This window comes from Triturus cristatus, chromosome 3_1 (assembly GCF_964204655.1).
Source record: "Triturus cristatus chromosome 3_1, aTriCri1.1, whole genome shotgun sequence".
Lineage (NCBI taxonomy): Eukaryota > Metazoa > Chordata > Amphibia > Caudata > Salamandridae > Triturus > Triturus cristatus.
The window spans coordinates 980,032,159-980,320,516 of record NC_140583.1 but is presented as its reverse complement, the minus strand read 5'-3'; the positions used below and the strand labels follow the sequence as shown (position 1 = coordinate 980,320,516).

Genomic DNA, 288,358 nt, shown 5'->3' with positions numbered 1-288,358 from the left:
ACATGTGTACAATACGTGCTCATTAATTGTTTGGACTTTTTGCTGTAGACTGTAAAGATGTTCAGACTATTTGCTCGTTAACTTTGTTGTCTCTCTGCTGAGCGCACCAAGAAATGCAGCCTGTTTTGTTTTTTTGCACTGACACCAAATTGAGTATAACACTCTAAAAGGGGGCGCAGTCACATGTCCATATAGCTGGTTACAATACCTGCTCATTCACTCTTTGGCCTCTCTGCTGATCGCACCAAGTGATGCAAAATGCTCTGTTTGCTCACGCAGAGACCATACTGCATATAGCAGTGTATAGGAGGAGAGGGTTGGGAGGGAGGCAGTACTAATAACCAAACTGTCCAATTAATTAAAAATTTTAAATAACCAATGATAGCACATTTGACATAAATTTGTGCCTTGGAGACACAAACGGCAATGGTGAAACATTTTACACTTTATAAACAATTTAGCAGCATAAAGTGTGTACATTGTTATGGTGCATTGGTGAAGCAGTGCCTATAGGTTGTTGCGGTCAGTGTTAAAAATACCTGTTTATGTACTCCTTGGCACCTTTGCTCAATGTATGCAATGAGCTGGACTGTACATGGGCTCTTTCTATTTGCTTATTAACTCTTTGGCCTCTCTGCTGAGTGCACCAAGTGATGCAGACTGTTTTGTTTGCTTACACTGACAACAGATTGAGTACGACACTGTAAAGAGGGGCGCCGTGGGATATCCATATAGTTTATTAGAGTACCTGCTCACTAACACTTTGGCCTCTTTGCTGAGTGCACCAAGCGATGCGGAGTGTAGGTGTTCAAAATATTTGCTCATGAACATATTGGCCTTTGTGCTGAGCGCACCAAAAGATGAGGACTCTTAGCTTACGCTAAGACCGGGCTAAATATAGCATTTATAGGGAGAGGGGGCGCAGTATTAGTGTTGCCAACATTTTAAATAACGAATATTGTACTTAAAGGCACACAATCATCACTGGCTAAAACGTTGTCACTTAATAAGTATCACGTGTTTAATGTTAAAACAGTAAACTTTTTGCCTCCTTGCTGAGCGTATGAAGTAATCCGGACTGTAAAGGGGTTCCGACTATTTGCTTATTAACTCTTAACCTTTTCTGTTAAGCGCACCAAGTGATGGAAATGCTGTGTTTGCTTACGCAGAGACCGCACGGCTTATAGCACTGTAAAGGGGGAGATAGGGGGAGCAGTACTAGTGGTCACACTGTCAAATAAACTAAAATTTAAAATAACGGTTGTTCGCGCATTTGACATAAATTTGTGCCTTGTAGGCACATAATTGGCAATGGAGAAACACAGTGGAAAAGCAAGCCTTGTAGTTAACAGCCACAATTCAGCCTTGTTAACAAACACATGGCATTTTATAAACCTGTGAAGGAGTTACCTTGGGCTCCAAGAAGAGGGACGCCAAGCTACACAACTACTTTGAAGTTATTTGTTCTTTGTGCCTGTGAAGCACACAGTGTGAAGAAGACCTGTGAAGTACTTGGGTGCGCCTTTAGTACCAAGCCAAGCAGCAAGGGTGCAATGATGTGTTTGTATTGTAGAAGAGAAGCACACAATGAAAAGGAGGCCTGTGAATTCCTTGGCTGTGGCTGCAACAAAACGGAGGTTAAGGCAGACACTAACTTAGTTTATTAAAAAAAAAAGTGTTTGTGTGTTTAGGAAGCACACGATGGGCAGGAGCAAAAACCTTTTTAATTTTATAAATATTATGCGCTTAGCAGAAAAACACTAGATCACAAAAATAAATTGTGTATGTATGTATTTGGGAGGCCTACTATTATTAGAGGTGGAAACATTTGACACATTAGCAACATGACACGCTTAGCTAACAAACAAGACAGTATTATAAAATGTAATATTGAACTAAACAGAAACACAGTAAGCCACTGCTAATAAAAAAAAAGACCGCGCTTGTGCTTGGAAGGCACATAATTAGCAGTGTTATAACATTTTTGTGCAAATATACTTTGTAATTGGTAACAAGCAACGGAGACGACAAGCATTGGCATAGCCAATAGGTCTCGCCTTTGGGACCTTATAAGTGTTTAGCTGTGCAACAGTTGCATAACTTAATACTTATAAGGTCCCAAAAGCGAGACCTATTGGCTATGCCAAGCGGCCGTGTGGCCGCGAAAGTGAAAGTGATCGCGATAACGATCACGATCAAACATCAAAGCGGCCGTGTGGCCGTGAAAGTGAAAGCAATCGCGGTAAAGTGCCGCGCGCGCACCCGCGCACATGCACTGTAGCTCTAGGCTGGCCTGGTAGCACTTTTTGGAGCCCTCTCAATAAGTCTCGCCAGACCAGCGCATGTGCTGGGTCAGGCGCGACCTAATAAAACAAGCATTTGCAATGCAATAGGTCTCGCATTTACGTGAGTTTGAGTTGCTGGCATTGTAAATGACAATGCCTTTTATTTATGTTTTGATTTTGGAACATAAATAAAACACATTGTCATTTATAATGCCAATAGCTTAAACTCGAGTAAATGCGAGACCTATTGCATTGCAAATGCTTGTTTTACATTTCACCACTCCTTCGGCCCCGTCCTTTCCGTGGAGCGGATGGGCTCTCAGGCGCTACAATAGAATCTCCGAAAAGAGAACATTCTAACCAATGAGCAGTAAAAAAGAAAGAAAAGCACATCCCCTTGGGTGGAGGGGGTGGGGCAGTGTTGCACTGACTGATTACGTAGCGCCAAAAACACGGAAGATTGACTATTTGTGAAGAAGTAATTGTTATTACAACTAAACCCAAAGACATCATTTCTGACGCATTGCAACCAAGATTTGAGATCGTCTTTCACGCGCTACTTTTATTTATTCCGTCCCACGGCATCAAAACGATCTTCGGCAATCCCTCTTATATTGGCAGGCAACCATACAAATGTGCACTATTACTCGAAGATTTCTGAAGGAAACCAAGTATAACATGCGCATGTTTTCTTGATGCTACAGTGCTGCATGTGGCTGCATGCAGCTTTGAACTGCTAGCCCAGATCAGAGGTTCGCGAATACTCACGACTCCCCGTTATAAAACCCTTCACAGCAATTAATTCCAGGGGTGAATTGGGGGGCAGGTCGGAGCACCCCTCTCTGCATGTAGGCGAGAGAGGTGCTGTAATTGGATTGCCGGCAGTCATATCTGCTGTCACTGTATTGACTTTCGCTCCCCGGGATGATATTATCGAGATGGCCGACCCTCTCTGGCTGTCAGAAGGGCTGAGACAGTCGAGCCCCCGGCCTGGGGGGAGGGGGAGAGGCGAAAAATGTACACCAGCCAAGATAATGTGAAGCCAACAATTCCTGCTGACAGTACCCTCCCACCCCCCTTCCGTTTGGGAAAAAAAGGGCTCTTCCGGATGAGTGTGGGTGAGCGGGGGGGGGGGGCTTTGGGTACGGAGCCGCGTCTGCTGCTAAAAAGAGCACGAGGAGTTAGAATTAGTTGTAATAGATGATAAAAGGGCATGACTGGGACCTGCGCTTGTGCCTGCCGAGGACAGCAGAGGAAGAGGGTCTCTGAGGCCGGAGCAGGAATGTGAATATAACGGCGGCAGGTCGGCCCAGCAGCCCCTATTTGCACAAAACAAATAATTCCACGCCCTCCTATGGCGCTACCTGTCTGTGGGAGCTGAAGGCAGAGACGGGAACTAAGGACACACGCCTGTGTCCCCGCAAGTCAAGTGCGCAGTTAAGATCCTCACAAGGCCCCTTGTTAGAACACAAGCATTGGCATAGCCAATAGGTCTCGCTTTTGGGACCTTATAAGTATTTAGTTATGCAACTGTTGCATAGTTAAACACTTATAAGGTCCCAAAAGCGAGACCTATTGGCTATGCCAATGCTTGTTTTTAAGAGTGGGATTTTACAGTAAATTCGACCTTACAAACCTACATTTTGGTGTGTCATATTAGAGCAGGAAGGGGGTGGCAAATGGTGTTCACGGGCGCTTTGATGTCCTCAGTGGCCGCGCGGCTCACTGAAAACATCAAAGCGCCCGCGAAATGTAAGTGATCGCAATCGCGATCACACTTCAAAGCGCGGCCGTGTGGCAGGCGAAAGTGAAAGCAAACGAGTGCTTTCAGGCCTCCAAATGGTGCGTGCGCCCGGACGGCGCACATGCACTGTATTTGGAGGCCTGAAAAGCCACTGTTTGCACTTCCAAAACTCGCTTACTATAAGTCTCGCCAGAGCAGCGCTAAAGCGCTGTCTCAGGCGAGACCTAAAAAGCGTACGCTCAGTGTTAAATGCAACTGACCTAACTAGAGTTTGCACGTGATGCGGATTGTTTTTTTTGTGCGCTCACATTAGATTGAGTACAACACTGTAAAAGGAGGCACAGTCGGATGTCCATATAGGTGGTTAGAATACCCGCTTACTAACACTTTGGCCTCTCTGCTAAGCGCACCAAGTGATGCGGAGTGAAGGTGTTTACAATATTTGTTCGTTAACTTCTTGGCATTTGTGCTGAGCGATGCGAACTGTTCTCTTAGCTTACACTAAGACCGGGCTAAGTATAGAATAGTAAAGGTGGGGTTTAAGGAGCGGGGCAGTACTAGTGTGTAAACTGTCCAATGTAAACTGTCCAATTTACCAAAATTCAAAATAGAGGATGTTGCAGCATAAAGTGTGTACATTGTTGTGCTGCATAGGTGAAGCAGTGCGTAGGAAATGTTGATATTTGTGTGTAAAATACCTGCTCATTTACTGTTTGGCCTCTCTGCTGAGCACAGCAAATGATGCAGACTATTTTTTTAGATTATGCCAACACCAGGGAGAAGTATAGCATTGTAAGGGGGGGCAGTACTAGTACCCAAACTGTCCAATTTATCAAAATATGAAATAACGGATGCTGTACTTAAAGGACAATTATCAGTGGATAAAACTTTCACACTTAATAAACACCACGTTGTTAGTGTTAAAATAGCAAACTTTTGTCAACAATCACCAGACCTTTTTTCTGTAAATGGGACATGTATTTAGGACAGTTCTTTGATGGTGGGAATCCATTTTTTTTCCTCACGTGAGTTTAGTTGGGTGTTTTAGGGACTCTTTTTGCAGGTTCTCAGCAGCTAGAAATCAAACGCAGGACATTGTCCCCCACCTAAACCATTGCTTAGATACCAATACCGGATACATAACGTAGGGAGGAGCAGTCAGCATGTGCGCCGCTGGCTATGTCAGCCTGGAGGTCACTGCTGACGCCGCTGTTGCTTTTCTAAGCTCCCTAACGTTTACAGCACATAGCACAAAGAGGGCTTCAGGAAAATAGAGAGCTTGAGAAGGAGATATAGGGATATAGAATTAGAATAAGAGTGTGTGAGAGAGTGAGAGAGAGAGAGTATGGGTTAACGCATGGATGGATGAGTGGGCGGATGGTTGGGTGGATGGGTCACTGGCTAGCTGGCTGGATGGATGGGATCGTTGGGTAAGTGGGTGGGAGATGGGTGGATAGATGGATTAGTGGATGGTTGAATGAGGAGATAAAAACAGAGGTAGAGAAAGGGGAGGAAGTGTGCGAGGATGGTTTTAACATTTAGCCTGCCTCACCTAATAAATATTAGGCAGGTGATTTAGTTATTGTTTGCGAATGTACAGTTCCAAAAGTGGCCTATTGGTACATAAGTCACATTGCAAAATACATACTCAGTCCGAAACATAATAGGGCGTAATACCGGCCAGGCACACAATTGGCAGCAGCTAAAATGTTTCCCACGTAATGAACATCACGTGCTTAATGTTAAAACTGCAAACGTTTTACCTGCTTGCTGAGCGTATGAAATGATCTGGACTGTTAAGGGGTTCTGACTAATTGCCCATTTACTCTTTGGCCTCTCTGCTGAGCGCAGTACGTGATGCGAAATGCTGTGTTTGCGTACGTAGAGACCGGAAAGCTTATAGCCCTGCAAAGGGGGAGATAGGGGGCAGTACTAGTGGCCAAATTGCCCAAGTAACTAAAATGTAAAATCACGGATAGTTGCGCATTTTACATAAATGTGTGCTTTGGAGGCACACAATTGGCAATGGTGAAATGTTTTACACTTTATAAACAGTTTAGCAGTATAAATTGTATACATTGTTATGCTGCATAGGTAAAGCAGTGCCTATAGGTTGTTGATATTAGTGTTTAAAATACTTGCGTATTTACTCCTTAGCCTCTTTGCTGAGCGTACGCAATCATCCGTACCGTGAAGGGGTTCTGACTATTTGCTCATTATCTATTTGGCCTCTCTGCTGAGCGCACTAAGTGATGCGAATTATTTTGTTTGTTTGCGCTGACAACAAATTGACTACAACACTGTAAAAGGGAGCGCAGTTAGATGTCTATATAGCTAGGTACAATACCAGCTCTTTAACTCTTTGGCCTCATTGCTGAGCGCATGAACTGATGCGGGCTGTTTTGTTTGCTTACACTAACAGCAGATTGAGTACGACATTGTAAAAGGGGGCGCAGTTAGATATCGATATAGCTGGTTACAATACATGCTCACTAACTCTTTTGCTTTTTTGCTCAGCGCACCAAGTGATGTTTCGTAAGAGCCTGAAAACATGGTTGTTTAGCCAGTAATAACCCCCTGGTCCTTCCAATTATGAGGAGCTTCAGTCGTTTAGTCTAGCGCCGAGACGCCCACGGGTATTCGTTCGCGCTCTATAAATGCCAAAATAAATAAATAAATAAATAAAATGTGGAGTGTAAAGGTGTTAACAATATTTGCTTGTTAGCTTTTTTCCCTTTGTGCTGAGCGCACCAACTGATGCAGACTGTTTACCTTTTTTGCCTTTGTGCTGTGCGCACCAACTGTGGCCTCTTTGCTGAGCGCACCAACTGATGCAGACTGTTTACCTTTTTTGCCTTTGTGCTGTGCGCACCAACTGTGGCCTCTTTGCTGAGCGCACCAAATGATGCAGACTGTTTACCTTTTTTGCCTTTGTGCTGAGGGCACCAACTGTGGCCTCTTTGCTGAGCGCACCAACTGATGCAGACTGTTTACCTTTTTTGCCTTTGTGCTAAGCGCACCAACTGTGGCCTCTCTGCTGAGCGCACGAACTGATGCGGGCTGTTTTGTTTGCTTACACTAACAGCAGATTGAGTACGACATTTTTAAAAGGGGACGCAGTTAGATATCGATATAGCTTGTTACAATACATGCTCACTAACTCTTTTGCTTTTTTGCTCAGCGCACCGAGTGAGTGGAGTGTAAAGGTGTTAACAATATTTGCTCCTTACCTTTTTTGCCTTTGTGCTGAGCGCACCAACTGATGCAGACTGTTATTTTAGCTTAGGCTAAGACCGGTTTAAGTATAGCATTATAAGGGGGCTGTAGCTAAAACCAAAACACAAACCTCGCCTCATGCGACACGGTGGAGACGCTGTAACTGAAACAAAAACATTGCCTGTCTTTTTTAGCTTACGCTAAGACTGGTGTAAGTATAGCATTGTAAGGGGGCTGTAGCTAAAACCAAAACACAAACCTCACCTCACGCGACATGGCGGAGAAGCTATAACTGAAATAAAAACATTGCCTCAAGCAAAATGCTTCCCTTCAAGTCCCCATAAAAAAAAGATATCCATGCACAAAAAACGGACACGAAACAAATGCAAGAATCTGATGTAAAGGGGCCAATAGCCAGAGGTGTGGCCAAGAGGGAATAAGGAGGGATGTAACACACGCTTAACAAATAACAAGAAGCAGACTTAAACAAGCATTGGCCACGAAAGTGATCGCGATCACGATCGCTGTGAAAGCGAAAGTGATCGCGATGACGCAGTGCTGCTGGCTGGCCTGGCGCATGGCGGCTGCGCGCGTGCATGCTCAAGTGCACGCAAGCGCTAGGCCAGCCAGCAGCACTTAAAAAACTCACATACAAAATGTCTTTCCGAGCCAGGGCATGCGCTGGACTCAGCGAGACCTAAAAAAGAACAAATACTTATCTGAATAAAATAAGACCAAAACAACAAAAATCCAACATACACAAGTCAAAATATAACTTTGAAAAGATTAAGAAAGTTCATAGAAATCAATGGATGCATTAGTTTTAGCACAAAGTACCTTAGATGCATCAAAATCAAAGACAGTGCAAGGTGCAGAAGAGGTGAGGCGCCAGAAAAGCAAAGTGACGCGTCTGTTCCTTAGTACACAGGGGAGGTGATGCATAGGTTCCTTACTTGCAAGGGAGGTGATGCGTCGGTTTCTGGACATGCGGACTCGGTTCCTTAGTGTGGTGAAGTGTAAATGAAGAATTAGCATTGAGGGATGATGCGTCGAAAATCCAGACATGCTGCATCAATTTCTCAGCTGCAAAGCAGGCGTTGTGTCGGAGTCAAAGCAGATGTCCATGGATGTCGGCGAGCTAGGACTCGAGACTCACACTGCAGTGGTTTTTCTGGCATGCTGCAATGGTGAGCTGGGGCTTGCAGTGAAAGCCGTGTTCAATGCTTCAAGCAGGAACCACACTTTGGGGCAGGCACTGTGGATGTGTCGATCTTTTGCAGCAATGCCTTGATAAAACAGGTGCTGGGAGTTGATGCATGGATTTTCTCTTTAAGCTCACCAGGTTACACTTTCAAGGGCCCAGGAACTGGATTTGGCACCACTTGGAAAGTCAGGACTCTCACTAGAAGAGCCCAAGCACTGGCAGGGGAAGTCTTTGATGGCTCTGAGACCTCTTAACAGGAGGGAAGCGCAACTCAAGTCCTTGGAGAACCTTGGAAGCAGGATACAGAAAGCAAAGTCCAGTCCTTTAACTCACAGGACAGAAGCAGCAGGCCAGCACAACAAAGCAACAGACAGAGTAGCAATTCCTCCTACTGCATCCAGCTCTTCTTCCTAGCAAAATGTCCTCAGTGGAAGTGTTCTGATTTTGGGGTGTCAGAGGTCCAATACATATATACCCCTTTCTGCCGCTGAAGTAGGCAAACTTCAAAACATAGTCTTTGTAGTGCAACAGACCCTGCCTTTCCAGGACCTGGCTCAAGACACTACAGCAGGGTAGAGACAGCCCTATTCAGGTGTCAGTGGCAACTCCTCCCACCACTCTAGCTCAGGAAGGCCCATCAGCCTGGTGATGGGCCATCAGAATATGCAAGGCACACTCCATTCTATAACGGTCTAGAGTGAATGCACAAGAGCCCAACTGTCAGCCAACCCGGATGTGTATTCTACAGACAGGCAGGGGCACAGAATGGTTAAGCAAGAGAATGCCTACTTTTTAAAAGTGGCATTTGCAAACATGCAACTTAAAAACCAACTTCACCAAAAGATGTATTTTTAAATTGTGAGTTCAGAGACCCAAACACAAAATCTCTATCTGCTCCCAATTAGAAATTGCACTTAAAAGATATTTCAAGGCAGTCGGCATGTTACCCTATGGGAGATAGTCCTTGCACTAGTGAAAATATGACATTAGCAGTATTTCACTATTAGGGCATGTAAAACACACCAGTGCATGTCCTACCTTTTAAATACAATGCACCCTGCCCATGTGGCTGCCTTGGCCCTACCTTAGAGGTGACTTACATGTAGTAAACTGGAAGGTTTGGGCCTGGCAAGTGGACGCACTTGCCAGGAGAAAATGGTAGTTAGGAACTAGACACACACACACTACAGTGGCAGGTTTGAGACATGTTTGCAGGGCTACTAATGTGGGTGCACTTTACTAGGAACTTACTAGTAAATCAAAAATGCCAATCATGGCTAAACCAATCACCAATACAATTTAGACAGTGAACATATGCACTTTGGCACTGGTTAGCAGTGGTAAAGTGCTCAGAGTCTTAAAACAGGTCCGGGAAAATAGGAGGAAGAAGGCAAAACGTTTGGGGATAACCATACAAAAAGGGCCAGGTTCAACAGGTGTGAAGGAAGTAGCTGTTCGTTTACTTTCAAACATTGTACATTACATCCAAATACTGTTCGGTTGAAGTGATGTGGAATGGCTTACCTTGTGTGATGGATGGTCAGATGGGTACATTGACACAAATGCTCTTGAATCTCTATGCCAGACCACAGTGAAGCAGAGGGACTCGGAGGTCTGTGCAGGAACAATCCTCTCATAGCAAGAGTGCAACTGCACCTCACCAAAAACATGATGGTGAGAGTAAAGAATGCCTCAGCATGGACAGCCTGATGTGACTTGGTTGTGTTGAGTTCGGGCGATTGTGCAAATAGTTATGAGTCCCCTTCAGACCACCAACTTACAAAGATTTTTTTTTTTTTTAAATGATTCACCTTATAAGGAGAGTCTACAAAGAGGCCTGACACAACTCGGACAGAGTTGTACTGAATAGCATACTGGTGCAGAGACAATGATGTTTGCTTTTCCTAAAGAGAAGTATTACATAACAAGGGGACCCCTGTCATTTAGCCCGGGGTTTCAGATAGTTTTTGTAAAAAACAATGGTTCATACAAGGCCGATTGGTCCAGGTAGAGATAAATATTTTAAAAGAAGGGTGGGTGAATCAATCAGGGCTCCTTTGGCACATGTCAGTTTTGAAGAAACCACGTATTGGACGGGACGCAGGTGAACATTGTAAAGCAGTTCATTTACTAACAATGTGACCATGAACCTTTGCAAAGTACAACCACATGTATTCAATCCAACGAAGGTCCCTAGTGCACAGTAGGCTGTTATAGCAGCAAGAGAAGAGGGGTATACCAATGATACAAACAGTGCATGATTAGCTGGAATGTACTAATGTCTTGATTGCCATGCAATGCTTCTCCATACACCTGACAAAGTCAGAGTGCAGTCAGTCGCATCAACAATGTGACACCCACAGACAGTGGACTAGATGTCTTGTGCTGCTAAGCAGGGCTCTCAGCACAGCAAGACAGGCAGTGGGGTTTTCAATGTGCCACAGGATTGTAGAACCAAATCTCTTTAAAGATCACCCACAAGGACTCCCAGATCCCCAGAAGCCATTCTGATACCACTTCACGACAACCAAAAAGTTAGGGGTGCACAAGCACCATCCCAAAACCAAGGAATCGGATAATAGTACTTAATTTTTGTAAGCAACGTTAGGTGTACAAAACAGTTAAGCCATATTGTTTAGGCATCTGCAATAAGATCTCAACATGAAGGTGTGAGGCACATATATATATCTTTGGACCTCATTACGATAAGGATGCACTCTTGCATCCATCTATTCAGGTTCCCTATTTACTCAAGTTCTTCCTAGATTCATGGTTGCAGCTAAAAGTTAATATTTTTCCATTAGTATTTTTTTTTTCAATTTAACCCCACTTAATTTGCCTTAGTGAATACAGGTGCAGCTTCAGAGGAAATTTTGTATAAATGGACAGGATTAATACCAGCAGATAGCAGCAGGCAGGTACGTTGCAGCATCTCTGGAGCTTGGTATGTCCCTGTAGCTCACACTGGAGGCCAGCCAGATAGCCCCTTTAATCGTCCTTCATCAGGCAGCATGACAGACTTTCCAGTAGCATGACAGACCTTCAAGCAGTAGCAGGACAGACCTTCCAGTAGCAGGGCAGTCCTTCAGAGACTCCAACAGGTGCAAAGGTGATCTGGAGAGTGTTTCTGGATATCCAATATATGCATCTGTGTCAACCTTTGTATGTGGAGGGGGAGAGGGCCCCCTGAACTACCCCATACACCTAGTTCTGGAAAGCTCTTCTCTTTCCCTGTCAAGGACCCACATTGCCTGGAGTGACAAAAGACAGGGCAGGCCTGGTGTCAGATTTCTTTTTTTGTATAGGGGTCTGATCCCTTTGAAGTGTAAGTGGGTCTGGGTTCAGCTACCTCCCAGCCATCCTGGCAGGATGGTCTATCCTGTCAATATCTAAACTCCGGGTCTCACTGTATGCAAGGAATACACAAAGCCCAACCGCAGAGCCATTCATGTTCACAGTCATATGATCCATGACACTGGCAGAAGGCACAAATCAGGGGTACTCACATTTCCTCAGGGGCCGAAATGCACTGTCTGGGGTATCACCGGGGCCCGCAAACCATTGTGGTGTGTGGGTGGGGGCAGAGTGAATTTGTGCGGGGCCAAGATGAGTGGGACATGGTATGGTGGGGAGTTTGGTGGACATTTCAACCACGTGAAGTAAAACTATGCATGCCACTCGCAAAGCACTTCTTCAAATAAACTGTTCAAAAGATTGAGAGAATGATGCATTTTGAAACAAACATCTGAATAGGTTTGAAATGTAACCATTCCAAAGGATGGTCAACTAATTCATAGACAAATTGATGTAAGAATGATAAGCACTTTCAATTGAAAGTACATTCAAACCAACAGTTTTAAAAACGTTTTTTATTCTGATGAGAGGTAGCATTCAGATTAGGTACTTAATGCATTCTGATTATTAGGTATCACTGGCAATGGTGTAAAAACATCAATACAATTAATATTTACAGACAAAGATGGAAAGTAGCTGAGGTACAACTGGTTCCTTCATATCGCAAATGATTAGATTCAGTGAAGTAGACATGCAGAGTGTTCTCCAGTGTGCAAGCGTTGCACTGCAAATCTCCCAGTGTTGATGTTGCACAAGGAGTGTTGCTCTCATTTGAAGGCCACTTAGTGAATGTAGAAAGTAAGTACAAAGGCACACGGGATGCAGGAAAAGTCTTTTCCAAAGCACAGAGTTTACGAGCTAATTTTACACTTCATGTCCACAATTAATTTCCTGTACTCTGGAACTATTTCAGAAAACGCAAGTCTCAAGAGGTGATCCAAATGTGTCACTGTGTTTCTTCGTTGATTTTTCAGAACGCCCATTGTGGAAAAGGAACACTCTCATACATATGTGGAGGCAAACATACAGTAGATTTTGTACCAAGGTAAAAAGAAGAGGTAATTTTTCAGAGGGCACGATTTGCCCGAAATCTTCTGGTTCCTTCCCCAAGAAAGAAAACTCTAGCGCAGAGCAGTATTGCATGTTGATTAGTTACATCTCAGCTTGTGCCCTTTTCAAACCAAGAAGTTCAAGCGCTTCAAGATTCCTTGCACTATTCATTCACAGATTTTGTACAAGCCTGAAAAGTGGGGTGAGAACTCTAAACTGAGACAATTGCCCCTCGCTGTCCCCAGAAATGACCTTCATATATGCACACAGATTGAGACTCAACATTTGATGTTTTTCAACCCTCTGGGTTAAAGCCTGCACCTTAGAAAAGTGTGTGCGATCACATTCTTCCAGCTGCTCTCTGAACATGTCAAGTTAACTTTCAAAAGAATATATGGCACTCCTCATGTTTCTGTCTAACTTGAAGTGCCATATTGAGAGTGTTGAAATATTAGAACCTGTCACACAGAAAATGGAGCATGGTGAGCCATTCAAATCATACAATTCTGGGAAGGACTGTCCTCGACTAATTAAAAACTGTTCAATTAGTGAAGCAAAGTAATAAACCTTTCTAGAACTCTACCTTTGCTCAACCACCTTTCTTTGTTATGTAACAACAGGTATGCATATTCAGTTTCTGCATCCTGCAGCAATAATAATAAAATGAAGTCTGTGGTAAAGTGCTTTTGCTTGAATTCAATTGACAATTCTTACTACTTGCTTCATTACATCATTTAGTTGTCCTTGTTTTATTCTTTCACACAATGCTTCCTGATGGATTATATGACAAGATAATCCATGAAAGTGGGTGATGGAAGTTTGTTCTCAACAGAGATACAAAGTCCCTCTCATGTCCAATCATGGAGCGTGCCCTATCTGAAGTGATGCAAGATTTTTAAATGTTGGGTGATGCTCTTCAAAGAAATAACACATGGTTTTCAATACATCCTCTCCTCTTGTGTGACGATGCAATCGCAAAAGGCAGAGGCGCTCTTCCTTTGGAATGAGTGATTGTTCCAACTACCTGGCCCAAACTATTAACTGAGCCACACCACCTACTGTTGACTCATCAATGCTAAAGAAAGGGGAAATGTTGACTGCCTTAATGACCTGTTCTAGAACATGGTCACCCATTGACTCAATTCTATGTGGAATCAGACAGTTGCAATGCCCCTATTTCCTTAATAATGCTAAATGTATTAGAATAGTTGGAAAATAAAATGTCCGCTGTTGAAATAAAAGAATTCTTAACTAGCTCTGCCTCTGTAAATGTTTATGTTTTGCAAGCAAGTAGCATATTTTGAAAGCAAAAGAGGCTGCCTGGCCATACAGAGAGAAGTAGGAGTAGCCGGTGGCGCTTGCTATATATATTTCAGCGACTATGTCGAGTGAATCCATTGCAGCACTTAATAATCGGAATCAACGTAGTCGGAGAGAAGGAAGACGCCGCTGAGTCCTGTGTGCGATCACTCACCTTGTGCTCTGCACCATCTGCCTCATTTGCCTTGCTGAGTGCTACCTCTTCGCCCCCCGCAGCCGCCACCTTTACCACCAGCAGCTGCGGACACCTCGTGGGGCCAGGACCACAACTCCCATCATCCCGAGCGGCAAGGGAAGCCGCTGACGCAGGCTACGCGCCAGGAGGCGCTTAAAAGTTCGGTGCCCCCTCGGCAGAGCGGGTTCCTGCTTTCAGACGCCGCTGAGTCCTGTGTGCGATCACTCACCTTGTGCTCTGCACCATCTGCCTCATTTGCCTTGCTGAGTGCTACCTCTTCGCCCCCCGCAGCCGCAGCCGCCACCTTTACCACCAGCAGCTGCGGACACCTCGTGGGGCCAGGACCACAACTCCCATCATCCCGAGCGGCAAGGGAAGCCGCTGACGCAGGCTACGCGCCAGGAGGCGCTTAAAAGTTCGGTGCCCCCTCGGCAGAGCGGGTTCCTGCTTTCAGACGCCGCTGAGTCCTGTGTGCGATCACTCACCTTGTGCTCTGCACCATCTGCCTCATTTGCCTTGCTGAGTGCTACCTCTTCGCCCCCCGCAGCCGCCACCTTTACCACCAGCAGCTGCGGACACCTCGTGGGGCCAGGACCACAACTCCCATCATCCCGAGCGGCAAGGGAAGCCGCTGACGCAGGCTACGCACCAGGAGGCGCTTAAAAGTTCGGTGCCCCCTCGGCAGAGCGGGTTCCTGCTTTCAGACGCCGCTGAGTCCTGTGTGCGATCACTCACCTTGTGCTCTGCACCATCTGCCTCATTTGCCTTGCTGAGTGCTACCTCTTCGCCCCCCGCAGCCGCAGCCGCCACCTTTACCACCAGCAGCTGCGGACACCTCGTGGGGCCAGGACCACAACTCCCATCATCCTGAGCGGCAAGGGAAGCCGCTGACGCAGGCTACGCGCCAGGAGGCGCTTAAAAGTTCGGTGCCCCCTCCGCGACGCGGGACGCACGCGGGTGGCGCCGGGAGAAGCCCGGGACAAGGGCGGGACCGTCTGTGGCCGTCCGGGGCCGGTCGAGGCTGGGCCGGGCCTATCCTTATACATCTGCGTAGTGCTACTTAAGGTAAAGCCTGACTGTTGGTGTTGTTGCGGACTATTGTGTACTGGTGGGTGTTATCATACACAGTTGATGCCCCCGGTCATTGTTAGCCAATACTTGTCACAAGTGTGTATGAAAGCTTCTTCAATAGCGCATTATGACATCACGTACTGCAAAAGGTAGATCTTCATTGGTGGGGGGCACAGTTCGAGGTACCTTGGACAACTTCATAACAAGAGCTGCTTCGGTCCTCGAAAATGAGATTGCTCTGGTGGAACGCCGCCTTTCAGCGGAGCTTTTGCAGGGCAAACGTTCCTCGCTCGGCACCATCCAAGCGGCTGTTTCCCCTGCTCAGGCACTGTCTTTACCACGTCCAATAAATAACTCGCAACCTGTCCTAGGGTTGTCTGTACACACACGTGACGTCGCTCCAGAGACACAAGTTTGTGCCAATTTACCACCGACTCCCTCTACTTTTAACGTTAATCCTCCTTCCAACAAAATACCTTCTGGCTCATCTTTGACAAAGCGCTCCAATGCTGTTTCCATCAAAAGCCTACAAAAGAAGGGGAAGAGAACAATTAACGGGGGCCCACCCCCCTTAAAGAAGAGGAAAAAGGGAATAAAGAAGCACGTTGAATCAACTTCCCCTGCGAGTATTAAGCGTATCCAGCCGGACAGTAACTCTTTCATCTCTCACCCTTTTGATGTTATCCAGCCATATGTTGTTCAAACTCAGTCGGAATGTCACCACTGTGAACTATTGACTAGTGAAATCGTGGAACGAATGGAGATATTGGTAAAATCTCTTCTCCTCCCTTTTTTAGAAAGAGTAAAGGGTATGATGAATCAATTAGGGCTAATCGAGAAATCAGTTATGCAAAACACTGAGCTTATGAAAGAATTACTTTCGAATACAGTAGTAACTCAAAACACTACCACACATATCCCCTCGACGACAATGAGTGATAATAAACACCAAGGGTCGGACCAAATGAAAACAAAAACTCAATTACTTTTAAATTCAAATAACCCTCAACCAGGACAAAATGCTAACCCTGAGCCTGATCACGGTCACAAAAAATGTATTTCCAAAAATACTAGCCCTAACTCTAAATCAGGCACTACTAGTGCCGACTCTAATTTACGCAGTACTTTTGCAGACACTGTTCGGAATAAAATCAAAGGTCCTAGGAGCCAACATATAGATTTGCCCCCGGAAGCAGTTCCCTATGCTGTAGTCTTGACGGGAGTCCCTGTTCTGGAACCAGGGAAAACGGAGGGTTACCATGAGCTAAAAAATAAAGTAATGCACTGGTTGAGAAAGAATAGGCCCCTACCGCCCTACATCAATGGCGAAATTTTACATGTCCGTAGACTTGGGTGGGTTGGTACACGCCCAAAGGACATTGCAGGGGATGCAATAATTGTTAACTTTAGAGACTATAGAGCCACCACCCATATAGTCAATTGGTTTCATGTTTCACTTCTGACCACCATTAGAGCACATGACCTGACATATTTTTATCCACAGGAATTAAATAGGAACTCAATATCATGCCGAATGCATTTAAGCCCTCAAATAGAGCATTTTAATTTTAATCTCTCCACTTCCAACCGTTTCCTTCCCCTTGGAGCACTGGAGGATGTCGATTGACTCTATTCGGATGGCCATCAGCGGATTCCAGACAGCCGTTCAAGGAAGACTTCGCTAGATAGCGAAGCTTGCCTTCCTACTGTAAATCAAACCCCTTTAAACATCAACCATCCGCAACCATTGCCTCCAAATATCACCTTCCAAGCAATAGTTGCTCTGACCACATCCACGACTCCTGCATTATGCCCCAAGGCAACACAAAACGCTAATCTAATCAAATCAGAACTAGCGGTTCTATTCTGGAACGTAGCGGGTCTTCGCTCCAGATTAGGAAATGATGTTTGGATCAATTTTAGTTTAAATTTTAACATTCTGTGTTTACAGGAGACATGGCAGTTAACAGCTACACACCTGAATGGCTTTAAAACATACTTCTCACCTGCCCAACCTTCAATTTCTGGTAGAGCTAAAGGTGGTCTAACCACCTACATCTCAAATTTGATTGAGATAGATGAAATCAGGACTTTGAAACTCAACCCTAACTTCCAGCTCATCAGTCTCATATTAAAAACGAGACATTGTTTTCTCCTGGTTAATTATTACAATAACCTTACTACCCAAGCGGCTATGGAATTAATTAATTCCATTTCCACTTTAATAACAACTTTTATTAAGGAAAAAACCAGTGAGGTGACTGTTATTTGGGGTGGTGATTTTAATCAGCCTACGTGTGCCGCATCTGATCAATCTCTGTGTGGTCTGAACGATGAGATGGATAAACCCATCTCTCATTTCGCACACTCTACTTTAGGCAGTTTCTTAAACGAAATTATTTTTAAGTTGGATATATCTATTATGAATAGTTTGCATGATTCAGATACCCCCCTAGCCCCTACTTTCCATGGGCGAGGATGTAATTCTACTATTGATTACATTCTGCTTTCCAATAGTGCTGTAAAGAAGGATACAACCTTTAAGATTCACCAGATCGCACTAAGTGATCATTATCCCATCAGTATTACTTTGCATCCTTTTAACAGGCCAAATACAAAAATTTCAAGCACTCTGGACCAAAATGATCTAGAATTGTCAAGATTAAATGGATATTCGTTAAAATGGGCCCTAGTAGACCCAAGTGACATCCTAAAAACGGTGGTCACCAAGGCTTATCTGCCAATCATAAAATGCCTCGACCAGTCTGTCTCTGACACAGAGGTTATTGCCAATTTTGGCATGGTTACAGATGAGGTTAGGCAGGCCTTGATGGCAAAAAAGGCCAAATCGACTCAAAATAAAAGAGGTTGGTTTAACCATTCATGCACGGCGTCATATTCTAAGCTAAAATCCGCCCTGCGTAAATCGGTAAGGGATCCCGTTGAAATATCTAAATTAAGGAAGGCCTATAATTGTGCCCTAAAGGAAAGAAAATTGGAGCTAAAAAAACAGCTCTGGGAAGAACTGCACAAGAGCTGTTTTACTAACAATAATATCGCCTTTTGGAAAGTGGTTAGAGCTCCATTCCTTACTGATAATGGTAATATGCCCAGAGTGGAGGTTGCTATAGATGAAAGGGACTGGGTTGATCATTTTTCAAAAATTTTCTCTTTAGTTCCTATTGCAACTGATTCGGGTAATACCTGTCCCCATGGCCAGGGACTTACGTCCTTTCCAATTGATATACCTATTACTATAGACCAGGTTACACGGGCCTTAAATGCGAGTAAATCAGGGAAGGCCCCTGGGCCCGACGGGGTCCCAATAGACTTTTATAAAAGTAACACCGAACTCTGGATTCCTTTTCTAACTAGAGTGTTCAATGCACTATGTGCCACACCTATCCCGGAATCCTGGAAAACATCTATTTTTGTCCCGATCTTCAAGAAAGGGGACAGGAATTTAGTTACCTGCTACCGCCCCATCTCCCTCCTGGATTCAACAGGGAAGGTGATGGGTCGAATTATACTAGATCGTTTGCAGGAGTGGGCAGCGGAGAATAACATCCTATCCGACCTACAATATGGGTTCCGAGAAGGACTGGGCACCATAGACCAGGCCTTAAACCTATCACTTTTGATAGATAAATACGTTAACATCAAGGCCGGAGCACTATATATGGTCTACGTTGACCTATCATCCGCATTTGACTGCGTAAACCATGCTAAACTTTGGTCCATCCTTTTAGATCTAGGGATGGACCAAACCGCAGTCACCTTTGTAAGAGAACTCTATGCGGATGCAAGTGCCAGAGTAAGATTCGGAATAAATGGCGAATTGACTGTACCCTTTGGGATAGAAAAGGGGGTGAGACAAGGTTGTGTCCTGGCTCCATTCCTCTTCACCCTCTATACAAATGGTCTGGAGGGTGAAATGTTGAAGGGAGCTCAGGACCTTCCTATGGTGGCCAACCGTCGTATCCCGGCACTTTTATACGCGGACGGCGCGGTTATTCTGGCCCGCACCCCAAATGAACTCCAGGGGGCTTTAAATAAATACGCTTCTTTTATGTCCAGTCTGAACCTTAAGGTCAATATAGGGAAAACCTTCGTCATGAGGGCAGGTGTTAGCAAGAGTACTAAAACCAGTTCAATATACTTGAATAAGGAGAGTTTAGCAAGTACGGATAGTTATCCTTACTTAGGTGTCATGATCGACAAAAAATTAAACTGGAAACCGGCAGTTGAAGTAAGAAAACTGCAGTTTGCTAGAACCACCTCTGCACTTGTGAGTTTCTCGAGGAAACTTGGGAAAAAAGCACCTGCAGAGATGGTAAAGATCTACAAAGCCAAATGCATATCAGTGGCCTTGTATGGTGCAGGAGTATGGGGATACGTGTCTGTGGCAGCCATTCAGACGTTAGAAAACAACTTTCTGAAATATCTCCTTGCTCTACCAACATCAGCCGCAAACTATTCCTGCCACGTAGAATTAGGTCTTCCATATGTTGCCGACCTGGCTAAAATCCAGCCTCTCCTATTATGGCACCGAATATGGACATCTGATAAATCTCTCCTTACACAAACTATCATTCGAGACTGCAAGGACTTAGATAATGCTCATAGATCTGGGTGGCTATCCTATGTTAAAATTTTTTTTACTGATCTTGGCCTAGGAAAATATTATAATGATCCCCCTACAATCCAGGAGTTAACAAGAAAAGTCTTTCACGATCTTTGCTATAGATATCTCGAAGACTTAAGACTTAACTCGGAGATCATGAAACAAACGGTCAGACAGAGTCTAACAGTCCAGACCGTCTTTGGGATACAACCTTACCTGATGTACAACATTACTTCTTATGAGTTATACCTTCTTGTAAGGTTTAGATTGAATTGTTTCCATCGACTAGTCACTTTTCCATTGAGAAACAACTGGGCCAAAATAATTCCATTCTGCCCTTGTGACGGGAGTTCTTCCCAGTCCACAATTCACACTATCTTATTTTGTAAATACTACACAGATCAGCGGAAGAAATTATTAATCCCCCTTTTAAGACGCACGGGCTTCCGTACCTGTCGCCCGGCGTTATTGTTCTTACAGTCGCTTGAGGGGGAGGGGTTGGTCCACACTGTTTCTAATTTCCTACAATACATCATGCGCCATAGACAGAATCTAGGCTGACCTAACCCAGACCTGTTTCTATTTAAAGAAACTGTACCATTTTAATTGATGCTATACCCAGAGGTGTATGCTATAGTTTACATCTTGGAAAACTGCCATTATTGTGAATATTTACAATCAGACATGACCTTTAAACACAATGAATTTTAAATGTGTTTCTGAAAATGTATTTAAATGTGTATTTTTAAAAATTGTATCTTTTATGACTCTCTTTGGCGAGCCGAATAAAGAAATTTTTGATTTTGATTTGATTTGATTTGAAAGCAAAAGTTATTCCACAGAGGACTAACTACCAGTACCTGAATCTAGTTTCTAGGGGCAAATTGTCTGACTTACAGACATCTCACTATCCATGTCAAAAGAGAAAGGCTGCAGATGGCTGGAGGATCTGAATTGGAGGAGAGATGGGCCTGACATTATCATGGGTCAGCCTGATGCCTGGCAGGTCTGCATGGAGAGCTGCCAAAAGCAGTCAAACTGGTTTTGGTGTCTCCTTATTACTCCATCATTAACATGGTGAGACTGACATTGAATTCTCACAGCACTTCCACATGAGCTACTGAGTTTTGCAAGGAGGCCTACATAGGGAATGTATGTATGTGGCAGTTCTATAGCACAAACCTAGCTAAAAGGCAGCAGGGAGAATAACATGTCCACAAGGCAACATTAAAGGGAACCTCCACCTTGAACTGCCTTTGCTGTGGAATTTCACAATCCACACAAAAAGGGAAAGCAGTGTGTGTGTGTGTGCGCGCTCTCCAAGTATGACAAATGTGACACCTCACCCCATGCAAGCAGGGGCACGTGACTGATTCCAATTATGAGTGGAGTTTGCAGTGAGATGTTTGTAGAGTGGTCTATCAAAGATACCAGAGAAAAGGTCAATGCCCCTCCCTGCAGTTGCTTCAGTGGCCCTGTGGAGGTGATGGAGCAGGGGCCAGCCTTTGTATGGGTTCAGAGACAGGAGTCGGATGCGTGTTCTCTGCTGGTAGAAAACACGGAGCTCCCTCACCGGATTATATGATTTTTAATTACACTGATAGAGCAGGAAGAGCAAAATATTGTATACCTCCTCTATTTTTGGCATGAAAGTATTAATTGAATAACCTACTTATTATAATTTACTAATTGTGTGCTGTGATATATTAAAAACGAACCATTTGCATACACAAATTACACGTGGGAACTTGCTATTTGCATGGCAAAATAACTAATAATTAAAATATGTACGCATATTAACATTAATATACGTGGTAGTTAGATATTGCATGATTTCTGTTGCTTTTGTGACGTTTGCATCTTCATGGAGGACGGTAAAGGTAAATATAATGCTTTAAATGTAGCTATATGCTAGGAAAATATTAATACATAAAAAGATTAGTAAGGGTTTAACATTAAAAGCATCATTTCTTTGTATTGATTACTCTTTTGTGTTTGTTTCGCTTAGGTTGACATTCAGGCCAAAAACAATATGGCGGCAGAAACAGAGTTCAGAAGTGGCCACCGTCTCGTAAAGCGCGAAGTCTACTGCGCAGACTCGGATGGCTCCGCGAACTCCCTAGCGACCTCTATACACTCTGTTCCTGTCAAGGATAGGTTATTGGAGGACCGCCAAGACCTCGAAACTAGAAACTGGTATAAATGAACAATGGTTCCTTATAACTAGAAGACGAAACTTTGCAACATTACTATTATATCATCACCGGAAAACGTATCAGCAAAATCCCTGTGAACCTGGACTGACCAAAAGGTTGGACGATTGCCACCAACCAATTGAAATCTTTCTCCGCCCAAATATTTTTCATGTTATTCCGAAAATTATTATAAAAGAATAGTAGAATAGGGAGGGGTGTGAAGGATTCGTTCGGACATTTTGGCTATTACTATGACTGCATAGCCTCTTTGACCCCACAGGCGATGACTGATGCTGGCACGACTTCTGGTCCTTTGGCGATCTTTGGGACTGTAACGTGCTGAGCAGAGGACTTTCGGACTTTGAGCCTTGGCCTGCTTTATTCGGACAATTGATGACAAAATTGTGTTATGCAGAGCCAATGAATTAGAAAAACCCCAGATAGCCAGAATAGGTAAATCTGGTGTTCTGTGATTGAAATAAATTGATCTAGAAATTATAAATTTTGATGAGACAAATAGTAATATTACTTATAATGAAATTTAGATAAACAAATATTGATTAACAGAAATTATGAGTTTGTGGTTTTTCGTTAAAGAAAATAAAGGATTCTGAGTCTTAAATGTGTTTTAGCTGGTTCTAAATCACCATCAACCAATCCAACTAATTGATCCATCGATCAAGTGGGTGGAGTGCCTTGATGTTTAGGATTAGGAATCTATAGGTGACAAATGTTAATGTATATTTTGTATAATAACTTTCGGTGCCTATAGGTTATAAGGTGTTCCCCCACATGTCCAGCGCTTGAATCATTCATCCTTCCTGTGTGCAGACTCGTGAATGGTGATGTGTGAGTGTTGGTGTTATGGGCCCCACCAATGACTGCATGTATGAGTGAGTTAGTGTGACGACTGGTCTGCGACGCAGGGAGGATATTTGTATATTTTACTTCTTTCCCCAGTCTTGCGCTGGATCAGTTTTTCTGGTAGCAGTATGATGGTTTTATTGTTTTGGTTTGATGATTATTGCTTATAGATTTGATTATCACTTATTGATTTCTAATTTTTGCTTATTGATTATCGATTGCAGATGTTGGGATGAGTATTGGTTTATGTTTTAACAATCTATGTTGAGTTGTGTTGAGTCCTATGTTGTTTGACAGCTTCTGGGATGTAGGAAGTCGGAAGTTTGTAACGATTCCGTAGTAGGGCAGACTGTTCGCTGCTCTCGGGAAAGACGGAATTATTGTGCCCTGTAGGTACATGGGGAAAATGTGTGACGATTGAAGTTGCACAACGCATTGTCTGGGTTCGATATGGTAACATCGTCGTGTGTTGCCATTAGGGATATTTTCTGTATGAAAGAAGTGTATGGGTAGCGAAGGCCACCTGTGAAATTCTGGTCTTAAGTATCAGGAGTCCACGTGAACTCTGATTACGCTTATCACTGGAAAGGTCATAGGTGTTCCCTAAGCTTGATAGAAGGTCAAAGTAGAGGGATGTGCTATTTCATTAACAAGTGTGATAATTCTGTAGTAGGGCAGATTGTTCGCTGCTCTCGGGAAAGACAGAATTCTGTGTGCATGAACTACATTTTTCCGTATGAAAGTGCGTGAATGAAATAGCATTCAGGTTAATTGTGAAACTCTGGTTTTATTTCTCAGGAGCAGAGCGTCTCCAACAGGTGTCTTAATTCTAGAGAAACGGTTAGCTAATGCTTGGTAGAAGGGTAAGGTAGAGGAAAGTGCTACTTTATCAACGGATGTAACGATTCCGTAGTAGGGCAGAGGTAAGCGCTGCTCTCGGGAAAGACTGAATTCTTGTGAAAAAGGTCAAGACTATACTTTTGTTAGTGAAACAGATAATGGTGGCATTTTTATGTCGTTACTAACAGATTTGTAAGTCAGAGAGAACGTAAGAAGTTTACTGATAAATTTTGTAAAGGAGGGGTCAGCAGAAGCAGGAGTAGCGAGAAAAGCTGACGTCAGAGAGACCGTGCTGGGATTGGCCAGCTGTAAAACAACGTAGACGCAACTGATTGGTGCTCTTAGTGTATGCCGCTCTAGGAGTTGAGAATTACAGGGTGACGTAGATGATCCAGATTGGTGCGTTGGTGTGAGTCGCGCTTGGATTGGAGAATTACAGAGGTGACATAAACGCTCCAGATTGGTGCGTTGGTGTAAGACGAGCTACGATTGGTTAAACCAACAGAATAGTCGTAAGGAAAATCTAGCGATACTAAAAAGACAAAATTATGTTTTACAATCCGCCAGAAAAAGAGAAAAGTCCTGGTTCGGAAAGATCAAGAGTTTATTTAAAAAGGACAAACCGATTGGGACTAGAGAGGGACAGTTGCTTCCTACGCCAAAATCGCCCACATCCTTCATGGTTGCGAAATTCGGATATCAAACATGTATTTGGTTGGACAATTGGGCTAAATATATGAAAGATGATGGAGTTTTAGCATTTCCAGAACATGGTTCATTCAATTTAGCGGTATAAAGGAACTTGAGAGAAAGAATGATGAATCTAGAACCGAGACCTAGACCAACTCAGTTTAAAGCATTGACAGAATGGGAAGAGGAGATGCATGACAGAGAACGGTAGAGGAGTGCCGGAAGGTATAAATATATGTTTGGTAGATCATATGGACAGGAGAGTCATGATGACAGAATGAGGAGATGGCGAAGCGCAAATATGACTGATGGTTTGTTTCCTGTGAGAAATGCTGAAGAGATTAGTAGTAGAAAATGTATGGAGAAAAGAAATAATACAGAATCAGGAGGGTACGGTGTGCATGAATCGGAGGATGATGTTCTTGATGACATGTTTTATAAAAATCCTCCCCCGTATTAATCAGATTCCACATTATTGACACCAAGTGCCCCAATAACAGAGACACCGCGAAATATAAAATTTGAATCAGTACCACAGGAGGTAGGAAGAAATAATCCTTTTAGAGAATTAGAGAAAACCACAACATGGTAAATTGGATAATGAAAATTCAGCTGAATTAGCAAAGACAACCTTAGAGTTAACTGAAAAGATTAGAGAATTAACAAAAAACATGGAAGCTGTAACTGTTCCTGTAACTATAGGACCTGTAATGCCTATTTTTGATAAACATAAGGACAGTGAGCATTGTCTGACGATTCCTTACAACAGTAATAAACAGACCGAGATGCCTAGAAAGGCCTCAGACGAGAATCCATGGAGACAAACAGTAGGTATTTCAGAACAAAGTACGCCTAAAAACTTGACAGTAAATCAAAGTTTGGTGGATAGGATAATAATAACACCAGAATCAGTCCCAGGGTCACCAAAAGGTTCAGAACAAACCAGAAATGAGAAAAATCCCATAGGTCCTACTTCAGAGGAACTAAGTGAATGGTTGAGGAGCTTACAGCGGAAAGATGCAGAACCCAAACCTATAGACGTGGCCAAGCTAAAGATTGTCTTGGAAGAATTAATAGTAGGGACTATCCCCACGGAAAAATTAAAAGCTTATCAGGATGAAGAATTATTATTTGTATGCAAAAGTATAACATGGAGAGCAAGGAATCTACATGAAAGACTAGAAGAAGTAGCAAATGAAATGGGTATAGACTTTGAAAAGGAAAAGTCTTTACAAAAACCATACCGAGTAGATTTTTCTGAGAAGGATATTGAAAATCTGAATACTGCAGGACGAACAACACAGATTAAAGATTTAATCATTTTATTAAGAAATGGGGAGATGTAGATAAATGGAAAAGTAGGTGGTTTCGGAAACGAGACGATGCATCTTTCCCAGTTTGCAGCTTTCCCAGTAAGAGAAAAGGAAAAAGTAGTAACAGAATGTCCGATGAGAGAGATTCCAGGTGGAGGCTATGTACATGTCCCCTGGACTAGACAAGATATTTTGTCATTTACCAACGATTTTCCCCGACTGCGCGAGAAGCCAGTCGAATGGTACAGGCAGGTAGATAGGTTTGTGAAATTATCAAAAGTTCTATGGATTGATTTAAATAGTCTTTTTGATATAATAGTACCAGCAGATTTATGGACAGAATGTAAGGTAATGATTAGCTTGCCTACACAAGAATACCCTAGAGACCCAAAAACAGGTGCCCCTGACCCAGAAGTAATGAGAAAATATGAACAAGTAATTAACTTTCTAAAAAACAAAGTACCTCCTAAAGAAACTTGACAGAACTCATCAGGAAGAGCAAGAGTCGGTACATGCCTATTACGAAAGGTTGATTCTTGCCTTTAAGCAGCTTAGTGGTGATGAAAATTTGAGTGAAAAGGATTTGAGTCATTTTGTATATCGATTTGTATCTGGGCTGAGACCGGAAGTAAGTGAAATGATTAAACAACATACAGTGGATTGGCAAAATAAAAGGATAGATGAAGTACTGAGACATGTAAAATATTTTAGTGATGAAATTGAAGCAAAACAACGTAAATTAAAAGAGAAAGCCATGTGGGCACAAGTAAAAGTGGCAGAAAGACAGGAAGCTCAATTAATTGAACAGGCGAATGGTACAGGTATGAAACCTAAATTTAATGTTGGAAAAGGAAAAGGACAATTTAATATAGAAGAAGCCAAAGAGAAATGGCCATGTCATAATTGCGGAAGAATAGGGCATTGGAAATCCGAGTGTAAATTTCCCCCAAGTGCTAATGGTGATAATGCATCATGGAATTCACAGGTGCAGAAAGAGGTGAGTTGTCAACCACAGCAACAGCAGCAGGTTGTTGCCCAACAGAATCAGGTGCCAAAACCGCCTTTTCCACAGAGCGTAAATCCTCAGAAATACAGTAATGAGACAGGATTCTACAACGAAGAACAGGTAACTAAGCTGCCACGCGCTAGTGCTGTTTCACAGTATTGGCTACAACGCGATGAGAGTGAGTCAGAAGAAAGTTATTGACGGTGCCAAGGGGAGGAAGAAGAGTGCGTACTTGGCACAACTCTAGAAGTAGACCAGACCGGCCCTTTTGTGGATGGGAAGGTAAATGACGAAAACCTTACTTTCCTAGTAGATACTGGTGCTACTCATTCAACTGTTAGGTCAGCTGATGTTAAAAATCTTCCTCTCTCTGACGAAACAATCCAAGTAGTTGGAGTATCCAACAGACGGATAAAAACGAATCTCACTGATCCAGTAAAAGTTAACATAGGGAATTTTTCTGAAATGCACCGCTTTGTTGTGTGCGATTCAAGCCCTGTAAATTTGTTAGGGAGAGATTTGCTGTGCAAAATGAATTGCACAATATTTTGTACTCCAGATGGTATAGCCTTTGAGACTCCAGATGAAGATGTACTATACATAATGACAATGGCTAACATGGAAACTGAAGTTACTGAGGCATTTGCTGTATTTGATCCTGAGGAATTGCCTCAAGAATTGAAAAAGACCGTGAAAACAGAAGTATGGAATTTTACAGGAGAAGATGTGGGTCTGATGAAAAATGTAGATCCCGTAAAAATTGCTGTAAAAGGAGTGAGTTACCCAAATATTCCACGGTATAAATTGACACCCGAGATAATTACCGGAGTCACACCTATAATAGAGAAAATGATTAAGCAAGGTATTTTGAGAGAAATAATGAGTAGTCCATGCAATTCACCAATTATGGGCCTGAAAAAGCCTAATGGAACATTTAGAATAGTGCACGACCTGAGAAAAATAAACAAAATCGTTGTGTCATGTTGTCCCATTGTACCAAATCCATCTATGATTTTGTATCAGATTCCTCATGATGCAGAATGGTACACAGTGATTGACCTGTGTCATCCTTTCTTTTCCATCCCATTGCATTGCATCCTGACAGTCAACCGATTTTTGCGTTCCGGTTCGGCGAACGTATTTTGGCATGGTGCCGAATCCCACAGGGGTATACAGAGTGCCCCTCAATATTTAACCAGATATTGAAAAAGTCCTTAGAAGATCTAAAAATGCCCGAAAGCTCAGTACTGGTACAGTATATTGACGACCTGCTCGTTGCGTCAAAAACTCGAGAAGCTTGTGTAGTGGATACCATAGCATTGCTAAATCATTTGGCAGATGGAGGACTTAAAGTATCTCCGACGAAATTGCAATTCTGTCAGAAGGAAGTACAATATTTAGGCCATAAAATTGAAACGGTTCTGAGAAAAGTAACTACAGAAAGAATCAAAATAATTAAAGGAATGAGAGCCCCAATGACGCAAAGAGAACTGAGAATGTTTCTTGGAATGGTTGGATATTGTCGTCAGTGGATAAGTAACTTTTCCCCGATTGCAAAACCTTTGGTACGCTGGACGAGAAGTGATGTAAAAGATCCTATTGGATTGAATAAAGAAGAATTGATGGCTTTTAAACAATAGAGAGACAGTTTGTGTGAAGCACCAGCACTTGGTATGCCTGACTATGAAAAAGAGTTTGAGCTCTATTGCAGCGAAAGAAATGGATGTGCACTTTCTGTGTTAATACAGAAACATGGAAAACTGCGAAGTATAAGTATAAAGAAGCTTATTAAGCTCTCGAATGCCGGAGGCGTCTTGGCGCTAAAGTGTGAAAAGATGACGAAGGTGGAGATTGGTAGCTACTAAAGATTGAACAGCTGGAACTTCAGGGCTTTCCTGAAAGAGGAGAAATCTGGCTGAAGACGTAAGGCAACAGGAAGTTTGTTCCATAACTGAGCTGCACAGTTGGAGAATAAGCGGCCGCCCCATCTGGCACGTCTGTATCTAGAAGTGCAGATAAGGCCAAGATTGGCCAATTGCATATTTCTCAGCCATATTGGATCCTGTAGCATTGCCTGGTTGTCTGAAGGCTGTGGCGGCTACATGTAAGAGCCTGGAACAAAGTGAAGGAATTGTGATGGGATATCCTGTGCAAGTGTTTGTCCCTCATGATGTGGCAATCCTTTTAACAAGGAGCTTTACACAGTTCGTGACGCATAGTCGTCTGACTAAATATGAGAAAGTCGTCTTAGGTGCAACAAATGTGAGCCTTGTGAGATGTCTGAATGTAAATCCATCAACGTTGTTGCCTGATGCTGAGAATAGGGAAGTCAGAGACGATGTGGATCATGACTGTTTGGAAGTGCTTGATTTCTGTATCAAACCCCGACCTGATTTAAAAGATGTACCTTTGACAGAAAGTAACTATGTGATGTTTGTGGATGGATCATGTTTGTGAACAGATGAGGGAATTCTGAGTGCAGCTTATGCAGTATGCACAGTAGCAGCAGTATTGGAAGCATCGTGTCTGAAAGGAGTAAAATCAGCCCAAGTTGCTGAACTATTTGCCTTAACAAGAGCATGTAAGTTGGGAAAGAATGTGAGAGTGACTGTGATAACAGATAGTCAATATGGCTTCGGTGTCGTGCATGATTTTGGCCAAATTTGGTCCCAAAGAGTGGAACTCCTATAAGGAATGCTGAAGTGGTTGGAAAATTGCTCGAGGCGATACAGCTGCCTAAGCAGTTGGCTGTTGTGAAGTGTGCAGCCCACACAAAGTCCAGCGATTACGTATCAGCTGGCAATCAGTTTGCCAATGTTATGGCTCATTATTGTGCACGGAATCAAAATTCAATAAATAGGGGAAGAGGAAGAGAAATGAATTCATGTCCCTTGTTGTTTACTAACACTGTGAATACATGGGGAAGAAGTGAGACAGTTACAGGAAGAAGCAGGAGATGAGGAAAGGAGACAATGGGTAAAAGCAGGATGTGCACCAAGGGAAACAGATCATGTGTGGGTTTATCGGGATGAAGACCAGTTATGCCTGATAGCATGGTGTCTGCCATGGCACAGATGTATCATGGACAAGCACATGTAGGAAGAGATGCAATGATCAGACTTTTTAAACAGCCATGGTATAACACAAAATTTAGACTTGTAGCTGAAAGTCTTTGTCAGAGATGTCTTATATGTCAGCAGTTCAATCCTTGGAAAAAAAACAGTGGTAAGTCTAGGAACGATAGGTCGAGAAGGAGGGCCTTTCACCAGAAGGCAAATTGACTTAATTGAAATGCCCCCCTGTAACAGGCTGTGGTATGTTTTAGTAATGGTTTGTCTGTTCTCTAGATGGGTAGAAGCATACCCAACGAGAAGAAGTGATGGAATTACAGTTGCCAAACTACTATTGAGAGAGTTTATTCCTAGATTTGGGTTTCCAGTCACGATTGAGTCAGAGGAAAATATTTCCATAATGAAATCATGAAGTTAATTTGTGAAGCATTGAATGTACAACAGAAACTACATTGTGCCTATCGCCCAGAGACTTCTGGTGTGGTGGAACAAGTAAATGGCACCATTAAAACAGATTGGGAAAAATGTGTTTAGCCACAGGTTTGAAATGGCCTGATGTCTTGCCTCTGGTACTCATGAGTATTAGATCTATTCCAGATAGGAATACAGGTCTGAGTCCCCATGAAATTGCCATGGGAAGAGCAATGCGACATGTTTTCATACCAGTCAACAAACTGTTGCCTATATCTGATGACTTGGAGTTGGATTATTGCAAGGGGTTGGTTGATCCCGTTCATTCTGTGTTCCATCAGGTTGGATCGAATGCCACCACTCTTGAAAAGAAGCCAGCTCATGATTTGAGCCCAGGGGGCTGGGTGAGAATTAAAGTGCACAGAAGACTAAACTGTTTGGTCCCACGTTGGGGAAAACCACGTCAGGTGATCTTGAACACAACAGCAGTAAAATGTGCAGGAGTGAAGAACTGGATTCATGCTAGTCACACCTTGCGAATTCCAAACCCAGTGGATAACAAGGAAGGAGAATACTTCGAAGAATCAGATACAAGTTCTGAATCCGATACTGAAGAAACAAGAATAGGACAAACTCCTGAAAGGGGGGAATCAGAACAAAATCCAGTTATTGCTCCAGAAAATCTTCCTTTAAGAAGAAAATTGCAGATTTCTGATACCAGCTCAGAATCAGACACTGAACCAGTACAAGCACACGAGAGTAGAAATACAAACAACGAAGAAACTGTACAAGAAATCCTTGATAAAGACATTCCAAGTGAGAGTTCCAGAGAAATTCCACCTGAAGTAATAAAATTAGATGGTAAGGTACCAGATACAGAGAGTGAGGGAAAGATTTTTGTGGCAGACCCCCGAGGAGTTGTAGGGAAATCACACATCCAGTTAGAGGAAGGGACGGTTAGTCAGCAAGAAGATCGTGTGGAAGAACCACGAGGAGGGACAGAAGTAGGTAATAAAAAAGAAGTGGTGGAAAGAAGAACAGCTGGAGGTAAAAGTCAAGTTGGAACTGAATCAGAGGACAGTGATAAAGAAGTACCAGAAGGTCGAGTCCTGAGAAAGAGATCATGGAGAACTGAGAAAAATGAAAGAGGAAGTAAATTAAAAAGATCAGCGAGAGATGAAATTTGGCCAAACAAAATAAAAAGATTAAGATACAGATTGACACGAGTAAATTCATCTAGGGCTGAACAAGTGAATGAAGTGTATAGCCAAGAGAAATTGAAAGACGTGAAACAAACGACAGTAGAAGAAAATAAGAGAACGAGAAAACCTAACCAGAAGTATAAGTCGCCGGAACGGTCATATGTGGCACTGCCTGAAATAAAAGAAGAGGCGGACAGCCAAGGGGATCTAGAGGTGACTGTACCAGAAGTGGTTGAGGAAGACGAAGAATCGGAAATCCTGAGAGTTATCTTGTCCGATATCGGAGAAGAAACGGATGTTCAGGAAATTCTGCATCAAGATTACGAAAGAAGAGTGAAAGACGATCAAATGCCAAACTGAAAAGGTCAAAAGTGTCCTAAATGATGAAACACTAGATTACCGGAAAAGACAATATCTGAAAAGAACCAAGTAGGTGCTTAGAGCCTTGGGTTAGACAAAACTAGTTGTGAAGTAGAAGAGGCTAAGTCAAAAGACACTGATCATTTTTCGAAATGGCAAACATAGAAAGTAGAAAATCGAAATGTATGTTCCTTAGAAGATGGTTCAAAATGTGTTGTTGTTGTACAGGATTACTAATGCTTCAGTGGAATGCGTTGGCTCTAATGGTTTCATTTAAGGTTACACTAGAAACAATAGAAGGACATAGTGAGAATAAAACTAATGTAGAAAAGATTCAGAAAGTATTTCCGACTAAAATAGATAGAAATTATTTACATAAAGACAGGTCTATAAATGATTTTTCTAACAATGTATTTTCAAAGTTACTATACGAATATGTAAAGACGATGAACGTAAGGGACTGCTACGTCTGCATGCAGTTGCCTGCATCTGTATCTGAGGGATTAACCTATCACCTCCCAGTAACATATGGAATAACATGTAGCGTAATAGCAAGTTTATTTTACAAAATAGGGAAATTTGAATATTATTTTTCTGATGGAGATAACATATTTTCACAAGTACCTGTAGTTAATAAATTGAATAAAGTAAAACCTGCAAAAGTATTAGGTGAATTTTTCTTAGAAACTAAAGAATTAACACTAGAGTCAATATTTAGAAACAATCTAACGTGCAGTTTAAAGAAGGAAGAGAAGATTTTCTTGGATATGGTTGAAGAAAGGAGACTAAAGATGCAAAGGAAAGTACCTGAGGGAAAAGAAGAAAAAACAGTTTGGGATGTTGAAAGAGAAAAACATTTGAAAGGAGAAGCTAGTCCGACAATGGCTTTAGATTGGCCTCAGAAAGGAAAGTTGTGTATTAGAAGGAATCAAACTGCATATGATAATTATTTTGTAGGCACAAGTGATTGCCATGATACTTATCGAATCATGGGTGGATGGGGATTTAAAGGAGGAAATGATCCAGTTTTCCCTGGATTATATTTTATCTGCGGGAACAAAGCATATTATCGATTGCCAGATCACTGGTATGGCACATGTTATCTAGGCCTGGTTAACCCAAAGATATTCCATGTGGGAAGAGGGAAAGATGGTGCACATGAGCTAGGTAGTCAACTAACACGTAGAAAAAGAGAATCATGGTCAGAAATTGTAGGAGACATTTTTGGAGCGTTGATACCAGCAGTGGGAATATCTCTGAATGTACTCAAAATTAGAAAACTATCAACAGTAGTGGATCGCTTGTCAACAAGCACCGCCGGAGGATTTTTATTGGTAAATACAGAAATGGTTGCCATGCGTGCCATGGTAATGCAAAATCGACTTGCCCTTGATATAATTTTGGCAAAAGAGGGTAGAGTCTATGGAATGCTGAAAGTTCAACATTGTTGTACTTAAATTCCTGACGAAAGTCAAGATTTGAAGACATACATTAAAAATATAACTGATTTGCACTAGGAAATGGTTCCACTGGAGGTTGAAGGTATTTGGGAAAAGATTGGGAAGAAGTTGTCTACTATTAAGAACTTTTTACTAAAGTTAGGTAGTACCTTTATTGGTAAAATATTATTTCCAGTAACATGTGTAATTATTTTAGTATTAATTCTAAGACTAGGATGTTTATGTAGCAAGAAAAGAAAATTACGAAAACACATAAAAAGAGAAACTGTAAGAAACAAAGAGAAAGAAAGAAAAGAAAGGGAATTTGAAGAAGTAGAATTAGAGGAGTGGAAAGACAATATGTATAGAAAAACAAAAGAAGAAGAGACAAGTGAAACAATAATGTGCTCTAACAAAATTAAGAGATTTGAATTCATTTCTTTATAAAAGAATTACAAAATTTTAGGTAGTGTGGTGATGTTAAAAATCACCAAAGGGGGGATTGATGGAGCAGGTAGAGCAAAATTCTGTATAACTCCTATTTTTGGCATGAAAGTATTAATTAAATAACCTACTTATTGTAATTTACTAATTGTGTGCAGTGATATATTAAAAACTAACCATTTGCATACACAAATTACACGTGGGAACTTGCTATTTGCATGGCAAACAAACTAATAATTAAAATATGCACGCATATTAATATATGTGGTATTTAGATATTGCATGATTTCTGTTGCTTTTGTGACGTTTGCATCTTCATGGAGGACCGTAAAGGTGAATATAACGCTTTAAATGTCGCTATATGCTAGGAAAATATTAATACATAAAGGGATTAGTAAGGGTATAACATTAAAAGCATAATTTCTTTGTATTAATTACTCTTTTGTGTTTGTTTCGCTTAAGTTGACATTCAGGCCAAAAACAATATGGCGGCAGAAACCGAGTTCAGAAGTGGCCACCGTCTCGTGAAGTGTGAAGTCTACTGCGCAGACTTGGATGGCTCCGTGAACTGCCTAGCGACCTCTATACACTCTGTTCCTGTCAAGGATAGGTTATTGGAGGACTGCCAAGACCCCGAAACTAGAAACTGGTATAAATGAACAATGGTTCCTTATAACTAGAAGACCAAACTTTGCAACATTACTGTTATATAATCACCGGAAAACGTATCAGCAAAATCCCTGTGAACCTGGACTGACCAAAAGGTCGGACCATTGCCACCAACCAATTGAAATCTTTCTCCGCCCAAAAATTGTTTCAGGTTTTCCGAAAATTATTATAAAAGAATAGTAGAATAGGGAGGGGTGTGAAGGATTCGTTCGGACATTTTGGCGGTTACTATGACTGCACTGCCTCTTTGACCCCACAGGCGATGACTGATGCTGGCACGACTTCTGGTCCTTTGGTGATCTTTGGGACTGTAACGTGCTGAGCAGAGGACTTTCGGACTTTGAGCCTTGGCCTGCTTTATTCGGACAATTGATGACAAAATTCAGTTATGCAGAGCCAATGAATTAGAAAACCCCAGATAGCCAGAATAGGTAAATATGGTGTTCTGTGATTGAAATAAATGGATCTAGAAATTCTAAATTTTGATGAGACAAATGCTAATATTACTTATAATGAAATTTAGATAAACAAATATTGATTAACAGAAATTATGAGTTTGTGGTTTTTCGTTAAAGAAAATAAAGGATTCAGAAGTCTTAAATGTGTTTTAGCTGGTTCTAAATCACCATTAACCAATCCAACTGATTGATCCATCGATCAAGTGGGAGGGTGCCTTGATGTTTAGTATTAGGAATTTATAGGTGACAAATGTTAATGTATATTTTGTATAATAACTTTCTCTCCCAATAGGTTAGAAGGTGTTCCCCCACATGTCCAGCGCTTGAATCATTCATCCCTCCTGTGTGCAGACTCGTGAATGGTGACGTGTGAGTGTTGGTGTTATGGGCCCCACCAATGACTGCATGTATGAGTGAGTTAGTGTGACGACGGGTCTGCGACGCAGGGAGGATATTTGTATATTTTACTTCTTTCCCCAGTCTTGCGCTGGAACAACACTTAGGGAAAATATTGAACAGGCAAAAGGCAAAATGTGAGATTTTTAAGTGGACAAGAAAAAGGCAGAACCAGCACCAGTTACAAATTGACCCAAAATATTGAAAAATCTACGCCAAGGGGCAGATATAGGAAAAGAGGAAACTCTAAAAGTACAATTTGACCACAATGAACTACGTGAAACATTTGTTATGCATTAACGACAGCACATTCCTTAATTTCTTTTTTAGTTTAGAATGCTTTATCGAGATAATAAACAAAGTAAAACATCAGTACATAGTCATGTAGCATGAAAGTAGAAGTAAAATATATATATATAACTAAGGCAATAAAACCCTCAGAAGGGAAAACCTGTACATAGAATAAGTGCATTTTAACATATTAAAATTTTATGAGAAAAGAGAGGAAGAGAAAGATAAGAGAGGGGGGAGGAGAGAAGTACATCAGAAGTTAAAACAGGCAGAACAACGAGAAGCAAATTAACATTGTGAATTATTAAAAAGAGAGAAAATGGTACCATAGATACGAGTAAAATCAAGTAGCAAACCTGGAAAGAAAAGAAGTTAGTGGTGACCACAACAAATATTTTTTAATCAACAGAGGTAATGAAGTGGCATGGGCACCATCGAGCATGTGATGGTGACAAAGCAAATTCCACCAAGCTTGATGTGAAATTTTAGAGGTGTCCTTCCAGTTAGTAGTGATAATCTGAAAAGAAATAGCTAAAAAAAAAAAATCAATCAATTTACTCTCGTTACTATTGGTGTCCCAAATAGGCGAAGACCTACCTAAAAATATATGTACAATATCAAAAGAAACATTGGTAGATAATATTTCATTAAATTTCAACCATATACGAGACCAGACAGATTTAACCAAAGGGCAGTGAAAAAACATATGAAGAAAGTCACTGCTCTCGTGAGAACAAGACCAACATTTTTTGGAATCTAACAATCTGAATTTGTGTAGATCTGTAGGGGTAAAAAAGGTCTATTATAAAAGTAATATAAAGTCTGCGTTGTACTAGCGGAGCGTGAGGAAGTATGGATATTTGACGAGATGGAGTCCCATATTTGAAAAATACTGAGATAGGTCCTTCTCCCACAGAAGCTCTAAGTTGGATTTGGTTCCAACATCAACAGAACAGGATAATATCTTGTATATAGCAGATGCTTTAAATTGGATAGAAGAGTCAAGGGGGGGGAGAAGAGGCCAGGTTAGGTGTATCAAAGGACCTGCTCTGGGAAAAGAAACGGGTCAGAGATTCCCTAAGCAAGGGATAATGAAAGGCGTGTGTGGAGGAAATGCCATATGACTTTTGGATATCCAAAAAGTCCATAAAGGACCCATCCTTGAACAGGTGGTCAAGTGTAATAATGCCTTGGTCAATCCATTCCTTCCAGAATAGAGCTCTGTTATTAATCTTTAAATGTTTATTATACCAGAGCGATTGATTGTACTAAAAAAAGAGAGTGGAAGGGAGACCGGAAGCATAGAAAGATAAAAATTGATAATTGGAAGAAGCATCATTTTAATAGTAGCTAATCTACCCCTATTGGAAGAGACAATGTTAAAGTAATTCAATCACTCTATTCAGTCAGAATTCCCATATGAGGTCTAAACTCATCACTCCAACTGGTGAAACACTTACAAGCAAAAAACACCAATTATATCAAAGCAGACTATTTATTTGCATCTTAAAATATTTTCATAGAAGTATAATCAATATAAAATATACATTTCGTTTTTATAAAAAACAAAAACACAAAAATACAGTTAAAAACACTTTAGCATATAATAATACAGGAGAAAAAAGATAAAAGACAATACACTTTGTCATATCGTTGTTAATTCAGACCCTCTATGGGCAACATGAAGTAGGGATTCACTTTCCTGTTTCCAATAGTTTGTTAGCCCCTTCCGAATTTAACAAATGCACAATGCGTCGATGCGTTTCGGAGGCTTTCGCTGATCTTAGCTTCCTTCTTCAGGACAATAACTAAAATAGTCTGCTTTGATATAATTGGTGTTTTTTACTTGTAAGTGTTTCACCGGTTGGAGTGATGAGTTTAGACCTCATATGGGAATTCTGACTGAATAGAGTGATTGAACTACTTTAACATTGTCTTTTCCGAAAGGAAAAACTCTTTTTACTTCTCAGTAATTTGGTGCTCTATTTCCTTTTGGGTTATATTGAGCCCCTCTCTCTTTTTGTTTAAAGCTAATCTACCCCACCAGGATAAGAAAAGTGGGAACCAGCTTTCAGTAAGAGCAGAGAGCTTTTTAAGTATATCAGCAAGGTTAATTTTAATAGTTTCCCTAATGTTATTAGCATAGAGAATGCCTAAGCATTTGATACTTTTGGAGTTCCATTCGAAACCTGTGTCATGAAAAATATGGGTAAAGCAGTGTTTATTTAAAGGCATGACTTCGGATTTATCAATATTCAGTCTGTAACCAGAAACTATAGAATAATCTTGTAATATGGAAAAGAATACCGGCTGAGAAGTGGATGGATTGAATATATATAACAAAATATCATCTGCATAAGCAGTAAACTTGATGTCTATGTATTTAAATTGGAGACCAGTATAGTGTGGTGAGCATCTAAGTTTCTCTAAGAAGGGTTCTAAAGCGAGAATAAATAAGAGTGGGGAGAGAGGACATCCCTGCCTAGTCCCCCTAAGAAGTGGGAAATATTTAGATTGACAACCATTCACCCAAATGAAGGTAGAGAGGGTAGAGCATTATAACTGGATGTATTTGATAATAGGAGGTCTGAAACCGTGCCATTTCAATGCGCCAAAGTTAAATTCCCAATTTACCCTATCAAATGCTTTCTCAGCGTCTAATGTAATAGCAGCGACACGTGAATCCATTTTAGAAGCCAAGTGGATAATGTTAAGGAAGGTTCTCGAATTATCTGTAATAGATCGTCCTTTGACAAACCCTGATTGGTATATATTGATGAGGTCTAGGATTACCTTATTGATACGGAGGGCAAGTAATTTAGCAAAGATTTTATAATCTGTATTAATCAGGGAAATGGGTCTGTAGTTTTTACACTGAGAGGGATCTTTATCTTTTTTAGGAATCAGACATAGCATTGCTTGGGTAAAAGATCCTCGTGATTCGCCGGGATTAAGTAAGTGATTGGTCAATGAGAATAGCTGAAGGACCAGAAGTTGTTTAAAATGGAGAAAAAAAAATTTAACAGAAAAACCATCTGGGCCAGGTGTTTTGTCTTTGGGTAAGAGATTGATAGCATCAGTGATTTCCTGTTCCAAGATGGGAACATTCAAGGATGAGAGATCGATGTTGTTCTTAGGGGATCTAGGAATAGTTTGGAAAAGGAATCAATTTGATCAGAAGAAGGGGTACATTCTGGGGTGTAGAGGGAAGTATAATATTCAGTGAAGCAATCAAGAATCTTAGCATCTGTAGTAGGTCGAGCTCCAGAGGTATCTGTAATGGCCACAAATTAGGATTTTTGATTTTAAGATAGTTGGCTAAAGATCTACCTGCCTTGTTCCGTCCACCATACATTTTAGCATTGAATTTAAGGAGATTATTGCTAGCAGAATCCCAAGATTGTTAATTGTATTGCATTTTTGCTTTGATAAGATTTGACAATGTATCAGGGCAATTGGTAGTGAAGTATTTATGTTCTAGAGTTTTAATTTGCTTCAGGATGGATGTTGAGTCCATGAGTGCTTCCTTTTTTTTCCCAGGACACAAATTCAATTATGTAGCCTCTGGCAGTAGCTTTAAAGGCATCCGAAATAAAATGGTATTGAGAAGTGAAGGAGAGATTATTGTTAAAGAATTCCTGCATAACAAACGTGAATTGTTCGACGAATTGAGAATCCAGAAGAAGAGAATTGTTAAAATGCCATCGACAGGATATAGGGGCAGGTGAGGGATATTCCAAGTCTAAAATGACGGGTGCATGATCTGAGATGAGGATAGAGCCAATGTCTGCATTAGTCATGAATTGAAGAGCTGGTTGTGTGAGAAAAATGTAGTCTATTCGGGAGTGAGATCTATGGACAGGGGAGAAAAAGGAAAATTCCAAGACATCAGGGTGAGAGATTCTCCATGTGTCTACGAGACCTCTAGAGGTAATAACCTTATGAAAAGTATTCTGCATCTTATTAGGGATATATCTAGTTTGAGATTTCTGGTCTAGAAAGGGATCCATAAGTTGGTTGCAGTCACCACCTACAATCAAATTATCACATCGTGGGAGGAGAGGAGAGTGGAGAAATCATTCCAAAAAGATAAGTCAATACCGTTAGGGCCATAAACATTACAAAAAGAGAGTTGTGTGTTATTGACTTTAGTATTTAAAAAAAAAAGCCATCTACCATTAGTATCTTTAAATTCAGTTTGCAGAAGAACATTTATTGACTTATGAAACAGAATAACTACACCATTCTTATTATTCTCCGTCGGGGAGCAGAAAACATCTCCTACCCATTGTTTGCGCACCTGAGGTGTGTTTCTTGTAATAAAGCTACATGACATTTCAGTTTAGCATGGTGGGACAAAACTCGCTGTTTTTTAACAGGGTTATGGATACCTTTAACATTCCATAAAATTATACCGAGACCATTCATCAAAAAAACATATGCAACATTAAACATGAAAGTATATAAAACTTAAAGAGAGAGTAACAAAAAAGATATAAAAGACCAAAAGAGATATGCCAGTATCAGGGAAAAGCAGAGATAGATAAGAAAAAGACCTGTAAAATCCAATAGGGAGCGAAAGATAGGAAGGAACCAAGAGGAAGGAGAATAGGGCAACTAGCTTGGTTATCCATATAGACAAACAAAGAAGAGAACAATAAAGTGCCACAAGTGGGCAGTGGAAGAAAAGATGTGCAGTGGAGTCAAGACCGAAGAGGCGAGGGAAGGAGAAGGGAAGGAAGAGGAGGAAAAGAAGACCGAAGAGAAGATGAAGCGGGGAGTATAATCTCCCAGCAGGAGCCAACAAAGAAACTATGACAAAAAGCCAGAAGACTTTAGTCATACTATTCAAAGACAAGAAGAGCATTAATGAGGGAGGGTGGGGGCGAGAAAAACAAGGCAGCCACTCCAGAAAAAGAAAAGGAGGGGCACACTGAGGAAGGGCAAGTTTACTGAGTTAGAACAATGAAGAGATAAGAAAAGAAAAGATTAAAGACATAATGGTAAACATATGAAACAAAATGGGAACTACCATACATTGGGGAAACAGTGCAACGGAGGGAGTCATACATAAGACACAAGGAGAACGTGGTTATGAACATCAGCAACAAGAACTGCTCACAGAGACCTAAGAAACATGGACGAGAACAAACAAAAAAGAACAGTCAAGGCTTGCTCAGTTCCATAGCTTCTCCTCTGTGCACGTGAATGTATTTCCGAAGGTCAGCTGGGTCGTCAAAAGTAACAGTTCTGTCCTTATAAGTTACTTTAAAAAAGCACGGGTGGATGAGACCGTAACGGGCATTCATGGATCTCAATGATGGTCTGAGGTCTACAAATTCCTTTAGCTGGTTGGCAGTTGGCTTGGAGAAGTCCTGACTAAAAAAGACTTTGTGGCCGGACCAAAGAAGCTGCTTGTGCTGTTTGGCAACATTGAGGATTGCCATGAGATCAGAGTACAGTAAAAAAATAAGCAAAAATGCCCCTTGGTTTGGCTGCGGAAGAAGTGCTCAGAGGTCCTAATCTGTGCGCCCTTTGAATATTAAAGTCCATAGATTTCGACAGCCCAACAATTTGCAGAACTTGAGTGTTCAAGAAGGAGATCATGTCCGAGCCTTCAGAACCTTCCGGAATACCGTAATGCGTAGGTTGTTGCGCCTATTATGATTTTCTATATACTCTGTAACCTTAAATTTGAGAAACTCCTTTAGTGAGGATGTAGACTCTGGCAACGTCCTGTGCATCACTTATTTTTGTTCCACATCTGAAAGTCTTGACTCAAGGCCGGACCCTTTCTCTTCAATTCTCTGAAGTGTAGCAGTAGTGTCCGTCATGAAGGGTCCAATATGTCTCAATTCGTCCATGATGTCCTCTGACGTCAGAGGAAGAGGTGATTTTGATGGGGAGGACAGATCTTTTTTGGCGCGCTTATTGGTGCTAACAGGATCTTCGTGACCTCCAGAGGCGGACCCAGCTGCTCCATGGGGCTTGTTTGCGTTTGACGAGTCCATGGCGGGGTTCAGTGCGCAGCACCGCAGTAGATAAGTACTCGTAGGGCAAAAGAACACTAAGTTCACAATTAGTGGTAGCCAATTAGCAAGGACACCAACAGACGCGAATGCTGGGCTTGACAAAATTATCTGAGTGTCCTTAGTGCATTAATAGAGAAAAAAGGAGAATAAAAAAAAATTAATTGAAGAAATGTAAGCAAAAACTCATTTAGAAATAATGCCCTCTAAAAATGACCCAGGTTGAGGAGAGACATTCTTTCCGGGGGACTTTTACGGCAAATAACCGATGAGGGTAAATGCGGATATTGCAGAAGACAAAATGGCGGCCGCAGCACAGGCCGGCTGAGGCAGAGAGTAAAAGAAAAAAAAAAGCAGTCAAAAAAGACCCAAAGGTGAAAGAAAAACTTGCCTCAGCACACAGCATAACTTCCGCGAAAGGAATCTTATTTTCCTCTCTCTCCGAGCAGGAAAGCAGGCTCTTCAAAGAGAAACGCTCCTCCATGTCGCCGAGCTGATTCACGGAGCAGCCATATTGGATCACCGCCGACCGCGCGCTTTTTAGCACATTCCTTAATTTGACACAAATACCTGGTGATGAGGAGCAAGGCTATCAATAGTGCAGTGGCACCAAGCCTGGGTATTAGGTATCTCCTTCAACCAAGTTATGGCTTTATTATACTATCTAATAAGTGAATAGGGGCTAATTTTCAATGCTTGCTGCGGGATCATTGCCCTTTGCTACACCACTACAGCTGATGTGGGGAGAGAAGTTTCACTGTTGTCCCATCCCAGTTCAGTCAGAGATAATTCTCATGCTGCTTAAGATGAGCTCAGCTCATTTTTACATTCAAATAACATTTCTACAATCCCGCCAGAATATTTTTTCAACCTTTTCTAGGGTTATGACAAACAGTAGCATTACTTTGTAACCATGGAAAACAGTGCAGCTCTGTTGGAAACAAGACTCAGCTGAAGTAGTGAGATGAACATTTTTACGGATAAATATTTGCGGGGGAATTGGGGTAAGAGTCTACCTTCCACAGCAGCTGGGGCCACACAACCCTATCTTGGAACCAGAGAAGGTTTATTCTCACTTTGAGAGGTAACAACTTTAACCAGGGGAACGGTGCAGCGTATGCACCTAGTTTCATGTGCATAATTAATAGACATGGACACGAGAAGGGCGCAAGGCCCGAAAGAAATGCACTGACCATACAACACCACACCTCCAGACGCCTCCCATCTCCTGGCAAGCGAGTGACATCACTTAGCCAGAAGCGGGCACAGGTGAGACATTTATGGAGCATGCTCCTTTGATGCTTTTGTGTTTTTTATTGTGAATGCAGTCCCTGAGGAACGCTGCTGACTGTTTGCTGCTGCTTTCCACAAAGGAGCCACATGGAAAGGTCTGACGAGCCGCTAGGGGCTTGCACGCAGTACTTTGAGTACCTACTGCACAAATGGTTGGGACTAGAAAATGACAACTTCCTATAAGTGTCATTTTCAGGATTGCAACTTCAAATCCGACTTTACCATTAAAGAGTATTTTAGATTACAATTCATTTGAATCCAAAAGCATATATCTATCTACTTCCAATCTGAAGTGAGCACTTATAAAAATGCAATTAGGTAACCCAATGTTAGTCAAGGGGAAAGATATGCCTTACCACAGTGAAAAACTGCTTCAGGAGGAATTCGCTGCCAGGACAAATAAAACTTAAATACACATGACCTACACTTTAAATACCATGCATCATGCCCTAGGAGCTGGTAGCACCTACCCTAGTGGTGATTTATAAGTAATTAAAAGGAACATTTAGGCCTGGCGAAAGGTTTATTTTGACAGGTTGAAATGGCAGAATAAAACTGTACTACAGTTTGTAGTGGCAGGGCTGAGACCTTTTTTAAGGTGCTACTTTATTAAATGGGTGGCACAATGACTGCTGCAGGCCCCCTAATTGCATTTAATTTTCAAGACCAGGGTACATGTTCTGCCATTTACCAGGGTATTAAAAGTAAATTAAATGTGGCAATTAGGTTTAGGGCAATTTCAACATGTTTTAGGGAGAGCGCACAAGCACTTCAGCACTGGTTAGCAGTGGTAGAGTCAACAGTTCTAATGCCAACAAAAACAGGGAATGCCACATCAAGGATGTCAGGTGTAACATAATTGAATTGATATTCCAATCTCCTTTTGCTTTAATGATGACAGACTTGTGATTTAGTTTGCCATGGTGAAGAAGCCACTTTATCAGTTTTATGACTAGCGGGGGGGGGGGGGAGGGGGGAGGGGAAGGGGGATGGGGGGGGGGGGGGAGAGGGGTATTGGGCGGCGGTTTCCAAAGAGTAGATGATTTTGAATCGTGGGTGAAAGTTGTGACACAAAAGGCATAGAAATCTTCCTTTTGCCTTACATTTTTTCTTTTACTTTTCTTTTGACTGATAAAAGTACTTCAGTGGTGTTCTGTAATAGCCGAATTTCGGCTTATTACTTTGTCAGCTCCACCAGGAACCCATTGTTTACATTCGCAGTACAATACTATATGACTTGGAGTCGTTAATTTAAGCAGAATAATCATCTGCAATGTTTTTGGGATTCTCACTTTTTGGAATTACTGATCTTTTTGTACAATCACGGGAGAAATCAATCATAATAAATTATTTGCATTTTCATTCTTTTTTCATCCTGGTCCTAGGCTTAATCGGTTTCTTAACTGGGGCTTGAGGCAAGAGGCCAACAGTCCTGTTCTCCATTCAAAACAATACTTTAGAAAAAATAAAATTAGGCTCTTGTTAGAGTTCGGTTTAACAGAGTGCACTCTTTTTACGAATGTATTTTATAAGTCGCTCTCGAAGAAAGGTTGCTAATCAAATCCCTATACTAAAGATTAAAATCCTTAAATACAGTCATCTTACCAGAGCAAGACACAAATGTCAGTAGTAGTTTTTAAATAAGATTTGAAAGTAGATGAACCATCTGGTGGTCGATAGATTACTATGGATGAAAAATGCATATTCGCATCAGCAAACCTGTATATGCTGCCACCATCTTTTTTTCTCATGCTAACCACCCTCACAAGAAATTGCCCCATATGAAGATTCAGGACTCTGCTTACGAGACAAGAAAGTGTTGATTAGTTTGCTCAGCCAACAAAGTATACATTCTCGCTACATTTGAACTAGTCTTCCCTATTTCTCATGATCTTAGACTGCAGCATCTGTGCACTCCTTGTGTTTTATGTCATTCTTTGACACCCTTTGAAAGCATGTTCATGAAATAGCACATGTGCCTTCCCTTGACTTGTGTCGCTAATAAAGCCAATGATACTTTAATTGGTGAGTGCACAACTTTTCTTTAACATTTTTGGTGTTGTTGCTGCTGGGAGGTGCCTGCAGTTACATAGGCAGAGGTGGAGCTGGACCATATGCAACACAGCCACCAAAAGGTAAGGCAGAGGATTCTCTGGGACCAAGAACAGCCCAGCCTTTGGCTTGCTGATTGAGTGACTCGAAAGCACTCCGTAATGTATGTTATGTGAAGGCTGATTGCGCATATTAAAAGGATTAGTACTGTAAACTGAAGAGGTTGTTTGGGTAGGTGAAGGCAGGATACACAGCTTTGTGTAGGTATGGGGACAAGTCTCAGGATATGAGCAGACACTTGTGTGTATGTAGTCAATGTTGTAGAGCAGGAGGATGTAGAAGAGTGCGGAAAAGGGAGGGCAAGAAGTGCCTAGGTTCACTAGTACTGATAATAATGAAGGATAGTGTGAATGGAAGAGGTGCACAGATCTAGCTGCCTTGGTAGCCCAAAAAGACTGTGACCGGGTGCATTCTAACAGAGAGGGTTAGCACATAGTTGGGGGAAAACTCCATCTCCTTTCCTGGAAGCAGATGGGAAAAGATGTGTTAGACCCACTTTTACCCTTCATTTCTGACCTTCCTACTCCACCTGTCTATGGGATGAGCAGTCAGACACCAAATTGTATACCTGGTTGTGAATAAGTGTGCAATAAGGAAATGGGGGCAGAAACTCGAAGGTTAAGAAAGCCTCAACAAAAGGAGTTCCCACCCATGTGATCTGCAACAAGCATGGAAAAAGCACCTGAAAACTGGATCCAGTTCACTAGCAGTGGGGATAAAGTATTTTGTATGAAAGGACCCTTTGACATTGCATGCTTGAATAATCTTTAAGCATCCCAAGTATAAATCCAGCCCAGAACTAGCCTTTCTAAACTGATCTGAAGAAGCCATAAAACATAGGCAAGAATCTCAGGTGTGGGGATCAGAACACACCAACATAAAATGAGCTACCAAATTATTCATTTGATGACATATTTAAGACTTATGCCCTCACTGCGGTGCCTCCTCTTAATAAGTTTCTCCAATTTTCTAGTGAGAGTTCAGAATTAGGAGAAGAAAGGGTAGAGGATCGGATTGATGTTTCGAATTTCACCATACTAGAGGGAATGTCTATGAGTGACATGTTGGGTTATATCCATGGCAACTTTCCTCTAGGCTTTCCTCGTGTCTTCTCAGAACTTCCACATTGGGAGGTTCTGGAAGGATGAGGAGTTAGATGATGGTTGGGGTGAATACTAGATGGTACTGTTCATCGTTGCTCCTGTCTTGTTGGCAATAAAGAAGATTTTTACATGTACCTTCATCATCTTCTTTTCACTGGCAACGATCTGCCTTCAAGATGACCATGCGTGCCTGCCTCCTTCGGTTCAATCAGTCAGCTGACGACACAGAGCAGCGATCGAAATCCAAGCTGTTTTAGCCATCGGCGGAACTTGAGGATTAGAGGATCGTAAATAGCGGAAAAGGCACAGCGGTCAATTGCGGAGTGAAATCAAACAGAGGTATGTGTACTTTGTTTTATCACTCGGAGTGTAAGTTGGCCCGCGCTCCCGCCTCGCGGTGATTACTCTGCCCCGAGCACATAAACTGTCCCTACACGTTATATATAATCGAACATTGTGTGTGACAAGTACTTGAATCAGCGACGCGCACGCTAAATAATATTGAATACATTTTAGCAGAGATCTTGTAACAGAGACTCATTTTTTGGGCAAAGTAAAGCATTTTTAGCCATTGCTTCAGCGACACGTACGCTAAAAACTTATACACAGTCATTCACTGCTTGTCAAGTCCTCTATTCTGCAACGGGCAAGTTTCATGAGATATATGCATGTGTAGTGTGACAATACTTTACTGGTGTGTTGCTGACGTTTTACCTAGCTCATCATTCAATTTATTTAATTCAGCTGAGGTGATGCTCAGTTTTATTTGTTCCCTTCATCATGCAACAATCCTTGTCTGCACCTCCTGCATTTTCACCTAACCCCGCTTCTCCTGAGTTGGATTGGGAAAAACGTAAAGAAAGTTTCGAAGCATACCTTGATGCTCTTAAAGACGAGTCATTCACACACAAGAAGAAATTCGTAATTTTGTGACACTGTCTAGGTTCGGAGGGTCGTACTATCCTTAAGCACACAACCAAAGTAATAATCTTACTTATAGAAGGAGATAAAGATGAATATGCAACAGCAATTAAGTCACTTGACACTAGGTTCAAAGCTTGTAAAAACATCACTTTAGAAAGACATAAAATTCACAAAAGAGCGCAGCTTCCAGGGGAGTCAGCCTCCACCTATGTTGACGCATTATGTATCTTGGCAGTTTCCTGCTATTACAAAACATTTGAAGAAGAAATGATTAGGGACCAGCTTGGAGAAAAGACTAACAACAAAAAAGTGCAGGAGGATCTTTTAAACAAGCCTGATCTATCTCTACAAAAAGCACTAGAAATTGCTACTAGGATTGAAAGCACTGCACCGTATTTGGAGCAAATGTCAATTTCTAGTTCTGCTCCTCCAGCACAAAGTGTTTCAGCCATTTAGGGTAAATTCAACCCCACTTCAAAGGACAAACCACGCCAAGGAAAAACTGAAGGTTATTCAAAACCTAACACCAATTCCAGACCTTCTAATAGACGCTGGGAATGTTACCGTTGTGGTAGCAGTTCTCCCCTTGGTAATGCTAGATTTTTTCCTGCCCTTAACAAAACTTGTAGTAAATGTTTTAAAAGAGGATATTATGCCAATGTTTGCAGATCCAATAGCAAGTCATCTGTTAACCCTAGCACTTCTTCGACCAAGAAAATCCTCAGCATTGAACAACCCTCGGATGTATCATCTTCAAGTGATGAAGATCAAATATGCTTAGTCAGAATCTCACAATGCAGACGTCGTTTCCACGGTTCTACAAGAATCAAAACGACCATTATGTACTCTGACCGTGAATGGAAGAGACACTAAAGTGTTAGCCGACTCAGGGTCTCCATTTACTATAATAAGTGAAAAAATATGGGAAGACTTGTTTCAATCCCAAGGTCATGTTCTAAATCATTCACTGGTTCTTCCTATTGCTTATGGGGGTAAAAACATCGATGTCATAGGTGAATTTCATGCAAAGTTATGTTTTAAAGGCAATAATGCTCATGGTACTGTCTATGTTGCCAAAGACGATACATGTCTTTTGGGTTGGCACGATCAAGGTAACCTAGGAATTATTTTAGATACTAATGATCCACATCGTCATATTAAAAAAAGATTTGATTTTGGTGCAAACCCTTAAAGAAGAAACGTGGGAATCCACCCATCCTGAGATCTTTAATGACAAACTAGGTTTATTTAAAGGTTTCAAGCACAAAATTAAATTACTTGATGGTACCCAACCTGTAGTACATAAGGTCCGCAGAGTACCATTGGCTTTACGTGATGGACTTAAAAAAGAATCAGAAAAACTTTGTGCCAGTGATGTCATAGAACCCATAGAATCATCAGATTGGGTTTCTCCAATTGTTTTAGCTCGGAAAGCCAATGGATCCCTGCGCATGTGTGTTGATCTTCGCGATTTAAATTGCCACATTTGGATTGATCAACACCCATTGCCAAACATCACTGAGATGACAACCACCCTTAAGAATGGTAAAAGGTTTAGTTTACTCGACATGACATCAGCTTACCATCAAGTCGATTTACACCCCATTTTCCAACATTAAACTGCATTCATCACCCCAGAAGGATTATTCCAATATAAACGCATGCAGTTTGGTCTTGTCTCTGCTTCTGCTGTTTTTCAGAGGATTGTGGAAAGCATGTTCAAGAACATCCCTGGGATGATGGCATTTCAAGATGTTCTAGTTTACGGTTCGGATCAAATTCAACATGATGTAACATTACTTACGGTGTTCTCTATCTTGAAAGAAAAAGGTGTTACCTTGAGTCTTGAAAAGTGTAAGATAAATGTAACCTCCGTGGATTATTTGGGGTACAAAATATTTGAAAAGGATGTTGAACCTAAAGCCAGTTTAGTTAAAGCCGTAGAAAATTGTTGTGTTCCTAATGACAAAGAACAGTTGAGATCTTTCATGGGACTCATCGGGTTCTATGCCAGATTCATACCCAATTGTTCTTCCAAAACATATCACATGAGAAACCTTCTTAAGAAAAATGTAATTTTTAACTGGTGTAAAGAATGCACCAAGGAATTCCAACTAATCAAGAATGAAATTGCACATGCCATTCCCCTTAAGCCTTTTGATATTAACGACCATACTAAAATCAAGTAAGAAAGGTCTTGGTGCTGTACTAATGCGGCATAGAAATGGTAGAGATGAGGTGGTAGGGTTTGCGTCCAGGGGTCTCAAGGGTGCCGAAGCCACATATTCTGTAATAGAACGCGAAGCCTTAGCTTGTTGGTGGGGCATTGTTCATTTTAAACACTACTTGTGGGGCTCAAAATTCACTGTAAGAGTAGATCATAAACCCTTGGTCCAGCTTTTCACTACAAAAGGGGGAGATAAGGCTACGCCCCAAATTGCAAAATGGCAGTATAGGTTGTTGGAACATAATTTTGTTATTGAGTATGTTCCTGGCATACAGAACGTTTTGGTAGATTGTTTATCTAGATTGCCAAGCGTCAATGACACCGATGATTGTGAGGACATAAAATGTGATGATGTGTTTTGTTATGCCATATCTGAATCTTGTGGAGCTATCTTAGAAAGTGAGCGGAGAGATGCTTATTCCACAGATTTGGATATCAAGAAAATATGACTATGATTCACACAGGGTGGACTAGAGAGTGTTCCCTTGATGAATCCATCGGAAAATGTAAGCATATTTTTGACGGAGCTTTCAATAATCAATGATCTTTTGTATTGTTCTGCTTCACTTGTGGTTCCTGCAAGCATGAGGAATAAAGTACTTACCCTAGCTCATGAGGGCCAGATAGGCATGCGTGCAATGAAGAGAAGAGTTAGGAAACCGTTCTGGTGGCCAGGTCTTGACAAACAAGTAGAACATTTTATTAGAGATTGTTTCCACTGTGCTGTTAGCGACAAGTCTCAAGTAACAGTTCCCAGCCCAGTTCAAGCTGTTAGTGTTCCTTCCAAACCCTGGTCTAAATTGGCCATCGACATCATTGGCCCCCTGACATTATCTGACAGTGGTGTTTCGGAATATGGTATTGTCCTCAGATTACTACAGCCGCTGGCTGGAGTTGCAATGTGTTAAAGTCCCAACAACTTCTTGTATGCTAGAATTTCTTGAGTTTCTTTTTGCTAGGGATGGCATCCCTGATGAAATTGTATCAGACAACGACTGCCAATTTACTTCTTCAGAGTTTGAGAATTTTTTTATTTTTATGAACATCAAACACACTAAATCCTCCCTTTATCCCCCTAGGAGTAATGGTCTCGTTGAGAGGTTTAATAGGGTGATCAAGGACAATGTACAACTATCCAAGGCTAGTAATTTCAATTGCAAAATTTAACTTAAAAATCTGTAATGAGCTGTACGCACCACTCCCAACTTGGACACAGAAGTTTCCCCATTTGTTTTACTTATTCCATCTTCAAAGCTGTTAAGGGGATGGATGGGTGCGTTTAATTTACTAACAGCCAAAATACAGGATGTAAACAAGAAAAGAGCTTAAGCTCAAATGAAGTGCATTCAACCTTGTACAAGAGAACTTAAGGTAAAGGTAGGAGATTTTATCAGAGTCAAATGTTCACGAATTTTGCCCAAAGGGTCATCCAAATTCTCTGATCCTAAGCTCGTGGTAAGGGCTGTACAATTGGAAGACGGTGGAATAAAAGTAAGATCTCCGTTTCTAAACCTCCCCATGCAACCTGTTCTAACCAAAGTAGCACGTCATGGTCCTTACATCCATGAACCTTCCACAAGATCTACAAGGCCTCCCAGTAAGTTCCATGATTATATTATGTATTAGTGTTTTTAGTGGTTTATTGCATTGATTTATTTGCAATTTACATGTTCCATGATGATGTTCTTTTGTTACAAACTTTTGTAATTATTTTGTTTTCCAGTATTTTCATTTGTATAGGGGGAAGATGTGTTGGGTTGTATCCATGGCAACTTTCCTCTAGGTTTTCCTTGTGTCTTCTCAGAACTTCCACCTTGGGAGGTTCTGGAATGATTAGTTAGATGACGGTTGGGGTGAATACTAGATAGTACTGTTCATCGTTGCTTCCGTCTTGTTGGCAATAAAGAAGATTTTTACATGTACCTTCATCATCTGCTTTTCATGACACCAGTGCATGCGCCTAGGCATCACACAGGGCCAATAAATGGGGTGCAAGCAATACACAGGGAAATCTAGCACGAGTGGGCACAGCAAGTGTGGCAACTGCTGCAAGTGATGATGGGATTGGTGCAAGAATAAGATGATTAGATGTTTTAAATCAACCCGGCATCGAATAAATAACTCTTAAAAGAAATAACGGAATTGTCCCCAACTACCTAATTGTTCTGGGCTTAACTCTCTCCAGTTATTATACAGTCCGAGTGCACCTTAATATCTAGCTATACATGGCAACTTCAAATATTCTAACAATGTTTCGAATATTGATATACTGTATCATTTGGTTGGCGCCCCTCGAGCCACCCAAATTACCGGTCATTCTATTCAGAGGTTTCTCATAGTAGCAAGACGCTTCTATGGATATTATTTGATAATAAAACAAATGTACATTTGGTCTCACATCTCTCCGATCAAGACAAGTCACCTTTAAAGGAATGGTTGAAAGGCATGTACGGAGAACCGATTGTGTTTTTCTCACAATATGCAACTAATAACTTATATTTAACCTATCGACTGCCTGTTATCCTGAAGCTTTATTTCTCGTTAAATAATGTTAACAAATAAACAAAATCGTCATGTACCACTGTTGAAATCGTATTAGGACTTTTTAACTGTTGGACGGAACTGAAATAGGATATATGATCTGACAATTTTAATATGGATTCTATTTAGATATATACAGAATTGAAACTATTTTTTAAATGAAGACGTGAAGGGATTTGGGGCCAGATGTACAACCATTTTTAGCGGTCACAAACAAGAAATCGGGCCGTTTACGGCCGCTAAATAAGTCTGCGCAATATACAGACCCTATTTTGTGACTCGGTAGCCAATTACCAACTCGCAAAATAGAGTTTGTGAATCGCTATTAGGAAGGGATGTGCCAAGGGCATCCCTTCCTCATAGCGAAACACGCTTCTATGTACGATTGTTTTGTGACTGCAATTGGGGGTCGCAAAACACCCGTAGTTTACAACCTACTTCAAGTAGGTGGTAGCCACTCGCAAACGGGAAGGGGTCTCCAGGGGACCCCTTCCCCTTTTTGACTGGCAGCGAAATATTTTTCAAGAGCAGGCAGTGGATCCCACGGACTGCCTACTCTTAAAAAATTAAAGAAACGTTTCATTTTTCTTGTGTAAATGCATCCTGTTTTCCTTCAAGGAAAACGGGCTGCATTAAAAAAAAAAATGATTTAAAAAGCAGTTACAGACGAACAAGTTACTTACCTTCGGTAACGCTTTTTCTGGTGGATACAGTATCTGCCTGTGGATTCCTCACCTTGTGAATATCCCCTGCGCCAGCAACATTTGGAAACTTTTGTAGCAGTCCACGCCGATGAGGTCGAAGACCACGTCACAGCGACGCGACTCCGCTGACGTCACTGGCTCCATAAGAAGACCTCGTCGGCGTGATGACGTCAGTTCCGCCCTTTTTTCCCGTGCTTTCGAGGCACACGGACGGACTGACAGCAATATATACACAGTATACACAGTACATAATATACAAGCAACACACACAATGTGGAGAATAAATAGAAAGGCAAAAGAAATAACACACTGCCTTTGATAATAACAAATATATTTTGAAACACCATCATATACTTAAGGTATACAAGGGTGGACAACGGGGAGGCGGGTGGGTCAGTGAGGAATCCACAGGCAGATACTGTATCCACCAGAAAAAGCGTTACCGAAGGTAAGTAACTTGTTCTTCTGATGGATACATCTGCCAGTGGATTCCTCACCTTGTGAATAGATTCCCACAGCAGTCCCACTCCAGGAGGAGGGTGTCCACCCTTCTATACCAGAAAGTCCTGAAGGACGGAACGAGCAAAGTGTCCGTCCCTCCTCACCTCCGTGTCTAAGCAATAATGTTTTGCAAAAGTGTGGAGGGAGGCCCAAGTTGCCGCCCTACAAATGTCCTCCACAGGAACACCCCTAGACAAAGCAGAAGTGGAAGACTTAGCTCTAGGAGAATGGGCCCTTAAACCCTCTGGAGGTTCCTTACCAGCCAAAGAGTAGCATATCTTGATGCACAAGACAATCCATCTGGAAAGGGTGCGCTTGTGCACCGCTCTGCCTTTCCTGCAGCCAACAAAGCCCACGAAGAGCTGGTCATCAACTCTAAAGTCTTTTGTCCTGTCCAGGTAGAAGCTCACCGCCCTCTTAGGGTCCAAGCGGTGAAGTCTCTCCTCCTCATTGGAAGGGTGAGGGGGAGGATAGAAGGTAGGAAGGGTAATGGACTGCACCAGATGGAAGAAAGTTACCACCTTAGGCAGAAATGCAGCCCTGATCCTGAGTACCATTCTTTCAGCATGAATGGCCAAAAACGGGGGTTTTGAACTTAGAGCTTGAAGCTCACTTACCCTCCTAGCCGAGGTGATTGCAATGAGAAAAACCGTCTTAAAAGACAATAGTCTCAAAGGACACTTGTGTAAGGGCTCGAAGGGAGAACCCATAAGATAAGTCAAGACAAGGTTTAAGTCCCATTGAGGCACAATAAAGGGAGTAGGAGGAAACCTGTTTGTAAGGCCCTTTAGAAATTGTACAACAATAGGTGATTTGAACAATGACGGCTGATCTGGCAAGCAAAGGAAAGCCGACAAAACCAATAAATATCCCTTAACAGTAGCCACAGTAAATCCTTGCTGTGCAAGAGAAAGGGCAAACTGCAGAATGTCAGATAAACGAGCCCTCAAAGGATCAACTGACTTCTCTCCACACCAGATTACAAATTTAGACCACCTATAGGAATAGATCGATTTGGTAGAATGACGCCTGGCAGACAAAATTACATCTACCACATCAGGCGGGAGAGAAAAAGAATTCAGGTTGCCCCGTTCGATCTCCAGGCATGAAGGTGTAAGCTCTGGAGGTGGGGGTGTAGAACCTGCCCCTCCGATTGAGAGAGGAGGTCTGCCCTCTGAGGGAGACAGCGCGGAGGGTACGAGAAGAGGTGGAGAAGATCTGTGTACCACACCCTTCTTGGCCAATCCAAGGCGATCAATATAACTTGGGCCCGGTCTTGGCGAATCTTCCTCAGAACCTGAGGAATCATGGGTATGGGAGGAAACGCGTAAAGGAATCGTGAGCCCCAACTCAACTGAAACGCATCCCCCAACGCTCCCTGCATCGGATACTGGAGACTGCGGAATGACAGGCAGTGAGCGTTCTCGTGAGTGGCAAACAGGTCCACCCAAGGGGTTCCCCACATCGGAAAGACGTAACGAACCACCTCCGGATGGAGCCTCCACTCGTGATCGGCGGAGAACTGCCGACAGACTGTCCGCACGTACGTTCAGCACCCAGGCCAGATTTGCCATCAGACAAAGCTGATGGTCCTGAGCCCAGGACCATAGACGCAGAGCCTCTCTGCAGAGACAAAGAGACCCCACTCCTCCCGGCTTGTTGACATACCACATTGCGGTAGTGTTGTCCGTCAGGACTTGAACAGACTGACCGCGAAGGGAAGGGAGGAAGGCCTTGAGTGCCAAACGAATCGCCCGCAATTCCAGAAGGTTGATGTGAAGCAACCTTTCCTCTGGAGACCAAAGACCTTTGATCTCCAGATCCCCCAGATGCGCACCCCACCCTAAAGTGGATGCATCCGTTATCACTGTGGCCACCGATGGAGGTAGATGGAAGGGCTTTCCTTGGGACAGATTGCCCTCCATGCTCCACCAAGACAGATCCGCCGCAGCTTCTCTGGAGATCCTCACAGACTCCCTAAGATCTCCCTTGTGCTGATACCACTGCCTGCGGAGGCACCACTGTAGCGCCCTCATGTGCCAGCGTGCATGGTTGACCAACAGAATGCAGGAAGCAAACAGACCGAGCAGGCGAAGGACCTTTAGGACTGGAACGACCGCTCCATTGCAAAATAAAGGAATCATTTCCTGTATGTCGAGAATCCTTTGAGGAGGAGGGAATGCTCGACACACAGTAGTGTCCAGTACCGCACCTATGAACAGGTTGCGCTGAGAGGGCACCAGGTGAGATTTGGGCAAGTTTATCGAGAAACCCAATTTGAACAACAGCTGAGTTGTATCCTGCAGATGATGTAGCACCTTCTCTGGCGACTCCACTCTGATCAGCCTGTCGTCCAGATAGGGGAAAACGGAAATCCCCGACCTTCTGAGATGGGCTGCCACCACTGCCATCACCTTTGTGAAGACTCGGGGTGCAGTAGTAAGACCAAACGGAAGGACCGCAAACTGATAATGTTGCGATCCTACCGTAAACCCGAGATACTTCCTGTGCGACTTCAGGATGGGGATGTGGAAATACGCATCCTGCAAGTCGATCGACACCATCCAGTCCTCCCGATTCAGCGCCTGAAGAACCTGCGCAAGGGTGAGCATCTTGAACTTCTCTTGCTTCAGATACAGATTCAAGATCCTGAGGTCCAATATCGGACGCAATCTGCCGTCCTTTTTCGGAATCAGGAAATACCGGGAGTAGCATCCCTGACCCCTCTCCTGCTCTGGAACCACCTCTATCGCACCTTTCTGTAGTAACTTCAGGACTTCCTCCTGTAGGAGAAGACGGTGGTTCTCTGAGCAAGCCCCTTGACAAGGAGGGTAATTTGGAGGGAATTCCCAAAAGGGAAGGGCGTACCCATTTTCTACAAGATCTAGAACCCAAAGATCTGTAGCAACAGATTCCCAATCTTGTAGAAAATGGGTAAGCCGGCCCCCCACAGGACCAGCATGATCCAGAATGGCAGATCTAGGGCTGCTTTGCGGTTGAGGGAGGGGCTCAGGAAGAGGAAGAGGAGGAGGAGAGCTGACGGCCACGTGTGCGACCCCTGATTCTGCCTCTGTATCCCTTATACAGAGAGCTCTGCTGTTGTTGCTGCTGTTGCTGCTGGGTCTGCCTGTAGGAACGAAAGGTTGCCCTTCCGAAACCCCTATATCTTTTAAATGATCCCCTTGACTGGGATTGAAGGCCCAAAGACTTAGCCGTAGCCTTGCTTTCTTTAAAACGTTCAAGAGCAGCATCTGCCTTTTTACCAAATAGTCCAGAGCCATCAAATAGCAAGTCCAACAATGTTGATTGCACATCAGGGGAAAACTCTGAAGACTTAAGCCACGCACCCCTCCTAGTGGCAACAGAAGACCCCATGACTCTTGCCACTGAATCCGCCGTGTCCAGAGCACTCTGTATCACCTGGCGTGCTGCTGCCTGGGCATCCGTCAAAACCTCATTAAAGCCAACTCTATCCTCCTCAGATAGCTCTGGAGCCAGTTTCTTTGCAGAATCCATGAGCGCATGAATATAGCGTCCCAAAAGGCGTCCCAAAAGGCAAGTGGCATTTGTAGATTTAAGGGCCATACTGGCCGATGAAAAGACCTTCTTGGCCGACTGATCTAGTTTTTTGCCTCCTTGTCACTCGGGACCTGAGGAAACGCACCCTTAGATTTCCCTGAACAAGCAGCCTGAATCACCAGGCTCTCAGGCGAAGGATGTGAAGTTAAAAACTCTGGGTCCCCTGGAGCCGCCCTATACCTTCTGGCAACTGTCTTGGAAACTGCGGGAGCAAAAAAAGGCTTACGCCACACCTCCATCACAGGATCTATAATAGCCTCATTAAAAGGCAACAATGGTTCTGAAACCGTAGTAGGAGAAGAATGCAGTACCTCTGTTAGAATGTTTGATTTAAATTTAGTTGTAGGCAACTGCAAATCCAACAGCTCAGCTGCCTTCCTTATGACGGCGCAGACGGTGGAATTTGTGGCGTCAAAGGCTCACCCGGTACTGGAAGCTCCTCAACCGGAGCCGGGAACGGAGCCGGAGACGAAGCCGGATCCGGGGATGGAACTGGCATCGGAGATGGAGCCGGCGCCGGAGAATGAACCGGTGAATTCACTGGAGAAGAAGGACCAGCAGGTGAATCCGGAACGGGTGAGGGAGACACAAAGTCCTTACGGCGTCGAGTAGGTGACTTCGACTTCGGAGCCGTACTCTTGTCAGAGTGACGTCGAGAAGAATGTCTCCACTTCTTTTTGTGCTTCTTGGATCTTGAAGCATGCCCCGAAGTCGACTTCGACGCCGACCTCGATCGTGACCTGGTTCTCGACTTCCTCCTTCCTCTCTTCTCTTTTTTCATCCTCGCGATGAAGAGTTTCGCCTCTCTTTCCTCGAGAGCTTTGGAGCTCATCTTGCGACAGCAAGAGCATCCATCCACATCATGGTCTGAAGATAAACACCATACACAGTCGTCATGTGGATCCGTGATCGACATGTTTTCCACATTCACGACAGGGCTTGAACCCCGATTTCTTTGTCGACATTCTCACGAAAAAAGACAGAGAAATCCAGAAGAAACACAAAGTAACAGTGAAGCTACAGATAGAGATTCCTGAAATCCGTTGGCGCCGACGGCGCGGAAAAAAGGGAACTGATGTCATCACGCAGACGAGGTCTTCTTATGGAGCCGGTGACGTCAGCGGATGCGCGAGCGGAGCCGTGTCTCTGTGACGTCGTCTTCGACCTCATCGGTGTGGACTGCTACAAATGTTTTCGAATGTTGCTGGCGCAGGGGATATTCACAAGGTGAGGAATCCACTGGCAGATGTATCCATCAGAAATGGTGGTCTGCGAACTCCAGCAGCCACCATCCCAGAGTGCAAGCCATTCCCAATGGGGGTCGTAAATTGAGACCTGCCTCATGAATATTAATGAGGCAGGTCGTGCAGCTACCTCCAGAGAGGTGTCCCAGTACTGGGGGCCATCGGGAAGATTAAGCGAGCTATTCCCCAGAGTCAAATGTTGCTGGGCTAACCTGCAGCTGGCCCAAGGAATTGAGTCATGAACCCTGTGGTCCAGAGTCAGGCACCCAGGCAGCTGCGCCACACCTCCTCCACAAGTGTCTGAGGCACTGTTGTACATTCCATTTTGTGTGTCGCAAATTGCGACTCACAAAATGGAATGATCGTACATCTGGTCCTTGATTTCTTTTTCTCCAAGGTATGCCTTTAAAATGAAGTCTGACTGTTAACCGGAAATTAAGTCCTTTCATCTGTTGCCCAAATATCTTCTTTGAAGCAAAACAATATTCACTGACTAGGACTTATACACACTATTGTAAAAAAATTAAAGCCCGAGACTCACTCATTCCTTCCTCTTCGTTTCACCTCTCCTAAACGCTGGCTGCATGCCCAGCCGAAACTAACAATGCACACAGAGCCCTGCCAGCACCTTTAGACTGAACCCTTTGTAATCTTATATTGCTCCTTTTCTCACCAAAGGTGTTCACTAAAAATGATCAAATGCACTGGTTTATTACTCTTAGAAACATGGATTGAGGAATGTAATGTATTCACTGCACAAGGAGAAATGGGTGTCTTTCTCTTTCACTTATGGTGATGGTCACTTTGGAGCAGTAGATCCCAATCTATATTTCCTTACTGTGTTTTTGTCTTTACGATCTTCACAGCTTTGAGAAAGCCCCAGGCATATCAGTCTGAGGGGGTGAAACACGTGGTGGCTGTTTTCAAACTCGCACATCAATGGTACACCCAACTTTCTGAATATGGAATTACTCACCCATAAATAAAACGTAAATGTCAACCAAAAAATGGATGCTAACCTGACTCATTACTGACAGGGAAGACACTCATACTTCGCACTTAATGAAGGTGAAACCCTGTGATTATCTTGATCATGTAAAGGATATATTTGATTATTATTGTTGTATTGATAATGCTACAAAGAATGATCAAAAAAGTTGGTGTTTATTTTTATACTGAGACTGTTACTCGGAGTACAGGAGCAGCTGAGAACCATCTGCTTAGGTTGTTAACTATAGGTCTTTCAAAATTAATTTCTATAGCTTATCACTGTGTTGCTATGAAAGAAAGAATGCAGAAATCTACTGAATCTAAGCTTATGTGTTAAAAAATGCAACCCTTTCAGCAAAAGGTCAGAGGGAGGGGCAAGGGAGAAAAGGAAAGGCAGAAGGACTATGGCAGGGACGAGGAAGGCCCAGGTGGTGCCACAGGAAGGAAAAGGGTGGGGTTACCTGGTAGTTCCTCATGCTTTAGATGCAGACACATGACACTAGAAACATGATGGGCCCTAATCTTCCCCAGAGCTGCCAAGACTGGACTGAACAATCAGAAATCACTCAGATCTCTCAAAACAAATACTATATATTTAGGACAGTTCAAGTGGAAACTTTTCTGTGAATGAGTTAATTCCTGCAGATGAAAAAAGGATCAAACAATGTGTCATTAACAGAAAGTCTACGTCTTGCCTTATTGACATGGTTGCTAGCTGGTCTCTTCTCTATGACCCTTGTGTGTAACTAGTGAAAGAGTTGGCATTTCTAACACATTTGCCTCACTATGATACTATTGACTGAGCCCTACGACATCTGCAAACCTTCTGGGGAGGAATCTTTAGAGCAAATTAAAATGTACTGTGTAGTCTCTTAGTGAGGATATCTCTCAGAAAGGACTCGCTGAAAATGAAAAGGCTGTTTTAGTGGTTTTGTGTTAAAACGACAATCTTTGTGACGCTTGATACTACATTTTCTGATTACAAAAAATGTTAATGTCCGATGTTCTAGACAAAGTTCTAACCACTCCGTGGGGTGAACATGCCATCTATCTAGGTTATGTCCAAGCAGCTGAGCCAGTTAAAGTTAGACTCAATCCTTTGAAAATGTGCTTGTGATTTTCCGAATAGTTTTTACACCCTGAAGTGAAGGCTGGGATTATCGATCTCCAGTACATTTTCCTTTCATATTCACTGGGGGCTAAATCATGTATCGAATTTTCCCCAAGGGTATTCAGTGTCACTTTCTGTCTTCTAACAGGCCCTCAAGAAGGATCTGGACACCCTCAAATTCCCAGAAGAACCTACACTGGTTCAATATGTTCATTATTTGGAAGTTGATTCGGTCATCGGCCAAATGCAACATGGTATATATTTAAAGACTCAGCACAGAAGGGTTTTAGTTCTGCTTTCTCCTCCCGTAAGGTACCCAAAACTGTTATTGTCTCCCTGGCATGCACTCTTTTAGGGATAGCAAGCCATTATAGACCGTGGGTTCTGAATTACGACAACATTGTCAAACCCGTGGAAAATTTTGTATGAAAACACACACCTGAATCTTTGCCTTGGTCCAAAGAGGCAGAACAAGAATTTGTGTTCTGCACCTGCATTAGGATTACCTGATTATTCCAATACTTTCACGTTTTATTGGCAAGAGTAAAAAGGTTTTACTGTAGATGTTGTGGCTCAAGATTTTGGCGATAAAAAGAAACCAGAGGCCTATCATTCGTTTCCCTTTATGTTGTCGTTGCAGGGTAGATGTTGTGCCAGCGCACTGTGGCCACAACTGTCCATCCTGTTGAAGCATCTTTGAACTTTGTACTGGATTCTTCTCTAACTGTTGCATTACTTCGTGCATTAGCTGCACTGTTTTTAACCACTAAAACTAACACCTTTCTATGTGAAGGTGATCAAAATATGAGATAATGGTACTGTCTTCATCTCTTCCAAAACGTATTCAAGGTCCAGTATGGAACCCTGCTTCTCTTTTCGCTCTGCTTCTTGACCACATCTATTTCACTGATGCACTCTTGCCAAACTGTAAACCTAGGCATTTTGTTGAAGATTTGTGTCTTAGAAATTACAAAGGAGCATTAGGTGCAGGCTACACTGCATGCATCTCACATATTATTGAGAAGCACCTAATATTCACTCATGTATTTTAGCTTTAGCTTCTGAAAATCACACCATTTAGTTATTGAACTTATTGAAAATGCACCTTTAAGGTCGCCCATGACTTTGGGCTTCACTCAATGCAATGAGGATGCCTTACTTCTGCTAGAGTACCTTTAAAAATTGGCACCATGTAAATGTTTTGCTTGAAGCTTCTCAACTTCCACCTGAAAATGCTGTTAAATGTGCTTTAATCAGTCTGCACAAGATGAAGTTTCTAGGGGGGAGCCCTGGCTAACCAAGCTGCTAAAAGTGTTGCTTTGTTTTCAGGAATCACTCTTCATAGATAAAGCACTGATTCCCCCCGGCCTTCTTTAAATGTTCTTGCCCAATTACAGGAATGCACAGATAATTTTGAGAAATGTTCGATAAAAGCAGGACTGCAGAAAGAGCTCAGATCATGTGCGAGAGACAGACAAGGGGGAATTGTTGCTCTGAAAATATTACTTCCCACCTTGCCTAAATATACAACGGTGCCACCCAAGTAAGCAGAAATCACATGATCAATGCCACAGGTAGTGATCATTTCTCGCCCGTACCTTCCAGTGCCCAATATTGTTGCCATTCCTGTTCCATTTGCCAAGCATACATCACTGGAAGACGTCTGTACACACCCACCGCCATAGGGCTCCTCAGTCCTCATTCAGATTGACCTGCAAGAACTAAAATTAACATTGAGGATTACCCTGATTAGATTTCCGCTTCCATTTTATAGATTCGTATCGAGCTTTTTGCCGATACCGGCATTCCATTCAGGGTTCGCTGATCCAACGAAACTCGAAAGAGATTCTAACGAATACGTAATCAGCGTACGAAGCTATTCGAATGCAGTGAGCAAAGGAAGCCTCAGTTCCTGCACGTTTACGCCTATACCTCAGTTTTACAAGTAAGAGTTGCCACACTTTGACAGAGCGATTGTAGTGCCTTCTTCCCACATTCAAATTGCGCGGTGACGTGACAAGTTGTTGGGTTTTTCATTTTGTTTAGGTGACGGGCTCATGTAACACAAATTTGGCAGTCCGGTCCTTTTAACACTTAGATTGAGGTAAGAATGGAGCACTATGTGTGCGATTGAAATACAATGCAGCTGGGTCATTTTAGTAAAACACTGCTTTTGTTTTAGCAAGTGTTGGTCCCGATGAGAATCCCTACACATAAGGGGATTCGAAACGCGTAGACCTTTCCGCTTTTGGCCAATCCTTTGTAAATAACAGAGTGTAGTGTTTCACAACTATGTTTAGTGTTGTTAATTGATGGCCTATTTGTCCATTCATTGCATATTATTGTTTTGCTATGCATATTGTCTACTGAGGATGTTTGTTCAGTATATTTGAGTATTACATGTGTGTGTTTGTGGCTTGTATGTAGTGGTGTTGTATTATTGTTTAAAGTCAGTTTAAAAATGTCGATGTAATGTTGGTTGTCTTTCCTGAATTGTGATGATTATGTTTTGATAACAGTGAATCAATTGAATGTAATACGATAAACATTTTTGGGATTAAATCCAACTGAAAAAGTGGTTGCTAGCGTCACTGTTTTACTCAGGACACTGTATATATTTCAGTCTAGTTAAGTGCAGCATTGTATTCAGGATATGGGCATAAAGCTATGCCCACTTTCCGCCCATCTTTTTAATTGGCTCCTTTTAATGTAATTTGTAAATGGTGGCTTTCATTGGTCAATAGGCTTAGTAGTTCCATCTTACTACCTCCTTTTCTCCTGTTGTAACCTTCCATAAGGACGCCCCCTTATACATGTGTTGTTACTCAGTATGTTTTATTTACCGTTGTTGAGCACTATTTTCTTAGTAACTTTTTCGTAACTGCTGTTGCAGGCACAACAGGCTCTCCCGCAAAGCAGAGCTCATGCAATTTCCTGCCTTAGTCAGGTGCCCGATCATTATCTTTTAAACACGCTCCCTACTGTGTTAGCTGATACTACTTTCTATGACATCTGGGGTCATTCCGTGAACTTCAAGCTCCTGACATTTCTCCAAAGGCTTTTGGTGAAAAGGATATTGATTTACTTGGCTACTTTATTGGTTCTTTACAAATTCTTGGGAGATCTATTGACACAAAAGTATATGTTGCAGTCAGAGGCAGAAACCTAGTAGGTTGGAAGGATTTAGCCAAATTAGGCATAATTCTTAAACCTGGACACAAAAATCCTATCGTTTTAGGAGATCTTCCAATACTGGCCATTGATGGTTGTGTAGTAAATTTATGTACCATTGATACTCTTAAAAATGAATTTCCTTCTGTTTTTACTGATAAAATTGGTAACATTAAAGGTTTTGAGCATGTTATTAGACTCAAAAATAATGCTACACCTGTTACCCACAAAGTTAGACCTGTTCCTATCAGTGTCCGAAATGATCTTAAAAAACAATTGGAGAAACTTTCTGCAGAGGGCATTATCACTACAACTGATTCCACTGAGTGGGTTTCTCCCATTGTTCTCGCAAAGAAAAAGAATGGCAGTCTTCGTCTTGACCTCAGATCATTAAACCGTAACATTATAGTTGACTGTCATCCCCTTCCTCACATTCAACAAATGCTTTCGAATATTGGTCATGCAAAAAAAATTTCAACAATAGACTTAACATTCTGCATATCACCAAATACCATTACATTCTAATTCTCAAGAACTTACCACTTTTGTCACCCCTTTCGGTGCGTATAAATACTTAAGACTACCTTTTGGCCTAGCCTCGGCTGCCTCAGTATTTCAGAAAGTTATGGATGTTCTTTTTAAAGATGTTGAAAATGTGCAAGCCTTTCAGGACGATATCCTTGTTTTCACTGAAACTAGGGAATCGCACTTAGATACTTTACACAAAGTATTTTCCATTTTGTCTGCAAGAGGTATTACTGTTCAACCTGATAAATGCAAAATTTTAGCTGAGCAAATTGATTATTTAGGTCATAACATCACACCTGAAGGTATCAAACCTAAATTTAGCAATGTGGAGGCGATCATTAAGGCCCCGCCTCCACCAGACAAAGATGCTCCGAGATCTTTCCTGGGTCTTTGCGAATACTACACTCGTTTTGTACCTGATTATGCCCACTGTATTCAACCTTTGAGATCTCTTCTTAAAAAAGGAACTGCCTTTGTCTAGTCTGAGGATGTTAATACAGCCTTTGTCAACATAAAAAAATTGGTCGTTAATGCCCCTGCTCTTAGTCCTTATGTTCATGGTCTCCATTGTACTGTCACCATTGATGCAACTCTTAATGGTCTTGGTGCTGTATTTGGTCAACAAGGTTCTGGCAACGACCATACAGTTGCCTTTGCATCTAGATATTTGTCTACTGCTGAATCGAGATTCAGTACAATAGAGAGGGAGGCGTTAGCCTGTGTTTGGGCTGTTTCCAAATTCAAAACCTATCGTTGGGGCTGTCCATTTTCTATTTTTACCGACCACAAACCCCTTGTCTACCTTTTACAAGGGGATGGACTTGGCAAAGCCTCTGCTCGTCTTGTACGTATTCTTTCTAAGTTGCAAGAATATAATTTCACTATTAAATATATACAGGGCGGGAAAAATTTCAGAGCAGATTGCCTATCTCGTCTTCCTTTACCTTTAGTTGACGATAGTGTTGATGATTTTGACTGTGTAGTGGCATCTATTGATGCTTCCTCCATTTCGAATGGTACTATTTCAGAAAAGGATTGGATTGAGGCCTCTTCCACCGATCAAACTCTCAAAAGGATTGCTAATTTCATCATTAAAGGGTGGCCTCCCATTCGCAATGTTCCCCATGATTTAAAATCTTATGCTCAGGTTGCTTCAGAGTTATCTTTGGAAAATGACATTTGCACCAGAAATGGTTGTTTTATTCCTCCGTCGTCTCTTAGGAACAGGATTATTTCTATTGCATATGCAGGTCACCTTGGGGTTACTGCCACTTGTAAGAAACTCAGAAAATTATTGGTGGCCTTCATTAAATACTCAAGTATCCTCTTTTATAGAGGTTTGCCCTCAGTGTGTAATTTCGGACAAACATTGGAAGACTACTCAAAATCCTCTTCGTCCAGTTCCTCTCCCAGACAATCCCTGGTCTAAAATTACTTTAGATTTTGCTGGTCCCTTTAACCTTTTGCCAAGTTCTTCAAAATTTTTGTTGGTACTGATTGATTATTTTTTAAAATGGATCTATTTTTCTTTTGTTGAGTCAGCGTCAACTCACTTTGTATTGCAATTTCTCAAGTCTGTCCTTTCACTTGAAGGTCCACCCAAAGAATTAGTCACAGATAATGGTACACATTTTGTTTCAACTGCCATGAAAGAATTTTAAAGTCTATGGATGTCAAACACATTCAAGTAGCTTTATATAGTCCATCTGCAAATGGTCTTTTTGAAAGAGCTAATCGCTTTCTTAAGGAAGGAGTTCAAACTGCCCTTTCTTCTTGTTTAGAGGTTAATCTTTTTCTTAAAGAAAAGATCAATGCTTATCACATTTCACCTCACTCGACAACTGGTTTTACACCCTTTGAGTTATTGAGAGGCAGAAAATGTCGCACTTTACTATTGCCTTCCTGGCTCGAAAGATATTCTTCATTTTCTGACACACTCAATGATTCAAAGAAAAATGATTTAATAACTCAAAATGTTACTTTAGCACAAAGCAAGCAGAAGTCTCATTTTGATATTCGGAAACATTTTCAAACTAAAGAGTTTATTCCGGATTCATGGGTATTAATTAAAAAACCTTATAGTATTAAAAAAGGAGAATCTTCCTTTACTTCTCCTTACAGGATTCGGAAAGTTGGTCTTAGTTCTTGTCTTCTTCAGGATGGAAGATGGTGGAACAAGAGCAGACTTGTTCCCATATCAGAAGAACAAGCCATGATTCATGTTAAAACGGCTGTTACTTCTGATTCTGATGATTATATTTTGTTTGAAACTCCGGTTGTTACTTCCAACGTATCCATTCCTCTTTCTCAGGATGAAACAAACCCGTCCGTTTCCCTTTCTCAGAATGGTACCAATAACATCTGTTCTTCATCCAGTTCCCCCTGCTGTAATTCCTCCTTAGCTTCTAGGAGGATTTGTAAACTACCTGCTCATTTTAAGGATTTTGTTATGTCATGATTTTATAGAGTTTACAAAAAAAAAAAAAATTGATACTTTGTTTCACATGTTTAATCTTGTATCTCATAGAATGTTTTCTTTGTTTGATTTTGCCCCTTTTGTATCTTCGTTTTTGTAAAAAGAGGAAGATGTGTAACATTCTCGTAAGTCTTTCTTCTCCTTTATTTGACCGTCCCTTCCCTCTAGATTCTAGAATGGATTATCTGTTTGTATTCTACCCGACTTTGTTATCGAGCGGAAACTGCTCTCCTGCGGGTCCGTTCTTAAGGAGTTATTTATCTAAATAAAAGGATACCAGCAAATGCGTGTCAGAGGTTGTTTTATCTACCGCCACACGTCCCCAGCTGTGTACATGGTACCTTTGTATGTTTTTTTAAACAGTGCGGCTTAGAGCACAATTTATATTTAATAATGGTGGCGCAAGCCTTTTTCTTTTGCGTGGCTGCCCAACTACATTTTTTCAATATTAAATTTCTTTTAAGCAGTTAGGCATGCCGCACGATTCATCTTCAACAATGGCAGCCAAGCGCCTCGGTTTACTTCTGCTCATCTTGCCCAACTCTTTTTTTTTTCCAAAAGTTCTCTGAACCAGGAGAGTCAGTGCTGGAGGCTCCAGGAAAGGAGTAGAAGGTGCCAGAGTTCCAGGGCTGGTAGCCTGTGGGCTCGGGCTCCCTCCCGGCCTTCATGATCAACACCTCACTCCCTCCCATCCGGCGATGTGCCTGCTTACTCCCCAGTTCCTTGCCGCTTTGAGTTGTGGTAAATAATTTAATTACCGGTACTATTTTTGATGCGGAAATCATTTAAGAATAACTCAGTAAAATGAGAGGCAGAATCCGTGGTATTAGAGGTTCTGAAAGGGCTTTATTCCTTGTACAACTCGAGTTGCAGGCTTCAGATTCCATCACCGCGGAGGTTCAGGAAGTGAAGGCAATACATTATTGACAGGTAATCATTTTTATAGAAAAGGCATTACAGTGAAAACAGATGCAATAGGCGTAACAGCTGATAAGACAAACTAAAATATGCATGCGTAACTAAAATAGGCGTAACTAGAAAACGTCATCATATATGATGTAACACATGGGTGGATCCATAAGAGAATCTTGCAATGTCAGCAGAAATATTTGGCAGAGATGCGCGCGCCGCCGCATGACGTATGATTGACGTGCAACTAGGGGGTGAGGAAAACTTGGCATTTAGCTCTACATGTGGAGACAAAAGTCTGGAGGGTCAAGTCAACCTAATCCTAAATCATATCTAGTATCCTATGTTTAAAGAACTGTGTTATCCAAAAGGAAGGTCTCTTGGACGAAATCTTATTCTATACTGCCTGTGAGTGCGTGTACAAGCGTCTAAGTGTCTACATGAGATGCGAGGGATCAGAAATCTTCCATAGTAGCAGGGGCTATGAATTATTTGCGCGAAGACAGTGAGGCCAGGCCTCTTGCTCGGTAGCTGGAAGAATGTTTATTTAAACTACTAGACAGGAATGCATTGGATGAGGAGCGGAGCAGATAACGTGAAGGTGAAATACAGTTTTTTGGCAGGCAGACAGGCCGAGTCAGGCACCGTTAGCCGCGCAAGGAGTAGGACAAAGTTCATGGATACAGATGCGAGCTCAGACTGGAGCTGTCAAAGGTAGAAGGCTAGAAAAAGCTTAATGGCAGAATCAGGGCCTACTCGCCTGAACTGTAAAATGGAATAGATGAACCATATAAAGCCGGTGGCCTTTCGTACTTAGGAACGGAATATCCAGCCCATTCATGGCGGATCTGAAAGAGGACATGTTGACGGTGGACGCACATGTGTTTGCGTCTTCATAACTGGAACTGGAGTGAATATACATGTACTTGTAATTTATACATGGGGACGTTAGGGTCTAGGATAGGGGACATAACGGATCACAAAAATCCATATTTCCACATTCCCTCCTTGTCCCCTACTGACCCTTAGGAGATATCAATCTTCATTAATCCATCGATCTGTTCATATAGCATCATTTGTTCTTCTTTCTTCTTCCGGAATCTTGAATGAAAACTTGGTGGTGGAATACACGAAGTGGCGCACAGACCACAAATCGCTGGTCCACATTGTAGGCATAAGCAGCAACTGAATAGTATGAGAAAGCCAATACCTAGGAAGGATAGGATCCTCCATCCCCAGGCTGACAACACGCCCCAAAACCAACCGGACCAAGTCCAGGTGCCTGGGTTCTGGTGTATCTGGCTTACAATCTTATGAAGGCGGGTTATAGCTTTATATACAGATGGCGAATTTTCTGGGATGAATACGCAGCAACTTGATCCGATGACCCTACAAGCTCCGCCTCTATCGGCCAGGATGACGTCAAGGACAAGACGGTTTTGAAGAACAACAATCCGCATCGTAGACTGCTCCTCTGTTAAGTTGCCTAAGGCAGAAATAGTTTCATTTACTACGGCTTCAAGGGTCCTAGTTAATCTACGTATCAGCTTACTATTGGTGACTGTACCTATATATGGAAAGAGACCTTTATTAAAATCTGTATACTTTTCCCATGCCGTCTCTGTGTAATCGACGATTGGGAGATCTCTCCGTTCCCTATGGTGTACTAACTGAATATTTCTGTGATAATCAGGAGGAGCTAGGAAAACAGGTGGCAAAGGAATGCAATGTAACAGGTACCATCCCAATCTAAAGGCAGACGTGTATATGCGGTCTGACCACATACGAAGTAGGAATGGCGAGAAGCTCTAAATGTAGATTTACCTTGATCATTAAATTCTATTACAGTGGTGCATTTACTATGGCCCATATGTATGGAACCATTCTTTCTTACACACAATTCACCTTTAACTGGAAATACTGATATAGCGGGCAGAATTGGTGCAGCTTCGGATTCAACATTCAGGATCATGAGATTGAGCGTAAAATTACCTAATCCATATACTTCATTTTCTAGATCGGTTCCTGTTCTCTTGGGAAGTCCCTCCTTGTTAGGGAAGCAGACTTTGAGTAAAACTAGGTTCAGGTTTCCCCATACCCAATTATCTTGATAAACTATTGAGTTTGAATCTAAGGAATTAATTAAACTAAACCATGCTCCACAGGAGCCATTGTGTGTGAATGGATATGGAAAGAGAGGCAGAATTCCCTTATAGTTCTGATAGGGAGGGAGTCGGCCACATATCCAACAATTGGTAGCATTACTGGTTTGATGGGAATGATGTAGCATGCTAATGAAAGTGTTATTGCGCAGCGCAAATCTATAGGACAACTCATGTGGGGGTAATTCACTAAAGGAGTGTTCAACAGTAACACTGTAAGCATGTTTAGAAATAGGATAATACATATGCAACAGTATACTCGCAGAAATGATAAGAAGACTTAAGAAAAACAAAATCAATAATGTCACTGTGCAATGACTACGAAGTGATTTACAATAGGCATGTCTTTTCAACTGTATCTGTCGATATTTTTCTCTATTCAGGTCTAGGGGATACATGTCAGAGACAAATTCAACCGATTCACCTTGGAGAGGACTTAAACAATCAAATTGTCTGACTTGCTAGACCTTAATTTTAATTTAAATAGTTCGGTATTTGTTTGTTCAACCAAGGGGAGTTTTGAATCAGTCTGTGAGGAAATGTCAGGTGTAAAGTTCACATCTGAAGATAGTCCATGAAATTTCTTGATATGACTTGAGTGTAACCAGCCTTTACGGCCTTCGATCTTCACAGCTGTCCTTGTAGTGAGCAATACAAGTTGAGGCGATTTCCACCTAGGATCCAGCTGGGTCTTTCGGTCAAAGTTTAGTACAAACACCAGGTCCCCGGGAACTACGTCATGGGGTTTCACCTCGGTGTTATCGGGAAAGGCTGCAGCTACCTGTGAACGACAAGATTGTAGTGCAGACATCAAGGAAGCCAGGTAATCTGTCAGCATATTACAGTCAACATCAGTTATTTTACGAGGTATAGGCGTCCCCCACATATTTGGTGGTCTACCAAAGATCACCTCATACGGGGATAGCCCTGTTCGAGAATGTGCTACCATGCTCATGTAAAAGAGTGCAACCGGTAACGCTACTACCCAATCAACACCTTTTTCTCTACATATTTTGGACAATCTAATTTTCAGAGTTTGATTATGTCGTTCCACGAGACCTGCTGCCTCGGGGTGTCGGACACAATGAAACTTCCATTGATAGCCTAACAAAAGTGAAACGTGTTTCATCAGCTCGGATGAGAACGGCTGGCCGTTATCTGAATAGACAACACGTGGTAAACCATACCGTGGGAAGAATTCTCGAACTAACTGCTTGGCAGTAGTCGGGGCAGTGTAATCTGAAACCGGGTAGGCTTCTGTCCAACGAGAAAGAGCACAGACTACGAGAACATATTTGAATCCTCGACATCGTTCCATCTGGATATAATCCATCTGGAGGACTTCAAAAGGGTGATCAGGAGGCTGAAATCCACCCTGTTCTACGGGAATGCTTTTACCTGGGTTAAACTGACAACAGATCATACAGGTACGGACTTTCTGTTTAGCTGCTGCTCGTAAATGTTTGTTGAACCAAATGTGTTGGATGCTGTCTAGCATAGCTTTCTCTCCTAGGTGTGCTGGACTATGTATTGTATTAACGATTACTGGAACCATAGAATCAGGAAGAAACCATACAGATTTTTCCTTCGTCATCCATCCTTGATCCGTTTGGATCCCTCCTAATTCAGTCCATTTCTTTATTTCATCTGGTGTAGCATGTGTCTGTATGTCAATTACGTCAAGAGTGGGATCCTTAACTGTCATGCAATACGTTGGTGTCGGAACTATTGTTTTTGTCATGTCAGTTGTGTGAATTTGAGCAGTCTGTTTAGCTGTTCTGTCAGCTAGATCATTGCCTTGAGAGATGATATCAATAACTTTCGTATGAGCTTTACATTTCATAATCGATATTGCAGTGGGTAGATGAATTGCATCTAATAAGGCATGAATGAGAGGTCCGTGCTGAATGTGGGCACCGTGAGAAGTTAAGTAACCTCTCTCTCGCCACAGCACGCCGAAGTCATGAACGACTCCGAATGCATAACGTGAATCTGTGTATATGTTGACTTTCTTATTTGAAGCTTGGATACAGGCTTGTGTCAGAGCGATGAGCTCTGCTGCTTGAGCTGACAAAGTATTTATGCAATTTGTTTCAATGACTTCAGTATCTGTTGTGACTGCATAAGCAGCTACTAATTCTCCTGTACTTGTTCTCATGCATGATCCGTCTACATACAACGTCAGGTCTGGATCTGTCAATGGGACATCTGTCAAGTCTTGTCTGGGTTTCGTCGTTATAGTAATAACTTTACTACAATCATGTGCTAGTGGGTCTGTTCCGTTTACTGGTAAAAGTGTGGCAGGATTTAATGTACTACATCGTCTGATTTCTATGTGTGGCTGAAACAATGTCAATTCATAACCGGTAAGTCTCGCTATAGTCAGGTGTTGTGTTTGCGTTCGGTTCAAAAGAACCTCTACTGCATGTGGTACTTGTACTGTCAATTGATGTCCTAATACTATGGCATCGCTTTGTCTGATCACTAAAGCTGTTGCTGCGACTGATTTCAGGCACGCAGGAAGAGCTTGAGCTACGGGATCTAATGTACTAGAGAAATAGGCACATGGTTTGTGTGATCCTGCTTGTTCCTGTGTGAGTACTGATAAAGCAGTACCTTCGCGTTCTGTAACAAAAAGTGTAAAACGTTTACTGTAACATGGTGTTGCTAAAACAGGTGCTTGACATAAAGCTTTCTTTAAGCTTTCAAAGGCTTGTGTATGTTCCTGAGTCCAAGGGAGGACAGTCGATATGGCCGCCTCCTGTGTTGTCAACTGGATGAGGGGTTTTGCTAGAAATGCATATTGAGGGATCCACTGCCTACAGTATGAAGTGAGGCCTATAAAAGCCCGCACCTCCTTTTGTGTCTTGGGTATTGGCATGTTAGCAATTAACTGGATGCGATCGGGTGTAAGCTGTCTCCCCTCCTTGGACAGCGAGTGCCCAAGGTAAACAACTTGCTGGACACAGAATTGCAGCTTAGAAGGGGACACCTTGTGCCCCTTTTCGGCCAGAAACTGTAAAACCGTCAGTGATGCTTTTTCACATTCAGGTTCGCTTCGAGCGGTGATCAGTAGATCATCAACATATTGAAGCAGAGCAGTGTTAACTGGCATGTGGATACTGTCAAGTTCTCGTTTCAATGCTTGGCTATAGATGCTGGGGCTTTCTGTGAATCCTTGAGGTGCGCGTGTGAATATAAAACTTCGTCCACTTAAACTAAATCCGAACAAGTATTGGCTTTCCGGATCTATTGGGAAGCTGAAAAAGGCATTCTTGAGATCGATTACAGTAAAGAAGGTTGCTTCGGAATCAATAGCTGTCAGTAATGAAGAGATGTCGGGGACCACGGGGTATTGTGGTACAATACATTTATTTAATTCGCGTAGATCAATAACTAATCGATATACTGGCGGTGCCTTTTGATCAGTTCGTTTAAGAATCGGAATTATCGGGGAATTACATATATTGGAGTCGGTTTCCACAACCACTCCTTGAGCAATAAGCTCGTCAATGATTTGCAGTAAAGCCACTACAGCATCTGGGGGTAACTTGTATTGTCGCATTCGTGGTAATACCACTCCTGTCTTTAATGTAACTCGATATGGTGTAATGTGCATGCAACCAACATCAGTGGGTCCTTGTGCCCATAAGTGTGTAGGTAAATTCTGTAGTCGGTGATCCATGTCTCGGGACACATAGTGCCCTTTGAAATCACGTAGAAACAATCTTACTCCTTCCGGAGAACAACATATTACAGCTCCTAGAGCTTTCAGTGTTTTTATACCTAACAAGTTTTCTGGACATGATTGAGTAAGTAATAAATCTGTAGTTCGTGTCAACGGACCAATCGTAAGTGGAAGGGGTTGTGATACTTCATTAATAATAGGTTTTCCTGAAAAACCAAGGGAAATATTCTGTGAGCCTGAGAGGGGTGCCCCTGGAACTTCATTGCGTCGTATTGTTGTTCTGCTTGCCCCTGTATCAAGTAAAAATTTTCTATCTTTCCCTAATACTTGACTATGTACATAAGGACCCTCTTGATCTACTGGGACCTCGATAAGGGGCAAGCCAACTTCCCTCTCTAGGCTGTTTCATGTGTATCGTTGATAATCAGGATAGTCATATTGTGCATACTGGTACAGCTGTCGTGTCGTTTCTTGTGCGGCAGCAATAGGCTGCGGTAATAGAGCTGGTATGGACTGTTGTGGAGCTGGCATGGACTGTGCACACTGAGGGACTCCTTGTTGATTCTGATCCTGTCTATGTGGCCGTGGTCTTTCCTGTGTTTTACCTGTGGCGATATTATGTTTTAATACTGGACAATCGTGTATATAATGACCTGGTTGTTTACAATAGTTGCATGTCCCTTTTGCAGGACCTGCTGAATCACTGGACCGTGTCATACCCTTTTTATGACCGTCTGCTGGAACTGACTGGGCAACAAGTATTTTCATTTTCGTGTCTTTCATTCGTCTTTGTTCATGTTCGTGTTCCTCTCTAATTCTATTGTGATGGTATTGTAACATCTGTGACGGGGTGTTACCTTGCCAGGTACTCTCGAATTTCAATACTCTAGTCTTAACTTGGGGCAGTGAATTTTCAACTAATTTTGTCACAAACAGATGTGGGTATGATTCGCTACTTGCTTTTATGCCACTATTTATACCAAAACATTTTTCGAATCGGGCATAGAAATCACTAGTGTCTTCATCTTGCTTTTGTTTACACGCTGATATTGCACCCCAGTCTTCCTTTTTCGTAGTTAATAGACGTGGCAATACCTGCACTAATAAACCTGGTAGCAATTTAGTTTTGTCCCCAAGCCCTGAACCTGGACTTCGGGCTGTTTCTTCGCTTTCTAATGCTGTCCAATCTATCTTTTGGTCTCCCACCTCCCAATCTTTTTCTTTGAGTTTTTCGTAAATGCCCGCAGGCATTAATACCTTTAATATTTTCATAATGTCGGGATAGGTATATTCTCCCATTAGCAGCATGTCTTTAATTTCACGGTGGAATCCCGCTGGATCTTTGTCATGACTGGGTACCACTTTCTTCATTTCTAATAATTCCATTTTAGATATAGGTGTGTATACAAATACACGTTTAAATTCATTGTCATCGCCCTTTATTGGGTGTACTTCGCGTAAGGGATTCTGTCTGTCCATATGATACGTTGTTCTTTCCTTGATGGGCAGTGAGACATGTTCTGGGCATACAAAAAGAATGTACTGGTTTCTGGATTCTAGTATTTCCCTAATCAAATCAGTACTTGAACCTTTCCATTTATTCGTGAGTAATTCAGTCAATATATCAGGTAGAGGACTAGGATCGGAGTGTTGGTCTTTATATAATATAAGGAGTTGTTGAATCATGTAAATACCAGCTAAACGCTGTTCGTCTGGAGTAAGGTTCAAAAATGTATGAGCTAGTGTATCATCACTATATTTTCCGGGACTGTCAACCCATTGAACGGCTGACCTGGCTAATTCTTGTTCATCCATAGAATCGAGTATATGATACCCCCTTCGTTCTCGGAGTAATTTGTCAGCGGCTTGAAACAAATGCTCGGGAGACCTTATATTTATTATAGGTGTTTGGAGATTTCTGCTATTATCTGAACGTGTCGGACGTATCGGGTCATTAAGGCATCTAGTTTTATTACAAGATCTTCCTCTGCCTACATAAGCCATTGTTTCTAACTGACCTGTGGGCAGTTCTAATTCTTCCTCCTCCTCCCTGTCTTGTTCTGGCTCGTCTACTGCTAATCTCTCTTCGTGTATTCGTTCTATTTCTTTGCGGATCTTTCGATACATAGCTACTATACATGACTGTCTATCATGTCTTCCGTCTGATATATTCTGACTCCATGTGACAAGTTGTCGCATTTCTTCCGGATTTACCCCGGGTCGGTCTTGATTTCTGATTACACAGTTTATGAGGAAACGTAACAGTTGCCCTTGTACCCCTGCTTTCTGGTACTCCATGGCTCTGTTAATACTTTCAGGACCTCGCCCTGACTGGACAAAGTGATATATATTTTCTAAATGTGTAATCATCCCTGGTAGCTTCATTAAATATATTGCAGCTCGTCGGATACGTAAGGATGACAGCAACATTTCGTCTCGTTTACCGGGCACAGGATCATATCCACAATCTACTAGAAGTTCCTTAAGCATGTCGGGAGTTACTAGTTTGGGCGTACGTTGGTGCGCTAATTCTCTGAAGGAAAATTTACTTCCCCTGGATGGCGTAGAAAAAATGTCTGTCGAACCTCCTGTAGCACCGGCTGGGGTGCTGGACGTGAAAGGATTTGTTGAATGTGAGACAGCAACTGTAGTTGCAGGAAAAACTGTAGAAACAGAAGTGTTTGTCGGAATGTGTGTCGGAGTTTGTTGTTGCGTAGGTGCAGACGGAGGATCTTGGCGATGAGCACCATCGGCAAGCGGTCTATGTGGTACGGTATTAGCATATTCGGGAGCTACGTCATCTAAGTAGGAGGAAAGGAAAACATCTTCTGCGGTTCTAGGATGTCCTTTGGGATGTGCTTTTATCGGAAACAATGGAGGTGGCAAGTCTTTTGGTATTTCTGGAGTAGCCTTAGGTAACCCTTCGGCCAGAAGTGGGTACATACCATTCATAAGGGCGTTTCTTTGTCTGTCTACTTGTTCTGATTCTACTCGGGTACCTTCTTTAATTAATAGATTTTCTCGGACTTTATTTGAACTTTCCTTACTTTTCTCTTCCTTTCTGAGCGCTTTTTCGGTACGTCTATATGATTCTTTACGCCATAATTCAATGGCATCTTTCTGTGATTGTCTAGCTTTTTTTCCATAATTCTTCTTCTACTTTCATGATGCAATCTGCATCCCAGGTCCCAGCTACGGGCCACCTCTGACTTTCTGGTAATTCCTTGGTGTAGTCTACCCATAAATCAAGAAATAATACTGCGTCTAGACCATGTTTATGATACATGAAGTACCCTGGAGTGTCCCTAGGAGGAATGGGAACAGCTTCTTCGAGTACCCCTTTTCTAGTTTTGATCTGTCGTAATTTCGAAAAGAGTGGCATGTTGAGAACTGGTCTGATACCTAATTTTGAACACACTTAATACAATAAACACAATAATGAACAGTCATTCACACCACGATATGCAGAACGTATTTTAAAACATTTAACATTTTAACAGACAATGATAACTAACAAGAAACTAGTTACTGGCATAATACTTGATACTGACTAGATGATACTGAATTATATACTAGACATACTAGATATACTGCTAAACAGTACAGATACACTGCTGAAACAGTGCAGACCGGATTTGTGTACCCAAACCCGTCTTGACCGGCACAACCTATGTGCACGTCAGAAAGCCTCCCCGACAATGGTACTCACCGGGTAGCTCGGAACGGAACGGAAGGCCTCGGAACTGAACTGGACTGGACCGGACTGGACTCGACTCGGAATTTCGGAACTTCGGAACTTCGGGACTTGGTGGGCCTCCGTATACCTCGGATCTTGCTCTCTCAGCTAGGCTCTGGTCGGAATACTTCGCACTTCTCACCGCCTCGTCTGGGTGTTGATCGCAGCCTCAGTCGCCCCCGCTTGACCGGAGGGAGATACAGGAAATCCTGCGGGTACGCGTTGTTGTCCGTCCAGCTGTGGCAGGAGACCGGGCCTGCAACGCACCTCCGGCGCGTGAGATGAGAAAGTGTCCCTGTTCGGGCGCCAATTTATGTGGTAAATAATTTAATTACCGGTACTATTTTTGATGCGGAAATCATTTAAGAATAACTCAGTAAAATGAGAGGCAGAATCCGTGGTATTAGAGGTTCTGAAAGGGCTTTATTCCTTGTACAACTCGAGTTGCAGGCTTCAGATTCCATCACCGCGGAGGTTCAGGAAGTGAAGGCAATACATTATTGACAGGTAATCATTTTTATAGAAAAGGCATTACAGTGAAAACAGATGCAATAGGCGTAACAGCTGATAAGACAAACTAAAATATGCATGCGTAACTAAAATAGGCGTAACTAGAAAACGTCATCATATATGATGTAACACATGGGTGGATCCATAAGAGAATCTTGCAATGTCAGCAGAAATATTTGGCAGAGATGCACGCGCCGCCGCATGACGTATGATTGACGTGCAACTAGGGGGTGAGGAAAACTTGGCATTTAGCTCTACATGTGGAGACAAAAGTCTGGAGGGTCAAGTCAACCTAATCCTAAATCATATCTAGTATCCTATGTTTAAAGAACTGTGTTATCCAAAAGGAAGGTCTCTTGGACGAAATCTTATTCTATACTGCCTGTGAGTGCGTGTACAAGCGTCTAAGTGTCTACATGAGATGCGAGGGATCAGAAATCTTCCATAGTAGCAGGGGCTATGAATTATTTGCGCGAAGACAGTGAGGCCAGGCCTCTTGCTCGGTAGCTGGAAGAATGTTTATTTAAACTACTAGACAGGAATGCATTGGATGAGGAGCGGAGCAGATAACGTGAAGGTGAAATACAGTTTTTTGGCAGGCAGACAGGCCGAGTCAGGCACCGTTAGCCGCGCAAGGAGTAGGACAAAGTTCATGGATACAGATGCGAGCTCAGACTGGAGCTGTCAAAGGTAGAAGGCTAGAAAAAGCTTAATGGCAGAATCAGGGCCTACTCGCCTGAACTGTAAAATGGAATAGATGAACCATATAAAGCCGGTGGCCTTTCGTACTTAGGAACGGAATATCCAGCCCATTCATGGCGGATCTGAAAGAGGACATGTTGACGGTGGACGCACATGTGTTTGCGTCTTCATAACTGGAACTGGAGTGAATATACATGTACTTGTAATTTATACATGGGGACGTTAGGGTCTAGGATAGGGGACATAACGGATCACAAAAATCCATATTTCCACAGAGTGACGGGCCTTTCTCAGTCTTACTTCAGTTCTAGGTAGGGCATCAATCTCTCTGCTCTTTGCAGCAGGCAACTTAATCCTCTGCGCTACTTTAGTATGAGTGGAAACAGCTACTAGATAAATCTGATCTCTCCACAGCAGGAACATTAAGCGCCAAAGTTACCTTTACATTTTTATTGTTGCCTGAAAACCTCTGGACATACAAGGAACTCTGCACTTGGTGCTTTTGAAATCCCTATTGTTTCTCACCATTCCTTCACTCCCCCTCAAGAACGCACTGCGTTCGATTACGTCCTGTAAGCAGCGAGAGGTGGCTACCGGGTCTTCTCGCCAAACTCGGCAGCTCTGTGCACACAGCTAGCAAAGAGGATTACAGAGTAAGAGCAGAAAATCTTTTACCTTCAATGTCTTGTTTGGTGGCCGGCGATCCTAATGTACATACTGGAGTGAACAGTTAAATTGTTTTTGTACCCTTACGTAATTTGCCCACAACTTAGAAGGCCACCCCAACTGCCTTTTTAATTTTGCCGCATACAATCTTTAATCGCACCATTTTTTCTACCCAAAGAGCGGTCCAAATGATTGCTAGCTGAAACGTCCATTATACGAATGCTCCACTACCTTCACAGAATGCGATTTCACTAATTTAGTGTGTTTGGCTTCTCGATAGTGCATATACGTGGCTACACAACATCCCTGCAAACATTGGTAAACTTCACACATACACAGACATCCTTAGCCTCAAATTCATTCCACATAAATCCACTAGACAACACATTTTAACATCTTATAAGCCACACAAATCAAGTACACACACTGCCGCACCACATCATTCCACTCCATGCCACACAATTACAAACCAATAACTACACAATTCAAAACCATATAATTACACTCCACACAACACAATTCAACTCCATACAATTTCACAACACATAAATACACTCCAACCTACATTTCACGCAACATATTTACACTGCACATATATCCACTAAATTTCAAAACACAATTACACTCTAGGGAAAAATAATCAACTTTGCAACATGCCACATAATTTCACGCCATAAAACAACTCCACATCTTACCACTACAAACCATGCCACATTATTCCACACAACTCAATGCCACATAGTTTTGCACCACACATTACACTCCACATAATACTACTCCGCTCCGCATAACTAAACTACACAATTACACTCTACTCAATAAAACATTAATACACCCCACATTAATGTACTCTATTCCGCATACCAGCTATCCACATAAATGCACTCCACACCATGACACAATTCCAATAAACCATTTTTCTCAACGCCACACATTTACAAAACACTGCCTAATTCCACAGAAAACCACATTTCAAATACATAACAGTTCCACAACACACCACATACCTCTAAAACACACCATGAATTTACACATCATACCACAACTAATAAGTCCAATACAACCCACATAATTCAATGCCAAACCTCAAACATCCCCTGCACTCCAAACTAAAACCCATAGGTAAAAGACATTGTCATTTACAATGCAAATATCTCTAACTCTCGCGCATGCGGGACCCAATGCATTGCAGATGCTTGTTTAACTGAGAAATGGGACCGTCTCTGTAGGAGATACAACAAGTTGTTAGAACCTTGGAGGAAATAGAAAACTCATCTGTTCCACTGCCTTTAGTTTCATTTCCGGGAAATTGGAACCCCCAACACGCTATGATGTTACAGAATGGCTCTCGATTTTGTCCTGGCTGCCAAAGATGGCATTTGTGCAGTTGTAGGGGCTGAATGTCGCACTTTTATTCTGACCTTTCATTTAGGTATAGAAAAACAGGTTGATCAGGTACATGAAAGTGTAAACAGAAAGCATCACTTTGATGACTCCAGTCTTTGAAAGTATTGGGTCTCAGATAAAATGTATTTTTGGAGTTGCAGAAAGAAGATTTGAGTTTGTTAATGATCTTGTTCGTCCTTTTGCGGATTTACATTGTTGTGTGAGTATGTGTTGAATCTGTCTCATACCATAGTAGGAGCAAGCATACAGCCCCAAATTGCACAGTGAAAACATGATAGGATTAGGATGACTGGAACCGGACTATGGTCCTATGGAAGCGCATGAAAATGGCATGAAAAGGAAGTGAATAACTTAATTGACATATTAGACAGTGCAAAATGGAGGTGCTGTGGATGAAATATGCATTAACTGACTGTAAGCAGTGCCATGTTTTTTCGTGCTAAGGGTGCTGAAAAGTGAGTAGCACCAATGAAGTTTCAAAACTCATTTTTAGGATGGGGGATCATTTCTTAAAACAGTCCTTCTGTGACACAAAGATAAATGGCGTCATTTACTGTTTTTTTCACAATCAGCAACTATTGTTAGACTAGTAGAATAACACGATCTAAAGATGTATTGGGGTATTATTCTGCTACCTACTCATCAGGTGGAATATCAAAGATATTGAAGTAAAAGCCTCACTCACATAATAGTGACATGCTTCATCATAGGCAAATACTCCACACCCAGAGAAGATGGTACTCTCTGGGCGGACTCAACCAAAGATATAATGGGAGTGCTTAGATAAATGACTGACTGGTTAAGCAGGGAACCAGATTTGAATTAAAAATACCTGCGAGTATACCCCTCTTAAATCCTTTATTCTAGGGTACTCTTGGTATCATTTAAAAAAACTTTATCTTGGGGTTGTTTTGAACTGGATTCCATTCAAATGTACCCTCAATTGTATGCCAACATGTTTCGGCCCATATGGATAGCCCGGTCGGGTCGGAGGGCCTTCGTCAGGGCGTTATGTTTCTGTTCCTTACTTTTAAGGTCCCTGCCGTGTAACAGTGCATGTGCTACATGTAACCAAAACGTGAGGACTAATTCACTCGCCTGTACGTATTTGTACTCCAACTTCAGTAGATTTTCTACTGGTTGATGCCTACTAGCATCATGCAGCTCTCATGTGTTAGGGTGCTGTCCTGTAGTCAAACATTCGTCAAGGACACCGCACCGCTGATCAACCTCATAGGACACATCGTCTGCCGTCGGAGCTTTTACTGTTTGACATATCCAATAAAATGCAGCAGATGTCCCATTTGCCAGACTAGCATTTCCTCCACTCTTATTTATATCAGCGGACTCTGTCGGCAGAAATCTTTGACCGACAGCACACGCGCCATGGATCAGATCTTCTGACGAACATTTTGTTCTGTTTGGTACAGCAGGGGAAAGCCAGCCTGTCAGGGTCATTGATATTTTGATACTTACACCACGGCACAGAAAGCCTGCCTCCCTGGCCATTTACAGACCGTGCAAAAAAATAGCATTGGAAATCACTCAAAAACATTTATAAATAGCACATCAATTCGTCGCAAGTTTCGTGCTTCTTTTGAAAATTTGAGTAGCTAACATGCCCGCGCTCTTCAGACTATAAGCGTAACTTACTAAGATCCCCTTCCTTTATGTACACACCCCTCCCTCAACAGAAATAAGTGAAACAGTCTATTCATAATACACGTTTTTCTGTGAGTACAAATACAACTAGACCCCAGCAACGACTACCCACCTCTCCTTTTAATATTTTCTTGCCATCTGTTTCCTCTTTTGACATCCAGCACCATTTGCATCTTTCGGATTCCTGGACAGGGTATAACATGCACTTAAACTTTCCTAAATATCAGCTCCTTCCTCATACTCAAGTCTTACTGACTGCTTACAATAGGGGACGTAAGATTACTCTTGGTTTCCTTCTTGGGTCCTACAATCAACTGAAGACTTTGGTATGGTCATGGGAGAAGCAGAAGACGCCTGTCCTAATGTTCCACAGGGATGCAAGAACATTTTGCAATGCTGCTATAAGCGCACTCATTTGATTCCAACTGAACCAATGGTGCTCAGAGTCTAGGGCGGTTAGGATACAGAGGTGCCTATGGAAGACAGATAAGATGAAGTTGAAAACAAGGAGGCATAAAAACTTGGTGGAGCGGAGGTGGCAGAAGCTTGAATGAAGTTGGCACAGAACATTATTTGCGAATCAGACATCTGAATAAAAGTCTTTAAGGATTTTGAAAGGGGAGACAAATGACCAATGGCATGGTGAATTATTACATTTTTGCAGTTCGGGATGGCCGATGTATAGTTGAAAAAAACGGACAGACAAGTTCTAAATACACAAACTTTTGTTTTATTATTCACAAACAAGTACAACACTTTCACAACAGGGGCGTATCAACTGAAAATTTAAAAGTAAAACAATTTAAAAAAAAATTTGTTTACAACAAAACACTGAATTAAAAAAATACAGTCTAGAACAGTCACTGAAAGCAGCTGCTTTAAAAAGTCAGTTCCATCGCTGAAGTTCTTAAGGTGCTGTGCAAAAATAACGGTTTTAAACTTGGCTCTGTGATCTTAGTACTTAAGAGAGACTTAAACAATAGCGCTTGGTGTACGAGTTGCCTGAAGAGGAATTTGAGGAACTGTAAATTAGGAGCTCCCAAAAGCTGTGTAACAAATCAAGACAGTTGGATAAATAGGGGCAGGTGACACGGAAAACCAGTCCGACACCGAGTCAAAGTGCCCCGCAAGCTAAAACCCAGAATGACAAAATTGTGCATAAACAAAGACGCCCACAGCCTACGTTATTATATCAATGTTATTTATCAATCGTGTGGTTTCAGTACAAGTTCAATAAGGCACAGTTCCAATGTATAACAGAAAGTTATAAGGCAACCGCAGTCACTGCAAACAATGACCTCTCTTCCTATCTTACACAATCCTTCTCTGGCAGCTGTATTTACTGCAGCAAAGGTGTGGGGAGGAGTCCTCAACAAGGCTGCTCCTTGGAAGGTTTGCATCTCGGGATGGAGGGCACAGAGGAGAACTGATAGCAGAAGGTACCCTACAGATTTAAAGACCATGGGTTTGAAATAAAGAACTTTTCCGTACACAGATTTAAGGTGGGAGGGACTTACTCTGAAGCCTTGCCTACGTTCCTGTGCTTTAGATCGGGATGGAGTGAGGGTGAAGAACCTTTGGAGGAATACGAGATTGCTCAGCTTAGGCTGCATTTTTTATTCTGAAGGAGGAAGAGGACAAAATAATTCCATTAGCAATGTCGTACAAAGGCTCTGAGGCTGCAAATGTGCACGGAATACAGGGGGAGTTCAAGGAGATCAGTGCCTGAGGTTGGTTAAGAGACAAGCAACTGACACGCTTGATTGGTCTTTTAGTGGCACACATCAATCGCAAATCGTCCTGCTGCCATACAGGCCTCCAATTTGCAAACAGTTAGAGTACCCTATTGTTTGTATCACTTTTCCTTCTCCTCAGAGATAAAAAGAAAGTAATTCTCCATCTGCACACTAGACCCACCTTCCTAGCAGGAGGTGTACAACACATGCCAAACTTTTGTTTCAAATGTTCTCTGATCCAACGTACAATGGGTTTTAAACAAAATAAAACAAAGGTGGAAAAATAAAGCAAAAAGGACTCTGCTTCCAGTGAGATTATAGTACAGAAGTAAAGTATACACTACAGTAACTGAGCCAGTGAAAGGCCCACAAGAGCGATGGGGCGGATGATGCTCCATTTCTACCTCTTTTCTCCGAAAAGTTTTAGAACGACATACAAGTGATTCTAAGACTCTTTCCTTTACAAAAATATGTACCGCAATAAAAGTCACTATTGTTGCGTTAGTGATTAACAAAATAAGGAATCCTGTCTTTAAAAATATAAGATTCCTATGTAGAATCATGCAAATTCCCTTTACAACCTTCGAAGCAGCACTTAGGTTTGTAGCCGTGATAACATTTAAGGCACTCAATGAAAAGCCATCAGTAAACAAGCACCCATCAGACACGTTGATGGCCTACACGCTTGCCCAAAGGGCAGCTGTGAGAAAGTTTGAGACCCCAATTTAGGTCATAATAGGTTAAAGTAAATTAATCTGTAACACACTTCATTAAAACAGTAGCAAAACACTATACATTCTACCCCCAATAACATATTTCAAGTTCTAGTCAGTCAAAAATAATACAAAGAACAAGAAAAAGGCACTTCTCCATATTCTGCATTTCCTTTTGCAATAACCGGATCAACCACCAGTCATGAGTTCCACAGCAGAATGTGCAGCGACATACAAGTCCAGATCCCTAGACAAAATCCATACTGTTGAACCCCACATTTGGGACAGTGATTATTCTTATATAAAATTCTTCTTTTTACTTTGTCTTACACGATTTTGGAGCCCTTTTATTATTTTCTTGCTGAAGTGACTTGTCCTAGATGCACTCTGAGAGCGTGTTTGACGAGAACCACCATGTAGAACTGTAGGTATTGACCTAAATTGGGAGGTATTGGCCATGAAAGGGAGCTTGGGAGGAGGGATAGAGGAAAATAAAGATGACTATCTATAAATCAAAAGAACAGAAAATATTGTGAGGCACAAAATAGCAAAATAAGCAGGCACTGAAAAAGATGGAAAAGAGCCAATTCGAAATTGCAAAAGAGGCAAAAGAAATACAACAGAATAAAAATAAATAAGCAGGGTAAAAAAAGAAAAGTAGGAAAGAAGTGATGAACAATAAAAATGGAAGGCAAAAGAAAATCAATGGCAGTGGTGATGGTTGAGCTATCCTGTTTTCTCTGCTAATTTTCTCATGTAAAAAAGGGAACACAATGATTTCTACGGCGTTTATCCCTTCTGTTCGATTGGCATGGAGTGTTATTCGGCGGGGTGCACCAATGAAGAAGTAGAACATTATAGCAGGAGTAGGCAGCCTTTTGTTCATCAACTGAAGTCCCGGTCCTTGAGAATAAGAGGCGCCACCAGGGTCCAGAGGTACAGGAGGAGGCCCACCCAACTGGAGGAAATCTTCACCCACACTGCTGACCAGGCACTTGTCATGGTGGTGAATGTGGAGTCAGGCCTGCAAGAAAGCAGAGATGTGATGTTAGTTCAGATTCTGGGAGCGAGTGACAGAATTCCAGAGGAAGGCAGGAAAAAGCAGGCCTCACAAACCAGGACTACATTTTTTTTTTAGGATATAGGAGTCAGGACAGGCTTGTTATGTCCTTTCTCTTAAGGCTAAATATGGCATCAACGTGTTCGTAGAAACCCAAGAACACTGAGGCACTCATGGAACAAACAGGGAGAATGGCTTCCAAATCTAAGACCTCCACATAAAAATATAACTTATAAATTGGTTACGCAGAGTACAAAACCAGGCAGTTAGAATACACCTCACCACGAGTAAACAAAAAGGACACACGAAACAACTAGCAGTTACTCCACAGGTTTCGATGACCCATAGGATAAAATGTGTTTATACGTCTTGCTCACTTAGGGTTGGGACTACCTACAGAAACTGGTGGCCCCTACCACTTCCAATAGGGACCTCCTCACATACTATGACAATTTGCCAGAACAAACCCAATAAGCATATTATTAGGCCCTTCAGAGTGCAGGTGTCGGTGTCACCCTAGATGTCTTCCCATGACCCTGAAAGACCAGTGGAATATACATCATTGCTTTATGGAACTCTTTAGGTGTTGAGGAGATTCCTGAAACCGCCTTGGTCAGATAAACTTTTTTAAATGATTTATTTCCTTTTCATTAAGTTTAAGATACAATCAAATACCTCAGCCTGCACCACAGGGCATTTTTTTTGTCCGCAATGATACCTCAGAAAGGAATCCGCCACATGTATGTAACTTCACAAATATTAGGATAGGAAGTTGGGTTGTGGCCGGTTAATGCACTGTGATGTAGTATTCTTTAAAGAGGCGAGTCTTCAACTCTTTTCTAAACTGGAGAAGCATTGGGGCGGTCCTGATGGATATGGGGACTCCCAGCTGCACACCAGGGCTCCCTGACCTCCTGGGACCATCCTTGACAAAGGTGACTCCAACCCAAACAGTAGAAGCGCATGAAGCGTGGCTGCAGAGTTTGGCCACAAAGGGGGCAGGGCCAGCCACGTGCTGAAAAGCACTACTGCTTCACGCAGCGAGGGATGCGCCTGGGCAGAGGACGGATCTGTCCGTGCCAATCAGAGACCAGATTAGCTTGGGTTGGGACCCTCTCTTGGTTCTCTGATTTGGAGGTCCGCTGTAGTGCCTGTTCCCTTGGTGCCTGTATTAGTACCTAGTATTGTTTCAATTCTTGAGGATTCCGTGTTATCTGCGAAGAAGGTGCCGGTTGTACCCAAGAGTTGTAAACCATTATGTGACAAGGCTCCACACACCAGAAGGAGGTACCGTTGCTTACCATTTTGCTTATTGTTTGTCTAACTAGAGACGCCTTGCTGTTAGCGGGACACTGGGATTAACACCATTTGACTCAAGTGAGCACATTAAAAGATAGCTTGGTTTAACTAACTAGAGTGGTCATGGGCAAGAAGGAAGACAGCAACTGTGGGCCAGCATCTACTCCCTCAGTAAAAACCACTTCCATTGATCTATGCTAGAGCGCGCAGTGAATGTAATCAGCATAGAGATCGCTCTTACTTTAATATGGAGTGGAGATGGGGGGTCTGAACCCAAATTCTTGACCTTGTTCCCCCCCACCGACACATTTCCTATATTAAGTGGAGCCAATTTAGATGTTGCACCCAACCATATTATAAACTCTCCAGACAATACCTTATCTGCCAGCCCCACCTTACCACGGTTGTACATTGGAACAACCCAGAAAATCCAAACTATGGTGTGTGGCACGAGCAACCTAACAGCACTGTAATTTTGCCTAAGAGGTACCCTTACAGGCAGCGGAAACGGTGGCCCACAGTTCCCGGGTTCCACCGCTTACGTTGCATGCAGAGGAGAGGTCCTCTGATATGAGCAAAGACCATCTGCTTTGTCAATTAGAGAATCTCTTTGAAAAGTTCTGCTCAGTAATCAGACTGGAAATGTCTTCTCTTATCCAATGGTTGGACTCTATTGAGCCAAAATGGCGGCATTTAAACCCTGTGTGTGTCGGTCGCTTCAAGGTGTCGGTAACCCTTGTACCGAAACCAAAGGACCCAACCACTTCGCAACTAAAGATTGTGCATCTATTGTTCAAATAAGCTCTTTTTCTCAAGCAACACTTGTATCCTCGGAGTAAAGCTGCATTGGAACAGCCCCGCCAAGTACCACTACGCAGAAACACCCAGGGAGCCTCTGAACATACTGCTGACCTCATAGAAAGTTCTACATCGAGGGGTCAGAGTGGGAATGAACGATATCGAAAGCTACCACTACTCTAGCAGTTATTGACCTTCCCCTCTTTTGCCTTGTCCCTATACCGCCTTATTGGCTGCGGTTTCAATTCTCCGAAAAGCCCAACACGAATCTTTTGAGGAATAATTTAATAAAACTCTAGACTGGTTAGTGCATTACAAAGGCTTGGCATTTCATCAAGTTAAAGATATTTTGTTTGTACGTGGTTAATTTTACATCTTCCTGGTTGGTGCGTAACCTGCGGTTTAATACCAATTGCTATATTCCGCCATTGAGTTCTATCACCCTGGTATCATTAGGGTATTTTTTATAAACCTTTTTTTCAGAGGAAGTCCTATCCTTTTTCTTCAGGTCCGATGTCTGGTCCTTCTGGCACCTGCACTCACTATTCACAGGCATACCAGCACTTGTCCTCATCTCACCCGAAAATGGTACGTCCAGTAAGAACCCCAGTTAGTACAGTCACACATGGACCCACAGCCCCCTTAGCCATCACTAGTAATCCCTCTCCCATTCCCACAGGTAATAGATTTGATGTGCTCTCAGATCTAGACTGACTATCGAAAGCAGTCAATAAAGCTCCAAAAATGGATTACAAGGACAATGGGTTTCAGGTTGATTGCCCCTTTAGATCAAAGTCAAAGTCACTCACTTAAGAATTAGCTGGAACGTAGAGGGTCTTAAGGGAAAAATCGACAACCCTGACTGACGGGCGTTTGTTTCCAAGCATGACATAGTTTTGCAAGAAACTTGGTCCCCTACTACAATTTAGTTTGACGGGTACACCGGTTATTCCAATCCAGCTACTCCCTCGGCTAGAGGCAGGGCTTTGGGTAGCCTTTTAACCACGGTCCGCCTACATCTTCACGTAGATTTAATACTTGTTAAATCTGAATCACCTGTTTTTTTAACCTTAAAAATCTGCGCTAGTCTGATTAACTTTTCGTTTCATTTAATTACATTTTATAATAATGATTTTGCTAACACCATTTGTACTCCTTTTACTCATTTGTTACATTTTTTGTCCGAATTACAAACCCAAGAAGGAAACAAACAGTCCAATTACTTGTTGTGTGGCGACTAATGCCAAGCTGAAGAGGTATATCTGGGCACCAGGAGAGACTTCGGAAGGAGAAGGAACCGTACACGATGCCAGAGGGATAGAGTTGTACAGATATCTGGTGGTGTACAATTTAGATGACTTAGAGATACCAGGAGGAGGCGAATCATCATTACAATCTTTTAGAGGAACTCGTCGAGCGTCAACTATTGATTACATGTTTGTGAGCTCTAATGTTGCTTCTTGGTTCTCCAAAGGGGAGGTTTTAATGACTCAGTGGGGCGATCAGAATACCCTCAGTCGAACTGCCACTGAGAAGAAACCAATGTAATCCCAACCTGACTCCTATTACTCAACACTCCTAAAATGGCCTAAGGCTTATATGGCATCTTAAAAATCTAATTAAATCACTGACATTGTTAGTAAAGTTGCATCAGGAACGGTTTCTTAGTTCTCTACCGGACAGTGGGGAACGAGGTGATGGTATCTCATTACAATAGTTAACACAATGTGTAAAAAGAGTCCTAGCTTAAGTCTATTTACCCTGACAATAAGGTGCTGCAATGGTTTGAAGGGCACTGTTCAGCGGCCAACCGCAGATTGAGGAAGGCATTGACTGCCAACCCGAGCGTATAGCCTGGGGTTCAGCAGGCATGTCGAGAGTATAAATCTATCCTCAAATCAAGGAAGGAGGAGATATATAAAAAGGGATTGGGAATTATTGGAAACAGCGGAATTGGGAGAAGGAAAGTAAGTAATTTTGGGATATAATAAAGAAAATTAGATCTAGGAACGCCTCAGTAAATCCCCTCCTGTAGTGCAACATCCTATGATCTGACTGGGTCTCACATTTTACTGCCATATATCCTATCAAGGAAGACCCGGATATAGCACTCAACCTTCAGAGAAGGTTGCAGTACTCCCCGCCATTTCTCATTTCCCTTCAGGAAGTAGAATTGGCTATACTGCAGAGTACGGGCAGGAAAACACCAGGGACTGATGGGGTCCCAACTGAAATGATAATAAGTATGCCTGATCTATGTAAACTCCTGATCACCGATGTTTTCAACAGTAGCCTAATGTCCAATATTCCCCATTTCTGGACCTCCTACTTAATTGTTCCCACATTTAAAAAGGACGCTGCTTGTCTCCCTAGTGCTACTGACCTCTCTCACTTATTGATAGCACGATTAAAATCATGGGGAGAGTGGTCTATGTTTGTCTAGTTATATGGGCTAGAGAAAACTATATTCTTTCACCCTTTAAATCTGGGTTCTGCCTAAGCATGGGTACGGCAGAGTAATGCCTGAATAGTTAGTAAGCAATATATTCACAACAGGCGCTCTCCAATCTATCTGGCTTTTATGGACCTGTCCACTGCTTTTGAGTCAGTGAACAGGACCAAACCATAGTTGACGATGTTCGAACTAGGGGTGGATCTCCCTCTAGTGAATTTCTTGCACTCCTTAGATATCGATTTAACAGCTAGAGTACGCTTAACTGTTAAGGGAGAAATGTTCCACGAATTCTCTCTAAAGCGGGGGGTGCGACAAGGGTGCATATTGGCACCCCTGCTTTTTATCTTTTATATTAATGGACTACCCACTCTGACTTCTAACCCAGTAGACAGCCCGAGGATCGCAGGCACTTTATGTAGAAGACGCAGTTCTCCTAGCCTGCTCTCCCAATGCAGTGAGGCTATTGGTGGATCGTTTTGCTTCTTTCGTGAGTAATCTTGATTTAACGACCAACTATGGAAAATCACACATCATGGCGTGTGGGCCTGGCAAATCTAGGCTGCCTAGGCTTACAATTAATGGACATCCACTTACTATCATCAGTGATTTTAATTATTTGTGTGGAACTTTTAGTTCAATGGGATCTTGGCACTCTCAGCTGAACAGTTCTGGGCTTAAACTTAGTAGATCTGCAGGTGCAGTATGGAACCTCATTAGACCTGGAAGTAAAGGGACTAACTCCCCCGTATTGAAAGTGCACAAGACCCAGTGTGTAACAGCTGCTATTCACAGGAAGGAGATATGGGACTTCCATAACACTTCCTTTCTGGTGGTGGAAAATCAAATCCTTCGTGGGTTTCTGCCCTTACCACCATCTACTTCTAGTTTTATCATCCACTCAGATCTTAAAGAGAGTTATATCGCAGATAAGGTGCACCTGGCTCCCTTAGTGTCGTGGGTCAGTGCTTGGAATAATCCTGCGGCATTATTATGCAGGGACATTATTTCGGATTGTCTCAGGCTGGAGAAGGTCTCCTTCATTTCGTGGCTGAGTTACATCCGTAAAACACTGGACACGTAGGGTTGTCTTCTCTGTTTACAGACCCTAGTAACAGTTAGTTGCTTGGGTGGTTATGCCCACTCTTTTTCTGAAAGGTATGCCATAGCTTTCCCCTACAGCACTATTTGATAGGTTTCCCATAAAGAACCTTAAGGGGAAACTGTTCCCTTGCTTAACTCTAAGTACATCACTTTTATTCTCAGAAGGTGGCACAAAAGCACAAGTTATTACTTGTGTAACGATATATATCTGTAAGAGACATTAGTTAGTGATAGATTCCTTACCTTAGAATATTCCCCAGGCGTCCGTCTAGATCTGGAAAGTTTCTGCTTAGCAGTACCCCTGCGCGACAGCAGGCGGCGCCATGCGGATCCGCGCCCGTCACTGGCGTCGTGCTGGCCGGGACGACTTCACGGAGACTACTAAGGCGCCACCCATGCATGCGGACGTCAGCTCTGTACACAACTTTCCACGCCAAAACGCAGAGTTGTGCGAGAAACTGACCTTTGGTGCATCAAACTAGGGCCCTAAAAGGGGATGACCTTAACCCTAATAATTAGTTCGCAGAACGGGGAGGATGGGTGGGGCGGTAAGGAATCTATCACTAACTAATGTCTCTTACAGATATATCGTTACACAAGTAGTAACTTGTGCATCTGAAAGAGACACGTTAGTGATAGATTCCTTACCTTAGAATAGATACCCCAGCAATACCAACCCCGGTGGAGGGTCTGCGAACAAGATTACACCAGAAAGTCACAGAGCACAGAACGGCCAAAAAAGCCATCTCTCCGGACCGTCAAGGCAGTAGTGCTTGGTAAACGTGTGCAGCGAGGTCCACGTAGCTGCCTGACAAATATCCTGCAAGGGGACACCGCGTCCCAAGGCAGTAGTGGCTGCAGTCGCCCTGGTCGAATGGGCGCGCAGACCCACAGGAGGCTCCTTCTTGGCCAAGGAGTAACATGCTTTGATGCACAGAAGACACACCGGGAGATGGTCCGTTTGTTCACCGCCCGACCTCTCTGAGGGCACCAGCTTGCATGCAGCTAAGTCATAGTTCAAGGGTTTATGATCCAACACATCATGATGACCGAGCGAATGACTCGGGTCAGAACCGAATAAGAGAAAATTATCCATATGAGAAATACTGGTGAGCAGCGGAGTAAAATTTGTAAGCCCTCTCACGGTGTCGCACTCTCCAGATGTCAAACCGACTACGTGAATTTCCCCAGTAACTTCTTGTGGCATGTCTGCCAGTAGGTCAGTCATTGAGCACAGGATCCCCTGCTTGTGACCAGAAAGGGCATACACACTCAGAAAGGACCCAACACTCCAAATTGACAGCTAGGAGGATGAATCACACTAAATCTGTCTGTTTTCACTCTGACACCAATAATAGAAAGGACAGCAATGGTATTGCTACATCTTCCAGTCAACCCTCTGTGAACCCTGCATGATATATACCCATGCATCCCAAGGAATGTGCCATTTCTGCGAAGAGTAACAGCAGGCATCGGGGAATGCATTTTGGTGAACTGCATTACTTCCCCCGATTTAATCCCATCGTTAAGATCATTGACATTCTACAAGAGAACACAGTTTGCCGGAGATTCAACTACTTCTCTATGGGCATAATGGTGGATTAGTGGGAAGAACAGTATTGTCGTTTCCTTTGTCCTAGACCCACTTACCAAGCTGTCCATGAGGGAGCATGCAGGTCTGCGGCACCGGTTTCTCTTTCAAATTGTTAATACCATACAGATTGTCATGGGTACTATACCAGTCAACTGAGACACTCTAATCAACACCCCCACCTTTAGTCTCCCTCTTCTTACACTTCTACCCCAGAAGGATTTGCCACTCTCCAATAACATTAATTCCATAAGTGACCTTTAACCGATGGTGCAACTAACATGTCCAAGGAAATATCCTATCCCCAAATATCCAAGAAAAAAGAAAGCGCATTGCTCACTTATGGGATATTAATAAGTCCAAGTTCCCGCTCCATCTTTTTACAGAGATGAAAGGGTATTCGCCCTCATCCACATATCTAAGTTGAATTTTAGAAAAGTTAAATAATCCAGTATTAGAGCAACCTAGTTAGAGAACCAGGAGTCAAGAAAACAGGAGAAAGAAAAAAGATCACACTAAACCTTAAAGCCTCATTTAATCCGGTCTGTTCTTAATACTGGTTCAGACAGCGAGGGATCTTATGGTCAGTCGCCTCCCTCTCTTAGATACGCAGATTCACTGTTTGTCACAGACGCTGGCTTGCGAGACATTAGTGGTGCATAGATGATGCCTTAGCTCATTTTTATTGGGGTGTAATCACTAAAACAAAGGACCTTGAGCAACCATTTTGTGATTTAAAACACATTTGCCATTATTCATGAATCTATTGCAATTGAAACACTAAGGGTGTGATGAACAAAGCTATTTTTCTGACACATGCTAAACTAGGCCTCGACTTCATTTTGTATTTATATGGCGGCTGCTTCACAATATTCATATATTAATAATAGCCACTTACCCAATGGCATGCCATGCAGCAAAGCAGGGAGAGAGAAAGCCCAGTCTTTTCTGCTGAAAGCCTGAGCCCATGGCAATCAGAACCTCGGAACTGGTCTCACCTGAGAGACCAATTCTATGTTGCAGGTGGCAAGAGTGTGCTTTAGCTCTCAGGTCATGTCAAGGATTGCAGCGCATTATCTCCTCGTTTTTCCTCGCTCATCTCCATTACAAAGTGAGGTCCCTGTGCCTCGTAGACACTCCCTGCCAATATAAAAAGTGCCCACCACACCTCCTGTTCTTTTGTGCCTGTAGACACTATACGGTGGGTGCGGTGTGCTCGCTCCTGCGAGGATTATGTTTTTTGGGCATTTTGCACAGCCCTGTGCGGGCGAGCGACTGGAGGATTTCTGCAAGTAAAAGAGGGGGGGGGGCGGCAGTGCACGTGCTCCACGTGGGTCAGCTCCTCACCAGAGCGATGCCAGTGAAGCCTGGGGGCGGCATGATGGCGTCCATTCTGGGCAAGTCAAACTTGGTATGTCCTGGGGCCAGCGGGGGAGCGGCGTCTGCAAGCATTTTGTGTGTAATTCTCCAGGCCGGGGCTCTGCTGTGCCTTCCTCCAGCCAGGGTGTGCGTGGCTGTGTTGCCGGGTGGCCAACTGCTCAGCATTCTTCATTTGGGCATTGCAGGAAGTTGGAATGTTTATAGATCTGCTTGTAGTTTCAGTAACATGGCTCAGCATATGCATTGCTGTGCATGGGGTGGAGGAGCCGCTTTTCGAGTGGCGTCACCTGGGCTGCTGGGCGCCTGTGGAGGACATAATGGTTGGAAGTATATGAAAATGAGTGTCTGGCCTCCCCTGCGTTGCCGCACTTCCACATTTTTCTCCCTGGAAAGTGTGATTGGATAGGAGGCGAGCGGTGGGTGTCCCCGAGGACGGCTAGGCATCTGTGAGGACACCGATGTAGGCATCAGTATCAGACCGTGGACTGGATCACCTCCTTCCTCACCGGCAGAACCCAGAGAGTCTGCCTCCCCCCATTCCGATCCAAAGCCACCAAGATCACCTGCGGCGTACCCAAAGGATCATCCCTCAGCCCGACCCTTTTTTAACGTCTATATGGCACCGCTAGCCAACATCGTCCGATCGCACGACCTCAACATCATCTCATACGCAGACGACACCCAGCTGATCCTTTCCTTCACCAAGGACCCCGCCACCGCCAAAACCAACCTCCACGAAGGAATGAAGGCCGTCGCAGAATGGATGAAGAACAGTCGCCTGAAACTGAACTCTGGCAAGACGGAGGTCCTCATCCTCGGCTCCACGCCCTCCACCTGGGACGACTCCTGGTGGCCGGCCACACTGGGAGCTGCACAGACACCCACCAACCACGCACGCAACCTGGGGTTCATCCTGGACTCTACACTATCAATGACCCAGCAGTCAACGCCGTCTCCTCCTGCTGCTTCAACCTCCTCCGCACGCTTTGCAAGATATACAGATGGATCCCCACCGGAACCAGCAGGACGGTCACCCAAGTCCTTGTCAGCAGCAGGCTGGACTACAGCAACGCCCTCTACGCGGGAACCACGTCCAAACTCTAGAGAAGACTTCAACGCATACAGAACGCCTCCGCTCACCTCATCCTCTACATCCCCCGCCACATCACTGCCCACGAGAGAACTGCACTGACTCCCCGTCAACAAGAGGATCACCTTCAAGCTCCTCACCCATGCTTACAAAGCACTCCACACCAGTCCAACATACCTCAACAAACGACTCACCTTCTACACCCCAAACCGCCAGTTTTGCTCAGCTGACCTCGCCACTGTCCCACGCATCAACCGAACGACCACCAGTGGCAGATCATTCTCCCACCTCGCCGCCAAGACATGGAACACCCTCCCCATCCACTTACGACAGACCCAGGACCTACTGACCTTCAGGAGACTTCTCAAGACCTGGTTCTTCGAGCAGTAGCAGCATTCCCCCGTACCCCCACAGCGCCTTGAGACCCTCACGGGTGAGTAGCGCGCTCTACAAATGATTGACTGACCGTGAGGGCTGTTGGCACTATTACGGTGATGTCATTTGTATGTCAAATGAGGGCCAGCAAGCAGCAAAAGCTCAATTGCTGCAGGTGCTTGTCTATTGTTTCATCATCGCATTCAGGCCAAGTCATGTCACAGGGGTTACGGTAAACGTAATATTGAACTAGTATGTCAGCATTTTCGCTTTTGATTAATTTCAAGCCTAGCCTGTGATGGATTTTGGCCAATGGTTTCCTCATAAAATATAGGTAGTTTGGCAGGCTTATCAGACATTCGATATTATGTCATGTGTATTCCTTTTTATGGATTTGGTACACCTGTTCAAGTGCTTTCTTCTATTTGCTACTTGTCGTATGTACTGTTATGGGGAACAGTGCTGTGTCTGTAACTCTTCTCCTGTATGTGCCAGCAGGCACACACAGACTGGGCATTCCTGTTGGAAATTGGCCGTGTGACTCCCTTCTCCATGTTATTGTGTTGTGGGTTTGTGAGTTAATTAGGGCCTACTGGAACGGTCTCACTCAGTTATGTTTGGCTGCTCGCGTACAGCCGGAGGTCTGTGGTGAATTTCTCCAGCCGGGGGTGGAAATATCTGGATGGTCGGGGTGGCAGGGTCTCCTCAGCTACCAGGTGATGGGCGTGCAGAGCTCTGTGCCAAGCCCAAACCAGTCTGTTGACAGCAGCCTGTCCGGGCTGTGTGTAGCTTTATTGCTGGCCAGGGGCAGTTTTGGTGAATATTCCACCACGCTGGTGTGGGTGCCGGTATTATGGTTAGGGCGGTGCTTTTTTTTCCTGGGACTTATTCTGTTCACCCAGCCGGTGGTCTGAAATGCATCTCGCCGGTGAGTGTGTGTGGGATGCCGTGGCTGCCTGCTGATATCCTGGTCCTTTAGCTCAGGATCGAGATTAAAAAAAAAAAGGTTTGATAATGATAAACATTTTGTTTGGAGTAACAGCTACTCCTAAGAGTGCCCCGGTGCATGGCAAAAAGTCTGAAGATCTAAAATCATCACTAACCCTGCATAAAAAGTCACGTTTTCAACGTTCTTTTTAAATGTATGTTCCTTGTGGCTCGAAGCTCCAGAGGGATCGTATTCCATGCTACAGCTAATGGGTAGGTCAGTGACTTTCCTCCTGTTCTAGCCTTTATTTTGGACACTGTCGCCAACAGTTTATTAACCAATATCGGGGTTTTTTTTTAGAGTAGTAAAAGCTAAATCTTACTTATCTTAATAAGCTGCTCCCCTTTGGTATAAAGTCCCATGCACTCAAATGAGTGCTTTGAACAAAATCCTTTTCTTAATGGGGAGCCAGTGGAGATCTTGCAGATTCGTGCATGTCTGCGTTCTGATTGGTAGATTCAGAAGTAGACTAGCAGTAGCGTTTTGGAAAACTTGCAGCTTATTATTAGTTGAATTTGTAATTTATTAGTTGAATTTGTAAGGCGCGACAGCTACCCAAAAAGGGTTTCCCACCAACCGCTCTGTTAATGCAAAATATAAAGCTTTGCCATAGTCAAGTCTTGTAGTTATTAGGGCCGGAGTTAAAGTTGGGAAAGATAAGAAATGCAAAAATTTCCTCAGGGAACGTATGACCTCAAAACAAGTGCCCACCACTGACCCAGTTTAAGAATTAAAGGACAGCTTATCATCAAATTTGACAAGTTCTTAACTGAGCCCTCTTGCTGGCCTTGAAAGGCCGCATCTTCAGGCCATAAGGTCTGAAAGCATTCAGGAGCAGTGTTAACCCAAAAAACAGAATTACATTTTTTTCCGCATTAAACTTTGCAGGGCTTACTTGCGCCTGGATGACCACCCAGGTGATTAGTGTGCTATGCAAATCAACATACCATAACATGGCATGACAGATTATGTTCCGTCTTATTGTGTATGGGCCTCCAACTATGCCCTTCTGTTGTGCTGATCTCCTTTTACTCTGTTGTACAGCGTTTCGTGGCCTTCTTTAGTTCAGTTTGGACTTAAAGCACTTTCTGCCACTAAGTGAGACGGTGGTCGCAGTTTCCTGATTAAACTGTGCCTTAGAGGTAGGGGTGATGCTGTTTCCCCATTCTGCCAAATTGGTTCCTTTTTGTCCCTCTTGTTGGCAGAGCTTCATTAATTCAATAAGATTAGGGCCTTCGTCAGGCCACCGTCCACCCTGTGACCCACATGAACCGGTGTCTTTCACGGTCCCTGGTAGGGTGCTATGGGCAGCCTCATGTGGGGGATGGACGGTGAAATCCTAAGGGAGGGGTTTTGAGGCTATGCAGGGGCTATTACAGAGGGAGTGAGTGTGTTTGATGTACGGGTTCTTATGGATCGACAAATTGAATTTCTGGCTGTTGCATCGGCAGTTCCCGTTATTGGCGTCAGTGGCGTCCTCCTCTGCTCTCATGGCCTGACAGTTTCTCTGGTTGTGGGACTGGAAGGTGGATATGGCTGTGACCTCTTCGTTTCTTAGGTTGTCGTTGGGGGTGTCTGGCTGTTTGGTGAATGGTTGGGTGGTCTGCATGGCTGTCCTTTATGGATTGGTTTCATGCCTGGTCCCACTGGTCCTCTTCCAGTGATTCTTGTTTGACTGCCAGGGTGCCCAGGAGTTTCCCAAGTGCTGAGCCCCATTCCTATTCCTACCATAGGGGCTGTCTTTGCCCAGGTGGGTAGGGGGCAGGATACCTTCCCCGATGTGGGTCCCATGAGAAGTGCTCTTGGCTTGGGCTATACAGTCGGCACATGACCTGTGGATGGTAAAATGCAGCATTCCTTCCTGGGTGCTTGACTTTCCGTCTAGTGGGTGTGGAGCTACGTTCGGAGCTGCCATCTTTTCGACTTCATTTTCCTTCCTCCAGTTACAGGGTGCATCCCTGCTCTTGTCCCAAGGTTGGTCATCCCGGTTTTTCTAGGTCGGGCCGGTCAGGGGGATGGAGGAGTGTATGCTGTCCTTTTTCCTGGCTCTGAAGGTTACCAGGGGTATTTCAGCCGGTGTTAGGTCTGCGGCGCCACGTCTAATGGGTGGCACCCATTCCATTCAACATGTATCCTTACAGAAGCTACTTCCCTCGAGGTCTCGTAGTGTCCTTGAGGCTGCGATTGCTTTTCAGATAGTGTTCCTACATGTTGCCTTTTGTCTGTGTCTTCAGAGGTTTCTGGGGTTCACTGTGGGATCGAGGTTTTTCCAGTTCCTGGTCCTGCCATTCGGGTTGTGGGCCAATATGAATTTTGGTATAATGTTATCTTTTCTGATGGCTGTTCTTCTGACTCATGGCTTTTTAGTCTTTGCAGGGCCTGTTTCTATGGGCTTAGTCACCGCTAAGCTCTTCTGAACCTTCTTGTTCAGGAAGTTCTGGATGGTCAGTCCGTTCTCCTGTAGAAGGGGTTTCATTCTCTCAGGACTTTTGCCTTTCTCCTCACATTTCTCAATGTATGTTGGTTGTTGAGTCGCCCCTGGGTGGACTGGTTTGTGTGCCCCGACATTGGACTTCTTCGCTGGTTTTCTTTCTGGAAGTAAAGAGCATTGGTTTTGAGGATGGATGCCCAGATGTGTCCTTGGGCTGTGGGCCTAATGTTGGCTTCCCTCCGTTTCCTTGCTCCTGAGGTTTCTGTTTCGGGTTCGGAGGAGGAAGGATCAGGTTGTTTTGGTGGCTCAGGGGTGGCTTGGTCTGTTTGATTTCCTCTGTTAATGGAGATGGTGGTGGGTCTGGAGTGGCTGGTTCCATTAGTTTGGTCTGCCCTGTGGTTTCCAAGCCTCTTACTGCCTTCTCTGGCGATTCCCACGTTGCTGACTTGGCAATTGATTGGGGTAGCTTCACGTTGCAGTGTCTCTTGGCTTCTATCTCCTCTTTTGTGCTGGCGTCCAGAGGGTGTCTGCCAGGTATTCTTCAGTTTGCCACTGGAAGTTGTTTGGGGTTTGGTTTGTTAGAACGCATGTGGTTCCATTTTCTGTTTCTCTACCTCATTCCTCCAGGATAGGCTTTTGAGGCTTTCCAGTCCCCTTGATAGGGTCTGTTGGTCGGTCTGGTTCTAGTCTCCAGGTTCTTTGAGAGATTGTTGATTCTACGTAGATTTTCTCAGTTGGTGTGCAACTCCTGTATTTTACGTCTGTGTTGGGGGCTTCGAAGTTCTGGCCGCGGTGTTGGAGTTGGGCTGTCTTTACTGTTTGTCCATAAATATGCATCTTTGGGTGTTTCTAAGCAGATGTGTACAGTTGTCCTGGTTATTCTTGGCTTAGTAGGTCTCACTTTGCAATGGAGATAAGCGAGCGGGACAGGGAAATAATGCTTCTATTACTTACCGTACTCTTGCTTAGCTCCATTACAGCCCTTCCTCTCGGTTGTCAGGCCAACTGTGTCGAAGGCGGCTTGGAACATACATGAGGTGAGGTGGGGATGGTGCTTTTTATATTGGTAGGGGGTGTGTCTACTTTGGGTCCTCACTTTGTAATGGAGATAAGTTAGAGTAGGACTGAGTAATGCAATTACCAGCAAGTCATAGAAGCATTAGCAGGGCATCAGGCGGGACCTGGTGCGCAATGCACTTACCATGTTGTCTTGTCAAGCCACGCTCGATAACCTTTTGAAACATGTACTTTGAGGCAGCACCCGAAGGCCTTAGGAACACACATCACCATTCCAGAGCTCAAGAGTGGTAACCAATGCATGTTATATGTTTGTGCTACGTTTTTTGCATTTAACAAATCTAAGTACACCTACATGTTTATTTCACCTGCTACAGAATGCTTTGCAAGACAAATTTGAATCTATATAGAACAAAGACTAAATGTGTAATTTATTTACAGCATTGGGTTATGGGTCTGCAGCCGTCCACTAGATGGCGGTGTTTCCCAGTTTTACAAATACAGAGGCTCATAAGAAAATGTACCGGCTTTTGACTTCCAATGAAGGAAATTTACTTTATTTTGCCATCTCATACTGCTGGTAAGAATGCTGAAACTATATGATGCATTATACAGCAATGACGATTGCCATTTATTAACTATCGCGAACCTGAACAAAGTGGTTCATCTTTCCAGGAGGCTCTTAAAAACGTGTTGGCAAATGATTGGACTCACTGCAGGCAAGTTGCTGTACTGAGTGAGATGAACCCCTTCTCTAACCAATGACCGGGTACTCCACAGTGAAAAAGAGAAAGACTCCGCTTTTCTAATTATCTCTGCTTATCACTTTTCCCTCGTTCCCTCTCTCCCATACTCAAACAATGATTCGACGTCTGCTTATAGCACGGAACACGCGCGCGCACACAGGTCTAGGCACACTTGTAGCATTTCCTGGATTTTTAGGTGCCCTTTCTGCCAGTCCAAGGCTTTCCAGAAGATAACAAAACATGTAACTATTTCCTCTGTATGAGCTCTGAAGCCATGTATCTATTATTGTCCGTCGTATCATCGGGGAGACACCCCCGTTGCTTGCTTTGCGTTTAGCATCGCGTTCGTGCATTTTCATATGGCTACCTATCCTGATTGGAATTCTACCGGTCGCTGTTTTGTATATGGTGGCGATAGGCGCCTCTGTCCGTGATTTAGAAAGTTAAGTTCCACCGAGAGAAAGCGGGGTAGCTTAGTCAAAGCCGACGGTCGGCAGTCCAAGCCTACCGCACTTGACCGCTTCGTTAAATACGGTCCCCGTCTGTGGCTTTGCCTGGCGTTCGGCAGCTCTACTCGTCAGCGTGGGGCGTCACGTGGATTTTCCAAGTCCTTACTTGCACTTCCTCGTATCCCTAGCCAATCAACGATGGTTTTCTGGACGTAAACGTCCTTTCGTCTTTTTCCTAAATTTTTTTAGCAGTTTCATATAGCGAGAGCTCGGCCGCAAGGTATTACGTTACACAAGGATATATAATCGTGTTTGAAAAGGCACGGGAGATGAAGTGATTTGCCCAGAATCACAGAACGTTGAGCCGACGCCGAGACTTGAATCTGGTTCACCAGTTCCAGATCCGTCAACTTTGACCGTTAGGCCACATCCTGTGCATAATATGCACAAAGGATGTGGCCTAACGGTCAAAGTTGACGGTTGCATATTGCTCTATCATCCACAGATGACACGAAGGCTATTCCAACTTCAGTTCTCTTATCGAGAAGTTTTTTGTTTTTTTAAGCGAGTGACCATTCTAAAGCGCCCTACAATTAAGATTTCTGTAATGATAGACTCCAAATGAATCAAGGAAATACAAGTTTATTCCAAGTTGGAAGAAACACTGGAGGAACGGAGTGGACAAGATAAATATACCAATCAGAACACATCTTGCCCCTTTAATAAAATATACAACTCTAAACAAATATAAAAACAAAAGGATACCCAAAAAAATCTTTAAATTAAACGAAAACTATACCCTGCTTAATATCCATATCACCATCACACACAAAATCAGAGATCCACTTAGGTTTAATACGAGTTCTTCTATTACAACTATCTTTACTGAAAACTTCCAGCTCACACCCTGGACCTTCTTCCATCACTCCCCAAAACGTCGTCATCTACGCTCCGGGTCAGCAGCACATAAACCAAGGCTGCGTTCCAGGCCGTGGTGAAAGCCGTGTGTGGCGAGAGCTGCAGCGCGCAGACCAGGCCGGAACTATCATGCCGTCTCAGAAGATACCGGCACAGGGCTCATCCTAGGGCCCGGTTCTAGCGGGTGGGCCTGGCCCACCCAAACATGAACCTTGGCCCTCGCAGCGACATTAAGAAGGCCAACAGAAAATGGCCACTGAAATTTAAAACGTTGCGCTGAACGTAATTTTTCTTCTTTTTCTAGGAGTTACGTGATTCGGCCGGGGCACTTTCTCACAGCCCCCCCCCACCCCCAGTCACTAGGGTGACCAGATTCTCAAAACAAAAAACGGGGACAGGTCATAGACATAGAAGTAGGACTACGGTTTGCAGTAACCATCGACATAAAGGTAGGACTATTTGACAGCTGCCATGGACATAGAAAAAGGACTATGACAGCTCCCTCCACAGACCGAGATGAAGCATTACAGACGACAAATCAGAGGTCTTTTATTGGCTGTAACCATTAATTCCATTTAAACAGACTTTGCCTCAACATTTGCTATAGTTGGTGACCACGGCTTTAGTGCTGGTGGCGCCCTGTGCGACAGTGTTTGTTGGCGCCCCCCCAAGACCACCTCCACCACGGATTCTCTCACTAGCACCCTTTAACAGTGACCAAGTCTCCATAACCACACTCTCTCAGATGCATTGAATTAGTTATATAGCGCCACTCATACCAGTGTAGGGTGTCCGAGCACTTCGCATCACACACACATTACACAGAGACAATCAATCATGCATGTGTAATCAGTGTATAGGAAATGTTACATAAGCCAAAGGACTAAAAGTGTAGGGAGTCACATGTCATCCATACTGGTAGGCAGTATAATTTAAGAGTGCTTTGTGTGGAGAAGCACAAACGCAGAGTCGAAAAAGAAACAGCATAGTTGGGAGTTTTCATTAATAATAAGAATTGATTTCTAGCTAAATTATCCCTTTTTGCAACATTAATCAATGCTCTAATAATGTATACTTTGCAGTGTGTATGCAGTTCTCGGATGAAAGTTAATAGCTCACTATTCTATATCAGGACTTTAAGTTATAAATTGCAAGTAACAAAAGGATATCTCTTTTGAAAGCAGTAATCTGCTGATCTGTTTACATCTTACGCACTCTGTAATCTACTTGGTACAGGTTCTTTGCAGCAGGCATGTTAACCCTCTACACTAACTTCACATGAGTCAAAACCTAAACTATACAAAATGCTGCTCTCTCTCCAGGAAGATTATTAATCACACGAGTTATCTTGACATTTATGTGAGGCCTGGTAATTGCTGGGGGTAAAGAAACGCTGCAGCAGGTGCTTCAAAAGCACAATAAACTTTAAAACACGGCGCCCCCAGGAAGCCAGCACCCGGTGCGTTGGCACCGCTCGCACCGCCCTAAAGCCGGCCCTGGACACGAAGTACAAACAAGTTACTGTTTATAAACAAGGATATAAGCAGGTCCTGCAAGTAGGCTTTTACAAAATAAAGGCATTCAAAGACGCACTGCCATCAGTAACTGTTGGAGCAGGAGCGCTGCATTAACAAAACAAAGGTATCTCTGGAAGCACCCTAAGTGACCGGCATTCAGGTGTGAATGTATGCAGATTGCATCCTTTGACTTCTCGGCCTGGAGACAGAGGTCACATTCAAAGCACTGAACCTCACGCTGTGGAATGAAAGGAGCACCTCTCCCCACCCCCCATCCCATTCAAAGCCCGATTTCCCTTCCTGCTACAACGCTCACCTAAACGTCACGCTTTAATCAGTGCAAAGAGAGCATGCACGCGCATGCTCAAACAACCGAAACAAATGAAAAACCGGGACATTTGTATGTTTAACCCGGACACTGTTTAAAAACCCGGACATTTCATTGAATTGGAGAAAAGTGTCGGGACACGGGGACACTTCTCCAAAAACGGGGACCGTCCGGGGAAAACCGGGACGTCTGGTCACCCTACCAGTCACGCATCTCGTTTTTGAAAGGTGGGCTGTGCCCCCGCCCACTCGTGCAGGTAGAATAGGGGCATGGCGAAGGGGCCAAACCCTTTCTTTGTCACGAATGCAAGACAACAGTAACAAGCATTTGCAATGCAATAGGTCTCGCATTTACGAGAGTTTGAGCTATTGGCATTGTAAATGACAATGCCTTTTATTTATGTGTTGTTTTTTAAACAGATAAATAAAAGGCATTGTCATTTACAATGCCAATAGCAAATGCTAATGTTTGTTAAATTATGAATTTTTTTGTTAAAAAATATCCCATCAGTAGCATAAGCAATACAAGACATTCCATGAAGCAAGGAAAGGGTGCAGTACCTAGTGTGGCTAATAGACATAACTTGGTTTTGGTGGGGCTAAGCAATAAAAACATTGTTAAACATTGAGGATTATAGGTTTCATACATAGGACGTGCAAAAGTCATGCAGTAGGGCTGACATTTGTTTTGCTCAAAACACAAACAAGGCGAGGCTAAACTGCTTGGAGGCAGGTTTGTAAGCAGGCTTGACGGTCTTTTCTGTTTGTGAAAGAGACATTCCTTTTAGACAAAGATGGTAGATTTCTCTGTTGAACTATTCCTGACTCTGTGTGCCGATCCATGCAAATGAAAAAAATCCCTTGTTTTACACCCTTATCAGGTGTTTCTAAATGGTTATGTGCGTGTATATGTTTTATAAGACAAAGTCAGTGGGATAACAGGAGGTTATTGCCCCGCCCCCACAAACACATGCTGGCCGGAGACAAAAGGCAGCTGGAGTATGTGTGACCCTCTACACGTCCGAGTCCTGCTACAGAAGCAGCTACGAGCCCCTTTGAAAGCAGATACTTTGGTGTTTGTTAAAGCGTGTAGACTTTGTTTATCTTTTTTTGAGAGCTCAAAGAGCAACCCTGACACACACCTTACCAATCGCGGAGAGGTCTGGGTGGGCGAAATATGCATTTTACAATAACTAGGGTTAAGGGGCTTTAATTTACGTACTGAAAGATCTGCGGCAGGTAGTAGTCAACATAAATAAACACCAGTCAACATAAACACCTGGAAACAACTGAATTGTAGTCCCATGCCTACTTTGTACAAACGTGCAGGTAGGAGCAGAAAAAGAAACGCCGGGATGCATTTGTGAACTTCAGAGTTCTGTAAGAAGTGCTGCGACGGCGAGAGGTGGAAGGTGAGTACGCCACAAACTGACCCGAACGTCCGCCACAGTTCTGGCCGGGGAGTGCAGGGCGGTACGAAGCTGAGGTGGGAATGGGAGGAGCTTGTGTTTTTTTACACAGTTCTGGGCCGGGAAGCGGAGGGCGGTCTGAAGATGAGGTGGGAGAAGCTTGTGCTGAGTGTTTGGTTACAGTTCTGGGCGGGGCTAGTGGAGGGCGGGGGGAAGCTTGTGCTGAGTGTGCTGGAGTTCCGAGGATGGGCGGTGCTGGCAGACTACCATTTAGGAGGAAGGCAATTTTGTATTTGCACTTCGGGGAGGGTGGAGTTTTTACGTTTTGATAGTAACAAAAATAGCGCCAGCAATCTTAAAGCAGGAAATGTTGCACCAAAAGCAGATATGCTTAGTCAAGCCGCCAGGCGTTGTTTTTCAATGTAATAGTTTTGGTACAATGGTGGCACCCGCCGGATGTTTAAAGCTATACCATGGTGCAGCCATTGTGTAGAAAAGAAAAAAAAATACACATAAAAGAAAGGCATGGGACAGCGTTCCGCGACATAAATAATAAAACAAAGGCGCGGCCACCATTATACTTTCCCAGGCTAGCACGCTGCCTACATAAAACAAGAACAAGCGCGCACTGAAGCTGACGGAGTGGGAGGGGGAGTGGGGGCGGGCACGCAGGCTGCCAAATGGTGCGATGAATCACGGCTAAAGTGAAAGCAAACAAGTGGTTGCAGGACTCCAAATGGTGCGCGCGCCCGGACGGGTCACATGCACTGTAGTTGGAGGCCTGCAAAGCCACTGTTTGCACTTCCAAAACGCGCTTACTATAAGTCTCGCCAGAGCAGCGCTAAAGCGCTGGTCAGGCGAGACCTAAAAATGTCCAGTTAAGTCTGGTGATTAATGATCCTACTGGAGAGCAATCATTTGTCTGTTAGTAGTTTTGAAATGCAAATAAACTGTAGTTGATGTGGATAGCTCAGTGGGTTAATGCCTTTGTTACAGAGATCCTTTTGTTACTTGCCGTTCAGAAGTTACTATCCTATCATAGGACTGTGACCTATGAACTGTCACCAAAGAGCCGCATACAATCCTGAATGATATAATTAGAACTTTTTTTGTGTGCTGCGATATAGTTAATATTTCCCCAGTCTTTCATTATTCTAATGTTGCTATAAATAGTTTGTTTGGGCAAATATACATTTTAATCAGTAAAGCCACCCCCTCCACTACTGGGGTATGCTTTGAATCCAGACCAAACTCTTCAAACATACTGCCCACCAGTAAGGATGACGTGATTCCTACACCTGGTAATCACCATTGGCTTATGCGACAATCCCTATAGGCTGATTTACATGCTTGCATGATTGACTGTCTCTGCATAATGTGTGCATGATGTAAAGTACTGTGATACCCTACACTATGAGTAGTGCTATACAACAAATGAAATGCATATGAGAGAGGGGGTACAGAGGCATGAAGTACACTGTTGGAGGGTGGCAATGAGGGAATCCGAGGAGGTGGTCAATAGGAGGAGAGTCTATGGGGAGATGAGAGGCCCTATTTGGAGGGTCATGAGGTAGAGAGGCTATGGAGAGAATAAGGGCAATATTGGAGGGTGGTAGTAAAGGTATCTACAGAGAAAGAGGTCAGTGGTGAGGCACCAATAAAGACTTTTGCACCAGTGCTAAAGCCGGCCCAGTCATGGCCTTTCTGGTTTTGTTTATTTAATTAGCAGTCGGGTCATTAGGGCCACTGTGGAATATATTTTAAAGTGTGCGCTCATTATATTTACTGTTATATTCAGTGTTTTAAGTTTGAGGGTGATTTTACTAATGTTTTTTACCCAGAATAATGAAAAGGGAGGCGGATGGTGGTTGATATGGGGCTAGGGCCCAAGGTCAGCTGTGAGATAAGGTGCATGGGAGATGAATGGTAGAAAATGGATAATCAGACCTGGAACAGTGTGTGCTGCAGAGTCCGGGGTCAGGTGGAGGTAGTAATGAAGAGAGATTTTCTCTGAAGGCTGGCAATGAGGGAGGCTGAGTAGTGTTACTTGCCTGATACTCCCACCTAAGAAACCTCCTCTTCCTATCAAAGGGACCTTACATGGGATACATTTCAAAAAGAAAAAGGAAAGGTTTGTTTCATTTTCTAAGAGCAGGCAGTGGTCCATGGGACCACTGCCTGCTCTTAAAAAATATTTTCGCATCCATACACAAAGTGGGAGGGGTCCCCTGGCGACTCCTTCCTCTTTCCGAGTGGCTTACCACCTACATTAAGTACGTGGTAAACTGCGAGTGTTTTGTGCCTGCAATTGCGGTTGCAAAACACTGATACATACAAATGCAGCTCGCTATTAGGAAGGGCCGCCGCTTCCTAACACCGTCTTGCACAATAGCATTTGTACATACCGACACACTTTTTTGTGGTCGCAAATGGGCCAATTGCCCGTTTGCGACTGCAAAAAACAGTTGTACATCTGGCCCTTAATGAACTAAAAGGCAAGTCTGTTATGTGCGCCCTAATTGTGGCTTAGATTCTTAGTACAGATGAAGCACTATTATAGTAGACTAAATCAAACAGAAAATGTGTTTTGTACAGTGCACATCTAGAACACATGTATTTGAAGGTGCCCTCTTCTGTGATGGAGAATAAAGGAGGCTCAGGGATATAAAGGTTTGGCTAGGATCACACACTTTGGTCGAGCATGGAAGCCAGAATTGATCCCAGGATTTCTAGTTTCACATTGTACAATTCAGCAACTAGATGGGTGTCTCATTCTCCTGTTTTGCATTACAGATTAATGATTTATCTTTCATAATTTGACTATTTTAGAAAGCAGCTCATGGAAACCTATGTATGGATGAGTTTGTAAGGGAGTTTTCAAAGAATAATAGAAGGTTACCTCTATGACTGGACTGCTAGTTTTGAAATGGTCGGTGTGAAAACTGCTGGCAGTTTTAAAAAAATACTCCTCTCTCTTTTTTCAAATGTGTAACTGATTTTCAAGAATTTGTATCTTTAAAAGTACATTGCAAAAGAATGACAAAGTAAAAAGTATCAAGGTAAATTTGTGCAGAGAAATAAGTGTTGGACAAATTGCAACAAGTAAATAGCCAGCCTTTCTAGTACAATGATGTCAAGGCTTTTGTGTGGTAATAGGGACTTCCTTAATCTTGAACTATTATAATATGCTTGGCATTCAATTACCTGCTGGAATTCGAGGGTTTGCAGTTAGGTCCAGACATTGCTCTTACTTTCAAATAACTTTTCGCATGCTCTGTATACACACAGAAGCAATCCGTTGTATCATGGTGACTGTTTGCAAGTAGATATGATGTAATCTAGGGCTTGTAGGCTACCTCCAGAAGCAACAATTTGGTCCCGCAGGGGCGGCTCCTACACTAAGGCAGAGGAGAGTCGCCCCACTGCGTTCTCGCAGTGCGAGAAGCAGAGACATAAAACTTAATTACCATTTTATGTTTGGTTGCAGGTGGGGAAGGGGTTGCTCTGCTAGCAGGGCAGAGGAGGAGTGGTGTGCTCACTCCTGAGTGCGCAAAGAGTTTGGTCAGCCCTCTGGGGACATCCAAATCAGTCATGCGTACTCCGTCCTTCTCCATGAAGGCTGCAATGCAGCCTGCATGGAGTACATGGCCTACACACAAGCCCCTGGCTGGGCAGCAGCCCGACCAATCACAACGCTGTTTGCAGCGTTGGGATTGGCTTTGGGGAGGGAGACTGGCTGCCTGTTTTAAAAAATATATATATTATTAAATTAAACCAAGCGCGACACTCCGCCACCCAAGTCATGCCGGCCGTGGCTGCCGCAGTGGTCCACCCGAAAGCACCCTTGGCTCACCTAAATAAAAATTCCTGGAGCCGGGCCTGGCTCAGCCCCAAGAGTCACACTCCCAAACAGTAAGGTTGGTAAGGGAAATAAATTTAACATACCTGCCACCTCACACAATGTGACATACGATATCTGCTGTCATCACCTGGTCACCCCTGAGGAGCTGATATCACACTGTGGCAGGGAAAACAAGCTGAAAACCACTGTAAATAGTTTTACAGCTCGTTTTTTGGAGGCTTTGAAATGCCGGCGTCCATTAAGGGGTGTGAAAACATCCCAGGACATGGGCACCAGCCTCAGCAAGCTTTTCGGGGGGGGGGGGGGGGTTTTGGGAGCTGGGTTGGGTTCAAAAGTGCCTCCTAGGTACTTTTCGTCACGAGTCCCCGCCCCTCCTCACACTGACAATGTTCTATAAATTGACAGTTATGCTTTAAAATGCTGACCTACCAATCACATTCCGATGAAGTTGCGGTAATGATCCATGCGCAATTAATCCTCAAAGGCTATATTCAATCCACGTCCACAAATGCGCAAAGGCTTGTTTTCAGCAACAAGTATTCCACAAAAATCTATGGGTTCCTTGGTGTTTCAACCACGCTCGTCACCAAATTGTAAGAATAGATTACACAGGAATTAGTGGAAATACAAGTTTATTCCACGTTGAAACACCGGAGGAACGGAGCGGACAGGAGACAGACTTCCTTGCTCTGTCCCCCAACGACTCACCAGGTTCCAGCGCCCGAAACAAACAAAACAGCCCTCTCTCGTTCTTGGAAAGGTGTGTTATGTAGCTCAGTTGTTTGAGTGAAACGCGGTTTTCTGTGGTTTCTTGCATTTTTCTCTGTGTGGCTTTGATGTAGTTAACCCTAAAATGGCAGCTTTCTGTAAAGAGTCCCAATTGAGTACAAGCTCCTGACTGCTGAGCGTATGTTCCCTTTTATCTCGGATGAGGTGCTCCCATCTGTACTGGGTGTGTTCCTTGAGAAATTGAGTCGAGTGTTTTCTTTTCTGGATTTACTTCAGTAGAGGATGATTTGTTTGTGGTCAGAATTCTGTCACCTGTCGTAAATCTCTAGATAATGCTCGTCAGTATGTTGGTGAAGTCATAGCACACCAGCATGCAGAGAAATATAAATGTCCCTTTCGTATCTTCTGTTTTGAAATTTGTAATTCAAAGTCAATGGGCTTACAAAGCAGTTATTTTGAGCCATGTTGCTTAATTTTGGTGTGGGGAAGATTTCTTTTTTGGAGGGTGTTGTTTGGACTGAAAGTGTTGTTCTTCGAGATGTGGTCCTAAGCAGACAATTTCACTATTCTATATATTGCTTTAGCTCTCAGCACATCACACTATTACGTCAACTTGAAAAGACCAGGCTCTCAGCCTTTGTTATATCGAAGGCCTCCTTGCAGTTGGGGAGATCAAAAGTGGCTTGCATAATGTGCAGCGTTAAGTGTCTACCTGTTTGGTTGTTTCCTTCAAAACCTTTGTCAATATGCAGATCAAGTATCTTTTTAGTGGTGATATTTCCTCGTTGTACTAGAGTTTTATTCCCATTAACGACCTCATTTTTGCTTGTGTAGCACCAACTTGTTCATCCCATTTTTGCTGTGTTAAGATGCCATGCACAGACAATCATGACTTCATGCCTCTCAGTTTTTAACAGTCTTACTGTTTTTCTATCAAAAGGCAGGCGATATGAGCGCCATGTTCCAATTAATTAGAGCAAATTACTTCATTGTGGTATAATTACCAATCAGAGCAAAGAAAATCAGAGGATTGGGTCAGGCGAGTCATCAAAGCACCCTTTAGCATTCCAAAGGGATCATTCCTCTCTTGTTTAATATTAATTTGTTTTGTTTGTTTCCGCCAAACTAAGCTACGCATACAATATTGGGAATCTTCCAAATGTATGAAGAAGAGACAAATCCATTTCCTGGTTGACAACCAACTTGATAAATCGGTCCAACACCACCTCTGGCTTGGACCATGAGCTGAAGACCAGCTTCCTCTGCAACCGCAGAGTTGAAACTGATCTTTGTAGTAGGACAGACTGAGCTTTTCCCACTACTTCTTGACTGACCTTCAATGCCCTTCAACCAAACAAATCCAGGAAACTGCGAATACTTTTTTCGCTCTGAACTTTTGCTCTCCTCTACCCCTATAGTGGTCAAAGGTATCAATCCCCAGCTTCCCATAATTCGCAAAATATTTCACATCTAAAAAATATCCCATGGACTGAGTTGACTAAAGCCCTTGTCATGGCATGTCTTTAGCACAGCAATATCACCAACACTAGCCTTACTTACACTGCCTGATAGCAAAGGGTTCACAATCATGCAGTCGGGATGTGCAAACATCTCCACAATCATGACCACATCAAGCGTGCTGTGAAATATCTTCAGATGCAGAAGCCAGAATCAAATTCAAGTTTTTCTTAACTATCCATTACTTTTCTGGGCCTAAATTTGAGAATATTTGAAGAATTTGCCTACGCCCCAGCCAAGATTCTCTAATAATCTGCCTACCTGATCCACCAAGGAACATTCAAGAGGATGAAGCACAGAGGAAGATTCCTGAGATCATTACAGGAATTGTGGGATGCCACCTTTAACCGATTAAAGAATATCACCTTTAGGGGCATATTCTCAAAAACGTGCAATAATCATCGCCAAGATTTGTTAACGCAATGTCTCATATCGCCGTCTATCGCGGGAAAACTCCGTGATAACGTCCTATTCACAATACGGCGGTAACATGCGATAGTCTCCTGACAACACATCAAATGTCCGCGATAAAGTAACAGAGACTGCGATAAACATCTGAACCCCAACATGGAAAAACCTGCGATGGGCCCAACCGAAATAAAAAAAAAAAATAAATAAATAAATCGGCGTTAAGCTGCGCCAGGCCTGCAACTCGCACGTCAGGCAGAAAAAATCACTATAAAAGTAGAAAAAAAAGCACAAAAAAAAAAGCAAAACAATTGCGAAGCACAATGGAAGGAGCTGGAGCAAGTACAGAGGAGAACCAGAACCCCACAAGCCCCCCGGAGGCCCAGGCTGGGATCTCGGGGTAAGGGAAAGGCAAGGACAATAAGAGGAAGACGCGGTTTAGTCCGCAGGAAAACAGGATCCTGATAACGAAGGTGATAGAACATCATCAACTACTGTTCGTCACCTCCACTGTGTCATTGGCAACCAAAAATGGGATATGGCTGTCCATCGTGGAAAAGGTGAATGCATTTGGAGTGCTGAAGAGGACAATGGAAGACGTCAAGAGGCGTTGAAATGATGTGAAGCGCAAAACCAAGCAGAAACTCGCAAACCACCAGAAGGCAGCAATGCAGACTGGAGGTGGCAGTTCTGCGCCTCAGGAGGAGCTGGATGAGATGGCGGAAATGGTGTCCACAGTCATCAGTAGGGAGAGTGTGACAGGAGTTGGGGGACCGGACACTGCTCAACATGAGCTGACACAACAGCAACAGGGTGAGTACCCAACAGGGACTGGGGGGACGGGGGGAGATGGGCACAATGGCACACATGCACAATTAAGTAGAGCACAGTGCACACGCACATTGACTCAGGAGCATGTCCCTGATTCCCTTGGCAAACTGCAGCACACCTAGGAACAGCAAGTAGGCCCCTGTTGACTATGTGCCCAGAGGGGGCCCGTCCCACACACCACCAATCTCACAACCAACCCATGCACATATGTCTAACCCAGCAATGCGGCATGTCTGTGAGCAAAACTGACAATGCAAGTGACACTGCCAGACAACTAGCATTGCTGCAGTCAATATACCACACTGACACATCCACATGCACAAACAACCCCTGTCAACACCACATCTGCGGACAAACCATGCCCCAGACCCCCAACTCCCACCAAGAGACCAATGTACCCAAGTATGCCACATCTCTGCACTGTAGAAGAACAGAAGTCAAAGGCACACCGCATGAAAGGGATAAGGTGCAGCAAATACAGAGCAACAGGGGAGACTCTCCCAAAATGTCGCGCACACAACATGCAGAGCACATCAAGATTGACAACAATGTGGTACAAACCGCAACACGTCCGAAACAGAACAGGGAACACAACTGGGGCTGCTTGTCTGTAGAAACTGGCAAATCACAACTGGCATATCAGGGAAATGTGAGTTGATGATGCACAAGTACAAACGCACATCTGTGATGTTGTCGAAATGTCTACTGTCCCACATCAAATAGGCAACTCCTCCCAAACAGTCACAATGTACATTGTCATGCAGTCTGTATGTAAACATGTTCAACATACATGTGAACACAATGTTAAACTGCATCTCCCCTTCACATTGCAGGGGAAAAACCAACACCTCCTGCTGAGCAGTCCAAACCTCTCTTCTCTGATGAGGAGGAGGACCTCCATACCTTGACTCCGATGCCCTCCAAGAGTTCATCAACAGCCATCTCAACTCACCTCCAGGAGCAGGGCCACCCCCTGCACCGACCACACAGTAGGCAGCACCCACCACCACGGCTGCCTCCCAGGACCCCCAAGAACAACACATGGCCTTCCAACGCCGTGTGTTGGGGTGCCAGGAGAAGATGGCTGAACAGATGCGGGTGGGGTTCGACCGCATGGCAGCCAAACTAGGTGCCATATGTGGGTGTCTAAGTTCCATCAGGGACCCCTCACAGTCCGTAACAGACACCCACAGTCCGCTCCATGCTCTCCAACAATCCATGGCTGACATCGCTGGAGTCATGACTCTCAAACAATAACAACTGACTAGTCAGAGTGGCTCCAGCGATGTCACCCGGGAGTTGGGACACATGCGGAGGATCATGGAGAACATGGAGCGGACGCTGGCGGAAAGAGCGGCTGCCACGGCTGCACACCAGTGAAAGGTAGCTGGGTTCCTCAATGCCATGAAGACCCTCCTAATGGCTTTGCTGACACAATGCCTGGCGCGGATGAATGCTGCTGCTACCACTCCATCCACATCTCCGCCCCCTGAAGCATCAGTGCCACACAGATCAGCAGACATTCCAACTCCGGGCCCTGAGGTGTCACTGCCACACAGTGCTGGGGACAGACCACCACCACCACCACCCACATGTGTGGTATATGAAACATCATAGGACGACGATGTGGATGAATCTGCCTTGGTGGTGAGAAGGAAGCGGTAGCATTCATCGCCGCCATATGGCCTGTTTCTGCTCTCTGCATCATCATCACCTTCCACTGTCCCCCGATACTCTCTGCGACACTCACCTTGGACCTCGACATGGACTGCCATATTCTGTTTTGTTACCATTGACACAGGAATCAGACTGGTCTCTTCCTCTTCCAATGAACTTGTCATTCCCTACAGGACTCTGGCTGGCCCTCCACGCGCCAACAATGTAAAGTGGGGTTTGCATGGCCATGTACTGCTCCAGCTACAACACTCCACTGAATGTGCATTAAACATTCATTTTCACACAGATGTGTCATGTCTATGATCATTCAAGTGTGTGAGTATGGATGGATTTAGGATCAGTGAGTCCCCCTTACGTCAATGTTGCTCATGTGGTTGAACTTGAGTCACAGGGTGCAAGATTGCCGATTGCGGTCCGGGTGGCGCAGACACAATAACAGACACACACAACAGTTACTTCCTTGGCCAGGACGGGACCACACCCAGTGCCCCGGGGTCATTGTTCACACACCTGCGCTGGACTGGCACACGCCAGGCCAGCCCACTCCGCTCACGCTCATAAGGGGGGGGGGGGGGGGGGGGGACACAACGCTACATGTGCCAGGTCTTCCCTGTAGTGATCGGCTGATCACAGGTCTAGTTGTCAGCATGCCACAGCCACTCCTTCATGGCTGGTTCACACCCATGCCACACTCGTCCAGCACACGCGTCACAGGACATGTGACCCTGGCAACAAAAAGTGCCGGGTGCACATGCTGCATGTCATTTCCATTCTCTATCTGGATGTATGCGTGTGGTTATTATTCATGCATGAGGGCCTAGGGCACTACCACATCACATTCCCCACTGCCGGAGGTGACATTATGGCGTCCGCACCACGAGACTCAATCATAAAGGGCACATGACTTGCATTGCACAGACTTGGTGGCACAGAATACACTGCGGAAGGCACGGGCCTACCGCCACGGGATGGTGACTTTCGGTGCACTGAGGTAGGAGCACCTTAAGTGCTGAGCGGGTGTGCAGCCTGCAATGATGCGCCGTCCTGGCAGGCCAGACTGGTAAGGATTTGTCTGTGCCCTGCTGAACCGCAGTGTAGGCCTGAGCCAGCGTGCTGCGCGTGCAGAACGCCACGTGGCCTCGTGGTTCACAGAGTTAGTGGCACCTATAGGGCTGGACGGGTGTGCAGCCTGCGATGATGCAGTGTGCACCGATATGTTATCTGCTATTGCAAAATCAAGACCCAGAATCACGTGTGTGACCTTGTGGCCCACGGTGCAGGGCTGCATGATGTGGAGGCTGCCAAGGTTGCAGGCCCCGAGCTTGGAGATTTCACCGTCACGTGGTGGGCCATCTTGGAAACGCGCCGGTGGCGGCAGGTGAGCAGTGAGGCCTTTGTGCACAGTGTCGGGCAATCACCGCTGGGCAGAGGGAGGGGCTGGGTTGCAGCGGCCTGTGTGTGCAGGCAAGTGATGGTGTGTGCAATTACGCTAACTCTGCCATTCATGAATCTGGGCTCTTTTTCAGGAAAATGACCTGGTGGACTGCAGTGTATACCGGCACGTGGTTGGAGGCACACTGATGGCAGCAGGTGAGCAGTGTGGCCTGGGTCCGCAGTGTCGGCACTCTCTCTCCCTCCCTCTCCCTTTTTTTCCTTGGTCTCTCCCTTTCTTTCTCTCTTTTTCTCTCTCCCTTTCTTTCTCTCTTCCTCTCACTCTCTCCCTCTCTTTCTCCCTCTCCCTTTCTTCCTCTCTCTCTCTCCCTCTCCCTCTCCCTCTCTCTCTCTCCCCCTTTCTTTCTCCCTCTCTCTGTCCTTTGATGGGCGCATGTCACACCTTCTTATCGTGGATTTTGTCTTGCAGGCTGTGACTTACAGATTGTCCAGAGAAGACCCGCCATGACACTTCAAAATATTTGTTTCAAGTTTATTTGAATAAACTAATTTGTTTGGCAACTAAAATTTGAGTGAATGGTTCTCCTTTTTTTAGCCACACATGAATGTTGATTATTGTAATTGTGCGACATCACGCAAATTGTTTTGTTCCATGATTCAGTAAGGTTGATGTGAAATATCCTTGTCTGGAGGGAGGTGCCCGGGGTAGTGCCCCCTTAGGGGTCCTGTGGGTGGTGGCGGTGGGTATTGTAGCTCTCTTGGGTGTCCGAGCTGCATGATCAGTGGCTCCATGGCATCTGTTCTTCAGGTGTGGCTCTGGGCTGGGCTAGGCTCCCTTTCATGGTGCTGGTTGTCGTCCGACTTTACACCAGGTCAGAGAAGGTGTTAAATTCCTGCTGCTAACGCGCCTTATCGCATGTTTTGTGTTCTTATCGCTGTTCTGGCTGGTCGTTGAGAATGTTGCGAAGTGTGTGTTGTCGCGGCTATTAGCATGGGAACGCTGACTTTGCAACTCATTAGCGTTAGTTGCCGGTGTAATCTGTGGCGATGTTTTCTGCCGCTGCTATCGCAGGAAAACTGGTGATATCAGCAGTTAGTACCAGCTTGGGAATAGGGCGATAAATTTTTCGCCACTTTGGCTGCAATGAAGTGCCGATAACTCTGCGATAAGTCCTTGAGAATATGCTGCTTAGTTAATTACAAATCTTAAAGACCAAACTCTTTGCACTACTTGATAACTGAACTGCTCTCTGATAAAAAGAGTCATAATTGAAGAACATTGGATCTGCCATGTATTTTGGCCCAGATCTCTGTACTGGGATGAATGTATGACATTGTTCTGCATTCTGTCCATCAATAGTTATTTTTGCATTTGTATATATAGAGCAGCCTGGGCACTTTCTAAGGTAGTCTGGTTTGTATACGTGCATCGAGATGGGTTCAGTGTCGAATATTTTCAAGGTAAGCTGCTGTTGGGACCAATGTTTTTTCTCTGCCATACTTCATCAGGTGACGTCAAGTTTTGTATGGATCCAGGTTTTTTAATTCCTGTTTGATAGGCACACTGAACATTCTCAGCTCTGTGTTTTTGCCATGGACAGTGTTCTGCATCTATTTCCCCGGTTTGACAAGAGCGTTCTGCACTTTCCCTTCATTATATGTCTCCTTGTGTGACTTGTGGAGAGAACGATTGGTTTATCTGCTTAGAATTAGTTTTTTTCCTCGGTCAGCTTTTTTCTGTTCCAATTGATCAGTAATGTTACCTTCTTGTCTTATTAGGTTATAGGTTTCTGCTTGGATGAGGAACTGTTTTGGGTTGCTTAACTACAGTCTGTGGGTGATGTCGCTTACACTCTCCCCTCATATCATCTTATGTTTCCTCTCTCTCCGATTCCCAGTCCGGCTGCTCTTTGCAAAACGCTCTCCCAGCACAACTAAATATACTCAGAGAGGAGGTCAACTGTTTTGAAAAGGGGATGAAATTGTGTTAATAGCAAAAAAGTGCCTGAAAGTGAAAAGGAAGATGAAAGGGTCTCCCAGTATGGTGGAGGCAGCCACATCGCACACATCCGATGGCAGAGAACACTGCAAATTTCCGTACCTAATTAAGGTACTGGTCCATTTCCAAAATCTGGGTATATGCTTGAGAGGGTGGAAGATATTCCATCGCAGTGATTCGATGCCACCTCTCTCTTCTCACACCTGTGTTCGCATCTCCTCTAATCTTCAGTACAGGAAGCTGCACTAATGCAACTGAAAGGCAGCTGGAAAATGTCTGCTACTTCCGCTTGCCTACAGAGGACAAACTGGCTGTATTCAAGGACAACTATGCTCCTTATTAACTGTTTGCCAAACACACTTTTATAGCATAGCGCAGATCTAGTTTTATGGACACTAGAGAATTGCACATCAAATAAGAGGAATACAGTAAGTGCTAAGAGTTATGCAGGAGGAATTGCACAATTCTAAAAATGTAACTCTTTGGAGCTTTTTAGAAGGTCGGACACAAGCCACAGGTCTTTACTTTGGAGACTCTAGCTTCTCAGTCCTGGCCAGAAGGCATATTTAACACACTTCGATTATTTTTTGAGTTAGGAACTTCACATGGCAGGAAAGAGTCTGCCATGAACCACCAGCAACGGTAGGTTTGCTTGCTGGTAGGACAGCAGTCTGGAATGTCTGCCTGTGTACTGCGACAGGAGACTCTGCAGTGGTTCCGAGAGCCTTTTCAGAAGGATGGTAAATTCACATGAGCCACTGGCACCTCTAGCCAAGTATGCGGCTGCATGAAGTGGAATCTGTAGGGTTGAGGCCGATATTGGGCTGGCCTGTCAGAGACACTCAAGAAATGCTGTTAAGACTGGTGGGGATGGTGATGGTTTTAACTTTAAGGAGATTTACCTGTTCGGAGGTAGGTGCAGCGAGATGTCTCAAGATATTCAGCATTATCTGAAAATTGTAGTCCCATTTTGAAACCCCCCACCAAGGGGCTAAAATGGGTGAAAAAGAGAACCGAAAGGATTTCACATTTCTTTTGGACTGGTGGTAGAGAGGCTTTAACATAAAAGAGAAGACATTCTATGTTGGCACGGTTCAATGTGACTGAGACGAAGCTGAACCAAGACATCAGCTTCTGGACAAAGCATTTCCCCCCATTAACGTCGAAGTGGTCCGCAGGCCTTAGAACTGACTCCAGGTGCCCTTGGTCAACTGCTGATGCTGTATTTCTCTGCAGTCTATGGGCAGCACAAGAGTACTGTACTAACTCTCATGAGTGTACAGGAAGCAGCAATATTTAGCATTGCCGTGTGATGGAACTGTTAGAATAAGGTGTGCAAACTGTTAGGAAAAAGTGTGCGTTAGTGTATGAATAAAAGTGATACATGTATCAGTCTCTAAATGGAATGCTACATAAGCGTGATACTCACATGTACCAGTTCGTCAGGGTCATCATGATGTAGAGCGAAGCAAAGAGAAGGCACAAGTGAAAGAAGGTGTAGCTATACGAGACAGAATCTTCTTCATTATCGTAAGCCCGGTGCACCCCATCCTCCGAGCCGGGGTCACCTCCACCCAGCATAGCCGGGCTTTCCTCTGTCTGCATGATCTTGTTCACCTGGGCATTGCTTGAAGAGCGGACACTGATGGAAAGATGAGGAAAATAAGAAAATACGTTGCAAAAAGCATTCCATGGAATGGGACCATCCCAGTAATCAATTAAAGAAAGAGACTATACTCGGCCAAATTTGTCAGAGGGGGGGGGGGGGGGGTACACTTCCCCCTTAAACCACACAAACACCACAACAGACTCCCTTACTACAACAATGTCCCACAGTCAAAAGCATTACCAACCTACAATATGTTTTTATGCAGTCATGCTTCACTATGTCCCAGAAGTGGGCTAGAGTCTTGGGAAATGGAGTGAATTCTACGTTGCTAAATGTTCTTCATTATCAGTTCGCGGAGGGCCAAATTGACATTATACTAAGATCACAAAACAAACACGCCAACAGGCAACCAGAATTAACTTCTTAACATGTAAATATTACAATTGTTTTTGTCTTTTCTTTTCTACTTCAGGATTATATAAAGAGAGCTCTAATGCTTTAAGGGGTAAGTTGCCTGAGGACACCAAGTTTAGGCAACAAGACAAGATTATAAACGTAGCACTAGCAAAGGGGTGCCCACGCACTACGACAACTAAAGGGTTAATCTTACAGTAACTTAAATAAACTTCGGATCAGTAAAGAAATCCCTCAAAAGTAAAATGGAGACAAGCCACATTTAAAGAAAAAAGTTGCCCGATTATTAACAGTGCATAAAGACTTTTTGGTGTGATGGTGTCTGCTTTTTAACAGCAAATGCCACAGAGATAATTAAATATTCCGAATATGAATAATCCAGTAACACCAAGAACAGACAATGTTTGAACATGAAGCCCTTGAAATACGTTGAAACTCTGGTCGGTCCTCCCCATGCTCCATTTTTGAGCTCCACATAATTTACTAAATACTTATTCTATTTTTATTAATGGCCTCTCTGTAAAGCTTCCATCAAGCGTGCCTACTGTGATGGCCATAGCCAGAACTTAAAGCAAACAGTCAAGAAAGGATAAACATCTGAACTGCTCTTAAGACTGGTGGGGATGGTGATGGTTTTAATGTTAAGGAGATTTAACTGTTAGGAGGTAGGTGCAGCCAGACGTCTCAAGATATGCTGACATCGTTCTTTCTTGTTCCATTATTTGTCGTCCTGCAGTGTCTGCTGTACCGAATGCTGACAAACTATCGTTCTTTCCTATTCCATTATATTTTCACCAATTTCGGATGTTGTGGAAGGTGCTGTAATAACTCTTTTTGCCTTCCACTGTTGATGTAGATATTGGACTAACAGTGCGTTAGAAATGTACTATGCAGCGTTGTGCGGTTGCTGCTCCCCCCTCAACCTTCCTGCCACTGCATCTAGACACTTACTGTCCTGATCTGTTGCTGGCTTACATGTAGTGGATATCTCAGGTCTGCTTCCCACTATAGTTACTATGGGGAAAGGATTATGGGTCCACAAGACACTTTATTATCAATTTTGTAGTTAATGTTTATACTTCTTTTCGGTTTGTGGTGTAACTGTACTGGCTGTCGATGACTTGATGAAAACCTACTCTTTTTAGTTTTTAGCAGGGATACAGGGAGCACTGATAAATACTGATAGGGCTTACGGTTTCCAGAAGGAAGCATGAATCCTCTGCTTTTCTCTAATTTTAAACCCTATATGTTTCAGCTGCTCTTTTGATAATTTCATGACACACAAGGTCATCTGGTATACAAGGGGATGCCTCAAAATCTTCTTCTGGCCAAGGTCTCTATAGTCTGCAAAGCCTCACCATTCTTCTCTTGAATATCATAATGAAAATCCTCTGCCTCGTCTACATTCTCTGGTGTATGCATAATTATATACTAATGACCCCATATTCCTGTTCTTCCTGCTCTTCTTCAAAAGGTGCGGGTCTTACCTTCTCTGCAAAAAGAAGCAAATGATGGACGGAATGCTGAACAATAAAACATTTACCCTCAGTCTCAAGGATCTGGGTATAATCCATCGTTCCTTAGCTCACTTCGCCATCCCAGTTTGGATACAGCCATATGCAAATCTGTCTTGACCCTGTTCCTCGTGGGAACAGTCCAGCCCGAGCTGCCAAGCCAGGTCCTTCCTGGACTGGAAACAAGCAACCTGGGACCGGTTTTGGGGCATCACCCCTCATCAGGCAGTCTGGGCTTACCCTTCCCACATATGGCGACAAATGTGCAAAGAAACAAATGATGGACGGAATTACCTTCTCTGTCTGTTTCATGGACTCAGTGTCTTCTTTATATCTTTTTAAACACAAATGACGTGGTCTTTGTATGTATTCAATGTCTCATTAAATTATTTTTTCCAACAAGTTTGCTATTTTGACACTAATTGCCTTTTACTACACAGCAATATTGTTACGTTTTAGACCCTGCATCATTGTGCATTATTCTTTTCACCATTTGAGTCCTGTCTTGTGGCTCAGCCTTTCCTCGAACGTTAATGGCCTTTCTGTCCCATTTCTATATCAATTATTTCGAGAGGTTGAGTCAATGCTCTCTAGCTGTTAGCCTTATTCGTGGCCTTAACTTTGGGCCCAGTAGAATGGGATTTTTCAGTAACACCTTCGTCACACATCGATGTCTATGTTGAGATATGGCATTCAATATCTTGTCTGTGTGTGTGGACGATGTGGAACTAGCATATTGCCATCGGACTTGGACGATCCTACAGTCAGTCTACAAAGTCCTTTAACTGGAGACACAGTAAACCTGCAGTCTTGTCTTTATTTGTAGACTGTTCACATGTACAGACTCCTGGACTGCTACTGCATGGGAATACACTTCAATACCCCTCCCCCCCCCCCCCCAAGAGCCTCCTCTGAAGCCAGAATATCCTCAAACTTCAAATGGAGACCTATGTCCTGCTTGGGGACAGCATTCCTTCGGTGCCCCGACAAAAGTGAGTCTGAATTCTCCATCATTGCTCAGTGATCCAATTAAAATATATCCGTTTAAAGTTTTAGGAGTAAAGATTAAATACATGTAACAGACTTAGGATGTTTTGTGACTCGGAAAACAGTACATACAATCTGGGTGGTTGTCATTAGCAGCACACTTTTGGTAGCTTTTAGGGTCCAATTTAAATAGCATGCTCACATGTATTCGGAATCTACCTGAAAACGTACACAAAAAACCTCCGAACCCACCAACAGGAAAAAAGAGAAGAAAATGGAGATCCCATATTGGAGTACTGTGGGCTTTTGGCCAATGTCACAATCAGTCATAATAACTCCACACTGGTCGATGCCCAAAGTTAAATTAAACGTTCAACCTAAAAACAATTCCAGACCCAATCACTAGAAGGAAGAATAATGCTCAAAATGTGAATCTAGCAGAGGCTTCAGGCTGCAAACCACAGCTTACCTACAAGGCCACCTGTTATTTTCACCAAGGCCCCCGGAGACCAACTACTGGGTTCTGGTTCAAGTCTGTCTAGTGATTTGTAAAACTCACAGACCTGCAAGTTCCCTATAGGCACTTACCTGATAAATAATGTACATAGGATAAAAATGACTAATCCCGTAATACCAGGGGCATCCCACCATTGTACCGCTTGACCCCCAGTAGTAGTAGATGTATTGGAAGCTATTGCCAGAAGGGTAGGGTTACAATTTTTGTCTGAAACAGAAATGAAACTAGTTAGCACACAAAGGACATTTGTTATAATTGTACTATTGCAGAAGTGTCAACATAAAAATCGAAAATGCACACTCCGAAATAATGTATCCTCTAGGGCTAATTGTCAATTCCATTTAGAAACACTGTATCCACGTACCAATCGTTTAACTTCCTTAAAACCTATCAAGCTCTGCCATTCCTATTCCAATGTTTGTGCCTCCACCACAGCTTGATAATATTCAATCAATAGTCTTGAGTCACAGCACAACGTACAGTCTCCTGACGTACATCACAGGTGCACCTTCATTTACCAGGATCTTCAAAATACAGAGCACCTTGAGATGCAAGCAAATTTACCTCTGTCAAAGATAGACTTTATGGTGTCTTTCCAGAGGGTAAAAGTGAAGGAAACACTTCCAAAGATCAAAAGGTTTATATACGTTGGAATATTTCACCTGTGGAGAAACAATTATACAAATGCTCAACCTTGTAATGTTTACTCTAGAAGATTTAACTAGTGTATATCTTCATGAGTAAAGAGACGTTTGTGAACTTCCTGGAAATCTACAACTGTTGCATATTTTCAAGACCACTTATGGGATTCTCTATGCGTCCCATAAAAGCTGAAAACCTACTCCACACATAGGAGAAATGCTAAAGGAGTAGTTTTCCATTCTTTCAAACCTGGGATTTATGAACTGAGCCTGGAGTATTACAAACTGAGTAGCACTCGCAATATCTAGAGTACAATGTGTCTTAACTGCGATCTAGAACATGGCAAAAGATTTTTGTTTGAAACAAAATAAAATGGTTTATGAATGGCTATGCTTGATTGCATTACGTAATCTTTTGGTTGCTAGCTTTCCCAACCCTTCTTCATAAAGGTAGCAAAGTGGGTGGATAGTATTGAATATAGAATATTAAGAAGATATGAGAAAGATTACAATTCTCCTAAACAATATAACCCAATTAATTTCATTTGCAATAGACAATTCATCATCTAATGTGGTGCACACATTTTTTTTCTTTACAACAAAAGTTTAAAAATACACACCAATCTCACTTTCATGACAGTAAAAATGCTCCAAATAATATACATTTCTTTACCAGAAAGGAACTAGGCGCTTTCAATTTTTTCCAACACAAAAACCAGGGATCTAACATTTTGTCCTACACAGAATAGACCACTCATTTATCTTGTGATTCAGCCAGATATTATTGCATAACTAAATCCTTACATCTTTGCAATTTATCTAAAATGATTTGAGAGGATGCTTCCAAGTAATGCAGCTGAAGCATTTAGTGTCCACTACATGCAAGACGACAACAGCGAGCACTCACTGATATTGTTCTACGACAGCTGCCAAGCATCAGTGGAACTTATGTATGTGCTGCCCTGTGGTGGCTGCATTTTACGCCTATTGAGAATTAAAGGTAAAAGTGGACTTTACTTTAAAGTATATTTTTCACTTATTATCTTCTTATAAAAGATACTTTGCAAAATGTGCAAACTTTAATAGGAGTGGTTTCAATATACTTAAAGTTTTTTTTGTTAAATGAAATGTACTACTACTCGCAGATTATGGACAACTGGGCGAATGCACTTTCTCGGACAGGAAAGTGGGGAAGGGGCAGAGCCAGAGGAGTTCTGCAGCATTTAAAGAATCGGTCTGATATAGTGACCAGAGCACCCGCCCACCTTCCCTCACCTTACAGCGGACAGCCTGCGACATCCAGGAGTCAGTGATTTAGTGCAGGCAGTAACAATATTTGGAGGGCGGTCTTTCTCACTCAAACAGATTTTCAGGGAGATGGATTGAGGGGTCCTACCAGGAACAGGAGCCTGGGGCCTCCCCTATGCCACGTGTTACACAAGGTGAATAAAGGCAATCTTGAATGAATATACAGTCAGTGAAGACACCTGCACGAATCATCAGCTGATCTGGTGTTTGAGCTTTCAGAAGCCTAATGTCACAATGTGTGGGGAGGGATGGAACTGAACCTCGTCCTTACCTATGGTGGGATTAAATGGTCAATGTTCTGACAAATATGATCACTAGAACAGGAATGCTGTCTGAGACTACCTCACTATGGGGGCTTTGAATAATTAACATCCCAAAATGACCACTTTACAAAACACAACGTAATTCACTGTGATTAACTGAGATAGAGAAAATAGTCCACTGGTACGTTTCTTACCTGGAACGTTAGCCATCGCAGCCCATGTGACATACATGGTATAGAGGGAGATAATAGATGCCTGCAGCAGGCCAGAATGTGGCTGAGCTTCCTGCAAAATAAGCAATATTTTTAAACAGAGGTAAGGAATAGGGTCTTCATAAATGGAGCAGTTTATCCAGGGCTCATTTTGCGCCTTCATGCTTCAAATAGAAGTTAACTTGCTGTACTCTGGTAAAGCAGCCAATCCTTGCCTAGCCGCAGTCAGCTGTGGGGGCCCTAGAACATCGGATTCCTATTCGGCCTGGTCTATGAAAAGCTGAACATACCTCTGAACAATCCAACAAACCAAACATCTTTGAACTATTTGTTTCGGAAAGGAGAGGGTTATATAGCCAAGAGACATGTAATTGAGTAACTATCTCAGGAGGCAAACACTAGGACCCACGTCTTGCATTCCCTCATTTAAGATGCACCTCCACGCTTCATCTCCCTGACACCACAGTTCGAGTTTGGGTGAATGCCTGTGATCTGCACAAAACCTGGTCCCAGAGATGTCCACACAGGCTTTGTAGGGCTTTATTGGTTCCCCACACCCGCCACAGGAGCTTGGTGGCTTTCTCTGCGCCTCAGAGAGACAGCCAAAGGCAATGTCGGCTGTCATTGATGAGAAGATAGTATCTGTACTGACTACAGGAGGCCAACTTTGGTAGCCACCAGAATTCCTGGAGCTAAAAAGATCCAAATAAAACCCTAAACATAGTCTCTCATCTTTCAGGCAATCCAACATAACATAAAAAACAGGCCTGCCCTCCTATGCAACGGGCACACTGTGCTACCAATGGGCGTAGCGTGTTTTCTTACTTTGACGCCTCACAATGGGAGGATCTATCCCAATCGGACAACAAGGGGTGCAGTGCACTCCAATTCCCTATATAACTGTAGACACAATAGACCGCAAGAGCACAAACTATCACGACTACTGCTTTCACTCTTGTTTCAGGTACAAGGGAATGACCAGGGCCTGGAATGAAGGACAAACTGATAGTAAAGGCTGGGAAAACCCTCTACGTCCTATAAAAAATAAAAAAAACACAGCGTGGCCCAAGGACAAGAGTGTTAATCTAGGGATATGACAAGAGCATTCCTACGACAGTAAACTTAACTTCAATAAAAGAGAACTAACTTGCACATAATCTCGGTATCCAGACTACTTATTTACAGTGCCTTTTCCAAGTATAATACAGCCCTAGAACAAGGAACAGTTAACCATTCTGCTACATATTCTTCAGCGACAGAAGACACTTACACATTTTAAAGGAAAAACTGGAATCTTCCATGTCTTGTGGAACAAGCTATTGTAGAGTTAGGGGACAGAAAACCCTTAATGATATTCAGATATTGGCCTTTTTATGTAAAATTTCACTATTAATAACAGAGCCCCGTTTACCTTTCTTAAATTTTCCTTTGACAGGATAAATCAATTTATTTCAGAAGACCTACACCCATCCACTGGTCACCTAAATATTGTACTTAACATTTCTGTCTTCCAAGATTGTTACACACATGTTTAGGATTTATTCCCATTTTGCCAATTCGCAATGATGCAGATCACCATCTTAAAGGGCCTGGCCACAAAACACAACTTCCTGTTTAAGTTTACATTCCATGGAAGGTCCTAACACAATGGTGCGCATGAATGCTTTAAAACAGGGCTATCTAACCCTAGTCCCGAAGGCCTCAATGCCAGATTTTCACGATACAAATTAATTCATTCCAATTTGGATTTATTATTTTTAAAAACATCTCATGTGACTAGCCGGAAAATCTGCCATGTAACAGGCCCTTGTGAACCAATGTTGGACAACACAATTCAAGTAGGTCACGATTAGGAATGGCATAGGCTGGAAGACCATGAATCTAGCGTGCACAGCTCCCACTCATGTGCGCAGTAATGGCAGATTGATATATTTCTAGGTATCGGGGGGTGGGGGGTTTATACTGCCAGACCATCGGAGGCGATTTTGAGATCTATCCTCACTCTTTGGACACCCCAATGATTCTAAGATGTGGGGGTGCTTTATCTTTCTCCTTCTTACAAGATAAACAAGCATTTGCAATGCAATAGGTCTCGCATTCGGAAAGTTTGAGCTTTTTGTATTGTAAATAGACTAATTTTTTATATGTGTTGGTATTGAAAATATTGAAATTACTAGCTTTCTCATGTACAATGTCAATAGTTTTAACTATTGCAAATGGGACACCTATAGCATTTGTAATGCAATATGTGTTGTATTTACGTGACTTAGATGTATTGATATTACAAATAACAATGGCTTTTAATTTTTGCAAATAATTAATACTTAAATAAAAGTTAATGTACATTATAATGGCAATCGTTTAAACTTTTGTTAATAACTTGTGAAGATTATGTTTAGTGTATTTAATTGCGCCTAAAATCCAAGAACAGAAGTTAAATATTATCTTTTTTTTGTGCCTTTTGTAATAAAGCCTAATTATTGAGAGAACATATTAGAGCCAGTTGTTATTGAATGGTTGTACAGATTGATACTGTGGTGGCGGTGAGTGATGTTGTGGTGGTGTTGAGTAATGCTGTGGCGGTAATTGATGCTGTGGTAATGCGATAGACAGAGTGCAATAGTCAGATAGATAGACAGACAGAGTGCAATAGTCAGATAGATAGACAGACAGAGTGCAATAGTCAGATAGATAGACAGACAGACAGAGTGCAATAGTCAGATAGATAGACAGACAGACAGAGTGCAATCGTCAGATAGATAGACAGACAGACAGAGTGCAATCGTCAGATAGATAGACAGACAGACAGCAATCGTCAGATAGATAGACAGACAGACAGAGTGCAATCGTCAGATAGATAGACAGAGTGCAATAGACAGACAGAGTGCAATCGTCAGATAGATAGACAGAGTGCAATAGACAGACAGACAGACAGAGTGCAATAGTCAGATAGACAGACAGAGTGCAATAGTCAGATAGACAGACAGAGTGCAATAGTCAGATAGACAGACAGAGTGCAATAGTCAGATAGATAGTCAGACCGAGTGCAATAGTCAGATAGATAGTCAGACCGAGTGCAATAGTCAGACAGAGTGCAATAGTCAGACAGAGTGCAATAGTCAGACAGAGTGCAATAGTCAGACAGAGTGCAATAGTCAGACAGAGTGCAATAGTCAGACAGAGTGCAATAGTCAGACAGAGTGCAATAGTCAGATAGATAGTCAGACCGAGTGCAATAGTCAGATAGATAGTCAGACAGAGTGCAATAGTCAGATAGATAGTCAGACAGAGTGCAATAGTCAGATAGATAGTCAGACAGAGTGCAATAGTCAGATAGATAGTCAGACAGAGTGCAATAGTCAGATAGATAGTCAGACAGAGTGCAATAGTCAGATAGATAGTCAGACAGAGTGCAATAGTCAGATAGATAGTCAGACAGAGTGCAATAGTCAGATAGATAGTCAGACAGAGTGCAATAGTCAGACAGAGTGCAATAGTCAGATAGATAGTCAGACAGAGTGCAATAGTCAGACAGAGTGCAATAGTCAGATAGATAGTCAGACAGAGTGCAATAGTCAGACAGAGTGCAATAGTCAGATAGATAGTCAGACAGAGTGCAATAGTCAGACAGAGTGCAATAGTCAGACCGATAGTCAGACAGAGTGCAATAGTCAGACCGAGTGCAATAGTCAGATAGATAGTCAGACCGAGTGCAATAGTCAGACCGAGTGCAATAGTCAGACCGAGTGCAATAGTCAGACCGAGTGCAATAGTCAGACCGAGTGCAATAGTCAGACCGAGTGCAATAGTCAGACCGAGTGCAATAGTCAGACCGAGTGCAATAGTCAGACCGAGTGCAATAGTCAGACCGAGTGCAATAGTCAGACCGAGTGCAATAGTCAGACCGAGTGCAATAGTCAGACCGAGTGCAATAGTCAGACCGAGTGCAATAGTCAGACCGAGTGCAATAGTCAGACCGAGTGCAATAGTCAGACCGAGTGCAATAGTCAGACCGAGTGCAATAGTCAGACCGAGTGCAATAGTCAGACCGAGTGCAATAGTCAGACCGAGTGCAATAGTCAGACCGAGTGCAATAGTCAGACCGAGTGCAATAGTCAGACCGAGTGCAATAGTCAGACCGAGTGCAATAGTCAGACCGAGTGCAATAGTCAGACCGAGTGCAATAGTCAGACCGAGTGCAATAGTCAGACCGAGTGCAATAGTCAGACAGAGTGCAATAGTCAGACCGAGTGCAATAGTCAGACAGAGTGCAATAGTCAGACAGAGTGCGACAGACAGAGTGCGACAGACAGAGTGCGACAGACAGAGTGCGACAGACAGAGTGCGACAGACAGAGTGCGACAGACAGAGTGCGACAGACAGAGTGCGACAGACAGAGTGCGACAGACAGAGTGCGACAGACAGAGTGCGACAGACAGAGTGCGACAGACAGAGTGCGACAGACAGAGTGCGACAGACAGAGTGCGACAGACAGAGTGCGGGCGATAGAGTAATTCTGTAGAATATAAATATGTGGCACTGAGTGGTTTTGTGTGGAGTGTATGTTGATTTTAGTGGCGTGTAACTATGTGGCATTGAGTGTTATTTTGAGTGTATCTTGCATTGTAATTAATTGGCACTGAGTGTTATTTGGAGTGCATGTGGCATTGAGTGTAGTGTAATTATGCGGTGTGTAATTATGTGGCGCTGAGTGGTATTTGAAGTGTATGTGGCATTGAGCGCTGTGTAATTATGTGGTGTGTAACTATGTGGCACTGATTGGTTTTTGGAGTGTCTGTTGTATTGAGTGGATTGTAGTTATGTGGCATGTAATTATGTGGATTTTTAACCCAACGAAGGACACTGTTCCTACAGTAGGATGCAATAAGTCACCCATACTTAAGGTGAACGCAATGGAGGGGTAGGTGTGGAGGAAATAGCCTGCGCTTTAACGCCCCGGCTTTGTGTGGGGGCCCATTGCTTTTGCCTTTAGAGGGACTGTCTCAGCAGGGCCAGGCATTAATCATGAGCGGCATCCATCATACAGCTGTTGCCATACTGAGGGTATACAAGTGGCTGTTCCGCCCTGATTGAGATAGAGGGTATTTTTATTTTTATCTTATTGACACTGTTCACGTGCACTTCACTGAATTGTTTTATGGTCCTGAAGAAGCGCAAATGACCCTAGTTGGGCAAGAGTAGCGCGAAACATGTCGACCTATGACCTATAACACCCAGGCATAGTGAGCCTTTGGGGCAATGTTTTTTATTGAGCGGTTTTCGGACTGCAAAGGGTACAACAGTTACACTGTCGCTGCATGTTGACCCTTTTTAATTCATTGATTATTTTGCACGCACAATTCTCCTTTGATTTACCCTCTTTTGAACCCACTCCCCACACACCCTCATGCACCATCCAGCAGTCCTAAAAGATCTCTGACAAAGCGACCCTTCGGGGGACCCGTAGGGAATTGCAGCGCCGGCCCTACGAGGAGCAACTGCCCGATGATGAAGCATGACACCCCTTGGGGTGTGTGAGGGCATCAGAGGACAAAAAAAAAAAATGTTCCCCTCACTTGTGGGCCCTTCACACCTAAGGTTCTTTTGTTTTTGTTTTCTTGCTCACATTTTTCTTGTAAAATGCACGGGTGACTTTTTGCACCCTTAAGTATGGGTGACTTATTGCATCCTACTGTAGGAACAGTGTCCTTCGTTGGGTTAAAAATATATGTATCAGGAGCATGGACACTGGACCTTTAATAGCTCCTAGGTCCCCCCCTCTTTTTGTTTAATATATGTAATTATGTGGCTCTGAGTGGCATTCGGAATGTATGTTGCCTTGCATTTCTATAGTTCCTTAAACCCTTAGAGGCAATACTTTTTTTTTAACTAAAAGGATGGTAGTTAAATGGTGGCTACGGCAGGATGGTCGTTAAATGGTGGCTACGGAGAAGCTGTGTGCTGAAAGGCAAAGAGAACACGGGCCAAAGCTGGAAGACAACGCGAGAGGTAGGTATGTGTGTGTAGGGGTAGGTATGTGTGTGTAGGTATGTGTGTGTAGGGGTAGGTATGTGTGTGTAGGGGTAGGTATGTGTGTGTAGGGGTAGGTATGTGTGTGTAGGGGTAGGTATGTGTGTGTAGGGGTAGGTATGTGTGTGTAGGGGTAGGTATGTGTGTGTAGGGGTAGGTATGTGTGTGTAGGGGTAGGTATGTGTGTGTAGGGGTAGGTATGTGTGTGTAGGGGTAGGTATGTGTGTGTAGGGGTAGGTATGTGTGTGTAGGTGTGTGTGTAGGTGTGTAGGTGTGTGTATAGGTGTAGAGGTGTGTAGGTGTGTGTGTAGGTGTAGAGGTGTGTAGGTGTGTGTGTAGGTGTAGAGGTGTGTGTGTGTAGGTGTGTAGGTGTGTAGGTGTGTAGGTGTGTAGGTGTGTAGGTGTGTAGGTGTGTAGGTGTGTAGGTGTGTAGGGGGGTAGGGGGGTAGGGGGGTAGGGGGGTAGGGGGGTAGGGGGGTAGGTGTGTAGGGGGGTGTGTGTGTGTGTGTGTGTGTGTGTGTGTTGCCTAAAGTTGCAAGAAAACATATGGTTATTTAAATCCTTAGACGCAGAATTAATGGAGCTAATGTTATCGACCTTAGAAGGATGAAAAGGGAATGAGCGCGGCATACGTTAACTTTGTAAGCACAGAAAGCGTGCAGGGCAAACTTATTATTTTGGTTGTTTGGGACTCAGATCTGGGCAAAGCTGCAAGAAAACACGCAGGGGGGAGGGCGGGCTGTGTGCTGAAAGGCAAAGAGAACACGGGCATGAAAGTGAAATTGATTGATGGCAATGCATCCGTGAGACTAGCCCTGTGGTGGGGGAGGGACAGTTGTGAGAGGCGCCATGAGGAAACCATCTCTCGGCATGCGGGGGAGCTCATTCCAGGCGGGGGAGCGGACCCAGTATGATGCCGAGGCTACACGTGCACGCGCCAGTGGGCTGAAGCGCTTCCCCAAACGGATTGCATGGCGGCACGATGCACGTGATTGTGCGCGTGCTCGCCATGCAATCCACTTTTGGGAGCACTTTGAAATGCCCCTCTTACTAGAGTCTCGCATAGCGATTGCGTAAACGCAATAGATAGGCGAGACCTAAAAAGGTAGTCACTAGGAAAGGGGCATACTTCAGTTGAGGAGCCCTGGTGGGGAAGTGGTGCACATTTTCCTATACAACACGGATAGTTCTGAAATCAATTACTTCCGTATGCTACATACCAATATCCCAAAGTGTGATTGAGTAAGAAGGGATGTACAAATGCTCCATAAAGACAGTAGCAGTTATTAACCCTGCACTACCTCTTCAGAAACAAATCCTGGCCGGGACCAGTCTGCCTCACTATAGATGGCATCCTAATTCTCCTGCTTCAGTAATTTTGAGAACAACGGAAATCTGATTTGAAACCGGAAATGCAGTAGGTGAAGTAATTTTTCGGTTTCCAGAAAGAGGCACTACTGAGGCTGGGAGTTTGTCTGGATTTCATCTTCTAGGATGAGCGCCTGATTTGCTCAAGGATTTGGCAAACGGTATTTTATTGAACAGTAAGAAGCTTCACCCTACAATCAACTGGGCAGCTCCATCTCAAGATAAAGTGCTCAGCCGCTGGGGGTTTCAGCCTTGTGGCTCCTCAGTGTGAATCTTTGAGGTGACCAAGGTTTGGGATGAACTGCTCCCATGAGAACCAGGATCAGTACGGATTCGCATTAATTGGGCTTCTAGGGCCGATTCAAAGTTTGGTGGCCAGGTACTCTGTTCCAACGGCAATGGAGACCCTGTCCACCAAACTCAATGTCTGTCCACCTGTTTGCGACTCTGGTAAATTTTACTCCATCAGCATAAAACTTGAAGTGCACCAGTCAGTGTAAAATGTCCTTGGACGCCCTGACAGAGAAGGTGCCATCCTACTGTCAGCTCTATTTAGAGTGGGTGGTCAGGTGGCTTTTTTTTCTGTCCGTCATTGCCAGGTATAGCCTGGTGTGGACAGGCTGGTAAAAAAAAAAAAAAAGCATTGGCATTGCCAATAGGTCTTGCAGCACATTATCCTGGCTGCTGTGCTGCCAGGGATTGAAGAACTATACAATTAATACACACTGGGTCATGCAGTCTGATTTAAGCATACATGTTGGCCGCATCAAAAGGATACCATGTACTATAAACATGATGTGCCGCTCAAGGATACTGCTGCAGACAACACCCATTGTGCACTGCTGCAAACAACGCGCACCCCTGCACAAATGTATACTCAAACATACAAAAATGCCCCATCTTGGGCTTAGCTAAAATAGGCAGATAGTTAAACAATGCGTGTATGCTTCCCATATCTAGGCTGATTGCTATGCACGGCAAACATGCTTCTAATTCCGGCTTCTCAAAGTCAGGGAAAGTCAACCAAGAAAAAAAGAAATGTTTCTTTAGGGATCACTGGTTTCATGGCAAAATATATGCACTGTAAACCAAATGTAAATGAATGACCGGTACGGGCCCACATTTTATGGGGGAAAAATGGTTGTGTATGCTCAAAATGTGGTTTCGGTATGCCGAGTGAAGAAGTGCTGATCGGCATCGCTCCTCCATGTGGCAAAGTGTCACGGGAAAGAAATAAGCGTTCTCACAATAAACAAACAAATATATCTAAAAGAGCCCCTAGTGAAAGAGCCAGCAAACGAATGTCCCATTGGTGCCTTTGATGCTTCTAGCATGTGGCAGGGCGGCCTGCAAACTTTTAATAAAACGTTGTGTCCCTGTACTTCCGTTTCTTACAAATGAAACACTGCGTGTCAGGCATTTGATCTAAAGCTGGTGTTGTATAGCGGTGCGAATACATGCCTGGCCCATGAATGCACGGGCCAATGATTGAACGCGCATTCAGGCTTCTGTGCAATAGCATGCAGAAAGGTATTCAATTAAACAAATGTTATAATAAGTGAAGTCAAATGATAAAAAAAGTCTATTTAATGTTTTCCTGTTGTGTAAATAAATATAATTATACAAAAATACTTTCAGCGGAGGTGAATGGATACGTATTGGGAAAATAATTTCACAAGCTTCATACTGTGCTCTAATAAACAGGAGCCTGCTTTCTAAGCAACTATGAAGTGAAATTCAACGCACATCTTTACAATTTGTTGCATTAGACAAACTTCAAGGCTTTTTAAACCACAGGCTATCTGCAATCAGCACGGATAATGGGGATCAGTAGAATATGTGCTGCTAGAAAAGAACAAAATGTCAGAAATAATAATGCCTGAAATGTTGGACATGGCACTGGGGTGGGGGCACATCATTTGGGTAAGCCAACACAGGCACACAGAGGGAACCAACTTCAATGGAATGATCATAATTGGGGGACTAGCTTGAAATTCTGGGTGATCAGTCGCAGTCTGTAAGAATCAACTCCTGCGGGGACAAAACAACTCACTGAAAATCACACCTAAAATTAAGCACAGTGCAAGAGCTCAACACACGTCCACAATCTAAGCTGATGCACAAAGCCACGTGTAAATCCTGGTGCTAGAGCCAAGGTGGGTGCAAAGTGCAAACCAGTGGTCGAAGTGGGCAGGATCAGCAGGGCGCGGCATGCCCCTACTTCTTTAATTTCATAGAGTCCGTTCCCCTACTTTGTTATTTTAAACATGCTTCCTGGACGGCAGAAATCGCCAAGGCCGATAGTTAAGCCTCGGCTTTTGGGAACGGGCAGAGAAGGAAAAAGACTGTCTTTTCCTTCGGGCTCAGAGAAGACAAGGACAGTGTCCAGTTCTCCTGCTGTTGGCAGCTGCCCCCCCCCCCCCTATTTATTCCCCCTCTTCCCTCTCGGTCTCGCTCTTCATTTAATGAAAACCGAGACTTCAAGAAACACTATTACCGTCTCTTTCCTCCTTTCGTTTATTTGCTGCCCTGTAAAATGGATCCAAATTAGAAACACTTTTGCTGGAAACGTCATCTTTTTGTGACATTTTACAATTTCTAAGTGCAGCCTCGGGGTGGAGAGAAATAAAACATTCAAAATATGAACAATAACTAACTAACTAACGCAAGTCAGAGAGGTTGCAAGGTGGCCAGATTGATTTATTCACACCTAAACACATTAGCGCCACTTCACAGTGTTTGCCAGTGAAGCGCTACTTTTGTTTTCTCGTCTTTGTACAACATTGCTTTCCCTCGGTGGGAAAGTGCACCATTCTTTGAGGTACTGAAATACCTGCTTGATGAGTGAACTGGAAAACAAAATCTGTACTGAGGCTCTGTGTTTATGGATGTGGTCTTTTGAAACCATACTGCTTACGTTTTGTAAGGATATAAGCAATGGGCATTGAAACTGGTCCAGTCATGTCCTTATCTTTTCAGGCAAAAGCACTCACTAATTTCTGAATAAGGAGTGTAAAAAGAAAAAGGTAACCATGTTGTTCCTGCTTACATTTCACATGTCTTACTTAATCTTGCATTCCCTATGAGTGTTAGCTTTTTCTAGGACGTTATTTTTTTTTAGGCAGCATATTGCTCTAGTCTCGTGCATAGTTTGAATTGAGTCACATCCAGGTGTTAATAGCGGGCCAGTGAATTGCAACTTTCTCTCAGTGGGGCAGTATGCTGTTCAGTGGGGGAGAGGATGTGGCACTATGGTCAGAGTTGCTGAATTTGGAACAGGGGAACCCAGCCTTCATAACCAGATCACTCCACCTGAGGGAGCACATTCCCATGCTAGACCTTAGAAGGCCCCACAAGATCTTAACAGCCCTGGTGTCTTAGCACCAGCAGGTGGACCCTAGCAGTGGCAAGTGTGGGTTAACATTGAAGGCCTTTCTGCCACAATTTATTCTGAAGTTCACCTCCAGTCTTGCAGGCAGGCCTATGAAAGGGGCACACCATAGAGTGACAGTGACTGTCACAGAGGGCACAGGACCCTTTAGCAGGCTGGCTCCAGGGCAGTGCGACCGCACCAGGCGCTGAGCAGCCACGGTCCGTGCAGGTAACAGCGTTGGGGCAGAGGGGCTGGTTTAGGGGGGATTTCGAGGGACGATGCAGAGCGAAAATTAAATAAATGATTAATTTTCCCTCTGCATCGTCCGCTGAAATCCCCCCTTACCCGGCACCACCGCTGTTACCTTCATAGACCGCGGATGCGGCTAACTTCAGGTGGGGGCGTCGTGTTTGCAAGTATAATATGGTTTCAAAGGCACTTGCTGCTTCCTTCCTGGCCTCCAACAATTTTAGGCACCAATAAAAATGTCATGATAACTCCAGTGATTAATGTTCTTGGTAGAGACAGATGGTGTTTTATCTAGTGGACGTTTTGACTCATGGAAGGAAGGCCAGGTGGTTAATGTGCCTGCTGCTAAGAACATGTACCATGCAGATCACAAAGTGCACATAATGTAAATAGGTCAGTGGGTTACTGCTTTTGTCAGAGAGACCCTATTTGTTACTTGCAGTTAATAAATTAAAATCATAACATAGAACAGTGAGCTATTTATTGTCATGTAAGAGCTGTATGTAAACTGCAAGGTATAAATTAGCGCGTTATGGTTTTTTCCCCAGTCTTTGATTATCCTAATGTTGCAAAAAAGGGTTCATTTGGGTAGAAATCAATTCTGATTATTAAAGAGAACCCGCAACCATGGTATTCTGTTTTAAATTCAGAGTTGTTGTTTCAGACCTATCACTATTAAACTATGCTGCCTACTAGTATGGTTGTCATGTGACTCCTACACCTTGTAGTCCTTTGTCTTATGTAACATTTCCTATACAGTGATTTACACACGATTGTCTCTGTGTAATGTGTGTTATATAAGTGCTCCGACACCCTACACTGGTATTAGTGGTGCTGTAAATTTTCTGACACATTGTTTTGACATTTTTATACATGCTAACAGTCTCTGCAAAGATGTTTTCTTATGAGTACCAATGGAGCTTACAACTGCACCAGTCAACCTTTGCAAAGGGCCCTCCACTTCACAGCAGCACACGTCACATTTTTTAGTAACTTTTGATCAGTTTGAGCTATAAACAATTTATTAGTTAAAATCCTCGGATTATGCAGCAGATTATGTATTATGTGACAAATATGGCAGAGCCATAATTATGTGGAAAACATTTGCAAACTAGGATATTTTGCCATTCACGTTTGAACTGCTCTTGTGGAAAAAAGGTGGAGAGGTGCTGATGACAGACACTCCATGGCTGGGAGACAAATGGCTTGTGATTCCACTTTTAAGGATATTTGGGACATTCTGCGTTTGGAAATGTATCCCACTTTGTGAATGTAATTTCATATCAATAACTCATATTAAACCTTAAATAAACATGTGTATCTATTGGTTAAATTAAATAACGTAATAAGCTGTAACCGGTTAGTGAAATGGGAAACAAATACTAAAAAATTGGATATTTTGCTTTTTCTGCCACACCTCTGACTGCCCACGGACCCAATCCAATCCACGGGTTATTCCCGCCCTCTGATTCTCAGCTCACAGTTCCCCTACTTTTTCCCCCCCCCACTTCGACCACTTTGCGTCCATTTTAAAATTAGCACGGAGTGCATCCACTGCTTGTTATAGTTTGAGGCAACACAACTCCGAGAGTACAATAGAAAAATGTCTAATGATCATGTAAAAACGGATACAAAAATATTTGCATTTCACTATACTGTAAAAAGGGTGCAATAACGCGTCTCACTTTGTAAATGCACAGCAGGCTTTTTGCACCCACTTGGCGCCTGGATCCAAGTGGTTCTCCACATTAATTTAAATGCACATTTGCACAGGCCTAAGTTGCGACCAATCCAATCACATTTTTAGTGACTAGTCCATTTCTAGTGTTATTAAAAGTAGGAATGCTGGATATCAAATTACTGCATTAGGGTTCTGATGACGCAGTTTTGATCCCTTTTGCCTATATTGGGGAACAATATAAAGGTATTTGTGCCACTATTAAGCGTTTAGCTCGTGGTGATAAGGAGTACAAAATCTCACTCTAGGTCAGCGGTCCTAAAACTTTTTAATGCTGCACCCCCTCCTGCCAAATGTTCAGTTCAGCTATGCGCATCCTGAGCTTCTTAAGGCATAAAAATATCAACAGTGTGATAGCCTTTTTGCAGAGTGACCCACTGCCTCCATGTTTTCCTTAAAAGCAAAGTACTATTTTCAGCAAGATGCTCCTCGAGCACCACACGGAGATCAACTTCGGCCCTCTCAGAAGGTCCCCCATCCTGTTTGAAGACCTCTGCTCTATGTGGACAAAGTGGAGCTTACTCGCAGATGCAATACCCTTGATCCCAACCATCAACATGGAAGTTTTAAGCCACTTAGGGCAGGTACTGTGGTTCCCGGGGCCCAGTGACTATGCACAAGAGGGAAATGACCCATAACATGTTTGATGAAAAGTTAAAAACGCACTGGTCTTCAAATGTTATGCTGCAAACAAGTTTGGTAATCGGTACCCACTAGCAAGTAGGCACTTTGTATTTTGCTGTACTCCACTAAAGAGGTCATTAAGAGTAAAACATGAGTCTAGGAAAGTGATTTATTGCAAGAAATAAATAGTTACCAGGCTAACAAAAATGAAATACTGCAAGAAAGTAAAAGTTACCAAGCTCTGCATCACTGGCAAACCTGCAAATATGCATAGAGGGACCACATTCACAAGAATGCGATGGAAAGACTAGAGTTGTGTATCATTTGAAACCCACAGCTGAAGGCTACTGGTGACTGCCAATCCTGTTCTTAGTAAAGCTACATAGAGGCGGTCTTTGCATTTCATACAAGAACTCAAACCGTCTAGGGAACAGGTGTTGTGGCTACCCCCCCACCCCCAATTGGTTTATGGCTGTTGAAACATTATAATCATTGTCGGATCAACACTGCTTGGTATTTTGCGCCAGAATATTTTCCAATGACAAACGCTCAATTGGTGTTAAGAGGCGTCACAAATGTCAGGCTAGCTAATGCTCGTCAGAAATCATATTCACCTAACAACTCCAGCCGCTAAAGGATCATTCTTTGTGAAGCAGACATATGACACTTGTGCTTCTTACCTGGACCTTCGGAAGGATGGACACAATAGACACAATGACACAGAAGATTAGGTTCAGACTGATGAAGACCTTGTTGGCAGCGCACTCGCCAGGCTTGGTGTAGTAAATGTAGAGCACTACAATGGCAGCGATGGTCGCTGCGTACAGGAGGACAGTGAAGATCAGCAGGGCTGTGGAAGGACAAATGTATGTGAGAACCAAGACCTTCTGGGCTCTAAACCCAACACTCAAAAATGAAGCAGCCAGGACAGATTTTTCCATCAAGCCACTGTCTCGGAAAAGCTATCAGAGCTAAGGCAGAGCCCATCATGAACTTCAAGTACAAAACAAGGCTTTTCCATTCTAGCTGTTTTACCCCTTGTTGTGTAACACCCTTGTACACTCCTATCAAATTAGCACCATTCTCCTCAGTGCCTGTATGGTCTGGTGTCAAATCAGTGTTGTTGAAATGCCTTAAGCACAAATAAATCAGGTTACATTGTCACCAAAACACCATCTTTCCACCTAGAAACCAACATTCCATTAGCACAGCAAGTCACGTAAGATGATCAACAAACACTGGTTTACTCCCCTTATTTTATTTGATTTATTTTAGAGTTTCATATTGCAGTAGCTGCACTCGAGGGCATCAGAGCGCTTTACAGGTTATGTGACTACGTAAATAGGTTTACAAGAGGTACATGAAGGTATTAATAATGTCAAAGTCCCACAGCAGTACAGCACTAAGTGGTTATCAAGTCACAAAGTATAACAGGGCACATGGGGAAGAACGGCATCAGGGACAATAAGGCCTTTTCAATTGTCCTTACATTTCTGCATATTGCTATAAATCAACCGAGATCTATTTCCTTGCAACCGTTTACAGTTCCCTTCTATATGGATAGGGCCATGACTCGCGCACTGATGATAGAGGGTGAAGTGAAAATCAATACATTTTATAGTCATGAAAACAATTGCTCGGGTCCCTGGGAGATGATTGTCCCACCCTCCCCATCTTGGGAGTAAGCAGATGAGTCTGAGGATAGAGGAATTCATTTGAGGAGGAATCCTATGTAAATATTGTGAGACCTGCGTTTTAAGGATGGCAAGCTAAGCTGGAGAACACATCCAGCTTTCCAACACTGATCAACTTTCCATCATATGTTTACATTTTACAACATCGTAAACACCGAAGATGGTTGCAAAAAAAAAAAAAAAAAAAAAATTTATAGAACGGGTGAGGAAAAGGAAAGGGGTTTCAATATTAAGGGACAATGTTTTGAATTAAGACACAATTTAAAAGGAACCAGTTGTAAATTAACAGAGAGTACTGAAGCCCCAGCAAGATATATGGGAAAGGAGCTCTAACAGCTCATGCTTGAGACAGCTTTGATAGCAAGCACCACAATCTCACAGAGAGCAGCTACTAACTCAAGAGGAGCGTGTGATGGGTAATGGAACATAAAGCACCAAGGTCTGCCAGATGATTTTTATGTCACCCCTAGGGCGTGCAGTATTTAATTCCTTTTCCCAATAATTCGCTCAAGTTTAATGGACAACATTTTTTACCTTGCAGGAAGAGACCGGTCTCATGGCCACACAGTGCAACGGAGGTAATGAAGTACCTCATGCGTCGGCCTGCATCACTCAGAAAAAGATTGTTATGTATGTTTTCATGTGGTTCAGTGAAAGCCTTTTGTAAGTAATTAGATTATGGATACATTTTAAAGATGTATTGCTTGATTTACTGCAGGTCTAGTAACATTCCACACATACGAGTGGTATTTAGGCAGTGTGCGCGTTAGTGATTCTTTTTGTAGATTCATAGAGCATGGCTTTGTTGTGGGCAAGTATGAGAAATGGGCAGAGGGCCATCACTAGCCTGTGGCACACAGTGTGCGACTGGGCAGCAGGTTCATCTCAACAGAAATGGACAAAGGTATAATGCTGCATAGCAGCAAAACATGTTTCTTGGACACAGACTGCTTCTACTTCTACGTCATCTAGGAGTCTCCATGTAGCAAAAATAGTTTGACACCGCCCTCGCTTACTGTCCCTCCCTATCACCTCGTTGATCTGCCACTCAAGTAATTATGTTTCAACTATCTGAGGGTGGATTAGAACCAAGAGGCCATTCACCCAGCTCATTTCACTGTTCACTCAACTAGGACTCTTGGAGTTCTCCAGCAGATTGTACTGTTACCCGTAAGTAGGTAAGGCACTGCTTTCCTTTCCGATCCCTACAATGTCACATGTGAACGCAAGAGCTTAAAACTCAAAACGGATCCTCTGCGGCACCCAATTTATCCCCTCTATTTCTGGGTCTGCTTCGGCTTGCGATCAGACTTATTAACCACCAACATCATTTTAAGATCCACTGACTAGCAAATCTGCATGAATCCTCTCCCACAACTTTAATAAAATATTTTTACGACACGCTTTACATAGGTCAACTGCCCTTTACATACACCCAAGGCACCAACTTAGTAATCTATCTATTTATCTTTGGTACTGGCAGTAGTGTAATGCAGTAATTTTAACACCTGATGGTAGTCATTCCGTTACCAAGTGAACGTGAAGCGCGCCACATTTCGTACCCACCTGCATACCAGCACTTGCTGTTGCCTTCCTCCGCCCTGTCCAGCCAAGCTTGACTCCACGAGTGTGCAAAGTCGATGAGGAGGACCAGCTGGACAAGGAAGAAAAGGAACCCCCCAACCAGGCCGAAGTAATACCAAACTGGAGAAGGGAGAGAAGAGGGCAAGAAAGCCAGTCAGAGTCCTGAGAATGGGGCCAATTTCAACAACAGTTACAGTTCCAAGAAGTATCTATGCAAGCATATAACGCAATATTTTTTTCAAAACTCATCTAAAAGTTATTACAAATTCAAAATATAAAGGATGACTTCTTGTTTCTTATTTTTTCAATTTGACCATCATAGATCATACCATTATGATAAATAAATAAATGCATTACTTTTACATGAAACCATGATAGGGTCATTTGAAAACATTTCTGTTTCATTTCTAAAGAGTGGAGAATGCTCAAAAGACAATTAAATATAAGAATATAACAGTACAAGCTAACTCGAGTTAGGAACCAAGATTGTTTATAGTCAGGTCACGGCAAGGGTGAAAACCCCTGCTCTAAACTGGCTTCTTTGCAAGGGACGTCAAGCGCAATTTAAATATTAAACATAGAAATAAAGAATGTAGGACAGTGAGCATTGAGAGTTTTTTGAGCAAAGTTCGTTTTCTAATCATCAAAGGACAAGCAGAGTTCCATCCAAGATAAAACTGGAGATTAACACAATTTGCAAGCGGAACAAGCGGTGCGTAAACTGCCCATGCTTACCTGTCGTAAAGGGTCCATTGGGAATAAAAAAGGCCCCCACCGTGATCCCAACCAGGATCAGGAACTTGAAGAACCAAAACCTATAAAAAACGCAAGAGAAAGATTGACAGAAATGTTACTGAAAGAAGTAACAACAATGAGAAGGACAGTAACATGAGGACCTGGGGGGGGGTAAAAACCGGCGGGGCAGTCATAATGGTGGGGCTGGAATGAGCCAGGAGTTGTGAATTAATTCTAGAATTATTTATTGGAGGACTACGCGAACTTGGATCTCAAAAAAGACCATAGGCAACCCCCAAAAGACATCATTATTTCAGAACATTAAAAAATGGTTCCATAAAAGATTCACTATGCAAACAATGCAGTTTAACAATAAAACAAGTAATTTAACAATTAAAATCATTATGATAAATTCCCGCTATTACTTTTTACTATATGAACATAAACAAGCCTTTCATTCTATCAGCGTAACTCTTAAGGTTACAGATACGCTAGGAGAACCATCAAATAAAAATCAAGGGGAAAAGAACCAGGACTAGCCAACGTACTTTTTACAATACATCTTTCTACTCGGTCAGGCTCCATTTAAAACTAGGGGTGAGAGTATTACATGGAGTTACCCCAAAATTCCGCAAGATTACGCAAGAATGGAAATACTGCATTGAATACATTTTGTGCTAAGAAATAGCGCTAAATGCAACAGAACACAAATAGGGAGCTATGTGTGCTCTTGAGATAGGATTGTCACCAAACCTACTACCACCATTTAATGCTATTTTCTAAGTACAAAATGCACCCTCGCATCCAAAATGGAAGCAAGGATGCATTTTGCGTTAACAGTGCTACATGCAACCGCTCGCTAAACGTGGTCCTGCAGTACGATTTTTTTCCCACAAAAAACGTGTTAATTCCACAAGGAGGAATAACTGTAATTACTGGTAATTTCCGCGTCATACAGTAACACAGAAATACCGAAAATACTCCAATTACTCTGGAGTAATAGAAATTCCACCCAGGTCTATTCAGTGATGTCACTGACCTGGTCATGAATGATGTAATATGTGACGACATCAGCAGTGGATTGCGGGCGCACGAGATGTAGTTAGTACAATCAACTATATCGGAGGAATTTCAATGGTTTTGTTCGAGTGAAACAGCTAACTATAACACCCCTATAACCTATGGTTTTTTTCAGTGAATTTCTAAAGTTTTTTAAATGCCAATTCCTAACTATGTCAGGCCTGAAACCTATGGTTTTTTTCAGTGAATTTCAAAGGTTTTGTAAATGACAATTTTAATGTATTAATGGTTATACTGATTTACAACATTTTTAAAACCATTTAGATTTTTTTTTAATTACATTATTATTACATTATACAAAATATACTTTCTCAGAATGAATTACTAAAGTTTAAATACTTTGCAAATAGGCAATAGACTTTTGTACAGTAGTTACAGTTGTTTCAATGGGCAACACAATTTCAAACAATGCAACATTGAGCTCAATGTGACTTTCTAGTCAAATGCAATTAGTTACTTTATGGATTAGTTTTCTAACCACAGGACTGGATCCTAGATTCAGTCCTTGGAAATCTCCTGTAAACTGTTGAGTAAAAGCGTTTTGGTTACAGTAGTGATTTTTAAGGAATATTATTGTATTTTAAAAGTTGAAATTTTTTCACATAGAATCACCAATGTTATCCTATGCCAGAAAATTCACTTAGCAGGTAAGTAGTGTTATCATAACTTTTTCTTACTCAGTGGTGGATCCTGGATCCAGCACTGGCCAACCTCCTGTAAACAGTTGATAGAATGTGTTTAAGTCATACAGACGATTTTTTGGGAATATTTTTAGTTTGTGAAAGTAGACACTTCGAAACTTTTCTGCTGAAAACCACACAATGGATTCTAATGAAAGGAAATACAAGTTACTGGTAAGTAAGCTTAGAATTACTTTTCAGGGTCAGTGCTGGGCTAAAAGATGCAGCACTGGGTTCTCTCCTGATAACAGGTGAGTAAACCGGAATTCGTAGTTCGACTGATTTTAGAGGAATATTTGTAAATTCCAAAACTCCACACTTAGAAGAATTTCAAAGTGAAAGCAGTCAATGTTAGCCTATGGAAGGAAATTGAAGTAACTGGTAAGTACGGTTAAAATTACTTTTCAGGATCAGTACTGGGCTCAAAGTTGCAGCACTGAGGTCACTCCTGATAACCGGTGAGTAAATCGGAATTCGTAGTCCGGATGATTTTAGAGGAATATTTTTACATTTCAAAAATCGACAAACTTTTTCCGCAAAAAGAAGGCAATGATATCCTATGGAAGGAAATTCAAGTTACTGGTAAGTACGGTTAGAATTACGTTTCAGGATTAGTACTGGGCTCAAAGATGCAGCACTGAGGTCTCTCGTGATAACAGGTGAGTAAATCTGAATTCGTAGTTCGGCAGATTTTAGAGGAGTATTTCCACAATGGTAAGGGAAGGGGCGGGGCCTGAGGTGACATGTGTGCAAACACGTTTTACGTTTCAAAAATCGACAAACTTTTTCCGCAAAAAGAAGGCAATGATATCGTATGGAAGGAAATTCAAGCTCCGTGGCGCTTACTGGAGGTACCTGGTGGGCTAGTTGACCTCAGGATTGAAGAGGAATTAATTTCCCAACTTAAAACGCGCCACAGGGCGTGTTTGCACACATCACCTCAGGCCCCGCCCCCTACCTTCACCACTGTGCAAACGCGCCCCGTGGCACGTTTTAAGTTGGGGGATTAAGTCCCTTTGAATCCTGAGGTCCCTGGGGTCCAACTAGCCCACCAGGTACCTCAAGTAAGCACCAAAAGGCTGTGTTGCAGAGAGGTGCAAAAAGGGGCGTGGCCTGGAGCACCTTGCTGTAACGCAGCCCTGTGGCACTTACTGGAGGTTCCTGGTGGGCTAGTTGGCCCCAGGGACCCCCAGTATTGAAGGGGAATTAATTCCCCAATTTAAAACGCGCCACAGGGTGCGTTTGCAGAGTGTGCTTGTGAGGGGGCGGGGCCTAGGGACGATCGCATTTTTTTTATTTATATTTTTAAAGAGGGGCTGTGTGGCCCCCCCTTCCTTTTACTTTTTTGTGGCCCTGGGGACCCCATCCCCAAGGGCCTCATCCCAAAATTAAAATTAAAATAAAAAAATTACGGGAAGGGGTCGCGTGGCCCCCCCTCCTGTGGAAAATTCCGGCCCCAGGAAACCCTTCCCCCGGGGCACGGCCAACTTTTAAAATATTTTAATGGAGGGGGGCTGCGTAGCCCCCCTCCTCTGGCCACTTATGGCCCCGGGGACCCCATACCCCTCCCAGGGCCGGCAGGAGCCGGCCCTGGGAGGTGGCGGTCCCCAGGGCCACAACAAGGCTCCAGGAGGGGGGCTGCGCGGCCCCCCTCAAACATCTGTTAGCAGCCCCGGTGGGTGGCGGTCCCCTGGGCTGGGGGGCCTCAGAAAACCCACACCCAATTTTTTGTAACCCCAGGGGGGCCTAAGAGCCCCCCCACACCCAATTTTTTGTAGCTCTGGGGGGTGGCGGTCCCTGGGGCAGGGTGGGGGGGGATTGGGATCCCCCACACTATTTTTTTTAAATGCCCCCGGGATTTGGAACCCCCCCGAGGGCCAATTACCAAAGAAGCGCGGGAGTCCGCGCTTTTTTTTGGCCGAAATGCGCGCTGGGTGCCCGAATCTCGCACATTGTTTTTTTTTTTAAATGCTTTTTTTGGCCCTTGGGGTCCTTGTGGGACCCCCTGAGCAGACCTAGGGGTCCAGGGTGTTTCTACCCTGCCCCCTTTGTGCATTTGTTTCTTAGGTTTCTTGTCCCTCGGTTCTACTGAGGCACAAGATGGCTGCCAACACTTCCTGATTTGGAGTGTTGACAGCCAATTAGAATACAGCTCGTGCATGGCAGGGTGCGCGAATCCTCCGAGGCCATAGATATAGATGTACTTTTAAATGTCATTTTCTCAGGAACTACTGAACGGATTTACACCATTTAAGCAAAAGGCACAAGTCTGAACTAAGGACTACCTCTTTGCAAATTTGGTGCAATTCCGTTAAGCAGTTCGGGCTGTTGCTGCAACTAAAGGTCCTATGGGAAACTGCATGGGGAAAGCGCGTTTTGGGACCCCCCTTTTTTCTCGGCCCACGCTTGACGAATCACCGTGAAACTTTCAGGATAGGAGCGGACCGGAGCTGGCCAAAAGTTTTGAAAATTTCGCGAAGATTCGTCAATCGGCGCCGAAGTTATTCCAAATAGAATGTTGCGGATTTCCTATGGAAAATAGGTCCTAACTATATCTACCTACTGGCGACCGCCAGTAGGAGATATATATATATGTATTTTCTCACGAGTTACAGCTTAACCCACCCTATTCATTACAGAGAATCCCGATTCAACTACCTACGCTCCCTTAAGCAGATGTTCCCTTTGATCTTATATGTGGCAGAAAATGGGTTGCCACAAATGCAGCTCTTAACTTACCCAGAACTACATGTTACAGTGGTTCTAAATAGGTTAGACATTACGCTGCATCTTAATTTCTGTACGATTCATATTGTGGCTTCCTATGTGGCAGAAGAGTATATCAACTGTCACCAATGTGCCAAGCATACAAGGAAATGTTGCAATACTCACCCATTCTGAATTGCGGCTCTTGGATCTCTGCTGCTTTTCACGCAGATCATAATCAGTGCGAAGAGGAAGAAGAAAGCTGCCATAGCAAAGCACATACGGTACACAGCCTTATGGCCAACTACGACGGCGCAGTTCACGGATCCATGGATGGTTGTGGAGGTGTCGCAGAACCACGGGATCTGTAGACAAACAGCACAGGTTCAGAACAGCTCTACAGCTACTCCACTCCCAGCTGAGGACAGTGATGTGTAGTTTGTGGACATTGCAATTCAGCTGGTGGTTTTGGAATAAAATTAAAGGAGCAAACTGATTCCTCACCCAAAAAAATATAAAAGACAGCCTAATGCCCATACGTGGGACAACGGATTCCAACTCAACACATCAGCATAGTGGCTGGTAATTCTGAGGGATACTACAGGTGAACAGCAGACTACTCAACACACCAGTACCTCTGGCAGCTCAACATGGCTGGGAAAGTCAGGTGAATATCAGGCTTCCTACTGAGGTGCATGGTAAACAAGGTGCAAGATTCATCACAGAGTACCAAGAGTGCAAACTCTGACCGTACTGGTCCATACTTGGAGGACACGGGCCACAGAGGCAGAAACAATGCAACTCTCGTATTATGCTCAGTACAAAACTGTTCTATTCTCAAAGCATAATAGGGAGGACACAGAGCCCACAACAAAGAAACTTCCAGCAGGTGATGCCAATCTACAATTACCCGAGCTAAGTACAAAATGCTCAAATTAGTACGAACCTTAAATCTATTTTATGTTCTAGCCAGGCACACGTGGGGGTCACTTTTTAAAATTCTTTACTTGGGTTTTTGTACAAGTTACTGTGCGTTTGATTACACCTCCAAAACATCAAGAGATAGAAATTTACAAGGGAAGAGTTAATATAATAAACCGAGTAAGCAAAACTGGTGGAGTATTTTTGTTACAACTCCAGACCAAGGTTATAGGTCACAGAAAGAGTTCATTTTAGAGCACAAGCTGTTACAAAGATTACCGTTTGCTTTGTTGGCAGGTAAAAAGGAGGTGGACTGATGTATTTTGCGACAACCAAGCGACATCCACTTGTTCACCTAATGTGGTTTCAGGGTTGCTAGACCGAGGCTAATCTTAAACAACTGGATAAGATTACTAAAAATGTAACCTGGTACCCAAAATGTGTTACCAGAGTGTAATATCTGTCCAGAACACTTCTAGAGACAGCACACTAGTGATCCCCACTTGGGAACCTCACATTCCAAAGCCAGCATTCTAATTTTAATTTTTAAGTGCCATGCCACCTCCCACCCATCTTAGAAGGCAATTATTTGTTGAAACATTTAGAACCCATCTCAAGTAAAAGTATATTCTTACCTTTTGAAGTCCTACTTCGACTCCTGGAGATATCATGATTATCGCCACAATGGTGCCCATCAGTAAAAAGATGGAGAAGGCAAGGCGAGTAATGGTAGAGTTCTTTGTGGAGGGGCAGCAGCCACAGAGGAGACAAGGCGCACTGCCACACAGACAGGATACCTGAAATAAAGGACATGTATGTGAGTGGAAGCAGCCCACTAAAAGTCAATTAAAACATCTGATCCTGGTGAAGTGTTCTATGCCAAGTGAGAGGCAATGAAGGTAAGTGAGACGGAATATGGACAGGTCAAAAGGTATGGAGGGGAGAAGAGAGACGGTAAAGAGTAGGGGGAGACAATGGATAGAAAAGGAAAAAAGACAACTCCAAAATGACGGAAACAGACAAGTAGAAGGATTCATTAAATAAGCAATGTTGAAATGCCCAAAACAGGCTAGCGCTTGGCTGCGATCAGTTAGTAAATGGGGAAAAAGTAAACTCAAGTTGAATAGTGCCAAGAAAGAGGCCATTCTTCATCCACCACCATAACATGCTCCAATACTGCAACTCATATAGCTCAGCTCATTTGCTACCAACATTTGTTCCGGTAAAACCATAAGGGACAAACTTGAGGCTAACCTCAGCAAAAACACTCACACCATCTTTATCATCCGTGCAAAGTTCTTCAGAACCTACCAAACTATAAAGCTCCTGCTTTTATAGTCCGATGCTCTTGCTTTTCTACTCTTTTTATACATTCTGAATGGCACATCCCTACTCAAGTCTGCCATGACTATGCCAAGGCTCTGCATGCTTTGCTGATTCATTACCAGATTCCAAAATCTCCAAACATATGCACAATTCTAACAGAGCCCATTTCTGGCTCCCAATTTGAATCTTGAAAAATATGTAATGCCCGGCGCTGCACTTTACCATGAAGTGACTAATCAGTGTCACACCCCTAACTCTTGAGCAAAAGAAATTCACCAAGACAGCAACAGAACCCTGTGATTTGCCAAGATGCCCCCATACACCGAGACATCCTCCCCCTCCTGTCATAAAGACAAGCTAACTTGTGTGTTTGTTTACTCTTGTTCGCCACACACAATTGCACAAACATAAGAATGGCCAAAGAGAACCCAAAATACCACTTAAATTACTATGGGGTGGGAAGGAAATAGCTGTACTCGGCTCCCAACATTATCCGAATCTGTGCACTGCCATACTACCAGCGAGGTGCTGTGGCCATGGGGGGGTTACCCGTAGAGCGAGGGGTAACTTGTCACCATTGGGGCACTTGCTAACAAGGAGCCCACCCTTCTATTGGAGCTCTCACATGGTTGGAGTTCTCCATGGCAGGCCATTCCAGTGCTACGGAATTCTGTGCCGCCAACCATGTATAGTCTGAAGCGTGGCCTGGGCTGGGCCTTATGCCAGGTTGCGCCACACCTAGGTACCATCGGCCTGGCACGCTCCTATCCCTTGTTATTATACAGTGACTGCCCTGTGCCTGGTGGGGCATGGAAGAACTCTATAATACTGGAGAAGGGAGCCCACAAGGTAAGCACTGCGTCCTGCCACTTGGACCTGGCCTAGCACAGACTGTAACCCACTGACTCTTTATAATGTGCTGACCTAAAAAAAAAAAAAACTTTAAAAAAAAAAAACGACAAGGCCTACAGGTACAGTGGACCCACGAGCAGCGCTCGATTCAGCAGCCATGGCGAGCAGCCTGACTTACTATTAAATTTAGAATACGCACTTTGCCCCACGCTTCGTACGGGCTTTCATTTTGGCTCACTCTGAAATTGTATGGTTGCACTTACTCACCCAGATTGTCAACTTGGTTGGCAGAGTGGGCACTGCTACCCTGGATCATCGGGGGAGACTTCTACCATGTTCTTGATACTGTGTTAGATCGCTCCATTTCCCCCCTAACTCGAAATGTTACGCTGCCATGATTATGCTTCCTTTGAAGGTAGGATACACCATGAAGGTGGATTTTTGGCCCCTCTTGTTGCGCCCAAAGACCTACAAGCGGACACTTGGCTTCTGTAAACGCATCCATACCAGTGGGCAGAGTTTTGGCAGACATCAATGAGGCATTTTATCATTATTATATACACTTGCATAAGGTGACTGACAATTCTACTTGTGATAGCCTGGACGCCTTCCTAGAGGGGAATGCTCAGCCTAGGAGTACTGTGGAGGCCTAACAGGTGATAGAATTTCAATTACGAATCAGGAAATAAAAGGGGCCCTACGTGGGCTGCCATTCGAGTTTTACTCCATGTTTTCTGCCCAACTGGCCCCCAAGCTGGCACAAGTCTTCAGTGAGGCATTTGAGGTGGACAAGCTGCCTTTCTCAACTACGGAGGAGTTATTCACCTCTATTCCTAAACCACAGAGTGTTGCCCAAGATATGGCCTCTTACAGCCAGTCATCCATTTTGAATTCAGACAATAACATATTGGCTACGATCATAGCCGGTCAGCTTCTTCTGGAGCTTCGAGGCTGGATTCATCCTGATTAGAACAGATTTGTGCCAGGCAGAAATACCTTCCTTAATATCCGAAAACTATGGGGTATGATGAGTAGCTCTCGAGTGTTAGGGACGCTAGAATTTGGCTCTCGATTTAGAAAAGGTATTTGATTCTCACACAAAAAAAACAAGCATTTGCAATACAATAGGTCTCGCATTTGCGAAAGTTGGAGCCATTGGCATTGTAAATGACAATGCCTATTATTTTTCTGTTTTCAAAACCAACACAAAAATAAAAGGCATTGTCATTTACAATGCCAATAGCTCAAACTCTTGCAAATGCGAGACCTATTGCATTGCAAATGCTTGTTAATGCTTATGTTCTGAATCCTAGGTTTTAAAATCTAAATACAGCCATACATTAGAACTGAGAAATACTCAAGAGTCCTGGTACTACGTCAGCAAAGTGAGCACTAACACCAACCACAGAGCATTGTACTGTTGTAGTGAAGTGATTCCTCCCACATCAGAGTGGCCACTCTCGTGGCAGTGCAGGAGGAGTACGGTACCTGAAAGCAGTGCAGGCCGAATGCAGTCACAGCAGACGGGGAACTGCACGGTGCTTGCCGTTACGGCGTTGCAGACAGTCACAGCACTTTTGTCCTGGTACTACGTCAAATAGTGAGCACGAACACCAACCACAGAGCATTGTACTGTGGGCGGCCGGCTGTGGTATGATCCTACAATGGACCCAACCCCGCCGGATTGCTGTGATTTACTGCGCTGCTGGCACATCACAATGTTAATTATGAGGAACCAGGGCATGCACTTGCCTTTATTTTCCTTTATAGACATTAGCTCCTGCTGTGGGCTCAGGGCCGGAGGACTGGCCTCAGTCTGTGGTCACGTGGATCTGGAGGCGGAGAGTCTCTGCAATTTAGAACAGCAGCGCTGCAAGTACGCACCCGGCCCAGCGCAACCTTTGGAGTCGGCACTGGCAGTGAATGTATTTTGAAATATTTGAGGCACACGGTGCATGCACTCCACAGCTTATGGTCTACACCTCAGACCTGTCCTACCAGGCTGCCCAACCTGGGGCCCAGGAGCTGAGTTATTGGCCTTACCGCCCACCATGAATTATTTCCGAGCAGCCGGCCTTCTTAAGACCACAGGGTGAGGGAAACTGCACAGCTCTATCCCTCCCCTGGCGCGCTTTTATGCAGTGAGGAGAACTGGGCATGTGGCTGAGAGCATCACGCTTTAGAAGTCGCATTGTTGTTGCTGTCCCCCACTGTTTTAAGGTGTTTAATGGCGTCGATTTGTGAAGCTCACAAACCCAGTTCTATTAAAATATTCACAATTGTGGTGACCGTGCCTCACGCTCAGCCCCCTCACACCACTCAAGATAGGTCCACTCACCACTGATGCCATGGGGGATTCTCACACCACTGCTGAGATGGGAAAGGCTCGCGCAACTTATGATGGGCCCCCACTTACACCACTAACTGGAAACAAATCGGCTCAACTGGGATGATTTAGGGGTATGCAACAAAAATAAAAACTTTCTTGTCCTACATTGAGTAAATCAGAATGCTCTCTCCTTTACTCAACGCAGGTGCAAGAAAGATTCTCTCTGAATGTGGCCATTGGAGGGAGGGCTCGAGACACTGTACATAATATTACACACATAAAGGAACTTGGGCACTATCGATCACACTGCAGTTGCAATGTGCAAATAGAAATTCGGACGATATCGACCCCGTGGATGTATTCAGACTGGAGAACTAGCAAACAAACCCGATTAGGCCATACAAACTCTGGCATCATGCGCTGTGTGGTGTCTGATGGTGCTTATAACCTGGTACGATTCAAACTCGGATGCTCTTCAGAGGAATATACCGAGGCCATTAACAGTTTAATGACTGAATGAAGACTTGGTAAGGAGCAGGGAAGAGGAGCCCATCCTCAGAATGCTTTAAATGATGCATCTGTTATTGGTCTCGCATCATATTCGTTTCCAGAAGTCTGCAAATAGGTTTAGTCCTGAAGAAGGCAGCCACGGTCGCATCAGTCACTTGTTCCCCCTGGGCATAATCCATCCATACCAAGCGCTATATGTGTTGTAAGGTACACATGTGGGTTTTGCGTCTTCTCAGGAAAGTCTTAGGGGTTCAAACGGTTCACTTTTGGAATTGACACTTTCAGACGCAATCGAAACGGGAGATGGACTTTTCTTCCATCACACAATAGGACGTCACTTCTCTCAGTGATTCAAAGGTTAAATCACAACTTTCAGATTACAGGATATTGCATCACAGCTAGAACATTTCAGAATGTGGCAAGGCTGTGTCACTGAATTAGAGGAGGCAAGATTCACGTCATCAGGTGATAAACATGACAAAACAATCAATAGCAGTGTTTGCCATGTCTGTTATGATAGGAAGGCGCACCACACATCAGATTACAAGAAGACATAACCCTGGTATCGGGTTACATTGATATTTTATGGTTGTCAGTCCTTTATCGTGTATAGTTATACAACCACTGATGAACCAAATACAGATATTTTAAATAAAGAAACTGTTCCGAACGCAGGCGGGGTTTTCAAGGTTATTGTATTAAGGGATGTTACATAATGGCTGTCCAGGCTCAGGCCATGGGGTGTCTACTGTCCAACTGTAGGAGGAAACATCATTTGTGTCAGCTTAGCGCAGTTGATGGGACCACTACGAATTACAAGAATTATGTAACTATCAGATTACTAGAAGTGACATCAATTACACTGCTACTATTCAACTCGAGTAGAGGTGTGACATCACAGCGATCAGATACCAGGAATAGACTCCACTTTTGCCCAATCAAAGGACGGGACAGCACAGATTTCTGGCTCAAGAAGTGACGCCACTGGTGCATTGTACCTACTTGCTCGTTTAATTCGCAGTTTTATAACGTGCTGAAAAGATAACGCCTTCCACATGGACGAAACGGGAACTATAAAATAAAAACACAAACACGGGCTGCAGTCATTAGGCCGAGGCAGCTGCGGGACGGCTTTCACGTTAAAGCAAAACAAATGTCGCCTACCTCTCTTAAACCAGAGACCTCTCCTTTCGCCAGTGGCCTGCTGATGGATGGGGTTAGACTTAGGCCTTCGACGCCGGCAGACCTTTTAAACAAGCGTGGTGAAAGTGGTTAAGCTGGAGCAGCTTTGGGACGGTTTTCACGTTAAAGCAAAACAAATGCAGCGTCCCGCAAGTGTCCGTGTCTGAATGCGTGCGTGCGCACATGTTTTGTCCGTCTCTGAAGACCTAACAAGCCTGCGAGCAAAAGAGATGCCATGCGGTGCGCGTGCACATCTGCTGTCCAGCCCCAAGCTGACATCGCCAGAGAAGAGACGGCGTGAGCGTGCACATCGCCTGTCCAGGCGCGCACATGTCCTGTCCCCCTTCGCCCACCAAGCCGACAACAATAGTCTCGCCAAGGCGAGCAGCGCATGCGCTGCGTCGCTAGGGAAGACCTAAAAACACAATCGATCTATACGCAGAACGTGCTTAATATATTTGGTTTAGGCGCACACATACGCTCTTAGATACATGTTCTCTACAAATGTCTGACTGCTAGAATTAAAACCGGAGAGAGCATCTTAGAGTTGCACACTTCGCTGCACAACACGGCAGGACACCAGTCGCCTCTCTTGTTTGCCATGGCTGTAGTGCAATTGGCTTCCTGACTTAGTCAACTAGGTGTTCAATTGGGTAGAACACTAGGTTTTGTGTAAACTCAAGATTTGTCCCACTAAATCTGGCCGTGCTGGAGGTAGCATTGCTTAGGAAGAATCAAAATGTAGACATTTGTGTATTTATATTTTCCAGACTGTTGAGGACCCATGTGATGGTAACAGGCAAAGTGGTATGAGCTCTTGAGCCACACATCGCATTTTGGACTTCACTGCCTTTGTCACGGATCTTATGGTATTCATCAAAATGATGGCGCTTCTAGGCTTTCTACATTACTTTGTCAATTTACCCCTTACCCTACCTTGATACTTTTTAATAATCTCAATTAGATACTGGATGAGTTGGAGTGGGCTGGAAGTAGGCGCTGAGTTGCTATCCCAACACTAAAGATAACTCTAGAGGCTGGAGTACTGGGACTTCCATACGAAGACAAATATTATCTTGCTGCGCAACTCCTATGGGTCCTCAGATTGCTAGCTGGCCATTCAGTGGGAGAGACAGGCCTACCGGAGGACAGAATTGCCAATGGTACTCTACAGGGTGAGGTTTCCCATTCAACAGTCCATCCTACAGCAGATGGAATTGGCCAGTATGAGACAGCTGCTCTCTTACAAAACATATACTCCCTAATGCCCCAGCTACTCCATTACTTGGGATCCCTACACGCAAAGGACGGCTTAGTGAACAGCAGATACAGATGTGGATTGAGAAAGAGGTGGGGAGTTATTTGTAGATTAATTCTAATAGACTTTGACACTTTAGTTGAAGATTGCAACATCCCTAAGGGGCAGTTTCTTACCTATGGACAAACTTAATTAACTTTGCGTAGCCTGTGGCAGATTGGAGCATTGGCACTGCCTGTACATGGGGTGAGTAAAACCCTGCACTCCATAGGTAACGTCAAGAAGTTAATTAGATGGTTCTATAGAACCCACCTACATCATTTAGACCTGTTGAGTGTCAACTGTCGCACACTTTGGGAGACTGATGTATACAGAGTGTTGAATGACTCACACTGGGGGAGGAACCTTCTATATCTAAGCAAGGTCTTGCTCAATTTAAATACATACAATTTAATTTTCTTAATAGAGCATACATAATCCCCAGCAAAAACTGGAAAAATAATTCCTGGGGCCTCCTCACATTATCCCTAATTCTGTGCTGAGGGGGATGATTCTGTTTACATGATATGGATCTGTGACGCAGCAACCCTAATACGATTGGGGTACAGTGCTGTTCTAATCCATGTTCCAAAATGCAAAGAACTCCTTAGATTTGAAGCCTACATACCCGGTCTTTTCCTGCACCCCCTGGCAGCTAAAGTGGCAGGGATAATTGTGGATCTTGCTTTACTCCGGGCAAAAGATAATATCATGACTTGGAGAAGGACCTGTTCCCCCATAGTTAAGAGATGGGCTGCTGTATTCATAAATTTATTGGAAGCAGAAAACAAGCACTTGCACAGGGAGGAACGTGGGAGACTGTGAAAAATTACTTTCGATCGAAGATAGGATTTAATCCTTGAAACCCTGAAGACGCAATCTAAAGATGACAGGCATCCTCTGTAGATTACCTTGATGTTTTAATCCACATGTTGACTTCTTTGACTTGTGTTGTATTCTGGTCATTGAAACCCTTTCAGAATGGTTTAATTTTAACATCTTTGAGTGGACTTATGATGAGAGGGGGCAAGGCCGCACTGACTGAGTATTGTACAGTAAGACTTACTGTGAGACAAAAATTGAAAAAGAAAAGCTAAACTCTATGCATATTGTTGTAGTAGAGACATGGCGAAAACAAGTAGAATTTAAACCGTTTATTCATTGCGCAAATCAGGTTGGTGTCGGTCTCCATGAATGCTGTACTAAAGCTAATAAAAAAATAAAAAAAATTACAGCGGACAAATCGGATCCAAATTAGACAGAGAACACAACTTACATATAAACACAAACAATAACCTAAACACAGAACACACACTATAGCCTCCTACGTCAGTACACACTGCCATACATTTAATAGAGACCAAGCCTGCCCATCACCAATACTATAAACAATTACAGACAGACAGACAGACAGACAGACACCTACTCTGTTCATGGCAACATTTGCTCAACGTAAACATAATAGGCAAACGGGCCCGTTCCGGGGGAAAAAAAAAAATATTTTTTCCTATGGAGTAGTTGCTTATTCTGTCCAGAAAAACGTTGGTTAGGATTTTTTTCAACGAAAAAACCCTCTCCCACACTATGTGACATGCTTTGACGGAGTGCCAGGAGCAACCTGTGCTTGACAGGCTCATCCAGAGCTCGTCGACAGCCTATGGATGTGAGAAGGTGCATGGGTAAAGAATACCAATATATTAAATATAGGATAAAAATTCGAATTTATAATGAGACTGCACGCTCTCATAGGATTGTAACTGTAATTGCATATATACAGCGCTTACTACCCTTGACGAGGCGTCAAAGTGCTTTACGCCGGGAAGTACGCTGCTTCAGTGTTAATGGTTACTGTTAGCTACTGGGATTAGTCTTTTGCACTCAGAGCAAACCATTCCATGCAGTCAATTCAGCTTTTTTATGCTGGATTAAAGTAATAGTGGTTGGCTGCAATCAGTGGTGCGGGGAGAGAGCTCAAGCACATGGTTGGTGGGATTAATACAGAAGTTAGAGGAGATTAGGTAGTGTTAGGTCGCATAGGCAAGAGTTTCAGCAGAAGGAAGAGAGATTATGATCTTGTAAACGAGTTGTGAGAATTTTGCTGAAATTGAGAATAGTCAAACATGCATGTGTCAAGAGTAGGTTGTGCTTGGAGAGAGGAGGCATGTAGAGGATGAAGGGAAGAAAATGGGCATGTGAAGAGAGAAGAGGCAACAAACAAGTTTTAATTAAAGGACAGATTTTAAAGATTTAAGGAATGCAGTGAACATTTTTGTGAGAGCATGCAGTTTTAGGATGCAAGAATGTAGAAAGAACATTATTTACTTGTGAAGATTGTGCTATACTGGGAAATTATACAGCAGAGTGGGATACATTTAAATGCCTCTATTTTGCATTGGCACCGGATGAAAGATGAGGACGGCTTCCCAGACAAAGGAAGTGCATTACCTGAATTACAGTGGCTGGAGGGTAGGGGGTAAAACACTGGTGTGAATAAGGGGATGGTGGAAGTGGTCCATTTACAAATTCAATGAACACTTTTGTTAGCAAATGGTTACTGATTAGACTTCCTGAAACTCTGCCCTTTTTAGGTCTCGCCTAGCTAACGCAGCGCATGCGCTGCATCGCCTTGGCGAGACTATTGTTGTCAGTTTGGTGTGCGAAGGGAGACAAACCATGTGCGCGCACGGACAGGCGATGTGCATGCGCATGGCGTCTCCTCTCTGCCTCACGCGCTCCCAAGGCGCAGGCGCCCTCTCCTTCCCACTACATGAGACTAACTTGAAAAAATGAGGTCTTGTGGTAACGGATATGCACATCCGTGTCTTAAGGTGTGTTTTATGTGCCCAGCATTCGTTTTGCTCTGGGGCGAGATGAGTGACGCTCTGCGCACCTTCGTGCAGCTGAGACACTGGAATTAGGGCCAAAGTTGGCGCAGCTACGCTCGGTGCCTTAACTGCAAGTGCCCGGGGGTCGCTGGCAGGGCACTGAGCATGGGAACCATTGTACCAGCAAGCGACACGGACAAAAGACAAAATAGTATTGGGCCGTACCTCGTACATACCAGTTCCCCTGTCTCCCTCAAAGACCTTCTTCCAATGCATTATTATGATGGGAGTTATCGAATGTGGAAAGATAAATAAATGGAGAAAGAAAATCAGAAAAGCTGAATTTTGAGTTTCACTGAAGGCCGCTATTGGTGATGCTCACACTAGGTGTCTCCAACAGAATGGTACCCAGGGCAGTGAAAAAACGGAGGCGCGTTACGAATGAAGGATCTAATCTGAGGCAACTTTTGGGGCAGTGTGTGGTGTTTTCATGCAGACGTGTTTTGACTTCGGTCTTCCTAGAATGCATTTGTGGGTTAGGGGAGGCACTACAAGGTGAACTGCCATTCAAGAGCAAGTGGTCAGTTTCTGAAGGCGGTGGGGTCTCAAGGTTTCTTCTGAACAGCTTGGCTGTTGTGTTCGTGGTCAACTGGTGGTTCTAGATTAATATTTTGGCACTCCTGGGAAGTAGGACAAGGCCTGAATTGTTGTGTGTTACTTCTACAGCCTGGGTGGAGGGGTTATGAATCAAGAATGTCCCATATGCCTAAAATGAAAAATTGTGACAATTGAGAACATTTTCACGGGGTGGTGTTGTTAAATATAGGATGCAATGAGGCAAGAAACGGGACTGATTTTGACAGCAGGTTTAATGCTGAAGATGGATGTTAGACCTGTCAGCCCTAGGGTAGTCTCCCCCTTTATTTTTGATTGCGCCTCATTTTTTCCACCCTCATTTTTATGTTGGACCTAGGTCTTCGGGCGCCTTTTCATTGCCAATCAGTGTTAAGGTGCAGGTGCTCCCTTCTCCCAAGATGGCTGCCACAGGCCCCTGCTACTGCAGAGTGGTCTTCATTAGTAGCACCCTAGCTGCCAGGAGCTGGCTGGAACCCCACAACAATGTTGCGACACCAGCCCGCTTTTTTTGTCCCATAGGTAGAATGGGGAAGCTCCTGGAATGTGCTGGAACCTTCCAGAAGGGAGGTGTGGTTTTTACTTTTGCCGCCTTGGATAGAGGTCACCTGACCTAGGGCTACTTAACAGAGGGAGGGAACTTTTTCTAGTCAGTTGGCCAGTGGGAGTAAAGCAGACCTGGGGAAAATCCACGCAGGAGTGTAGGCGGTAGGGCCTAGCCAGGGACTTATGCCTCTGAAAGTGACAGGACTTAGGTACTGCCTTTTAAGTGAGTGAGGGATCCTGTACAGCCCACTGATCTAGCCCAGTGATAGGAGAACCCAGGGGCCATCTGCTAAGCTTGACTAGGAAGGAACTAGTCACCAACTCAATCCCTAACCCCAAGGAACAGAACCCCCCCCAAGGGCGCCAGTGACATCTGCGCCACAAGAACTGAATGCTGAAACTTCATGCCAGAACTGAATGCTGAAACATTACACAAGAACTGAATGCTGAAACATGCCAGAACTGAATGCTGAAACTTCATGCCAGAACTGAATGCTAAAACCGATTGCTGAAACTGCATGACAAAACTGAATACTGAAACTTCAAGTTGCGATCGGATGCTGAACTGCTGGGGGATCAACCAGGTACTAGCGCTGTGACCCCTGCGCTCCCTGGCCTGAGATTCCCTGCATCAATCGCCGTTGAGCGCTCCCGCTTAATTTGACCCCCCCCCCTTGGCGTGGGGACTTGAAGCGTGCTCACTGCCGCGGCCTGGAGGCCTGAAGTGTGCGCCCTCATCGAGTCGGGGCCCGTGGAGAAGCCCGGGGCCCCGTCGCAGCTGCTGTCGGAAGCGTGAGAGGCTGTGACCTGTCCCCCGGCTTCTGAGCGCCGTGATTGCGGCCCAGAGACGTGACGGACGCCGCCGCAGTGAAGATTCCCCCCAGGACGCCGAGATCGAGGTAACCCCCGGGGGCTGGGAGGTAGCGTGGCCATGCGGAGGCCTGGGACTCACTCCCCTGCTCCCCGGGAGGCTGGTGGAAGACCCGGTGCGCCCCCTGTCGATCGGGAGCGGCACCGCACCCCGAGACTCTGATTCCCCTCCGCGGGATTTCCCCCCTGGCATCGGAGACTGACTCCCCTCCGTGGGATTGCCCCCCTTGCTGCTAGACTGCCGCATACAAGGGGACCAAGTGCCTACGGCCTGAGCATTCCGAGTAGCGCTGTATTCTTAAGTTTTGCTCACCAATGCTTGATGCCTGAGTATTACGAGTAGCGCTGTATTCTTAAGTTCGGCTCACCCATGCTTGATGCCTGATTATTACGAGTAGCGCTGTGTTCCTGAGTTCTGCTCTGAAGGGCCCCATGCTGGATTATTACGAGTAGCGCTGTTCGGCTCTGAAGTGCTTAGTGCCTGGGTATTCCGAGTAGCGCTGGGTCCTCAAAGTCTGCGCTTAAGCGCTAGTAGTCTTCCATGTGTGGCGCTACATTATCCAGCCCTATTTCAAAGCGCTGATACCGCGCAAGGTACCCACGGCAGGTTGAAACGCTAGTGGTGGGAGGGGCGCAGCACGCTGGTTAACTGCTGTGTTTACCGCTCCCCCAGGTTCGCCAGGTATTGCCAATGGAACTATGATGAATCGGATGCTAATGTATTCAGGTACTGCCTATTGCATCATAATGAATTGCTGGTGAATCTGACGCTAACGTATTCAGGTACTGCCTATGGCACCCTAATGAAATGCTGGTGATTCTAATGTCAATATAATCCAGTAATGCCATTGCCATCTCATGAACTGCACTTGAATAGAACTGCTTAGATAAACTGGTTTGATTTTCACTGAACCTACGGTGTGGCGTCCATTATTGTGTGCGGTTCCTGCTTCAGGGGATGAGGGTGTTGTATGGTCGCTTTACACATAAGCCTTTGGGTGCCCAACCGCTCGAGTCACGTTACCCCCTTAAGGCCCGGTGACCCCAGGTCTTACAATGGACCTTTAGGGTTTTGACTTTGGTGCTGGTTTTTGGAGGATGTAAAATTATTGTAGAGGAATCACACAGAGTAGTCTGTCTTTCCACAAATATTTTGTACCTCAGACCACATAAAGAAGATATCTTTCCAGTCAGGTATCAGAAGAGAACTGCTTTAGTATCTCACAGCAACCAGCCACCAAAGCACATCTGATGTCACATAATTCTGCCAGATATCGCCCTCTTCTATAATACTACATACTACAACACATCTCCTTTTTTCCTTAAACAAACATAATATGGTAAAACGTGTATATAAAGTTAATAATCTAAACCTAGTTATATGCTAATTCAAGTGTGGGAGGAGGAAAGGAAGGGTAGGGAAATAGAGGGGAAAAAAGTAAATCAACCAGAAGACCTACTAACATCTTCTCGGATCATTTGAGCACCTAAAACCGAACCTCTCCCAGAAAAGAGTTCCCGCTATTGACCCATGGAATTTTTTATAGAGAAGGTTTGAACCCGAGTGGGGGCAGTTACATTACACAAATACATGTTCATGTTTGTAATCACAGAACATTGAGCAGACATTGCAGCTCAAACCTGCTCACTTAGCTCGAAAGTCGGCAGCTCTAACCTTACACCACAAACTCGCCCACAAGAACAGAAGTATTGTCGAACAAGTTACTTAACTTCGGTAACGATATATCTGTAAGAAACATTAGTTAGTTAGATTCCTTACCTTAGAATATCCCCAGGCATCAGGCTGGATCCGAAAAGATTTTGTGTCAGCAATACCCTTGTGCGTCGCTAGGCATAGTCTGCGGCTCCGCTTCCGTCGTCGTGATCGCCGGGATGATGTAGTCGGAGTACTTAGACGCCGCCCTCATGCGCTGACGTCAGTTCTTAGCTTTCCGCGCCAGGAACGCAGAGCCATGCAAGTAACCGACACTGGTGCCATGAATCTAGGGCCCTGAAAGGGAGCACCTTAAGCCTAGATATCAGCTCGCAGAACGGGGAGGATGGTTGGGGCGGTAAGGAATCTAACTAACTAATGTTTCTTACAGGTATATCGTTACCGAAGGTAAATAACTTGTTCATCTGAAAGAAACACGTTAGTTAGATTCCTTACCTTAGAATAGATACCCCAGCAATACCAACCCCGGTGGTGGGTCTGCGAACCAAGATCACACCAGGAAGTCCTGGAGAATGGAACGGCCAAAGAAGCAGTCTCTCCGGACTTGGCGGTCCCGGCAGTAATGCTTAGCAAATGTGTGCAGTGAGGCCCACGTTGCCGCCTGACAAATGTCCTGCTGAAGGACTCCCCCGTCCCAGGGCAGTAGTAGCCGCTGTGGCCCGAGTGGAGTGGGCCCTCAGCCCCACAGGAGGCTCCTTCTTAGCCAAGGAATAACAGGCCTTAATGCAAAAAACAACCCACGAGAGATGGTCCGCTTGTGCACTGCCCGCCCCTTCTTAGCGCCCACGTAGCCAACGAAGAGTTGGTCATCCACCCGGAACGGTTTGGTGTGATCCAGATAGGAGAGCGCACGTTTTGGGTTCAGACGGTGGAGCCTCTTTCGACGGATGTGGAAAGAAGGTGGGCAATGTAATAGACTGGCCGATGTGAAAGGCAGTAACCACCTTAGGGATAAAGGAAGGACAAGTCCTGAGAACAACCTTGTCCGGATGGACCGAGAGGAAAGAGCCTGGAGCTCACTCACTCTTCTGGCAGAGGTGATAGCAACCAGGAAAGCAGTGTTAAGAGTCAGAAGATGAAGAGGGCAATTATGAAGTGGCTCAAAAGGAGCGCACATCAGATAGGTTAACACCAGGTTCAAGTCCCACTGAGGCATCACGAAAGGGACAGGAGGAAACATGTGAGTAATGCCTTTAAAGAATCTAGCAACAACAAGGAACTTGAAAAGAGAAGGCTGATCAGGAAGCCGTAAGAAGGCAGAAACAGCTGAAAGATATCCCTTGAGGGTGCCCAGAGCAGAGCCCTGCTGGGCCAGGGAAAGAAGAAAGAGGATAACTTCAGAAAGAGGGGCGGAAAGGGGATCCACAGCCTTTGCTGTGCACCCTGCCACAAATTTGTTTCACCTGCAGGCGTATACCGTTTTAGTGGAGGGACGCCTGGCTGCCAGAATGACATCACAGACTTCAGGAGGCAAGTCAAATGGCATCAACTGTCGCCGCTCAATCTCCACGCATGGAGGTGGAGGCTGGACAGGTTCGGGTGGAGGACCGTCCCCTGCTGCTGCGACAGAAGGTCCTCCTGAAGAGGCAGTCGTATCGGGGGATCGATTGACAGACTGAGTAGCTCGGGATACCAGTACCTTCGTGCCCATCTGGAGCCACAAGGATGACTTGGGCCCGGTTGCACCTGATCTTCTTCAGCACTCTGGGCAGAAGTGGTATAGGCGGAAAGGCGTACAACAGACCGCAACTCCACTCGCAACGAAAAGCGTCTCCAGGCGAGTGCCGCCTTGGAAATTCCAACACGCAGAACTGATGACATTGTGTGTTCTCTTCGGTGGCGAATAGATCTAACCAAGGCTCTCCCCACTGCCGAAAAAGGCCTTGCGCCACGTCAGAGTTCAGACGCCATTTATGATCCATCATGCACCGGCGGCTGAGTTCGTCCGCCCTGGCATTCAGAGAGCCCGCCAGGAGTTGAACCACCAGGGTGATGCCCTGGTGTTCCAGCCATGTCCAGAGGTGCAGAGCCTCCTGACAAAGGGTCCACGACCCCACCCCGCCCTCTTTGTTGCAATACCACATGGCAGTGGTGTTGTCCGTGAACACCTGCACTACACTTCCCCGAACAGAGGGAAGGAATGCCTTCAGTGCAAGCCGGATCGCCCGCAGCTCCAATAGGTTGATATGGAGCCGAGCTTCTGATCTCCGCCTCTCCCATGTGGCCCCCCCCATCCCAGGAGGGACGCATCCCTCACCACTACATGCTCCAGTTGGGGTAGGGAGAGGGATCTGCCACTGCCCCAATCGCGGTCCGTGAGCCACCACTGCAACTGCCTTGCAGTGCCCTCCGAGATCAGGAAGTGGTCTGACAGGTTGCCCCGATGTTGAGCCCACTGGAACTTCAGGTCCCACTGCAGAGCCCGCATCCGCCACCTGGTGTGATGTACCAGCAGGATGCAGGAGGCCATCAGACCCAGCAGCCGCAGCACCAACCTGACCGAAAATCGGGATAAAGACTTAAAGATCGGAATCAGAGCCTGCATATCCCGAACCCGCTGTTCTGGAGGATAGACCCAAAACAGCACCGAGTCCAGAACTGCTTCAATGAAAAGGAGCTTCTGGGAGGGACTCAGATGCGACTTCGGCACGTTGATGGAGAACTCCAGCAAATGCAGGAGGTCGGCCGTAGTCTGGAGGTGGGAGACGAATGCCTGGGGCGAGCCCACCTTCAACAACCAGTCATCGAGATAAGGGAAGACTGAAACCCCTAATCTGCGCAGATGAGCTGCGACCACCGCCATCACTTTAGTGAACACCTGAGGCGCACTGGTGAGGCAGAAAGGGAGCACGGTAAACTGAAAGTGCTTGTGGCCTACCGTGAACCGCAGGTAACGCCGGTGGGCCGGCAGGACAGGGATGTGGAAATATGCATCCTGCAAGTCCAATGCTACCATTCAGTCTCCAGGGTCAAGGGAAGCCAGAACCTGAGCTAAGGTGAGCATCTTGAACTTCTCCTTCCGGAGGAAGGCGTTGGAGGTCCAAGATAGGGCGTAGGCCCCCTTTGCCCTTCTTGGGAACCAGAAAGTAGTGGGAGTAACAACCCCGACCTACTTCTGGGCCAGGAACGTGCTCGATGGCCCCCTTGGCCAAGAGGGCCGTAACTTCCTCCTGCAGAAGTTGCAAGTGATCCCCCGACATGCAGTGGTACTGCAGTTGCATGGCTGGAGGGGTCGGAGTAGCCCCTTCGGACGATTTGCAGCACCCACCTGTCCGACGTGATGGTACGCCAGTGGAGCAGGTGATGGCGAACTCTGCCTCCCACTGGCGTGGAATGGGCCCGAAAGGTCGGACTAGGAAGGCTTTGAGGCAGATGCTGCGGGGGCAGATGTGGGCTGACCGGCTCTCTGTCCCCCTGTTCGCCTCAGCGGAATCCACGTCCGCGACCGCGTTGAGGCTGGTTCTGCGGCCTGTGGCTAGACGGACGTGTGGGGGCACCCCTTCCTTGGCCACGAAAGGGGCGAAAAGCAGAAGTTTGCGAGCGTGGGGCCAAGAGGCCCAAGGACTTGGCCGTAGCCCTGGAGTCCTTAAAGCGCTCCAGCTCACTATCCGCTTTGTCGCCAAAAAGGCGGCGGCCATCGAAGGGCATGTTCATGAGGGTGCTCTGGACATCCCCGGAGAAATTAGTGGATCTCAGCCAATCGCCACCGTCGTCGCAATCGCCCTACCTAGCGAGTCCGTGGTGTCAAGTCCACAGCGAATTGAGTACCGTGCTGCATCCCGCCCCTCAGCAAGAGCCTGGGCGAGCCGTGTCCGGGCGTCCTCAGGACACTAGGGCAGCACGTCCGCCACCGTATCCCACAAGGAGTGGGTGCAACGGTCCAAAAGGCACGCAGTATTAATGGACCGCAACCCCAAACTGAAGGAGGAAAATAGTTTCTTCCCAAACTGTTCCAACCTTTTGCATTCCCGACCCGGAGAAGCGGACGGGAAGGCGGTCTGGGACGTAGAGGCCTGGATAACCAGGCTCTCAGGGGTGGGGTGCACAGACACAGCTGGGGTCACCCGGAGCAAGGTGGTGGCGCCGGGCCACATTCCGGTTCACAGGAGTGACTGTGGAGGGCTTGGACCAGGTGCCCATCAGAACGTCAGTGAGTGCTTCATTGAACTGCAGTAGAGGCTCCGAAGAGCTTACTGGCAGTTGAAGCACTTCAGTGAGAAGGTTAGTCCTCATGGCCGCTGCAGGGAGCGCCAGATAAAGGGCTTCGGCAGCCCTGCGCAACACCACAGAATAGGTTGCACCCTCCTCCGTATCCTCCGTAGCCATGGAGGGAGGAGAGATGAAGCCAGTGACAGGGGAAGTATCGAGACCACTGGCATCCCCCGGCTCTTCTGCCCAGTCCTGATTAAATTGGCACTGCTGTGCCAGAGGGCACAGGAGATTGCACCGGGTGGCGCCGCTCTGACGCCATGCCCGGACCGGGGCTGAAACTGGGGACGACGTCGACCGAAGACGGCGCCGGGGGCAGCACCATAGAGGTCGGCGCCAGCGGAGGGGTCGTAAGGTCAACCGGCGTCGACCGGGATCCAAGCCTGGATCCCACGGGGGCCTGCGGCATCGGGACCGAAGTCGACAACGACGGTGCCGGAGCCACCGGCTCGCTAGGCCTCCCAAGCGGACCCGCAGGGCCCGAAGGCGCGCCGACAGGCCACGACGGCGGAGCGAGATTCCTCATGGCCACAAGGAAGTCTTGAACCTCGTCCGGAGTCGCGTTAGGCCCAGGGACCGGAGGGTATGGGGCAGGACGAGACTCCTGCGGCTCTGACTGAGCCGCGCAGGTGGTGTCAACCGCACCCTCAGCAGAGTAGCGCGACCAGCGAGGGGAGTCAGACGAGAGATGTCACTTCTTCGACTTCTTACTGTGCCTCGACTTACCTGAATGCGAGGACTTCGAACCCGACGAGGGGTGATGACTTCGGCTCTGCGACCGGTCCCTCGACGACCTCCTCGAGCGGCGCGGAGCCAACTGCCGGATCTCGAGGAACTTGCGGGACCGCTCCCACCTAGCCTTCGAAGTCAAGGCCCGGCAGTTGGGGCACAACTTGGCATCGTGGTCGGCCCCAAGGCAGTAGAGACACCGACGATGGTGATCTGTAACCGACATTAGTCGGTTACAGGCGTCGCACGACTTGAAACCGGGCATCCCTAACGGCACCTGGAGTAGAGGTCGACTCGAAAGGTGAACCAAAAAAGTCCAAAAAGTTTAGTTAAAAAGTGACTAAAGGGTATGCTCTTCCCGGATCTGCGCTTACTGGCGCGGAAAAAAGAAGAACTGACGTCAGCGTGCGAGGACGGTGTCTAAGTACTGCAACGATGTCATCCCGGTGATCACGACGCCGACTGACACGGAGCCGCAGACGACGCCTAGCGACGCGCAACGGTATTGCTGACGAAAAATCTTTCCGGATCCAGTCTGGCACCTGGGGATATTCTAAGGTAAGGAATCTAACGAACGTTGTCTTTCAGATATTATTATATACAAGGAAGTAATAGTTGTTTCTTATTTCTCCTATGCAACTTACAACCATTGACAAAGCCAAATACTCCTGGCTTGTTGTAGATGTAATAATATACTTTACCAAAAGTTGACTTAGGGGCAAAGCAAGTGACTTAACAGAAGAGACTCTCGTAAGAAAGAAGCGGAATGAGATTCCAAATGTGGCACTTGTGCGCCCAAGTTTGGCACAGCACAGCTATTAACACAAAGTTGCTGCCTCACTCTTTCGGTAGACGTCGCTAGGTTCCAAAGACCTGGTGATTGGATGGAAGGATAGTGCACCGGGCACTCTCAAATGCAATCATACCTCCCAGACAGTGTCGGACACTTGCCCTCTGAATTCAGGCTCCCTGCTCAGTACTCCACAAGCAGCAGATGGACACAAGCAGGGACAGAAAAAGGATATAGAACTCTTATTAGGCTGGAAAGAATCTTAACAAGAGGCACAAATATCAAGGTTTATCAAAAGATGGTTCGAGACATGTTGTGGGGACTTTTCTTGCAAGGTGGTAATCATTAAATATTTGGCTTTATTTCTTGGTTTGCAAAATACTTCCTCAAGATTGCTGCTGAGTTGAAGAAAAGCATCAAGGGCATTCCAGCAGCGAAGGGAAACGGACATGGGTCGTATGAGACCTTGAACCGAGACCACTGGATTCTTTCTGGGAGCCATAATGGGCATTGATCTGAATTATAAGATGATTCAATTTGAAAAAAATAGTTAAACATGAAATAGTGTGAAACTGAACCTTGGTGCTGCCGTTGCTATGGGAATGCTTAAATGCACGTGAGGTCGTTCAAAGCATTTTGATTTCTATTAAAATTGAAAGGGTTATAAAATATTTAAATGGAAAATCTGAAATGATAACTATGTAAGGAAAGAGAGAACCTTTAAAGTTCAAAAGCAACAGTAATAACAGATACACAACAAAAAGCATATGCTGAACTAAAAACTAGGCTATTACAACTGATCAAGTACAGCACTAGTGCTTAATTTGTATGAGTTGTTGTGGGTGGTGGGCACCGGCTCTTATTTAAGAGGAACCAGGACTTATCTTACATCAAACTTTGCTTCAGAGCAAGAGGAAAGGCAAAGGAATGATGAAAAAGGAAGCGAACCAGAGACAAAAGTAGAAGGGTGGATCAAAAGTAGCCTTCAAGAGGAGATAAATGGTAGAAGCAGTGTAGGGCAGTGGAAGAAAGAGGCATGAAGTAACATGGAGACTTGATAGTCTTTGAATTCGGCAGCTCTGGCATTCAACAGAGAACCAGGTCAGTAGAGCCACTTTAGAGCCAGAGAACCAGGTCAGCAGATCTGCTTTAGAGCCAGAGAACCAGGTCAGCAGAGCCGCTTTAGAGCCAGAGAACCAGGTCAGCAGAGCTGCTCTAGAGCCAGGTCAGCAGAGCTGCTCTAGAGCCAGAGAGCCAGGTCAGCAGAGCTGCTCTAGAGCCAGAGAACCAGGTCAGCAGAGCTGCTCTAGAGCCAGAGAACCAGGTCAGCAGAGCTGCTCTAGAGCCAGAGAACCAGGTCAGCAGAGCTGCTCTAGAGCCAGAGAACCAGGTCAGCAGAGCTGCTCTAGAGCCAGAGAACCAGGTCAGCAGAGCTGCTCTAGAGCCAGAGAACCAGGTCAGCAGAGCTGCTCTAGAGCCAGAGAACCAGGTCAGGAGAGCCAGTGTAGAGCCAGAGAACCAGGTCAGCAGAGCTGCTCTAGAGCCAGAGAACCAGGTCAGCAGAGCTGTTCTAGAGCCAGAGAACCAGGTCAGCAGAGCTGCTTTAGAGCCAGAGAACCAGGTCAGGAGAGCCAGTGTAGAGCCAGAGAACCAGGTCAGCAGAGCTGCTCTAGAGCCAGAGAACCAGGTCAGCAGAGCTGCTCTAGAGCCAGAGAACCAGGTCAGCAGAGCTGCTCTAGAGCCAGAGAACCAGGTCAGCAGAGCTGCTCTAGAGCCAGAGAACCAGGTCAGCAGAGCTGCTCTAGAGCCAGAGAACCAGGTCAGCAGAGCTGCTCTAGAGCCAGAGAACCAGGTCAGCAGAGCTGCTCTAGAGCCAGAGAACCAGGTCAGCAGAGCTGCTCTAGAGCCAGAGAACCAGGTCAGCAGAGCTGCTCTAGAGCCAGAGAACCAGGTCAGCAGAGCCGCTGTAGAGCCACAGAACCAGGTCAGCAGAGCCGCTGTAGAGCCACAGAACCAGGTCAGCAGAGCTGCTGTAGAGCCAGAGAACCAGGTCAGCAGAGCCGCTGTAGAGCCAGGCCAGCAGAGCTGCTGTAGAGCCAGAGAACCAGGCCAACAGAGCCGTTGTGGAGCCAGAGAACCAGGTCAGCAAAGCTGCTTTAGAGCCAGAGAAACAGGACGTTGGGGCTTATTTACAAGCCCCTTGCGCCGCCGCTGCGTCACTTTTTACCCCACACAAAAGTGAAGCACCGGCAGTGCAAAGGACTTGTAAATAAGCCCCATTGTGCCCATTCGAATGCAATAAAACAGTTACGTAACCTTTACACCACGAAAAAGGTGAAATAAAGCACCAGTTTCTAAAGTTATTGCTCTTTCCACAGTTGCTGGTAACTCAAGTCTCCTGCCTGAGGTCTACTACATTTATTGTAATTTAAAACTTTAGGTATCAAAATGCAAGGTTGTGTGAGCTATTAGCCTTACACTGGCTGAACAACTGCCTCCTACCATAAGACTGTTAAGAGTGTCTACAAATCTAAGATTGTATTTTGGGAAGTAGATTATGCACCTCATGCCTGCAACATAAAACAAGCATTTGCAATGCAATAGGGCTAGCATTATTAAACGTTTGAGCTATTGACGTTGCAAATGATAATGTTTGTTAAAAAATATTCCAGCAGTAGCATAAGTAATGAAATAAAATCGACGTAGACCACCAGTACCACCACCACTAGTACCACCAGTACCAATACCACCACTGCTACAACCACCACAAGTACCATAACCACCACTACAATTATTACTACTCTGTGGTGATAGTAATAACAATAGTGGTAGTTATGGTACTGGTGGAAAATTACTATTATAAAATTACAATACCTATTAATTTTTCAAAAGGCATTGCCATTTACAATACCAATAGCTCTAAAACTCGCAGTTGCGAGACCTATTGCAATGTAAATGCTTGTTGTAGATGCAATAGGCGAGTTGGGGTGGAGCTGCAGGTTGAAGGGAACCTTTTAGTTTGGGCCAAGCATTTGTCTACCTAAATCACACTTCAATGAAGGGCCCTCACACCACTTTGTGTCTGTTGTGGGTGCTCCAAGCTGAAGCAGTCCTGCTGTGAGGAGCATTACTACACAAAAGCTGTGTCTGAAGACCAGCCTGGAAAACATTTGAAATGGAAGCATATTGAAATTTACCTTTTCTCATCAGGAAAGGTAGCAGACTCCTGCCTGGTGTTTTTGGATATGGGCAATTTTGAAGGCAGAATAAATAACCGCGTTACACTCCCCTTGCATAGATAAACGGTTTCAAAGAAGCCAACCAGGGGAGACAGGGTTAAAGTACCTCTACCTCATGGAATCTGTGAAACTCACCACCTAACGAGGTAGCAGCAAAACACAGGCAGCTTTACATGTTAGCGGGTGCCCCTTTCTGCTTACATTTTTAGTTTGTGTTCTTTTCCTCTGCCTCCAAAAATGTGTCTTCTCTGCTGCAGTACACCGCCGATTAGTTTCCCGCACAGGACAAGGGATCTTTCTAGCTCTCCCTCCCAGACCTGTTTGACAGCTGCGAACTCTAATACGGGGAAGTAAACTTAATTTAGAACTGAAATTATTTATTTTGGGGCGGGATAAAAAATAAATCGCACCATTTTAAAGTAAACAGCTCAAAATAGTAAAGAAATCCAGAAAAAAAGCCGGAAAGGTCGGCAAGCATGGCAATGTAACGAATTATGCCCGGTTTTCAAATTTTTGGTCCAAGACCACCACTTTGCAAGTCCTCTCTTGAGGAAGGGGTGGCTGACACCAGTGCCCCTGCAGCTCACAACTGGAGTGCTGCAGAGATTAATAGTTGGGGCAGGGCGGGTCAGAGGGAAGGTAAATTTTCTCCGACATTGCTTGGCACCCTGTTCATGTTTAAACGCAAAACTGACCCAAGTTTCTACACTGTGTTTGACACAGACCGTACTGTCTAATGTTAAAAACAGCTGGAAAAGATGGAGTAAACATTACTTAGTAACTAATCAATCATGCAGGCACACCGGAAGACTTTAAAGTGGATAAATGCATGGAAAGGGGGTGTGGCAACCGTAATCAACTATCTGGCTACACGGCCTCTGAAGAGAAGCACAAATGCTTTGAAACGCGTCAGGTCAGGGACAAGATACGGGGGAGAGAAGCCAAATGCTGTTTTCTAATAAAGGCTGTTACCTACCTGCTTGGGAGTGCGGTCTCGAATCTGGGGAAACGGACGATGAATATATATACACACACACACACTTGCAAAGAAACAATCGCGCATTCTCCATAGCATGAAAAACAAGCCTCTAACAAAAGATTTTTTTTTCAGTTCGGAAATCCTTTTAACATGACACGCTTCAATCTAGGACCGGGTCTTCTTCATATGCAAAGTAAGGGGTGGTCAGTTACTCCTCTGTTTAAATACACAGAGATCTTAAACAGTGAAGGACACAGACTGTAAACATATCCATATTGAAATGACGAGCATTTCAGAATCATACAACGGTTTCAAATTGTGGGGATCAGTAAGCACTTTAGACTTCAAGTATTCTGAATACAAATCAATTACAAATGTATTTTAATAGTCGAGATTTCCTTGCTACCACTCCCCACACATTTTTAGGTCTCGCATAGGCAGCGCTGACATGCTGTATTCAGGATATGGGCATAAACCTCCGCCAACTTTCTGCCCATCTTTTTAATTGGCTCATGTCCTTTGTAAATGGTGGATTTTCATTCGTCATTAGGCTTAGTAGTGCCTCCATAGTACCGCCTGGTCTCTTCTTGTAACCTCCCATGAGGACACCAAACCCCCCCCTTTCCCCCCCCGTTACATGTGTTGTTACGTCAAAGATTTTAATTACAGCCTCAAGGCACTATTTTCTTGAGGGTCTAATGACAGAACACTCACTTGACCCTAAATAAGGTTAGCAGTGGTTACTTTACTCGCTTACACATCTCACATTTATATTAGACCTTCTATAAATTTCCCTCCACCAGCTCCACAGAGTACAACCTAATCCGGAATTAATATATTAATTATTTTGTCACATTTCAAAGCTACTATTTGTATATATGGACATAGCTATTTGAATGTACTCGTGGTACTGTCTTGCATGCAATGCATTATGGGTAGGGTGGACTTACCATATCTTCTGCAGGGTGCAGTACCACATGTGACCAAAAGTTTATGATGCTCACTAGGGACCTCTAGGAGCAGCGTGCGGTACTACACCTAGATATGCAGTTATGGTGCCTTGCTCACTAGGGACCTGTAGGAGCAGCTGAGGTACTGCACTGAGACATGCAGCGCTGGTTTCTAGCTCACTACGCAAGCATTTGCAATGCACTAGGCCCCGCATTACTGAAAGTATGAGCTATCAGTGTTGCATTATTAATTGCAACGCCAATACCTCGAACCATCAGTAATGGGAGACCTATTGCATTGCAAATGCTTGTTAGAATTCCAGTAACCATGATCAACATAGTTTCGTCCTTCAATGTCACAACCCGTTGGTGGGAAATGGGATAGGGTTAATACATGTAGGTCCTTGAGAAAAACCCAGTAATGCTGTCACTTGGTGAGGACAGGAACATGTTGAACGTTCTTTTAACGGTGAGGAAGTTAGACTAAAATGGTCTGTTAGCCCTGCCCTTTTCAGCTGTATTTAACGTTGTACAAAATAGAATATAGTGGCCCTAAAAATTCGCATTTTTATCCCATTCCTAATCCATTTTTATTTTTTACCCATGACTCTTCAGGAACCCATCAACACTTGCTCCCAGCAAGAGATCCAGAGAAGCCTCCCATCACGAGTATGCTGGCGAAGGAGCACCCTTATGATGAAGCATGCCACCAAGTGTGGGTGAGGGTTTCTCCTTTTGTACATATAAAAAAGAAAAACATTCTAGCAATTGGTTTTGAAACTATAACAACTCCTAGAAAAAGAAATAATCATTCTTTACACAAAAGAGCCCGTCTAGTACATTTCCATGTAGCTTTACAGTTAGGAGGGGCATACTCCGAGTGGCTCTCTATAAACTCCTCTCTGCCACCTTGTTTTTTTATGTTACAGGTTACCAACACTCTCAATCGTTACTGCCACATCTCATCACACCCACATCGGTCCACACAGAGCAAAAGGAGCAGGGCCACATCCAAGCAGAGGAAAAGCTATCCCTGTAAGTGAGAAACCGAGAGGACAAATAACCCCACACAAAAAAAAACTGTGCAGCGGAAGCAGGGGTGGTGAGCACCCTCCATTTAGGCTGCAATAGACATCACAACCTTTTGAGTTTGCAATCAACACAAACGAAATCTCATGTGCACCCCACCCAGTGGAGTTCATACCTGCCATGCGTATGAAAGAAAGACTGTTTAGACATTTAACCCAGCGGCGTACATCCCGTCCCCTCAGTGAATACTAACATTGCACAACATATACAATCACCAGTCGCACAAGACAAGACAGACTTCACATAAGATATTGAAAAATCTGGCAGCGCATCCACTAGAGTTTCAACCCTGCAGGCAAGTTTAAACCTACAAAATAAAGATACAATCTACCCACCACCTTTGCAATGGACAAATATAAACAAAATAACAGATGCCGCCAGAAACATCCTATCAACATGCATACAACTTTAGTAAAACATCTACGCATCCTATATCCATCAAAAGTAGACCAACTACAGCCCCGGTATTTAGCAAGCATTATTTTACCCCAAAGCCAAGAAACGAGAGAACAATAATTTGTTGTACACGTGAAACTAAGGCAAACAAAACGAGCTGTGCTAACAAAGCGGTATACTGACTACCAGCTGTAGTACAGGCCAATGGTGTTCTCAGCACCGACCCCTGGCCCAAACACATGTTCGGTTTTTGTCTCAATCACAATGACACAACAAGTCTGGCCATGGAAAGGTCACCGAAAGTATGCCCTGGCCCTAAGCTGTCCAAGACTTCTATTAGGTTGCACATGGGTCCCAAACAGCAGACCTTTCCTGCTTGTTCTGCAGAAGACCAGTAGAAGAACGTTTCAGGTTCTTCGTGATGAAGTCTAACTCTGTTTTTTCAATAAAAGAACACAACTGAGTCCTGATTCACAAACAATATATTTCAACCTACATCCAAAACTTGCCAGAATCTACAGGCAGACCCTTCTTTTTCAGAGGACTAAAACCAGCAATATCTTTGCAGTGTCTGTAAGACTTGACACAAATCTAAAGTGCAGAATAAATGAATGTTCAAGGTGGAAGAACCTCACCACCAGCCAAACAAAGGAAGGACACAAACTGTGCTCTGCACTCCTACCAACTGGAAGCCAGGAGCACCTGCCACTTAACATGTGCCTGCACAACAAAGCATTGAAAAGGCTCCCACCAGCAAGCAGACGTCATCCTCCCATGAACACACCCCACCCTCTTCCATGGGCCCAGTTTTCTTGGAATTGTACACGTTCTTTCATGCACAATTGCTTAAGGGCACCTTTTGCCAGCACAGAAACCCTTATTAGAGTCACTTCTTCAGTGCAGGACATGCAATCAACGTCGCCAAAACATATGGCGCCCCAAGAGGACGTAGAGCACAGTGCATGTTTCTTGTAGGTTCCTTCATTCAGGAAGCCATGGGGGGAGAATGCCACACCAGGAGCAATGGATGTGCACCAACTCAGTCTCTACCTGCAACTGCCTGAAGAACGGCAAGCATGCAGCGGGATCCAGTTATCTTAAAGTTTGCAGAGACTAGAGCTACACAGGGGAAACACAACAGGCAGAAGATACCATACAATCAATAAATAACTAACTCCCATAGAATATATAAGGGAAAAGTTAGCAGAATAAATATAAAACATACATATGTTCTTCCTGGCTTGCTTTCAGTTTCTGCAATGCGGATGGACAGAAGCCCCAGCGACAAAGAAGAGAATGTCACAGACAAGAAATTGAAGAAATGGGCTGAATCACTGCATGATTCACTATACATTGGGGGCCTACATGCTGGAGTTTTAGAGGCTTGAAACCAGGTCCAAGACAGAACACAAAATAAATCAAACCCCGGATTTTATGCTCAGTGACCTTAGGATAATGTTCAGATGTGTAAATAAATGCATACATCTAGAGTAATCTGTTTAAATGGGAACTGTAGATGGAAAGCGGTGCATCTCTGATGTGCCAGCAAGTAGATTAAGTAATTGTAGCTAACTTATTGATAACAAAATTAAATTTGAAGACAGTCACTTTATCTTCTCGACCCCAAGGTCCCTGCTTTCACGGAAGATCAATATTTGTCCTCGCTACTCATTTCGTGTTCCTCACGCTGGTCAAGATTTAATCTCCGCAAACCTCCTTTGGCACCTTTCCCAGCTGTGAAAATTAAGCACTGTGGAAATCAGCCAGCTTTCTACAAACAATCTCCAGTGTGTTCTACGGTAAGGCCTTACGCACCCAAAGACAAAACGTCTGAAGAGCAATTCGAAAGCTTTTTCAACGCAAGGGTGAAGGGGTTGGCCCTACACAACCTAATGAGGGATGCAGATTCTAAAAAGATTGATTTCCCTCATTACCAGGTCTGAAAAAAAATGTTTGTTCAAAAGAAAAGGCAGTCGCTGGCCCAAAATTATGAGTTTTACTGCAAGGGACTCTCTCTAAGGTCATTAGAGCTGGGGAAGAATTAGTTACTTGTGAAGCTAGCATTATATGTGAGCTAACTGAAGAGTTCTCGTCCAGAGTCAAATTGTGTTTAACACAGAGACTGCAATCAAGGTGAAAATATCCCTTTACACAATATCACATAATTTCTCTTTTTTAGGTCTCGCGCCTAACGTTGCAGTGCGCAGCGAGAGACCTCTTGTTCCAAAATCGAGCCAGGTATCGCACACGCTCGTGTGTGTGCTTTTCCTTTCGTGCCACGCTATTGGCCTTTGCGTGCGTCTTTTTATTAAAGACAGCACGCAACTGGCCAAAGGCGGGCGTATTGCTCCGCCCATGGCCTATTGGTGTCTATTATAAAGGCCATGTGGTTTCAATTATCGTGCCCAGACACGGGCACGATAATTGAAACCACACGTTTCGCTGTGGCGCACGCACCACTCGCAGGAGAGTTTTTTTTTTTTTTTTTACAATGGCTGGCTCTCTGCCGCTCCCGGGGCCCCAAGAGTACGGTCTCCAAATCTCTGGGCAACCCAGACCAGGTATTGTCCTGTAGGCACAAGCCTCGTTCCCCAGGTGTGGCTGTAGCCCAGAGGGAGAAGACACTGCAGACACGCCGTGGCCAGACCCCACAAGGCAGGTCCGGGAACTGTCCACAGCTGGAGTAGCGCCCACATTCACTTGCCCATCGAAGTATGCACTGCCGGCAGAGTCAGTTAGGTCAGTGCCTCCATCAAGGGCCCAGCAACTCCCGCAACCGGGCCGTCCCCGGCCCCCTCCGCTCCAGTCTTCAACCCGGCCCTCCATCGGCCACGAAATAACGGCCCGGGGGCAGCTCAAACACTCTGTAGGTTCCGGCTTGGCTTATCGCTAGCCCTTGCTCAGCTCTCGACAGGGGCTCTCTGGTGCCCCATCACTCCTCCAAGTCGCCCCCCCAGGAGTCTCCACCAGCTTCAGGCGGGGAAGGTAGGCAAGGCGGCGCACCCTCCGTGGGCAGAACCACCCCACAGCAGGTCCGCTCCATTATCCGCACCACTCGAGCCTCGGCCCACAGCCTTCAGGGCTGGAGCACCTCGGGTCTACCAGGTTCGCTGCTCGCCCCCGCTGTAGTTCCCTGTCCGCGTCGAACTTCAGTCTGTAAGGCTGTACACCACCCAGTCGCCGCTGCAATGCTTCTAGGGCAAATCCAGCGGCAGTCGGTCAGACCGGGTGTCAAGGGCGTCCGCCAGGGCCTGAGCAGCTCAGGGTGAGTCCATTAATGAACTGATGATGCCAGAGTATAGGATAACAGGATAGAAGGATAGCGAAAGTCTGTTGAACGTTCGTCTTTATTCACGTGTTAGCTTATCTTTTTTCTGTCTCAGGGTTACCTGTAAATTTACTTCTATGTAGGGTTACTGAAGCTATAGTAGAAATTAGATTTTTTGGGGGCGAGTATCTTACTTAGTCATATACCTACCCTTTAATCTTGCACCTGTTTGCCGTAATAATGATGATGATCTAATTCTGATAGATACTGCTAACTGCAACTTGTAGAGCATTTCCAAGCTCCAGATTGGAATAGAGATTTGTAAGCAATAGCTCTTTTACTACTAGTGTTATGTGGGTGTCATTCATCATGAAAATTGGCGCCTATCAAGTTAGCGTCAGGGTAAACTTCTCCGTTATTTTATGCTGTGCAACAGGTGAGGGAAAATACCCTAGACCCTCTAAATGCTGAACCCAAAGGCCAGTCAAGTCATTAACCCCTATCCTATGCACACACACTTAATATTCAATGAAAGTTCATCATACAGTAGGAGCAAAAGAACAAGAATGAGTAATGTCGCCCAGCCTCCAAGTCTTATGGGGATTGCCCCTCGACGACTTGAGGGATGGGAACAACATATTAAAGGTCTGTATGAACATTTATGTTATTTAACACAAGTACAATAATGGTTAACACATCACCTCATCGTGGAAACACGTAGCAAACTTGCAATACACACTATTTGTCACTGTACATACACAAAAATGGGGAGAGCCATTTAAACATAACAATGGCCCATGTGCTTGTAAACAAAGGGTGACAATGACTCCTACGTTGGACATTGGGTTATGGTGGATGAGGCGTGGGGTGCACGGTGTATATTTATAAGTGATTATAATCTTTCAGGATTCCTCCAGTGTCTAAGCCCAAAATACCAAGGGTCATTATCCATTTAATATGGTTTTGTATCAAATAAATCATGCATTCTCTGTGGATCATTCACTTCAAACAATACTCTGAGGCAGGGATCCTACCTGTCTGGTTCTTTTTGTCCTAAATTCAGTCACCTAGATACGGATATAAGTATACTTATTGTTAATTTCCTAACAATCTATGTATCTAAATAATCAGCACTGTACAAAACTAAGTAGTTAGATCAAAGGTGTATCTCACCTCTCTGCCAGTTATAATTCCGACCCAGCTGGTCAATAAATACTCGATTCAATTTTTAAATTCCAAATTTTCATCAAGTCATAGTATTTCATACCTAAAGAATAATGGCTGCTATTAATTATTAATTCATATGTCTTATATATCAGGTAATATATCAATAAAGTTCTAATCCTCGATATGCCCCTCGCCCCTTACCTCAAATGAAGGATCGATAATTACTCCTGTGTGATGCAGCTTCTCCGAAGGCACGAGTGTTTAAAATTCCCAATATGCTCGAACCCTGTTAGCATAACAAACAAGCATTTTCAATGCAATAGGTCTCGCATTTGTGAGAGTTTAAGCGATTGGCATTGTAAATGACAATGCCTTTTTTTAGGTTTTAAAAACCAACACGTAAATAAAAGGCATTGCCATTTACAATGCCAATAGTTCAAACTCTCACAACTGCGAGACCTATTGCATTGCAAATGCTTGTTTCAATTAGTTAAGGTATCAGAGAACAGGATGAATTGCCATTTTGTTTTTGTTATCACTTCCAATTAAGGGTCAACATGTTGCAAGGCATATCTTACACTATGACGTACCGGTACTCAGTCCACCTCAACAACAAATATTACAAAGTAACGGCAGCCTCAAGAAATTGAACAGTAGCCACATCAGAGAAGTAGTACTCCTCATAAGAGGACTGATGAGCGACTAAAAAAAAAAAAAAAAAAAAAAAAAGGTTGATTTCACTAATTTCAGGGTCGGAAAAAAAAGACTATGTATGAGGGTGGAAATGGAAATACAAAGGCGGCATGAACATATGGAAGAAACACAGGACAGATCCTAACAGAGCTGAACCTTTTTGTAAGAAATCGGGTTATTGGTTGAGAGGGGTGGAAGCCTCACTTAAGCAACAACCACAATCCTGGTGTGAGAGAGACACAAGTCACTAAACTAACCTGTGCTCAACCCTCTGGCAGCTTGGCGCAAAGCAATCCGGCTTAAAGACAATGTATAAAGTATTTATGCAACACACGAAGAGTAGTAAATTGATAACACAAGAAAACTACCATACCCATTTAGGAAAACAGAGTACATTTTAATAAACAAAATGACACCAAAATTAACAAAATCCAATCAGCAGAACCGTAGATACTGACTTTTAATGTTTTAGGTAACAGCACCATGAAGCAGAAAGCGCCACTCAGTTATTTGGTTGTGCTGGAACAGAGAAAGTCTTCAGTTCAGGCTGACAGCGAAGACTTACCTTTTCAAGTTTTGGGCGAGGAGGACCATTCATGTTAGAGGAGGCTTTCGACATGAAGGTCAGGTGTTGCAGACGGTCATAGCTGTAGCTCGAAGAGATGGTCATTGCTAGAATTTTGCATTGGTAGAGTGTCACGGACGGGCGCAAAGAGGGGGTCCTGCTGGAGCTTTCGGTTGGCAGTCGAAGTGGTCGCAAGCAGTCAAAACTTGAGAACTTTCATCTTGTCTTCTGGAGGAACGTCTACTGATGCAAGCCAAGGCCCTAGGACCTTGGGTCCTCCTCTTGGGGATCAGGACTCATTCCGGCAGAGACCAGCAGAAGGGATCAAGTAGGTCCAGGAAAGTCCAGCTTTTACTGGTCAGCTAGGAAATTGCAGGGTGGCCTCTGGAAGCTTGTTGTGTCCCTGTAGCTCACAAAGAAGGTCAGCCAATTCACCATTGGAGTCACTCTGGGTAACCTAGGATCATGACAAGCAGGTCCAATCTATCTCCTTCAAACACCAGGGCAGCCCTTCCGGCAGGAGAGAAGACCTAGTTCTTAATCTTCCACAGGTTCAGGAGTGGTCTGACGTGTCGTTCTGAAGGTTGTATTTTTACACCTGGTACTAGATTTGTGTGGAGAAAAAGTCGGCAACCTTACCGCCAAAACTGGTTCTGCTCAGTTTTTCCCCTTGCCCTGGCGCTAGCTCCAAACTATTTAAAGTGAAAAAAGGCAGGGCAGACCTGGTGTCAAGTTCCTTTGAAATTTAATCAGAGCAGGGGACAGCTCCTCCACAGGCACCCTGTCAGGAGGACACTTTCCCTTCAAACCTAGGTTTCCCTGGTCTCAATGTCTGGAAGCAATACACAAACTCCAACAGCAGAGCCAGTCACAACCATATGACCCAAGATGCTGGCAGAAAGGCACAGTTGGTAGGGAGAAGAAAATAACTTTCTAAAAGTGGCATTTTCAGAATAACAGAAAACTCAACTTCACCATTAAAGAAGACTTTAAATTATAATCCAGTTGAGTGGTGTCGTAAAATAAACAAGTACTGGCAAAGTCAACAGGTCTTGCCTTGTTGATGTATGGTTAGCTTTACGAATGCTTTTTGCCGATGCTGTGAACAGTTTGGCAAAAAACACAAAATGCATTTTAAGGATGCAGCGCAAAAAGAGAAAAAAGCTTAATAATGCACATGCATGTGGGAAATAATGTGACCGAAAACGGTACAGAATGACAGGAGTTTTTTTTATCTTTTTTTACTTAGTTTCAAAATGGCAGACGTCTCTTAGATGGGTAATTTAAAAAAATGAAATTATATTTGTCAAAGCATTTTTTTTAATAGCCAGCAGCCGGACAGCAAATGGCAGCCGTCGAACCCTCCAAAAAAATGGAAATTAAAAAAATGTATTTAAATAACCGCAAGGGGTGAAGGAGTGACGAGAAGGACATGGAAAGAAAGGAGAGTAAAGGGGAGTAGGGGAGAAAAAGAGGCCTGCAACAGCACTTTTATTTATGATGCAGAGAGGTACAGCAGCAAATTGGCAGCTTCTGGGTCCACCAAATGAATACAATTAACTCATGTATTTCCTAGACAGAAGAGTAGGGGAAGAACAGAGGAGCGATTAAAGAGTAGGTGGAGGACAACGTGAAGTGGAAATAATGAAAGGACGGGTATTGGAGGTGGGATAAGGAGCACACTGGAGAGAGCAAGAAAAACACGTACTCTTAGAAAGTGCTTAATGAAAAAATAAAAAGTAGTTCTCTAATGCGAGTGGAAGTATAGAAACCTACCAATCAAAAGGATGGCAAAGACGCTATGACACTATGCTCCAGAGGAGAAACAAACACAAGAAGAGGTAGGCAAGCTATCAAATAGGAAACCAGCAAATGACTTTGAAAAACCAAATGGTAAGCAATGGGCAGGCTTTAACCCCACTGTACATTTCTGGTATGGTCTACAAGAGCTCATTAACAAATAGACCACTAAAAGCGGTCCGTTGGCAAAACCTAAAAATGGATAGGTAAGGCCAGGTGGAAGTGTGAGTGTATGAGCTGTCAAATATAAGAGCCTCCTCGTTCAGATCCAGTGTCAGATCTGATTTCAGAAACAATTAACAGAACACTGAAAAAACAAGCCCCGGAATGACAAGCCCCGGAATGACAATCAGTCTGTCTAATAACTGAAAGTGACTCGTTAGATGGAAGCTGCATTTCTACTATTCATTACTAGGTGTCCCTCACAAGTCAATTGCACAGGCACTGAAATCATTTAATTAAGCTGCAGTGCCACAAGTGTTTACTAGGTTCCCCTCGAAGAAGCAAGTGAAAAAGCTTTGAAATTCTTACTTGAAGCTGTAGTTCACTTGTTGTTACTAGGTGTCCTTGAGGTCAAATGTAAATGGATTGCTACACTTTCGTGAAGGTTCAGGTCCGCAAGTCATTACTGTCCCTCACAAGTCAGATGCAAAAGCATTGAAATTGTTACAGCAACCCATAGTTCCACTAGTCCTCACTAGGTGTCCCTAAAAATCAGAATGAAGTGCACTGAAACCCTTTTAATGAAGCTGCAGTTCCACAAGTCGTTAATAGGTGTCCTCTCTGAGTCAAATACAAAATCTTTGAAATATTTTCACAAAACTGCAGTTCCACTAGTTACTAAAGGTCCAACTCAAGGCCATAACAAACGTTTCAGATAACCTGAAACATGTTTTGGGGGGGGGGGGGGGGGGAGGCTTTAGTACATAAGTTTGCATACACACTTTTGCTATTTTAACCGGATGTGCTTTTTTTCCATGGTATTAATTATTTGCCAAAGCTGGTTAAGTCAAAATAACTTTATTTTGGCAGCGGAGGTCATAAAAGTATGACAAGATACAATACATAATAAAATAGATACAACCGGAGATATTCACATTAAAAACAACAAATTAGTAGATAAATACAATAATGCCGAACAATAGCAAGTGAGGTGCACAACAAGCTTCATACGGTTGGAGAAAAAACAGTCAATCACAAACTAACTGCATAGAGCAATGGGCAGTACTGCTGTATAAATGTATAAAAACAGACAAGTATGATGGCTGTACAAGCAACAGCTAAAAAAGGTACAAGATACAGAGAAAGTGCTGTTAAATACAGGAAATTTAGCATTGGGATCAACCCTGTTACTAATGAAGGAAGAGAACCTTCCTTCATGCAAGCCACAATACGCCCAAATATTTGGCAACCGCACAGTCATATAGAGGCCAGCAATCAGTTCTAAGTAGACTAAGGGCAATTTAATACCTGCATGCACCTAGCTGCCTATAAATAGGCAATAGCCAAAAAGCGCGTGGACGGGCATAAGCTGGGCATGCAAAAAGAGATATAGGAAACAGTTTCATTAAAAGAGTTATACGCTAGACAAACCGGAGATTCTAATGCCAGCCATTTGGAGGTAAAACATTTCAATGGCAATGCTCCCACTCTGAATTGGAAGTACAGTTTCCTGTCCCCAGTAATAAAGTGCCAGAAATGCTTAAGAGGACTTGAAATCAAGAAACCCCCACTACAAAGTAGCACCAGCAGCTTTTTGGCGTTATCAGATATTGTGTTGAACCAGTAATGTTTTTTCAGAGACTCTTTTGAAAGAATATGGCCACTGAGCACAGACTCCCATAAATCAATCATATCAAGAGAGAGCAGCATCTTTTTAATCTAGGAAATTTTGTTAAATCGATCTGCCTTGATAACGTCCAGCAAGGCAGCAGCATAATGAGCAAGCTCGGGAAGTGGACCATATTCTCCTCCAATACAGTAATGGATGCAATCTAGCTTTTCCTTTGATCCTTTTTACACCCAAGCCCACAGACAAAGGTAAGAAGGGGTACTGTAGTAAAGTGCCCCTTTTTGACATGGTCACATCCACTTTTCCCAAGGTATCGGACGCAATTTTGACAGAAGTTGACTGGGTTCCTGCTATCCAGGTCCCCAATGCCAGATCTCTTTCCCTAAACTGTACAATTGTTTCCCCAATTGGCACCCCCTGCAAGTCCCCAGTAAATGGTACCCGTGGTACCTAGGTCAAGGAGGATAAACAGCTATGGGCTGCAGAATGCATTGGACCCCCCAGCATCAACATGCAAACTGCCATTGCAAGTTGTGTGCCATGGTGCAGAGAAAAGTGAAGACATGACATAGCACACCTTCTGTGTGCTATGCCTGCAGACACTATGTTCAGTATAGTTAAGCCCTAAGGCAGAGTGCATTAATCTACATTTGTGAACATATCCGCATGAGAAGATATGCCCCTTGTTAGAAATGGGATTTCCGGTTGGCTGAGGCTTGCGCCAAAGCCAGGCAGAAACCACCACTCTAGTCAAGGCTGGGGAGTTACACACCAAAGATAACCCCTGCTCACCCCCTTGGTAGCTTGGCACGAGCAGTCAGGCTTATCCCGGAGGCAATGTGTAAAGCGTTTGCGCGCGCACCCAGCAACAACACCCAAGGCCCACCACAAAAGAAACTCCACACAAGGTATTATATAAAAATAGCCTTTGTATTATACCAAAACACATTAGATAAAAACACACACTTTACAATGTGCCAACAGGCATGGGCAGAATTTACAAGGGATTATATGTACAGGGGACAGGGCCACATGGACCCCTGTCAGGAATTAGCACTTTTAGAACTTAGCACTTAGAACATAGGATATAAAATTACTGTAGCACAAAATAACACATGTAGCACACAACCAGTAACTACTGGTAACGGGTAAGTACCACCTACGCAACCCTAATCACCTTAGGAAAATGTCACGCAGGGAACCAGGACCTCACTAGCACCACCTGTACTAGGAGAAAAATAACCACCTAAGTATCACAATACCTGTAGGGGTATAAGCTCATTACACATGATGCATCACAACACATTCAGAGGTGTAGACACAAGGCACATGACGCATAAAACACGTTCAGAGGTGCAGATTAGGAACAATAGCGCAAAACTCACATTAGCCACCACTTGTGGCAGTCCCTAGGCCAACTGGCCTCTCACGGGCGCAGAAATGCCCAACATCCAGCAAAGTCAGGGCGCGACTGCGCAGGCTGCGCAAGCCAGGGCGCACAAGGCACAACCTAAACGTTGCAGCTGCCCACTAAGTGCTGGGCAGCTGGGAAGATGAGCGTGGGCACCACTGGGCCTTTTGAACAAATACACACGTTGGAGCCTCTGGCGCTCGTGATGAATAATGCCCCCAACGTTGGAGCCCATCCGGGGCTCGAGAACAGTGCCCCGTCGTTGGAGCCTCACAGGCTCTAAAACGAATATGCCCGCCTCGTTAAAGTCCCGCTAGGGGGACTCTGGAATATCAATGCCCCCAACTGTTGGAGTACTGCTCAGGGACTCGAGAACACACTGCGGCCTTCGTTGGAGCCTCTACTCGGGGCTCTGGACAACTGTTGCACCGCATGGGAGCCTCGTGGGCTCCACACACCAAAGAAATGCCCCCGGTCGTTAGAGCGTCCACGCGCTCAGAAATCAAGAATCCTGGCCCCCCAGAGCCCCCCCGGCCCTTCTCTACTCACCGGGCCGCTCGCAGGTGGACTCCGATCCTCTCTCCGCCGGTCTGCAGCAGTCTCCTTTGGCTGCTCTGATCGCCGGGAGCAGGCTGGGCGGCGTGGGGAGGAGGAGCGCTGAGGCCGAGATGCCCGGTGCCTCCTCCGCTCGTCTCGGTGCTCCACGGGGCTCTCCCTCGCATCCGGGGGCCCCGGGTGCAGACGCTGGCTTCCTCAGTCACGGCGTTCTCCTGCACTGGCAAAGGCGGAGTAGGCTCCCGCCCTTCTACTTCCGGTTGTCCCGGTGGCCCACCCCCGGCCTGCCTGACTTCCTGTGAGCCCGGCCGCGGCGGTGATTCCACGGCAGTAAGAGGGGTAGGCTCCCTCGGGATAAGGAATATACGGCGGGGTGGGCACCCGCCGTGAGATAAAACAAATAAGCGGGGTGGGCACCCGCCAACGACCACGGCAATGCGGGGTGGGCACCCGCTTCCAATCTCGGCAACAAGAGGGGGAATCCCTACGCCTGGAGATTCCCTCGTTTAGGAAGAGCAGCTCGGCGCTGCAGAGGCGACACAGGAGCGCTCTCTAAGCGCTGGGGCACCTTCACCAGCCCTCTTTGCAGCAGCGCTCCCAGGGTTAACAGTCAGAGCTTCAGGCAAGGTCCAGGAAAAAGTCTCAAAAGCAGGGGGGGGGGCAAAGACCGGGCCCAGGGGCCAGCTCACAGGGCCCTCCAGCCGGGAGGCAGTCCCCAGGGGCGGTCTCTCCTGGCGCCCAGCAGCAGCCGGCCCCCCTCAAAGTAGGATCAGCAAAGGACACTTTACATGGGGTCACAGCCCCTTCTTATACACAGCTTTCCTCTGTCTCAAGGTGCAGGGAAGGGGCGAACTAGTTACAACTGGTTCCTGAGCACTTTGTTTTGCTCAGCCCCTCTCCCTATTCAGAGAGCAGGCGAGGGTTGTCAGTCGCACCACAGGGGGCAGAGCCAGCCTTGTGTGGGGAAAGCCCAGCCCTATTCAGGTCCTAGGTGTACTCCTCCCACCCATCTGGCTGCTGATCTCCCCATTCACCACTGGGTGACTCCTCCTGACTCTGGGGATTCCCTAGCCCGTCACAAGACCTCAGCCAGCCAATCACGCGACAGGCAGGCACTGCACATTTATGCCAGCGTCTAGAAGTGGCACTTCCACACTAGCTACATGGACAGCGCACACATCATCGCGCAGCATTTTATCACACGAGTCCGTACATACCAAACTCGCACCTGCACTCCCCACGCATCAGGAACTACCAGGGACACATACATTCCCCATGCATTCCTATGGGAGGTCAGACCTATTTCACCACATGCACTCAGAGTGCGCACGCACTTTACTCTGGGACACAGGGAAAGTGCGAAGAAACCAAAAATCACTACCACCAGGTCACCAGTAAAAGCAAAAAGTTTAGGGGTGAACCTGCCAGAAGGGCCAAGTCCAACACCCCTGTGATGACTAAGTAGATTCTCAGATATTACAAGTGAACCAGAAAGCTATTTTGAGAACATGTGCTGAAGACTGGGGTTTATGAGTTCTCCTGCTACATGATGGCTTCACTAAAACTAGAGATGTTTGGTATCAAATATCTCCGTATTAAGAAACCCACAATAATTCCATGGATGGATTTATTAATACATGCACCCAGAGGGCACCTTAGAGGTGCTCCTTGAAAATCTACTGACTACTAGTGTGTTGGCTGACTGGTGTAGACCAGCCTGCCACCACAGACCGGTTTTGAAACCTTGCAGGTGACAGCCCAGTCCGGGTTTCGACCAACCGACTGCGCTCCTGTTGGGAGCTCTTGGACTTGTCGCCAACTTTCCCTCTGCAGCCTGTTTCCAGATGTCCCCCCTTCAGCTTACCAGCGTAGCATGCAGAGCTACCAACCCGACCAGCACCTCTGCACTGGGACACCGCAGGGCAGGTAACAAGAAATTGCTGGTGGTACTTTAGACCATAGTCCCCTACAACCACAAGTCCCGAAGGGGAAAACCAGAAACCGACCATAAATACAATCTATCTCTTTTCTCACATAGGAAAGAATTGTGCGTAAAGGCAAATTTAAGTAACTATTTTACTACCTGCAAAATTCCATATTTAAAAAAGTACTTACTTGCTATTGATGTTTTTAGTATCAAAACATATAAAATTACAACTTATTTTTGTAAATTGGTCTCAGATTTATTCGACTGTCATTTATTGGCACTAAATACAAACAATGCTTAGCACTAACCGCTGATAAGTCTAACTGCCCGCCAACACTACCACAAAAGGGAGCATTTGGGTTATCATTTGTGCCTACGTAAACCAATTGGGATTTACCTGGACTCTTTACACAGTGCACCTCGTTTTGGTCCACTATACAAAGAGCCAGCTTCCTAAAGGTACTAGGGGGTAGAAGGGCAAGTGTTCTCAAAAATGTGTTCTCGGATCTAATTAGTTCATGGATGTTTGTAGAGCCCCAGAGCTCCACCCTGTAAACGGTGGAGCCTAGGGCTTTAGCTTCGTAGATTTGGAGAGTAGGTGCTATAGGTTTACTAAAAGAAGCACAGAGCTCTTTAAGAAGGACACCTATCATCTGCCTGTGCTTAGCAACCACCTTGTTGATATGTGACTGCTATGTCAGATTAAAAGGAAAGTGATGCCCAGGTAGGCAAATGAGCCCACCTTCTCAAGTGGAATTCCCCCAAATACTATGCTGCATTTACATGATATATGATGATTGAAGGACATAAGTTTAGTGTGTTTGTAGGATAGAGTTGCAGCCTACGAGAACTACAAAACTCTTCAATGCGAGTCAGAAGTTTTAGGAGCCCACTCAGGGTCATTTTAGCTACTAAAGGGGTTTCAGTATAGTTCTGAGATCGGTAGTGCACAATATCATTTAAAGACAGTGAGAAGAGTAGTGGAGCCAGGACACAGCCCTGGCAGACACATTTAGAGACTGGGATCTTCTCTGTCAACTGGCCCAGTGCTCCCCAACAAATTGTGGCATGATACATTTTTGTGGAGGCGTACAAGTAGAGACAGAAGGCTGGAGGGCATGCCCATGTCACTAAGGACTTGCCATAGTCTTAAACGGGGGACCAAATCTAATGTGGATTTTAAATTGACAAAGGCAAAAAAAAAAAAAAAAGTTGTCTCTGCAGATTGCTACCTTCTTCCAATAAGTTACCATAAAGCAGAAAACTTAGTCGGGGGTAGAGGTTTTTTCCCAAACCCAGTTTGAAAAGGGCGAGGACGTCGTCGTCATAAATACAACCATGGATTTTGGATAATACACAGCGACTAAAAACTTTTTGAATACTATGTATTAGGCTTAGATCTATAATTTGCTGTCTGGTTCCTATCGTCCTTTTCATAGATTGGAAGCACTATAGCAGCCTTCCAGGAATCCGGGATGGCCACTCCCCTGGCTATGGCATTAGCAAGGGTGAACACATCTTTCAACCATGATTCTACATCATGAATAAATGGAATATGCCTCGTTATTCCGCAGTCTTTTTCCCCCGCAGGGAATTACAACGCGGTCGTTACAACGACCGCGTTGTAATTCCGTATACCATTACCCCGCAAATCGTAACAACGACTTGCGGAGGGGGGGGCGCTGGATGTTGGAATAGTCTAATTTACTATTCGAACTCCAGTCTGCGCGGACATTAGGGAAGGTGTTGGATATTAAATTCAACCCCTTTCCCCCCCTCCGCAAGTCATTGTTCCGACTTGCAGAGTAATGGTATGCGGAATTAAAACAACGACCGCGTTGTAATTCCCTGCGGGGAAAACGTTTTGTGGTAAATGTATCGGCTGGTATTCCATCAGGCCCAGCAGTCATGCCTCTCATGATAGCATTAAAGGATTCTTGAATATCGGATAAATCAAACACTGAATTAGCATTACTCAAAGGTTATATAGATGAAGAGAGCCCCTCAGTTGAGACCATAGTGCCATCATGATATAAGTTCTTAAAATAATCAAACAAGTCAGATTGGGAAACGCAGTTGGTTAGTTCGGGTGCTGAAGCATTGCCACCCCAATAGACCAGAGATCAAACTTTGGTGGAATCTTTAGCGGAGGAGGAGTCCTTATAGTCCTGCCACCTTTGTTCATCCCAGTCCCTTTTTGCTTTTGCTAAACACTTTTTGTAGGCGTCCCTAGTGGCGGAAAATCGAACAGTGTCCTTTGTTTTGATAGCCTGCATCAAAGTACGTTTAAGTTCACAACATTCCCCATTAAACTAAGAGCTGGGTTTACGGGCACACTTCTTAGAGTGAGAGGCAGGGGTTGTAAAATATACCAGGATGTGCTTGAAAACGTGTCTATGCCATGAAGTCCACCCACTAGTAGGGCCGTCATGCATTTTCAGAGGCACCATTGAAAATCTTATGTCGGGCAAAATGTCTAGATAGGCTGCCACTTGGCACCATTTCAGCCAACGCAGATCAGTTGTAGGCTCAATGTCCCTTGCATAGGAGGGAGGGAGGAAGGCAGTCAGGTCGATGACTAGTGCAGAAAGCAAACATGGAAAGGGACAATGGGTTGTGATCACACTTTGCCCTTTCCGTATTAACCATGGATTAAACCAATGACCATAACCTCAAGTCGACCAAAATGTAGTTGATGCGACTCGTGCGATTAGGTTTGTTGAACACAATAGCCTTCTTTGGATCAGATCTCATGCGGCCATTAGCGGCCCTGACCCAAAGTTAAAAAAAAAAAGAGCCTTTAACTGGGTAGCAGCCTGGGTTCACCTATTTATGGGAACAATATCCAGATGTAGGGACAGCCCATATTTCATCCTCCTCACAAGTTAACTGGACAGTCATTGTCAAGGGGCTCAAAGGTTGTATTAAAGTTCCCTGTGAAGAGGAGAGGATGCTGGGAGTGGCACCTTCCAGATAGTCTGAGGGTTTGCAAAGCTTTTGAGGCTCAACCACCCTTGACCCCTCTAGCCTAGATGTTGAAAATGGCAACACTAGAGTTCTTATCATCCGGTAGCTGAATGCCCAGAATATTCGGGCAGTCAATATCCAATTGCCAAATTCTGCTTTTAGGGGAAGCTCTGAGCTAAGTGGGTAGACCACCCAAGGCTCTCCCAAATGGACTAGGTTTAGCTGGGTCACGGAAATTAAGCTAACCTGGTTTAAATATTGGGCCAATGCTCTACGAATCTTGGAGCAAGCAGATGTCATGTTCCTCAATTAATTTATTGCAGTCAGGTTGGGCCGTTTTTTTTACCTAAGGCCAGCCGTATTCCATGACACAAGTGATGTCAAAAGAGACTTCTGTGCTACAGGGGCATTACTTGTGGCGTGTACTGACCTAAAGGAGTTTCACCGGGCAAATCAAAATTGGTAATTAGCAAACTTAGAGGGATGCTAGGTTTAGAAGATATTCCAGGACAAGTGAATATACTGGAATTTGCCTGGGCTTCTTATATCCGGAAGCGAGTGGGAGATGTCATTACACTATTGGGCTCTGGCATGGTTAGTTCTTAGAATTCATTAATGTTTGACGCGCTCAATGTGTAAAAGTTTGAGTGGAATCAATGTACATCACCCATGAATAAAGTGCCCCATAACGATTCCAGCCTATGGTGTGTGGCGATGCACTGACCATTCTCTGGCCAAAGATAATTTAACTGTACGCTTGAATTATTTGGAGGGCAGGACCTAAAGTCAAGGGCCACTAGGTTATCACCCATGGCCTCATCCCTGAAGGTTAGCTCAATCGTGTTGAAATTCGACTTAATTATAGAGTTTTGGGGGGCATGGCCAAGTTGGCGGCGGAGCAACCTCGAGCCCGAGGAGCTGCGCTCGCCGTGGCCAAAGAACAGCGTTTTTAAGTTGCCAGTGAGGCCACCGGAGGCTGCCAGTGAGGTGTGGTGATCCCTGTGCCTGTCCTGCTCACACCGGGAGCATCGGCGCCTCTCCGTTGCCGCGTTACTGCAGCACCAGCGCTGTGACCGGTATGGGCCGGCTGCCGCGAGGTAACTGCCGACGGTGTGAGGCCGGCTAGAGCTGCAGAGGTCTGTGCTGGCTGGGCGGCCCACCAGAATGGCTGTGAACACCATACAGAGTCCCGGTTTTGCCACTGCAGGACCCAGTTACAGTCGGCGGGAACGTAAGTGAATCGGCAGGGTGGGGCTAGTTTGGGGCCCCCTGCCGCCGCATTATCGAGGCGGTGTTCCTCTGGTTGTGGCTGCACTAGGCCCTCTGAAGCGGCGGAGGTGGTGTTTTGGCCCCCTGGAGTCCAGGCCTGACTGATCGAAGCAGATGCCAGAGTCTGCAAGCAACGTGGAGTATACATCGCCCAACCAGAGCGCCAGAGCGATTCAGGGGCGACCTCTAGGTCCGGTGTCGCCGAGGTAGCAGAGGCGCATGACCGTGGTGAGTGCGACTGGGAGAGCCAGCTCGGCGGCATTCGCGGGACGCCTACCTGCCGCTACTTCACCGGGTTGAGCGGCGTTCCGCTAGGGGCAGCTGTACAAAGCCCAGTGGAGGGGCGGAGATCGGGACTGGACCTCCCTGATCCCGGACTACGTTTGCGCTGCGGAGAGGGCGCTGGGCCTGGGGAATCCAGTGTCACAGTCTGTGAGGGTACAGCCTCGACGAGCCCCAGCAGAAGCGGAGCGCCCGGAAGCACACGCTTGCGCGCACGGCCTGGGACAGATGCCGGTCAAGGGTGGACTCCCCCAGCAGTGATTCTGTGGGCTGCTCTGGCGCTGTGGGACCGGAGACATCGCCCGGTTGGGGACCCAGCTGAACTTAAGGGGCATGGGCCTTCTAAGAGCATTGGAGTGCCAAACAGTTTGGCCTAGCGAGTGGAGTGGTGGGGGCGGCGGCAAGGAGAACACTTACATAATTTTGGGTCTCCCGAAAGCCCTGGTGTACCCTCTTAAATCTTATCGGGGTAGGGCAATCACGCTGGCATTAGGGGCAGCCAAACAGGCCCTTCTGGCTAGATAGGGGGGAGTGGGGGGGGGGGGGGTGGTTCGACGGATATTCCCACTCATCTGGATTGGCTATACAAGCTATGGGAACTACTGGGGATGGAAAAGATTACAGCAAGCCTCACCCGCTCCCTCCCTAAATTTGATAAAACATGGTGTACTACTATAGAATTCTTGTCCAATGAGTTCACGGAGCGTACCTGCCTGAAGTACCTTAGAGTGCTGCGCCTCACTGATGCCTCCCCTCACAAGGAATAATGATAGCAATTGGCTGTCCAGGTCAGACCATCTAGAGGAACCAGCCGTTACTTCACATACACGACTGGGGATAGAGCCCTATACCCTCTCTTCTCTTTCCCACTCTTCTTTTTTTCTATCTTTATTTCTAGTTCAAGTGAATGCTCCCCACCGGCTGGTGGATGTAGGTGGCAGCTAATGTAATATTTGTCTTTACAAAATTAATAAAAAGATTTAAACCAGAATTATAGAGGTTCTTTTAGCACTGATAATGTCATCGCGAATGACTGAGTGACCGCACCTTACGTGTTGGATCCAATGTGTCACTTTATTTTTGATAGAATCTTCTCTTTTGTATCTTATATGAGGAAGAAGTTTTGAGAATTCGGTCATGATAATTGAAACTGTGAAAGGGTGTTGCGTGCTAGTAGGATTTGAAAGGAGCTTAGGCCTGCATCCTCATGATGCCCAATTGGTAGAAGAACTGTCTTTTGGATCATAACCAGAGTGGATGCTAGGAGGTATTAGAGGGTAGGAATTACCCACTAGTCTAGTATATCTAGGGTCTCTTGGAGGCTGAGATCAACAGACGCAAACCAGGGTCTTTTAGATGGCCCAGTCCTGTACCCGACAAGGGTCCTGAGTTGGTATGTACTGACGATGGACTGGGTTGTTGAGCAGTGGACTGGATTGCCTGTGAGCATAGAATTTCCTGAACAGTGGGAGTATTGGTGCCCCTAGATGTTAAAAGTTGGTTCAGCATGCTAGGCAGGTGAAGTATCAGATTAGCTCCATAATATGCGCAATGTAGTGGGACAAATCAACACGAGGAGAGGCAAACGGGGGTGGGTATGGAAATCAGTGTTACTAGCGGCGTCGGGAATTGCCTGTGCCTCTGACAACTTAGGCAGAAGCATAAAGTAATTAACTACAAGAAAGGGTATCTTCAGGAGAGGACGAATGATGTAAGACAGACGTTTGAATTGGGGGCCTATCTGAGTTCCCAGATGGCATAGGTGGTATAGTCCGGGTTATTGATTTATAAAAAAATGTGTGGAATGCGCTTTTGCTGGAGGTTTGTGGATGGAGCTCCAGGAACAGGTAAAGCAGAGGGAAGCGAGGCTGGGGCTGGGCAAAGAATCTTCTCGCATTCAACTAGCAAATAGTCTATCCTGTTGATGATGCAATTTCCTCTCAGCCATTTTTATGGCTTTTTTGGTTTTGGCAGAGCCACTAGATCCCTCCATAGCCTTACCCTTGCCCATGCTTACGGTGATCGTGTCAATATAAAGAGAGCATCCACCCCCCCACCACCACTGAGCACTTAAAACTGGTGAGACCAAATGAAACCGTAATAGAGCACCAATTGAACATGGTGCCTCAGAGGTAATTCAAACGCAATATCAGCCTAATCATCTGTCTGCCACTAGCAGTAGAGTAAATTACATTATATAAAGAACAAAAAAAACAAAGAGCTGTTATCTCCGTCCCAGCAATAAATATGGAAGGACCAGTCAGAGGAAGCTTAAAACTAGTACCACTGTAAAGGCAATAGACAAGTGTGCCTTGGAGAAGGAGACGTGGGGGGGGGGGGGGGGGGGGGGGGGGGGAGGAGCCAGGCGTGTGCAGGCCTGCACCATGGGGGCTCACAGTGCACTATAAAGGGCTAGAGAACAGCATCACAGGGCTTTCACACCTGCCTCCTCCAAAGCAGTGCAGGATACCTGGGACTGTTAGTCCCCAGTGGTGGTTTGGCAGCAGGCAGTTCATAATGAGTCCAAATAGTAGATTTCAATAAATTTTTTTTTTTTTTGTTTGTGGTCACACCCTAGTATTTAAAGGAACTTTTAATCACTGGTAAATAAAATCCAATTAAATCGTTAATTTTGGTTGTTTGCGTTTTGGAGAAAGGAAGGTCTCGCGCACACCATTATTCTTGCACTCTCCATCTAAAGAATAAATATATATACACCAAAGCTGGTTTATAGTGAGGAATGAACATTGTAATTTACAAAAAATGAACAGCTATGAAAATAGTAGCAAGAGGAACTGACCCAAAGCCCCTATACACGAGTATACGTATGGATGTTTTTATTACAAGAGCCTGAGAGGCAACTAAACCTATTAGGCACTCCTAAGAGGGTGTAACAATGATAACAGTGTGGCACCATTCCTAGAGTTTATCATGCTGGATAAACACCACAAAACATCTGGCCTTTAGCCCTTAAAATTGGGTTGTCACACAAACCATCTCTGGCCCACTATATCACTGCATGACAACCATCAACCATACAATCATAAAATTATAACTATATACAAAATTCAGGTAGCAAAACAATAAGAAACAGAATACTGATTATAGCAATGCAAATCCAGGCCAAGGGTTTGTCAGGTGAAATAACCAACATCAAAACTCTTGGCTAGTGCAGAAATCAGCGAGATTCAACATAATAAAATACCCATCTGCAAGCTTTAACATTGCGAAACGACAATCCACTCCCCTCTATCTGCTGTGACAGAAGCTTTTCACAATAAAAACATCAAGCCTAATGTCTGTCGTACTTTTGATTAATTAGCAGATCATTGGCTTGTCACCACAACCAACTCAGTGCTGCTGTATTGAGCAGAAACTTCAAGGCAAAAAGTAAAAAGCACACAACCTCGGCACATTCAAATGATGTATGCAAGCCAATCAACATGTGGTGGGAGCCAAAGCCCTTCTCTCAGTAGTGCTTCTTCAAGCTCGTTTTCTGATAATCGCATAAGATGTGGCGACAGGTGAGCTATACGTCAGACCCAAACAGAGAATGATACAAAATGGAAACAAGAGGCTGCCTATGTATATTTGTACATGAAAGCCATTTTAGTGTCTAAAATAGTTTTCGTGTAGAAATATATTAAGGAAACATTTTTAACATACAGGTAAAAAAAAATAGAATTGTACTACATCAAAATACATTACACTTAATTACAGTTTTACATCCAGTGAAAGCCAGTGGGTGATGAAACATTAAACAACTATTTACAATAAAAAAAAGTTTGCTTTAACATAAAACTACAGCAAAGAAACTCCCTTTCCATCCATCTTTCAAGTATATCGTGGTGTATAGGTGAGATGGCTTGAGACAAGTCACTTACATTACTTGCATTAGTGGTGTATCATTACTCTCAAATCATCAAAAAAAATGGGAGGCAAGAACAAGCCAGGTATTCAGTGACAGAGTAAAGGAATCAATTTCACAGGTCCACAAAAGGACGAATGAGGTGTCCCGCCACACCCTGCTGAGCAAGCTTCAACTGAGACGTCCTTCTTTTAGCCTTTCCAAACAGAGAGGCTATTCAGAGAGGAACGTAACGAAATCAACCCCACTGCAACCATCCAAACCAATCCATGGCAATTGTGGAAAGCCTCCAGACTGATTCAACGATTGCTCCCAGTGCTGCCCCTTCAGGACAAGAGTTGAAGTGTCTGCTCTCCAATGGTGAATTACACATTCTGTACCCCACAAGCAAAGGCCTCACAGCTCAAGCATTTGGTGGCAATTCTTTGCCTCCCAGTCTTTCAATGAAAACCTGAACCCTTGTAGGGTTGACAGGAACGGGTGACACAATGTGCCTGGTTGACCCCAATGGCACAGTATCATTGAAAACTGTCTACAACACACAGTCAGTGGTAAAATAAAGCTGCACGGAATAGAGGGTGTTTTAAGAAAGTGGAAAATTCTGGAAACGTGCAGGTTTATGAAAACTTTTTAAAGGCAGAGCAGGTCACAGGTCAAGCTCATGTGACATCTCATTGACCCTTCTTCAGGCATACCGACCAGTTACCATTCTTCAGATTTCCTGCAGTATTCAAATTCTGATGTATGACCAGCGTTTGATGATTAATGGCTGTATCTGAGTACCACTGGAAAGAGGTCACAGAAAACGAACACTGTAATCTTAAGTGGCATTACTGGCTTCAGACATTATGAGACAGAACCGTAGACTGAACTAAATATTTTGGGTGGACTGTCCTGTTTGCATCACGGTGCACTCGTACGTAGCGTAACAACGCAACAAAGCAAATTGGGACAGTGTGCCCAACTCTTTCTTTTTTTTTAAATGTGCCTTCATCAGAGGCACAAACTGACAGTAGCGCATGGCTAATTAGAGCAGATTGGTAAAAGGCAGTGCCACACACTTAAAATACAGCTCGGCATTTCCCTACAAGCAGAGTGGAATGGGTTTAAAGAACAGAAGGTCTAGGGCACCCATGGGACCGCCTTTCCACTTTTGTAAGTGACGCCCTTGTGAGCGCCTTTCCACCTTTGCAAGTCACGCCCTTGTGAGTGCCTTTCCACCATTGCAGGTCACGCCCTTGGGACCACCTTTCCAAGTCACGCCCTTGGGACCGCCTTTCCACCTTTGCAAGTCAAGCCCTTGGGACCGCCTTTCCAAGTCACGCCCTTGGGACTACCTTTGCAAGTCACGCTCTTGTGGGCAAACTGACTGGGTGCCATCTCCTATGTGCGCCCCCTGATGACGGCTTTGCTACTTCTCCCGCGCCTGTATACAGACGAAGAGTACAATAGAAAGAGTTTGATAAAATCCATGGCACCACAACCCTATGCACAAGAGAGAATGCCTCCTTGAGATTGCGCTGGCGCAGTTTACAGCAGGATCCGTATTATAGAAGGGTCTGTAGATGCATCTGCGGCCCGTTCTAGAACACCAAAGGGACCCAGCGGTGCAAGAAACGGGTGCGAAAAACCATTGTGTCCAGGGGTACTATCTGTAAAAATCTTGCCCGTTTAGCATGTACCCTTTTTGACAAACACACCCCATTTTGTCATGTAACTCTCACCATAAACTGCACACAAAAAAGCGCTAGGGGTAAATTAAATGATTTGCTCCAAAGCACAGCTCATACACAAATTAACTTTTTAATAGATGTGAAGATCAATAAATACTGCAAATAAAATAAAATCAAGCTGATTTAAAACACTAGTAGTGCTTTAGTTATATCTTGGGGGGGGGTCAAATATTATAACCTCAATACTGTAAACATATTTTTCCAACAATAGTGTATTCTGGTTTATAATTGTAGGGTTTTCACCTAATCTCACAAACTTTTGAGTTATTCTCTGGAGAGCTAATGCTTATATGATTTATCATCTAAATGTATAATATATTACAAATGTTGAAGCCCATGTTTCTATCACCGGTTTGTGTCACTTGTGACAATGCCGCTGCAGTGGCTGCCTTTCACAAACCCTGCAAGTCCTCAAAAATTTTATTTTGCCCAGTCACTTTCTTGATGCCAATGACTGCAGTGACAGTCAAGCTGGAGTCCTCCCAACTCCCACTGCCCTCTTCTCTGTACGCATTTGGCAAAGGCACAACATTCATTAAAATCCAGACCCCTGTAAGCACTGCAGATGTTGCCCCGTTCTAGTACCTCTACGGAGTGGTAGAGAGTGGGAGGGGTGGGAAATAAGGGATGGAAATAAACAGGCCACATTATTATTGCATTTGTTGTCAGATCTGCCTGATCTCTTCCACAAGAAGGTACCATTTATGGCACAGACAGCACAGAGAAGGATCCTATGACAATACTGAAACAGTGATGTGAAGGATAATCAGCTGGGAAGAACCAAGAGTACATGATTCAAAGGGGCAAGCCCCCCAGATTCTCTCTATCATGGTGACCCTGTACAAAAGACCACTGTAGCTTCCTGTCAATTGTGACAATTCCATTGAAAAATCAACCCTGCCCGAGTGCGTAATAAACTAGTCTACCCACATACGGTACTTGAACTGTAATGCTTGGGGCTTTTACTTTCTTGGTAACTTCACCTACTGAAGGAAAGGCTATCAGCAGCTAAAGGTCGCCGGATCCTCCATGAGCCAGTAATACATTGCATACATCCAACCCAGATCCTGAGATCACCAACTCCTTGTCCCGGGAATGTTCAAGGGGTCAAAGAAATTTGACACACTTTGCAGACCAATACTATGATGATGACCGTCCCCGTTTGCAATCATCCCATTTCCAATCAAGAAATACTCAATATAAAATCAGTTGCTCATTACTCTTCTCAACTGACCCACAGAGCTACTGTAGATTTATATCTGTATATGGGATAAATTACTACCTTTCATATCCTGCCACCCTCCAATTCCTAGGCTTAAAAGTTCAAGTTAGATACTCGCTCATTTGAGACATTACGGCCGAAGCTGCCGACTTTGGAACTGGGGAACCAGGTTAGGGTCTCTGCGTCAGCTCATCATCTTGCGATTCTGAGCAAAGTGCTTATCTTCCGTGTGCCTCAGCTAAAAATGAATATGACCTTCAGTAGTGTAGTCTGGCAATAATACCATCTCTCTAAGGCGATAATCCCGTACTCTGTGGAAGATTCATAAAATGTATGGTGTCTGCTAAAAAGAAATTACTAATGTCACAACCCCCAGTTACGTCGGATGAGCTGAGTAGAGGGAATAGCAGCCAGGGGGTCCCACAGCCTCATGTACGGAGTAAGCAAAACCTTTAAAAAACTGTTAAGAGTGGTCCCTTTTAAGCGGTGTTTTTAATATGTCACTGTAGTATGTAACCTAAATTTCATTTTGTGCAATTGCATAAACGGTTAAGTGTAATCAACGAATCACAGAAGGAAAATTGTACAATACCAGTCTTAGAGTGTTAATGAGTTGTTTTTATAAACTACGGAGCTTGCACTTTCTTGGCACTATCAGCATTTTAAACCTGTGATAACTTTTAAATGTTGATAAATGGTAAGATTGCACCGAATTTTTTAGGGTAATTGCACAGATTTTAGTTATAGAAGTTTTATCTGACTGTTCATAAATCTTGTGTGTTAAAACTGGATATGCAGCTTTCAGCTCATACTATTTTTTTTTGTTAAACTCCTAGAAATGATCGGTCTTATATTTTGACATGCGGAAATGTTGTTCCCAGTTTTTCGGTGGTGTAGGGTATTCCGTTACTCTAATAAGGGCCTCCATTGTATGCCAAAGATCAGCAAAGTTAGATCAGGTGGGAAGATCGAGATCTCGATCTCTCACCCTCGATCTCTCACACACACTCGCTCTCCACTAAGATGTAGAAGCATAAATATCGCACCAAAAAAGAGGAGACCCAGACAGGATTTGTAGGTCAGGTTTTGCTGCACGCATTCCTGACAATATGCTGTAATCATCAAGATGAATGTCATTCCCATTTCCGTAAAGTCACTTTTTTCCTTTCCGATATTCCCTTTCCTCTTTCAGGACTTCATATTTCCAAGGATTAGGCTCAGTCTAGGAGGTCCGCTCTTTTCTTGAGAGCATCTTCTAATCACCGATCCATGGGTAAAGATGGAAAATAGAAAAATTTATAAATGAAAAATAAAAAAATTAAAAACAAGGATCACGGTTTTCTCCTTTACGTAGTACTCTTGCAATTTCTCTCAGAGGGTTGCCTTTCTTCAATAACTCTTTCCCTCTTCTTTCAAACCCAAACAGGTCCATTTTAAGACCACCTCTCCTCTCCTGTTCGGATGCCTTACTTATACACAAGATGCAGACCACGTTCTCCTCTTTAGCCAGCCCACTTTTCTCCGTCAACTTGACAGGTTTCCAACCTGGCTGTGAACACTTCCAATCCTTCCTTTCTGGACTTCATGGGAAATGCCAATAATGGTGCCTTTTTAGGAAAAAGGCCTTAGATTAGAACTTCAGTGTACCAAGGTCAGATCTAGCCTGCTCTAGTCAGGGTCCAGAAGACGACGACTCCATACCGAACAATAACAATGAGCCTGCCAGAGTGAAGAACACCTTGATGTAGGGATAGGGATGTTTTAGTACAACTCTCGGAATTGGGAATGAGGTCGATGTCAGCTAGATTCTTGTGGCTGCAAAAATAGAGTACTCTATGGAGAAGAGCGACTGGAGTTACAGATGGAAATATCCTTACCGTGCCATGTCAGAGCCTGCAAAATCTTTAGTGTGTTCACACCCTGGCAAGTAGAGCGGAACATTAGTCATCCTGAAAAGACATCTAAAAATAAGCAGCACCAATACTTTATGCTGTTCAGGCACCTGGAAGAATCTGGCACAACAAAAACAATGGCCAAGCACAGTTACACAATTAAACAAGAAAAACCAGGCGAGAGGAAACACCCAGCTACAGCGACACACAAACACAGCTACAGTAGGGAAGGATGGCAGTCATTCTGTAGTCTATGGAAGGGGACTTCAAACTTTTTGATGCAGAGATCCCCTTGTCAAAATCTTTTAGGCGTAAGGACCCCCTCCTGATAAACATGTCTAGAACTTGGCACTCCTCTTCATTCAACTATCAACAACCATAAACGCCCCCAATTCCCACAGCAAATCATTTTTACAGTGGGGAAATACTATAAAACAGTGTTTAGCAAACCAAAGGTCAGTGAGCGTGACGGCATAGTCAAAAGGTGTGGCTAAAAACAAAGGGCCTCATTTAGGAGGAATTGGTATAGGGCAGCGCCGCAAAACTTCTTGCTGCACTGCCCTACGCCACTGTGAAAGGGCAGGAATGCACCTTATTTATTAAATAATGTGCATTCCTGTCCTTTCTCTCTGCATCGGTGCACAAATTGCTAACGCCAATGTAGGCAGGATTGTTTTTGTGCAGGAAGGGGCACCTTCCTGCACAAAAACAATCCACAGCACAGAGGGCTTTTCCTCTTTCTTTTGTGTGCTGCATTTGGAAAGAGGAAATAACGTGGAGAAATGAAAACATTTCTCCTTGTACCGCCTGCCATGGGGGGGGGGGGGGGGGGGGTAATGTTTTGCCGCTGCCCTAGGTTGACATGGTTTTGTTCATCCATTGGTATTGCATGGGAACACTCATCGCAATGCCCATGGAGCGCCTACTTGACAGAGTAAGACAACGATATCTATGAGGCCATGCAAAGTCATGCAGGGTGACTTTGCGCTGCCTCATAGATATGATTGAGACGCTTGTGCTGCTGGGGCTTAAAAAAGCGCTGCTGCGCAAGCCTCTCATAAATCACCCCCAAAATATTTTGTTAGTTCTTTAGGTCTTATATAAAATAATGGGTAGCTTGAATGAAAAATACATTTTAAAAAGTTGTTACTCAGAGGTAAATGCAGTGTAGTACATTATGAAACCTCTATTAGTTAATGCACTGCAGAGGTCTGTGTGTAACCAGAGAGCCACAGAATTAAATTTGGTTGGTGCAGTGACTTGTGTATTTTTAGTGCTACGAGGTCACAGCCTGTGACAGAAAGCACTGTGAATGTGTAAATCATTCTTTTATGTTTGCATTACACTCATTACAAGATAGACTGTTACAAACTGTGCAAATTGTTTTAGGATAAAAGGGACCTTCCAAAATGTGGATTTTACATGACCACAAGTAAAGCAATGTTTGTTTTTGCTTAACTGCCCCTGCAACACCTCCTCATGGTTAGTATCCGCTGTGTAAATACAATTAGGATTAAAAGCATGCACTTCACTGCCCAGTTGTTAACTCCTAGTACCACCACTTAAAAAATAAAAAAATAAAACACAAATCTTTACCATCACAATGCTTGGAGTGAATCGAGCAATTGAGGCCAGAACTGCTCCCAAGCACCCTTTAGGTTTGCAGATTAACTCATAGGCAGGTTTGCAGGGTTGTATTTCATTCAGAAAAGCAGGCACCCTGGCAGAAAGGATTGTTGTACCTGTCTGTTCGGTCTCTTCATTCCACAGCACAGAAGCCTCAATTAACTTGGGCTGAAGAATTTTAAGGATCGAATGAAGTGTCCCAGACCGTTGTCATTTACCTAAAGGGAGAGCTTATGCTCTGGACTCCAGGCAGAAATGAGGCCTGGAAATGCGCGACCCCCTTCCCAAGGCTCCGCGGCCCCACTTCGGGTTGCGCTCCACAGATTGAATACCTCTGGTCTATGGGGTGCTGGAGGGTAGGTGGTAGATCTGTACCGTTCATGTCTCGTATCGGTCTTTGATAATACAAAATACAGACCATATTATATGAAGGTGCGCTATGGTTGCCTGAATGGATCAATAACAGATGCCCTCAGTCACAGATACCTCTGATGCCAGTAGTCCTCCATTTGAGCAGAGCAACTAGGCGAGTCGCCGACATCCATCAAAACAGTTCAAAACAATTTGTTTTGACTCATAGATCATTTGACCATCACCGACCGAGCTAACCAGCTAATTAATATCACCTCATACTGCTGAGAAGGGTTTCCAGGTTCAGGCGCCCCACCTATTGAACCTGCCACAACTTTGATGTTACAGAGACTTGGAAACTGCAAGGTGATCTAAGCCGGAGTCACAAAGAGATGCTGAAATTTCAGAGACTGCAGAACCAAAAATAAAAACCAAGAACCCAGCTGCACTTTATATAAAAAAAAAGACTTGCACTGGCTGCCGGAACCACAGACAATAAATGTGAAAAACTGCTGCATCCTCTTGAAAGTTCGTGGCCTGTAATACCTGCAATCGCTGTTCCAATACTATGTATGGAATTCTAAACTGAGATCCAGCAATGTATATCCGTCGTCGCTACACCTCTGCTGGTCAATTCACATTAAGATGCATTCTCGGTTACAGATCACATTGAGGTGCACAACTACCTATGCCAACCTATTGAAGAAGGCTTTCATAAAAGAAAACATTTGAAAATGCAGTTTGCTTCACATGCACTATAAACTGTTTAGAAAATATGAATGTCCAATAAAGAAACTATATTTTCTCTCCGAAAATGAAGTGAACTTTTGCCTCAAGATTTAATTTAAGCCTTGGGTGTAGACCTCGTACCATTCTGGATTTCCTATTTATTTATTTTTTACTCAAAATAAAAAATAAATTCCTCTTGGTTCTGAAATGCATTTCTCCTTCTCTCGGTACTCTTTTATGGGAGTCCCCCTCTGCTGAAACTCCATCAGTCAGGAGACACCGGTGAACTCAAATAACATGGGAATGATAAAAAACAACCATACAAGGGTGGGGTGGCTGCAGGGAGATGAAACACACTAAGAAAGATATACTCATTTATTTGCACAGCGATTACAGAAAGATACAAATGCAGATTATGACCGTTTGTAACACCCAAACATGCGCTGGGTATGCCGTCATAAAGGCTACAGCGCCCAGCTTGGAAAGGCACACACATGACGGGGGTTGTTTGGCATTGCAAAACGATGGAGTCACCAAACTGCCGAGAGCATGCGACGGACGGAGGCGAGGCCATGACACACCTTATTTCACAAGCAGGTCCCTAACCTACTTACAGGAGTGACTCCTCCGGCCCGAACACGCACTTCGATGTGCCAAGAGAGTGGAAAAAACAGACTCCACTACCGAAAGGAGGGCCTTGTGCACTACATTCCACCCTCTCCTGGTACGGAAGGGGCACACACCCGAATGGTCAAACAAAGTCATTGGCATATAAATAGATCGTGCAAGGTAATGTAATTAAAGAGTAAAATTACGGGAATTAAAACCAAAAAAATAAGGAAATCCAAACGAACAAAGTAAAGCCATAGTTTCAGCGGGAAAATAATCAACACCTTCCTAATGGCGGGTGTTCAAACAAGAGCTTCCGGTTTACACCCCTCACTGGAACAGGCATGCTTGCTTTTCCAAGTACTTAAATCGGCCTCCGCTGCCTGTCTGTTTAAGTACGCGGGCCTTCCATGAAGCAGCATCTCCATGCACTTTTTCGTTCGATGGACCGCTCGGGAATCAAAACGAGGACTAATTTACTCAGGAACCTAGACGAAATCTCCCGTGTATATCCTATCTCTTGCACCACCACGCATGTCTCCATCCAGGGAAATAACGTGCGACCTCAATTCATCAACGAAAAAGACTGACAAACTTCCATGTGTAATCATAGAATCCAGACAACCCTGGTTACTGCCGTTTTTCCCCCAGTTATATATAGCGCGAACTCGCTCCGAAGGTACTGGAGCCAAAGTTGGCATTAGATTTGCATGCCGGGACAGAATCTGTATTTACAAACTAACACCAAGAACAGTTTGTGAGAAGAGTAGACGCGCCAACAGCCTGAATCTTGCCAGCACACTTACTTGAGAGTCCCTGCAGCCCCTTCCTGCACTTTCCATCCCGCCGTGAGGGCAACGGCCAGCAAGAACTACTCTACCCAGCGGCTAGTGCTCACCCCAGGCGCGTGCCATTGACGTCAGCAGGCAGCGCCGGGGGAGCATAAAGCCGTGTCTGGTGCTCCGCAGCGCGGGACGCGCTAACAGCCTGAATCTTGCCAGCACACTTACTTGTTTGTCATTGCCGTGAGGGGAACGGCCAACGAGAGTCCCTGCAGCCCCTTCCTGCACTTTCCATCCCGCCGTGAGGGCAACGGCCAGCAAGAACTACTCTACCCAGCGGCTAGTGCTCACCCCAGGCGCGTGCCATTGACGTCAGCAGGCAGCGCCGGGGGAGCATAAAGCCGTGTCTGGTGCTCCGCAGCGCGGGACGCACGCGGGACGCGCCCGGGCGAAGCCCGGGCCAAGGGCAGGCCTGTTTGAGCCCGTTCGTGACCGGAAGAGGCCGGGGACGGGCCCACCCCCTTTCAACTGCGAAATCCACAACCACCCTGAAGGTCAGTGAGCAGATTATTCTAAATCTAAGGCCTGCCAGTAGACTTAAAGTTTGCCGTGGGAGAAAATATTATATACTCGCTACCGTACTGACTGTCATCTCGGTTTGAAACGCTAGCGAGCACGGACCTATCTGGCCACTGCTGATTGTACCTCCACATGGGATGGTAATGCTGTAGCTCTCTTATGCCGCCACTAGAAATCTCAGGCTGCAGCTGGAGGGGGCTACAGCTTCCAGCGACCCTAGAGCCATACCGGACTGCCACCTACTATTGCGCCCGTTGGTGCAGAAAGAGGAAAGGCTCGCTTCGTGTCGCCTGGCTAAGCCCGGGGGAAGGGCAGGTTTTCTGAGGTTCCTCAGAAGTACAGGGACCCCGGGACGGGCCAAAATAAAGGCTTATTATTAGACTGTCCTGTACACCATATACTGTGTGGTTGGCATTGATTGGGTACTGCTGAAGTATTATTGTTATGATGTTTTGATATGTTTATTATATAGTTATATATGTACATTGAGATCCTGATTTAGTGACCTGGAATAACCTGACTATATTACATACTAATAGTTAGATAAACCTTTCGCATTTTTTGCATATACACCGTACAAAATGACTACGCGGGAAACTAGAAGTAAGATCGTGACTGGGGGAAATAAGCTGACGGGAACACTCGATTTTATTGTACGTACTAATTCCCTGATAGATCAAGGGATAGTACTAATGGAGAGAAGGGTATCCCAAGATCTAGCCTTTGCTAAGAGATCATCGATGGGCAATATAGCCGTGGCACGCAGCCCTGAAAATATTTTACCTGAATCCCCCCCACTGCAAGTATATGCGGAGGTACATAATAGTGTTGCTGCTGATTTGGCCCCCCAGAACCTAAGTATTAGGGGTCTTGAATTATCAAATTCTGTGGAAGAAACCACGATAGGGGTACATTTGGATACTCAGGCTGAGGCTGCAAAAAGAAAACCAAAAGGAAAAAGGCAGGGGGCAGTTCCAAAAAACTGTGTAAAAAATACTAAGTCAATCTTTAAGACAGTAAAGGCAAAACTAGTTAAGAAGGGTGGGACTAAAGACCCTGTGGTAAATGAAACTGGGATAGAATCTGAAAAAGAAGTCACCAGCCGTAAGAAACAGTCCCTGCCTATGATAGATGTTACTCTACCAGATGAGTCATTAGTTGATATTCTTGGTGAGAGTATTAAAGATGACAGAATAGATGATTACGCAGATAGGGAGGATTCTATGATACATACCCTGTCAACATTAATCAAATCCTTATTTGCTCCCATACAAGAGAGACTCTATGGTATAGAGAAGCTACTTCAGATGCTGCAGAAAGATATAAAGATACAGCAGTGCAGCCAGGAAAAAAGGGCAAATAATGAGATTATTTCGGTGGAACAACCGTCGATCTTAAATGATAAACGACTGGAAGAGAGGAAAAGAACCGTATAATTCCTCTCCCTAAACCTATGCAAAATATAAATGGCTCAGTGGTGACTGCAGATGTTCTGGGATCTATTTTGGTCCCTGAAGCAACTGCACCAACTATAGTTTTGCCCTCCGTACCCACTCCTAACCAAGATAAGGTACAACAGGAGAAAACTGAAAAGCGTAGAAGTATAAATCTGCCTCCAGATGCATGCCCTTACGTAGTAGTATAAACCGGGGTCCCTGAACTGGCTCCACATATTATGGAGCCCTTTGAAGCACTTAGAAACAAGGTGATTCACTGGTTAAACTCAAACTATCCCATACCATCAGTTTTATCCAGTAGAATCCTAATGGTCCAAAGGGTTCCATGGGTGGGCTATAACAGAAAGAAATCACAGGGGGACTGCGTGGTTATAACTTTTGAAAATCCACAAACGGTAGACTACATCTGCCATGGCGTTCCTAGGAATCAGGACTTGTTAATTAAAGCTAGACCCCTATCGTATTTCTATGCTCCAACTGTACAACCAGATGACAGATGGAGCTGGACTAGGAACGAAAACTGCGCAAGGGAAGGGAGGAGACATAATATGTATGGGGAGTTAAATACTACTAGGCAGGGATGGAGGGAAGATGACAACTGGACCCTCATACAGCGAAAGGTAGGAAGAAATCAAAAGGGAGGCTTGTACTATAGGGGAGATTGGCCAGGCATACAGCCTGTTCCATTCTCACTCCCATGCTATAACAGATTCAGCCCACTTGATATGATTGATTGACGCCGAGGGTCTAAAAAAAAACACTGAATCGTTCCCACCTGTAAACACTATTCTAAATTCATTAGCGCTCAGCCTATCTCAGGAAGACTCTGATACGACCAATGGCAATCTGTTTAACAAGTTTGTACCAGTAAGCCAAGAATTGAATAATTTGGTCAATCCGATGGTGCAAGAGTATGCTAAACAAAAAAATGGATTATTTCTACATAGCAGACAAAATTCAATCCCTGAGTCATCACAAACTTTAGAAATTTTAGGTGAACCCGTAAGCTGAAATAGTTGAGACTGACGGAGGTCATATTGTTACAGATGAGGTAACAATATCTAATTACAAAGAAAATTGTACTGTGATGTTCTGGAACGTGGCAGGTCTAAAGCACAAAATTCTTAATCCTTCATGGAAGACAGCCACGGATAACATGGACATTATGGCCTTTCAAGAAACTTGGACTATAGATTCCATACATTTAACTGGCTACAAAACATACTGTACTCCTGCAGTGAGTGGGACACATGGGAGACCCAAAGGCGGCATAACTACGTACCTCTCAAATTCTTTATCATGTGAGAGGGTTCGTTTTTACCAAAGCTGCAGCTTTTATCATAAAGTAGTCATAGATACTAAATCTGGGATTTGTCTTGTTGTTGTTAATTTTTATAACAACATCCCAGGTACTGCAGTTCGGGAGATTTTGAAAAGGCTAAACGAGGATCTGCAAGGGGAGATAGTTAATAAGACGAGGGAAGTAATGATTTTATGGGGGGGGGGGGGGATTTTAATTGTCATCTTTGCAAAATCGGTCAAAAGGGAATTTGTGGTTTAATGTTAGAGCAAGACATTAATCTCACATTTTGACCACACTCTAACTGGGGACTTGTTGAACGAGATATTATTTAATTGTGATTTAGGATATATAAATGAACTGGGCATGCGCCCAACATCTTTTGTCCCGACCTTTATTGGAAGGGGTGCATCGACCACTATTGATTTTATTATTTGTTCAAACACCTCTGGATTTAGGGCTTCTAACTATAAGACTTATGAAATACCATTGAGTGATCACTACCCGCAAGTACTTGAAATCGATAGCCCATTTACAGCACGCCAACAAGATAGCTTGCAGATACAGGCAGCCCGAGATGTGCAGATGGGGAGACAGAATGGGTACTCCCTCAAGTGGAGTAAAGTGGTCCCGGACGAATTCTTAGCAAAATTGGTTAATACCTGTTCAGATAGCTTTAGAATATGTCTAGATGAAAATTCAAAGAGTGACAATATAATCGAACATTTTAATATTACAGCTGCTGCCGTTAAAGAGAGCTTAACGGTGGCCTCCAGAAATAGGTCTAAAAATGACAGAAGATGGTTCGATAATGCATGCACTAAAGCCCTGACCGAGCTTAAACATGCTATTCACCGGGAACCCCGGAACCCTACCTCAATAAGAGACTCAAGGCACCGTTACAACTCTGCATTGCAACAAAGAAAGAATAATATAAAGAGGATGGCTTGGGAACAATTATGTGAAGCCTCACAGTCTAAAGATACATCGGCATTTTGGAGGGTGGTTAATGCGCCCCTCCTTTTTGATAATAGCAAGGCCCGCTTAGAAATTGCAATTAGTGAGGATGATTGGGTCACACATTTTTCCACCCTCTATATGAGTTCAGAACAGTTCCCACAAAAGGTTTCTACTCCGTTACGAGATAAAGGGCTGGATGTACAAAATGTACCATTAGAGGTCCCACGGGAGAAAGGGGGGTTTCCCGAAAAAATAGTGGTTACGTTGCCCGAGGTTTTATTGAGCCTAAAAGCAACAAAGGGTGGAAAAGCACCTGGCCCAGACGGGATCCCAGCTGACCTGTACAAAGCAAACAGTGATGTCTGGGGTCCCATCTTGGTACAGCTTTTTAATGCAGCATTGGCAAAGGGTTTAAGCCCGTCATGGTTTACATCCATCATTGTCCCCATTTATAAAAAGGGAGACAGACAAAACTGCGCATGTTACAGGCCAATATCCTTACTCGATTCATCTATAAAAATCCTTGGCAGAGTGATTTTAGCTAAATTACAAAACTGGGCGGAGGATAATGGGGTAATAAGTGACCTACAGTTTGGTTTTCAAAGGGGCATAGGGACTATAGAGCAGTGCTTAAATCTATTTTTTGTTCAGCAGAAGTATATATCGATAAAGAAAGAGCGCATATACTTCGCCTTTGTCGATCTTACTTCAGCTTTTGACTGCGTGTCTCATGATAAATTATGGAAACTGATGCAAAGGATGAGCGTGGATGATTCGATTCTTTGTTTTCTAAAGGAGCTGTATTCTGGGGCTACAGCCACTGTCCGCTATGGAAAAGGGGGGGAATGTAGTAGATCTTTTGGGATAGGGCGTGGAGTGCGCCAGGGATGTGTCCTGGCACCTTTCCTATTCCCGATATACATAAATGGGTTAGAAGATAGTCTACTGCAGGAGGGCAGGGATATGCCTGCTGTTGGTAATAGGCGTATCCCTGCGCTCCTGTATGCGGACGACGCCGTTTTAATGGCGCGAACACCAAATGCCCTCCAAAATTTAATCACATGCTTTAATAAGTTTATGCACAGTTTGGATTTAAAAATCAACTGTAGTAAAACTTATACCATGAATTGCGGAACACGTTCTAAGAAGAAGATGAAAACTATTTTAATAAATAACGTTTCTGTAGAAAACACGCCCGCCTTTTCTTATTTAGGCATCTTATTCCATGAGACTGGCTCATGGACAAACGCGATTAGGGCAAGAACTCTCTTGTTCTCAAAAACAATAATGGCCTTGAAGAGTTTCATACAGAAACTGGGAAAGAAGCCCTTTAGGGAAATTTTAACTGTTTATAATGCAACGTGTATATCGGTGGCTGTGTATGGAGCAGGACTTTGGGGGTATGCTAATATAAACGCTATCCAATTGATTGAAAACAAGTTTATGCGGTACATGCTGTCCGTACCCGATAGCATTGCAACCCTCAACTGCCACGAGGAGCTGGGGCAGCCGTATATTTCAGATATAATCAGAACTCAGCCCATCCTACTACGGCACAGGGTTTGGACTGTCAATGAGTGTGTTGTAAATCGTGCCATACTCCAGGATGTGTTACAACTTGATCATGTAAATGCCTTTAAGTGGCTAAATTATGTGAAGTCCTTTTTGATCGAAATATATTGTCAACAATATTTTGAGGACCCACTCTCAATGGTTCACATCTCTAGAAAATCACTGAAAAAAACCTGTATGGAACATCTCAGGGAGAAAAGAATACGTGAGGAAAAAAAGAAACAAACAGTGAGTTCCCACCAGTTGATATTGAGTGGTGCAAAATTACAACCATACTTATGTCTTTCTACGGAAACTCATGACAGATTTTGCCTTACACGTTTCAGATTTAACATTCTTTTTAGACTTTTAACTTTTCCAGAAATGAATTCTTGGTCTAATGATTTGTGTTTATGCCCATGTGATGAATTATCCTCGCAATCTGATATTCATGTGCTGTTTTTCTGCAGATTTTACATTATGCCCCGTAGGAAATTTATCATCCCAATTCTTAAAGAGATGAAGATAAATAGATGCCGCCCAGCGTTTTTAGAATTGCAAAGAATGGACACTGTATTTATTGTTGCTTCCTTGACAGAATTTTTTAAAAATGTTTTTAGATTGCGTAAATCAATGGATGGATAATTTGCTCTTGCACTTCTCCCCTGCAATAATAACTATGTATTGAATTATTTTAATTGTATTTGTATTCTTGCTGCTTTTATGGTTATTGTTTTTTAACCAAATAAAGTATATTTTGACTTTGAGTAGAATGAGTGACAACGCCAGGGGTTGTGCGGAGGTCTAACTTCAAGGTTCTCTTGCTGCGATGGCATGCCGGAAAAAACAGCCGGGTCACAAAGCGGCAAAATCTGAATGCAAGGACCAAGACAATGCTACAAGCTCCATAAGACGTCATTGCCTCCTTAAGTCAAAGAGAATATCAAGAAAGAAAGCCATTTGCATCTGCATCACAGGACCACAATCAACAAGTAAAGAGCTTGGGGGCATATCAGCAAGCTAGCGATAAAAAAATTATCGCCGCTTTAGCGTCCGTTTTCGGACGAAAAGCGACGATAATTTTATCGCTTAAACAGCAAGGTCACGCTAACGCGCGATTCCTTGCTTTAGCTCCCTTTCCCCTAACGCCCACATTTGAATCTCTAATGAGATGCAAAGTGGGCGTTCCGTCCCAAAATATCTGGAGAAATGTCTCTAAGCGACATTTCTCCAATTATCAAAGGAATCGCTAACAGACATAGCGATAAGAAAAGTAGCGCTAACCACAGTTAACGCTACATTCCTTACGCCTGCTTTCACCCTGACTTAGCCATTATATCCAATGTAATGTGGATATAATGGCTAAGTATGCCCTGCCTTATCAGCAAGCTAATGCCAAAATGTGATATTATCCCTGGATTTCCAGGAAAAATCTCACTTTTGGCTGTTAGCGCGAGCAATTTGATCGCTTTTGAGATAAGCGTTGCTGATCGCACGCTATCTCAGCGATAAAATTCCACGATAGCCGGCGAGAATTATCCTAGCGCTAAGTGCGCTTAGCAATAATTATCGCCGGCCCTTGCTGATATGCCCCAAGGTGTTATGGCAGCGTCGCTAACAGAATCGGCTTCCAACCATACCCTTTAATTTGTATTTAAGTCGAATTCAGGAAAAATATTAAATTAAGTTGTTTTGCTAAGTGCTGCGTCAAATAGACTGGCACGCAAAGTTTCGCACCCTTCAATGATACGCAGGCTTTCCGTTCTGCCTGCAGGGCCACTCGTACCCCCCGGTTCAACTGCAATTACCAATTATTAACACTTCTAAAGCTTTCAGCATACACTGAACTGTCTGTCAATACTTAAATTGGCGCCCTTATTAGTACACAACCCATTGATACTCTGGTAATTGAAGGTGACAGAATCAAACACCAAGTCAGCCCCGCTTGGGTTCCAGCCGTGACTGACAGGTAGACAAATCCCAGCAGGAAGGGCTGAACCTACCTAGCTAGCCTGCTGGCATGGATGTGGCGGTCAAGGGAGTTTGTAAACCTCGGCTTCAAACAGCCCCCTTGCTTCAAAAAACATACTACACTATAGGAAACCCCTCGGTTCAAACAGATGTAATAGGAATCGCTTCCTGCTGGAATGAGAATACTCTACAACCACCTCGAATTCCGGCTCTTCTCCCAAGAAAATAACTAGGTTATAGCCAACTCCTGGACGGTTATTTTCACACTGCTCATCAACTCATGCTAATACGCAACGATAGCACATCACTGAGTCCAAAGCACATCTGAGTGCTTCGTGAACCTCTAAAGATCATAAAGCGCTACACAGAAGTTGCACTGTAATGGTTCAAGAGTTACACACTCGAAAGTTGTGACCTGAAAGATGGCTGATTAACCAAAGGAAACCTGGCAGTTTTAATTTATGTATCCATAAAGTCGTCAGTTCTTAATTCTAGAAGCACATCCCTCGCGCCCGGTATATTACCTCGTGATGCTGAGGTCACGCAGGGCCACGCCTAACCTCATACTTAACACTTCCTGCAGTTTCGCCCACGAACGCTCGCTCACTCCTACCAAAAGCCAGTTCATTAGTGGGACCGTGTATGGCGCAGCCAAGCAAGGCCGCGCACAGGAATCAGCAGAAAACCTGGCACAGGGCGAGTTTTAAGGGAAGAGACACGGGAGAATGTCTCTCTCAATCTACGAAGCATATAGTGAGCGTGTTTATTTGAAATGAAGGATCGAAGATTTTGTTCTACGTCGCAGTTCCCTTAAACGGGAAGTGGAATAACCAGTTTTCCAACATGCCTGTTCAATTGAACAAACACAGCGCTCCTGATACTCCTGGCTCAGTGGAAAACCGGCAACAAGCGGCTGCAGTTTCATATTTCAGTTTCGTATAAGTCACTGCACCAGGAGAGCCTGGGCATGCCCAAGGGAAATAATATAAAGTACACTCGAGATCTCTCACATACCCACTGCAGAGTACCAGACGCGCTCACCACGACAGAACCAGCCCACGCTAGGACCGAACACCCTCCACCCAGCTCGTCGCACATTGGTCATACGTCTACTACAACCCCACACCAGGCTAACAGAGCCTGTTATAGGTCCAACAGTTAGAGTGCTACAATGCCGCACTAGTGCACTATACAAGTGCCTGATAGCATGAAGTACGGTTGTATAGCGCTCCCAATAAAAATAAATAAAAGAAAACTAAATTGAGGCCAAATGTTGCATTTTTCGGTCGATACAAGTGACTAATATTTCACCCCTGCCCTTTCTTTTCGGAACGGTCTGTGAAATAGGTGATGTTTTAATTACAGGACCCGTTAGGTTTGAACCTTGGAGCACTGAATTATGAACGTGCCATTAGCGAAATTATACGAACAGCATTAATGGGGAGGCCAGACGTCATTACTCAGACCGCTGCCAAATTGTAGAAGGGTTATGCTGCACTGCATGTACTCTACCTCAGCCGGCCAAACAACATCAGAAGAGGAACACCAAGAGTTTAAAAAGCCGAAAGTATACAAACCAACCAACATACACGTGTCAGCTGAACGAACCATAATGTACCAACACTGGGGGAAGTCGAGGCCTGCACAACAGAACAGTAAATATCTGCTAAAAAAGTATGTGCGCACACGTATGCGCCTCGGTTACACCGTAGCACTCTTACATGGAAGGAGATTCGTCAAAGCATCCTTCCTCAAAGAAAGCCACGTGACACATGGCTGCATGGGTCAAGAGGTATGGCTGGAGGCCATAAAACCAACCAGGTCCCGAGTTCTTGTCATTCAAAGTTTTACATAACATGGTGGCACCGCGAGGTACTTCGGAACAGAACTTATTTGTACAGTTCAATACGGAAAAACGCTACAAATAATTTACAGCGCCCCATGAAGTATAGCGTAGTAGAGTTTCTTACCCAGTGGTTCAGAGGGGGTCCACCAAGTCTACTCAGGAAATCAAATAATGTTAACAGATTTATAAAGCGTGTATAAACAAAGAAGCAAAATGTACAATTTCGTTGTGCAGATTTGAAGGGATTTAAAATAATGGATAAAATTAATTTAGTATACTCAGATTAAAGCGTGTGAGCAGGGTAACTGCATCAAACAGAATTCAGTACAGTTGAGCGGCCTCAATAAAATTTAGAATAGGTTTATCCTTCCCATTAAAATTCAGATTTTTTTTTTTTTAACCGGTTTGTGGATTAGATAACATATTGAATCATTTGTTTGATGTAGGCTTGTTTCTATATTTTTTGTGCATTGTTTTGCAAGTCAAAAGAAATAAAATGCTCAGGATGGGGTTCCGGCATCTAATAATAACTCGGTGCGGGTACCCAATTAAAATAATGATTTAGTGGGGATTACCAGGTTACAGTGACGATTAAGTTGAGGTCCACAGAAGTCAAAAGGTTGAAAAGCACTGGTGTGGTGCATTGGTTCACAGAGACTGAGGCTACATGCATGGTGCTGTATCATGAAACAGAAATCGTCAATCAGTTGGTCATGCAGTTGAACATGGTGGCTGTTGGGTGGGTGAGAAGACTATGGTCAAACCAACAGCAAATCAACATAGTCACCGCCATCAGTGTAATATATGGGAAAATTGTGGTGAGTAGACAAAGTTAGAGCTCTGCTGGTCACTACATATCTTATAGTCGCCATACTAGCCTTGAACCGAACAGAACGAGCAAGAACATAGTTTGCTTTGGGCATAGCAGCATATACATATATACGGGGGGAAAAAACTAGATGAGAAATATGTTCACCCCCACAAAGCGGTTGTCCATATAAATCTTGTCTGCTTATCGCTACCTTGAAAAATGCCAAGGAAAAAATTATGACCCGATACAGAAAGGTAAAATGGAGGCCAGAGATAATGTGTTACTTTATTGTAACAGAGAGGCTGGAAAATGTTTTATCCAAGTCCCTAAAACTATTTTCTAAATGGTGTCGGTGCACCTCATTTGTGGCCTAGATGCAGAGTATGAGAGGCTGTGAAGCCCAGGTTTCAGTCATCCTGCTGGTTGCCCAGTGTGAGGCGGCTTAGCAGACTGACCAGTCTCTGCAGTGTCTAGCTTCCTTCCTATTGCCTGTGGTCACAGAGAAAGCGACAGACAGCAACAATGTAGGAGCTCTCCGGCAGCAGTGCAAAATGAGGCCGTATCAGCCGCACATTTTTGGGAGAAGCATGAGGAGAACACAGATTAATTGAAGTATTGTTGAGTTCAGCATATTAAAAAAGATCAAAGGGGAGGCAATCGTGAACTCGAACTGAGGGGGCCTGAATCTAAACCGATTATATTAATTGGAGCAGACACCCCTTTAGGACACAATTTGGACACTGAGTTACATGTCCATCTGTAGGGAGCGTGATTGCATCTACCTCTGGTAGTGAGGGTTTAAGCAAAAGTCTCCCCATCACGAAGGTTACTGGATTCCAGAGGCGCAACTAGAGCCAAATTTAGGGGGGGGCTGAGCAAAAATTTCGGGGGGGGGTTAGCAAAAATTTCGGGGGGGCTGAACTTTAAGCAATAGGCAGAGTGGAGCTGCAGGGGCTCTTAGAGGGGGTGAAACAACAGCGAGGCCTCATTAACATGCAAATGGTCTTTTAAAGACCTGTGAAGTGCTCGGGTGCGGCTGCTTTTTTGCCCGGGAAGGAGTCTCAGCCCGGTCTGCCACACACGACGGGGGGGGGGGGCTGAAGCCCTGTGAGTCCAATGGGTGTTGCGCGCCTGCTGGATTCTAATATTTCTATTGCACATACAACTACTTTATCAATGTGCCAGTTTTGAAGCATGGTTCATCAAAAGTTGTGTTCATGGAGGAGCGTTTGACAGAGGCCAGTATCTAATGGTTATAAGATATTGTTAGATCGATGATATCATGTAATGGATTTAAGAAAAATGGGAAGGGGTCGGGGGTTAATATAAAAGCACTTTAAGAACATGCACATTAGAACTATGGGGCTGGTACTTTAGATTAAGCACTTTACGTCTATGTATTTTAGCATTGTGGTGAATTACTTCAGGATTAATTATCTTAAGAGGAGGCAGCCTAGAAAGGAGTACTTTAAGAGTCTGTACTTTATTTATATTCTGGAGTATGATGCCATGTAAGTGGGAAATTATTTCTCGATGTCAATACAGGCATTTTTAGAACCGACATTGTTTTGGGCAATAATTAGTTTGCCCGTCTTCCCTCTTTAGGTCTCGCGCCTCGCGTTGCAGTGCGCAGCATTGCTCGTGCAGCAAGAGACCTCTTGTAGGGGGGTTTCGGAAACTGACCTAGGAATCGCACAAGCGTGTGCTTTTCCTTTTGGGCCACGCTATTGGCCTTTGCGTGCGTCATTTTACAAAGACAGCACACAATCGGCCAAATGAGGGTGCATTGCTCTGCCCATGGCCTATTGGTGTCAGTTACCCGCACCGCCAACATGTGGTTTCAATTATCGTGCACGGACGCGATAATTGAAACCACATGGCTCGCTGTGGCGCGCCTGCGCCTAGCGTTATTTTTTTCAAGGTGGAGACTTTGATATAACAAATATGACGGTGTGGGTATCATTACTTGAATTAAGAAGTACATTGTAAAATTTGATCTTTCTGATCGTGTGTTGCATTTCACGTTCCGTTACAATCAGCGGTTTCATATTTTAAGAAGTAGGATAACATTATACACGCAAGTCATCTTCAATATTTTATTCTCAATGTCGAGGCAACTCGTTTGGGAGATATCTATGGCAATAATTAGTCCTACTCTGCAGCCGCAGCTTTGCTCACTCACCTTTCAACCCCAGAGTGCGCAGCTCTACTCACGTTGTCATCACCAGCACATCACCTTCCTCATCAACTGGTGCTCGGTCACTTACAGACGAAGGTTCCTTTAAACATCAGCGACCCGTTCACAGCTCATACTACACAACAAGCGACGGTCACTTTAGTCTGAGGACCAACCCTCTCCCACTATTCTGAACAGCCATTTCCAGCTTGGCTGGATTACACAAATAGGTTCTTCAAAGTCCCGAGGCTCTGAATAGTTCAGTTTGAGGACTTTGAAGAGTATACCTCTGTCAAGTCAAAGAGAACTGCAAAACTCATACGGTGCCTCAAGCTACGTGATAGATGTAAAACGACCGCATCCTTGGGAGCATGTAAACACAAATTAGCATTGTTACATTGAGCACACTAGACAGCACATCCCTGTTTCAGAGTCAGGCGTCAACCTTGTTAGGGGTATTTGTAAACCCCTGACTATATAGCTGCTGAAAAGTTTAAGTCTAACCGAAAGAGGCGCAGCATCCATGCATCAATATCGCTGGACTTTCTTCACAAGCGAGCATGGGACAAGAGAGAAGAGCTACCATGATATGTAGATGTTGGAAAATAAGAGAAATCTTTGTAGATTGTAGCCTAAATTGAAAACATTGTATTTCTAATTAAAATGATAGTGCTAGAAATATGCAAAGATGCCAGGATAACGCACCACCTGCATTTCGAGTGCAATGAGCAGTCCACTGAGCTATATTCTTTTAGACACAGCAACAGTTTCATATATCCCGTTTAGCTGTCTTGTATATTACATTGGGACATCTATCACTGCTTTCCAATGATTTTTCTTTTCTTCAGTTGCCACAGCTGCCTCTGGTTTTATCTCCCAGTCAACGTGGAACTTGCTGGCTTCGCTCGTGAGCCTTTATTTACTTTTAAGATTGCTACTGTTGCCATAGCTGTTTAAAACTGGAAGCAGTGCTTTAACAAGTCCGTCTCACATTGGCGGCCTCCGCCTCGGGTGCCCCTGAATAGTGATTCCCTCTCACAGCTCGGCAATGGGGGTCCCCGAAGCGCGCGCGCACACGCTCACTGAAGACCCGAAGCTCGTGAACGGGGCCTGCACCCAGTGTTCAACATGCAAAAGGACTGTCTGCACGCTGCCAGGTGAGCCAATGCCTCCCCCGGTCAGAACTGCATGCCAACCTTTCACACTCACCCACCTGTGCACAGACACCCAGCACTGGTGCACAGCCCACCATGCACCAAGACACTCGAATACGGAGTCGTCTTTTTTAAACGGGAGCGGGCTGCCTGTACTACTGCTTTTTTTTGTAGGGCTTTTAGCGCCCCTGAAGACTTCAGGCAGATCTTTGATTCAGGACAGATGGAAGGTTGGAGTGGCACAGGTAGCATGTGTAGGGCGTGGCCAGTTAAGGCGACAGAACTGCACCTTCAAAGGAGCGGCAGGCCTTTAACTGGGATAGGATGAAGGGGGTGGGGGCTTAAACATGTAAACTAAATGATTATGATTTCCACATTGTCACCAGTGCGTATTTTTGTGTCTCTCTGAGCTTTGTTATTGCATCCACGTAAATAACAACACCTGACCTACACCTAAAACACATCAGGACTATTGGCTGTGCCTTTGGTTATTAGCTGTTTAAGACAAGCATTTGCAATGCAATAGGTCGCGCATTAATAAAAGTTTTAGCTATTGGCGTTGCAAATTATAATGCTATGCCAAGAGCTCAAGCTTTCAGTAATGCGAGACCTATTGCACTGTAAATGCTTGTTTATGTGATCGTAGCATTAGCACTTGCATGGGGAATCTTTGGGCCATTTTAGCTTTAGGCCACTTATAACTTTAAGGCCACCTACAAGTGTACATAGCCAAAATACTTGGACAAATGTTTTATACTATGGGGTATTACACAATGGAAGATATCTATTTTTAAAGACCTCTCCAATAATCCGTCTCTCTCCCCTAGCTAGGATTGAATTAAGCAGTCATTCATCACTGGGCAGTACCTTTGGCGGGTACAGTTACAAACCACCAGTGCTCCAGGCTATTAAGCACCCCAACTACATAACAAATATACTCCTTTTATACACGTGTCTCTTTAGGGTGAGCAGTCAAGACTTGTGAAAGGTGAAGATGTAGAGTTTGTAATTATAATACTGAGGGACACCAGAAGTCAAACTAAGTGTCACAACTCAAAGGAAAGTGGGGTAGTTAGCATGAACAGCAACAAAAAAAATAGCTTTCTGGAGAATATACATAAAATACAACATTAACAAAATGATATAAAAAGCCTGGAGTCTCATGGCTAGTTCAACTAAAATATTTTTCACCCTTTTTGATTCATCAAGATAACGTTTTCTTTGTATGAACAGCTTCCCTATCCCTGCAATCACTCACACAATTACACTTTACACCTATATTCCATGCCATCCAACCTGGACAGAGTAAGGTATTGAGAGCCCTATTCATAAAAAGTTCAAAAAGGAATATTCCCAGTAGAAGCGTGAGGTATTGTTTTATAAGAAGTGCTTCTTTCTTGCAAAGCCTTTTCCAATCTAAGCCATTAGCTCTAGCAAGTTGGATACCCTCTCAATATTCGGTTCAACCCCTCCACAGCACTATTCGTTTCTGGGTGATAAATCAAAGTTTTATGTAAAATACCACATTTCTCAACAATTTGCTCAAATTCTTTTAAACAAATTGAGGTCCATTATCCATGAGTAATCAATCAATCAGGATTTGTTAAGCAATGCTTATCACCTTTCCTATGTTCTAGTGGGCTTTCTGCCCAGCCTTCTGGGGGTGGGGGGTGATCGACAGTAATCATAACCATCCACCTGTTGGAGAGGCAGAGGGAGCCCAAAGTGGGTGACCCCACCTGTACCTTTTTTTTTTCTCCCACCCCTGTCTCGTGTAATCACCCTCATCAGACACCTGCCCCGGTGGTGGGGGTGGGGGGAGTTAAGACTGCTGATGCATTTTGTAGGGATTGGTAAGCCCCCGAAACCCTTCTTTATATTTTTTTCTTGTTTCCCTGGTGTTTAGTGAGCTTTATCCCCTTCCCCTCTTCTCCCCCACCCTACCCAGGGCAGCTCAAGTGTAATCACCCTCATCTGTCCTGGGGTGGCTGGGGGTGGGGGGGGGGGGCGCAGAGATAGGGTGGGTGCAGAAAGACTAAATGTTTGGTGGGGGGCGCACAAGCCTTTGCCAAAAGGACCGGTCCCCCATGTCCTGAGGCCTAGTGGGTGGATCCTTGCAGGAGGATCGTTCTCCTGTGGCGATCCCTAGGCAGGGAGCCATAGGGCTGAGGTACAATCGGAAAGGTGAGATTCTACCCTTTTCAACAATACCTCTCCCTATGCAATCTGTGCTTGGGAGGGCTGAGACATGCATCTGGTTATAAAGTGAGACACAAGTTGAAAAGGAAGCAAACAAAATGCAATGGATGTCGGAGAATAATATGCAACAGCAAAGAAATTACAAAACAATAAAAAACAGTTTAGGGTAAACTTGTAGTCAAATGGTATAAGTAAGCTGGCATACATCCTGCCCAACACTAAGGTCAACAATCTGAATTACACTTTGATGCTGCTGGGAGGGTGAAAAGCCTCCTTCAATGGGGCACAGGAGAAAAAGGTATGGTGGCCAACTAGAATCTTGGAATTTCATTTGACATAGCTTGGTAAACTTTGCATCAACCATTCAGGGGACTCATGAAGCACCCAGCAGCAATCCTCTGTGTTGCAGCCAGGTCAAAGAAAGGTGTAAACGGCTGCTGTTACAATTTATTCCCATTAACAGAAGCCTGGCAAAGGTAAAACTGACACAAAAAAACTAAATAGTCTTATAATATTAGTTTAAAGTGCTTTTTTTTTTTTTTTTTTTTTTTTTAAGTTCAGTGGGTAAACAGTACTCAAAGGCTGCACTGTATTGTTGTTGTACAGGTCCTTCTGGGATCTCAATAAATTAGATTTGCGCAATGACCTCTAGGAAAGGGGGTTGTTTGTTACACTGGCGCCCATTTCGCACAAGAGTCCGTAAATTTATTTGCAAACACAAACAAAATATTGAGACTGGTTAGGCCTTTAAGAGCTTGTGTTCAGTGTGTTCTTCTAATCGGATTGCTGACCTTGCAGATTTTTCAATATGACTTGAAGTATCAAAAGGTTACTCCAACTACAGATCACAATAATACAGTTCGAGGAAAATGAAATGCATGACCCATCTATTTGGGCCCGGAGTACGCAGTCAATATCTTATAACTCCTGGGCACACACTGGAATACAACAATCCTAAAACCTTATTCCTTAAAGAATCTCCAAATTCTCACCTTATAAGCTTTTTAATGTTTGGATTGATAATATTCAGTTTGTCATTTTTCAAGTTCTTCCAATGGGATTGCTAATGTTGGGCAGGTCAACTTTTAGTCGGACTTTGATTCTGTTGGTGTTTATTTTGAGAAAAAACAGGGAAACCCTAGTAAAAGATCCAGGACAAGTGCATTTGCCATTTGTGTTGATTTGCAAATGGAATGAGTGCAAGAAAGCTACAATGAAAGAAGCCGCTGGCTGGATTCTGCGTTCTCATGCTGGCTGCCCCTCCTTGGGAATGTTTTGAGCCAGTTTTGGTGGTTTGGGTCGGGTTTTTAAATAGTATGAATTAACTTGCTCCAACTCTCTTTATTCATTAAAGGCCATAAATTCTTTAAAGGTGTTGCGGCAGGATGGGTTGGTCATGCCCCCTTCTCTTCAAATCCTACCAGATCAGCTATTATTTCATTTCTACTTGCTTTTGCGGCTGACTTTATTCTTTTTTTCTCTTTCCCCTTACCAACTTATCCCAGTTTCCATCAACTAGTCCATTGGTCCTCATGGATACAATATGAACTTAAAGAAAAAATAAGGGCAATGCACAGGTCTTCCAAACAATTTGCACCAGCTGGTGGTCTTGGGTGTAAATCGCACAGGGAAACCTGCTTTGCCATCTCTTTTTGTTTTTCTCTCTCTCTCTCCTGTTACTCTTCCAGTTCCCTCTCCTCCTGTGTAATATTTGTCAGGTGGGGCTTATATGCATTGCTGCAGTTCCAGATCCTTGTGGGCCCTTCAAACGAGCTCAGCTGTAAGAGCTGAATCATTGACCAGATTCCTTGTGAGGTCTCTGATGGCATCACCACCAAAGTTCGGAGTTGATCCACTGGCTCTTCAGTACGTCTGATGGCCTGAGAGATGGGAGACTGACAATTTTGCTGAGGGAGGACAAATAAGCATTCGAGGGCAACTCGGGGATGCCCTTGTAAGTGGCAAGAGAGCATCCAGGATGCATTTTAATCTGTTTGCAGTTAGACAAGGGGTTGCCATGTTTACTTATGCTTCCAAATGGTAGCCTAAAATTTTTAACAAGATTGTGCATGTTGCTCAGTGTTAGCCCTGGCATCTTTTGGCGTGTTTCCCCAGTCTTTTTGCTTACTGACCTCCCGATTTTGACTCCGTTTTTGCTGGTTTAGTGTCTATGTGCACTCTCTCACTGCTGTTCAGTGTTAAAGTGCAAGTGCTCCCATTGTAAATTGTATTATGGATTGATGTTTCCATGATTGGCATATCTGATCTATTCGTAAGTCCCAAGAGTAATGTGCACTGAGAGTGCCAGGACCTGTAAATCAAATGCTGCTAGTGGGCCTGCAGTCAGTGCCACCCACACGAGCAGCTTTTCAAAGGGGTGTCAGACCTGCCACTGCAGTGTCTGCGTGCAGTTTTGACTGCCATGTCGACTTGGCAAGTGCACCCACTTGCCAAGCCCTAACCTTCCCTTTTATTGCATGCAAGTCACCCCTAAGGTAGGATCAAAGTACCCTTATGGGTAGGGTGCAGTGTTTGTGAAAGGTAGGACATGTCCTGGTGTGCAACAAGTCCCGATAGTAAAATACAGTGCATTTCTTTTTTCACTATTGAAAGGCTATCAGTCCCATAGGATAGAATGGGAGTTTACTTATAACATCTTATAAGTATAACTTCCCATTGGGACAAGATAGGAAGAGGGAGTTTAGCATGCCTGAACTTGGAATATAAAAATGCATCTTTTAGGAAAGATGATTTTTATATTATGTCACTTCTAGAAAGTGGGTATTTTCTTCCTTAGCCATTCTGTATGCCTCTGCAGGGTTGTAGATTGAATGTCTAGCTTTGGAGTGACAGGGGCTGGGGATATGCGTTCTCGTCAGACAACCACTGGAGGGGGTGGGGGTCGTCGAGGTGTGTCCTGCCTTTCCTGGACGAAGCAGAGCTGGGCTCACTAGACCTGTGCTGCATTAAGGGTAGTGGGAGGAGCTGTCCTTGGACCTGAATGGGCCTGGTCTGCGTTGAACAATGCTGTCTCCACCTACTGCCAAGAAGCTAGGCCAGAGTGGACCACACTGGTTTTGACTAAGCACAGACACTCTCTGCCTAAGAGAACAAAGAGAAATGCAGTATAAATATTGGGGCCCAGACCCCAGAACTTTACAACTCCTTTGGATCAAGGACCCTGCCAAGAAAAAGAGCTGGAGAAGCTGTGAGGTGGTACTACCACTTTGCTTTGTGCTTTGCTGTGTTGGCCTGCAGTAGCCGCTTCTGTCTTGTGCAGAGAAAGGACTGGACTGAACTCTCTGCAACTTCTTTGTGCAAGTTTCTCCAAGGGCTTGAGGTAGAGTTTGCCCCCTGTTCAAGTAGTATCAGGAACACAAAAGACTTAAAGTTCATCTGCTACCAGCACTGGGAACTGTGTGTTTTGTAATACAACAGAAGAAAAACCAATCTGACGCAGTCACCGATGCCATATCTGTGTCCTGAAGGCATCGCAGAGGGCACCGCCGCATCTCGCAATGCAACCCTGGTCTCACCAACGACACTGCCCGACAGCGCTGCTTGCACCTCGACGGTGCCGCTGTGCTCATGACGGAACCACGCCATCATGAGTCATTGGTGAGCTGTGCTCATGACGGCGTGGTTCCGTCATGACTCTACCCACTGCGCTAATCGCCGCACAGGCGGGGAATTAGCGCCGCGTGGGAGGAGCGGCCGCCAACGGCCGCAGCATGGCGGAACCACTCAGTCATGAGCACAGCGCACCCGTGGCTCATGACGGAGTGGTTCCGTCATGAGCAGTGAAGGGGTTAAGAATACACATTTTTTCCTTTTGCCAGCTATCTCGCCTTACTTTTGTTATTGAGAAAACAAAGTATTTGCAAATTTTGGACACAGTGGTTTCTAACGAAATGGAGGAAACACTGCTTTTCATATGACCACTCTCTTAAAGCAACGTGGGCAAAGAACAGCCAGTCTTTTTCCGGACTCTTCAGTCCTCCCAGAGCAGGCATCTCAAATTATACATTGCAGATTTCTTGTAAGGTTTTACAAATTTGTTGAATACCAGATACCTGAGCTCCAGTTAAATTGCCTAAATCAACTTAGATGATGCCAAACAGAAGACTTTAATGCACAGCTTTCAATTTGTTCATTATCTCTTATGAAGGACGATATGCATGTCTCAATGGTACAAATTTTAACGGCTAGACAGGGATAACTTTGATTAAAAAGGGTTGAGTGACCGCTCTTAAACTAGGTAGTCACTTCCATATTCAGTAAGTTTGGACCTTACTGGTGACTTCGGCATTACTTGGTCACAAAATACACTATGATGCTGGTATCAGGTCACAGATTCAAAAGACTGCGAACTTAAAATAATTAACTTTTCATTTAAGTGTGCAACTTAACATATTCTATTTCTAAAATTTATAATCCATGCATGTGCTGCCTAATACTCAACTGATGGATTGCAAAGCTTTATAAAAGCTCATTGTAATGCATTCCAAGCACTGTCTCTTCAGCGAGCAGATCTCATCAGTATTGGCTGAGTTGTATTCAACAGAAAGGAGTTTATTTAAACCCTTAGGTGCTCCTCAGCACTGGTGGGAGTGTGCAGAGGATGGCACCAAGCCATCATAGCACCTCCGCACGGGGGAAGTAGTGGTGCTTTCCCATGGGCCACCCCGCTACATGCCCCCACCAGGGATGACAGCAGAAGCGCTTCCGCTGCCACCCCTCCCCTGGCAATCTGATGATGTCAGCACGTGTCATCATAAAAGGCCGGGGAGGAAGCCATTTGCTTCTAGCACGTAGGGAAATAAGTAATTTTACCTCGGGGGGGGGGTATTTTCACTAGAAAACAGACAAGGGAATAGGGGGAGGAGGGGAGAGAGTTTTTCCCTTCCCCCTGTGCCAGTTTGGAGTGGATTCCTGCTCCGCGACCGTGGAGCAGGAATCCACACACACACACACACACTAGACCACCAGGGACATGTTGATTTGTTGCTGGGGGAGTGAAATCTAAGCAAGGATTGCTCCCCAGAGGGCGTATGTTATCTGTGTTTCGTCCCCCCTCGGTGCTAATTCAGATTTTTTTTTACCTCTCTCCAAAACCCACTGGACCCCAGGGATTTTATATGATACATTTGCGAGGAGCAAACCCTTGGCCAAAAGTCCCTCCCCTGGGGAACACAATGTATTTTGTGTTTTGCCCCTGGAGGAGGCTATTTCAGCTGTTATTTTCGGCTGACCTGTCCACCCCCACAATCCTGGGGGTGGTGGAGGGGGAGGGGTGGGGGTCGAAACCCACTTTACGCCATTCATTGCTTTATTAACTTCTCAGGTATTTTATTTGTTCATTCTGCACCTGAAGCCTACTAAACACCAGGGATTGTGTTTGGAGAGGGAGCGACCCCTTCGGCAAAGGTTGCTTGGGGGCCATATCGTTTGTTTTTGTTTTTTAGTGGTTGCGCTTCAGGGTGGGTTGTTCAAGAATGGAGTCACCTGGGAATTTGGTTATGTATGTGGTGGGTGGGATATACTTCTGCGATAAAGTTTAATTGCACCAGGTGGTGTCTTTTAGCCTGTGTCACACTCCTTTCAGGAGTATATCAGAGTCTTTTGATTAATATTTTATCATTTTTGTCTTTTAATTTCTATTTTCATTGTAGAGTCAATTGTTTCCTATGTCTGGTTGATGAATCCTGTTTGCGGGTGCAGCTTGGGCAGATCTGTAGTTTGTGGAGTTGTGGTTGGTAAGCACCTCATTTTGTAATCTTTTCATCTAATGTATATCCTTTGCCCGTTTGTATTTTTTTTTTTAAACTGCTGTACTAATGTTTGAATCTTCCGTTTTTTGCGGGATTGTCTTTCAAAGTAATGAATTGATTTGTGCACGTTCTTTATTGCCTTGTAATATCTGTAATGTTTTTTGTTTTGTTTATTCCTTTCCAGTGGGACTTCTTTGGTGCTTGCTATGTCTGTACAGAGTAGGTGCTGTTGATCCTCAGTCTTGCTGTCTCTGGTAAGTGAGTGGTATCGTTTAACATTATATAGGTCTGTGTGTGTGCTTTGTATCGATTGACTTTTCTTTCCAGATATACCAGTAGTTTTACTTGGTTTCATAAAGCCACAGTTTATTACTTATTTTACACAGTGTTTGTTATTGTGGACTTATTTGTTTTGTTACTTTTATTAACAAGGATTATGGCTTGTTTTTCTTTTTTAAACTTCCTCTGACCATAGTTCAGAGACTGACTCTGCATCTGATGCAGAGAAGGAAGTCCAAGATTCTGGCAGTAAATTTTCTGTCCGAGCGGAATAGTCTAATGATGAAGCCACTATCAGTGTGGAGAAAGAGCTTCTTTTAGAGGAGGACACTGAAATGCCAATAGTGAAGAAAGAGAAATCTGGATTGCAGGTTGGAAGGCTTCCCATTGTAAGTGCTGAACTCTGGGTTGCCCCAAACATGGTGCTGGTTTGTTGCCTGCTTTCAGTGGTGTTGCAAGGTATATACTGAAAACATATTGCCTATAACAAAATAGTAATTGTTTATGGACAATATGTTTTTGGAGGAGATTGTTGACCAGACTAATTTGCATGCTGAACAGTATTTGAACTACAACAGTGCTAGACTAAAGTTCTACCTGTGGGCCCTTCTCTGTTGCAAGCACTTGGCCCACCCACACAATTGAGGCACCGTTTTTATCAGGAGACTTGGGGGAATGCTGGGTGGTAGGATAATATGTGGTTCCCTGAATATTCCAGGACTTTCCCTCACAGAAATGCAAGGAAAATGTGTTTTACTAGGCAAAGTTTGAAATTTGCAATGGATTCTGGGTAAAAATAAAAACTGGTGAGAGCCTAGCAAGTCACACCACCCAAGACCCCCCCAGGGTGTCTAGTTTTAAAAAATGTGCTGGTTTTGATAGGTGTCCCTAGTTGCCAGCCGAACTGGGGCCCACAATCCAGCGCTACCCACATTGCAAAACACATTTTGCAGTTGAAAAATGTGATGTGTCTATGTTGCGTTTGGCGCCATGTCATAATACTGGCACTTGGCCTACCAACACAAGGGAGGCACTGTTTTTCTCTGGAGATTTGGGGGGGGGGGGGGGTTGAACGCTGGGTGGAAGGACATTTGTGGCTTCTTGCAGGTTCCAGGACTTTTCCCTCACATAACTGCAAGAAAAATTTGGTTTTAGGCAACGTTTGAGCTTGCACAAGATTCGGACTAAAAAAAAAAAAAAACCTGGTGAGAGCCATGCAAGTCACCTCACCTTGGACTTCCCCGGGTGTCAAGCTTTTTTTTTTTTTTTTTTTTTAAATGTGTTGGTTTCATAGGATTCCCTTGGTCCTGGCAGAGCTTGAGTCCAAAATCCACAGCTAGCTACCTTGTAAAAACACATGCATTCTGCTGGGTGAAATATGTTGTCTCACAGGTCCCGTTTTGGGGTGTTTTGTGCCGCAGGAACAAGGTTCAGCCACACAATTGGGGTACCATTTATTTTTTTTTAATCAGGAAACATGGGAATACACAATAGTAGAACATGGGTTATTACCAATTGAATCTCTCTAGGTTAGTACCTTTTGAACGCAAGGAAGTGTGTAACATAGAAGACATTTTTACAAAATGCTCTCTGAAAGACATGCCAGTATGGGTACCCATAAACTGAGAGGTACAAATAAGCACTGCTCATAAACTCAGTTTCTGGAGCACATTTCAGAAATACAGAGCTTTCCTACATACCTTTTTTCCACTCTTTATGATTTACTATCTGAATTGCTGTATAGTCGTTACAAAATGAAAAACCATTGTAAGGTGCAGCATGATTGTTGGCTCTGGGTACCTCTGGTTCTTGGAAAACCTACAAGCCTTATATAGCCCCCCACAACCATAAGGGTCCAGCAGAAGTAACAATATATTGGTTTTGAAAGTTTACCATAGTCATAAGTTACAAATGAAAAAGTAGACACAAATGACTATTTTTAAACTCAATTTCATTCTTTTTTTATTTCGCCCGTTACCTTTAATATGAAAACCCTGAAGGAGCTACATAAATGACCCCTTGCTCAATTCAGAAGTGAATTGGTCTAGTTTTCAGAAATGTATAAATTTCCGGGATCCACTATGGGTTTCTTTCAGTTTCCACCATGAACTGGAAGGCGGTTTAAAGCACAAAAAAGAACCAATTTTTCCTGTCTGCCAGTAAAATGCCAAAACTGTGTTGTTAAAAAAAAAAAAAAATCGGAATCAGGTCTGCCTGTCCCTGAAAGCTGTGAAGATAGTGATTTTAGCACTACAAACCTTTTGTTGACACCATTTGCAGGCGACAAAAACAAACAAAACGACACACACAGATGCTTTCTTCTGCAGCACTTTTTCCCAATATTCCCCCCAAAAACCAAAATGTAGCCACATTTTGGTTAACTTGTCTGTCTCCTCCAGGGGAATCCACATGGGTACCTTTAGAATCCTAGGATGGTAGAAAAAAAAGGAAGCACATTTGGCATAGATAGATTATGTGGATAAAAAGTTAAGGAGGCCTAAGTGTGAATTGCCCCAAATAGCCATAAAAGGCTTAGCATGGAGGTGTGGGGGGGCCTAGGGTTGAGGTAGGCCCCCCAAGGCATGACTATGATGAACCGTAATAAAAAGCAGTGCAGGAAGCATGAGCCCCAATAAATTCTTTAAAGTCTATAAGTTTGGTGTAAAAAAAGAAATAAATAAAAACAAAAAACTTCTGACTGCAAGGCAATGATTATTGTAATTTATTCTATAGGTGTACCCAGTTTGTTTAATGTTAATAAGCTACTGATGTATAGTTGAAAAAGTTACAGTGCAATGGTTCCCGTTGGTTTATAGTGTATTTCTTACCCAGCATTAAACTTTTATTATCCTCAATGATTGCTGTTTTTTTTAATAATCTGCTTCTCAGAAGCCCAGCTTCACAAGCGGTCAAGTAGATATTTAACAAACTGGTTTTCAAACTGCACCTGCAAGCAGAATTTGCCTCAAGCTAACTAGTTTTTTGTTGTGCCTTATAGCAAAACCATACACAGTCAGCAGCTTTACTGTAAAAACAGCTGTGAACTTTAGCGTGGTGACTGCTTGTAATGGAACGATAAACGCCAGACCCAGTCATCTTGCTTTAAAGCAAAAGACACAAATGATGGACAGAATGCGGAACAAATCAAACATTCACCACCCAGTCGAGAGATCTGGATTGTTCTTTTGCTCACCATGCAACCCCAGTTTAGACCCAGCCATATGGAAATCAGTCTTGACCCTGCTCCTCATGAGAACAGTCCAGTCCGAACTGCCAAGCCAAGTCCTCCCTTGACTGGAAACAAGCATCATGATACCGGTTTTAGGGTATAACCCCTCATCAGCCAGGGTGTCTTGAATTCAGGGGCCCAGTGAGACCGGGAGCCACATCTGGGAATACCCAGCGCAGTTAGGATGAAAAAGCAAAAGACACAAATGATGGATGGAATGCAGAACAAATCAAACATTCACCCACAGTCAAGAGATAAAACACTACCAGACCCAGTCCTCTTGTTTTAAAGGCAGTTATAGATTTCACAAAGGTACAGCAGGACAGTTGCTGTTGGTTCATACTATTTAGCACATCCAGCATTAAGCCATTACCTGAGAAACTTCTTTTGTTGCCTGACTTTTTCCATATATAGGCACTGCCAAACTGTTTCTAGATATCACTAACATACTCTTCGTTTCTATGGGGTTTGAAAAAAGGTTAGGATAGAAATGTTGCCCACCAAGCAACTACTTCCATTTTATAGAAGGGGACGCAATGACTTGTAAAACATAGAAGTGCTGAATCAAAGGGCACGCTAATCCTTTATGGGTTCCGAAGTAGTGTGCTACTCACCGAAAAAGCACTTCAACACCCCATCAAGGGGTAGCAAACGCTATATAAATACAAACCTTTTTACCCTTTCTCTAACCCTCCACTATCCTTCTCAATCTAAATAACTGACTAACATATCCACCACTCAAATTACTTTAATGTTTTCACTATACTAATTCACCACTAATCCTTTATGGATTCCAGAGCAGCGTGCTATTCAATGAAAAAGTGCTTCGACTCCTCATCAGGGGTAGTAAGAGCTATATAAATGCATTTACAATACGTAAAAATGTACAGCGTCTACATTTCCTCCCTTCAGAGGCTTCCGATTTTTCAAAAAAAACAATAGTGAGCAGCACCTCTGTGAGGTACGGACCAGGTGATGTACAACTTTACTCAGTCACGTAACGAAGGGAAGACAAAATGTGTAAATCTAATTTTTTTCCCCAGTAAGGTACAAAAATGAAAATCCTTGTTACTTGGAAAAGAAATATCTAACGTTTAAATATAAAAACAAGTTGCAGAAGCCTGTCCCAACTGTTTATAACAGAAGCACTCAGCTAAGCGGAAATGCATATAGAATCAGCAGGTGAACGTTTTACGCGATATTTGTTTTATAGCCTTCATCTTTGTTTGTTTCCTATACTCACCTTCGTATATTTGTTCGCAAGAAAAATAGGGCATACAACACTGTGCAATATATCTCTCTCTCAACACTAGTCCACGGAGGTAAGACTATACAAAGAAACAATACTTGGGGAATGCTGCTGTTACATCTTCAGGTAACAGTACAAAAAAAACAAAAAAAAAAAAACACAACAACAACACATATTTAGAAAGATATATCGGTTGTCAGAAAAAAATAGGCTAAATTAATTTATTATGACGGCGAAGTTGCTCCTGTAAATGTGAATTTCCCTGTAGCAAAAAGAGTAGGAAAAAAGAGATCGCGAACAAACATTCGAAGACTAAAATAAAGGTAAAATGTACATTTTTCTCCATTTGTTCAATAAACTGCAGAGAGCGTCTCTCCTTCCTGTGCTAGGTGTGGGCTACACCACCCACGCTCTCAGTAGACTTTGCCGTAAACAAGATTTTAAATTCATAAACGAAAGGGTGGCAGGTAATTACCATAATGTACAACACTGCAGGGTATTACCTTGGTTATGGCCCAATACATAGATTTCAAATCAGCACAGCTATGAAAGAAGTGAATTTACAACAGGAGCTGTTGGTAAAGGCTGATAAATTCGTATAAAAACCTGTAATCTTCACACATCTTGACTGATAAACTATTGAAGTCTCTGCCACTGATAATTACCTAGCTTTGATGGGTTAAGTCATGGGTGCTACAGAGGGACGAAGCAGCAACTCCATGTACAGAGATGTGCGTTGCAAAACGGAACACCCGTTAACAACTCCACTAGAACTCCTTACTGAAAACAGCCGAGCCACCTGCTCTCACTCAATGCTGTCTCAAAATCATAAACAAAGGACTGTTGGAGCGTGAAAGTAGGAAAGGTAGAGTACTCACGCAACTGAGCAAGGAGCAGATTCCGAGGCAGGCCCCCATGGCTAAATCCAAACAGTGAACCGACTTCTGTACCGCACTCGGAGCTTCTGGCTGCTTTCTCAGCTGTAATACATCACTTGCAACTCTTGGTAGGCGTCTTCGCTTCTTTCCGACAGCCTTCGGATATCTTCGGTTGGGAGGTGATGGAAATGGACGAAGGACGAAAATAGAATCTCAGCGGCCATTTACAAAAGGCGTGTTTTCTACAGAGTGGCGACAAAAATTTTAGGACTATGAAATAGAAAAACTGTAAAACTTGATATTTATGAACTATACGACTTCGCTTAAAATAGAATATCAAGGTACATTTCTATAGTTTTTAAACTGTACACTCTAAACATTTTGTCGTGTACACTCATTCAAATGAAAACGTGTTCAATGAAATCACATTTTTATTTCCATTTGTAAAGTCTTCAAGAGTATGTGTCCATTATCATTGAGCGTTTCATTCACAGACACTGTGGTTGCTATCAACGCTCTCTCTACTCTTTCTATTTCAGACTAAGAAAGAATTTTGAAATCTTACACTGTGAAACTAAAATTGTTGCTGGTGTCACCTAGAACTGTCTGCAAACTAACATATGCTACAAGAATAAAAAGATTTGAGCTATTGCGTAAAGAATTTTCAATTCTATTAAATAAATGTGTCCATCTGCAACGAAACTGGTGCTCATGTAAATCGCTCTGATACCCGATGTCTCGGGTCTAGTTTGTTATATATAAAACAAAAAACAAAAAAAAGGTCACAGAGGCGAGGATTATGCTTCTCTGTCTTTACTTTAGAAACACAGCAGCCAATCAAACTTTAAACTACATAAACCATGAGACCCCACACAATAGGTAGAATTATTTTATTATTGTAATTTTTTTCTATGTCAGGAATGGAGGCTTTGGATTAGGCTAGTTTAAAGTTGAGCCACCACATTAGATGCTACATCTACAATTGGCTTATGACGAAATGCTTTCAAAGTCGAATCAAAGACCAATCCGCCATAGCCATAATGTCCTCCAAACGAGAACCAGTGATAAAAGCTTTAGAGGCCATTGCCCCTTGCTCCGAATGAACCCCAGAAAGGAAGACATCAATTCCAGCTTAGGAAAACAACCACTTAACCCAACGGGACAGGATAGCCAAGGAGACTGGGCTTAAAGGATTCTGCAAAGAAATCAACAATTGTCCTGTAAAATCATTTTGTAATTCAAGTGTACAGTCTTCATAACACTTTAGACACTTAACAACACAAAACTTCTGATGACGTGGAAAGCAGGGTAACTAACACATCTAAAATCGGTTTAGGTATGTCTAGACATAGTAAAAGACACCCGTGGAGTAAACACTCTACCTGACAAATTCAAGGCCGCACATCTGAGACTCGTCAACAGGAAATAAGACATAAAAAGAGAGTGAGTTTTGCCAGCAATTGTTTGCTTGAAAGACCCTCGTTCGCAGGCCAATCTCTGATAAAACGTAACCCCCACCTCAACATCGCACACCATGTAATATTTTGGTTGAGGGGGACGAACCATCCTGGTACCTCTCAACAGTTTGCAGACCAACGGATGCTCACCCACTGGTTTACCATCCAGATAAGGATGACCCGCAAAAAAAGCAGAACAGCAATTGTTCACTGTCCTATAAGCAAGACCCTGACTAGCAATATCTGACAGGAAATTCACAATCATATGGATTCCGGATCTCATTGGATCCGCACTCCACTCACTCAGAGGCTGAACTAGAGCCAAATTTCGAGGGGGGGCTAATAAAAATCTCGGGGATGGGCTAATTCTTCCAGCAATAGGCAGAGTGGAGATACAGAAGCTACTAGAAAGGGTGAAATAAACAACAAAGCATCTTTAACCCCTTCCCTGCTCATGACGGAACCACTCCGTCATGAGCCACGGGTGCCGTGTGCTCATGACGGAGTGGTTCTGTCATGCCGCGGCCGTTGGCGGCCGCTCCTCCCACGCGGCGCTAATTCCCCGCCTGTGCGGGCGATTAGCGCAGTGGGCGGAGTCGTGACGGAACCACTCCGTCATGAGCACAGCTCAACAGTGACTCATGACGGAGTGGCTCCGTCACTAGCACAGTGCCACCGCGCTGCCCCCAAACCCCCCCCAGCGCTGCGGCGGGATTCCTGCCGCAGCCAAGGGGTTAACAAGTAAATGGTATTGTAAAGGCCTTTGAAGGACTCAGGTGTTGCTGCAATACGATAGACGCCAGACCAGCCTGCCTACAGCAGCTCAAAAACTGCCTGTGTGTCTGTCCGGGAAGCTGTCTCAGCCCTGGCTGACACACACAATGAGGGGCGCTGAAGCCCTTTGAGCCCTATGGGTGTTGCGCGCCTGCGCTCACTACACCAACAATCCCATCTACGCCAGGCTGTCTCATAGCATTTGTGCAAAGAGGGAGCCCAAGATTGTTACAGGAAGAACAACTTTTGCCACTTACCAGCATCGCCTGAAAGTCTCTGTTAGAAAAGGTAGACGGACCGGGAGGGCCGGCCGGGGTCAGGGGGAGAGGTCTCCGGGGAGAGCCGTCTCCAGCGATCGTACAGACAAGTAACTTCCCCCCCACAGACAGATATCACACACGGATAAGGTTCAGTGTTCTTTATAGGTACTTAGTTATGATACGGTAGAATGGTACAAGGAGGTCTGGACGCAGGGGTCCCCTCGATTAGAGTCTCGTAAGGTAGGGAAGGGGGTAGCGGGTCAGTCTATTTACCAATCAGGTAGTTCGGATGAGATGATGATGAGCTCACAATCCTCGAGCTTGGTGGTTAGGTGGTACGGTCCGCGGCAGCGCCAGCAGGTCCCGGTAAGGATGGTCGATACAACGGGCCGCGGCAGCGCCAGCAGGTCCCCGGAAGATGTACGGTCCGCGGCAGCGCCAGCAGGTCCCGGTGAGGATGGTCGTTACAACGGGCCGCGGCAGCGCCAGCAGGTCCCAGGAAGATGACGGTCCGCGGCAGCGCCAGCAGGTCCCGGTGAGGATGGTCGTTACAACGGGCCGCGGCGGCGCCAGCAGGTCCCAGGAAGATGAAGGTTGCAGAAGGCCGCGGCAGCGCCAGCAGGCAGGACGATGGTTCACAAGAGCGGGCTACGGCAGCGCCAGTAGACCGTCAGGGTTGAGTTCACTCGGTGTCTCTCGACTCCAGGATACAACTGCCTTCCTGCTCCGGAGCTGCCTCAGTTATAGGGCTGGTGCCCTTTGATGTTCGGACCCTCGCACTTGGAGGTCGGAGGGTCCGGGATGAAGGTGTCCAGACACCCAGCAGGGGGTGGAGCCAGCGCCTGGGGGAGCTGGAGGCGATCGGCACCTGGCGGGGGAAGAGCTCTTGACACTTCGTTCTCCCATTGACCTGCCAAGTGGTCCGCTCACCTCCTGGGTGGATGGTGGTGCCGGGATGTCGGGGCCGGCCAGGCCCGGGGTTAGGGTCGAGGTGAGGCCACGCGGCCGCGTGGTGCAGGGCCCAAGATGGCGGCTTGACCCGGCCGGGGAAGCCGGTGGGGCTGGACCCCGTGATGAGTAGGGGTCCGAGGGCAGAGGGTCCGTCGGGAGACGGAGTACAGGGGCTTGTCACGGGGGTATGCCTGGTGGGCCGGAGCTCGGGCCCTGTCGTGCGGGGAGGGAGCAAGCCCTCTGTGTGGCCTGTCCAACATGCGTCCCCCCCAGCTGAAGGCGGGGAGAGTCACCCATCTCCTTGGGGACTCTCTTCGTCGAGGCGGAAAAAGCGGGACAGGCCATCCGCGTTGGCGTGGTCTTGACCTGGCCGGTGCTCCACAGTGAAGTCCATTCCCTGCAGGGAAATGGACCAGCGCAAGAGTTTTGGGTTCTCCCCCCGCATCTGCATCAGCCATTGCAGGGGTCGATGGTCGGTTTGTACCCGGAAGTGGGTACCGAAGAGATAGGGTCGGAGCTTTTTGAGGGCCCACACTACTGCAAATGCCTCCCTCTCGATGGTGCTCCAACGCTGTTCTCGGGCCAGGAGACGTCGACTGATGAAGGCCACCGGCTGGTCATGACCTTCGGGGTTCAGCTGAGAGAGGACGGCCCCGATGCCGTGGTCGGAGGCGTCGGTCTGCACCACAAATTCCCGACTGTAATCGGGGGCCTGGAGCACCGGGGCGGTGCACAGGGCGGCCTTCAGCTCCTCGAAGGCCGCTTGACAATCAGGAGTCCAGTGGACCCGCTTCGGTTGATTCTTGGATGTGAGTCCCGTGAGGGGCCCCACGATGCTGCCGTAGTCCTTCACGAACCGCCGGTAGTAGCCGGTGAGCCCCAAGAAGGCTCGGACCTCGGTCTGGGTGACGGGGGGCTGCCAGGACTGGATGGCAGCAATCTTAAGTTGTAGTGGGGCCACCAGCCCGCTTCCCACTTGGTGCCCAAGGTAGGTCACAGACCCTTGGCCAATTTGGCACTTGCCGGCCTTAATGGTGAGGCCGGCCCGCTGGAGGGCTTGGAGGACCTCTTGGAGGTGACGGAGGTGGTCGGACCAGTGGCGGCTGTATACAGCGATATCGTCCAGGTAGGCAGCGCTGAATTCTTCGAGCCCTGCCAAGACCTGGTTCACAAGACGTTGGAATGTGGCGGGGGCATTCTTCATGCCAAAGGGCATGACCTTAAATTGATAGTGGCCATCGGGGGTGGAGAAGGCTGACCGTTCCTGAGCCCTGGGTGTGAGGCCGATCTGCCAGTAGCCCGCCGTTAGGTCGAAGATACTAAGGTAGCGGGCGGCCCCCAGCCGGTCGATCAGCTCGTCTGCTCGGGGGATGGGATGAGCGTCGGTCCGGGTGACAGCGTTCAAGCCCCGGTAGTCGACGCAGAATCTCAGTTCAGGGGCGGTGCCGGGGGCAGCGGCCTTGGGAACTAATACAACCGGACTGGCCCAGGGACTATCCGAGGGCTCGATGACCCCGATCGTGAGCATCTTGGCCACTTCCTCCTGTATGCAGGCCCGTACCCGATCTGGTACGCGGTAGGCCCGGTGCCGGACAGGGGGACTGTCCCCGGTGTCTACGTCGTGCAAACACCAAGGGGTGACCCCGGGGGTGAGGGAGAACAGGGCAGCGAACTGCAGCAGGAGGTCCCGGCAGTCCTGGCGTTGCTCCGAAGTGAGGGCGTCAGAGAGCCGGACCCCATCCACGGAGCCGTCCTTCTCCTGAGTCTTTAAGAGATCCGGGAGGGGCTCGGAGTCTTCTTCTGTACCACTGTCTGTCGCCATCAGGAGGCTTAGTTCGGAGCGCACAAAGTGTGGTTTGAGCCGGTTGGTGTGGAGGACCCGCAGGGGGTTCCTGGTGGACCCCATGTCGATGGGGTAAGTGACGGGGCTTTTACGCTCGACCACTTTGAAGGGCCCCGTCCACTTGTCTTGCAGGGCACATGGTTCGGTGGGGGACATCACCCATACTTGCTGCCCAGGCTCGAATTCGACGGAGGAGGCATTGTGATCATACCGCCTCTTCATGTCCTCCTGACTGGCCTCGAGGTTCGCCTTGGCCATCTCCCTGAAGCGCCGGGTCTGGTTTCGTAGGGCCAGGATGTATTTGAAGACGTCGGGAGGGGTCGTTAAGGGGGCCATCTCCCAACCTTCCTTGACTAGGCTGAGGGGCCCTCGCACAGGGTGCCCGTACAAGAGTTCGAAAGGGCTAAAGCCGAGGGACTTCTGGGGGACTTCTCGGTAGGCGAAGAGGAGGCACGGGAGCAGCACATCCCACTGGCGACGGAGAGGCTCTTCCAATCCCCCAATCATCCCCTTGAGAGTGCGGTTAAAACGCTCCACTAGTCCGTTCCCTTGGGGGTGATAGGGGGTCGTGAATCTGTAGGTGACCCCGCATTGTTGCCAGAGGGACTTCATGTATTTAGATATGAAATTCGTACCTCGGTCGCTGACGACTTCTCGGGGGAAGCCTACCCTGGAGAAGATCCCCATCAGGGCCCGGCCAACCACCGGAGCTGTCACTGTCCGTAGGGGCACCGCCTCGGGGTAGCGGGTGGCATGGTCCACTAGTACCAAGATGAACCTGTGTCCTTGTGCCGTGCGGGGGTCCAGAGGCCCCACAATGTCTATCCCCACCCTCTCGAACGGGGTGGTGACCACAGGGAAGGGTTGCAGAGGGGCCTTCAGCTTCCGACCACTCTTCCCGCTGGCTTGGCACGTGGGGCAAGATCGGCAGTGGTTCAGGACGTCATTCCTCATTTTTGGCCAGAAAAAGTGGGTCACCAGGCGACTGTATGTTTTGTCCTGGCCCAGGTGTCCAGCCAGGGGGACATCGTGGGCCAGGTTGAGCAGAAAGTCCCGGAAGCGGAGCGGTACCACCAGAACTCGACCGGCCCCCAGCTCGGCGATTCTTTGCTCGCTGTAGAGCAGGTCGTTGTCCCAGTAGACCCAGTGGGTTCCGGTGGTGTCCCCTGCGTTTTGGGTATCGGCTTGTTGGCGGAGTCCCTCGAGGGAGGGACAGGTCTTTTGTTCCTGGCGGAACTGTTCTTGGGTGGGCCCCCCCTCTTGACGCCACTGAGCCAGATCCGGAAGGTCCTGGTGTTGCGCGTCTGCTTCGATAGTCGGGTCCGGGAGGTCGGACTCGCCGTTGTCCTCGACGGGGGCAACCGGGGGCGGAGGTGCTGGCCATTCGGTTTCTTCTGATCGGGGGGTGGCACGGGCGGCCATGGATCGGGTGGTTATACAGGCCCAGTCCGGGAGGCCCAGCATCCCCATGTGCTCTCTTTTCTCGACGGTGGCCCACGGGGAACTCTCGAGGTCATTCCCCAGGAGGCAGTCCACGGGGGCATCGTCCCGGACCGTCACCTTCAGTAGGCCGGAGACCCCTCCCCATTCAAACGGGACGCAGGCCATCTTACACATACTCTCAGAGTTATCTGCCGAGCGGACGGGGCAGAGAATGTTCGGCAGGATCTGCTCGGGCTTCACCAGATGACAGCGGACGGCCGTCACGCTGGCGCCGGTGTCACGCAAGGCCTCGGCTCTCTGTCCATTAATGGTCACCCACTGACCGTATTTTCTGGTGTTGGCGGGTAGGGGAGCCCGCGGAACCATGTCTCTTCCCCCAGGCATGCCAGGACCATGGCGGCCGGTTCCCACCCTTGCTGGGCCGGCTCGTACTCTTCGGGTCCCTCCGATGATTGCTCTTCCCCTAGGGCAACGGCCGCTACCTGGCGGGGCTTGGGTGTTTGATTTAGCGGGCAGTTCGGGTCATTGGCGTAGTGGCCTAGTCGCTGGCACCGGTGGCACGTGACGTTGGCTCGGTACCCAGGCCGCAACGGGGGGTTGCCCCGGCCGGCCGGAGGCGGGGTGCTGGCCACGGGTGTTGCTGGTAAGGCGTCTCTCCCTCGCCCCTGGCCCCCTCCTCCTCCCCGAGGACGGTGCTGGCCTTGGTTGCCTCTGTTCTGGTCGTGGGGCCCTCTCCGGCCCACTCGGGTGCTTTCCCACCGGTCAGCTTCGGCGGCGAGCTGCCGGGGGTCGGTCAGCTTACTGTCGAGTAGGTGCTGCCTGAGCTCGACGAAACAGTTGTTTGACAGGTGCTCCCATACCATAAGGTTGAAGAGTTGTTCGTAAGTGGTGACCTGACTTCCCTTGATCCAACCTTCGAATGCCCGGCTGAAATAGTTCACGTATTCTACCCAAGTTGTACCTGGGATCCTGGTGCAATCTCTGAACCTCTGGCGGTACATCTCGGGCGTGAGGCCGTAGCGGGTGAGGAGGGCAGCCTTCATGTGGTCGTAGGACGACATTTGGTGATCGGGGAGCTGCAGCAGGGCATCGCGACCCTCGTTGATAAATCTCCCCCAAAGTCCGGCTCCCCAATCACTCCGGTCGATCCGGTGGGAGGTCATTGCGATCTCATAGGCTCTAAACCACTGTTGTATGTCGTCTTCTCGGACATATTCGCGGACAACATCCTTGGGGATGTGAACTTTTTTCTCACTTGGCCCCGGGGTGTGTGGTCGCTCAGGCACCCCCAGTTCCTTATTCTGTTTGCGCAGTTCTATTTCCGCTAGTCGGCGCTCGTGCTCGAGCGTTATTTTTTTCTCTTCCAGCTCTCTCTGTCTCTGCTTTTCTTCTCGTTCCTCTCGAAGCCGCATATGCTCGAGGTTGAGTTTCTGTTCAGCTAACTTGAGTTCCCCATCCATCTTGAGTCGTGCCATCTCCAACTCGTGTAATCTGACTCTGTCTCTTTCTCGGATCTCCTCTTGCGGGAGGCCCGTTCCCCGCTCCTCGGGAGCCGTGGCGTTCCCCTCTGGTGTGATGCTGGTTTGGTCGGAGGGTCCTGTGACCCCCGTTTCTGTCCATGACTCCAGAGCGCGCTTTAGATCATCCTTGGTACTCAGGCCGGTGGTAGCAATGCCAAGTTCTATGCAAAATTGTCTCAGTTCGCGGTGGTTGTATTCTTCTAATTTCTCCATTTGGAATTTCTCGGTGGAGCTGCTATCTTTGGTCGACATCGTGCTTATGTCGTGGGGTGAGCTACTTTCTGTACGATTACGCGTTGATTCGGATCGCGCCGCTGGCCACCAATGTTAGAAAAGGTAGACGGACCGGGAGGGCCGGCCGGGGTCAGGGGGAGAGGTCTCCGGGGAGAGCCGTCTCCAGCGATCGTACAGACAAGTAACTTCCCCCCCACAGACAGATATCACACACGGATAAGGTTCAGTGTTCTTTATAGGTACTTAGTTATGATACGGTAGAATGGTACAAGGAGGTCTGGACGCAGGGGTCCCCTCGATTAGAGTCTCGTAAGGTAGGGAAGGGGGTAGCGGGTCAGTCTATTTACCAATCAGGTAGTTCGGATGAGATGATGATGAGCTCACAATCCTCGAGCTTGGTGGTTAGGTGGTACGGTCCGCGGCAGCGCCAGCAGGTCCCGGTAAGGATGGTCGATACAACGGGCCGCGGCAGCGCCAGCAGGTCCCCGGAAGATGTACGGTCCGCGGCAGCGCCAGCAGGTCCCGGTGAGGATGGTCGTTACAACGGGCCGCGGCAGCGCCAGCAGGTCCCAGGAAGATGACGGTCCGCGGCAGCGCCAGCAGGTCCCGGTGAGGATGGTCGTTACAACGGGCCGCGGCGGCGCCAGCAGGTCCCAGGAAGATGAAGGTTGCAGAAGGCCGCGGCAGCGCCAGCAGGCAGGACGATGGTTCACAAGAGCGGGCTACGGCAGCGCCAGTAGACCGTCAGGGTTGAGTTCACTCGGTGTCTCTCGACTCCAGGATACAACTGCCTTCCTGCTCCGGAGCTGCCTCAGTTATAGGGCTGGTGCCCTTTGATGTTCGGACCCTCGCACTTGGAGGTCGGAGGGTCCGGGATGAAGGTGTCCAGACACCCAGCAGGGGGTGGAGCCAGCGCCTGGGGGAGCTGGAGGCGATCGGCACCTGGCGGGGGAAGAGCTCTTGACACTTCGTTCTCCCATTGACCTGCCAAGTGGTCCGCTCACCTCCTGGGTGGATGGTGGTGCCGGGATGTCGGGGCCGGCCAGGCCCGGGGTTAGGGTCGAGGTGAGGCCACGCGGCCGCGTGGTGCAGGGCCCAAGATGGCGGCTTGACCCGGCCGGGGAAGCCGGTGGGGCTGGACCCCGTGATGAGTAGGGGTCCGAGGGCAGAGGGTCCGTCGGGAGACGGAGTACAGGGGCTTGTCACGGGGGTATGCCTGGTGGGCCGGAGCTCGGGCCCTGTCGTGCGGGGAGGGAGCAAGCCCTCTGTGTGGCCTGTCCAACAGTCTCCAAGCCATGAGGGACATTAGTCTCTGAATCACCAACAGATGTGGAAGGGCCTTCGGATCTGAGAGAAGATCTGGAAAAGAGGGAAGGTGCACCAGAGGTGCACAAGACAGATACATGGCCACTGGAAACTATGACTGTGCTTTCCGACAAGGGGTTATCAGGACCAATTCTGCCGCTTATCAGCTCACCTGGGAAAGTGCCCTCTGAATCATGGCAAATGGGGGTAAAGCATAAAGCAGACCCGTCAACCATGACTGGAGAAAGGCCTCCGAATTGATCGCTTGTGGGTCTGGTCTCTAACTGTAAAAGAGGGGAACTTGCACATTCAGGCAGGAGGCAAACAGATCGATTCTACATGGGACCCCAGCGCAGATTCAGAATTAAAAAAATCTTGGGGTGAAGCCTCCAGTCATAGCAGTCGTGGCGGAAATGAGAGTTCCTTTCCGCCACCACATTGGACCTGCCCGGGATAAATTCCACCGTCACTGATACGTAATGCTGGAGGCCGTAATGCCAAATGTCTTTGCCAATCTCTACGAGGAGGTGAGACCTTGTCCTGCACAACTGGTGATGTATTGGACGGCTAATACGTTGTCCATCCACAACAGAATGCAACAACTTGCCATGCATGGAGATTGTGTACAAACCACAAAGGAAACCCACCAGAAGCTTCAGACAGTTTATATAAAGATGAAGTTCTTCCAAGGACCATCTGCGCCCCATCTCAACAGAGCCGTGATGGGTTCCCCAACCCCACCAACTGGTATTGGATTCTATTATCACCTCTAGAATCGAAGCAAAATGGCCTTGCCATTCCAGGCATCCATTTTCTCCAACCACCAGGATATTTCTGTCCTGGCTTCATCTGACAAAACAATCTGTTCTGAGTATGCCAAACCTCTCCGAAGATGCAGTATCTTCAAACATTGAAGGGCCTAATAATGGAGGGATCCCAGGAAAATCACCTGAATGGAGGAAGCCAAAAGTCCTACAAGGCAAGCCAAAATCCTCAATGAAATAGTGGGAGAGACAAGCACTCTCCTCAATTCCTACTTGATGGAGATCTACTTCTTCAATGGTAGTAAAAGCTGGGCCAGGACAGAATCCACCTGAAACCCCAGAAACTCCATTGTCTGAAATAGAATCATGATCAACCTCTCCGAGTTGATGGCGAACCCAGACCCTGAAAGAGCTGAGTCATCCAAAAAAGATGAAGAAGGACTAAGCCCTTGCCCTGTGCCATTACCAGAATGTCATTTAAATATATGATCGGTCACACCCCCCCTTCCACAGAGGTATTCGACAAACAGCTAAAGAAGCTTGGTTAAACACAAAGGGGCTGGGGAAAGACCAAATGGCATGGCGGTAAATTATAACCACTGATGGTCCCACTGAAACTGAAGAAACCTGTGATGGGGACAAATATAGGGATTGCTAGATAAGCATCTTTAAGGTCGAGATGAATCATCCAGTCTCCCTCTAGCAGAAGCTCTTGTAACAGGTGCATGTCTTCCAACTTGAAACGGTGATCAACAATCCACAAATTGAATTCCCTGAGATTCAGCACTAAACAAAAACCTTTTTCCTTTTTCGCAACCAAAAAGATAGTGCTGATTAAATTGTGTGGGTGTGGAATTGATTCTGTTACTATCCCTTTCCTCAAAAGAGAAAGCACCTCATATTCTATCAAAATGCTCTCTGGGAAAAATGAAGAGGATTAGGTTGTGGCTACCCTCATGAGGGGAAGAATAAAACTCGAGGTGGAAACCCTGAACAATCTGGAACACTTAATGATCCTGATTAAGGACCTTCAAATTGTGTAGGAATAACTTTATTCTTCCTCCCAGCACAATTTCTGGAAAACCATTATCTGAATAGGTGGCATTGGTGGCGTTATTTTCTCCCTTGTAACCTCCTTATTTGGCACGTCCATGACCCCCTCTATTGCGGGTGGAATGGAAGGTGGAACATGAAGTACCACCATGTCCTCTGGGTGCATTTCCGCGTGAACCTTTGGCCTGGTGCTCGACCTCAGAAGCGTCCGGCCCTGATAAAAAGGCCACTGTTGAGAACGTTTTTCAAAGACAACTGGGCTTTATACAGGGCAGAAAAGGTGGACACGTATTTGCCCAGATCCTTTACAAACCCGTCCCCAAAAAGTAAGCCATTAGCCAGGGTGCCTGCCTCAGTAGAGGCCAAGTCTGCCAACTGAGGATCAATTCTCATAAGGAAGGATTTGCGTCTCTTGGTAGGTAAAGTGCAGTTAGCACTGCCCAGGAAACAGAGTGCTCTTTGCGGCCATTCTAGAATCTCATTTAGGTCTATTTGAGTATTGGCCTCTTTAGCTTGGACGGCCAAATCTCAGATTGTGGTGAGTTGCTTGGAAACATCCAACAGTTTGTCCTGACATCTGCGCAAACCTCTATCTATTCAATTCTAGGGATCCTTGCCAAACTTCTTTAGAATTGTAGCCATTTTGGGGTCCAGTTCAGGGGTATCAGTCACCTTGTCCAAGAGAGAGGAACGGGGACATTCTGGCCTTAAGGTGTTGCGCACCTCACGCTCAAAACCTTAGTGTAAATTATCTTGCACATAGTGTGCCACCTCCATGCTGGGCACCCATTTAGTGGACATGGGATGTGCTATATTTCTAGGATCAAAAAGGAGATTCTTGTTGGCTGGAATGTTTAGCGTAACATGATGCACATTGCGCTTGAGCTTATTCGTGGGTGATTGCTTATCCTGGGCAGCTTCTGAGTCAAAGGAGGGAGGGGATGAAGCTGAGGACACATCTGTCACTATAGGGGTGGAAATCGTGGAGGTTCCCAGTGTATCTTGTGAAATGTAGCTCCCATAGCCGTGGTCTCGAAGGACCGAAGACGCCATTTGCGACAAAACCTCAAACAAGGAGGAACTCTTAGAAGCAGCATGACGGGCAAAGCCCGGCTCACTCAATTTTTAAGCCCTGTGAATAGGAATCCCCTGAGGGACCCACAAACAGATGCTTGCCATAGCGTGTGAAAGGTTGAGTAAAGGGTTGCAAAGTGAATCCAATACTTCCACCAACGTCTCTTCCATGTGGTGCTCATAGGGCACCTATTCATATTACACATAATTATCACCCCTCATCGGCATAGTACGCCATCCTGAGATACTGGATAGGTGGAAGAGGTTCCAGGGGGAGAGTAGGCCCAATGGGTGAAATTAAGTCTTGTTGAGACACTCACAGGGCAAAGATGCCCAGGCCAGCCAAAGTCCTTCATTTAAAATATTCATTGGAACAAGCCACCCAAAACTCTCCTAGGGCAGTGCCCTGAACAGTTTCTACGCCCTGTCGGGCATTCAGGAGGAACTGGGAGGCACCGGTCTGCACACAAGCAGTGTGAGGAGCCGATCAGAAGATACTTGCTCTGATCAGCATCAAGTGCATGCACGAGGATGGTAGAAGTCAAAAGAACATTCCCCATTCAACGCTTGGAGCGTGATCGTCCCTGTTCCCACTCCACAAGCTGGTTATGCGACCGGGAGGCGACACCTCAGTGAGCACAATTTCTTAGTCTCCAATTAACAGAACCATAGTCCTAAATGCAGTGCGTACACCACAGCACCCTGAATACAAATATTCAACAATAAACATAAAGCACAGTATAAACTAGAGGGGAAAACACCTAGCTAAGCTGCTGCAGATGCAAAGAAAGAGGAAGGACTAAGGTAATTTGACATATATAGTCAGGTATCACCCCTTTGGTTGATGGAGAGAAGCAGCCGTGGAGGCTCATGGGATATGTATTTTGAAGTTTGATTGGCTGCTTTGTTTCTAAAGTACAGAAAGAGAAGCATAATCCGAGGCCTCCATTCCTGACATAGATACGTGCATATCTGACAACCTTGGAAATAAATCCCTGTCCTTTGTGGCCTGAAGTGTGCCGTGTCAGGTTCCAAGATGGCAGACTTGCTGAAAAATCTCTGCCACCCCCTACTCTCTTTCAAATGCAGTGATGATTACCAAAATACCAACAGAGAGATCTGATGATAATAGGAACAAGCATTGGCATACCCGTTGCAATTTGCTTTACCAATGAGTTTTTGCCATGTTGTACACCAGGTTGGCTGTTGTTCAGCATGTATAAATATTAGTGGTGTAGAGGAGAGTAGCATCGAGTGGAGTGGCATAGAGTGGAGTAGAGTGCATACATGGCAACATTTTAGAGCAGGGAAGTGGGAGATTTTAAAAAAATAGTCAGGAGAATGTATTTTCTCCATTGACTTAGATTGAAGCAAAGGCAATCCGTCTGTATCGGGTCTATTGGCATGTATGGGGACAATCAGCATTTCATTTTTGGTCACTTAATAACATAGCACACACCACTCTGCTTTTTGTATGTGCTGTATAAAACTACTAAAAATTAAGGGGCCGATTACGATGCGGTCGGAGCTGTCCTGACCACATCGTAATCAGCCGGTCGGATTCCTTTCCGACCTACCCATTATGATGGAGTTGGTCGGAAAGGAATGCGACCGGTCATTCCGACTGGCTTCCTGAGGGCTCCTAGAGCCTGTCCGCCAGTTGGAATGTCTTCAGTAATCCCAAGCGCAGCTCTTTCCGCCCAACCGATTACGATGTCAGGTGGAGACAGCCTTTCTGTGCCAGCCTTCCCAACACAGACAGGCTGTCGAAATTCGACTTTGGGAGGCCCCAGCAGGGCCCTCTTGGGTGCACAGCCTCCGGTTGTAGGCCAAGGGGGCACCCATGGTGCCCTCCTGTTGATCCCAGCACCTCGTGGCAGGCACCTTGAGGTGCCTGCCACCGGTTGCAGGGATGAACTGCATCTCACCTTTTTTACAATGGGAGCATGCATTCCGGGTGGAATGCATGCTCCCATTGTTAAGAACAGTGTTCGGTCACATCATAATTAGTCAGTCAGGACCGCCTACTGAGTGTCCGTCGGTCCCTTGACCAAGACGGTGTTGGCAGAGGAAACTCCGCCTGATATGGTAATGAGGCCCTAATGTCTAGTCCTGTCACACCCTCTAATCTCCTCCTCCAAGAATAAAGGGCAAAGTGTTCTAGCTCAGAATATATATATATAACCGAGCTCAAGTTAACTCATTTCCCGCAGATCGTGATTCGACAATCCAAATCGGGTTTCTGCATACAGGAATTGGTAAGAGAAAGACTAGCCTTGCAATCGTCAGTGTCCTGCCTAAATTCAGAGCGATTGGCATGTATGAGAGTGTTGTAGAATGGAGTGGCACAGAATGGAGTGGAATGGCACAGAGTGAAAATGGGTGGAGTAGAGAGTCATAGAACAGTGTGTCATACAGTGGAGTGGTGTAGAGTAGAGTGGCGTAAAGTGGAGTGGTGTATTGTTGTAAGCAGTTGTAGAGTCGAGAGGTGTTGTCTGCCAGATTGGAGAAGAGTGTCTTAGAGTGAGTGACACAGAGGTGCCGATCACGATCCGGTAAAAAAAAGGCCCGTCCGACTCGTATCCGGTCTTTTTACCGTACGAATCGGACAAGTGCCGTACAAACTGGCAATTACGATTCGCATGGTAAAAAGTCCATACGAACCGCCTCGGGAATCATTCCCCACACGTCCTCGGGTCGGAAAATGTGTCCGACACGTCCTCGGACGATTTACCGTACAAATGTGAAAAGTCAAGTCCGACCGAGGAATCACGATCCTACCCGTGCGTCCCAACTCACAACCGTATGGTAAAAACACCGTCCGCACCGAACTCCCATTGCAACCATGGAGATATGTGCCCGCATACGCGCCAAACACTCCCCCCAGCACCCTTACGTTCGAGTCGTACACCCTGTTAATGTACACCCCCCGTATGTACACCCGTGTACGTGTCGAACCCCCACCCGTATATGTACACCCCAGTACGTTCCAGTCGTACCCCCACCCCAGTACGTGTCGTACCACCATCTAAGTACACCCCAGTACGTTCGAGTCATACCCCCACCCTTGTACGTGTCGTACCACCGTCTAAGTACACCCCAGTACCTTCGAGTCGGACCCCCACCCTTGTACGTGTCACACCCCCGTACGTTCCAGTCGTACCCCCACCCTTGTACGTGTCATACCACCGTCTAAGTACACCCCAGTACGTTCGAGTCGTACCCCCACCCTTGTACGTGTCGTACCACCGTCTAAGTACACCCCAGTACGTTCCAGTCGTACCCCCACCCGTGTACGTGTCGTACCACCGTCTAAGTACACCCCAGTACGTTCCAGTCGTACCCCCACCCGTGTACGTGTCGTACCACCGTCTAAGTACACCCCAGTACGTTCGAGTCGTACCCCCACCCCTGTACGTGTCACACCCCCATGTACCCACACCCCAGTACGTTCGAGTCGTACCCCCACCCCTGTACGTGTCACACCCGCGTGTACCCACACCCCAGTACGTTCCAGTCGTACCCCCACCCCAGTACGTGTCGTACCACCGTCTAAGTACACCCCAGTACGTTCCAGTCGCACCCCCACCCCTGTACGTGTCACACCCCCGTGTACCCACACCCCAGTACGTTCCAGTCGTACCCCCACCCTTGTACGTGTCGTACCACCGTCTAAGTACACCCCAGTACCTTCGAGTCGGACCCCCACCCTTGTACGTGTCACACCCCCGTGTACCCACACCCCAGTACGTTCCAGTCGTACCCCCACCCTTGTACGTGTCGTACCACCGTCTAAGTACACCCCAAAACGTTCGAGTCGTACCCCCACCCTTGTACGTGTCGTACCACCATCTAAGTACACCCCAGTACGTTCCAGTCGTACCCCCACCCGTGTACGTGTCGTACCACCGTCTAAGTACACCCCAGTACGTTCGAGTCGTACCCCCACCCTTGTACGTGTCATACCACCGTCTAAGTACACCCCAGTACGTTCCAGTCGTACCCCCACCCGTGTACGTGTCGTACCACCGTCTAAGTACACCCCAGTACGTTCGAGTCGTACCCCCACCCCTGTACGTGTCACACCCCTGTGTACCCACACCCCAGTACGTTCGAGTCGTACCCCCACCCCTGTACGTGTCACACCCCCGTGTACCCACACCCCAGTACGTTCCAGTCGTACCCCCACCCTTGTACGTGTCACACCCCCGTGTACCCACACCCCAGTACGTTCCAGTCGTACCCCCACCCCAGTACGTGTCGTACCACCGTCTAAGTACACCCCAGTATGTTCCAGTCGCACCCCCACCCCTGTACGTGTCACACCCCTGTGTACCCACACCCCAGTACGTTCCAGTCGTACCCCCACCCGTGTACGTGTCGTACCACCGTCTAAGTACACCCCAGTACGTTCCAGTCGTACCCCCACCCTTGTACGTGTCACACCCCGTGTACCCACACCCCAGTATGTTCCAGTCGTACCCCCACCCTTGTACGTGTCGTACCACCGTCTAAGTACACCCCAGTACGTTCGAGTCGTACCCCCACCCTTGTACGTGTCGTACCACCGTCTAAGTACACCCCAGTACGTTCGAGTCGTAACCCCACCCCTGTACGTGTCACACCCCGTGTACCCACACCCCAGTACGTTCCAGTCGTACCCCCACCCCTGTACGTGTCACACCCCCGTGTACCCACACCCCAGTACGTTCCAGTCGTACCCCCACCCCAGTACGTGTCGTACCACCGTCTAAGTACACCCCAGTACCTTCGAGTCGGACCCCCACCCCTGTACGTGTCACACCCCCGTGTACCCACACCCCAGTACGTTCCAGTCGTACCCCCACCCTTGTACGTGTCGTACCACCGTCTAAGTACACCCCAGTACGTTCCAGTCGCACCCCCACCACAACCTCCTAAGTACGAAGCGCACCCCATGCCCCAACATCACAACCACATGTACGAGTCGTGCCAAGCCACACACAAGGACAGCACCGTACAACCAAATGGACCATCTACACACCGTACACATGCTCAAAACGCACGTACACAACCAGGACAATACAATACAACACAAGAATACACTATTCGAATGGCACAAAGCCACTAAACATGGCCAACAAACACTCATAAAACACACATTCACTGACCTGCAACTGCCAAAAACAAACAGAGGCCCTAAACACCACCACTCCTTATAACACACCCACCCAAACTTCAAACACAGCCACACCCACCAATGGACCAATAAAAAGGGCCCACACACACAAACCATGAGCCTTTGCAACAGACTCACTGCTGCCAGACACCACAGACAACTTACAGCACCTTACTAAAAGCTTCACCACACCTTACACTTGCACACCTTCACACAACCACCTTCACAAACACCCCCTCATCACATTCACACACACACACACCTGCACAACCACACCCACACACCCACAACCATTCACACACACCCCCCACCATCCACACACACCCCCACCATCCACACCCACACCCCTCACCATGCCCACTACCAAGAATCCAAAGTTCAGTAACCGAGAGTTGGAGGTTCTTGTCGATGAAATCCTCAGAGTCGAGCCACAGCTCTTTGGAACATTGGTCAGAAACACCAGCATGGCAGCTAAAACAGCCATGTGGCAGACCATCGTCGATGCTGTGAATGCTGTTGCGGACACCAGAAGGACCAGGCAGGAATGCCAGAACAGGTTGTACGATCTGCGGAGGAGGGTCCGAGCCAAGAGGCAGGAGGAACACGACCAGGCCAACGCCACCGGAGGGCCTTCCCGCAGACCCGTACACTACCATCCCTGGGAGGAGAGGGTGATGGCCATACTGCCGGTGGAGGCAGTCGAAGGATTAGAAGGACTCCGAGACCCGGGTGAGTACACAAACAACGCACCTCACATGGGGGGAACGGCATCCACAACCAAAATCACTAACAGGCACGCAACCACCCCAAGCCATCGCATGACTCAACCACACTCCATGAGCACGCACATGCCACTGCTGCCACCATGCCCCATGCACCCAGCTGGACAATGTCAAGTCACAGGCCACAGAAGACACCAACACATGACACGGTAACCCGGATGGCGGGAGGGTGGGCCCCAAAAATCACATAGTGCAACTCAGAAGCAGACAACAATGCCCTCTGCCCATATGGCCCAGGTCACAGCCAGACAAACACTGCGTCCCCACACAGGAAAGACTCGCCAGCAAATGGCGGACGCCTTGCATCAACACATGGGGGTGAAGGCACTGTTTTGCACATGACAGCAGCTAATGAACAGCCAACATTGTGAAAGAGTGGCAGCACACACCACCATAGCAGCAGCGCACAGACACACATCACACCCAATGGGTGCCTGGAGATCAGAAACAAACTCACATCAACAAGCCAAGGGCCACTCAAAGATCTGCTAACAGTGTGTGCCCAGGAAGCTGGGCTGAGGTGACAGAGGGTGACACACAGAGGGAGGGAGAGGGGGACAGAGAGGGAGGGAGAGGGGGAAAGAGAGGGAGGGAGACGGACAGAGGGAGGAGGCTGACACACGGAGGGAGGGAGAGGGGGACAGAGAGGGAGGGAGAGGGGGACAGAGAGGGAGGGAGACACAGGGAGACGGACAGAGGGAGGAGGCTGACACACGGAGGGAGGGAGAGGGGGACAGAGAGGGAGGGAGAGGGGGACAGAGAGGGAGGGAGACACAGGGAGGGAGGGAGAGGGGGACAGAGAGGGAGGGAGAGGGGGACAGAGAGGGAGGGAGACACAGGGAGACGGACAGAGGGAGGAGGCTGACACACAGGGGGAGGGAGAGGGGGACAGAGAGGGAGGGAGAGGGGGACAGAGAGGGAGGGAGACACAGGGAGGGAGGGAGAGGGGGACAGAGAGGGAGGGAGAGGGGGACAGAGAGGGAGGGAGACACAGGGAGACGGACAGAGGGAGGAGGCTGACACACGGAGGGAGGGAGAGGGGGACAGAGAGGGAGCGAGAGGGGGACAGAGAGGGAGGGAGACACAGGGAGGGAGGGAGAGGGGGACAGAGAGGGAGGGAGACACAGGGAGACGGACAGAGGGAGGAGGCTGACACACGGAGGGAGGGAGAGGGGGACAGAGAGGGAGCGAGACACAGGGAGGGAGGGAGAGGGGGACAGAGAGGGAGGGAGAGGGGGACAGAGAGGGCGTGAGACACAGGGAGACGGACAGAGGGAGGAGGCTGACACACGGAGGGAGGGAGAGGGGGACAGAGAGGGAGCGAGACGGACAGAGGGAGGAGGCTGACACACGGAGGGAGGGAGAGGGGGACAGAGAGGGAGGGAGAGGGGGACAGAGAGAGGGAGGGAGAGGGGGACAGAGAGGGAGGGAGAGGGGGACAGAGAGGGAGGGAGAGGGGGACAGAGAGAGGGAGCGAGACACAGGGAGAGCAAATCAGCCGTGTGGCGTGTGCGAATGTCTGCTCGTCAGCAGGTAGACTGCGTGCATGTAGACAAGGGTGGCCAGTCCCAGAACCCCCCCTCTTCACCATGGCAAGACACAGGGCCATGTCACAACCTGTTCACGAGCACAACGACAGCTACCTGGATCATATAAGTGTGTGGATCCACTCCATGTGCACATGTACAGTGCTACACGGAAGGCGCCAATGCATGGCTCGCCACACCTGCCCACTCCACTGCTGACTGCAGTCACACTTGACGCAGCAAGTAAGACCGTGCCACACATAGTTAAAGGGGCCAAAGTGGTGCCCAAGGGACACACCCATGCACAAGTGCACTGTGAGTGGAATGCAATACAGATCCAAATTCCAAGAGGAAGTGTCCCAACTTTGAAACAGATGAAACATGGATGTTGCATGCACCAAAATTAACATTGTCTCTCTCACACACAGGTCAACGTCGTGGTTCACCCCCCAACACTGGGGGGGAAGACTCACAGGACCCGGATCTGCGGGAGCCCGATCCCACCGGCAGCGACCACTCTCACCACTCTGTGGACGACCCCGACCGACCTGGCCCCTCTGGTGTCCAACCACTTGCAGCACCTGCGTCAGGTACAACTGGGCCAACCACCACCCCCACTCCTGCCACATCCCAGGAGACACCCAGGATCCCTGCCCCAACACCACAATGCAGCCAGGCTGGCCAGGAGGGACACGGTGTCCCGGGCACCCAGGAGGAGGCAGGTGACAACGCCAATGCCACCCCTCAGGGGTCCCGGAGACCCGATGTACCCACAAGGGCAGGCCAGGTGCAAGTGGGCAGGGGTGGTGGGAGTGGAGGACGGCGGAGGCGCGAGCCTGACCAGTTGGCTGGGGAACCGGTATTTGCCCATGTCCGTAACATCATGGACACATACCGGCAGGACACCACGGGCATGGCCCAGGTTGTGTCCATCCTCGAGGGGATCAAGACCCAGCAGGCCCAGCAACATGCCAGTCTACTGCAACACCAACGGAGGATGGAGGACAGACAGGCTGAGCAAGTGACGGTGTTCCAGGGGATTCACGATACACTCCGTCGGATGGCCGACAACATGGCCGACCCTCCCTGTGCCAGAAGGCGGAGAACATCACCACCCACAGGGAGGGATCAGGAGGAGGGGGAGGAAACATCCGATGGAGCATCCCAGACGTCGTCACGGCCTGCTGCTGAGGGTCCCCGCAGGAGGCCGGGTCGTCCACGGAAAGGACCGTGAGGGTCGGCGCTACATCACCAACTCCCAGGACACCTGGCCTGGCACCTGGCCCAATGGAGCAACAGCATCACAGCATCAAGAGACATTCTCTGCCACATGGCCCTGCTGGTCACTGGCTGACCAATGTTGACAAAGACAGTGGCATGGACTCTGAGGATTTCAAATGGCAAGGACACCAACTCCCCTACAGAACTTTGGATTCCAAACTCCCGGAAAGCCCCTCACTTTGTCCCCCCCCCCAATAATAAATCACACTATGAAGAGTAGATGCCTGCTGGTTGCATTATTACCTAACATGTGTCTTGTAAAGTCTAAACATGCCTGAGTCATCTTTTGTCTTCAACCATCCACACCCTGGGGCCTGAGTCTGGCACAGGACACATGGGTCACAGTGTTTAAGGCAAGACAGACATGGAGCACCATACACACCCGTGATGGGCCCAACCAGCTGAGGGGGTGGCCGAACAACCGCGCAGACAGACACATTGAGTACAGCAACAGTCATGCGCAGAGGTCAGGGATCCAGTCCAGTGTCCTGGGGGGCTTCCAGGTATGTGTAGACAGGTGGCAGAACCATGTCCTGCAAGCTTGAGTCCGGTGGATGCAGAGAATGGGGTCCTGGACAACGTTGGATGCATGGGGATGGCACATGTCACAATACCCACACAGTCATGGACATCATGCCCAATACACAGTCTCAGCCCACACACACAGCTTGCATCTTGCTACTCGACACACTGACACATAGCCACAATCAGGGAATACCATGCCAGACATGCTGGATGCACCGTGGCAACACACCAGCATTGACTGAGAAGAGGCACCTTGGAGGCATAGGGACACCTTTATTAGTCATGTTTTCGGGATTGCAGAGGCAACTTGAAGTACACATGAACACATCATGTGGAGTAACATGTGGGTCCAACACTGGCACCCCCCTTCTGCAGCACAAAAGCGTGTTCGCCATGGAACTGGCACACAAGCGTCGGCTAACAGCTGAACACCCACAGCTGCTCACGGAGAGCCTGCCATACACCATAGATCCGCTGATGTGGAAGTCCCACACCATGTCAAGCCAATGCTAACCGTACGTGTCCGAGGGCAGTGTCACACACATTGATGCCATCATCACAATCCCCTATCCCATCACTGATGACTGTCAACCAGGCAGACCATCTATTCAGGTGTACACAGCTGCATGTCGTGTCCCATGGTGATGCTACATGGCTGCAGAGGAACCAAACATCAACAGGGGCAATGTGCATACATCGTGAACAACTGCCACACCCAATACACCCCAGATGCATCCCTTACCCTATGGAGACTTCCAAACGTGTCTGTGCCTGTAACGCTGAGTCAGCCCACGATGTCATGTCCATGAGGAATAGCAGTGCCACAACAATGCAAGCAGCAGACGGCATGCGCAAGTACCTGGGGAAGAGAGACACACAAGTAGTCAGCCACAAAAAGCACAGCCACTTGCATGTGCATTTACTCGACACATGTATGGATGACAACATGCTAGGTCACAATTATGACTGAGGAAATACAACCATCACTGCCACCATCACTCCAGTGACACACCCACACACACCTCTGACTCACGTGCCATACATGCAGGTGGACACACACATCACAACACATGGCACACGGGGACCAATGCGTGCACACTCAGACACTGGTACTCACCACTAAGCAAAGAAGTCGCGTATGAGCCGAGTCCGGATGTCCTCTTGCGGCTCCACATCCTCCACATCACTAGCCCCATTGCCAAGCCCTTCGTCCTCCACGGGTGGATGGTCCTCGTCATGTTGATTCAGGATGAGTGGCACAGCTCTTTCAACTGCCATGTTGTGCAGCATGCAGCAGACCATGAAGATCTTGCAGACCTTCGCCGGGGCATATGGGAGTGCGCCGCCGGTCTTGTGTAGGCACCTGAAACGGCTCTTCAGCAGGCCAAACGTCCTCTCGATCACTCGCCTTGTCCGGCCATGGGCGGTGTTGTAGCGGAGCTGGGCCGGCGTGATGGGGTTGCGGAGAGGTGTGAGCAGCCAAGGCATGTTGGGATAGCCAGCGTCCCCTACATGGGAAGCACATGGACATCGTTAGAACTGGTGAAGCGGTCGTGCTGGTAGGTTATGCAAAATTACAGGACAGACAGACTGTACCCACCAACAACACATGCCCGTTCGTTGCGCATCTGCATCATCATTTCAGGCATCCTGCTATGCCTCATGATGTAGGCATCGTGTGCTGATCCTGGAAAACGAGCACAGACATGTGAAATCACCATGTTGGCCTGACACACCACAAGGGCATTAATGGAGTGGTAGTGCTTTCGATTGCGGTACGCCACCTCCCATGCGTGTGGTGGTACCAAAGCTACATGTGTCCCATCTATGGACCCAATGACATGGGGCATCCCTCCCAGGGCATAGAATCCACGCTTGACCGCAGTCATCTGTTCAGGGGTTGGGAACTTGATGAAGTCATCCAGGTGAATCGACATGGCCTCTAAGAAATCATGCAGCACACGGCAGAACATGCTCTGGGACATGCCACCAACATTAGCTATGGTATATTGAAAGGTACCCGTGGCAGGAAAATGTAGGGCTGCCATTACCTTCAGCTGGGGTGTCAGTGCCGTAGGATACCTGTGCTGCGGTTGCAGGTGTGCTGCCAGTCTCGCCGTCAACTCCAGAATCAACGGTTGGGTGAAGCGGTAGAGCCGGATGCTGTCATTCTCCTGCATGGCAGCCAAGTCCGGAATTGGTCGGGCAAGAGGCGGCGGTCTGCAGTAATTTGGAAGTGACAAGGAAGAGTGAGTGCACTACGACAACAAATCATATGTACTGAGCACATGTTAATCTGTCAATACACATATGCTACATAGGGAGTCAGGTATGTGCTACATGCCCAGGACACGTATGGATGCAAGGTGACACTCCTACCAAGACCCAGCTACACACAGAGATTGAGAACCTCCCCATGCCACGCCATGGGAATAGCTGTGTCCCAGTGCAAGTGAACAGCCAGACGCAAGACAGGAGTGACATACGCCCACACATCAGCAGCAGTAGGATGCCGATTGCAGAGACTGGTAGCGGAACACTAGAGCCACAGGTCACATGACATCACACTAGGACAGCCCACACACCTTGCCATGAAGGTGCACATGTCATGACTCAGCACACATTCATTGTGAGGATGCTGACATGTCCTTGTCACGCTACTCCGTGTCCCATGCATACATGTGCACCTCACATCCGATACCACATGTGGCATGGTGTGCGGAACAGTGTGCAATGTCAATCTACACACAGACACATGTTGGTTGCTGCAACGGCTGCAGCTTTTGAGGGTGCTCCAACATCAACCTGATGGGAAGCCCCCACACATACATGACATAGTCACATTGTGCACCGTGGGTAGTGACAAGTCAGGTGTGGTAACCCCTGTACCGGGCATCAGGGGACACTTCCGTGTGTTGGTGTCCGTGCCATGCCAGTGACGCTCACCCCAGTACGACATGCACACATGTCAAAGGAGTCAAGGGCATGCCTGGCACACATTGCACCATCACACAGTACATCTGTAGACATCTCATCATACATCTGGTGCCTTCTCGACTCAGGGGTCATGTTCCACATCACAGGCCGTCACACCTGTGCCCCACACATGTAGTAATGCACAGACGATGCCTCGATGTCAATTAATGGACAAGTATGTCCATTCATGGACAAGTATGTCCATCCATGGACAAGTCTGTCCATCCATGGGCAAGTATGTCCGCCCTATCCCTACCTGTGTGCCGCCTGTCACCACTGTGATGTGTGAAAACTACTGTACTGCTGCGAAGAGGGCCTGTGTACGTTACCATTTCACTATGGGAGTGCTGCCGTATGTGTACCCATCGTGATGGCGAGCGTACAGGCATGTGTACGGGCCGTACCACTACGAGTACGCATACGCAAGAACACCCATAGTGGTACGGGCCGTACACACGCCTGTACGTTCACTATCACTACGAGTACGCATACGCGAGGCCACCCATAGTGGTACGGGCCGTACACACGCCTGTACGCTCCCTATCACTATGGGTGGCCTTGCGTATGCGTACTCGTAGTGGTACGGGCCGTACACACACCTGTACGTTCACTATCACTACGAGTACGCATATGCGAGGCCACCCATAGTGGTACGGGCCGTACACACGCCTGTACGTTCACTATCACTACGAGTACGCATACGCGAGGCCACCCATAGTGGTACGGGCCGTACACACGCCTGTACGCTCCCTATCACTATGGGTGGCCTCGCGTATGCGTACTCGTAGTGGTACGGGCCGTACACACGCCTATACGTTCACTATCACTACGAGTACGCATACGCGACAACACCCATAGTGGTACGGGCCGCACACACGCCTGTACGCTCCCTATCACTATGGGTGTGCTTGCGTATGCGTACTCGTAGTGGTACGGGCCGTACACACGCCTGTACGTTCACTATCACTACGAGTACGCATACGCGACAACACCCATAGTGATAGTGAACGTACAGGCGTGTGTACGGCCCGTACCACTACGAGTACGCATACGCGAGGCCACCCATAGTGATAGGGAGCGTACAGGCGTGTGTACGGCCCGTACCACTACGAGTACGCATACGCAAGCACACCCATAGTGATAGTGAACGTAGGCACGCGTGTACGGGCCGTTGCAATGCATTTGGGGTGCCCTAGGGCCCGGAACGCACCGTACCTGTGTGTGAAGCTCCAAATTACATAGGGGACACATGAGGGACAAGTATTAAGGCCTACATGCATGCTGGTTGTCATGGAGACCAAGTTCAAATTTTGAATTTGTTCTGGAAGGTGCACAGCAGAAGTCAGTTGGAATTAATCTACTTTGCTGCAATGTGTTTGGGGGGCTGACATCATGCAGGAGAATGAAACCGATAGAGTACACACAGACTGCTAGGTTTGAAGGGATTGGTGGAAACATAGGATGCAAATGTGAGTGACCAATCACTCTGTACTCCTGTGCATGAGACAGGGCAGAAAGGCAGATATAAGGCAGCAAGGTCCCATGAGGGAGCACTTGCCTGCACATCTTTGAATTCGTCGACCCAGCTGCTGCTACTGATTCCCTGGAACCATGTCAAGGGCTGTGGAGAGGACACAGCCATTCACCCTGGAGGAGAACCTGGCATTGCTGGATGTGATCCTCCCACAGTACCCCCTTCTGTATGGGCGACCAGGGTATCAGGTGAGTGCATAGGCCACTGGCACAGACTGTCCCTTTGTTGTGACTGTGACTTCTGGCATTGTGTCCTGGTGTGACACACATGCTATGTACTGTAGGGGGGGTCCCAGGGGGGGGATGCCTGATGTCTCCCAGCCAGAGCATGCTGTGGTGCATGTCTGCTCTCCTCACTTGCATTGTGTTTACTGTGACATTCACTGCATGTGGCATTACACATTGTGCCTGTCTAATCCTCCAGGGTATGGAGCTACTACAGTCCTCCTGTGATTCTGTGGTTACCCCAGTGTGACAGGTGACTGTACCTACAGATGTGTGTTTGTCCACTGTACCTATGCTGAGAGTGTCCACATGATGTGTTCGTCCCCTGGACATCTGTGTGTGTAAGTCCAATGTCATTTGTGTGGGTGCATATGTGTAGTGGACCACCCCAGATGCGTGAGGCCTGGATATGCCCTGCACATCTCATGTGAGCAGGGGGCAGTGCTGTGTGTCTGACGTGCAGAGCCAGCCCCACACCTGTGAGCCCCCCCGATCTAGTGGCACATGTGCAGTGAGGTTTGTATCTGCATTTGGCAATGGCAGGTGAATGTCCTGTGTCTGTGTACTCTGCTGAGGTGGCGTCAGTGGCCTGTGGCATGTGACTGCTTTGAGGTGCTGGCCAGACACAGGAGGTGTGTGTGCAGAGTCCTCCCAGCAGTGCCCTGAGACAGGAGGGGTGGGTGCAGAGTCCTCCCAGCAGTGCCCTGAGACAGGAGGGGTGGGTGCAGAGTCCTCCCAGCAGTGCCCTGAGACAGGAGGGGTGGGTGCAGAGTCCTCCCAGCAGTGCCCTGAGACAGGAGGGGTGTGTGCCTAACACTCCCAGCAGTGCCCTGAGACAGGAGGGGTGGGTGCAGAGTCCTCCCAGCAGTACCCAGACACAGGAGGGGTGGGTGCCTATCACTCCCAGCAGTGCCCAGTCACAGGAGGGGTGTGTGCAGAGTCCTCCCAGCAGTGCCCTGAGACAGGAGGGGTGGGTGCAGAGTCCTCCCAGCAGTGCCCTGAGACAGGAGGGGTGTGTGCAGAGTCCTCCCAGCAGTGCCCTGAGACAGGAGGGGTGTGTGCCTAACACTCCCAGCAGTGCCCTGAGACAGGAGGGGTGGGTGCCTAACACTCCCAGCAGTGCCCTGAGACAGGAGGGGTGTGTGCCTAACACTCCCAGCAGTGCCCTGAGACAGGAGGGGTGGGTGTGATGCACAGTGTGAGCCTTGATCATTGATTGTGACATTGCCATCATTCCACCTGTGTACCTACAATGGCACGTACTGCTTCTTCCCTCCCCAGAGGATCATGTCCCTATGACAAAGGTGCAATGCGTTGGCTGCATGACATGCCTTGTTGTAACCAGCTAATTTTTTCTCATGTGTCTCTCTGTGACATGTGGCTGGTGTATTGATGTGGTGTCACTTGTTCTTCCTCACAGGTAGGCACCACTGCCAAGGAGCAGATCTGGCTGACCGCCGTCAGTGCCGTGAGGGGTGTGGATGGTCGGAGGCGGAGCCTGTCCCAGGTGAGGAAACGCTGGCAGGATATCCGGTGCTGGACGCGGAGGATCGCACGGGTCCTGCTGGGGGACTCACCTGAGAGCCACAAGAACCGCGGGCGCCGCCGTCTGAGCCACCTCCACAGGCGTGTGCTGCCGGTGGTCTTTCCAGACTTGGAGAGGCGCTTACAGGAGATGCAGCAGCCGGAAGGGGATAGGTACATGTGTGTTTGTTGTGTGTCACCGGCATTTGTAAGGGCACAGTAGCATGAATTCACTGCCAGGGTTTAAAGGTGCTGTGCAGATCCAGTTTGCCCCAGTATAGCGCTGTGCTCCTGCCACCCTTCCCCTCCTTGCAATGTGTTCCCTGGTCTGTGTGTAGTCACTCCTTCACAAGGTAATGTAGGCTGGCGCTTTGTCCACGAGAACTATGCCTGTAGCATCATGTGTGGGGGTTGTGTGTAACTGGTTTTGGGACCTTGCCTGTGCCCTGTCCAGTTCACTGCATGTGGGTTCCATGTCAGTTGGCACTGATGCTGAGTCCAGACATGGGAGTTAGTCTCTCAAGTGTCATGCCTTACAGCGCGCATGTCCTATGTAGTGGCCTGTGACATGCGGTGCATGAGTGTGCGATACGCATAGTGCAGGGATGGTGGCGTGTGTTGCAGTCATTACCATTCAGGAGCATGGAGTTGTGTGGCCACTACTGTCCCCTGGGGCACCTTTTCCTCGGTGTTGTATGTGTCATCCCAAAACGTGGACACTCTCAGTGTCTACAGCTTAGGTTGTGCTCTGTGCCATTGTCCCCTGGCACCATGTATATAGACGTGAAATTTAGCACAGGTGTCCACTGTGCAGCCTGACCTGAATGTCCTTCTTCATACTCACAGTTGCCAGTGCCTGTGTGTCTTGTTATACTCATCTGAGGATTGGCACTGGTACCTCATTATTTGTACAGGCGCACCTTGGGTGTCTGGCGTCCAATCTTGCATTTTGCCTGCCCCTGTGTTTATCACCCAGACTATGAGATGTTGGTGCCACCTGTGTCTCAACTATTTGCCTCGTGTAGGGGGTGGTTGGGGCGGGCAAAGCCTATATGTCAAATCCTGATTTCTACTTGCTGGGTCTGGGCAGTGTGTGATGTTTGTCTGGACATACACTCAAGGTGCAGTGACCCAGTCATGTTGGGCATGTTTTCAGCATTACCTATGCAGCATGTGTCTCAAGTTCATGGATATGGTCCCAGGTCATCCCTATTTTCGCCAACGCTGTGTGGTGCAGATGCAGTGCTGGATTGTCCCCAGGGTCAGACTCCGTTTCCTGTAATTTGCTATTGTCTCATGCTCTCCATGGTATTTCAGTGGCATGGTGGCTCAACCAACTGTGTGTTTCATGCCCTACATCGGTACCTTGTTTAGTAGATGTTAGGGATCTTCCTTTTCAGGCTATGCAATGTAACCTATGTAGATTGGACTCATGTGACAGATGTGTACAGGTGTCTGATTACTTTCTGTCTCTCCACCCTGCCCACAGCATCGTCGGGGGACACAGAGGGAGACATGGACACAGACCAGGCGGAGGGACCGAGCACCAGTGCCAGCCGTGACATCGAGGCTGGCACATCGAGTGGGACAGAGGCGGAGGAGAGTGTGGCCGAGGACCTGTCGACTGGCACGTCAGAATACGAAGCTGACAGGTCCGAGGAGGATGTCTCCGAGTGGGCGGAGGCTGCACCAGCAGCTGACAGCGGAACAACACCTCGCACCGCCCCCTCCGTTCCCATCAGCCGCCTCCCACTTGCTCGTGTCCCTTCCCAGCGTGCCCGGTCACCGCATGTCTCCTTCATGCCAGGCACCGCACCCCCTGCCCCTGTCTCCACTGCTGCCGCCTATGCCGAGTCTGTGGACATCCAGCGGCAGCTGCAGGTTGGTCAGGCTGCGATCCTTAATGTCCTCCATGCCCACGGCCAGACCCTCAACAACATCGAGGCATACTTGGAGGGCATTCATTAATCGCAGGCTGACCAACGCAGCTTGCTTCGGTCGATAGACTCGACACTGACTGCAGCAGTGGGTCTCCTGCAGCGCGACCTCCCACCACCTACCCCTGCCCCATCCACACTTCCCACTCCCATGCCTGTCCCACGTACACCCAGACGTCGGCATGCACCCACATCAACAGACACAGGCACCACACCAGCAGGGAAGGTCCACCGCACTCCTCCTGACACGCACACACAGGGTGAGGTAGGCACACCCACTGGGTCGGGGGGCAAACGTGTGACACGCAGCCAGAGTGGGAGTCCGCATTCCACCTAGTCCACTCCCTCCAAATCCCCTCCCCTCAGCTCTCCTGGCCACCTCTCCCCCAAAGACTCCTTCATGGCCGCTCTGTCCCTGAGCCCCACAGTGACACCACCCCGCAAGCGGTCAAGGAGGTCCCCGGTCAGGGTGCTTGATTCCCCCCCCCTGTCTACACCCTCCCACAGTGGCGCTGCGACCCATCCCTCTGACCCCCCCCCCTCCTTGGGGCCTGTGGATCCTTCGGGTGCAGGGGAATCCCTGGAGGACCTTGCAAAGGTGTGTAGTGCCATCCTGGCCTCCGCCTTTGGCCCTGCCCCACCCCCTGTGGTGGAGTCCTCCATCCCTGCACCCACAACGCCTACCCTTTGCCCTGATGTCCCTGCGGTGCCTGGTGCTTCCCCCCCCCCTGATGCCCTCACCCCTGTGGAAGACGACGGCATGTAACTGTGCAGGCAAGCTAGGGGACACGCATCCCACTGTGTCCCCCATCCAGCTGAGACTTATTGACTGCCCTATGGGCTTTGTGAATATTTAACTGCCTGCAATCCACGGACACTGTGATCATGCTGAATAAAGCTTTATTTTTTTTTTCATTCTGACACTACTGCTATGCTGGTATTGGTGTTGGTGGGGCTGCTACATGGTTTTGGGTGGTGTTTATGTGTTGGGTGTGTGGGAAATGTAGTTGTGGGCTGCTCATTGGGGGGACCCTGGGATCTGTGTGCCATCACAAGGTGTTAGCTAACTTTCTTTGTTCATGTAAGCAGTTGCTGCATGGTGCAATTGTCCCAGGGTGTATTCCTCCCTCTGTGTACCCTGATATCTTCCCTGCAGGGTGTTCCCAATCTTTAGCGCAGAGCTGTGTCTACATGAGCTGTGTGTGTGACGGAGCCCTTCTACTTTGGCCATGCATGCAGGGCCATGTCTCCACCTGCAACATTCGTGGCATCCTTGGTGATCACTGTACATGTGTATGGAGTCTGTTGACATGAGTTCATGGGGACATGTTCCCTTGTAGGCAGTATGCATGTGTGTACTTCCAGCCTCACACACATGTGTTACACCCCTCCTGTCTCAGGGCACTGCTGGGAGGACTCTGCACCCACCCCTCCTGTCTCAGGGCACTGCTGGGAGGACTCTGCACCCACCCCTCCTGTCTCAGGGCTCTGCTGGGAGGACTCTGCACCCACCCCTCCTGTGACTGGGCACTGCTGGGAGTGATAGGCACCCACCCCTCCTGTCTCTGGGCACTGCTGGGAGGACTCTGCACACACCCCTCCTGTCTCAGGGCACTGCTGGGAGGACTCTGCACCCACCCCTCCTGTCTCAGGGCACTGCTGGGAGGACTCTGCACACACCCCTCCTGTCTCAGGGCACTGCTGGGAGGACTCTGCACCCACCCCTCCTGTGACGGGGCACTGCTGGGAGTGATAGGCACCCACCCCTCCTGTCTCAGGGCACTGCTGGGAGGACTCTGCACACACCCCTCCTGTCTCTGGGCACTGCTGGGAGGACTCTGCACACACCCCTCCTGTCTCAGGGCACTGCTGGGAGGACTCTGCACCCACCCCTCCTGTCTCAGGGCACTGCTGGGAGGACTCTGCACCCACCCCTCCTGTCTCAGGGCTCTGCTGGGAGGACTCTGCACCCACCCCTCCTGTGACTGGGCACTGCTGGGAGTGATAGGCACCCACCCCTCCTGTCTCTGGGCACTGCTGGGAGGACTCTGCACACACCACTCCTGTGACTGGGCACTGCTGGGAGTGATAGGCACCCACCCCTCCTGTCTCTGGGCACTGCTGGGAGGACTCTGCACACACCCCTCCTGTCTCAGGGCACTGCTGGGAGGACTCTGCACCCACCCCTCCTGTCTCAGGGCACTGCTGGGAGGACTCTGCACACACCCCTCCTGTCTCAGGGCACTGCTGGGAGGACTCTGCACCCACCCCTCCTGTGACTGGCCACTGCTGGGAGTGATAGGCACCCACCCCTCCTGTCTCAGGGCACTGCTGGGAGGACTCTGCACACACCCCTCCTGTCTCTGGGCACTGCTGGGAGGACTCTGCACACACCCCTCCTGTCTCAGGGCACTGCTGGGAGGACTCTGCACCCACCCCTCCTGTCTCAGGGCACTGCTGGGAGGACTCTGCACCCACCCCTCCTGTCTCAGGGCTCTGCTGGGAGGACTCTGCACCCACCCCTCCTGTGACTGGGCACTGCTGGGAGTGATAGGCACCCACCCCTCCTGTCTCTGGGCACTGCTGGGAGGACTCTGCACACACCACTCCTGTCTCAGGGCACTGCTGGGAGGACTCTGCACACACCCCTCCTGTCTCTGGGCACTGCTGGGAGGACTCTGCACACACCCCTCCTGTCTCAGGGCACTGCTGGGAGGACTCTGCACCCACCCCTCCTGTCTCAGGGCTCTGCTGGGAGGACTCTGCACACACCCCTCCTGTCTCAGGGCACTGCTGGGAGGACTCTGCACCCACCCCTCCTGTCTCAGGGCACTGCTGGGAGGACTCTGCACCCACCCCTCCTGTCTCAGGGCACTGCTGGGAGGACTCTGCACCCACCCCTCCTGTCTCAGGGCTCTGCTGGGAGGACTCTGCACCCACCCCTCCTGTGACTGGGCACTGCTGGGAGTGATAGGCACCCACCCCTCCTGTCTCTGGGCACTGCTGGGAGGACTCTGCACACACCCCTCCTGTCTCAGGGCACTGCTGGGAGGACTCTGCACCCACCCCTCCTGCGTCTGGGCACTGCTGGGAGGACTCTGCACCCACCCCTCCTGTCTCAGGGCACTGCTGGGAGTGATAGGCCCCCACCCCTCCTGTCTCAGGGCACTGCTGGGAGGACTCTGCACCCACCCCTCCTGTCTCAGGGCACTGCTGGGAGGACTCTGCACACACCCCTCCTGTCTCAGGGCACTGCTGGGAGGACTCTGCACCCACCCCTCCTGTGACTGGGCACTGCTAGGAGTGACAGGCACCCACCCCTCCTGTCTCAGGGCACTGCTGGGAGGACTCTGCACACACCCCTCCTGTCTCTGGGCACTGCTGGGAGGACTCTGCACCCACCCCTCCTGTGACTGGGCACTGCTGGGAGTGATAGGCACCCACCCCTCCTGTCTCAGGGCACTGCTGGGAGGACTCTGCACACACCCCTCCTGTCTCTGGGCACTGCTGGGAGGACTCTGCACACACCCCTCCTGTCTCAGGGCACTGCTGGGAGTGATAGGCCCCCACCCCTCCTGTCTCAGGGCACTGCTGGGAGTGATAGGCCCCCACCCCTCCTGTCTCAGGGCACTGCTGGGAGTGTTAGGCACCCACCCCTCCTGTCTCAGGGCTCTGCTGGGAGGACTCTGCACCCACCCCTCCTGTGACTGGGCACTGCTGGGAGTGATAGGCACCCACCCCTCCTGTCTCAGGGCACTGCTGGGAGGGCTCTGCACACACCCCTCCTGTCTCAGGGCACTGCTGGGAGGACTCTGCACACACCCCTCCTGTCTCAGGGCACTGCTGGGAGTGATAGGCCCCCACCCCTCCTGTCTCAGGGCACTGCTGGGAGTGATAGGCCCCCACCCCTTCTGTCTCAGGGCACTGCTGGGAGTGTTAGGCACCCACCCCTCCTGTCTAAGGGCACTGCTGGGAGTGTTAGGCACCCACCCCTCCTGTCTCAGGGCACTGCTGGGAGGACTCTGCACCCACCCCTCCTGTATCAGGGCACTGCTGGGAGGACTCTGCACCCACCTCTCCAATTTCACAATATGTACGCTCATGACATGCACGGATGTGGGTACGCTCCATGCATTCGAGGTGGGGGTACGTGTCGTACTTACACTGTTGGGGTGGGGGTACGCTCCATGCATTCGAGGTGGGGGTACGTGTCGTACTTACACTGTTGGGGTAGGGGTACGCTCCATGCATTCGAGGTGGGGGTACGGGTCGTACTTACACTGTTGGGGTGGGGGTACGCTCCATACGTACGCGGGTGGGGGTACGGGTCGTACTTACACTGTTGGGGTGGGGGTACGCTCCATGCATTCGAGGTGAGGGTACGTGTCTTACTTACACTGTTGGGGTGGGGGTACGCTCCATACGTATGCGGGTGGGGGTAGGGGTCGTACTTACACTGTTGGGGTGGGGGTACGCTCCATACGTACGCGGGTGGGGGTAGGGGTCGTACTTACACTGTTGGGGTGGGGGTACGCTCCATACGTACGCGGGTGGGGGTACGTGTCGTACTTACACTGTTGGGGTGGGGGTACGCTCCATGCATTCGAGGTGGGGGTACGTGTCGTACTTACACTGTTGGGGTGGGGGTACGCTCCATGCATTCGAGGTAGGGGTACGTGTCGTACTTACACTGTTGGGGTGGGGGTACGCTCCATACGTACGCGGGTGGGGGTAGGGGTCGTACTTACACTGTTGGGGTGGGGGTATGCTCCATACGTACGCGGGTGGGGGTAGGGGTCGTACTTACACTGTTGGGGTGAGGGTACGCTCCATACGTACGCGGGTGTGGGTACCGGTCGTACTTACACTGTTGGGGTGGGGGTACGCTCCATACGTACGCGGGTGGGGGTACGTGTCGTACTTACACTGTTGGGGTGGGGGTACGCTCCATACGTACGCGGGTGGGGGTACGTGTCGTACTTACACTGTTGGGGTGGGGGTACGCTCCATGCATACGGGGTGGGGGTAGGGTCCGTACATATCCGTCCCCACGCTATGTGATGCTTGTGCGGCCCGTACCCAGGCCTTTGCCACGTGGGTACGAGCCGTCCCGCCATTGTTGGGGTGACGTGGGTGTGGGCGTGGTACGACTCGTACCCACGCTCTTCAGGCGTGGGTACGGGACGTACCTGTCTGGTTGTGTTGCCGGTTCGCGTCGTGACGGACTTCCGTTGTGGCGGTCGCTGGCTTAGCTGGACACGCCCCCACCCCCTCGTAGTGACCAGGGCATGGGAGTCAGGTATGTCCTGGGCATGTGTGCTGTGTGACTTTGGTGGGGGTTTTGTGGCCTGCCCTGGTCCTGCCACCCCCACCCCACCCCACTTTCCCCCCTCCCTTAGTTATTCTGACCTTCTGCGGCGTCTGCGTCGGAACCTGTAGAGGAGGTCGACTGCTATGAGGGCCGGGATGACACGTAGGTTCGGGTCCATGTCTGTCCGTCGCGTACGGGTCCTCCTTGTTCGCGTCGTCCTGTCTGTCCGTCGCGTACTGGTCCTCCTTGATCGCATCGTCCTGTCTGTCCGTCGCGTACTGGTACTCCTTGATCGCGTCGTCCTGTCGCGTACTGGTCCTCCTTGTTCGCGTCGTCCTGTCTGTCCGTCGCGTACTGGTGGTCCTTGTTCGCGTCGTCCTGATTTCCCGGCAGTTTTTGGCAGCCGGAAAATATTCACCGTGCGGGATGACGTCGGTGCGAATCGTAATTCCTGGTTCGTGAATGGCAGGCTGCGAGCGTGCCGACGTCAGGTCGGCGCTTTCCCAGATCGCATTTGTAGGTTTATTTTGTTCGGTCGGGCTTTTTTACGATTCGTACGGAAATGGTGTTCCCGTGCGAATCGTAATTCCTTGTTTGTAAATTTTGACGACCGGGTACGCGTCGGACGGAGAATATGCTCCGTCCGACGGTTCGTACCCGGTTTTTGCCGGATCGTGATCGGCACCAGAGTGTCGTAGAGTGGAGTGGAGTAAAGTGTCGTAGAGTGGGGTGGCATAGAGTGGAGTTGTGTAGAGTGTTGTATAATGTTATAGATTGCAGTGGTATAGAACGTTGTAGAGTAGAGTGATACAGAGTGGGGTGTTCAGACAAAATATTGAGTCAGTAATATCGACTGACACAATTATCGAGTTGGAAATATCGAGACACAGAAATATCGTGAGCAAGAATATCATGGACAAGAATATCGATTTTAGGGTAAGGAATATCGATTCTTAAAATATAGAAGTCATAAATATTGTTTGCAAAAATATAGTTGTTTAAAATATCGATTTTTAAATTACTGTTATGTATTTTAGTATATATTTTAAATGTATGTGAGGTCGTTTTTTTGAATAAGTATTGTTTATGTTTTTTAATATATGTGTTTAATTTTTTATAGCTATTACATTTAATATAATGACATTTTGCATCTTTTAGTTCCGTAGTGGGTTGTGGATTTATAGGGATTTTTAGGGTGTGAAGTAATTTAATTATAATACATTAATGATTATTTTTTATTTAATTATATTTATTGAATTGATCCTTAATAGTGTTATTTGTGCTTTTATTTTTTTGGGGGTACATTTTATGTGTAGGTTGCGGGGTTTATAGGGGTAAAAGGTGGGAAGTAATTTATTTTGAATTAATTAATAATTAGTTGTTAATTAATATTAATTAATCAATTGATAATTACGGTAATTGTGTATGTTTGTTTAGGTGCGGTTTGTGGGGTTTATAGGGGTAAAGGGTGGAAAGTAATTTATTGATAATCATTATTAATTTAATAATTAATAGTGTTGTGTGTTTTGTGGGGGTATATTGTGGGAAGTACAGTAAGTATAATTAATAATGCATACATAATTATTGAAAAATATTTTTTAGATGTATATTTATATCAATAGTGTAAATAATTTTTTGGGTGCAGGTTGTGAGTTTTGTGGTGTTATAGGGCGGGAAGTAACTAATCTAAATTTGTAGGTATTTGTGATATGTATTTAACATTATAATATTTTTTTTCACATGTTTTTAATATTAAATATATTTTAATTATTTTTCATATTATTTAAATATTTAATAATTTACTTAGTTTTTAAGATATTTTTATTTTGTTGAAGATATTTTGTTTGTTTTTAATGTTGCACTCACTGGAGTGGTAATAATATTTTTTACCCCTCCGCAATCCAACTCTTTCCCTACTGTTGTATTGACTGGAGTGGGAATAGTACAAATTTACCCCTTCACAATCCAACGCTTTTCCTACTGTTGCACTGACCGAAGTGGAAATAGCACATTTTATCCCTCCACTATTAAACACTTTCACTACTGTTGAATTTACTGGAATGTGAATAGTAATTTTCACCCCTTCACAATCTAGCCCGTTCCCCACTGTTGTATAGACTGTAGTGGGAATAGTAAATTGTACCCCTCTGCAATTCAACACTTTCTCAACTGCTGTACTGACTGGAGTGGGAATAGTAAATGTTACCCCTTCGCAATCCAACGCGTTCCCTACTGTTGCACTGACTGGAGTGGGAATAGTACATTGACCCTCCGCAATCCAACACTTTGCCTACAATTGCACTGAATGGAGTGCTAATAGTATATGTTATCCCTCCGCAATATATCGCTTTCCCTACTATTGCACTGACTGGAGTGAGAATACTATATTTTACCCCTCCCCAATCCAACACTTTCCCTACTGTTGCACTGACTGGAGTGGGAATTGCTTTGTTTTGTTAATTATACATTTTATTGTTGTTTTAAGTGTAGTGGGAATAGTACATTTTAGTATTTTGTAATGTTATATTTTATGTAATTTTACATTTATTGTAGTTAGAAAAGTAAATCTTATTTTTGTGTGGTGCAAAATATTTTGTTACTGTTGTGTTGTGTTAGGTGGGAGTAATTATTTTTATATTTATTTAGTAGAAAAATGTTTTTTTTTTATGTGGTGGGAAATGTATTTATTTTAATTTGTAATAATATATTTTATGTTGTAATTTATATAATTATTTGTTTGGTTAATTATAATATTATATTTTGCAATATTTTTAGTTTGATTTGTTAAATTGTAAAATATGTCTGTTGCTTAATTTTCTTAAAAAATTAAAGTGGTTCCCTTTTTATTATTTTATGTTTAAATATGTTTGCATATATGTTTGATATTATTCTGCTATTTAAGATTTTAAAAAACTATCTTATTAATTAAAATACGTTTTTATGTTGCATATATGTATAATTATATATGAAAAAATGAATGCCGGTTCCGTTTCTTTTGAATTACGAGGCGTTAGACTGCATATTTATATATATTACCTACTGGCGGTCACCAGTAGGTAGTTATAGGTAGGACCTGGTTTCCATAGGAAAAGCGATTTTTGTTTTCCCAATAACGTTGGCGCCGGTTGACGAATCTTCGTGAAATTTTCCAAACTCGTGGGGCGCTCTGATCAGCTCCTTTCTTGAAAGTTTCAGGGTGATTTGGCAAGCGGGGGCTGAGAAAAAAGGGGGGTCCCAAAACGTGTTTTCTCCATTTCAATTCCCATAGGAACTACTGAACGGAATTACACCAAATTTGGCAAAAAGGTAGCCCTTAGCCCTTGTTTCAGAAAGAACTATTTTTGTTAAATTATGTAAATCCATTCAGTAGTTCCTGAGAAATTTTAAAAAAAAGAGGTTGGAAAATGCATTTTCCATAGGAAACTTTAGACACGGCTACAGCGCGAACTGCTGAACGGAATTACACCAAATTTGGCATAAATTGCTTGTTTCAGAAAGAACAATTTTTCTTATATGGTGTAAATCCGTTCAGTAGTTGCTGAGAAAGTCAAAAAATAAAAGTTTCGATATATAGAGGCACGGAGGATCCGCACACTCTGCCGACCACAAGCTGTAAGTTAATTGGCTGTCAACACTCCAAACCAGAAAGTGTTGGCAGCCATCTTGTACCTCGGTAATCGAGGCACAAGAAAACAGGGAAACAAAGGCGTAAAACAACAAAAGGGGAGGTCACTGTGCCCAAAACCTTTTTTTTTTTTAAAACGGCTGAATTTGTGCTGGGTGTGCGAATCCGGCCAAAAAAAAAAAAAACCGAAGTGCGGGCTCCCGCGCTTCGTTATTATTTAGCCCCCGGGTGGGCCAAGTCCCGGGGGCATGCTGAAATAGAATTGTGGGGGCCAGAGGGACCCCCGCAGCCCCGGGGACCGCCACCCCTCGGGGCTTTGATAAAATATTTGCAGGGGGCACATGGCCCCCCGCAGCCCCGGGGGCCGCTACCCCCTGGGGCTTGTTTTTTTAATATATGGGGGCCTCCAAGGCCCCCCAAAGCCCTGGCGACCGCCACCCCCTGGGGCTTTCATTAATTATTTGTGGGGGGCACACTGCCCCCCGCAGCCGCAGGACCGCCACCCCCCAGGGCTTCTTTTCTTTAAAAACTATATACCTGTGTGGGGGGCTCGAGCCCCCCCACACGCCCCGGGGACCGCCACCTCCCCGGGGCACTATAATGCAAAATATGGGGAACCCCGGGGACCACCACCTCCCAGGGGCTGTGCATTGGTTGGCAGCGGGGCCCCTCCTGGAGCCTGTGATGGCCCTGCGGACTGCCACCCCCCAGCTCCTGCAGTGTCCCGGGGTGCCCACCCACGGGCCACTGCTGTTTGCAATGGCAGGGCGGGAGCCGTGCGGGTCCCGCCCTGTCATAGCAAACACTGGTTTGGATTTTCAAAGAGAGAGCAGGAAACCTGCTCTCTCTTCCAAAATCCAAGCCAGATTGCTTTTCCACATAGGGAGCTACATGTCAGCAGCTCCCCATGTGGAAAAGCAATGCCGGCTCCCGCAGGACGCGGGGAGCCGGCAGGGACCGTGGAGGCATTGTGGCTCCCCCCACAGTCCCCAACGAGAGGCCAGGCCCCGGGGGATGGGGTCCCCGGGGCCAGAGGTGGCCAGGGAGGGGGGCCACACCGCCCCCCTCCCCCATAATAAAATAAATAAAAAAACACGCAAAGGCTGCCCCGGGGGAAGGGGTCCCTGGGGCCATAAATGGCCATAGGAGAGGGGCCACGCAGCACCCCGCCAAAAAAATGAAAAAAAAAATACATTGTCCGTGCCCTGGGGGATGGGGTCCCTGGGGCCGAATATGGCCTCGGGAGGGGGGCCTCGCGGCCCCCTTCCATTAAAAAAGAAAAATAGGGGACAGGGATGGGGTCCCCTGGGCCTATTAAATAGAAAAGGAAGGGGGGCCACACAACTGCCCTTCTTCTTCTTAAAAAAAAAAGACCGGCATCGCCGAGGCCCCACCCCCTCCCAGCAACACTCTGCAAACGCGCCCTGTGGCGCGTTTTAAGTTGGGGAATTAATTCCCCTTCAATCCTGGGGTCCCTGGGTGCCAACTAGCACACCAGGTACCTCCAGTAAGCGCCACAGGGCTGCGTTGCAGAGAGGTAGTCCAGGCCACGCCCCTTTTTACACCTCTCTGCAACACAACTCTGTGGAGCTTACTGGAGGTACCTGGTGGGCTAGTTGGACCCCAGGGACCCTCAGGATTCAAGGGGCCTTTATCCCCCAACTTAAAACACGCCACGGGGCGCGTTTGCACAGTGGTGAAGGGAGGGGGCAGGGCCTGAGGTGACATGTGTGCAAACACGCCCTGTGGCGCGTTTTAAGTTGGGGAATTAATTCCCCTTCAATCCTGAGGGCCCCTGGGGGCCAACTAGCCCACCAGGTATCTCCAGTAAGTGCCACAGGCCTGTGTTGCATAGAGGTGGTCCAGGCCACGCCCCTTTATACACCTCTCTACAACGCAGCTCTGTGGTGCTTACTGGAGGTACCTCGTGTGCTAGTTGGACCCCAGGGACCCTCAGGATTCAAGGGGACTTTATCCTTCAACTTAAAACGTGCCACGGGGCGCGTTTGCACAGTGGTGAAGTGAGGGGGCGGGGCCTGAGGTGACATGTGTGCAAACATGCCCTGTGGCACGTTTTAAGTTGGGGAATTAATTCCCCTTCAATCCTGAGGGTCCCTGGGGGCAACTAGGCCACCAGGTACCTCCAGTAAGCGCCACAGGCGTCCGATGCAGAGCGGTGGTCCAGGCCACGCCCCTTTTTGCACCTCTCTGCAACGCAGCTCTGTGGCGCTCACTAGAGGTACCTAGGGGCTAGTTGGATTCCAGGGACCCTCATGATTCAAGGGGACTTAATCTGCCAATTTAAAACATACCACGGGGCGCGTTTGCACAGTGGTGAAGGGAGGGGGCGGAGCCTGAGGTGACATGTGTGCAAACACGCCCTGTGGTGTGTTTAAAGTTGAGGAATTAATTCCCTTCCAATCCTGAGGGCCCCTGGGGGCAACTAGCCCACCAGGTGCTTCCAGTAAGCGCCACTGCGCTGCATTGCAGAGAGGTGGACCAGGCCACGCCCCTTTTTACACCTCTCTGCAATGCAGCACTGGGGCGCTTACTGGAGGTACCTGGCGGGCTAGTTGGACCCCAGGGACCCTCAGGATTCAAGGGGACTTAATCCCCTAACTTACAACGTGCCAGGGGGTTCGTTTGCAGAGTGGTGGAGAAAGGGGGAATGGCCTTTGTCTACCTCTCACCAATCCCACGGCGTGGGGCTTACTGGAGGTAAAACATAGGCTAGTTGGCCCCTAAAGGACCCCCAGCAGTGAAGGGGACTTCAAAACCCATCAAATAGCGTGCCAGGGAGCGCTTTTGTAGAGTGGTGGGCAAAGTGGGCGTGGCTGGTACGAGTACTTACCAGTGCTGCTGTGTGGGACTGACTGGAGGTAATAGCTTGGGAAGTTGGCCCCCAAGGATGTCCTTGGGGGCCAACTACCCATCTTGTTACCTCCAGTAAGTCCCACACAGTGGGATTGCTAAGACGTTTTCGGAGGCCATGGCCCCCTTTCTCTACCACTGCAAACGTGCCTTGTGGCAGACTACGGGATGGGGGATGAAGTCAAATTTAGTCCTGAGGGAGTTTGGGGGCCAAGAATCCCTCCTGGTACCTCCTGTAAGTCCTACGCAGTGGAATTCCTGAGCGTTGGTTGGACGCCCAGCACCCTTTCCCCACCATTCTGCAAATGCGACTACTAGTTAAAGTAGCATATTTCTGCACCTCTGACTTAGAGGTAGTTTTAATCCCCTTGCCCTATTATGTACTAGGGTCTTACAGAGGAGGTCATGCTAATCACAGGGGGACCGCAACACATGGTGTTCCCTAGTGTATGTAGGTGTTTTCACTGTATTCTAAGTGTCTTTTAGCATAGCACTGGCTCTAGGCCTGGTTAGTCAGAGTCAGGCACCACCAGTACCCGTCAGAAAAAGTTGTGGGCACAGGATGATTTTGCAACAAGGCGTTTTTCTTCTTCTCTGTTGGTTCTTTCTGCACGTCTTGCTTCTTCCTGCACTTTTCTTTGTCTTTGTGGACTTCTGTTGCTTCTTTCTGCATTTCTTTTGCTTCTTTCTGTGCATTTTTTCTTCTTTCTTCACATGTCCTACCTCTGTAGGCATAGTTAGAAACTAGCATTAAAAACCCTTTGAAATTCACTTAAAAACCATAGGTTTCAGGCACGTTATAGTTAGAAATTAGCATTTAAAAAACCTTTGAAATTCACTGGAAAAAAACATAGGTTTCAGGCACGTTATAGTTGGAAATTAGCATTTAAAAAACCTTAGAAATTCACTGAAAAAACCATTGGCTTCAGGGGCGTTATAGTTAGTTGGACATTTCACTAGTACAAAACCAGTGAAATTACCCCGTTTTAGTTAGTTCAGCTAACTATAACTCATGAGCCCGCAATGCACTGCTGATGACATCACATATTACATCACTTATGACATGGTCAGTGACATCACTCATGACATCACTGATGACATCTCAAATGACATCACTGATAACATCACTAATGACATCATCCTTGTGATAGAGTGGCAGACCTCCTCTCACCCTAGTATAACCTTTGATACACACACTCAAAAATACAAACTAACATTTTCAAAACAATGGACATACCAATACCAGTTACAACAACATACCCATTCAGCAATTCCAAGATCTACACACACATCCACTCATTCACCCACAGTCGTATACAGTCAATCATACATGCACTCACTCATCATATGTACTCATACACCTAAACATACTGTTACACACCGCAACTCATCCATAGAGTTACTCACACACATAGTCACACATGCAAAGTATCAAACATCCATTTACTTGCATATACAGTTATACACACACCACCACACTTACTTCTACAGAAACTTACACATACTTACTCTCTTAAACAAACACATACTTATTTATACAGCAACTCTTCCAATCTCTCACTCTCACATATACTCACTTATATACACCAATACTCACATATACTATTTTAAAACATATGTAGTTACTCATAAAGACACTATTGAGACAGTCATTCACTCACCAACACACCCATACACACACTCATCCACCCATACAGTCCTGCACACATGCTGTCTTCAATACATGCAAACAGTGAGTCACTCATTCATGCATCTATGCACTAAGGGGCCGATTCCGATCTCGGTCGGGAGAGCACCGAATCGGGTTCGGCCGGAAAAACAACGAGCCGTACGCGTGTTTTCTAGCCGACTCATACAGCTGTACGAGCGAGCAAGTACGATGGGAGCTACATGAAAATCACCGACCGAGTCGTTTCCGGGTCCGAACCGCTCCGTACGTCCCGGTCGGAAGCTAACCGTGGTGTGCAATGGATGCGATTCACAACCGAGCCAGTACGATGGACGCATCGGACAGCCTGTGCGAGCCGGAGTGTCTGGCTCGCAAAAGCTCCCAGAGTTGGACTTTGGAGGTCCGCGTCGGGCCCCCTGACACCCGCAGCCTTACGGCTCGGACACAGGGGGAGACCTATGGGACTCCCCAACACAGGCATGTACGGTGCGGGTGGCACAGACGCGTTCCCACTGTAGGGGGCGTATTTGTTCGAGACGTACCCATTCAGTCAATGGGAGCCCATGTACGTGTCGTACGACTGGCTCCCATTGACTTCTATGGGAGTTCGACCGAACCGAGTCCAACAGCATATGTGCGCATCGTACTCGCTCGGTCAGACTGTAGGGGTCCAGCTCGGTCGGAAAACACTCCGGATCCGACTCGGTCGGAATGCTTTCCGACCCAGATCGGAATCGGCCCCTTAGTAATACCCCCCACTGAACCATACAGACACTCAGACACTAATACTGATACTCAAAATACCAACTAATAACCCATATAGACACTCATATAGCTACTCACCAACCCATGCAGCCACTTATACACAAAATGAGAGACTGATACAGATATTTACATATTTAAACATTACTCACTAACCCATGTATTCAATAAGATACACTTAATCAGTCAGTTATACAATCAATTTTACACAAACAAAGTCATCCATTTAGACACTTATATACCCATTTATTCTTCCATTGACCTTGAGAGATATATATAAAACATATTTAATTTTCAGAAAAACACACATTCGCTGGATGATGTCATCAGTGATGTCATCAGTGTTGTCATTTCAGATGTCATCAGTGATGTCATGAGTGATGTCACTGACCATGTCATGAGTGATGTAATATGTGACGTCATCAGCAGTGCATTGCGGGCGAGCGAGTTATAGTTAGCTGAACTAACTATAATGGGGAATTTCACTGTTTTTGTGCGAGTGAAATGTCCAACTAACTATAACACCCCTGAAACCTATGGTTTTTTCAGTGAATTTCTAAGGTTTATTAAATGCTAATTTCTAACTATAACGTGCCTGAAACCTGTGGTTTTTTTCAGTGATTTTCAAAGGTTTTTTAAATGCTAATTTCTAACTATAACGTGCCTTAAACCTATGGTTTTTTAAGTGAATATATATATCTTAGTCAATATTCATTCAGCACAGGAAATGAAAAGACGGCACACCAAGGTTCAAAACCACTTGGAGTGCCGTCTTTAAATTTCCTGTGCTGAATGAATTTTGACTCTTGTGTATCAATGGCGGTTGCTTACATCGACGGCACCGGCACTGCGAGGCCAGTGGTGGCGTCTAAGTAACATTTGATCGACTTTGCACTAAACTGGAAAAAAAAAAGCGCTTCACTGGGCACCAAGCTTATGAAGCTGTCCATATCTCTTTGTGTGCATAACTGCATGTTGGAGCTGTAATCACATACATATATATATAAATATATATATATTATCTACTGGCGGTCGCCAGTAGATAGTTATAGTTAGGACCATGTTTCCATAGGAAATCTCAAAATTCTATTTTGAATAACTTTGGCGCCGGTTGACGAATCCTCGCGAAATTTTCAAAACTAATGGGGCGCTCCGTTCAGCTCCTACCCTGAAAGTCTCGAGGTGAATCGTCAAGCGGGGCTGAGAAAAAAGGGGGGTCCCAAAACGCGTTTTCCCCATGCATTTTCCCATAGGACCTTTAGACACAGCTACAGCCCGAACGGCTGAACAGAATTACTTGAGATTTGGCAGAGAGGTAGCCATAAGGCCAAGGAAGTGCCTTTTGCAGGTCTGGTGTAAATTCGTTCAGTATTTCCTGAGAAAATAGCATTTAAAAGCATATCAATATCTATACGCGCGCAGCGTGCGCGCACAGAGCAAGCCCTGAGCGCGCACCCTGCCGTGCGCGAGCGTAATTCTGATTGGTTGTTACATGTTAGAAACATTCGAATCGGTCGAAATCAGGAAGTGTCGGCCGCCATTTTGTCTGTCACACTAAAAAGGAAAGGTGGAGACCGTGAAAAGGGGGCAGGGTAGGGAGTTCTAGACCCCCTAGCCATTGTCAGGGGGGCACAGTAGGACCACGAAGGGCAAAAAAAAAGATTTAAATTTTTAAAAAAACATCGCGAAGTGCGCGCACTCTACGCGTACCCGAAAAAACCTTTAAAACATCACGAAGTGCGCGCACCCAGCGCGCACCCGAAAAAAAACATTTAAAAAAATTGAAATAAAAATCACTTTTAAGTGTTTAGATATTAGGTGGCTCTAAAAAGAGCCCTTGTGTTCATTGAGTGTTTTTCGGTACCTACAAGTAAGTACCGATGCAGAGTCTAAAGTTCAAGAGGAAGACTCTGTTCCCTTCATCATTGAAATGTACACCGTCTCCTCTATAAATGTCTTGCATGTTGTAACGCAAGTTGTTGTGGTATATAGAACCCATACCATAGTCTCTGAGGAAAGCAGAAACAGACTTATTGACGTGCTTTCTTGCTTTGTCAATCTGTGGACAAAATTGGTTGGACCAGTTCCACTTTTGCCTTTGGCATATGTTAGAATATACAAAGGCAGATGGAGGAAAAAGCGACATCAATTGCACAAAGGTGTCCTTAATAAGCATTTCCAGACCTACCCCAGTTAAAGTGCCTAGGTCATTTCCACCATAGTGCACAATAATAAGGTTAGGCTGTGGGAGATGTAGAAAGGTTTTCACCAAAGGCATTAATTGGTGCCACTTTAACCCTCTCTGACCAATCCATTTAATGTCTACATTTGGCAAAGCAAGGTCTCTCACCATACCTCTTTTTTCTGCAAATTTTTCACTCCAGAAGACATAGCTATGACCTACAATCCACACTGTGAACATCTTTCAAGGAGATCTGGATGCACTCAGAAGGTGTCTTTCAGTAGAATGGCAATATGAAAAGAAACACAGTTGAAAAATGGAGGCATACATACTTTTTTTTGATAAAAAGAACTCATTGGCTGATTCAAACCATTTTACAGTTAAAACTAGGCTGTATGTTTAAATTTTTAAAAGCAGGTTTTGGATTGGTACAGAAAAATGTGTTCCCACTGAACATTACTTTGGATTTGCTGTTAGGTTTGAAAAGTCAAGCACTCTTGCTCTTTTGATTTGAAAAAATGTCTGCTGAACTTCTGACCTCTCTGCTCACACCTGTGTTCCATGAGCTGTTGCTATGGTAGCAGGCAGAAGTCATGTTGGGGGAAGGGATGATTTGCAAAGGGGTTGAAAGTTGCAACCAATAGAAATGTGTGATTCCATTTGAAAAAATGTGGGAAGGACTGTGATTTTACATTAACATGTATATGTGGGAAAAAAGAGAGGGAAAAATTGCCATTTACTGGTTGTGGAGAGAGGAGAGAGGTGTACAGCTCTGAGATTCTGGCTCTGATAATCTGCTGTTTGAGTCCCACATTTCTTTCTCAACTAATTAATTTTAAAGGTGAGTTATGAGTTTGAGAGGGGAAGTATGTGGTGTATTTTGATATAAATAATAGAATTGTCATTCTTGTTTTAAAGTTGTGTTTTACATTTTGTGATTTAGGAGAAATTTAACTGTCTTGAACTAGTAAGATATTATGGAGTATGTCTTCACTGTAAGTTAAGGTGTAGTGGTATTAGTGAGGAATATTGTTTTGTGACTAGAATTACATCATGAGTCTGTCTGCACACAGGATTTGTTGACAGAGATTTAATTTGTGTTGCTTTTGTTCTGTTAGCCTTGCACTCGCAGAAAAGGGGTAGTTTGTTATCTTAAAGTGTGATGGTTAGCATTCAGCAGAAATCATTTACTGATCAGTGAGAGGCAAATGCAAACACATTTGAAAATAGTATGGTACATTTTCCTACCACTTTAAAAGTTGTGTTTTACATTTTATGTTAAGGAAGATATTTAAGTGGCTTGAACATGTTATATATTATGGAGTATGTCTTCATTATAAGTTAATGTGTACTGGTATCACTCAGGAATACTGTTTTCTACCTAGAATCATACCATGAGACAGTGAGCACATAGGAAATGTAAACAGAGATTTCATTCCGGTTGGTCTTGCTCTATTACCCTTGCACTCGCAGGAAAGGGGCGGCTTGTTTTTTGTAACACTCTAGTCTAATCAGTCACCCTCTAACACATGGTCATGGACTCAAGGAGCTGTTAGGACATGTGCTCCTTTGTGCTTGTCTAAACTAGAAGGAACATGTGTCAGTCTGTTACAGTAATTATCACTTGCTCTACCCCAGTAGTAAATGTGCTTTCAAATTGCCAAAGGAAATATTGCTTTCTGCCTAGAATGAGACCATGAGTCTGTGTGCATACAGGAATTGTTGTTAGCGTTTTAATTTGTGTTGCTGTTGTTCTGTAAAACTTGCACATTCAGGAAAGGCTCAGCTTGTTTTCCTCCAATGTGTTGGTTAGCACTCAGCAAAAATCAGTATCTCAAAAATGTGAGGCAAATGCAAACACATTTGAAAATAGCATGGTAGATTTTTCATCAATTCTTGCAATGGCTGAGGTGGTTCCTACATGTTGAAAACTCCAATTAACCCTTACCACACATGTACTCTTACACACATGTCTGTACTCTTCATGCAGTTGTGGGAGTCTCCATGCAGATGTCTCTTGCAGCTGACAATACACAGTCTCCAGAAACACACTCTTTGCACACACGCAGCAGCTTCTGCTACACTCCCATGTGTATTAGTCAGCTCTGTGTGCTGTTTCAGATAGCAGTGTGTAACGCAAACAGATTCTAAATCACCAAGGCTCATTTCCTTTGCTCTAGTCTAATCAGTCACCCTCTAACACATGGTCATGGTCTCAAGGAGCTGTTAGGACATGTGCTCCTTTCTGCCTGTCTAAACTAGAATGAACATGTGTCAGTCTGTTACAGTAATTATCACTTGCTCTACCCCAGTAGTAAATGTGCTTTCAAATTGCCAAAGGAAATATCGCTTTCTGCCTAGAATCAGACCATGAGTCTGTGTGCACACAGGAATTGTTGTCAGCGTTTTAATTTGTGTTGCTGTTGTTCTGTAAAACTTGCACATTCAGGAAAGGCCCAGCTTGTTTTCTTCCAATGTGTTGGTTAGCACTCAGCAGAAATCAGTATCTCAAAAATGTGAGGCAAATGCAAACACATTTGAAAATAGCATGGTAGAGTTTTCATCAATTCTTGCAATGGCTGAGGTGGTTCCTACATGTTGAAAACTCCAATTAACCCTTATCACACATGTACTCTTACACACATGTCTGTACTTTTCATGCAGTTGTGGGAGTCTCCATGCAGATCTCTCTTGCAGCTGACAATACACTGTCTCCAGAAACACACTCTTTGCACACACACAGCAGCTTCTGCTACACTCCCATGTGTAATAGTCAGCTCTGTGTGCTGTTTCAGATAGCAGTGTGTAACGCAAACAGATTCAACGTCACCAAGGCTCATTTCCTTTGCTCTAGTCTAATCAGTCACCCTCTAACACATGGTCATGGTCTCAAGGAGCTGTTAGGACATGTGCTCCTTTGTGCTTGTCTAAACTAGAAGGAACATGTGTCAGTCTGTTACAGTAATTATTACTTGCTCTACCCCAGTAGTAAATGTGCTTTTAAATTGCCAAAGGAAATATTGCTTTCTGCCTAGAATGAGACCATGAGTCTGTGTGCATACAGGAATTGTTGTTAGCGTTTTAATTTGTGTTGCTGTTGTTCTGTAAAACTTGCACATTCAGGAAAGGCTCAGCTTGTTTTCTTCCAATGTGTTGGTTAGCACTCAGCAGAAATCAGTATCTCAAAAATGTGAGGCAAATGCAAACACATTTGAAAATAGCATGGTAGAGTTTTCATCAATTCTTGCAAAGGCTGAGGTGGTTCCTACATGTTGAAAACTCCAATTAACCCTTATAACACATGTACCCTTACACACATGTCTGTACTCTTCATGCAGTTGTGGGAGTCTCCATGCAGATCTCTCTTGCAGCTGACAATACACTGTCTCCAGAAACACACTCTTTGCACACACACAGCAGCTTCTGCTACACTCCCATGTGTAATAGTCAGCTCAGTGTGGTGTTTCAGATAGCAGTGTGTAACGCAAACAGATTCTAAATCACCAAGGCTCACTTCCTTTGCTCTAGTCTAATCAGTCACCCTCTAACACATGGTCATGGTCTCAAGGAGCTGTTAGGACATGTGCTCTTTTCTGCCTGTCTAAACTAGAAGGAACATGTGTCAGGCTGTTACAGTAATGATCACTTGGTCTACCCCAGTAGTAAATGTGCTTTCAAATTGCCAAAAGAAATATCGCTTTCTGCCTAGAATCAGACCATGAGTCTGTGTGCACACAGGAATTGTTGTCAGAGATTTAATTGATGTTTCTTCTATTTTGTAAGAGTTTGACTCGTAGGAAAGGATCCGCTCATGTGATAGGATTTGAAAAGTTTTTAAAAAGCAAATGTAATGAATTTAAATTACATAAAGGTATTTTTTTTTAGTTTTTGCAGGTATTGGTGAGCAACAGTGAAAAAATATAAAGATGCCTATAAAGTCAAGAAAAAGAAAAGAAAAGAAACAACAACTATATTTGAAGACGACTGATAAAAAAAAATAGGAGGCGAAGCACGTGTTGGAAAACAGAAAAAGTCTTCTGGTAAGCAAACTAAAGAATTTAAAAAAAATATCTTAAAAAAAAAAAATGATCGAAAGATACATTCAAACAGTGTTACAAGTACAAAACTACAACAGAGTCGACAGCAAAAACAAAATGCTAATATAGACTCAGAAGTTAGGAAGAGTGACTTAACACGGAAAATAGATTTTAAAAACATTCGTCGAAAAATGTTTCAGAGAAGAGTGATGTTAAATTTGCTGAAGGATGTGAAAAAATATAAGAAAAAAACAAAATTTTATAAGAAAAAGAAATGTATTGAAAGTATTGCTACCAAGGCATTAGAAATCAAAAAAAAAACTATTCATTTTAATTTTGAACAGGATGCGTAGATTAGATAAATTAGTGAATGCAATGAAGTCACAAAGCAAAAGGAAAAGAGAAGTAAAAAAAAAAAACTTTTGTAAAGTGTTCTTAGGAGAATGGAAACATAGTTCAAGTACTGAACCATTTTTTAATGAAGAGAGTTATCTTCAAAGTAATAGTTTGTTGCATGCAGTTGACACCAATGGTAGAGCTTATGAAGTTAAGGATGGTTGTGTAATGGAAAAGGAGAAAATGGTTCCAAGAAATGAGGAACAAGTGATGGCTGATGAGGTTATGGGAAGACGTCCTAAAGCCCCAGTGTACACTTGGAATTGTAGTAGTATTTGTACTGTGCATCAGGAATCTATTGATAAATTACGTGACTTTCGAAGATAGTAAAAAGAGTGTTAAACAGAAAATTAAGGTGCTTCAAAGACTAGATCCATGCAGAGTGAGAGAGAATACTGGTTTGCAAGGACATTCTCTGGCTTGTCTATCTAGGAAAGTGTGTCAAAGTGTTTTTCACCATTTTAGGATGCTGGCTGTTCATCATACTGAAATGAGAAAGTTTGTGAGAACATTGTATTTTGCTAAAAGTCCAGCACTAAAGTTAAATGAGTTGAATAATGCTCTGTTCCGTGGATCTGTATCAGATGTAGTGAAGGTTACTGATGAGATTCAGTTTTGTTACTTTGGTCCAGAACAAGAAAGTGCAGAAAATGACACAGTTATTGATGAAAATGTGGAAGAGAATGTAGAACTCACTGTTAGTAAAAATTTTGATGATGAAATGACAACATTTGCTATCATCTCTAATGAAAGACCAAATATTACTTGTATATGTTGCCGGAGAAGCCATTACAAAAATCAAACAAGGAATGTTGATCTGTATAAAAAAAGTGAAAATGAAGATAATTATAAGTGGAAAGATTTTGCCACATATATATTTCTGGAAAATTGTTTTGATTTGGGTGAAGATCAGCGTATTTGTAAATACTGTTATAACAAGTTAGAAGAAAATAGAATGCCAGCTAGAGCTGTACATAATAATTTAGAATTGGTTGATATTCCTCCAGAACTTTCTGATTTAAATACGTATGAGTCTATACTCATTCAATGTGTCCATCCGTTTCAGACCATAGTGCGTATGGAGCCAAAAACTGGTAAATTACCTCCTTCGGATTTACAAAGAGGTTTAAAAGGAAGAGTTGTCTATTTGCCATTGGATTTGAAAAAAAATATGGAAACAATTGATGCAGATACTTTGGAAACTGAACCATTAGTTATTCTGGTTAATGGTGTACCTACGAAGAATAAGAAAATTTGGCAGGAGCTGGTGGATGTACGAAAAGTACAAAGAGAAAATTTGTATTTGAAAAATAATAATAAATGGTATGAAGCCATTTATATGGATGAAGATGAAGAAGAAATACTAGAAGACACAGGAATACCAACTGGGCAACTTGAAAAAGTGGATAAGTCAAAAGAAGAAGAAATTTATGAACATTTCAGCATACATCCTCTACATTCTAAAGAAGTTATGGGAAACGCTATTGATCTGTTTCAGATGAAGAAAGCACAAGGAACTCCCGTGAGTGTATGGGAGGAGAGCTTGGAAGCTCGTTGTTTTCCCCAGCTGGTTCCTACAGGAAAAGGAGGACGATATGATGAACGTCCAGTACAGATTCCTGCTTCTGAGTATCGGACTACAAGACTATATGCAGAAGATCCGAGATTTCGTCAAAGTATTCCTTATTTGTTCCATCTTTTATTTGAAAGTGACTTGTCAGCACTATCTTATGCAGTAAATCACATTTTGAAAACTGGAGTACATCTACGTAATGTGACTGCAAAGGATTTTATGAACAAAGTGCAACAGCGAGATGATCATTTGGAATCTCAATTGATCAATTTGATGGCTTGTCAGCGTGGGACGAATGAATATTGGTACCGACGCCATGGAGAATTGAAATGTATGTTACGGAATTTAGGAACTCCTACATGGTTCCTTACCCTAAGCTGTGCTGAGTACGCTTGGGATGCTCTTCTGGATTTTCTTCGAGAGGCTAATTCAAATATTGAAAACATCCAATACAAGACAGCAGGAGAATTGTGCTCATTGGATCCGGTTAATGTTTGCAGATATTTCAATCATAGATTTGAGGCTATGATGTCCTTCATCTGCAATAAAAAAAATCCACCTCTTGTAGAAGTTGTGGATTTCTTTTGGAGAAAAGAGTACCAAGCCAGAGGTGCTCCTCATATTCATATGCTGTTGTGGATCAAGGATTCTCCAAAATTTGGAACAGATTCTGATGATGCAGTTTTAAGTTTCATCGAAGGATATGCAACATGTGCTATACCTAAAAGCACAGAAGAGAAAAATTTAAAAGAGCAAGTTTTACGTTTCCAAAGTCATCGGTGTGGAAAATACTGTCGACGGAAGTACAAGAGTATAGATAAATTCTACACAAAATGTCGATTTGGATTTCCACGACCTGTTCTTTCAAAAGGAAGAGTAAACAGTTTTATGCCAGCTGTGCGACATACCATTACAAGAAAATCGCCTAAAAATACCTACAACCTAAGAAGAAAAGAAGAGTCAAAATATATAAATGACTACAACCCAGTCATTTTATCCATGTGGAATGCTAACATGGATATTCAGTATGTAGCTGACAATTCTATTGCTGTTGCTCGGTATGTCACATCTTACATCACTAAATCTGAGAAAACGGAATTGAAGGAAATGTGGGAAGAGATTTCTCACGAGAAGACTGTCAGTAAGAAGCTATACAGTTTCAGTTTAAAGATGTTATCGCATCTAGAAATTGGATCCTACGAATGCTCAGATAGGTTATCATCTGCAAGTCTGTACTCAAAATCCAGAAGAATAATTTGGGCAAGTTTAGGCCTTGCAGGAATGCGAAATCGGGTACTGAAATCTATTCGAGAAATTGAATATTTAGCAGAGTTCGAACCAGAAAGTACAGACATTTTAAGAACAAACATGTTGGACACATATTATCCACAAAGAATTCATCACCTTGAGAACATGTGTCTCTATGAAGTGCTGCAGAACTTTATTTTTAAACGGAATGTCACAGAAGATATCAACAATGGAAAATATAAAGTCATTGGTGAGGAAGGATGTTTGGTGAAGCAAACAAAAGGAAGTTTGATAAATCACCGGAAGCTGAGTTGCGACACTCCTGATAAAAAGGAATTTTACTACTTGGCACTTTTACAGCTGTTTAAACCTTGGCGTTCAGAGGAGGAACTACTTGGAGAATTTCAGAGCTATGAAGATTCCTTCAATGCTAGCAAAGACAGCGTCGAATGCAGTACTTTCACAACTTATGTTCAAATGTTAAATGAAGAAATTGAACAAGAAGCAACATTTGCAGCTGAAGTAGCTAGAGAGAGTTCTCAAGACAGTCAAAGTTCTGGGACATTCAGTCAAGATCTTCTAGGACAACCGATCATCGAAAATGAAGCAGCAATAGCTATGAACGAAGTGGAAACAGCTATGAATCAAGCTCAGGAAGATTTAGTAGACTTAACATATTTGGAGGAGCAACTGAATGAAGAAAAAAAACAAATTTATGAAGAAGTCAGAGAAAAAATTGATCACGGATTACTACATGAAAATAAAGAGTGCTCATGCACATCTTTTGAACCAATGAGAATGTATGTAAGTGGACAAGCAGGAACTGGAAAAAGTTTCTTAATTAATGTAATTAGAAGCTACCAACAGAAGAAAATGGATTCCATTTTGTCTTGTGTTGTTACTGCTCCAACTGGGTTAGCAGCGTATAACATCAAAGGAGTTACCTTACATCGTTTTCTAATGTTACCAGTAGAGCATGAGAACAAAATACAGTACCACAAACTAGCAGGAGAAGCATGCTTGGAAGTTTCAAGAGTATTGAAGAAAATGAAAGTACTGATTATTGAGGAGGTAAGCATGGTATCAAACTTAATGCTTGCCTTTGTGCATTTAAGAATGCAGCAAATTCTGAAGACAGACTTTGACGTCCTATTTGGAGGAAAACACGTCATAGTTTTTGGAGATCTTTTGCAACTTACTCCAGTTAAAGGACAACCGGTATTCCATACACTTACACATGAAGACACAAAAAAGTCATTAGGAAGTATAGGCAATGTAAATATTTGGACATATTTTGAGTATAAGGAACTCATTACCAATATGAGGCAAGCCAATGATGAGGACTATGCAAGTATTCTGAAAGATATAAGAATTGGACTACTCACAGAACATGGCAGAAAAGCATTATAGAGTCGATTGCTGAATAATTTGTTTCCAACAAAACAAATAGTTCCAGAGAAAATATACAAGGAAATTGCAGAAAAAAATACTGTAATCTGCCTAATGCCAACACTACATGAATGCTCTGTATTCAATCAAGAACTTTTGAAATTGGAAAATGAAGAGATCATAAAACTGGAAGCTGTGGATAAAATAGAACATGAACGGATAACTGTTATATTGACAGGTAAATTGGATTCTCTGGAGAAAAGCATTTCAAAAACAGCTGGTTTGGAAAAGAATCTTTATGTGTGTATGAACTGTAGAGTAATTTTAAGACGGAATTTGGATGTAGAGAAAGGTTTAGTGAATGGAGCTATGGGAAGAGTTGTGGGTTTTATTAATTACCAGAAAAAAGTTGGAATTGAATGTTTAAAAATAAAATTTGATCAGATACAAGAGGTTAAAGACATTTGTCGTTGTTCAGTTCGTTTCTTGCTTGTGAAAGACTTATATGTGCGTAGGAAGCAGTTTCCGTTTCCTCTAGCATATGCTGCAACTATTCACAAGTCTCAAGGATTAACTGTTGATAGTGCTTTTGTAAACATTGGATCTAGTGTGTTTAAAGAAGGTATGGCATATGTTGCTTTGTCACGCGTGAAAAAATTATCTGGTTTATTCATGATAGACATTGATGACTCAAAAGTAAGTGCTGATGCAAACTGTGTAAAGGAGTATAATAGATTAAGAAGAAGCTATGTTCCTCATTTAGGTCAGTATCCTGTGTTTGAAAAACGTGTTGTTTGTCGGAAAAGGAGATTTGAGGATATCTGTAATGAGGGTGTACAGAAGAGAAAACAAAAAGATAGTGATGTGACTGCAAGCAAAAAGAAAAAGGACAGTGTGGAAGAGGTTGTTGGTTGTCATTTTGAAAATAGCTCTGGTGTCAACTGCTACGCAAATGTAGTGCTGAATGTTGTATTTTATCTTGAATTTTTGCAAGAGCAGATAACAATAAATCATGA

The 288,358-nt window shown here is 45.3% G+C and overlaps 1 protein-coding gene across 1 annotated transcript; it reads right to left on the bottom strand.

The window, feature by feature from the left end:
* Positions 1 to 82,377: 82,377 nt before the first annotated feature.
* On the bottom strand, positions 82,378 to 232,285 carry LOC146861355 (serine incorporator 2-like). The gene is made up of 10 exons (XM_085645661.1): positions 232,135 to 232,285; positions 148,366 to 148,527; positions 146,996 to 147,174; positions 142,344 to 142,423; positions 141,591 to 141,728; positions 139,011 to 139,180; positions 124,931 to 125,021; positions 122,596 to 122,731; positions 118,913 to 119,125; positions 82,378 to 85,140 (listed from the first exon to the last, which is right to left on the bottom strand). The coding sequence occupies exons 1-10, from the start codon at positions 232,171 to 232,173 to the stop codon at positions 85,002 to 85,004; spliced, it is 1,347 nt and encodes a 448-aa protein (XP_085501787.1). The 5' UTR covers positions 232,174 to 232,285; the 3' UTR covers positions 82,378 to 85,001.
* Positions 232,286 to 288,358: the final 56,073 nt, after the last annotated feature.

Excerpts from the sequence above, each read along its gene's own strand:
- LOC146861355 (XM_085645661.1), bottom strand. The coding sequence starts at position 232,173 with ATGGGGGCCTGCCTCGGAATCTGCTCCTTGCTCAGTTGC. Across the intron at positions 141,729-142,343 it reads CAATGGACCCTTTACGACAG|TTTGGTATTACTTCGGCCTG; the intron begins GTAAGCATGGGC and ends TCCCTTCTCCAG. Across the intron at positions 85,141-118,912 it reads ACCCTGACGAACTGGTACAT|GCCTGACTCCACATTCACCA; the intron begins GTGAGTATCACG and ends GCTTTCTTGCAG.